At 40.0% G+C, this 211890-nt stretch overlaps 11 protein-coding genes and 1 long non-coding RNA gene across 15 annotated transcripts; 3 read left to right on the top strand and 9 right to left on the bottom strand.

Moving 5' to 3' along the window:
* The first annotated feature begins 6756 nt into the window (after positions 1–6756).
* si:dkey-175m17.7 (dual specificity protein phosphatase 10) lies at positions 6757–30847 on the top strand. The gene is made up of 4 exons (XM_047378539.1): positions 6757–7024; positions 24467–26553; positions 26938–27240; positions 28900–30847. The coding sequence occupies exons 2-4, from the start codon at positions 24483–24485 to the stop codon at positions 29163–29165; spliced, it is 2640 nt and encodes an 879-aa protein (XP_047234495.1). The 5' UTR covers positions 6757–7024; positions 24467–24482; the 3' UTR covers positions 29166–30847.
* Positions 30848–45660: 14813 nt separating this feature from the next.
* On the top strand, positions 45661–50962 carry gng3 (guanine nucleotide binding protein (G protein), gamma 3). The gene is made up of 3 exons (XM_047379403.1): positions 45661–45885; positions 46483–46582; positions 49581–50962. Exons 2-3 carry the CDS (start codon positions 46484–46486, stop codon positions 49707–49709), a joined length of 228 nt encoding a protein of 75 aa, XP_047235359.1. The 5' UTR covers positions 45661–45885; position 46483; the 3' UTR covers positions 49710–50962.
* Positions 50963–51278: 316 nt separating this feature from the next.
* Positions 51279–58713, bottom strand: LOC124876531 (barrier-to-autointegration factor-like). Its single transcript, XM_047379402.1, has 3 exons — positions 58617–58713; positions 58010–58162; positions 51279–53105 (listed from the first exon to the last, which is right to left on the bottom strand). The coding sequence occupies exons 2-3, from the start codon at positions 58133–58135 to the stop codon at positions 52959–52961; spliced, it is 273 nt and encodes a 90-aa protein (XP_047235358.1). The 5' UTR covers positions 58136–58162; positions 58617–58713; the 3' UTR covers positions 51279–52958.
* A 905-nt stretch (positions 58714–59618) lies between these two features.
* On the bottom strand, positions 59619–67675 carry LOC124876530 (barrier-to-autointegration factor B-like). The gene is made up of 3 exons (XM_047379401.1): positions 67579–67675; positions 66972–67124; positions 59619–60635 (listed from the first exon to the last, which is right to left on the bottom strand). The coding sequence occupies exons 2-3, from the start codon at positions 67095–67097 to the stop codon at positions 60489–60491; spliced, it is 273 nt and encodes a 90-aa protein (XP_047235357.1). The 5' UTR covers positions 67098–67124; positions 67579–67675; the 3' UTR covers positions 59619–60488.
* Positions 67676–68053: 378 nt separating this feature from the next.
* Positions 68054–73896, bottom strand: LOC124875950 (barrier-to-autointegration factor). Its single transcript, XM_047378388.1, has 3 exons — positions 73765–73896; positions 72855–73007; positions 68054–69593 (listed from the first exon to the last, which is right to left on the bottom strand). The coding sequence occupies exons 2-3, from the start codon at positions 72978–72980 to the stop codon at positions 69447–69449; spliced, it is 273 nt and encodes a 90-aa protein (XP_047234344.1). The 5' UTR covers positions 72981–73007; positions 73765–73896; the 3' UTR covers positions 68054–69446.
* Positions 73897–78569: 4673 nt separating this feature from the next.
* prdx5 (peroxiredoxin 5) lies at positions 78570–83101 on the bottom strand. Its single transcript, XM_047378367.1, has 6 exons — positions 82812–83101; positions 81130–81264; positions 80909–81040; positions 80769–80807; positions 80619–80683; positions 78570–78913 (listed from the first exon to the last, which is right to left on the bottom strand). Exons 1-6 carry the CDS (start codon positions 82905–82907, stop codon positions 78808–78810), a joined length of 573 nt encoding a protein of 190 aa, XP_047234323.1. The 5' UTR covers positions 82908–83101; the 3' UTR covers positions 78570–78807.
* A 2787-nt stretch (positions 83102–85888) lies between these two features.
* Positions 85889–103518, bottom strand: esrra (estrogen-related receptor alpha). Of its 2 annotated transcripts, XM_047378449.1 has the most exons (8): positions 102773–103518; positions 100855–100957; positions 94531–94914; positions 94094–94210; positions 93863–93976; positions 92797–92964; positions 90215–90484; positions 85889–88791 (listed from the first exon to the last, which is right to left on the bottom strand). In XM_047378449.1, exons 3-8 carry the CDS (start codon positions 94907–94909, stop codon positions 88538–88540), a joined length of 1302 nt encoding a protein of 433 aa, XP_047234405.1. In that variant the 5' UTR covers positions 94910–94914; positions 100855–100957; positions 102773–103518; the 3' UTR covers positions 85889–88537. The 2 variants fall into 2 exon arrangements, with proteins under 2 accessions (XP_047234405.1, XP_047234406.1); XM_047378450.1 differs by lacking the exons at positions 100855–100957; positions 102773–103518 and adding an exon at positions 99125–100314.
* A 3811-nt stretch (positions 103519–107329) lies between these two features.
* Positions 107330–124586, bottom strand: LOC124875990 (potassium channel subfamily K member 4). Its single transcript, XM_047378447.1, has 8 exons — positions 123893–124586; positions 122853–122982; positions 122296–122572; positions 112274–112397; positions 112018–112178; positions 111748–111934; positions 109848–110011; positions 107330–109674 (listed from the first exon to the last, which is right to left on the bottom strand). Exons 3-8 carry the CDS (start codon positions 122482–122484, stop codon positions 109099–109101), a joined length of 1401 nt encoding a protein of 466 aa, XP_047234403.1. The 5' UTR covers positions 122485–122572; positions 122853–122982; positions 123893–124586; the 3' UTR covers positions 107330–109098.
* A 10956-nt stretch (positions 124587–135542) lies between these two features.
* adssl (adenylosuccinate synthase, like) lies at positions 135543–146411 on the bottom strand. The gene is made up of 13 exons (XM_047378228.1): positions 146126–146411; positions 145572–145674; positions 144882–144950; positions 144734–144784; positions 144584–144650; positions 144334–144441; positions 142907–142988; positions 142659–142785; positions 142428–142582; positions 136698–136822; positions 136511–136608; positions 135971–136120; positions 135543–135863 (listed from the first exon to the last, which is right to left on the bottom strand). Exons 1-13 carry the CDS (start codon positions 146363–146365, stop codon positions 135811–135813), a joined length of 1428 nt encoding a protein of 475 aa, XP_047234184.1. The 5' UTR covers positions 146366–146411; the 3' UTR covers positions 135543–135810.
* Positions 146412–154549: 8138 nt separating this feature from the next.
* Positions 154550–155690, bottom strand: LOC124876734. 2 transcript variants are annotated; one of them, XR_007040356.1, is made up of 2 exons: positions 155466–155690; positions 154550–154941 (listed from the first exon to the last, which is right to left on the bottom strand). It is a non-coding gene; the product is annotated as an uncharacterized LOC124876734 (long non-coding RNA). The 2 variants fall into 2 exon arrangements; XR_007040357.1 differs by having other exon boundaries at positions 154550–155150.
* A 6120-nt stretch (positions 155691–161810) lies between these two features.
* Positions 161811–180537, bottom strand: kif4 (kinesin family member 4). Its single transcript, XM_047379988.1, has 31 exons — positions 180320–180537; positions 178484–178628; positions 178268–178382; positions 177877–178067; positions 177699–177788; positions 177432–177598; positions 175534–175628; positions 175198–175317; positions 174724–174899; positions 173227–173288; positions 172989–173121; positions 172684–172742; positions 171449–171554; positions 171142–171249; positions 170833–170991; positions 170610–170713; positions 170356–170500; positions 169437–169547; positions 169268–169351; positions 169049–169162; positions 168779–168934; positions 168565–168662; positions 168324–168453; positions 168057–168227; positions 167863–167982; positions 167697–167774; positions 166870–166971; positions 165088–165255; positions 163336–163461; positions 162730–162846; positions 161811–162385 (listed from the first exon to the last, which is right to left on the bottom strand). Exons 2-31 carry the CDS (start codon positions 178604–178606, stop codon positions 162176–162178), a joined length of 3738 nt encoding a protein of 1245 aa, XP_047235944.1. The 5' UTR covers positions 178607–178628; positions 180320–180537; the 3' UTR covers positions 161811–162175.
* Positions 180538–188898: 8361 nt separating this feature from the next.
* Positions 188899–206390, top strand: ammecr1 (AMMECR nuclear protein 1). 2 transcript variants are annotated; one of them, XM_047378897.1, is made up of 6 exons: positions 188899–190458; positions 197025–197135; positions 198792–198906; positions 200307–200397; positions 200498–200594; positions 204397–206390. In XM_047378897.1, exons 1-6 carry the CDS (start codon positions 189983–189985, stop codon positions 204440–204442), a joined length of 936 nt encoding a protein of 311 aa, XP_047234853.1. In that variant the 5' UTR covers positions 188899–189982; the 3' UTR covers positions 204443–206390. The 2 variants fall into 2 exon arrangements, with proteins under 2 accessions (XP_047234853.1, XP_047234852.1); XM_047378896.1 differs by having other exon boundaries at positions 188903–190458; positions 201749–206390.
* The last annotated feature ends 5500 nt before the right edge of the window (positions 206391–211890 follow it).

Raw genomic sequence — 211890 nt, forward strand, 5'->3', positions numbered from 1 at the left:
ATGTTTCTTAGTTTCAACAAGCTTTTTCTTCAGCAGTGGAGTCTTGAGCAGTGGAGTCTTGTTTTATGTTTGTAGTTAAACTCTGGAAACATTTGAGTGTTGACTTAAAGCAAAGTCCACATGTAAAGAGTTTCAAAAAGAGATATAAACGTGAAACACAAAGAAGAGGAAGATACATAAAATTTTGTGAATGTTTCAGTCAGTTGCTGGCAGAAGTCCGAGGCTTGTAGGAATGACGCCGGACCTGGAGGAAGCAGTCCACCTTTCTCTAGTTGAAAACTATGACCTCGGACTCTCATTCCAGCCGCTTCAGACTCGGCTGTGTACCACACAAATATAGAGTAACTTACTATGACTTCATGGCACAACGGAGCTCTGAAGTAAGTCTAAAAAAATGTTAAGCAACAAAAGTTAAGGTTTAGGCAATTTTAAAATACCTACATTCGCCACGGCAGCAGCAATAACAGCAGCAAAATACAAGCAATTATATAAAAGGGAGGAAAAGGGATCTGTAATAATCTTCTTACTGCAGCACTGTCTCTTAATAACTGTCTTTTTATGGCAGGCAAAAACATCCACTAACTGCAAACACATTAACTGGGAAACAACCACCCTGGTGTGACAAAAAAGATTAGTATTATTACTTGTAGACGCATGTAATTTTCTGTTCTCTGTCAAATTATCTTGTACTCTGCTTTCTAACTCAAAATTGTTTTTTTTTTTTCCATTTATAGACATGATGGAAAAAAAACATTTAATTTGCTGCAAGGATTTAAATTTATGTCACGCTTGCTGAGTAGGATGAAGGTCTAAAGACTGAGGATTGTTTTAATTGGGAGCATCTCAGGGTGTTATTGTTCCAAAATCCTTGTGGTCATTTTTTGAAGAACAATTGAGGCCATGTTGTTACAAAGACATGGCAGAACCATTCAACACACACATTAATTCAAACATATAAAACATTTGTTGTACTCGAGTACGAGTACAAGTACTAAAGGGTAAGGGTTACGATTACTAAAAATAACCTAATTACAATTCAGTTTGTTGTGCGTAAATTATTCCTTTATGTACAAAAATGCATTTTGTAAAACTGGTAATTTCAGAAAAGGCCAAGCACTATTATTTGCCTTTTAAATATCCACACCATACATCACTTTTCCAGTCATGTCAGGGATACTCATTTGGATTACGGTCTGGACTTTTACTGGGGAGCCATTCTATGCTTTGATTTAAACTGTTTCTTTGTCCTACCCACAGGCCATCTTTGAATGGGTATCTGTCTGTGCACTATAGTTTAGATAAGAGGTCCTCAACCCTGGACCTCAGAGCCTGCTATTATCCATGTTTTAGGTGTTTCCTTGTTTATTTTGATGAACTTTGACTCAGTTTAAACAGTAGTTGTACTGATTTATTTATTTTTGCTCCACTGCAAGTGAAAACATCTGTGCATGTTTCTGATATGTATAAAATATACAAGTAGAGTTTAAAAACTTTGAATATCTCAAAAATGTTTAATATTTTTGGTTAGTGTTTCAGAAAAGGCGCAGAATCCACACTGCTTGAAGACCAGTGAGATGTTTCCACAGTCAGTGATGATTTGGGGTGCCATGTCATCTGCTGGTGTTGGTCCTCTGTTTTTTCTAAAGTCCACAGTCAACGCATCCATCTACCAGAAGATTCTAGAGCACTTAATGCTTCCTTCTGCTGACAAGGTTAATGGAGATGCTGATTTCATTTTCCAGCAGGACTTGGTACCTACCCACACTGCCAAAGGTACCAAAAGATGCTTCAGTGGCCATGGTGTTCCTGTTCTTGATTGGCCAAAACTGCCCTGACTTGAACCCCATTGAGGAAGATGAGTGACACCAGACCCAACAAGGCACATGACCTGAAGGCCGCTATCAAAGCAATCTGGGCCTCCATTACACCTTAGCAGAACTACAGGCTGATCGCCTCCATGCCACGCTGCATTGATGCAGTAATTTATGCAAAAGGCCCAACTAAGTATTGAGTGCATAGAAATGAACATACTATTCAGAATGCTGACATTTCAGTTTTAAATCTTATTTTGTTTATTGATATTAGGTAATATTAACATTTTCTGAGACACTGAACTATGGGTTTTCATTATCTGTAAGGCATAAACATCAAAATTACAAGAACTAAAGGTTTGAGGTACTGAAAACTGTTACTTTCTCATGATAATCCAATTTTCTGAGCAGTACTTCTAGGCTCACATTGACTGCAGTTTGCAAATGTGACAATCCCTTCGGTTACCAGATTCCCACACCATTATTTTATCAAGAGCAGCAGGTGCCAAGTTCCTTACAAATGGGATGTGAACTATTGTCTGGCTCATGTTGTTAATTTGCAAATGTGAAAGACTTTACTCATTAAAACCGCAGCTGTGACGGGTGGCTGAGATAAAGTGATTCCAGTGTTGGCAGGGGATTTATTGTGAAGGCATAATTTGGAGTATATTAGACTGCGCTTCTCTTTGGGAAACTGTGCAACATGTGTTACAAGAGATACAGAGGAAATGCTAATATACAATGCAGCTATGATTGTAGATCTTCTCCAAGGCTCTAAACAGCCACAAAAATGTCAATTGTTAGGATCAAGGGAATGATATCAGACACACCTTGGGTGTACTGAGGTATACAGCGGTTAAATGAAGCCAAGATTTAAACTGAAATATCAAATGAAGGCAAGGGCACAAAAGGCTAAGACATCATGGCTGTGCCAGTTTAAGGTTGAAGATAAAATATGGCCTTCCATTTTAGACACAGTGCACCTCCACTGTCGACCTTTTTCACCAATTGTGCCAGCTAAAGCAGCTCTAATGGCTAAAATGAGTCTGTTACTCATGGCTCCGTTCTTTGTGACTTCACATAATGAGAAAGTGATTTCCTGGTCAGTATGACATCCCTGCCAATCATCTCCTTTTCTTGTGAGCAGAGAAATAGGAGACTCTGCTACTAAAGATAATAGAGCCTCAAAAGAAACAATCACAGAGACAGCAAAAGAGTTGATTGCATATTTTAAAATAACTGAATGGTAAAATCAACTTTTAGAACATCAAAAATGCTAAAGAAATCTCTGGAATCTGTATGAAAGTAAGTATTTTTGATTTTATAATGTAAATGATAAATGTTTTGCCAAAAATAGTTGATTTATTTATTAAAGGGCAAGTTCAGATGTTTTTTAAGTGAGCTTCTGTGAGGTAAGCCATTTGCTTTCACCTCTCCAAAAAAATTTATTTTTATGTTTAACAAGCTTATGACCATATGACATTTTTGGACTACAGGTAAGTGAACTATCACCTATAATAACTTCACAGAACCTCTTTTTTTTAAATCTGAACTAATCCCTTGAGGAAAAAAAGCAATCCAAATTATCCTGATCTAAGTGAAAAAAGTAATTGCACCCTAAACCTACAAACAGGTTAGGCCAACCTTGGCTGCAACAGCTGCCATCAAGCATTTGCAATAGCTGGCTATTTGAGCCCAACTGGCCATTTGGTGGGTTTTTGCACATGAACAGCCTGTTAAGGTTAATGCCAAAGAATCTTGAATGGAATCAAGTCTCGGCTTTGACTTGACAACTCCAAAACATTTATTTTGGTTTTTTTTTAGCAATTCACAGGTGGACTTGTTGGTGTGCTTTGGATCATTGTTCTGCTGCATACCCCATGTGCGCGGGAACTTATGATCGTCAACAGATGATCAGACATTCTCCTTCAAGACTTTTTGTTAAAGGGCAAAATTCATGGTTCCGTTCATCACAGCAAGTTGTCTAGTTATGAAACAACAAAGCAGCTGCAGCCAACACACTACCACTATCATTTATGATTGTTACAATTTGCTATTCTACAATCTTATGCTAGTTTTATGCAAGTTGAAATGGGACAAATGTCTTCCAAAAACCTCCATGTTTGCCTCATCAATTATCCAAACATCTTGGGGATCATCAAGATGAGTTATTTTCAGTCAGCAGTGGTTTTCAATCCAGAAGCTCCCCTGGATGCCGTTATTGTCCATTGTGTTTATTGTTGTTGAATTATGAACTCTGATTTAAACTGTAACAGGCAGAGCCTGCATTGCCTTAGATGTTCTTCCGGGTTCTTTTATGACCTCCTGGATGAGTTATTGATGTGCACATAGATTAATTTTGGTAGGTCGACCACTCCTGGAAAGGTTCACCACTACTTCATGTTGTGGATAATGTCTCTCACTGGTATGCAAGAATCCCAAAGCCTTAGAAATTATTTCCTAACCCTTTCCAGTCTGATATAGAAGGCAACGACTTTATTTCTCAGCTTAGATCCGGACATAATGTTTTGCTTTTTCATATCTTTTAGCCTACTTCATGTCAGACAGGTTTTATTAAAGTTGATTCCACAGGATTGTACAAGAGATGTAAAACCAAACTGTTTCCTATTTATTTAAAGGAACTCAAGAACATGAAAGTAAATTTTATTCAATTGGTTCAAACAACCACTAACACCTTTACCACACTAACTATAACCTCCATCCCTACATTTTCTAGATGCAGCTGAAGTCCGGCAAATATGACTCATGCAACAGAACAATAACCCCAACAATAGCTGAAAATCTGCTGTAGAAGAAGAAAAGGTTGCAAAGTTCAGAAACTTTGTTGTAAGACTTGAAATTACTTTCATAGACATGTTCCATCTAATCTAAGTGAACTTAAGCTACGTTGCAATGAAGAATGATCTTTAAAGATTTTCAATTGTAGAAAAAATTTATTAAAATGCCACATACATAATTTTTCTTCAACATCACAAATATGTGCTAGTTTGTGTTGGTCAAAGTTTACGGTTATAAGCAGGGACGTGCACAGATAGACACGAGGTGGTGCTAGAGCACCTGCCCTTTTATCCCATGGACAAAAAGTGCCCTCCTGAAATCTTTTTTTTTTTTTTTACAGTGTACAGTGTGGGGCCCAAGATAAAATTTCTGAATTTAAAGGTCTTTAATACCAGTGCCCCACATTTTGAAATTTTAATCGACAACTGCCTCCCCTCCCCCCTTCGCCAGCACATGTCCATGTCCCGCCTCGTGTGTCTCTCAGCAGACACTGCAGAGCGGAGAGGTGGACCTGCGCTGGTGCAGTTTACCTCTTCTCTCCTCCCCTCCGCCGTCAGATAGAGCCCTGCCCTGCAGACAGGCCAGCTAACCATCCAGGTAACAAACAAGACGAATATACTTGCTTCCTAAACTTTGGATTAAAAAATTTAAACTTGCCACCATTTTATCTAAACAGAACAGGTCAATCAATGGCATACCTTTACCTGCTATGTCTTCTATGGCCGCCACCAGGCGCCAGGAGAATGTCTACGATTTAACTCTTAAATTGGAATGAATAAATAAATTCAAATCTATCTCATAGATGTCGGTATTACATTTGCTATAATGGTCCATGATGACTTCTGTTTGACTCATATTGTTGTTTTTTGTTTTTTTTTTGCAAATACGGCCAAATGAGCTGGTTTACATTATTAAATGTGGGGCCTGTAGGCTAAGTTGTATTTTCTACTTCTGTGTCTGTAAAAATTATGATGTGATCAGAGTATTTTAATTTCTAAATAGCAGACATCTTATCAGTTCTCAGGACTTGTAATCTCATTCATTTTTATTCTCTAAGAATAATTTCTGTCATATATCACACTGGCTACATGCGGAAGTATAGATGATCCTTCTTATGATCATATTCTCTGCTATTGGTTTCATTTTGACTATAAAGATTTTATAACTCATTTTTTAGGTATAGTTGATTTACGCTGTAGAATGATCACTGGTTACTCACATTTCTGAAGATAACTCATTTAGTGTGACCTAGCTGGTAAATTTGGCAATGTAACCTGCTATGCTACAACATACGGTTATTTGGTGCAGAAGATATTTTGTGATAAAAGTACAGAATGATATAGTCAAGACAAACACGTTGTGCTCAGTGTGTAAAAAGAAAAAAACATGAAGGATAACGTAAGTTTCAAATTTGACTCAGGAAGTTCAGGTTGTGAATCAGTAATCTAACTTTAAATCAATCTATGATCATTTTGTTGCCTTTTTAATTTAAAGAATTTTGTAAAATGCATTCTTGTTTTGAGTTTTTTTTCCTGGGTGGTCATTTCCCTACATCCCACAGGACAGTTTGTTTTGGGGGTGCTTAGTAATACATATAAATTATGTTCATGTTGTGCCTGTAATAAATCTCACACTACAAACGCAACCAGCAACTCCATATGCCGCACAAGGTGCCCTTTTTTCCCCCTTGAGCACCTGCCCCCCAAAATGTCTGTGCACGCCATTGGTTATAAGGTGAAAAAATGGGGAAAAGGACTTTTGCAAGTCGTTGCTTTTAAAACTGACCTGAAACATCACAAATAGGAAATGAGGAAGTGAACATTCAAGCAAAGATAAAACTTTTTAAAATACTGTATCAAGTCCAGAAATACGCCAGATACAAACTGCTTATTGCACAAAATAAGAGCTTATTAACCTAAATGACATTATGTTTGATACATAAATCATCCTTTGCCCCCCCGACTTAATTCTCCTCCCCCAACAGCCCGCCTGCGCTGCGTGCTCGCCCCTGCTCCGCTGGTCCCGTGCGAGTCGTCAATGGTGTGGGATGATGTCATCCACAGGCAATAGAGCCCACCTCCCCATCATCAGTGTCTCCTCGCCACACGCGCGCCGCCGCTCGGTGTGACACACGCTCGGACGTGACGCCAGCTGAGTGGGCCAAGTACTTCTGATGACATTCGCTGCTGTATCAGCTCAGTCCGAGTCCGACAGAGCTGAGCATCTGTCACTCACACCGGGGTGTGCTCTAGATCCTCTGTCTTCCCGTGTTTCTGTAAAAGCTTCCATGCAGAGAAAGGTGTTACACATCTGGATCACCATACTACCCATCGGCTCATTCCACTCGGGTCCACAGCAGGCATGAGGATTTGTCAGCTGCGCGTAAATGATGAACACACAACGGAACCTTTGATGTAAGTCATGTTTAATCTCAGGAATGTTAGTAAGTGTCGGCCCACAGCTTGTGATTGTCTCCCATCAGCAGTAGGACTGCTGTGCTGCTTCTTCATCAGCACTACGTGTTGGTCGGCTTTTAACAAAGAGCGGAGATTCACTTTTGCCTGAGATGTGTTAGTTCTGTGTGCAACAAACAACATGTGGCGTGTGTCCTTCATTTTTGTTTAAAACCTGGTGCCATGAGAAGGTGGTGTTGTTTACTATAACCTCTGATTGGATAAATGCACATTTAAGCAGGGCGAGGAAGTGAAGTGACAGGCCTGCTGGCTCGGGCCCACATCAGCTTAATTTCTCATCGTTGTAAAGGTTGCAAGACCGCAAAGATGCGATAAAACATACAAGGGAAGCTGGCAGTGCGCCACCTAGCTGCTCTGCAAACAGGACTAAAGTGTTTTTTCCATCACTGACATGCAGAATAGTCCTGAAAACAACAATGTAGAGGAAGAACAGCTAGATTTTATAGCTGATTTATTCACCCTGTGCTGATGCTGATTTGAGGCATCATGTGAGCCTCCTGGTGCAACCTGCACTGAGGTAAAGTATTTAATGGATTTAACAGATGAGCTTTGTGGGAGACTTTTTACATATAGTTGGAGCTAATTAGTTGTTTCAGGGACTGCTTAGATAGCAACTAGTCTACAGGCAATATGAATGGCGATAAAACACAAAATCATTGAGGTTCAAGGCCCAAGTGATGCAAAAAAAAAAAAAAAAACATAAATTCTCATGAGGCATTTATTGCACTGTATGTATTTTAGATGCCAACAAGAGTCTTTAATGTGACAGGGTCACTCCTATTGATCACCACACTGAGAGTCATCACTCAGCAGCACAGTTTGACGCTGCTTTTACACACCATAGGCTTGACTCACTGCTTATGTAAAACCACAGGATCCCTTGTTGGTGACAGAGAAGTGTTTCACTAATGTGATTTATTCATGAAATATAACGTTTTTGATGCTTGTAGGGATTATAATTAGGAGATGCTGCAATGAACCTTTGTTCCACTCTTGTTTGAAGACGATAATTCACAATACGACAGTTACAGCCTTTATCTACGAGTAGTTTGCAGTTTCTAATTGACCGGCACTACACTTTGAATTGTGTGCTTAGACAGAGCTCTTTAAACTGCTTGCTGTCTGCATGCATAGTCTACTGTTTCACATCACTATGAGCAAAAACCAATTGCGTTTTATCTCTGTTTTGCAGCACTATATATTGTATGTAGGCTATATGCTCAACTATCTGAGTGAGCTGGGTGAACCTGATTTTGCTGACAGAAGAAGAGGTTTCATAGGCAGTAGATCCAAAATTATAATTTTTCAAAATGTACATGTTCAAACAGCACAGATATGTGAAGTCCAACTCTTGTTGTCATTAAAATATCAGAATGAGGCTTTTGTTTTAATTTGAAATTAATAAATGAAACTGTAATTGTCTCACCAATGCATTACCTCATCAAATGTGAGGCCTGATGCTAGGGACTACTGTTGGATAATTGCCACAAAGTGTTCATGCAGACCATCATGATGTCACAGTGATGTATAGATCACTGAACACTTTTCCAAGGCCTCAGAAGCTTTGACCTTTCACACCAAAAAGAATAATTTTATCCTCCAGCCAAAGCGAACGATTATTGCAAAAACAAGTAATCCCCCTTGGGGTGTTCGAGGGATAATACATTCATGGGGTTGGAACGGACCGAGACACAGAAGGACAACTTGAAAACACAATGTGTTTGGCCATGGCTGGTGTTGGTGTTAACGCATAAATAATCAGCACAAGCCAACTGCCAGGTTAGGGCAGACTGACTGTGGGGACACACTTTTTCTGAATGCCTCAGATTTAACTATGAATAGATTGTTTGGCAATTTGTGTTGCCCTGTGATGGACTGGCCACCTGTCCAGGGTGTACCCCGCCTCTCGCCCATAGACTGCTGGAGATAGGCACCAGCTTCCCCGCCACCCACTATGGAATAAGTGGTAGAAAATGACTGACTGACTGTTTGGCAATATTAATGAGAGAGACCAGAGCTTCATGTATGATTTAGTAAGGCCTAATAATAAGTTAACAGGGGGGCTGAATGCTTCCTAACTAGTGGTGTAACAATATGTTCACCTCATGAGATAAGATGGTGCAAAGTATTGGGTTCAGAAGAATTGCTCTGATATTTCTGGCAAAACTAAGAATCTACCTTTTGTTTTCCCAATGTTTCATAAATCTAGCTACCTAATTCCTGGTGAAAATGCTATAGGATTGATTCTGTTAGCAACTTCATATAAGGTGACCAAAGTCACAATAAAGCAGTTTATCTTGGTGACTAAATTGCAACTTTGAAGCAACTGGTTTTCAGTTGAACTACATTTCTTCACTGTAGTCATTTTCGCTAATCACTCACTTTGGGCACATAGTATCCCTGCGAGTTTCTGATATGTCCGCACATCAGTACTTGTGGTGGTAAACATATACCCAAAGTGAAACTGCAATATTCCCGCAATAAGTGGACAATCTTTTGGTTATCATCAGATGATGCATCACGGGAAATGTAGCTTCTATATTTAAAAAAATCATGGAAAACCCTGTTTGTTAGCTCCATTGGCCTTTTTAACAAAAAGCCAACAGAGGAAAATCCTCACCCCACTTCATGGTTGGCCATAGCCATCCCACTTAAAATTCAAAACTACTTGATTAAACTCAAAGTTTTAAAAAGAGCCAAATGAACAATTAATGTGCTCTCAGCAATATAAAAGAGAGAAAACGACAGGTCAATTTGAAATTAAATGATATTTATTAACAGTTCTTTAGCAATGGGTCTGACGAAGCCTCTAAATATGTTAGTATAAATTATCAGAGGGCATTTCTTCATGTCATCCTTCCATTCTTTGAAAGTTAAAGGTCTTAGGAATAAGGTGAATATATTTAGGTTTCATACTTGTCTCAATCTATAATGGCCCTAATGCCAAAATGTATTGAGAATGCTCCTCTTTGTGCTTTTACAGAACTGCCAAAGTTCTTTTTTGTTCTTCATACACTCTATGGTGAACTCTAGTACAGACTTCTTAGGAAGTCAAACCTCAGCATTTGTATACAAGAGCTGTCACCTTATTATCAGGGGATTATACTAGCGTAAAGCTAGCCAAGACCAGAAATATTGGCACATTTTAATATCGCGAGATCTCATTACACCCCCAACAAACAACTCATCTGGGGTTTTTCCACCACATCTTACTTATGTAATATAAAAATAGTTGACAGAACAGAAAATTCAAACACTTTGAAAGTAAACCCAAGAGAATTTTACTTGACTATCATTGCGCACAATCTGCAAGACAAACACCTGACTGATCTATCACAGGAAATTCATTATTCATGCTTACGCTTTGGTTTTCAGGGGTCACACCAGACTCCAAAATGGAGTTATTGGAGTCACTTCAACCACATTTAATGATATGGTCAGTATGTTATGTTTGTGCTGTGAGACTGAAAGAGATTCTGTGAGAGCCATGAGTTTTTCAGTACTGTTTTCATTTTTGTTCTCCTTGAAGTTTTCTTCTAAACTAAAGACAGTCTGGAGGGGGAATAGAACAAGTCTATTGTTAGCCAGTACAGCTTACAGTAGTCACTGTTTTTATGTTATTTTTCTGAGGCAGACCTGAACAATAAATGGTTTGGGAGAGTCTCCTTGCTCCAAAGGTTATTGTGTACCTGAAGTCTGTAAATGCTATGTTTAAAGGCTAGCTGCCAAGGTGCTTCAGATCAACCTAAACAGAATGGTTCTCATACAGAAGATCAGGATGTTGTTAGATTGCACTAAGTTTTTCCACTATCTCCCTCACCATAGAGAGCCTTGCAAAAGTATAAATATCTTGAACATTTTCCGCCATATTTCATATCACAACTACAAACATTTAATTAGGGGTATCAGAATAAAGGGGGTTGTATATGTGCAACACATTATGGACAAGTTCACATGTAAATATGCCAGAGTGAGCCATTAAGGCAAATTTTCATCTGTAGTTTATTTGTAAACATTTGTAAACCATGTATCATTTTTCCTCCACCTCTCAACTATCTGCTACCTTTTGTTGCCCTATCACATAAAATTCAAATAAAACACATTGGAGGTTCTCAGTCTTAATGTGACATGTAGAAAAGAGCAAGGGGGTGAATACTTTTGCAAAGCATTATTAAAATGAGAACATTTTCCATTTAAGATTTTATTTTGTACATTAAAACATGTACGTTTGGTGAAGTTTTATAGCTGTCATTTACCAAGTGGGTCTGTCTTTTAAGAAGATTATTCAAAATATATTCAGGGCAGATTAAGGTTTATTTTATCTTCACCTGTCAGAGGGCTCAAATCTCAGCCATCCTCAAAACCCTCTTTTCAAGCTGCCTTTTTTAAGCGTATATTCAGAGATTTCTATTTTTGTATGCTTTTTGTTCTAACTTTCTAAGAGATTATACTCCTGGTTTCTTATTTTAATGCTCTTCTCTTGAGCAGTTTAGAAGCTGGTTAAAGGTGTGGCCTCTGCCAGCTTGGTATAAACAGGGCTGCAGGTGGCGCAGTTGGTAGCACTGTTGTCTTGCAGCAAGAAGGTCCTCGGTTTGACTCCCAACTGGAGGTCTTTTTGCATGTTCCCCCCGTGCACGTGTGGGCTCTCTCCAGCTTCCCCCCACAATCCAAAAACATGACTGTCACGTTAATTGGTCTCTCTAAAATACCCTTAGTTGTCAATGGTGTGTGCATGGTTGTTTGTCCTGTATGTTGCCCTGCAATGGGCTGGCAACCTGTCCAAGGTGTACCCTGCCTCTCGCCCATAGACTGTTGGAGATCTGCACCAGCTACCCCGTGACCCAGTATGGAAGAAGCCTGTATAGAAAATGGATGGATGTTTTACCCAATGAAAATGCTATAAAACCCTGTTTTGTCTCCCTTCTTTTTGATATTACACGTTCTGTCAGCCCTCCCCATGTTAAATCCGTAGGACTGAGAAGAAACTGCTGCATGTTTGCCATCATGTTGTTCGCTGGTTTTCATATCCGCGCCGCAGCTTCAATCACTCGCTGTCTGCTGACTGAGGAAATTAAGCGACACAACTATTTTGACCGGCCCTTTCCTTGCCTGACATGATGTGAGGGCTGATGAGACGGATGTAAGGCAGTGGACAGTAAAATTAGCTAAAGTCTGGGAAAGACTTAACTGTAAACCAGCAGTTCTGTTTGCTGTTTCAGTTTATCCGAACCCAATGAATTCAAATCATGGATCATTTTGGGGGTATTATCATGCCAGTGTTAGCACAACTCTTTAATTTGGAAGTCTGAGTCACACCAAGTAGGATCCTAAACTGATTAGCATTATTTATTTCATGTGACATCATTAGATTTGTTACATTAGCCTGAATAGAGTTTGACTCATCAGGACTGTCATTCACTGCCCAGGGTTGAACAATTTATCAGTCATTTCGTTTGATTTGTATGGTGACTCTGCTTTATGCTTCATGTAAATTAATTCTTCATTCATAGTGCTTTTTAGTCACATCCCTGAGCTACACTCTGCAAAGAACAAGCTATTCATTCCATCCTTACATATTATTCCTGACGCAACCCAGCTAATGTTGTCATTTTCATTCCTTGTTTGTGATATAGAAATGTACAGTGTGCTTCCCTAGGGCTACGCCCCACTGGGCATCTTGAGGGATGTGACATGAGCATCAAGACTCCCTCTGATGCCCTGCTGACTATTTGCTTTTAAAATTTTTGTAGTAAATAGACCCAAGCCTAATTTATGTATGTAGAGTTTGCCACTGATGGTCAGCCAAGTTTTTTTTTTTTTCAAGCCAGGCAAATCAGAGAAGTGGTTTTCTGCCCTTTAGCTAGTAAATGTTTGAATGTGAGTGAACCTATTTTCTGCCTCTTTGACCATTTAATACCCACTTGTCCAGATATGAACATCTAACGAGCTATTGATAGTTATTTCTCTCATTCATTGAGCAAACATTTTCTCATTGCGGATGTCTTCTTTAGTCCTGTTACGTGGTCTAATTGAGCAAACTCTGCTGTATGTCTCGGCATTTAATCTGTCCAATGGACCCAACTTCTCTGCACACTCCTGCAAATGTTACTGCTCATTAAAACAAATGGAGCAGCTTGCATGTATTTCCTTGATTAGTTCTCTGTAGTTAACCAGCGGTACCATCTATGAAAAGAAACAAAACAAAAAAACTCACGGATAATAGCAGCAAAGCTTGTAAATAATATAAAATTTGAGAATAGTAGAAGAAGCACAGGATTAAAAATACATGAAAGTAACAATGAACTTACTGGATCTATTATTTATTTTGTCTAGGTTCAAACACTGCTGCTCAGTGGGGACATGCAATAGGTGCTAAAGCCCAGTTAATGGTGTATCATCTGGTCACGTAAGGATGTTGGAACTTTCATAAATTAATAGAATTTCAATGAAAAAGGTGAAATGATCTTTGTAAGCTTTTCCCAATAAGCTGTTTTGAGATGGTACAAACTGTATGTTCAAAACATATTTGCATTTCTATCCTCTTCAACTAATAATGATAGCTGACAAATTCCTTTCCAATCAGCAACAGGAATATTGCTCAAAAGGCCGTGGCAATATTCCCAGGTCCGTGCTTTCCGCTGTGAGTCAAATGCAAAGGAGCAACTGTGATGTCTCTATTTTGAGATTTACAGCTTTAGTCAGCAACTATCAGGTTTCCAACAACGTGGACAGCAGTCAGTATACATTTTAGTGTGCAACATTTCCTGTCACAGCAGCAGCTCTACTGTAAACTAAGTCCACAGCTCAGAGGTTACACAAAAACAAACAAAACGGTTGTCCTATTACTGATTGGTCCTGCTCATTGCCAATGGAAACAGCAGACACCGAGGAGACCCCTCCAGTTGCAGTAACACCTAATGAAGTCTGATGCAGCAGAACCCCTCAGATCATTTTCACAGAGTTGGTCTGATGTCATCTGCTCTACTGTGTGGGCGTTTGTGGGCCCTGTCATGTTCGTTTTGATGAAGTAGCTGCATAAAAATGGGGTGGAGGATGGAGGCTGGGAGCTTTTCATCAATCTTGTACATTCAGAGACCCCTCCCGCCAAAAAAACAAGAAATACCAGCTCCCTGAACAGCTTGTCCCCAAACACACCCTTTCTCCATTTGGAGAAGAACTGCACACCCCACAGCCCAAACAAGCCCTGTGACTGATGACTGTAAAGCCTGCAGGAGAAAGAGAGGTCTACTGCAGGTTTTAAACAATCCTACAATGCAAATACTAGGCTCTGTCATGCTGTGAACACCCAACGTGTGTGTGTTTTTTTTTCTTGTCCTGATCTAAGTAAAATGCTACAGTGCCTTGCAATAGTATTCACACCTCTTTTTGTCACGTTACAACCAGAAACTTTGATGTATTTAACAGGGATTTTAAGCGATGGATGAGCTTAATTGTGAAGTGGAATGTTTTGTTTTTTATTAACGGCTTTTATTAACCCCCCTATGTGGGGGTAAATTCTTTAACTGTTCCTGCTAAACAATCTATCCCCACAGCATGATAATGCTACTGCCATGTTTAATTGTGGGAATTGTGTGTTCCAGTTGTAGTTTTTGTCTTAACCTACAAAAGCACCTTCTTCAAAATACTTGCTGTGCCCCCTACATGGCTTGTGGAAAACTGCAAACAAGACTTCTTATGGCTTTGTTTGTTCTTACCACTGTCCCAAAAAAGGGTAGACTGTTGAGTACACAACAAAAAGTCATCCCATCAACAATTTGTCCCACTTGATCTGTACATGGGGCTCATGGCTGCTTCACTGAATAATGTTCTCCTTCCCCAGCCTGTCAGTTTAGGTGAATGGCCATGTCTTGGTAGGTTTTCAGTTGTTCCATACTCCTTATAGTTTGACATTATGGATTGAACAGTTATCAGTAAAATGATCAAAGCTTTGGATATTCTTTAATAACCTAAACTGGCTTTAAACGTCTCCACGATTTTCTCCCTGACATGTCGTGTTCTTTGGTCTTCTTGATGCTGATCTGTTTGTTCACCAACGTTCTCTAATAAATTTATGAGGCCTTCACAGATTAGCTAGGTTTATGGTGAGATTAAGCTTTATACATGCAGACATGTTGTTAGAGTAAATGATCTCTGATCATTGATGTAAAAACAGCTTTAGTCAAATTTTCATATGCTAATAATATTTGGCTTTTGCTGGTAATCCTTCTGAGAAATCTGAAAATCTATGAAAAGTAATAAAATCGCACATTTAGGTAAATTAAGATAGAAAACCTCAGCAGGTGTAAGCAATACACACATAAGTAAAGATTTAAAGCAACACATATACAAAACAACATCATGCAGGGGATCCGGTGAAGGCGGTATGAGGGGGTGCATATGTTTATCTTGAGCATGTGTGTGTGTGTGTGCAAGTGAGTGTGTGCAAGTAAGTCCATGAAGCACTGTCACAGAGGCCATTGTCCTTGATGGTACGTTGGAATGTTCATCAACTGGCCACAAAGTTCTGAGCAGGTCCACAGATGTCCTCAGGGAAGGGAGGGGGCAGAGGGAGCAGAGCGTCATGTTTACATAACTTCCAGGAGAAGTTGAAGATAGCCAGCCATCAAGGCCATGTAGGGGAGCCAGATTCAGAAAAACAACTATTGTTTTGGGTCAGGCTGACTCTTAGTTTTCCGTCAGCCTTGAGAGTGTCGCTGGTGCTTTTCAATTGCAAATCCAAACAGCCAAATTCCATGTCCTTTCCGCCAGATCCGAGCGAACAACTTTCTCCAACATTTATCCCATTTCACCCCTGAGTCCAGGAACCGCAACCTGCCTGCGATCCTGTAAGGATCACATCCAGTCTGCGATTCAGCTCACGTAACATCTAAGTGTTGATCGCTCTGCAGATCCCATCATACATGCCAGGCAGCCTTACAATGGCCAGAACAGCTGCCGACATTTTCCGAATTTCTCAATACGCCAGGTAACCGCCGACTCCAAAAAGCAGAAATCCTGATATCAAACATCCAATTGGGTACACATCTTCAAAATCCTCGACTGACAATATCGACAGACACACAATCCTCCACTTCTGCCAGGAGTCCATCATGTATCCGTAGAAAAATGTCCCATCTGTACAAGAGGGTTTCCCTTCATCCTGTCACCCTGTCGAGAAAATTTGATCAGTTGCATTGAGAGACCAGCTGACCAAATCCATAACTCAGAATTTGGAAGATATGCAAAAAGAGGCTCCAAAAAGAAGACAAGACACAGAGGAGGGTGTGGGAGACAGAAAAAAGCGTCCTCCACCACCGAGAGCAGAAAGAAAATACAAATGAAATACAAATTAAGACACTTTTCAGGTTTTTTACACAAAAAAATGGAAACAGCCGCTCATTTTCCTTCCACTTCACAATTCTGCACTATTTTGTGTTGGTCTAACCCTCAATAAAATAAAATGACACATGCAGTTGCAACATGCAAACGTTTAGTGGGTGTAAATGCTTTTGCAAGGCTTTATCTCTCTAAATACTACAATTATGTGCATAACTGTTGATTGTCTATGGGAGTTAAATTGTTTGGACAAACATTGACACGTGCTCCATCCTCTTCCTCCTGGCACTTGGCTGCCTGTTAAAGCTGTTATCTTCCCTCTGCTGGTGTGTTGTGAGCTGAGGGAGGCCATCATGTTCTCCCCCCTGTGAGTGCGCTTCCTTTATTTCTTTCTCTCTCTCACTTGGCTGTCACTTCAGAGGCGATCTGCTGTTTGGCAGTTTAAACAGTTAACAAGTGGTCAACAATGAAAGGAAAACTGCTAAGAGAACAAGTCAGCTCTTTGATCACGAGCACAACAGTTTATGTTCCTTCGACAAGCATCAGACATGCTCTAAACGCTTTGTACTCTGCTGTTTGGCTGTAGGTTTCAAGTAAAGCAGCTTCAGGAGGGATGTAAGCACACAGAGCAACAGAACTCAGCATGGTCATTTAGAGGGTTTCATTCAGTTCCTTCTTAATGTGTTTAACTGACTAATTGGGACCAAACAACAGAAGTGCTTTCAGATAAACCCAGTTAATTAAAGACAGTTTTGATTAAGCCCCTTATTCAGTGTTTTCCTTGTCATTATATTGGAGGGGCACAGCCTCCAGACGGTCAAGTTAATAATTACATAAAATTCATTGTCTAAATAACATAGATCACAACAGAAGTCATTTAAGGTTACCTTTTCTATAATAAAACAGCTCTATACATTGTCCTTTCATGAAACAAACAAAATGATCTTGTTATTTATGTTATTTTCACAACACTATGTCATTTATGCCTCTACATGGACGTGGGACTGGTAAATGTTCTGCTCTCTGTCTCACTTGCAGCAGAGTTCACAGGTGAACACACACTCCCGCCAGTACACACAGACCACGCCAGAAGAGATTTCACACCCACCTTCAAAACAAGCGAAAATATCAACGTTTTTTAAATGTCCCCAGAGTTGTGACGATAGCAGTATTCACTCACCTTCGTGTAGCAGCCATAACTCTCCTACTCTGTTGCTAACTATGGAAAATAGTGCTCCCTCATTGCTCAGGGCCCGCCACTTACAAGCAGCAAAACTGACATATCACCAGGTGACATGTTTTGACCTTGGCTGTGAGAGGGGAAATACTCCCCCTGGCTGTACAAAGCTGACTTTGGTAAGTTAGTATGTAAATACATATATAACAGATTAAGAGAGATAAAGAAAACAAAGCTAAACGCTTTGTAGATAACAGATAATTATTAAAATTTATTATTAAAACAAAACTTAAAAATGGTTTGTCCTTCAATTATCTGTGTCAGTTAGTGCGCGAATTACAGATTAGATTTATTAAGCAAATCAAGCAGAACGTTTGACCTAATCATGAAACGACAAATCAGACCTTTGTAATCTCTTGCGCTACTGCCCTATCAGTGTGATGTTACTAATGCTTTTGTTCATTCTCCTGTATTTTTGCTGTAAAATCCTGTGTAAACATCAAACAGTGACATTACCACTGGTATATTTTGAGTATTTTTGAACTTCTGTGTCTCAGCTACAGTCTGTAACTAGCTGAGTGCAAACGCCAGTGGCCAGCCTGCTCTTTCTGTCGCACACTCTGTTTGTGAGGGGAAAGTGATCAGAGTGATAGTGACTTCCACCATGACAAAACTGGGTCAATGTAACCCCAACCCCCTCCACTGCAGGCAAGGCTGAAGGAGGGGGTGAAAGAGAGGAGGATACCATCACCAGACTGCGCGTGGATTTAAACATGGAGACACTGGAGGGTGCTTTGCTTTCTCAATGGGTTGGTAACTGTGTTGTGTTGGGGCTGAGCTCCCCCCAAGATTGTTCTGACATGTTCCTTCCTCTCCCTGTAGTCTGTGGTTTATGGTGCATCTGTGTGACCTGTCCCTCTGTAATTTATCTCTGCCCACTTTTGTTACTGTCAGCCAATGTTATGTATTTTCAGGTCCTCCCAATGGTTTCCCATTCCATAAAAGATTCTTTGAAACGTCAGCTTCGAGAATGTGTTGAAATGAAAATCACCCTAAGGTGGGGGGGGGGGGGTTGGGTGTAGGGTTGCTTAAAATACATTCCAGTTCAGTAAATGTGGAAAAAAAAGAGTCATCAATTTTACTGCAAGTTGCCCTTTTCCTAATAAAAAGGTCGCCTTTCTGCTATCAACTCCACAAAATGTCCTACCGTGGTATCTAGACCCAAAACCTTAGGAGCAGATCCAAAGCAGCAAACAGGGCCTCCAATTGAGTAAACAAGGTTTTTCAGCACATCCTGCGCATTGTTGATTTGACAACATTTTAGAGATTATAGATTTTATATTGAGCATGTTTTCTTCAGGCCATGAGCGAAACATTTTTGGTGGAGCCTGTCCCTCAAGCCAACATGTGCGAGATGGTTTACTCCTTTAATAGGTTACCAGCTCAAAGCTAGAGACAAACTCATCAGAATTTTGTAGCCAATTTCTGATCTTCATTTTTTTGTAAATCTTTCATCTGTAGGTACAGAATTAGGGAGATTCTGGTGTTTCTTCAAGAACTAAAAGAATAAAAACATGGAGCAACAGCATTCAAAATATTTTTCCTTGCCTTCCTGCCATGAGTTGTCATGAGTTATTTACTGGAGTAAAGAAGGCTGTGTGATAGAGTTTAGCATCTTATATTGGCGATCAGTGTGGCTAACATTACAAAAGTGTATAGCTAGAGAATGTAGAAGCTTACTCTAACTCAGACATTTAAAAATACTGCCAACATTTCCAAATCCAGGATGTTCCATGACAGATATATTGAAAGCTCAAAATGATCAAACCGTGCAACTTTGCTATACTCTGTTCCACCTTCCTGTTTTCTGCCCTCTCATGCAGGGTAAAGACCCAAATGTCTCCAAACTCCACGCAAAAAATACAGTTTGCTTTTAAATTGTTTCTTGCACATTTGTGCTAACACTGATTTCACTTCTTTATTGCTGCAAACAGCTAACTTGGAGTCTTCTTCTCTAAGTAACAATATCATCACTGAAGTGCGTAGATGCTGTGAAAGAATGCTATTTATGATGCTTTCAGTGATTACAAAAATATTGTATTTTTCTGTTTCTAGCCAGCCAGTCAGGGTCATTTTTCACCAATTTTTTCCATCCTTTAGCAATTAACCTTTACCCTAGAATTTATTTTGATAGTGTCCTCGGGTCTAAATGGAAATGTAATCCCTTCAGCAAGTTCTAAGATTCTTCTTGCAATGGGATGTGCCCAGAAAACTTCCAAAGGGCAATAATCCAGGTGGCATCTAAATATGAAGCTCAATCCATATCAGATAACTCCATAAAGTCCACTTGATACTGAATGTGTTCCACCCATTGCTAAGTGCCAAAGTAACCATGCAAATGAAGTAGTCTCAGTAAAAAGTATGAGGTCTATTAGCACAGACTATTTATTAGGTTAAAGATGAGTGTTGCACATATGGCTTACTAGATAAACAAAGCTGAAAATGTACAGCAAAGCAGAAAAGTATTTCACTGACATCAAGCAACAAAGACTGAATGCTTAAACACAATGGAGAAATTGCTTTAATTGTTGAGTTTGTTTCCCTCAAGAAAACCTCTGAGCCATTTCAGCCAAAACAGATTGTATCTTGATGCTAATTTTAGCATGCTAACATCATCCCTGCTGACCAGTGCTGCCACCCACAGAGCTGTGCTGCTAGATGGCAAAGAGGAAATTAAAGCACTTCATCAAACAAAGATCATGGGGGGATTATAATTACCAGTGTATGTAACAAGAGGGTGGATTTTCATTTTAATGAAAGTAACATTTCATGCTAATGTTTTACAGAAGCTTTATAATCACTGTACTGTAAGAATGTTAATATCAAACTTCTGTAACAAATGTAGCAACCTGCTATAGGTAACATTAATCACAGAAGCAATTTAAGCTATAGAATATGAAGAATTACTCCTTAACTGTACTGTGTTGAGGTGTATGTGGTTCCCTGTTTATAACACTCCATGGACAAATGCTTGTTTCTGACTGGCCCAAAGAAAAAAGCTGGTTCTTTCTGTTTATACCAAAGGCAGGCTGAATAAATACGATAGATAGAGGCTGGAAGTTTTTCATTTCAGATAATCACATGACTCTCCAGCACTCAAGCAGCCTCTGAAGAAAAGAAATGCTCTAAGCCATTAGATGAGTCACTTTGTTGTTTTCCTTCTACAATGCAGTGCAGAAACAGCAAATGCAAATTGATTTTTTTTTACTTGTTTCAGCTTACATAAGCTGACAAGCTATAAATTATCCCTATGTTGTAATTATACTATTCATAGCAGAGAATTGTGGGTAAACATCTCAAAACACAGGCATTTTGAACTATTTGCCAGGTTTAATATGAACGTTTTTTTAATGTACAGTAGCTCTTAAAAGTGTACACACCATTATTACCTATCACCAGGTTTCTGTGGTGTCAAAAAAGGAGCTGTAATTAGTAATACATAAGAGGATAATTTTCCTGTACAATTCAAATGAAAAACAAATAAATCTGTTTAAAGAAAATAACCTTGTTGCAAAGGTGTGCACACCCTTAAACAAAAGCCTTGCTGATGCACCTTTTCATTAAAATTTAGCATTCAGTCCTGTTCAGGAGTTTGTCATTTTCCCGTTTCTTGACCTGACTTTTTCAAGTGACCCCATATACACTACCAGTCAAACGTTTGGACATACCTTTGTCATTCAATGGATTTTCCTTATTTTTATACCTTTCTACATTGTAGATACATACTAAAAGCAAAAAACTATGAACCAAAAGTAAATAAAGGTATTTAGCAAACATAAACTTGTGAAATAACTCAGAAAACCTTCTATATTTCAGATTCTTCAAAAATAGCCCAAATTGCTTTGATTACCGCTTTGCACACTCTTGGCATTCTCTGAATGAGCTACACAAGTTAGTCACCTGAAATGGTTTTCCAACAGTCTTGAAGGAGTTTCCAGAGATAGAAGTAAAGATAAACCATTGAATGAGAATCTGTTCAAACCTTTGACTGGTATTGTGTTTAGTCAGATTTAATTGAATTATTTGTGAAGACTGTGCACACTTATACAGCTGGAATATTTCATCTTTTTATTTTTTTTTACGTTTCCACCCAATATGCACTAATGACAAAAAATTACTTATAGAAATATTTGGCTTTTGGATGAAATTTCAGGATAAACCTTTACATTTGAACTTAATGTGAACTTCTCCAAACTTTTGAATGCACGTGTCCAACTCTTCAGTGTTTCAGGACTTTTTGCACAACTTGCTGTTCTCTAACCAGGAGCTTTATGGCAAAATTCACAACAGGTGTTTGATCCATGAATTGACCAATAGCTTTCCTGGATCAATCAGAACTGGTGTTTAAACACCACTCCTCATCATGCTGTTCACATTTTGATATCATGAGACCAAGACAACGCCTAACAGTACCTCCTCATTGCAAGGCTTCAATCAGGATGTTCTCAGGTAGAAGTGGCCACTGAGCTTAAAGTGTAACAGAGTGTCATCAGCAGGTTGCAATAGAGATACAGAGAGACTAGTAGAGTCACAGAAAGACGCAGGAGCGGACGTCCTTTGGCCATATCCCACACTGATGACCGATTCATTGTGAACAAAGTCCTGCAGAACCAGATGATGAATGCCACTCAACTTCAAGCACATTGAGGGTGAGAAGCACCCAAGTGTCACGTCAGACCATTCAAAACTGTTTACATCAAGGGTACCTGACCAACACTACCAGGCACAAGCATCATTTACGCTGGACGAGGAAGAAGTGGGCCTCAGTGCTGTTCTCTGATGAAAGTCAATTCTTGCTGAGGAGAACTGATGACCGCCAGCAATGTTGGAGACATCAAGGAGATCGCTATGCATCAGCCACTGTCTTTGGTGGTGGTGGTGTTACAATGTGGGTAGGTGTGTCTAGTCAATACAGGACTGTCCTACAGTTTGTGAAGGGTACAGTGACAAGCCCATACTACCTGAATAACATCATTAATCCAGTCATTGTGCCTCTGCATGAACAACACAGGCCAAATATCATCTTCGTGGACCACAATGCTCCAGCTCATCCAAGTCACATCATTAGGGAATGGCTGCTGAAGACTGGGGTACCTCGAAGGGGGTGGCCTGCACAAGGGCACATTGACATATTGTGTTGTGGTCTACCCACCACTGTTGTTGGCTTATATTTTAATAGTTAGCTTGAGATGAGGAAATCACCATTGCCCTACTTTCATGATATAATATCACTGTAGCGTGAACTTCTTACGTTTTCCAGAAATTTCACCCGAAAGCCAAATATCCCTAACATTTGTGAGTAGTGTATATTTTCTTTTTTTTTCAGCTGAAATGTACAATATAAAGTTGGCACTGCATTTGCAAAAGGTTTAGCATGACAAAAACCTGATATTTTACCAGGGTGTGTACACTTCAGATAGCCACCGTATTGTAGTGTTTTTAGCTATTTTTACAACCAGCCTTGTTGCTAGAAAAAAGGGAATTAACCCTTTTTTCTGTTTGGCGTATTATTTCACATGAATGCATCTTGTTAAGAATGAGGTCCCTCAGAGGGATGAAGGTTGTTGCAGCTCATTTATTACAGCTTTTGGGACTTAGCTTTTAAGAAGTCTCACTCCCATCAGGATTAGCTGAGATTATGCATTGCTAACAGCAAACAGGTTATCACCTTCAGATATTACAAGGGGAACAATTTAGACTGTAATTACAGACAAGCATCGTTGTCCATGACATAAGCCAAACCAGAATGTGATCTGCATGATTGAATGGATACATGAAATGTTGTATCTATTCCAGTCAAACATGCACATGCATTGTTAAATTGTTTAGTTTTCCCAAGCTCAAATCTAAGGTTTAACATTAGAGCTTGTTTTGTTTTAACAGTTATTATGTTTTGTAATGCAAAAACCTGTAAGTGACTTGCAAATGCCACCCGTTTTAAAGAGTTTTGAGATATAGTGCCTGGCAAAAGTACAGATTTCCATGAGGTCTTTTATCACATTACAACCACAAGCAATAATGTATTCTGTCGGGATCGTATGTGGAGCATAATTGTGAAGTGGAAAAAAAGGAAACTTGTTTTTTTTTTTTTTATAACAAACAAATCTAAAAAGTGTGATCATTATTTTTGCTCAGCTCCATCTACTTTCTTTAGAAGACAAATTATTAGTAGGCTAAGTAAAGTCGACCTGTGTGCCAGTTAATCTCAGTATGAATCCACCTGTTCTGTGAAGGCCTCCAAGGTTTATTAGTGAGCACTAGTAAACAAACAGCACCAGGAAGATCAAGGAGCACAGCAGACAGATCAGAGAGAAAGTTGTGGAGGTGTTTAAAGTAGGGTTTGATTCTAAAACAATATCTCCTTGAACATCTCACAGTGCTCTGTGCAACCTATCACCCTGAAATGCAAAGAGCATGGTACAACAACCAACACACTTAACCTTCCAAGACATAGCTATACTATACGTCTAAACTGGCAAACCTGGCAAGGAGGTCTTTCACTTGAAATCCAAGTAAAATACATTGATGTTTGTGGTTGTAACATTACAAAAGGTTCGAAGGGTATCAATACTTTAGTTTGCATTACATTTCATAGTCAATTAGCTTATTAGATTTATTGAATGTTTTAACAAACAGAAATAAATGATAGTGGTTTTTGTGCTATATATTTCGTTTTCCATCATCATGCATTAGCATGTGCTGTTTCCCAGCTAGTGAAATGTAAAGTGCTTTCCACTAATTCCAGTATGTGACAAGGTGGTAACTTGCAAACTGATATGAGTCTGTCTTTCTTCTCTTTCTTTGGCCAGCTTTGCATAACCCCAGATGCCTCCCCTCCCTCTTGACGAGCGCATAGTGGTCATTCAGCGCCCCAAAAACGTGTGTGAGGCTTCCCCACAAACCATCCCACAGCATTCCTCTCAAATAACGGCCTCTACCAATGGACGAGTGTCCCAGCCTTCGCATCTCCATGCCTCTCATTCCCATTTTTATTCACCCGCATGTAAACCTCTAAATGTGGAATGCAAGCGCAGGTCGTCCCGTGTGCCGAGATTCAAGGTTGACCAGCCTGTCATCCCAGCAGGTGTCCGCCACATCCCCAGCCACTGTCATAGCAATGGCACAGTAACACTTGGCCCACGCCTTCCCTCTCACACACATACTATTGATATCAAGGTATCAGTGGACAAAAGGGGACGGGGAGGATTAAGCAACTCATTAGGGCGCACTGGAAGTTCAAAGGGTGGCAGAGGGAAATGTGCATCTTCCCAGCTTGATCAAGAACAATGTGAGAGAAAACCTGGAAGCTTTGGCAGACCTTGTGGAGTGGAGCACAAGCCACAGCGAGTTCGTCAGCTGTCTTCTTCCCCTGGAGGGATCCTTCAGTTTGTCCCTGCTCAGGCACAACAGCATACATTCAAGAGAGAAAAGGAGAAAGAAAATTCAATTTTTCTTAACAGACGTGACCAGGAATTTCCCTCTTTGGGTCACAGGAACGATTCCAAGCTGGGAACTGTCCATCAAAGCCATAAAAGCCACAGTCTGCCCTACCACCACCACTCTGTTCCTGTGCCCCATGCTGCCATCCTAAACTCCACCTATCCTTCATCCCTTCCATCCCAACCCACTCATGCCCCAGTCTCTTTTCAGCAGCTTAATCAACCTCACCCACCTCGCATGAGGGATCACCGCCCTCACATTCATCATGGTCTTCCACTGTCCCCTTGCTCCTCCCGTGTCGGAGGGTTCCCTAGCCCGGACCATACTTGCACCATTGACTGTGCGCACCCATTCAACTGTGGCTACTGGAGGTTGGTAAGATGCACGGGGTGTAAAGGAGACTCTTCCAGTTACCAAGGAGGTGGAGGAAGCACTTCTACCTCATTTTCCTGTGGTCACAATGTTGGCGCAGTGAAGAGAGAAAGTAAAAACATGGGGCTAAAGATTCTGGGTGGCTGTCTCTCCACCGCCTCCACATCAAACATTTCCTCATCTAACAGCACTGCTTCTGACTGTCGAGCAGCTCTATTCAAACCTCTACCTTGTGCCTCCTGCGGTGGAGAAGCTGGAAACTTTGAGAGTCCTGCTATCCTTCGGAAAAAGCTAGTCGGAGGATGCCTTCCCTGTACTTCTCTGTCCTCTTCAACCCCTTTGCGGGCAATTCAAAGCTGTGTATCTGGTTGCAACAACAAAGCATCTCAGACTGGCAGTTCTTCCTGCAGCTATTGCAGCAGCGACCCAATAGTGGTGACGTTCAACCCTCGCAGAGGAAAACCCCCTGGTAGAGGCTTAGGACCGACTCACCCAATGGCTATGCTACAAACAGATGATGATGACTACAGCGTGCGCACCATCTGGCCTGAAGAACTGGCTAAGAAAATAACCCATTCTAAAGCTCAAAAGAACAACTGTGCTGGGATGGGTGCTGGGAAAACTTGTTCTAACCAGGCCCAGAATGGCAGTAACGGAGCCGGCCTTGCCCTCTTGGACTGTCAAGGCCTTCAGGAATACGCACAGACTCATCTCATAGACAATGCTGGCCGACGACAACTTCAGCAGGGCAAAATGGCTGCACTCGGTTTTGTAGGCAGCAGGCTGGGTTCCGGCTATGACGATGGACGCAACTCACTAAAGAGACTCTTAAATAAAACTGAAGATGTTGGAATGTGCAACAGTCCTGAGCATGACCAAGTGTATCCACGATCCCCTTCTCCCCGCTCCATATCTCCCCCATCACCTGTGTCTTTTTCCCCTCCACCCTCGGCCCCCAGCACACTCATCAAACCCAAACCCTGGCAGAGAGACAGGGAGGGAGGACACTCTCTGCCATCGGCTCAGTCCCTTTACCTGGCCCTAAACTCCCTTAACAGAGAGCAAGATGAGGAGAACAACCGAAGTAAGTCTATATGATAGTTCTCCTAAGTAAAGCAGGTTTAGTCACTTTATTAATACAGAATGTACATATAATCTGCAATCATTGACAAAAATATGGTAGTCTGAGGTCTAAATACCAACCGAACTCCATATTGATTATGTTTTTGGAGTTTTTGTAATAATTGTAACTGTAATATTTTTTGAGAACTACTTTTAAAGTAGCTATAAAATGTTCTTGTTGCCAGCACTAAATTACAACCAACAAAGAATGTTTCTAAACTTCCAGCATGATGATCTTTTTTTAGCAGTGGCCAGAAGTCTAGATCACTTTGTATTAATTTGGTTCTTATGGCCACACTTTGAACTCCTCAACATGCAATGCATATCCACACTTGTTATTCCCCAGTGAGGCTCTCTCTGCCGCTGTCCTCGTCATTACCAGCTTCCCTGTCCGATGAGACTGTGATGACTCCCGATGCGGAGAACGCCGTCATTAGCCCGATCCTGCCCTTCCTGTTCCTGGGGAACGAGAGAGATGCCCAGGACCTGGATCTGCTGCTGCGCCTCAACATTGGCTATGTGGTGAACGTGACCACACACCTGCCCCTCTACCACACCAACTCGGGGCTGCGCTACAAAAGGCTCCCAGCCACTGACAACAGCAAGCAAAACCTCCGACAGTACTTCGAGGAGGTTTTTGAATTCATTGGTGAGAACCCAGCTTCTAAAAACCTAATTACTTGTTGTGTTTATGTGTGTGTATGGTGTAAGTGTTATTATTAGAATTAAAAACAAAAACACAAAAGGTAGGTTAGTGGCCTGCTAGCCTGTAGGGTAAAGGCTTGCTATCAGATTTCTGTATCCAGTCTGGTAAAAGTAATCCAGGAAGTGAAAGTTCTACTCTCACTGTAGTTGATTAGGCTCGACAAAATGATTATTTGTGTTTTCAGAGCTTCTCTCTTTTGAGCTAGCTATAATAACGTTTTCTGGGTTTCAGTTATAGTGCTGTTTTCTGAAATTCATTGCATATTTGTGAAAACTTTATGATTTGGATCAAACCGGGTATCTTTCCACAAGCTTCTATTTAGTTTGCTGGAAATTTGGCCAATTTCTCCTGACAGAACTGGTTGGAACTGGTGACTTATGTTTCCATGACATCCAAGATGGCGCCTTGGATAGCAGCCTCGATACTCCACTCTCTTGTACACCACTGGTTTTGGTCTGATCCAGGACAATGACTAGTCTGCATACATAAAGAAAGTGGATCAACTGGTCCATTGATGCAGTCAGAACCACCTAGAGCTTAACCCACTCAAGATGGTGGAGATGATGGTGGACTTCTGGAGAACCACCCCCGGACTGCCTTCCCTGACTATCCTCAACAACACAGTTTCTACTGCGGATCACTTCCAGTTTCTAGGTACCACCCTCTCGTGACCTGAGATGATCCTCACACATAGACGCTATTTGAAAGAAGCCCCATCAGAGACTGTACTTCCAGCGGCAACTCAAGAAGTGCAACCTTCCACAGGAGCTGCAGGTCATCTTCTACACGGCACATTATTCAGTCTGTCCTGTGCACGTCCATCACTGTGTGGTTTGATTCATCCATAAAACAGGAATGGTCCAGACAGCAACAAACAATTAGGTCTGCAGTGAGGATCATCAGGGCTGATCTAGGGTCAGAAAAAGGGCAGTTAACATCTCTCCAGACCTCACACATCCTGGTCACAGGCTGTTTAGACATTTACCTTCAAGTCGGAGCCCACAGAGCGCTATTTGCAAAATAGCAGCCGCCACAGAGACAGTTTTCCCCCCTGGCTGTCTCTCTAGTGAACATTTAAAGGTCAGAGTGCCCAAATCGATACCATGTGTTGTGCAACAAAAGGTTTGGTTTGGCTATTAGCATCCAGTAATAATTAGAATTGGGATAATTACAATAATTATAATTAATAATTAAAAGTTAAAGTTATAATATTACATTTTCAGTCAGACTAACAAATCAGAGCACCACTGTTGGGCCGCAGTGATTGGTTTCACTTGCAAATATTAAAATAAACCATAACCAATCAAATGATGCTGTGATATCACAGTTCAGTTCAGTTCATGGGAATATGAACAGCTCAGTGACTGACATCCTTGTAAACCTTGAAGGCCCCAGACAAAGAGCTGTGTATGTGTGTTTGTCTTTTAGTCATTTGTGGTTTTTATACAACAACAAAAAATCTTTCAAGCCAAGAGAGGTCCTGTTTTCTTGTAATATTTCCACTTTAATATCAAAATTACAGTGATCAAAAGTCCTGTTTTATATATAAAGCATAAAGTTTTATAAAGCAAAAGTTAATTAAGTTGCTGTTCCCATCCCCAGAGGAGGCATATCAGAGTGGACAGGGTGTGTTGGTTCACTGCCAGGCAGGGGTGTCCCGTTCTGCAACCGTCGTCATCGCCTACCTTATGAAGCACACCCTCATGACAATGACAGATGCCTACAAATACGTGCGGAGCCGTCGCCCTGTGGTGTCGCCCAACCTGAACTTCATGGGTCAGCTCTTGGAGTTCGAGAGGGACCTTAACTCCGGCGTGACTCCTCGGATCTTGATGCCTAAACTAAATGGTGTGGAGACGCAGGTGTGAAGGAGGTCAAGGATCAGGAGTGTGTAGCATTAAATGGGCATTAAAAAGAAAGTGCTACACGTTTTAGAACGACAGCTACAGGATACTGGAGAATCTAGGTGGGTTTGGTAAATAGTGCACTTTTAATACTGTGAAACATGAGACAGAGGACTGGATGGTTCATTTGTTTAATTGTTGGACAATTTGATCACCATCCAGTATGGTGTTTCTAAGATAATGTGCCAATATTTTGTACAGCTCCAACATAATTCAGATATCTTTTTTTAATTCTGATATGCCTCCTTTTTGTTCCTGTTTACGTCATGTTCACACAGAAATAGCAGCTTTATTGCCCTACATCATAAATGCATGCAAAAAGTGAATGCAAAATGGGAAGGGTTCATTGTTAATCATTCATCTACAACAGCTCTTTGATGTTTGCGCCACACGTAGCAGCGCAATGCACTTTACTTCCCATGCATTGGTAAGTTAACACCCACTGAATTATCAGAAAGATGAGGTAAGGCCTCGGTTACTCTTCTTTGATCATTCTTTTTGCTTTCATTTGATCCGTTTATTTTTTTTTTTTTATTGTGAACTGTGGAACAGTTTGTCATGGACCTAGCAACGTTATCATAAGGAAGCACTTTTTTTTGCAGTATTTAAGGTAAAGTCCTGCAGCATTGTCCAGACTAGGGTTTAAAGGTACATTAACATGCAATGTTAACAATGTACACTTAAAAATGCAGGTTATACAATGAAAAAAGGCCACTATAAATGCATTTATAACAATACAGGAGCATTTTATATAGTACATCTGAGCATTGGCGTGGGTTAGCAGGATGTTTCCTGCTGTTACAATGTGCTTTAAAACTTCTCCAAGTGTGCAAACTGTCTTTTTTTATGTGAAGTTATATTTCTTTGTTTCCTACTTAAAAGATGTAGGTTAATATGTAGCATGAAATAGACCCACAGAGGTTTCTCTGAAATTCAAAAGTAGCACTTGGGTGCCATTAATCTCCTGCAAAGCTTTTTAGACCAGACATAACTTTTTGTTTCAGAAAACGTCTACCCACTCCAGTTTGGAGAAGTGTCTCTTGTAATAGGAAATTATAATCACCTAACAGAGCTCATTTCAAACAATACAGTGCCGGATACATGTATTGACACCACTGGTAAAGTTGTGTAAAAAGCCTTAAAATACATTTGTTTTTATTGCAGTAGCATAATCTCATACTGAAACATTTGGAAAGGTCTTGCAACATTTATTTAAATGGGGAAACATGTTAAGGAGGTGTTCACTTAAGCATTGGTGGCACAGTTAATGGTACCATTGCTGTTGACCGCCTTTGGTCAAAGAAGAGGAGGCCTTCACTCTTCTCTAATCTCTATTTAATTTAGAACATTCATCCATGCAGTGTTTGAAAGCACATTTTAACAGTTTTAGTTGTCTTTTGACTAACTATTTTTAGGGATTTTAGTTTTAGTTGACTAAATTGTGCTTCTTTTAATAAACTCAGCTTACTTTGTTTAGTATTTCCAACAACATTCTTGTCATTCTTAATGAGTTTTTTAGTTTTTGACAAATTTTTATATATAAAAATACATTGACAAATTAATTTACTTATAGTTTTAGTCAATAAATTACAGTGCCTTGCGAAAGTGCTCGGCCCCCTTGAACTGGTCAACCTCTTGCCACATTTCAAGTTTCAAACATAAAGATATAAAAGTCTAATTTGTTGTGAAGAACCAACAACAAGTGGGACACAATCATGAAGTGGAATTAAATTTATTGGATGTGTCAAACTTTTTTAACAAATAAAAAACTGAAAAGTGGGGCGTGCAATATTATTTGGCCCCTTTACTTTCAGTTCAGCAAACTCACTCCAGAAGTTCAGTGAGGATCTCTGAATGATCCAATGTTGTCCCAAATGACTGATGATGATAAATAGAATCCACCTGTGTGTAATCAAGTCTCCGTATAAATGCACCTGCTCTGTGATAGTCTCAGGGTTCTGTTCAAAGTGCAGAGAGCATCATGAAGACCAAGGAACACACCAGGCAGGTCCGAGATAATGTTGTGGAGAAGTTTAAAGCAGGATTTGGATACAAAAAGATTTCCCAAGCTTTAAACATCCCAAGGTGCACTGTGCAAGCAATCATATTGAAATGGAAGGAGTATCAGACCACTGCAAATCTACCAAGACCCGGCCGTCCCTCTAAACTTTCATCTCGAACAAGGAGAAGACTGATCAGAGATGCAGCCAAGAGGCCCATGATCAGTCTGGATGAACGGCAGAGATCTACAGCTGAGGTGGGAGAGTCTGTCCATAGGACAACAATCAGTCATACACTGCACAAATCTGGCCTTTATGGAAGAGTGGCAAGAAGAAAGCCATTTCTCAAAGATATCCATAAAAAGTCTCGTTTAAAGTTTGCCACGAGCCACCTAGGAGACACACCAAACATGTGGAAGAAGGTGCTCTGGTCAGATGAAACCAAAATTGAACTGTTTGGCCACAATGCAAAACGATATATTTGACGTAAAAGCAACGCAGCTCATCACCCTGAACACACCATCCCCACTGTCAAACATGGTAGTGGCAGCATCATGGTTTGGGCCTGCTTTTCGTCAGCAGGGACAGGGAAGATGGTCAAAATTGATGGGAAGATGGATGGGGCCAAATACAGGACCATTCTGGAAGACAACCTGTTGGAGTCTGCAAGAGACCTGAGACTGGGATGGAGATTTATCCAAAACATAAAACCAAATCTACAATGGAATGGTTCACAAATAATCGTATCCAGGTGTTGGAATGGCCAAGTCAAAGTCCAGACCTGAATCCAATCGAGAATCTGTGGAAAGAGCTGAAGACTGCTGTTCACGAACGCTCTCCATCCAACCTCACTGAGCTCCAGCTGTTTTGCAAGGAAGAATGGGCAAGAATTTCAGTCTCTTGATGTACAAAACTGATAGAGACATTCCCCAAGCGACTTGCAGCTGTAATTGCAGCAAAGGGTGGCGCTACAAAGTATTAACACAAGGGGGCTGAATAATATTGCACGCCCCACTTTTCAGTTTTTTATTTGTTAAAAAAGTTTGACACATCCAATAAATTTCTTTCCACTTCACGATTGTGTCCCACTTGTTGTTGATTCTTAACAAAAAATAAGAATTTTATATCTTTATGTTTGAAGCCTGAAATGTGGCAAGAGGTTGAAAAGTTCAAGGGGGCTGAATACTTTCGCAAGGCACTGTATGTTTGAATTGTCAGATTATGCTACCGTAAGAGAAGCCGGGTAGATTTTTAGGCTTTTTACATATGTTAACTTGAGGTTGCTAATATATGTTGCTCCCATTGCCTTCCTAAGTTATTTACAGTCCTTTTAATTACTTTCATACTTTTCAAACTTCTAACCATTATCAATCCTAATGTTGTTATTATCCCTAAGCTCTACTGATTTGGCCTTACAGCACATACTGACCTTCTCAGCCATGTTCCTCATTACTATGCATTATCTTGATAGAAAGGAGTTTGGTTTGATTTGAAAATGTTTGTTTATTCACTGTGAAATATTTTCCTGAGAGGTTCAGATTCAGACATGCATCTTCTTTGATGAGAGGGAGTATATGTTGGTACAGGAGGATTAGATTCAATTTGCCAATTAGCCTGGTATAAATTACTGTAATTAAAAAACAGATTATTCGACAGGAAGATAATAGATTGCAGTGTTACTGTTCCAATTGATCTTCAACTAGCAGAACGTTTTAAAGCATCTAATTAGATCTGATGTTTTCTATTTGGTTAGTAAGGATTTTCAAAAATGAAGTCATATTTAGGTATGTTTTTAGCCGTATATTGCCTTTCCAAAGTATTCAGGGTTTTTTTTTTTCAAATGTCATGTTACAACCACAAATGTATGTTATTGGATTTTTATTTAACAGACCAACACAAAGTAGCACATCATTTTGAAGTGGAAGTGGTTTGATATGTGGTTTTCTAAATTTTTTACAAACGAAAATCTGAAAAGTGTGGATGTATTTGTATTTTTGTGGAACTACCGTTTACGCCAACTGCAGCTGCAAGTCTTAGTCCAGCTGTGCGTAAATAGTGAATGAAATTTTCATAAAACAGCTCAAGTTCAGTCAGATGAACGGATGGAGTCTGTGAACAAAAACTTTCCGGTCTTCCCAAAAATTCTCAATTTGATTTAGGTCTGGACTTTGCCCAAGACATACAGTAATTATAGCATGATAGAAGGGGTTCAGCTTTAGTTCTGGATATATTTTAGTTTGTTGCCCTGATGGAAGGTAAACCTCCATCTCAGTCTCACATCTGTTACAGGTTTTCTTTTGGGACTTTCCTGTATTTCATTCCATCCATTTTTGCTTCAACTCTGATCAGCCTTCCTCTCCCTTCACCCTGACAGCATGATACTGCCGCCACTATGTTTCACAGTGGGGATGTATGTTCAAAGGGAATGTGAAGTGTTTTGCTTGATTGTCAAAAGGTTGACCAGAGCACCTTGTTCCACATTTATGCTATGTTCCCTACATGGCTTTTGGCAAACGGGACTTCTTATCTTCCTACTTGCCACTTTTCAATAAAGACCATATTTGTAAAGTGTGCAACTAATAGTTGCCCTTCAAACAGATTCTCCCTCCTACCCGAGCAGCAGATTTCTGAAGCTCCTCCAGATTTACAATGGGCCTCTTGGCTGCTTCTTTGATTAATGTTCTCCATGTTGTAATAGGTTACCAGTTCAGCCAAACTCTGTTCATTTTCATGTAATGGATCTAAAGGCAGTTGGTTGCACTGGATTTTATTTAGAGGTATCAAAGTGAAGGGGGCTGAATACAGATGCATGACACACTTTTCAGATTTTGTTTATAAATCCATCCCATAAAATCCCAATAATATGATAGAACATTCCCACAAACTCAACAATAACAAAATGTAAATCAGACTGCCTATGCGACGGATCCGAAAGCAGAGGTGTAGCAGGACACTGGTGATTTTTCTCAGTATTGTCTTAAATATTCTGCTCCAACTGTGGTTTTCCCTTTTCTTTTTTCTGTGATTGAGTTGTGATAAACATAACGTCTGGCTCCAGAGTTCTCTAAAAACCGAAATGCCTTTAGTTTGTGTAAACTGGTACACAGCTGCTGTGGAGACTGGGTAAAAAAATCCAGAATTTTGCTTTGTGGATTTATTTTCTGGTTAATTGACTTTGTTATAGTCTTTATATTTTTCTACAGTCAGACTTTATAATGTTGGATATGCACATTTACCTGTGTTTTTTCTTTTTGCTTTATTAAACATGTCTCCCTATGTTTTGAATATGCAGGCCTACATAGACAGAATAACTCTCTCCAGCTGAGCGATTGTCAACTCAGAGCGCTCGTGTTTTGGTTTATTTTGGGTTCTTTTACCTCTCGCCTTTCTTTCAGCTGGATAAACGTCAGCCCAACACGCTGACCACTCCTTCTCTCTCTGCAGCTCAGCTCACCTTGAAAGAGAGAGAGGGCCTGTTCGCTCACTGTTTCTCCCAGATTTTGAACATTATATGCAAAATGGCTGCCGAAGCAATTACTTTAATGCCGCACTGTGTGGACTTGCTGCGCAGTGGGGTCGTAGCTGACCTCAAGACGTTTGTACCCAGGAGACACTTTGAAGGAAATTCTCTCTTTAATTTATGGGAACTGAAGGGCCTCTTTGTGTGTGTGTGTCTTTATGTATGTTCAGAGCTTCTGTTTGTGTGTTGCTCTTGGAAAATAAAGGGGGAGAGCTATTAGTTGCTGTGCATCTGGGAAGGTTTTGGGAACATTGTATATCTTTGCATTGCTTATTTCTGGGAACTCAGTTATTCCTGTTTGGAGGCTTATTTTCAAACATGGTGGAATTCCCCATACCAAATTTTGAATATAATGTTTTTAATGAGATAACTGAAGAAAAAAATCAAAGTAGAGCACCTCCGTCTTTCTGTTGGGGGTAAGAACTTTTCCGGTACAACCCTCATAGTAGCACTGTGCTTTTTCTCCATCCCATCTCCCCCAGAGACCCAGAAGCTCATGTGATCTTCCCTGTAATGTTCTTCTGCTGCCTCCTCCTCCTTTTTCATAATGGATTTTTTCTCTTTAACCAATTGTAATATTTTCATATTGTAGCATCTGGTCCTTGTATGTTGATGTTTTTACCTCCATGTACCGACTATACTCTTCATTATCCTCCTGAGGTGCACTGTGACAAACACCTTGCTGCTATATCAGAGTATGTTAAAGAGATTTAGCAGATGGCTAGTGATGGATACCACTGACCATGACGGCAACAGTGTGGGTACTAATGTAAAGCCCTTCTTAAACTGTTTAAATTTAAATTTATCTCTTGTCTCCAATGTTAACAGCTTAAAGTGTACAAATGCTGGATCTATAACTGTCGACAGTGGTCTTCCTCTACAAGCATTATAGAAAAGGAAAGAAAGCGAAGTGTAGCTGTTAAAATATTTCTCATGGCACTGCTGTGTTGCCTTTTCTGCAGTACTGACTTTGGCCAGTATTATCTCTAATCAGTGATATATTTATGATTGGATCTCCTTACTAAGCCCAAACATATGATACAATTGTTTTGATTTTTGGTACAATTACTTTTGTTTTAATATAAGCATTCAGCTGCTGTTGAGTCATTCATGCTGAAACTGACATTTTGAGAAATTTGTATGACTTGTTGCGAAGGATAATAAAGATGCAGATGTGTTTACTGTGGTGTCATTAATCGATATGTTCTTGGTTAGACATGTACTTCCAGCTTTCTGATGAATTCCTGACCAGTTTGGTTAAACGCTCAGTCACCCTAAGATAATCAGGGTATTTAACTTCAATTTAACCCCTTCACACCTTGTGTCCACTGAAATAGAAATAACATATTTTTTAGACTGAATTAATGAAACATTATTTTATTTCTTAATTTAAATCATGCTTGTCACCGATTGGTCTTCAATTATCCAATAAGAATGAAGAATTGATTTTTAACTTTATATTAATGAGGATCAGATATTAGACAAGACGAGCATGGCTCTGGGACTCACACATCAACTTTGACCAGCTTCCCTGTCCCTGCTGAGGAAAATCATCCCCACAGCCTGATGCTGCCACCATGTTTCATGGGTAGGATTGTTTTTGCAAGGCTCTGTACACACATCTTTCATAAAATAGAAATGTTTGAGGTTTATAAACAAATATTATTTTGGTCATGTGGACCTATACACCTAGCAGTTTATAATTTAATATATAAATATAAGTTGCAGTATTTCATAAAAGTGCTCTTTGGTGACGGTGGCAGCTCAGTTCATATGTACACAGGATTCTGTTTCTTGGATGTTTTCTTATTTCTTTATTGTCACTTCAGTTTCTCATATTTGAACATGATCACGTTACCATGGTAACATGCTGTTGTTTGCAGCTCAACCAGACCTGATGACTGGACTCAAAAGTCGTTCTCCAAGTTGATAATCACATTAAAACTGGTTCTCTAGGTTTAAAAGAGAAATGGCGATTTCCTCGGAGGGTCACTGGTGATGATCTGCCGGTGCGTGCATGTGTGAGAGAATAATGGTGTATGTTAATGCACTAAAAGCTCCTCTGAGCTCAAACATGCAATGAAACCCTGCACTGTAATAGGCTGTCACTGTCAACAGATCACTGGCACTCTGTGAATGAAGCCAGTCTATTTGGAAAGTATCGAGTCTTTATGTTTCTGTCGATGCAAATGGACAATTGTGGCTGATGATTCGTATGATCATCTGCTTCTCTCATCATCATTACATAAGAGTGGTTTGATTCACAGCAGCGTGCTGCGGCACCCAGCAGGCAGATCAATCAGAGGCAGAGACAAGCCAAGTAACAGCAGATACTGACGCGCCCAGTGCGCAGAGGTCACAAACTTTCTACACAGACCTCCTACAGGTTGCTACAGACCTCCGGACATCTTGTGGTGTTCAGATTAGCTCAAGAACAGTGTCGCAGTGCTTCACAGCACACACTCGGCTGTGAAGCCCCCCAGTGCATGCTGTATGTCTTGGCTAGAAGGGGCCAGCAAGACCACGTCATCCTCTAAACGAAGAAACAAAATCCACTGGTCCCCAAACTGGAACCCCTCCGGCCCTTGGCTGTGCCTAGAAATCCTGTCCCTGAAAGTTATGAACAGGACCGGTGACAAACAGTGCATGCACTGTTTATATGTTAAATGTGGCGCCTAAAGGGTTTCCCAACCTTAAAAAAATGCTAGATCCATTGCTACTATTACATAAAACAAATGGCCTTTATAATTCGTACAGACAATAATGTAGCCCTTTTTATATTACAGTAGACAATGTTTTTTCTTGTTCACACAACTTATGGACCAAAAAGGACAACATAATAACTAACTAGTTTTTTTGAGATGTTCCTGCAAACCCGGTTCCTGGAGGTTCTGGGACTGGACACGTTTCCAGCCCCCTCCATAATCGAGTGTGCACATAGGCTACACGGCTCATGGTGGACCTCGCCGTGTGATCATCATGAAGTTTTTGAACTACCAAGACAAGGTGAGGGTGATGACAGCAGCTCGCCAGAATGGGAAGGTGATGTATGACGGCTGCCATGTGATGTTTTTCCCGGATCTATCTATGGAGGTTGTGAAACAACGGAAACAGTACAACTGGGTAAAACAGCAGCTCCGTGATCTGAATATTAGTTTTGGGCTGATATTCCCAGCAAAGACCAGGCTTTTCTACCGCAGCAACCATTACCTCTTCCATACGCCTACAGAAGTGGAGGATAAGTGGAGGTAATTCCACTTCAGATGGTTTTAATAAAACTTGACATGAACAGCATTTGGGGATCACATGTGATTGACTATACTACAGGTAGCCTTGGACAATATCTATTTTGAATCAGCCCTGTCTTTCTAGCAGTGGGGCATAACTCTTAGTCAACATGGTCGAGGTGTAGGCTGGAATCACAGTATACGTTCATAAGTGGACGTTTTTTTTTTGCTCCTGTTAAACTAGGATCAGTAGTATAATCAAGTGGCATAACTACGAGGAAAGGGGAGTATGGGATTCCCACTGGAGGGGAGTCTCAATGTTGTTTTTGTTTGTAAATGTTCAATGTTTTCAAGGTGCAATGTTCTTTAACTTGTAAATTGCGGGTTCCTGAGGTTGAGACAAAATGCATTCAGGGTTGATACTTGGCACTAAGTAAATGAGTAATGAGTCAATTGTTGAGTTGGCCTCCTGGAATGCAAGAGGCCTTGGAAAACTGATCAAACTTAAAAAAGTAATGAATAGGCTCAAACAGTTTCAACCTAAAGTGGTCTTTATCCCAGAAACACACTTACGTATGAATCAAGTTGCTAGACTAAAAAGAAGATGGCCATGTCAGGTATTTTCAAGTTCATTCTCTTCACTAGCTAAGGGGCAAGTACTTATTCACAAATCCCTTCCTATAAGTATAAAAAAACACTATCATAGATCGTGCCAGAAGATTCATAATAATTCAGGGCTCACTGATGAACAAAAACTTAATATTGGTTAACCTGTATGGTCCTAATATAGATGACCCTGTCTTCTACAGTAATCTATTCCTCTCCATTGCTGCTTTGCATTTACATCAAATAAAAATATTAAGGAGATGTTTGACCTTTAAGGACTAATAAAAGAGGCCGAACTTGAGATAAACTCAAATAACTAAAGAAAAAAAAACAAGAACTGTTGATCCTGAGAGCAAAATATGATAAACTAACTACTGACAAAGCTTCAGCAGAATTATTCAGACTGAAACAGACCTACTTTGACCAGGGAGAGAAGGCAGGAAACTCTTAGCATGGTGCATAAAGATTATGCAGAATGAGAGGGTAATAAATAAAATTACAAAGAATAAACGATCTCTTTAGAGATTATTACTCAGAGCTATATACTTCTAAGGGACACACAACACATGTTTTGATGGATTCCTTTTTTGAGTCTATAAATACCCCCATACTTGGGGAAGAAGCCAAGGCCGAATTGGATGCGCCAATATCTATAAAAGAACTTTCAACTGCCATAGACTCACTAAAATCAGGAAAATCACCCGGACCAGACGGGATACCTTTAGACCTTTATAAAATATTTAAAAACAAATTGTTACAACCCCTATACAATATGTTACTGGAAAGTTACACACTAATGGAACTACCTCCCTCGATGCAAAATGCCATCATAACAGTAATACCAAAACCTGGGAAGTCATCTACAAAGTGTGAATCTTACAGACCAATTTCACTTATGAATTCTGATGGCAAGATAATTACAAAAGTACTAACAATCAGGCTTGATAAAATTCTGCCCTCTCTCTCAGATCCTGACCAGAATGGATTTGTAAAAGGGCGGCAAGCTCACCATGGTATTGAATATAATTTATGCAAAATACGAACATCCGGATACAGCTCCGCTATCCCTAGACGCAGAAAAAGCGTTCAATAGGGTGAAGTATGCTTACCTCTATAGAGTGCTTTCTCATTTCGGCTTTGGCAATTATTTTACAAACTGGGTTAGAATAATTTACAATTAGCCTACAGCATCAGTTATAACTAATAACTATGTACCCAAACCCTTTAATCTAGCTAGAGGCAACCAAGGTTGCCCACTCTCGCCCCTCCTCTTTGTTTTGGGAATTGAGCCATTGGCTGTTGCCATAAGGAACAATCAAAATATTGTTGGCATTAGAATAATGTTGAGTCTAAAATTGGACTATTTGCCCTTGATATAGTTTTAATGCTGTCCAAATTAAAAAGTTCAATCCCCCAACTACTTAAAACTGTTAATGAATTTGGCAATATCTCCGGTTATAAACTGAATGAATCTAAATCCGGCATTCTATTTTTATTTTTTTGGGTATAAAGAATACTCCAAACAGAGATGAACTGGTCCAGGCACCAATGGTTAACTCGATAATGGAATCAATTTAAAGATGGTCTATGTTACCCATCTCTATGATTGGCCGGATAAATATTATCAAAATGAAAGTGCTCCCAAAATTCCTATATCTCTTCCAGGCTATTCCTCTCCATCCACCAGGTGGCTTTTTCAAAAAGATTCAAACATGGAAATGTTTTCAATGATGAATGGGTGATTAAATGTAAATGGGCTAATTTTGTTATTGCTGTAATGTGGGCGGTTTCCTGTCATGCCTATGATAAATAAAAAGAATGTAAGTGTCTTTAATAGTATGAAAAGCGCTAGAAATTGAGTAATTGATATATAAACCCCGTATGACTCAAGGAGGACACTTTATTAATGTTAACAAGTTGTCTGAGACCTCTGGTGGACATTGCTCAGAATTCTTGGACTAAGTTCCAGCATGTGGCCCTGCTATAACAAACTTAAATTACACAGTTTCAATGCAATTTACATAAGTTTTCCACCTTGACGTTCTCTGTTGTTAATGCTTTTATGATTTTTTTTTCTTTCTTTTTTTTACTTACTGTTCTGTATGCTTGTGATATACATGTTTTGTATCTTGTTTAAAACAAAAAAGCAATAAACAGACTTTAAAGGAAATAAAAAATTTTTTTGAGCGCACAAGATCAGTTGTGCAAAGCAGTATTATTCACCCTAGTTTTATTATGTTCTTATTAGAAATTACATAAATATATAAGTATTTTTATCATCATACCAGCTCACATTTCCATGTTAAGGTACGACTCAGACCCCGGTTAAGAAGCTTAATACTTAAGTAATAGCACTTAGGGACTATATACCTAACTGAAGGGATTCTAACAACTTTTAAAAGGAATTCACCCCTTATTTGTCATTATTATATTACTAATGGCTGAATTTATCAATAATAGTACAGAAATTAAAATTATTTATTTATCATTTTGTCTCAGTTTATTTAATTTGGGCCAGATCACAAAAAAAATCATCTCAGGGCAAGAAAAGTAAATAATACTCTCATTACATTCAGTCCAGTTTAGATTGACTTCTGACAGGAAACACTAAATCTTTACTTCAATGCAATCCTCTATGCTAAACAAGCACAGGGCAACAGTGGAGAGGATCATCTCCCTTTAAATAGGATAAAACCTCCAACAGAACCAGGCTCAGGATGAAGTATAATAACCGAATAATTCAAAATCTAGATAATGTCACATTCTGAGTTTGGGTCGGACCAAAGTGCAGACAAGAGCTGGGCAGCTGCATGATTAAAAGAAGGCTTTGTCTTTATTCAAAAGGTTCTTCCAAAATAGTAGCAAAACACTGCAGGTATAAACAAAAACTAAATCCACAACTTACAAAGTTGGATCTGCAGGAACATGGTGAATACAGCACATAGACGTGGATAGTGAACGGAAGGAACCAGCGAGGAACAAAGAAAACCAGAGAGCTTATAAACTGAAGGAAGTGGAGTATGGACCGATGAGACAGGGAGGCAGGTAATCAGGAGAGATATAGATCAGGTGTAATAATAATACCACACAAAGTAATAAGAAAGCAACCACTAAGAAACTAAGAATGAGAGGAGAGAAAACACACACTAGGAGGCAATAGAAAGAACAAAGATATCAGGGATAAAAGGAAATAAACAAACATGAACCAAAAACAAAGTTCAAAATGTCGCGCCCCGACAGATAATCCTAAAAATATGCCATTGTTTCTAATTGAGGGCACACTTACAGTGCTTTGCAAAATGATTCACACCCACTGAACCTCTTCAAGTTATGTCACATTACAACATAATGTAATGCATAAAGTAATGAATAACTGTTAAGTAGGAAACCAAGACGTGTTATATCAAACATTTTTTACATGTAAAATTCTGAAAAGTAGCCTTTGCATACAGCCCCTTTTAATCTGATACCTATTAATATATAATCCAGTGCAACTAGTTGCCATCAGAAATCCCCTAATTAGTAAACAGAGTTCATCTGTGTATAAACAAATCTCAGTATAAATGCTGCTATTCTCTGAAGGCCTCAGAGGTCTTTTAGGGAACATTAGTGAACAAACAGCATCATGAACGACAAGGAACACATCACACATCTCAAACAAACGAATGGTTAGGATATAAATCGGTAACTCAAGCCCTGAACTCTCACAGACCTGATTACAATCCATCTTCTAAATTATCCAGAACAGTAAGAATAAAAGAAAGCCACAAGAAAACCTGTTTACATTTAGCTAAAAGTCATGTTGGGGGCACAGTAAACACGTGGAAGGTGCTCTGCTCAGATGAGATCAAAATGAACCTATATGGCCTTAATGCTAAACACATTGTGCGGAAGGAAAATAACACTGCACAACATCCCAAATACCCCAACTCTGCACTGAACCAAGGTGGTGGCTGCATCATGCCGTGGGAAGGCTTTTCTTCAACAGAGATACGTAAGCTTGTCAGAGTTGATGGACAGAAGTGGGGAGCCAAATCCACAGCAGCCCTGGAAGAAAACCTGCAAATTTACACCATATTTTTAAATGTCTATTGATTAAAAAAAAAAAAAAAGGTTTTGTAATCCAGGCATCATTTTTCTTCCACTTCACAACTGAAATTCGCTTTGTGATCGTCTGTCACATTTGTTTTTTTAATCTGAATAAATGAAAACATTAACAATGTATGAATACTCTATAATACTTGATTTTGCTTTTAGTATTGTTTATAATGTTCTGGTGTTAGATACTAGTTGACCTATCAATAAAATATAATAGTATGAAGCTTATGACTCAGTGTTGATCACAGTTAGCATAAGCCATGTTGGGTAATATGCAAATACACAGTCACAGACACTGATATATATTCCAATATGTTGGATAACAATCTACAATAATAAATACTGTTAAACTTGAAACTAATCCTGCCTTACGGCATCTGTTAGCCACAAAGTCCAATTACACAACCAATTCCCTAAATGGGTTAAAGTAAAAGCCAGCTCTGTGAATTCAAAATCGAAAGATATATTTGGAGCATGTTCTGCAAGTTTTATTTTAGATTGAAGCATGTTTAGGAGGACACCAGCTCATCTATCAAGTGTGTCTCTAACATACTTGCTCCTCAATTCTGCGTAATTTTCTGACCTACCTGACTGTGATTCTTCTTGCTTCATGGGCTTCAGATGATTTTGTGCGTGCATGAAATAAATGTGCAATGAATTCAAGAGGCGGGTTGTTTCTCAGTTTTAGTGTCTCTGGACTCAAAGGTCCCTGTGTGCCAGTGCAGTAATTAAGTTTAACTTAATTAGGATATATTAATTAAGTGGAAAAAATGTACTTAATTCTTACACGGCACATTAGGTAACTCAGAGTAAGACATACAGTGTGACATGTTGAATGTTAAATATTCAGGGATTTAATATACACAAATTAATTATTTTCCACCTGAATTAAACAAAGCTCAGAAAAGGAGATTCACTTCAGACAAATGTGTAAATCATCTTAATTTACAAAGGTTTAATTAACAGCTTTAGCTGTTAGACCCATTAATGCCCTGTCTGCTGTTACCCCAGTGATAAAAAAATAAAAAACATGATTAGAACTGTGGTTATTTGATTGTAATGTACTTTAACCAAACCTGGGGAACACATGTATGAACGCCAGTTGGTAGATATATAGATAGGGCTTGTTTTTGGGGGTTACTCACAGGAGTCATTTAAACCTGCCAGCAGATGGAGTCCTGCAACTGCAGCCATAACACATCTGCTGAAACCCTCAGTTCTTTACTCTGTTAAGGTTAACCAGCAACAGAGGAATTAACGCCTTTCTGCACAGGGATGAGTTAAATGCTTGGTTTCTTTAAGGCTAAATCTGATTTTTGAAAAGTAAACAAAATTACATTTTTGAAGCATGCATAAATATTTGAATGTATTTCTTTTAATGCCAATGTCATATTTAGTTATGTAGCACACTTAAAAACACCAGTTGACCAAAGAGCTTCACAATTACACCACCAATCATAAAATAGCAAATACAATAAAAATGTAGTAAAAATATTTAAAATAACTATTTAGCATCTATACTCACTCAGTCAGAGGCCGGGGGGAAAAGGCTGAGTTTTTATAAGACATTTAAATGATTCTATGCTCATAGCGGTGCGGACATAGAGGTAGAAGTAATGTGTTCCACGGCCTTTGGGCAGCCACAGCGAATGCTGGATCACCTCTACGTTTGAACTTTGTCCACGGAACATCGAGGAGAAACTGGCTGATTGACCGGAGAGCTCTGAAAGTTGTGTGGATGTTGAGGAGATTACGTATATTGGATGGAGCTGGACTATTTAAAACTTTCAAATGCAGGCAATAAACATTTTATTTATATTTTATTGTATTTTTTTGTTGTTGAAAAGTGTAGTAAACATAAAAGGGCAGAAAAATAACTGTCTAGTTTTGGATGATGGATTAACTAGTGCCGCATGGAATATTGAAAGAGACAGCTGCTGTCTAAAAACTGTAAGGTCTTCATTGAACTGCTATTTAACCATATTTTCTCTTTTAATGACTTATAAAGATTGCATTTGATTTTATTTACGGGTATCATAGTAAAAGAGATCAAAGACAAATGCATGCCAGATATTTCTGATTTTTATTTGTAAACATTTTTAAAATTATTAAAAGTGAAAACATTTTAATGAAAACATTTAACTGTTTATGAACTTGACTATCGCCACTCTCCTTACCATTGACAATTTACGGCAGACAGAAGTAGCAAACGGAAGACAGAGACGATAAAACAGAGAAGATATCCCTCTGTTGAAAGACAGAAGCATTGCGCCATTAAAGAAGAGGAAATAAAAATGGCGTCAAGCCTTATTTTCGGAAGGAAAATAAGGACGTATTACCGTCTTCCAGGCTTTTCCCTCGACTTGGCTGTCGTGTAACTTGTTTAACTCAATTTTTATTGAACTATCTAATCTAGACACATTCAAATCCATTATTTTTAAATCGCCAATCGAATGAAAAATATCCGCGGTGTGGGACGTGCCTGTGGACATCTTTCCTCTACAGGGTGTTTGGTCTGAGAGCATGCTGAAAACATACACCTACTCTGCCATTTCATTTATTCTTCGTACATCACCTTAATATTCCTAAAGAAAAAACTCAGACATTATTTTATTTCCTGTTGTGACTCATGTAGATTACATTGAAAAGCTACGAATCTTTAAGGGGATGCAACCCACTAAACCAGACTGCAGCAGTCCCCATAGCAACGGATGAGAAGGTGGGCATCACAAATCTCCCTGGGACTAAAGACCAATCAGGTCTGTGGGCTGGAGGGGCTCACTTCCTATCATATATTGAGTCAATATTTCAATGCTAAAAAATATAGTCACTTCTGATTTATATCTGAGTGTTATAATCTCAGAGAATCCAGTTGGACCCAGTTTCCTGCCCCCGATGTGGTACAATCCACCCACATAAGAGAACCATCATTGGTGGCATCCCCCTCTACCCCTACCCCCATCTGGTAGGTACCATTCACAACTCTGGGGGGGTGATCCCATCCATCCACCACAAATCTAGTGCTCACTGTGGCAGAATTGCAGTGCGCTGGACTGTACAGAGCAGGTTACCATCCAAGGCTTGTTGTCTGTGAGGGGTGGGGTTCGGCTACACTGATACCACCAAAAAACAGAAGCTCACAGAGGAAGACACAGAGAGACGGAAAAAGACAGGAGAAAAAAAGAGAGAGAGAAGAGGGGGGAAGATTGCACCTGAAGAGGAATATCATACGGGTAAGGAGAAAATGGGGATGGATGGAGGGAGAGGGAAGAACACAACGAGGAAGGGTCCAGAATAAAAGAAGCAGATTCGCTCTTTTCTCTGCTCGGCTTTTTTTCTTCCTTGTTGATAACCCATCTGACTTGATTTCTTTTCCCACATCTTTTTTATTTTGTCCTGTGCATATAAAGCCATCATCTCATTCTTGTCTGAATGGCTACATTTGCACCTAGCATTTCAAATTGCTATGGCTTTTCTTGCATATACTGGGGGAAATTAGTAGGCCATGTTGAATAGACCAGTTGGCCCAGTTTATGTTCCTTTAGCCTTATCAAAAAATATGGTGCTTTTGTTACTGTATGGAATGACATAATGAATCAGCTTTGATGAGTCTGACCCAGTATTGACAGATATTCATACTTTTGAATTGGTGACTGACGGGATTCAAGCTTGCTTTGCAACCAGAGCCATTTACCCCATTATTTCTTAGAGATAATCTACATAATAGTGCATCACTGTGTATTTGTCTCAAAAGCAGGCAACATTGCACTAACAACACTAATGTATGGAACATTTTCCAAAACCACACATGTTGCTGTTTTTGTGGCCAGGATGAAAGGAGACACCCCAGTGAACAGCACCATGAGTGTCGGCCAAGCCAGGAAGCTGGTGGAACAGCTGAAGATCGAGGCTAGTTTCTGTAGGATAAAGGTAAAACTAGAATCACCTGTTATCCAGCAGATAAATAGTGTTCTAAAATATATTTGCTGCCTTATATTGATTTTTTCTGTTTACTTTTTTCTTCATCAAACAAAATTCAGTATTAGATCAATATATATCCTGAGTAAACAGAAAATACTGTTTACAAATTATGACTTCATTTATTGAGGTAAAACAGCCTAGCCAACATGGCCTAATGTTAAAATGTTATTGTTCAATGATGAATGTGATGTGATTCACCAAATGTGTTGGTTTAGTCTTATCTTTAATACATCACTGTAAAACCTTATGAACTAATTTTACACAAAACAGCAGCAAGGCAATTTTGACCTTCTCAAATGTACCTCCAGTTATTGTAGCCCAATGGAATGTTTCCAAATGGTTTTGGTTTCTCTGATGTTCCTGATGGCGTTTAAAACACCTTTGCAGAGGCATCATGTCACCTTAAAGGAACAAACCATAAGTATGGAACTCAGTCTGATAGCTCAGTCTAAATTCCAAATAAATGTAATCATTTCATAAAGCTTCTTAGACAGAATTTCAGCTTAGAAAAAAAGGCACATTTCAATATCAGACCTGAAAACTATCAGGCTTACAGTGATATTCATTGACATTTCAAAAATCAACATGAGTATCCCGCTGATGGAATGGAAGAAGAATAGAAATATCCTTTATTGTCCCACAGTGGGAAACGTCCGGTGTGTCAGTGGCAGAGCAAAAAAGGCAAATGGAAACAAGCAGGTTGACACATCACTAAAAAAACATAAGAAAAAGGTTACAAGACTAAAACCTATAAAATAATAATCAATAACAGGAATCAAAATTAGGATAGACTGTAAAGGGAAAACCGACATAACAAAAGAGAAATACTGTATAATTACCAAAATGACATATTTAGATAAGATTCAATTAAATTAAATTAAGTGTGCAACCTGGACAGTTGACCAGAAACCCACAAATTCGCCGTGCTTGAGAAAAGAAGAACCTACCATTCACATAAAAAGGAAACAAATGTGCAAATATCAGCATGGAGTTAAACACTTACTGAGCTTGTTGGGAGCAGTGATAGTTATAAATTTTAATACCTGCTGGGAGGAAGGATGTGCCATAACGCTCCTTTGTGCACCTAGGATGCAGCAGTCTGTCTCTGAAGGAGCTCGCCAGTTCAGCAACAGCTTCATGCAATGTGGGAGACACTGTCCAGCAGTGATTTCATGTTTGCTAGAGTCTCCCACCACCTGCGCTGTGTTGAGAGGGCATCCTAGGACAGAGCTGGACTTCCCAATGAGTTTGTCTAACTGCTTCCTCTCCGCTATAGATAAGCTGCTTCAAACAACAAATGAAAGATTCACTGCTAACACTGAGGTATTTAATAAGAAAATGCAGAAAATGTGAGTTTTTCCTTATAATGATGTACATTTGGGATCCCCTGTGTTCATAATTGTATGAGTATGTAGAAGTACAGCTCAGGTTGAAATAAACACGACCTTTTTATGAGCAAACTTTGCACCACGTATTGTGTGAGCCAAATATTCAGCATGAAAAGCCAAGGATGCGTGCTGAATGGGGCTCTGACATGATGCTTTTCATTATTCTGAGTTATTATTAGGGCTACACACAATGTGTGCAATGACACATAATGAAGCTCAGACGGAAACGGACGGATGAGTACATTTTCTCAAACAGTATGCAACTACAAGATTGTTCAAAAAGAAAGAGCAGAGCTCAGGGAAAGAAATCAAGGAAATCAAATGGAGAACCATCAGCTGTGAGACTACAGTCAAAGACTTTATCTAGCTATAATAGCTAGTAATTGCAGTGCCCTGCAGAAGGTTTTTACAAACACTCTATATGCAAAGTTGGAAGAGACAAACTTGGAGCAGTAATTACAGCAAAAAGTAGTTCAGACAGTATGGCTTCAAGGGGGCAGAATACAGATGTGTGCCGCACAGATTTTTATTTGCACAAAATTTCAAAACTGTGCATCCTTTTCCTGTCACTTCATAATAATACACTCCTTTGTGTTGGTCTATCACATAAAATCCCAGTACAATGCATTGACATTCCTGGTTGTAGTGTGACAGCATGTATAAGTAGTTCAAGTTGTGAAAGGTTTTGCAAGGCACTGAACATTTACTAGACATATAAACAGAACAGCGTACAGGACATCCAACACAGAAGTCTGCAGAGATGAAAAAGCTGAAAATTATAGAACAGATTATATATTAACTGTGTTCCATGTTAGTTTCATTATGTTGCAATGCAGGTTCTCACTCAATCAACAATATAGAAAAATGCATTGATACATAAATGTGGCACTTAAAGCCTGAGTTACTCCACTATTCATACACTCCACAGTTCACTGGAAGTCAAAGGAGACCCTGACATAAATCTGAATGATAAACAACAGCAATGTAATAATCACAGCAAACTTAGCAGGCAACACACCTCAGCTAACACATCAAACATCAGTATCACCAATGACTTCACACCTAAACTACCCCAAAAGACTCAGGTCTCCTAAGGGCTTGTGGCTATACATTGTGTCTGGTGTCAAGTAGGGAGGCAGCCATAAAAGACAAAACAAAAAATTAAAATGTAGTTAGTCTGCCTTTACAAGATGCACTTCTGGGTCCTTTATTCTAAAGACCATGAGAGGCCAGCCGGACTAACAAAAACTATTATTCAAATCATTTCAAATAGGACAGCAGGACATCTGAAACCGACAAGTCGTCACTCCAGCGTTCAGCTCAATGAAATACAAACACCTTCTTAAAATCTTGTGTGGCCACATACACTCCAACAGCAGAGGCACAGTCATCACTGGAATCTGACAAACATTTCTGATCATGTCACACCCACTGCTTTGTCTACTCTTCTTTCAATCTTCTTTCAATCAGAGGGGTGGAGCACCAACAGGTGCCACTGCTTATAACTGGACAACACTTTCCACACTTTATGTCTAAGATGTGCTGATCTTCCCCTGCAGGTATCAAAGGCAGCAGCTGACCTGATGGCGTACTGCGACGCACACACCTGCGATGACCCCCTGATCACCCCGGTGCCCACCTCAGAAAACCCTTTCAGGGAGAAGAAATTCTTCTGTGCTCTGCTTTGAGACAAATCAGGGATTGTTGTTGATACAAAGTACAACTGTACAGTATGTACATGTATGTACAGTGTGCACATGTACTTCCAACTCAAACAAGACGTCGGTGTACTATAGTAACCTCGCATAAAAAGCTGCCATTGTACAGTTAAGAATCAGCTACAAAATGTCTTAAACTAAATTCCTTAAACTGTGAAATTTGTGAAAGGAAAAAAAGTATTTGAGACAAAATTTAAGCCTTTGATTAATGAAAAGGCTATAAATCCTAAAAGAAAAAACAAAATACTGTCATTTAATTTGAAACATACATCTCATGCGTTAAGAAACTGCAAGTAACTGCCAAAATGGACAACATACTAATCATCAGATTTATTTTCAAATTGTTATGGACACCTTTAAGAAGGATAAACTTCTACATTGAGTTTATAGGTTGCAATGGTGCTATATGTTCAGATTTGGAAAGTAGGAACCAGACATTAAAAGTTTGACATTTCCTCGCTAAACATCAGTTTTCCTTTGGTGGATTCTCATGTATACTGATTATATTATGCTTTCTCTACCAAAAGGTCAAATTATTTGGTTTTTAAGCTGTATCTCATTCACTGGCACAGTGTCTCATATTCTTCATCCCTGGAGATTTGGCAGTTACTTGTATCAGTTAAAAGATAACAGCGGTTTATGAACTTCAACGTTTAATTAATCTGTTTTAGGTTTGCCAATATTTTAGCATTATAGTATTGCTGTAGCGTGGATGTGGAAGTGTGTGCGTACATGCGTAGGTGCTACTGTGAAAATTAAGCAACAAGTCCAAGTCTTTGGAGACTGTAAATTGGAGAGTTTATAGTTTGATAGCACACTGACCCCAGTACAGCTCATCTCAGAAATTATTAATGATGTGTCATTTAAGCAACAAAAATCTGCTATTAGCTTGTTAAGTCTGTTGTGTGAATAATTTTCTATTTCTCTAGAGCACAAAATGACTACAGTAGTGATAATGTGGCCATTTAGATCTGAGATGTTCCTGTGCAGAGAGCCTGCCTCTTCCAAACAGCGTTTTAACAGTATTTATATAACAGGACAGTTGTGTTATAAATCCTTTCGAAAGAAATTTGAAACTACATCTGGCATCTTGAAGATCAGAATTATGTGACCACCCCTCATCCACTGCATTTTTAATACCTTGCAAATATCAGATCTGGAGCTATGGCAGAAAACGTTTTCCTGGAAAATGAAGCAATGAAATAAAACTTCCTGTCAACGAAGATGAGGTCTCCCTTTTAATTTTTTTTTTTTTTACAGCGAACACATAAAATGAGAGATGTGCTTGAATGTAACACATGCCGTTTATCGTTTTATATTGAACACCACAAAAAAGTTGAAAGGTTTTCACAGTCAGACCAAAACCCAAGGGCCGGTGTTTTAACAAAGGAACCTCAATGACTATATTGTTATAAATCTGTTGATGAGGGCATCTAAACATCAATCTGTATCACACAGATTAGATAACACAATGATGTTATTAGATTTACATATATGTTTACAACAGCAAGCTTTAAGGCATCTGATGAGTACATATAGAGTTGAAACATAGCTTCTTTTATACCTTCTGTGCTGATTCTAAACATACAACCCAAGGTAGTTTAAAGGTGCAGCATTAATAAGAAATAACTTATAGCAATTAGTTACAGGTTGACCACTGACTAGTCAACTGTTATTTCTCTCAGTACTACGTATATATAATATGTAATATTATATAAACTAAACTAATTAAACACAAGGATACAGTTTTACTCAAGGCAATAGATTCAAACATGCCATATGTCTGCAGTTATTAATAACTGAAATATTAATGCTGATAACAGGACAAAACATGAGAGTCCAAGAAAGGTCCAGGATGAGGCTCTATGCTTTATTTTAAACGCTACAAGTTAACGCCATTCTCTGTCAGAAAGTGTTTAATGGTAAAGACTCACATGCTCAGCGGAGAACAACAGACTGTGTTGTAAAATGTTTTATTTATTATTTTTGGCAGGTCAAATGAAAATTGTTTCTTCATAAGTGGAATGAAGGGCTGGAAAGATGGCAATAAACAGAAAAGGTTAATAAAAGAAGGAATTTATTTTATCAAATGTTTGAAAATTTCTCATAATTAAAATAAATAAATGTGTTTTTAGGATCTTAGTATTTGACTAAAACTTAAGAAAATCAACTTTTTACCAGTTTTCTTTTTTGAAATTTTTCTTTTTTGAATTTTAACTGTGAATTACTTATAAACTTGGCCGCTGTCTAGTTAAAATCTAAAATATTTTTGTCATGATTCTCTGGTGTTTTAGTTTCTTTAGTGACCTGTTTCCTTCGTGTTGTTTATGTTCTTCAGTTGCTGTTATTTTAGTTTTATTTATTGTAGTTTAGGTTCAAGTTTCATTCTTGTGTTTAGATGTTTATGTTACTTCCCTGGACTCCAAGCTCATCTGTGTTAATTAGCCTACCTCCTTCAGATGCCCTACATTCTCCCTGTGACCAGCTGCTCCATATTTCTCCTAATTAGCCCCCCTTGTTCATTGGTCCATTATCCACCCGACCTCTGTATTTATTTCCTCTGGTTTTCTTTGCTCACCACTGGATCCTTCCAGTTTACTTCCTGCTCCATGTCTGTATACCTGCATGTGTTCCATTGCCTTTTGTAAGTCACTAGTTATATTATTATTATTAAAAACACTTCTACTCACCATGCGGCTCCCATGCTTTGGTCTGCACGTTAGTCCAACCAAAACCCAGCACAGTCTGACAATTTTGGGTCAGGGCTAAATCACCCAAACATTTCAAGACCCTAAAAATGCCTTTGGAGCTAAGGGATCACGTCAAGCTGCACATTCATAAACAGATCTTTATTTCAAACAAATCTAAAACACACGTTAGATAATGTTTTAAAATCCATAGCTACACTATAATTAGACCGACTGCAATCCGACTTATTAATAACCTACAAGATACAAAGACAAAGTCTGTGTATTAATGTTTACAGCTGAAATCCATCAACCTGTTTAGCATAAAAAGAGCATTAGCAGTTAGTAGGCATTGCAGGCTGCCATTACTGTGTGACTTACAAGAATAATGATAAAACTGATGGCATCTAAATGTTACTTTACTAATTTAGTGAAAACTACTGAATACATGCAACGGAACTGAGTGGAGACTGCTGAAGAGGTAATGCTCATTTCAGTCTTTAGAAGTAGAAAAAATGTTTGACAACAGATTTTATAGGAAGGCATCGCACCATTCCCGAAGACAGCCATAGCAGTCACGCTGCTGCTTGGCATTTGCTCCACATGTGTCTTTAAGCCAATTATCGAAAAGCTCCTCATCCTTCTTCAAAACTAGGAACTGCCCAAGGACCACGTTCGCCTACAGAGGAAGAACAAAACATCCGTGTTAAACAAAACAACAATATTCTTCTAACAACGAGAGCCCTGTTGTAGAGCAGCTGAACTAGAAAAACAGCTCAGACTAGAATTGCTCCTCACCTCTGCTGTGGTGTTAATAGACTGTTCAATGTGATAGTGGAAATAAGAAGAGATGAATGTCTGTTGGCATTTTACCACCATTTTTTTAAACACAAAGTAAGAGAAAAGATATTTTCTCTTTCACATTTCAAAACTAGTTTGTCATTTCCCATTAAATTTGATATTGTGTTAAAAAGTTCTTACATTTTGGTATGAGGTTGTTTGCGTTTATTATTGTGTGTGCACGCAGGTTTATGGCAGGCCTTTTAACATAAAATCGGCTTCACCACACTTACAGGGGTTGGACAATGAAACTGAGACACCTGGTTTTAGACCACAATAATTTATTAGTATGGTGTAGGGCCTCCTTTTGCAGCCAATACAGCGTCAATTCGTCTTTGGGAATGACATATACAAGTCCTGCACAGTGGTCAGAGGGATTTTAAGCCATTCTTCTTGCAGGATAGTGGCCAGGAAAACGTTTCCTGACTCCTCCAAAACACCCCAAAGTGGCTCAATAATATTTAGATCTGGTGACTGTGCAGGCCATGAGAGATGTTCAACTTCACTTTCATGTTCATCAAACCAATCTTCCACCAGTCTTGCTGTGTGTATTGGTGCATTGTCATCCTGATACACGGCACCGCCTTCAGGATACGATGTTTGAACCATTGGATGCACATGGTCCTCAAGAATGTTTCGGTAGTCCTTGGCAGTGACGCGCCCATCTAGCACAAGTATTGGGCCAAGGGAATGCCATGATATGGCAGCCCAAACCATCACTGATCCACCCCCATGCTCCACTCTGGGCATGCAACAGTCTGGGTGGTACGCTTCTTTGGGGCTTCTCCACACCGTAACTCTCCCGGAGAACAATACATGTTTCACATTGTCCACAGCCCAAGATTTGCGCTCCTTGCACCATTGAAACCGACGTTTGGCATTGGCATGAGTGACCAAAGGTTTGGCTATAGCAGCCCAGCCGTGTATATTGACCCTGTGGAGCTCCCGACGGACAGTTCTGGTGGAAACAGGAGAGTTGAGGTGCACATTTAATTCTGCCGTGATTTGGGCAGCTGTGGTTTTATGTTTTTTGGATACAATCCGGGTTAGCACCTGAACATCCCTTTCAGACAGCTTCCTCTTGTGTCCACATTTAATCCTGTTGGATGTGGTTCGTCCTTCTTGGTGGTATGCTGACATTACCCTGGATACCGTGGCTCTTGATACATCACAAAGACTTGCTGTCTTGGTCACAGATGCGCCAGCAAGACGTGCACCAACAATTTGTCCTCTTTTGAACTCTGGTATGTCACCCATAATGTTGTGTGCATTTAAATATTTTGAGCAAAACTGTGCTCTTACCCTGCTAATTGAACCTTCACACTCTGCTCTTACTGGTGCAATGTGCAATCAATGAAGACTGGCTACCAGACTGGTCCAATTTAGCCATGAAACCTCCCACACTGAAATGACAGGTGTTTCAGTTTCATTGTCCAACCCCTGTACATTCCACATATCTGAATTTGATTTAGGACTAGACAAATTAATTATTTAGGATATCTGTAATTATTTTTTGGCCAAAATAGAAATTAGAGATATCTCTAATTACATTCTGAATTGTATAGATGACGTCAGATTTACTGTTACGTTTTTTGGAGGTTCCAATTCAAGATATCTGCAATAAATTACTGACAAACTAAAATGTATATTTCAGATGTCAACAATTAAACAATGACTAGTCATAAACTATATTTGAGATATCTCGCTTTTTGTTCTGACTAGTCATAATTCCACTTAAAGATATAGTAAATGACCTCATTATTCAAGATGTCTTTTTCTTTCTGCTCTCGGTGGAGGAGGACGGTTTTTCTCTGTCTCCCGCACCCCTCCCATATCTGCCCTGCTTCAGCTCTGTCTTGTCTTCTTTTTGGAGCCTCTTTTTGCATATCTTCCAAATTCTGAGTTATGGATTTGGTCAGCTGGTCTCTCAATGCAATTGATCAAATTTTCTCGACGAGAAGACAGGGTGAAGAAGAGCCCAACTTGTCCGGACAGGACGTTTTTCTCTGGATACACAATGGACTCCTGGCAGAAGTGGAGGATTGTGTGTTTGTCGATAATGTCAGTCGAGGATGTGGAAGATGTGTATATAATTGGATGTTTGATATCAGGATTTCTGCTTTTTGGAGTCAGCGGTTCCTGGCATATCGAGAAATTCGGAGAATGTCAGCAGCTATTCCGGCCATTGTGAGGCTGCCTGGCATGCATGATGGGATCTTCAGGGCGATCAACACTCAGACTGAGATGTTACGTGAGCTGAATCGCAGACTGGATGTGATCCTTACAGGATCGCAGGCAGGTTGCGGTTCCTGGACTCAGGGGTGAAATGGGATAAATCTTGAAGAAAGTTGTTCTCTCGGATCTGGCAGAAAGACCAGGAATTTGGCTGTTTGGATTCGCCTTTGAGAAGCACCAGCAAGACTCTCAAGGCTGACGGAAAATTAAGAGTCAGCCTAACCCAAATAATTGTTGTTTTTCTGAATCTGGCTCCCCTGCACGACCTTGATGGCTGGCTATCTTCAACCTCTCCTGGAAGTTATGTAAACATGACGCTCTGCTCCCTCTGCCCCCTCCCTTCCCTGAGGACATCTGTGGAGCTGCTCAGAACTTTGTGGCCAGTTGATGAACGTTCCAACGTACCATCAAGGACAATGGCCTCTGTGACAGTGCTTCATGGACTTACTTGCACACAATCACTTGCACACACACACATGCTCAAGATAAACATATGCACCCCTTCACACCACCTTCACCGTTCCCAGCATGATGTTGTTTTGTAAACTTGTTGCTTCTTTGTGCTGACGTTTTTTGCAATCTCAAACTGTATCCTTCTAAGGATAAAGTGTGAAATATGATTTTTTCCCTCTACTTTCCTAATGTGGCCTCTTTTCTCATCTAGCAAGGGCAGCGCCTGTGAGTGGGCAGCAAAGCCTCGGTGACCCGTGTCCCCTTGTCTTGTGTCATGATGTATGTTTGTATGGGTTGTACTGGAATTCTTTCCCCTCGGGGATCAATAAAGTATCTTTGAATAAAGTATCTTTGAATTGAATTGAATAAATGTATTTTTAAATTTCAGAAACTATGATTCGGCCAGTGAAAATTAAATTATAGATATCTTAAAAGCAAATAATAACTCTCCAAAACTAAGTAAGGGATATCTACAACTGTGTTTTTGACTAGTCAAGATTCCTGTTAAGATATCCCCAAATAAATTACAGATATCTTGAAAATTTTTTTATTCGATGGCCTTTTTATTTCAGATATCTTGAACTAACAAAACATCCAAGATTTACGTGGCATTGTGGATGCAACTTTATAAGGTATTTTAGCCTTACTTGCGTTTCCCAGTGGTGAGTAATGTCAGGCCAATCGAACTTAGCTGTTTATTTTATTTTACCAGAACAGGCGGGTTTTAACAGCAAAACATACTTCAATAAATAGGCATTGCATACAAGTGAGTTGTCTTTTGAGGGTTGATTTTAAGCTGTATTTTAAGATTACATTTTTGACAAAAACCTGGCATTGGACACTAGCCTACTGTCGCGGCTACCTCCTCTATCACATTAGCGTAACTTTTGCAGTAACATCTTTTTCTTTGAGGCCAAGTTCCGGTGTCAAAAAGCAACCGCTCCTCCTTGAGTCAAAATATATGGTGGTCGGGTGAGAGTAAATCCGAAATTTTTCGCAGGCTTCTTAAGGAGTCTTCAAGTACATGAAGTTTGTGTTCTCCGCATGAGCTCTTTTAATGTTGTAGCATTTTCTGACAACCGAACATTTCACAGGCAATAGTTTGGACAGCTCAGTGGCAGCACTAGGGCACCTTATGCACACTTTCTATAAATCAAATCATCTTAAAATGTAATTTAACTGGTCATAATTAAGTTCCAGATATCTTGAATGGTAATTATGCATGTGTGACCCTTCAAATAAGGAATCCAGTAACGTCATTTGAGATATCTTGAAAGACATTTTGATCCGTCAAAATGTGATTGTATCTTGAATTGTTCTTCTTACTTGTCAGAATGTAAATGCAGATATCTTAAACTGCTGTTTGAGAACACCAGTGCGTAAATTCACTCCTTCATCAATTGTTCTTTATATCTTACCAGGCAGATATCATAAGACAGTAAGTCCCTGAGAGAGACTGAGAGATGTTTGACTATTAATTCCTGATAATCAGGAGGTGCCCAACTTGGTCATTTTGATCTAAATTAATAACTTTGTTAATAATTGTCTTTAGCTCATTTTAATAGTTATTTATAGCCAAACCAACAATTTATAGCCAAACATTTGATACTGATGCATAAAACAGCCAAAGACTGGAATAAGCCAAATTACACTTGATTGGTTCTGATCGGAGATCAGCAGGTCAAATACTGAAAAACCTTTCTAGGGGGTTTTGTAAAAATCTGATAAAGGTTAGAGACATATACTTTGATGCATAAATGAGGATAAGTGTAATAATGATTCCTTCCTTTTTTTGTTGGAGTCAAAACTACAACTCTTATCCAAGGCCTTACAGCACATTGTTTTCCCTGTTTTATGTTATAGCGCTTATTATAAAGAAAAAAATTAAATAGGTCAAAATCTGAACAGGCAAAACAGGTAGCCAGTAGAAGCTTATCGACTCTCTACCACCTAAAATAAATATATATTTCCCAAAACTGTCATATAAAACTGTAAATTGTATGAAAGTGCAAAAAACGGTGGATTTTTTTTATAAAGAAATAAAGACGCAGTGACCTTATCAAAACCGCTTTTCTCCATTCGACGGCCAAGGATTTTCCCGATGCCTGGTAGAGCCGTCACACGTTTCTCCCCCATAGGCGCAGCCACGAACGCTCCATGCTTTTGGGACGTTGAAGACATGGTCTTGTCACAAATCCAAAGGATGAGCTGCAACATAAAGCTTCACAAACTCAGGTGTTGACAAATTACATTTCTTGTTTGTCTCTCTGCCTTTCTCTTTTTTCGCCAACAGTAATTTATTATTGTACCTTAGTTTTTCTTTACAGGTATCTCTTAATTTTGCCTCTATATAACAAATATATTCAAGTAAAAAAAAAAAAAACTTTATTTACCCCAAAGGGGAATTAAATAATTAATATGGGAAATAATACATGCAAACATTTGCTTTATTTTATAGCTATTTACTGGCATCGTCTTAAACTAATCCCGTGTGTCTAGTTTGAACCTAATGCAGCAGAACAGAAAAGAAACGTCATCAGGATCAAAACGACACACGATTAAAAGGCTACTCTGCTCTATCTAATGACTCTAGTCTGTCATTAACGCTAATCAGGAATTATAGAAAGCGTAGTTTGTGATGCTAGATTTTGAACGAACGTACCTTATAGCGTCCTGTCCGGAATAAATGAAACCGCAGGCAAGAAGTATCCAGTTATTCGGTTTCTGTTTCTTCCAAAACTACCCACAGTATTGAGGCCGTCATCACGTCATTAGTTACAAATAATCTTTACCCTGTATGTAAACTGGCACTTATATAGGCTAACATTTAATTTAAAAGCTTTTGACATGACATCTACATTACTCTTTATATAAATAAAAGTCTGAAAAGTGTGGTCTGCATTTGTCTTCTCCATGTTTACTTTAAAACGCCTAAATAAGATGTAGAGTAATTCAGTCCCTTCAGAAATAACCTACCTAGTAAAGACTGTCCGCCTGTGTGTAGTGCAATCTTACTATAAATCCATCTGTTCTGTGAAGGCCTCAGAACAAGCAGAAACATGAAGACCAAGAAAAAAAAAAAAAAAAAGAGGTCAAATATGTTGTTTTTTTTTACAGCAAACACATAAAATGAGAGATGTGCTTGAATGTGACACATGCCGTTTATTGTTTTATATTGAACACAAAAAAGCTGAAAAGTTTTCAGTCAGACCAAAACCCAAGGGCCGGTGTTTCAACAAAGGAACCTCAATGACTATATTGTTATAAAGCTGTTGATGAGGGCATCTAAACATCAATCTGTATCACACAAATTAGATAACACAATGATGTTATTAGATTTAAATACATGTTTACAACAGCAAGCTTTAAGGCATCTGATGAGTACATATCGAGTTGAAACATAACGAGGGTGGGAGTGAATGTTCATCTAAAAACACTGCACACAAGATGTTTTAATTTGTGAGTTAGGTAATATAGTTGATCTTAACAGGATCTAGGTTTGTTGCATCAGCATCTTTAGTCATGTACATTTCCATCTTCAGTTCCAGAAAGAGCTTAAATCAGATCAAATGTAATCTAATGGTGATGTTTCATTTCCATTGTTCAAAAGCTAAAACAGCACCTTTCTAAACATATATCTACAACCTTACTGCTATAACAAGAATCAAGTTAGTTGATTTTTATTTTCAGAACAAAATGCAACATTCTCTGCAAGACATTTCAAAAAAGACACTGTCTGTGGTGCACTTACAGCAGAGGATTTGTTGTTTAGGAAAAATGCTGTTTGTTTGTCAAACTTCTCATTGGCATTTGTAAGAAAACTGAGCAAATATGCCAAGAATTACAGATGAAAACAGGTAGTTTTCTGAACAGTGGTAGCAAAATCATCATATTGACCAAAATTGAACTTTTTTGCCTACATGTTAAATGTTATGTGTGGCAGAAAACTAACACTGCACATCACAACGAAGACAACATCCCCACAGTGACACATGGTGGTGGCAGCATCATGCATCAAGAATGTCTCTTCAGCAGGAACTACATTTAGTTGTTAATGCAAAGTATTTTTCTAAATGTGAGTAAGATGCATAAAACAGCAGATTTTTTGTACAATTTACATTTGACCTAAGAGATCAAGTTAAGCACATTTATAAACAGATCTTTATTTCAGACAACTCTAAAACACACGTGTCAGAACATTTAAAAAGCCGTAGCTATACTATAATTAGTCTGACTGCAACCCGACTTATCGGTAACCTACAAACGAAGAAGAGTTCTGTGTATTAATGTTTACAGCTGAAATAAATCAACCTGTTTTGCATAAAACAGTAAGTAGACATTGCAGGATGCCATTACTGTATAATGATAAAACTGATTTAATAAATGGCTGGCGTCTGAATGAATGTGTCACTTTACTGATTTAGTGAAAACTACTACTACAAACACTCACAAGTGAATTGAGTGGAGACTGTTGAAGAAGTAATGTTCATTTCAGACAGAAGTAGGAAAAAAAAAAAAAGATTGACGACAGGTTTTATAGGAAGGCATCGCACCATTCCTTAAGACAGCCATAGCAGTCACGCTGCTGCTTGGCATTTGCTCCACATGTGTCTTTAAGCCAATTATCGAAAAGCTCCTCATCCTTCTTCAAAACTAGGAACTGCCCAAGGACCACGTTCGCCTACAGAGGAAGAACAAAACATCCGTGTTAAACAAAACAACAATATTCTTCTAACAACGAGAGCCCTGTTGTAGAGCAGCTGAACTAGAAAAACAGCTCAGACTAGAATTGCTCCTCACCTCTGCTGTGGTGTTAATAGACTGTTCAATGTGATAGTGGAAATAAGAAGAGATGAATGTCTGTTGGCATTTTACCACCATTTTTTTAAACACAAAGTAAGAGAAAAGATATTTTCTCTTTCACATTTCAAAACTAGTTTGTCATTTCCCATTAAATTTGATATTGTGTTAAAAAGTTCTTACATTTTGGTGTGAGGTTGTTTGTGTTTATTATTTGTGTGTGCACGCAGGTTTATGGCAGGCCTTTTAACATAAAATCGGCTTCACCACACTTACAGGGGTTGGACAATGAAACTGAGACACCTGGTTTTAGACCACAATAATTTATTAGTATGGTGTAGGGCCTCCTTTTGCAGCCAATACAGCGTCAATTCGTCTTTGGGAATGACATATACAAGTCCTGCACAGTGGTCAGAGGGATTTTAAGCCATTCTTCTTGCAGGATAGTGGCCAGGAAAACGTTTCCTGACTCCTCCAAAACACCCCAAAGTGGCTCAATAATATTTAGATCTGGTGACTGTGCAGGCCATGAGAGATGTTCAACTTCACTTTCATGTTCATCAAACCAATCTTCCACCAGTCTTGCTGTGTGTATTGGTGCATTGTCATCCTGATACACGGCACCGCCTTCAGGATACAATGTTTGAACCATTGGATGCACATGGTCCTCAAGAATGGTTCGGTAGTCCTTGGCAGTGACGCGCCCATCTAGCACAAGTATTGGGCCAAGGGAATGCCATGATATGGCAGCCCAAACCATCGCTGATCCTCCCCCATGCTTCACTCTGGGCATGCAACAGTCTGGGTGGTACGCTTCTTTGGGGCTTCTCCACACCGTAACTCTCCCGGAGAACAATACATGTTTCACATTGTCCACAGCCCAAGATTTGCGCTCCTTGCACCATTGAAACCGACGTTTGGCATTGGCATGAGTGACCAAAGGTTTGGCTATAGCAGCCCAGCCGTGTATATTGACCCTGTGGAGCTCCCGACGGACAGTTCTGGTGGAAACAGGAGAGTTGAGGTGCACATTTAATTCTGCCGTGATTTGGGCAGCTGTGGTTTTATGTTTTTTGGATACAATCCGGGTTAGCACCTGAACATCCCTTTCAGACAGCTTCCTCTTGTGTCCACATTTAATCCTGTTGGATGTGGTTCGTCCTTCTTGGTGGTATGCTGACATTACCCTGGATACCGTGGCTCTTGATACATCACAAAGACTTGCTGTCTTGGTCACAGATGCGCCAGCAAGACGTGCACCAACAATTTGTCCTCTTTTGAACTCTGGTATGTCACCCATAATGTTGTGTGCATTTAAATATTTTGAGCAAAACTGTGCTCTTACCCTGCTAATTGAACCTTCACACTCTGCTCTTACTGGTGCAATGTGCAATCAATGAAGACTGGCTACCAGACTGGTCCAATTTAGCCATGAAACCTCCCACACTGAAATGACAGGTGTTTCAGTTTCATTGTCCAACCCCTGTACATTCCACATATCTGAATTTGATTTAGGACTAGACAAATTAATTATTTAGGATATCTGTAATTATTTTTTGGCCAAAATAGAAATTAGAGATATCTCTAATTACATTCTGAATTGTATAGATGACGTCAGATTTACTGTTACGTTTTTTGGAGGTTCCAATTCAAGATATCTGCAATAAATTACTGACAAACTAAAATGTATATTTCAGATGTCAACAATTAAACAATGACTAGTCATAAACTATATTTGAGATATCTCGCTTTTTGTTCTGACTAGTCATAATTCCACTTAAAGATATAGTAAATGACCTCATTATTCAAGATGTCTTTTTCTTTCTGCTCTCGGTGGAGGAGGACGGTTTTTCTCTGTCTCCCGCACCCCTCCCATATCTGCCCTGCTTCAGCTCTGTCTTGTCTTCTTTTTGGAGCCTCTTTTTGCATATCTTCCAAATTCTGAGTTATGGATTTGGTCAGCTGGTCTCTCAATGCAATTGATCAAATTTACTCGACGAGAAGACAGGGTGAAGAAGAGCCCAACTTGTCCGGACAGGACGTTTTTCTCTGGATACACAATGGACTCCTGGCAGAAGTGGAGGATTGTGTGTTTGTCGATAATGTCAGTCGAGGATGTGGAAGATATGTATATAATTGGATGTTTGATATCAGGATTTCTGCTTTTTGGAGTCAGCGGTTCCTGGCATATTGAGAAATTCGGAGAATGTCAGCAGCTATTCCGGCCATTGTGAGGCTGCCTGGCATGCATGATGGGATCTTCAGGGCGATCAACACTCAGACTGAGATGTTACGTGAGCTGAATCGCAGACTGGATGTGATCCTTACAGGATCGCAGGCAGGTTGCGGTTCCTGGACTCAGGGGTGAAATGGGATAAATCTTGAAGAAAGTTGTTCTCTCGGATCTGGCAGAAAGACCAGGAATTTGGCTGTTTGGATTCGCCTTTGAGAAGCACCAGCAAGACTCTCAAGGCTGACGGAAAATTACCGACATCACCGACCCCCTCCTTGACCCCCTGCAGTTTGCCTACAGAGCCAACAGGTCTGTAGATGATGCAGTCAACCTAGCCCTTCACTTCATCCTCCGGCACCTGGACTCCACAGGAACCTACGCCAGGATCCTGTTTGTGGATTTCAGCTCTGCCTTCAACACCATCGTCCCAGTTCTGCTACAGGAGAAGCTCTCCCAGCTGAGTGTGCCCGACTCCACCTGCAGGTGGATCACTGACTTCCTGTCTGACAGGAAGCAGCGCGTGAGGCTGGGGAAGCACGTCTCTGACTCCCTGACCATCAGCACCGGTTCCCCCCAAGGCTGTGTTCTCTCTCCTCTGCTCTTCTCCCTGTACACCAACAGCTGCACCTCCAGTCACCAGTCTGTCAAGCTTCTGAAGTTTGCGGACGACACCACCCTGATCGGACTCATCTCTGATGGTGACGAGTCTGCGTACAGATGGGAGGTGGACCATCTGTTGGACTGGTGCAGCCAGAACAACCTTGAGCTCAACGCTCTAAAGACAGTGGAGATGGTTGTGAACTTCAGGCAGAACCCAGCACCACCTGCCCCCATCACCCTCTGTGACTCCACAATTGACACTGTGGAATTTTCCGCTTCCTGGGAACCATCATCTCCCAGGATCTCAAGTGGGAGCCAAACATCAGCTCCCTCATCAAGAAAGCCCAGCAGAGGATGTTCTTCCTGCGGCAGCTGAAGAAATTCAACCTGCCAAAGACTATGATGGTGCACTTCTACACAGCCATCATTGAGTCCATCCTCACCTCCTCCATCACCATCTGGTACGCCGCTGCTACAGCCAAGGATAAGGGCAGGCTGCAGCGTGTCATTCGGTCTGCTGAGAAGGTGATTGGCTGCAGTCTACTGTCGCTCCAGGAACTGTACACCTCCAGGACCCTGAAGCGGGCAGGGAAGATTCTGGCTGATCCCTCCCACCCCGGTCACAGACTCTTTGAGACTCTCCCCTCTGGCAGGAGGCTGCGGTCCATCCGGACCAAAACCTCACGCCACAAGAACAGTTTATTCCCATCTGCCACCAGCCTGGTTAACAAAGCCCGGAAACCACCCTGACACTCTCCCTTTCCCCCACACCCCCCCTTTTTTTGCTGACAGGACACTTGTAACTTGTAACTCTATGAGTTACATTAACGCTCAGCTTGGACTCCTGCTTTACTTGCACTGCTTTACTTGCACAATGATCACCTGCACTGTTGTATTGCTCTTGCATCTTATACTGCTCTATATTTACTCTCACTCACTTAAAACTGTGCACATATATTTATATTATATTGTAGATATGTTTATACTGTTTAATTTGTACTGTATTGCACCGACTACGCCAAAACAAATTCCTTGTATGTCCAAAAACGTACTTGGCAATAAAGCTTTTCTGATTCTGATTCTGATTCTGATTCTGATTAAGAGTCAGCCTAACCCAAATAATTGTTGTTTTTCTGAATCTGGCTCCCCTGCACGACCTTGATGGCTGGCTATGTTCAACCTCTCCTGGAAGTTATGTAAACATGACGCTCTGCTCCCTCTGCCCCCTCCCTTCCCTGAGGACATCTGTGGAGCTGCTCAGAACTTTGTGGCCAGTTGATGAACGTTCCAACGTACCATCAAGGACAATGGCCTCTGTGACAGTGCTTCATGGACTTACTTGCACACAATCACTTGCACACACACACATGCTCAAGATAAACATATGCACCCCCTCACACCACCTTCACCGTTCCCAGCATGATGTTGTTTTGTAAACTTGTTGCTTCTTTGTGCTGAGGTTTTTTGCAATCTCAAACTGTATCCTTCTAAGGATAAAGTGTGAAATATGATTTTTTCCCTCTACTTTTCTAATGTGGCCTCTTTTCTCATCTAGCAAGGGCAGCGCCTGTGAGTGGGCAGCAAAGCCTCGGTGACCCGTGTCCCCTTGTCTTGTGTCATGATGTATGTTTGGATGGGTTGTACTGGAATTCTTTCCCCTCGGGGATCAATAAAGTATCTTTGAATTGAATTGAATAAATGTATTTTTAAATTTCAGAAACTATGATTCGGCCAGTGAAAATTAAATTATAGATATCTTAAAAGCAAATAATAACTCTCCAAAACTAAGTAAGGGATATCTACAACTGTGTTTTTGACTAGTCAAGATTCCTGTTAAGATATCCCCAAATAAATTACAGATATCTTGAAAATTTTTTTATTCGATGGCCTTTTTATTTCAGATATCTTGAACTAACAAAACATCCAAGATTTACGTGGCATTGTGGATGCAACTTTATAAGGTATTTTAGCCTTACTTGCGTTTCCCAGTGGTGAGTAATGTCAGGCCAATCGAACTTAGCTGTTTATTTTATTTTACCAGAACAGGCGGGTTTTAACAGCAAAACATACTTCAATAAATAGGCATTGCATACAAGTGAGTTGTCTTTTGAGGGTTGATTTTAAGCTGTATTTTAAGATTACATTTTTGACAAAAACCTGGCATTGGACACTAGCCTACTGTCGCGGCTACCTCCTCTATCACATTAGCGTAACTTTTGCAGTAACATCTTTTTCTTTGAGGCCAAGTTCCGGTGTCAAAAAGCAACCGCTCCTCCTTGAGTCAAAATATATGGTGGTCGGGTGAGAGTAAATCCGAAATTTTTCGCAGGCTTCTTAAGGAGTCTTCAAGTACATGAAGTTTGTGTTCTCCGCATGAGCTCTTTTAATGTTGTAGCATTTTCTGACAACCGAACATTTCACAGGCAATAGTTTGGACAGCTCAGTGGCAGCACTAGGGCACCTTATGCACACTTTCTATAAATCAAATCATCTTAAAATGTAATTTAACTGGTCATAATTAAGTTCCAGATATCTTGAATGGTAATTATGCATGTGTGACCCTTCAAATAAGGAATCCAGTAACGTCATTTGAGATATCTTGAAAGACATTTTGATCCGTCAAAATGTGATTGTATCTTGAATTGTTCTTCTTACTTGTCAGAATGTAAATGCAGATATCTTAAACTGCTGTTTGAGAACACCAGTGCGTAAATTCACTCCTTCATCAATTGTTCTTTATATCTTACCAGGCAGATATCATAAGACAGTAAGTCCCTGAGAGAGACTGAGAGATGTTTGACTATTAATTCCTGATAATCAGGAGGTGCCCAACTTGGTCATTTTGATCTAAATTAATAACTTTGTTAATAATTGTCTTTAGCTCATTTTAATAGTTATTTATAGCCAAACCAACAATTTATAGCCAAACATTTGATACTGATGCATAAAACAGCCAAAGACTGGAATAAGCCAAATTACACTTGATTGGTTCTGATCGGAGATCAGCAGGTCAAATACTGAAAAACCTTTCTAGGGGGTTTTGTAAAAATCTGATAAAGGTTAGAGACATATACTTTGATGCATAAATGAGGATAAGTGTAATAATGATTCCTTCCTTTTTTTGTTGGAGTCAAAACTACAACTCTTATCCAAGGCCTTACAGCACATTGTTTTCCCTGTTTTATGTTATAGCGCTTATTATAAAGAAAAAAATTAAATAGGTCAAAATCTGAACAGGCAAAACAGGTAGCCAGTAGAAGCTTATCGACTCTCTACCACCTAAAATAAATATATATTTCCCAAAACTGTCATATAAAACTGTAAATTGTATGAAAGTGCAAAAAACGGTGGATTTTTTTTATAAAGAAATAAAGACGCAGTGACCTTATCAAAACCGCTTTTCTCCATTCGACGGCCAAGGATTTTCCCGATGCCTGGTAGAGCCGTCACACGTTTCTCCCCCATAGGCGCAGCCACGAACGCTCCATGCTTTTGGGACGTTGAAGACATGGTCTTGTCACAAATCCAAAGGATGAGCTGCAACATAAAGCTTCACAAACTCAGGTGTTGACAAATTACATTTCTTGTTTGTCTCTCTGCCTTTCTCTTTTTTCGCCAACAGTAATTTATTATTGTACCTTAGTTTTTCTTTACAGGTATCTCTTAATTTTGCCTCTATATAACAAATATATTCAAGTAAAAAAAAAAAAAACTTTATTTACCCCAAAGGGGAATTAAATAATTAATATGGGAAATAATACATGCAAACATTTGCTTTATTTTATAGCTATTTACTGGCATCGTCTTAAACTAATCCCGTGTGTCTAGTTTGAACCTAATGCAGCAGAACAGAAAAGAAACGTCATCAGGATCAAAACGACACACGATTAAAGGGCTACTCTGCTCTATCTAATGACTCTAGTCTGTCATTAACGCTAATCAGGAATTATAGAAAGCGTAGTTTGTGATGCTAGATTTTGAACGAACGTACCTTATAGCGTCCTGTCCGGAATAAATGAAACCGCAGGCAAGAAGTATCCAGTTATTCGGTTTCTGTTTCTTCCAAAACTACCCACAGTATTGAGGCCGTCATCACGTCATTAGTTACAAATAATCTTTACCCTGTATGTAAACTGGCACTTATATAGGCTAACATTTAATTTAAAAGCTTTTGACATGACATCTACATTACTCTTTATATAAATAAAAGTCTGAAAAGTGTGGTCTGCATTTGTCTTCTCCATGTTTACTTTAAAACGCCTAAATAAGATGTAGAGCAATTCAGTCCCTTCAGAAATAACCTACCTAGTAAAGACTGTCCGCCTGTGTGTAGTGCAATCTTACTATAAATCCATCTGTTCTGTGAAGGCCTCAGAACAAGCAGAAACATGAAGACCAAGAAAAAAAAAAAAAAAGAGGTCAAATATGTTGTTTTTTACAGCAAACACATAAAATGAGAGATGTGCTTGAATGTGACACATGCCGTTTATTGTTTTATATTGAACACAAAAAAGCTGAAAAGTTTTCAGTCAGACCAAAACCCAAGGGCCGGTGTTTTAACAAAGGAACCTCAATGACTATATTGTTATAAAGCTGTTGATGAGGGCATCTAAACATCAATCTGTATCACACAAATTAGATAACACAATGATGTTATTAGATTTAAATACATGTTTACAACAGCAAGCTTTAAGGCATCTGATGAGTACATATCGAGTTGAAACATAACGAGGGTGGGAGTGAATGTTCATCTAAAAACACTGCACACAAGATGTTTTAATTTGTGAGTTAGGTAATATAGTTGATCTTAACAGGATCTAGGTTTGTTGCATCAGCATCTTTAGTCATGTACATTTCCATCTTCAGTTCCAGAAAGAGCTTAAATCAGATCAAATGTAATCTAATGGTGATGTTTCATTTCCATTGTTCAAAAGCTAAAACAGCACCTTTCTAAACATATATCTACAACCTTACTGCTATAACAAGAATCAAGTTAGTTAATTTTTATTTTCAGAACAAAATGCAACATTCTCTGCAAGACATTTCAAAAAAGACACTGTCTGTGGTGCACTTACAGCAGAGGATTTGTTGTTTAGGAAAAATGCTGTTTGTTTGTCAAACTTCTCATTGGCATTTGTAAGAAAACTGAGCAAATATGCCAAGAATTACAGCTGAAAACAGGTAGTTTTCTGAACAGTGGTAGCAAAATCATCATATTGACCAAAATTGAACTTTTTTGCCTACATGTTAAATGTTATGTGTGGCAGAAAACTAACACTGCACATCACAACGAAGACAACATCCCCACAGTGACACATGGTGGTGGCAGCATCATGCATCAAGAATGTCTCTTCAGCAGGAACTAGATTTAGTTGTTAATGCAAAGTATTTTTCTAAATGTGAGTAAGATGCATAAAACAGCAGATTTTTTGTACAATTTACATTTGACCTAAGAGATCAAGTTAAGCACATTTATAAACAGTTCTTTATTTCAGACAACTCTAAAACACACGTGTCAGAACATTTAAAAAGCCGTAGCTATACTATAATTAGTCTGACTGCAACCCGACTTATCGGTAACCTACAAGCGAAGAAGAGTTCTGTGTATTAATGTTTACAGCTGAAATAAATCAACCTGTTTTGCATAAAACAGTAAGTAGACATTGCAGGATGCCATTACTGTATAATGATAAAACTGATTTAATAAATGGCTGGCGTCTGAATGAATGTGTCACTTTACTGATTTAGTGAAAACTACAACTACAAACACTCACAAGTGAATTGAGTGGAGACTGTTGAAGAAGTAATGTTCATTTCAGACAGAAGTAGGAAAAAAAAAAAAAAGATTGACGACAGGTTTTATAGGAAGGCATCGCACCATTCCTTAAGACAGCCATAGCAGTCACGCTGCTGCTTGGCATTTGCTCCACATGTGTCTTTAAGCCAGTCCCGGAAAAGCTCCTCATCCTTCTTCAAAACTAGGAACTGCCCGAGGACCACGTATGCCTACAGAGGAAGAACAAAACATCCATGTCAAACAAAACAGCAATATTCTTCTAACGAGAGCCCTGTTGTAGAGCAGCTCAACTAGAAAAACAGCTCAGACTAGAATTGCTCCTCACCTCTGCTGTGACAGTTGAATGGTTTATTGAGAAGAGAGCAAAGTCAGTTGGAATTTTACCAACATTTTCTCAAACAGAAAGTATGTTTTCTCTTTCACATTTTCAAACTGGTTTGTCATTTTCCATTAAATTCAATTACATTTCTCAAAGCCAATAAGAACTTAACCAGCGATGGTTTCGACCAGCCACTGGACCAAGAGCAACTGTCACATCTCTGTTCATCAGACCTGCTGAACTCAACCTGCTCTCCTGTTCATCAGAATGGTTCACAGTAAGAGGTTGTGTCTGGGCAGAGAAAATTAGTTTAGGCTACAACAATCTCAACATTATTTATGTCATTGTGTTTTGTTTCATTTGTGGTGCTTAACTGCTTTAGGTGCCAACAGACCACTGGACCTGATGCTGCAAAATTTGTTTCGGGCTGTGCTTTAAAGTTTATTTCAATGAGTGGTTGAAACATTAGGCATATTTACATGGACATAAGTATTTGGAATAAAGGGCCAATTGGAATAAAAATGTGTCATTTAAACCCAGCAATTGGAATCTAATGACTGGATTTGGCTCGCTTGAAATTAAATTGTATTTTGAATGAGAGGGGTGGTCTATCCTGATTGTCAATCCGGTATGTAAACACTTGTTCGGATTATGTCATTCTGTTGGGGGCAAACTGACCTGACACTGCATTTGTTCCCAATGTAAACAACGCATTTCTGCCTTTAGTGACAAGACACGAAATGGCGGGGAAACAACTAGTCTGTTGCCACATTAAGCCTGTAAATTAATTATGGAACACAATAACGCCTCAATCACTCTCAGAACCTGGCACAGCTCCATTCTGGACACTCAGAACGGTTGGTTTAGGGAAATCTGAAAAATCTGCGCATTTCAAAGTGCTTCTATTCTGAATAAAGTCTTGTGCATGTAAACACCCATCATGGTCAGATTATTTTATTCTGTGCCCGTATAAAAAGGTATATTCGGATTAATTTATTTGAATCCAATAATGAAATTTTGTGCATGTAAACATAGCTTACTGATGGTCCAGTAACGTGAACTTGTTTTATGTGCGTTTTCCCTGACTCTCCTTTCACTAAGTCATAACATATTACAGGATATCCTTATAAATGTGCTAAATTGTGTCTCTGTTATTCCAGCTGCTAATGCTAAAGCTCTGCTAATGCTAAGATGGTAGCAGTCATTAGTACTGCTTTGTTTATTACACAGGTTTTCTGCTCGCGCTGCGACCGGCTGAAGCATGCCGCCATCTTGGTAAATAATCACCATATTTAATCAGTCACTGCGATGACTAGTTAACACAATAGTAAGAATCAATTGTCCAAAATTTTATTTATTTCTAATTCTGCAAACAATTTATTAAACATTATTTTGATTAAAACAGTTTTTATTATTTTTTCTTCTGCTTTGTCGACTGGAGGTTTGAAAACCAAGCAGCGGTTGATCTCTGGTAGCTTTTAAATGGTAAATGGCCAGCATTTGTATAGCATTTTAACAAGTCCCCAGCGACCCCAAAGGACTTTACACAACAATCAGTCACACACTGACTGTGGTGAGCTACATTGTAGCCACAGCTGCCCTGGGGCAGACTGACAGAAATGAGGCTGCCATACAATCAACACCACCGGGCCCCTCTGACCACCATCAGCGGGCAAGACAGGTGAAGTGTCTTGCCCAAGGACACAACAACTGAGAAGGAGAGAGCGGGCGTTCGAACCAGCAACCCACCGGTCCAGGACGAATCTCTACCACTGTCGCCCCTTTTAAAGTTAATTTGGCCTTATTTCCAATTCCTCATAACAAACCTTGGTTCCTAAACACATCCACACTAATCTTTGATATCACTGCATTGATTTACACTGCATTTTCCAGTTTTTTTTTAATATAGTTTATTAGTTTTTCCTATTCATGACCGTTTTACTTAGTAGTTGAGTGTAATCTTACTAGCCCAGTTAAAGTGTTTCTTTACTAAAGTATTTTTACTGGAAGTTGAAGTATTCTGTTAACACATTCTTGTATTTTGGAGAGAAGTTGTGTTTATTCTTTATATGTGTGCAGCACTTGCTGTTATAGAATACCAGTGCATAAATTTACTCCATCTATTGTTCCATTCACATCACCAGGTAGGTATTCATAAAAACAAATTTAAAAAAAGAGAAACTGAAAGATGTTTGACTATTAATTCTTGATAATCAGGTGGTGCCCTGACTTGGTAATTTTGATCTAAATTATTAACTTTGTAAATAATTGTCTTTGGCTCCTATTAATAATTATTCATAGCCAAACCAAGCCTACTGTTGTACAAAATAGCCAAGAACTGGAATCAGCCAATTTACACTTGATTGGTTCTGATCAACGATCGACAGGTCAAATACTGAAAAATGCTTTTAGGGGGTTTAGTAAAAATCTGATAAAGGTTAGAGACATGTCCTTTAATATATAAATGAGGATAATTCTTTTCTTTTTTGTTTGGAGTCAAAACTACAACTTCTATCCAAGACCTTACAGCACATCGTTCTCTCTATTTTATGTTAAAGCGCTAATAACACAAAATTAAATCGGTCAAAATCTGAACATGCAAGTCAGACCTCAAGAAAACAGGTAATTGGTATGGGCCAGTAAAAAGTTCATCTTTAATTATTATTCAAAATAAATGTTTATTTCACAAACTGTTATATGAAACGGTAAATTGTCAGTCAGTCATTTTCTACCGCTTATACCATAGTGGGTCGCAGGGAAGCTGGTGCCAATCTCCAGCAGTCTATGGGCGAGTGGCGGGGTTCACCCTGGACAGGTCGCCAATCCATTACAAGGCATCACACAAACAACCATGCACACACTCAGTAACACCTAAGGGCAATTTAGAGTGACCAATTAACCTAACTGGCATGTCTTTGGACTGCGGGAGGAAGCCGGAGTACCCGGTGAAAATCCACGCATGCACGGGGAGAACATGTAAACTCCATGCAGAAAGACCCCCAGCTGGGAATTGAACCCAGGACCTTCTTGCTGCAAGGCAATAGTGCTACCAACTGCGCCACCGTGCACCCCTACTGTAAATTGTATGAAAGTAACAAACAAAAAAAAGGAGAATTTTTTTGATTATATAAAGAAATAAATACAAAGTCACCTTATCAAAACCATGCTCCTCCAGTTTTTTGCCAAGGACTTCTCCAATGCCTGCTAGAGCCATCACAGGTTTCTCACCCATAGGCTCAGCCACAAACTCTTTATGCTTTTGGGACGTTGAAGACATGGCTGTGTCAGAAATCCAACGGCTGAGCTGCAACAAAAGCATAACACAGAAATTCAAGTTGTCTGCCACATTTTAATTAATGATTTTTAATGGGGACCAATTATGTAAAAATAACTTTTTGATCGTTTTTATACTTCTATTTGGATCTCTAATACGTCTATAAACAGTAGCAAGCATAGTTTGTGATACTAGATTTTTAACGACAGCCAATTAATTGTTATTCTGAATCATTAACTGCAGCTTAAACGCCCTTTATTCCATGCTGAGCTTTAGCGTTGTAGAGGCAAATCAGGAGCCAAGTTCACTGCTGGCTTCATGTGATGCAAGTAGTGTTCATTGCTAGTTCATGATAATAAATCTACTCTAACCACAGTGGGAAATATCTCGCGTATTTACACACTGATTGGAAACTACTGCTCCACACTATCACAGCTGTGAAATGGGCGCGCAACACCAGCAGCCGAGCGCTAACAGTTGTATTAAAACGGCCCAACGTCCCCTGCTAGCTACACGTTCCGCTAAGAAACTTTACCCCGTAAATCCAGAGGGTGCTTGCTATTTTCAAACGTTGCGTGATGACTTAGAAAGTCTACGAGAAAGCTCAAGGTTTGAAATTAGCGCTACTGAGACATGATGTAGCTAAAACTGAAGGCGCCTTAGAGCTAAAATAGCAACATTGTTTCTTTGCTTATTTTACTTATCTTTGTTGGTTAGTATATTCTAACGTTCTTATATTAAATTGAAACTTTTTAGAGCTAAGCTATATGGCCTCGTAAAAACGTACCTTGCAGAGTCCACCCCGGAGTAAATCAAACTGTAACTGAAAAGTAAGCTATTTGGTTTCTATTTCTTCCGGCGCCCACAATGCATTGCGCCCAGGTCATTATGTCTTCTTCTTCTTCTTCTTCTTCTTCCTGTATTATTTTTTTGGCGGTTGGTAAATAACTTTGAGGTGTGCATTACCGCCATTGACTGGTATAGAGTGTGGTTCTTCGTGGTTTTAAATGTACTTATTTACCATTACAACAATCAAATTCTATTAATTAATTTAGTTTGTTTTTTTAATCTAACTATGATTTGAATATGTCTGCAATGTATCTATCAAATTAACATTTTCTTTAATACCTACAAATTCTCTCCTTAAAATTGTTCTTTCTTGTTCATATTTCTGACACTTCAATATTACATGTTCTATTGTTTTCTCCTCTCCACAATAATCACATTTTCCTGTATTATGTTTCTTTATCTTAAACAATGTAGATTTAAGTCCTGTATGTTCAAATCAAAAAATTGTAATTAACCTTTCCTCTTTTCTGCTCCTTCTTCCAGTTCTTACTTCTCCTACTATCTTGTTGATTCTGTAAAACCATCTTCCTTTCTTTTCTTCATCCCAACTTTTTTGCCACTCTTTCCTGATTCTCTGTTTAATTATATTTCTCGCCTCTGACTTACTAATATTAATTATAAAGCTAATATGGTTCTGTGTTGCCTTCTTTGCTATCCTGTCTGCCTTCTCATTCCCTCCAACTCCTACATGTGCTGGTACCCATAAAAACACTAATATTAATCCCATCCTTTGTATTCTAAATAAAGTATGTTTTATTTCCAACAAAATGTCTGGCCTACCATCGGATTGATTATATTTTAAACTTAATAATGCTGAACTTGAGTCTGAACAAATGATTGTTTTTAATGGTTTTATATCCTCCACCCACTGCTCTGCTAACAATATGGCTAATAATTCTCCTGAATATATTGATAATCCATCTGTAATTCTTTTTCCTAATTTTATTTTAAATTCTGGTATTATAAATGCTACTCCTATTTTTTTTATCTGTATTTGATGCATCTGTGTAAATCTGAACATAATGATAGTAATTGTTTATATATATTCCTGTATTATATTTGAATCTAAAATACATTTTGGATCCTTTTTCTTTTCCATCAATACCATATCCACCACTGCCTCTGGTAATAGCCACGGTGGCACCACTGGCAAAGGCAACATTGAACTTATTTCTTTTTCATATATTTGAAATTCTTCTGCTATATTATTGATAATCCAACCAAAACTCTTAACTTGTTTTTTTTCTTTTTCCCAGCATGGTTTTAAAATATCACGTGTAGGATGATCCGGATTATTGCTTTGTAAATTTATCCAATAATTTACTGCTAACTGTTTCCTTCGTAGATCTAATGGCATCTCTCCCATCTCTACCTGAGGTGCTGCTATTGGACTGGTTCTGATTGCTCCTGTACAAATTCTTAAGGCTTGATGTTGTATATTGTCTAATTTTATAAAATATATATTTATAAGATGTGTGTTTGCTGCTAATCCATAAATTATACTTCCATAATCAATATTTGATCTAATTAATCCTACATAAATTATTTTCAATGCTGTTCGATCTGCTCCCCAATCAATACCAGTCATACATCTCATAATGTTTAATATGGTTTTGCATTTATCTATGATTTTTTTCTATATGTATTTTCCATATAATTTTTTCATCAAACCATATACCAAAAAACTTTATACTTTTTACTTGTTCTAAAACGTGGGTTGTAACATTATTCGTTGAAGTAAACTCTATACCCTGCGCATGAACTTTTAGGCTTGAAAAACAATAAATTTCAAAGCTTTGGACATGACGTCTACTTACGGTCATCGTGGGCATGAGAATGTAAAATAGATGTTGAACTTGTAAATATTTAGATACTTAGATAAATTTCAAAAATAAGAATTGACTGTGTGATGACCTGGTATCGCTGCTTAGGCATTTTTGTTTTCGCCCCTTCTGCAGCCCTGGTCCTTCTCAAAATATTAGCATATTGTGATAAAGTTAATTATTTTCCATAATGTAATGATGAAAATTTAACATTCATATATTTTAGATTCATTGCACACTAACTGAAATATTTCAGGTCTTTTATTGTCTTAATACGGATGATTTTGGCATACAGCTCAAGAAAACCCAAAATTCCTATCTCACAAAATTAGCATATTTCATCCGACCAATAAAAGAAAAGTGTTTTTAATACAAAAAATGTCAACCTTCAAATAATCATGCACAGTATGCACTCAATACTTGGTCGGGAATCCTTTTGCAGAAATGACTGCTTCAATGCGGCGTGGCATGGAGGCAATCAGCCTGTGACACTGCTGAGGTCTTATGGAGGCCCAGGATGCTTCGATAGCGGCCTTTAGCTCATCCAGAGTGTTGGGTCTTGAGTCTCTCAACGTTCTCTTCACAATATCCCCCAGATTCTCTATGGGGTTCAGGTCAGGAGAGTTGGCAGGCCAATTGAGCACAGTGATACCATGGTCAGTAAACCATTTACCAGTGGTTTTGGCACTGTGAGCAGGTGCCAGGTCGTGCTGAAAAATGAAATCTTCATCTCCATAAAGCTTTTCAGCAGATGGAAGCATGAAGTGCTCCAAAATCTCCTGATAGCTAGCTGCATTGACCCTGCCCTTGATAAAACACAGTGGACCAACACCAGCAGCTGACACGGCACCCCAGACCATCACTGACTGTGGGTACTTGACACTGGACTTCTGGCATTTTGGCATTTCCTTCTCCCCAGTCTTCCTCCAGACTCTGGCACCTTGATTTCCGAATGACATGCAGAATTTGCTTTCATCCGAAAAAAGTACTTTGGACCACTGAGCAACAGTCCAGTGCTGCTTCTCTGTAGCCCAGGTCAGGCGCTTCTGACGCTGTTTCTGGTTCAAAAGTGGCTTGACCTGGGGAATGCGGCACCTGTAGCCCATTTCCTGCACACGCCTGTGCACGGTGGCTCTGGATGTTTCTACTCCAGACTCAGTCCACTGCTTCCGCAGGTCCCCCAAGGTCTGGAATCGGCCCTTCTCCACAATCTCCCTCAATTTTTTTTCTGCCACACTTTTTCCTTCCCACAGACTTCCCACTGAGGTGCCTTGATACAGCACTCTGGGAACAGCCTATTTGTTCAGAAATTTCTTTCTGTGTCTTACCCTCTTGCTCGAGGGTGTCAATAGTGGCCTTCTGGACAGCAGTCAGGTCGGCAGTCTTACCCATGATTGGGGTTTTGAGTGATGAACCAGGCTGGGAGTTTTAAAGGCCTCAGGAATCTTTTGCAGGTGTTTAGAGTTAACTCGTTGATTCAGATGATTAGGTTCATAGCTCGTTTAGAGACCCTTTTAATGATATGCTAATTTTGTGAGATAGGAATTTTGGGTTTTTATGAGCTGTATGCCAAAATCATCCGTATTAAGACAATAAAAGACCTGAAATATTTCAGTTAGTGTGCAATGAATCTAAAATATATGAATGTTAAATTTTCATCATGACATTATGGAAAATAATGAACTTTATCACAATATGCTAATATTTTGAGAAGGACCAGTATAAGTTCGACCACTAGTTCCCAACCCTGGTCCTGCATGGTGTATCTATTTCAGCACTTCTGATTTAAATGATTGCATGACCTTTGCATACCATCAAGTGCTGCTGCAGCCTGGTAACCACACAGTTATTTAAATCAGGTGTGTGGCAGCAAGGAGACACCAAGAACAGGCCGGACAGGGGGCATTGAGTAGCAGGGTTGGGAACCACTGATTTAGACCTTGTTTGGATTAAAGAAAATCACTGATAAATTCAACTTTATAAACCTGTTACCAGTCTGGCGCCAAATCGGCAACAAAAAGGGGAGACTCCACGAAGCTTAGCTTGCCCAATTTGTTTATTTTACAAAAAAAAAAATGTATGTGAGAGGAGTAATGGATGATTGTTAAGGTATATGCAATATGTTGTAAAAAGGTTCTTGTAACAAAAACATTACCCATGTTGGCAAGCGGCTTCCCAGAGAGAGAGATAGAGATGGAGAGAAACCTTGTGGGAGCTGGTTTTATACTCTTTTCTCTCCCACCTGATTTTAGGTTTCCTGTGAATAACAGAACTCATATGTAGTTGTATAACTAATCTTTCTGAGAAGCGCTTCATATCTGTGTTACATGGAGTCGACCTACTTCAGGCACCTATGAACAGGTATTGCAGCCCAGGAGGATTGGACTTTATTGCCTATTGCTGCCTTTAGCTCCTAGACCCAAAAAGAACAATTTTGATTGCATCGTTGATAAACTACATTTAAGCTCCATTTCTTTTTAGGTCATTCAGTGTGTCCTTTTAATTGTTTTCATTTAAGCAGCTGCATTTATTGATTTTTCTTATTAGTTTTTTTAGTGCAGCAATTTGTGATTTATTTTAAACGGTGCTACATGCATCCAGGTTATTTTTCAAATGGTAGTAATAGCCCTGAAGCATGCTATAGGTTGCTACTAAAGCCCTGCTTTAACAGTTCCAAGCCTACATTCCCTCTTTCAGTAATTTCAGTGTTTATTACAGAAATGGCACACCTATTTCTAGCGGAATCTAATTAGCATACATGCATTTTGCATATGTAGCAAAAAACAGTCCCTAAAAGCTTTTTTTAACTGAAAGTGACACGCGGTTTAAAACAGGTGTAGAGTTTTTACAGGAAAATAAAGCAGCAAAAACCTTTTCTCTATCAATATAAAATGAATAACAAATGCAAACACATAAAGTGTAAAATGAGGAAAAGAATGAAGTTTATTCAGTATTAAGTAACAGTATACAAAGTTAAATGGACTGCCCCAGGAATTCCTCTTCATGCCATAATTGTGCGCATTAATCACCTTCCTCCTGTCCCTAGGGTCCAGGATTTGCGTCCGTCTTTGGGAAGAGGGCCCAGGTCGAATGGGTAGGAGGCAAGCTTTATTAGTACCACCAGGAGAAGAACTGGGTTTAATAAGCTCAGCAGCAGCCTACAGCTGAGCTAGAATGTTGGAGGAGAGACTGCAGGTCAGCCCGGTGCCATCAGGCTCCACATTGATCTTCTTCACGACGCCGTCTTCCACCAACATTGCATATCTGAAACGCATCATTTAGAATACACAGCATTTAGACTGTAAATTAAGGAAATCATTCAAACAAGAAGTAAGTTGCCGTCTTTGAAAACAATCATAAAAAGATTGTGAAATTATTTTGTGAGTGTTCCAGAAGTGAAGCTCTTATTATTGACCTTTGCAGCATGAAGAGAACCTTTAAGAGATTCGGTGGCTTCAAAAGTTGTGTATTCCCTTGAACGTTTTGGCATGTTACACACACAAACGTCAACCAACAAGCATCCCACAGCATGATGCTGCCACCACCAAGTTTCACCATGTAATGGTTTGCTCTGGGTGATGTGCAGTGTTAGTTTTCCCTCACACAGGGTTTTGCATGTAGGCCAAAAAGTTACGTTTTGGTCTCATCTGATCAGAACACCTTCTTCCACATATTTGCTGTATGGCTGGTGGTAAACAGGACTTCTTATGGCTTTCAACAATGGCGGTCTGTTTCTCGTTCTTCCATTAGGGCCAGATTTGTTGAGTGCACGACTAATAGTCACTCCACTGACAGATTCTCTCACCTACGCTGTAGATCTCTGCTGCTCCTCCAGAGTAGCTATGGCTGCATCTATGATTAATGCCCTATATACCCAGCCTATTAATTAAGGTAGACACAGGGTTCCAAAACATTTACAAAAATCCACTTTTGTCCAGACTTGCATTTCTAAATTATTTCTACATCATTTTTTTGGACATTTTAATAGTTCTAGCAGAGATTTATTAGATTAGCTCTGTTTTTTACTCTATGCATCTTGTAGTTTTCAAATAAGGAAAGGAGTATCTTACACTCTTGGAGTCTCAAATACTTCAGATTCTTTACACTCCAAAAGAGCAGTTTTAGTGCTTTGTTTTGTGTTTTAGACCCATTGTCAGAACTACAGATCCATTTCAACCCATGTTTAAGGTTATTTGGAGACCAAACAAGTAGTAAAATAGCCTTTGGTTGATTGTTGAATGATTGGACATCCAGGCGGCACATACAACACCAAACTACTAATCAGTAAAATATTAAAAACAAAGTTTTATATGGCAAATCAAAGATGAAACATGTCCATTTAATATTAATTTATCAAGCATTATTGGAATACTGTTCAATAGAAAGTGTAAGAAAGAAAAAAGTCTGGGAAATCCAACATTTCTCCACACTCAATTTTCTTTTTTCCATATTGATCCAGATCTGGAAAACGTTAAAAGCAATGCAACTATGGAATGCACACTGCTACTTGATAGGTCCAAAGTTTGGAATATGATTCTAACTTTCCTCTCTAAAAAACTTCATAGAACATCTGGATTTATACTGAGAGCGAATCGGACTCGGCTTCTGAAGGCAGTTGGTTGCACTGGATTTTATTAAGGGGAACTTGGTGCAAATGTAAGCCTAACTTTTAATATTTCAATATTTACTTATCTTGATTCCACTTCACAATCACACACTACTTTGTGCTGGTCTATAGCATAAAATCCCAATAAAATGCACAGCAGTGTGTGGTTTTAATGTGACAAACTGTGGAAAAGAGTAAGGGGTATGCAGACTTCGCAAGGCACTGTAATTTGACTTTATTAAAAAAAATCTTAAGACATTTTGATTTCAGAATAATTCCAGACTTGTTTTAGCTAAAAAATAAAAATCAACGCTACTGATTGGTTATTGCAAATTAAAAACAAAAAAAGATGAAAGGATTTACCTCTTGGAGCGTTGGTTGCCCAGTACTTGCACAATCTGATCAGTGTCAAGTAGCAGGTCGACTGCCTAATGAGCAGAAAAATAAGAGCTAATGAGTAAACAGACATCAGACTTTGAACTAAACTGGTATATAAGGGACAATTATTTTTACCCTTGCAAATGCACCAGTGGGATCAGCCAGCATTCGAACCTGTAGAGGTAGATTAGTAATTAAAAAAAACTCAACATTTCGCATGTGTTTGAAAACACGTGGTGTGCTGTTTAAACTTCATATTTTAACTAAATGTATACCTTTCCATCTGCGCCATGCTCCTTTCCCCATGCAGCCATGACAAATGCATCATTGACAGAGATGCATGCCACCTCCTGTATACCTTTACTTTTCAACTCCTCAGCTTGCTGCACAAAGCCTGGAAGGTGAGTCTGTAAGCAACAGAGGAAAAATGAGGTCAGCTGATGCATAGATCAGTGGGTCGAGGACAAGGCAAGCGGTGTTAGCGGGGTGGGCTCACCTTAGAGCACCCGGGGGTAAAAGCTCCCGGTACGGCAAAGAGGACTCCTTTTTTCCCCTTAAATAGCTGATCCATCGCCACTTTATTTCCTGGTTCACCCTCCTGAACCTCCACTGCAGGAAGAGCTTCACCAACCTGACAGCAATTATGTTAAATTATGTTAAAACATTATGTTAAAACAATTCTTGTGTCAAAGGTAATTTTTTTCAATGGATTAATTGGTCTCTTATTTATAAAGTGTAACAGTATATGGTCACAATTCACTGTGAAGGAAAATATTTAACTGAGACAATGTCATTTGTGTTTTAGCTTTTGAAAATGTTTACTTTATTTTTCCCTACTAGCTGTTAGCAGTTGTTTTGCAATTCAAGCAAATATCATTCTTTAGATTGTTACTGAACCATTTTGATTTGTTAAAAACTTTTCAGCTTTCAAATAAGTTCGTTATATATGGAGCAGACATAAATCTAACACATCTGAAAATGTGGAGCTATGAAACCATTTTCTAAATATTAAACAAACAAAAATCCAATTTTCAGATTGCGTTAGCTTCCTCACAATATGTTTGCTCCAGCTCAGGAATTGCTGCGAAGTCAGCACCTAAATGCACGCAGTCGTGCTTCCTTAGATAGAAAGGTTTTTTTTACCACTTGGCCTTATTGATCAAGTAGATTTAATTTTACTCCATTATAATTCGTTTCAAATTGTACTGTATATAAATGGATCTGCATCTGACTATTTGATTGGATTGAATTGATATGAACTCAGTGTGGATCAAATTGGATTCTATATAATTGGAAATATATTAGACCTGTGTGAGTTGAGCAATATAAATAAACTGCACTGAATCTGGGGTACAAACACATAAAAAAATGGTATTTTATACAAAAATCTTTGCAGACTGAAATTTAGAAATTCCAAAATATCCAAATATCCAACAATATCCACTAGGGGGAGACAAATCACCATACATTTAAATTACAATTTTTTAATACCTTTACTGAAAATTACAGGGTTAACGCCCAACATGGGTAAGGGTTGAATAACACAGGTCATCCATCTTTAATAACACTTCCATACAAGCACATGACAAAAGAAAATGAAAAGAGAGAGAATATATATAATATATACACTACTCAAAAAAGTTTAAGGAAGACTTAATCAGAGTATAATATCAAGTCACTTAAACTTCTGGAATATTAATCTGGTCAGTTCAATATAGAGGGGGTTGTTAAACAGTGTCAGCTGTTTTGGTGTTATTGAAATTAATAAAAAGGTGCACTAAAGGGGAACACGAACCCAAAAACGGAAATGGTTTTGCAGGCGGAGGCCACAAACCTTTTTTGCAATGATTGGTTTTCAGTAGTTTTGCATTTAACTACTGGCAGCATGAACTGCTCCACCTGATTACTATCTTAATAGCATATATGTAAGTAGAAACAATTCAACAGCAGACGCATACATTGCAGGCGCTTCTTTTATAGCTTGTAACTCGCTCTTAAATCACGGCATACACAACAGAAAACAAATGTCAGTCTCAGAGGCGCCTGTCATGGCGACAGTTACAGCGAGAACCGTAAAACAAGTATATTAGCTTTTAGCAGTACAATAAAGTCACCCCCCCCCCTTCCTGAAGGTCAAAAAGCGTAAACTGAAGCTAGCGTTATCTGAAAGTTTGTTACCTGAATCGGCATCTTGGTGACTGGAGAGCAGCGCAGCAGTCTGACGCAGCGGAGGACTCTGGTGGGTTGAAGAAGACAACCCGTGATGGAAAACATCTACTGTAGCTGCGCAGCTAACCGGTTAGCGTTAAGAAGTGCGTCACACCTGGCGTACGTCAGACTGATTTTACAGTCACTGGTTTATTTACAGTCACAGCAAGTTTGACCCGCTCTGAGTTTGTCTGAGAGGACTTAATCCATCTTTCAGGCCCAGCAGAGCTGATAAATCTATCACAGCGCCATCTGCTAACAACCAGCTAGACGCTCATATGCTGGACTGGTTGATCAGGGTGTCAGAAGAGAAACCTGGATTTGAGTGTCGCTAATACAGATTTATAACGTATACATATAGAAGAAGATAGATCTAGATTCAGATAGAGCTCATTATTCCTGTAAGTAAACAGTTATGGTGTAGTTCCTTCTAGCTTCTTGAGCAAGCAAGCAGCTTAACTGGTTCATCTCTAAAGGGAATGAAACCATGTTATCCACACCTGTGTCTTTGTTAATGGAGCGGGTGAATATGTTTGTGTGCAAAAGTATTCATACCCCTTAAACTTGTTCACATTTTGTCACGTTACAACGTCCAGTGTATTGTAATGATATGTGAAACGCCTACAAGAGGTAAAACTGTGAAGTGGAAGGAAAATTATACATGAGTCTCGCTGCAAATTAGACTCACTACTTTGAAACATGGTGGCAGCAACTTGCTACAGTCATATGAAAAGGTTTGGGCACCCCTGATAATTTGAATTATTATTTTTAAACATTTGGGTGTTTGGCTCAGCTATTTCAGTTTGATATATCAAACAACGGATGGACACAGTAATATTTCAGTGGTGAAATGAGGTTTATTGGATCAACAGAAAATGTGCAATATGGAAGAAAACAAAATTTGACAGGTGCATACATTCGGGCACCCAACAGAAAAATCACATTAATATTTAGTAGAGCCTCCTTTTACATAAATAACAGCCTCTTGACACTTCCTATAGCTTCTAATGAGTGTCTGGATCCTGGATGAAGGCATTTTGGACCATTCGTCCTTACAAAGCATCTCCAGTTCAGTTAGGTCTGATGGTCGCCGAGCGTGGACAGACCACTCTAAATCACCCCACAGATCTTCAGTGACATTCAGACCTGGGGACTGGGACGGCCATTGCAGAACATTGTAGTTGTTCCTCTGCATGAACGCCTGAGCTTTTGAGCAGTGTCTTGGGTTGTTGTTGACATATCCATCCCCGCGTAACTTCAACTTTGTAACCGATTCTTGAACATTATTCTCGAGAATCTGCTGATATGGAGTGGAATCCATGCAACCCTCAACTTTAACAAGATTCCCAGTACCGGCATTAGCCACACAGCCCCAAAGCATGATGGAACCTCCACCAAAAGGCACAGTGGGCAGAAAGTGTTTTGCTTGTAATGCTTTGTTCTTTCACCGCCATGCATAACGCCCTATGTTATGACCAGACCACTCAATCTTTGTTTCATCAGTCCACAGCACCTTATTTCAAAATGAAGCTGGCTTGTCCAAATGTGCTTTTGCATACCTCAAGCGACTCTGCTTGTGGCGTGTGTGCAGAAAAGGCTTCTGCCTCATCACTCTCCTGTACAGGTTCTCCTTGTGCAAAGGACTGTAGGTCTTTGACTGTTCTCACCATCCTTTTTCTCTGCCTCTCTGATATTTTTCATGGCCTGCCACTTCTGGCCTTAACAAGAACTGTGCCTGTGGTGTTCCATTTCCTTACTATGTTCCTCACAGTGGAAACTGACAGCTGCAATCTCTGAGATAGCGTTATGAATCCTTCCCCTAAACCATAATGTTGAACAATCTTTGTTTTCAGGTCATTTGAGAGTTGTTTTGAGGACCCCATGTTGCCACTCTTCAGATGAGATGCAAAGAGGTGAACACCTTGCAATTGGCCGCCTTAAAAACCTTTTTCTCATGATTAGATACACCTGTCTATGAAGTTTAGGCCTAATTAGCTTACCCAACCAATTTTGTGTTCCAAGAAATCAGTGCGAAGTAGTTAAAGGTATTCAGATCAACAAAATGACAAGGGTGCCAAATGTATGCACCTGTCGAATTGTTTTTATGCATATTGCACATTTTCTTAGTCCAATAGACCTCATTACATTACTACTGACATATTACTGCGTCCATCAGTCATTTGATATATCAAACTGAAAGAGCTGATCCATACACCCAAAGATTTAAAAATAAAAATAATTAAAATTATCAGTGGTGCCCAAACCTTTTCATATGTCTGTATTAGACTGGACAAGAAGTATGAATCTAAATGTGGGAAGGATGGAGCTAAATACAGGGAAATATTGGAAGAAAGATTGCTAAAGGCTTGAGACTAGAGCAGAGGTTCACCTTTCAGTAGGACAACAACCCAAAACATTCAGCCTGAGCTACAATAGAAGTGGCTCAAAGTTCAAACGGAAGTCCAAATGAGAATATTGCCGTTCAACCTGAGTTTGACCTATTTTGCGAAAACATACATTAATTGAATGCATGTCACACAAAATCTCCTTAAATACATTAGTTTGTGATTGTGAGTTTTTGTGCAAGTCACTGTATACTTTTCTAAAATACTTTCAATTTACAGCTGCTTTACACATGTATCGGTAAGCTTAGATATAGATTTTTCATGCAAGAATTTGTCAAATACAGTTGTTTTATTTTTAAAATACTGTATCGGTGCTTTTACCCAAGTTAAAAACCTGATTCCTTTTCCGACTCTTTTCCACGTACACAAACTACGTAAAAAAAAAAAAAAAAAAAAAGGTACCTGAGGATGAGGGTTATAACGTTGTCACAGAACTTACCCGGGTCTGCTTAGAGGTGACAGCAAAAACAGATGAACGCCAACCAAAGCCAAATTGATTTAAATGAACGACCTGATTTACTGTAAAAGGATTGATTAGTGCTCAGTAGCTGCAGTGTCGATGTCTGCATGGGAATGGTCAGCAGGTGTAAAACACAACAACACGCATAGATACACATCCACAGAGAGATGAGCCCAATGATATGTGGTGGTGGTGTGTCCATTTATTGCACAACACAAAGCACCTACAATAATCCACTCCCTGCTGCGCCAGATAGTGGAAGATCCGGTTTTTTTTTGGTTTTTTTCACAGTGAATTTAATGTGAACATGTTTAGACAAGGACATCAAACGTCTTACCTAAATAAAAACAAATGCCTACACACAGAAATTTACAGCTAGTATCACACACAAAATTAAAACTGTGTCAACAAACGACAGTAAATTGAGTAAAAAATAGAATTTAATCATTTAAATACTCTTTCAAAATACAAACATTGATTTGAATTTTCTAAATAAGATAACATTAAGTCAGTTTTCATAATTATAACTGGCAATGTTAAATGTACATGGTGGCTATACAAGAAAATGTGTGAGGTTTGGTAATTTATTGTATTGCTCATTTATATTAATGTGCACATTAGTAATAGAACCTATAAATAATGGTAGAATTTGAACAGTGACACTACAAGCAATCTATCCACCCCCCCTCAAACCCATTGTATACTAGTAAAGATAAACAAGATGAACAAATCCCATCTTTGCATATAGGACTGAGTCAACAACAAGGAACCGCTTGGTAACAAAGAAATCGGAGACGAAAGTGTCCGTAAATGGAAACAAGACAAAAAAAAAAACAGCTAATTTGGGTCACATTCTGCCAGATATCTGAACCTGCTTCATAGCGCTAACCATTGCTAATGTAGTACTGTTGTTCTGCAGCTGTGCCATCTAATAACGCAGGATTATTTAGTCAGATACACCCTTAAAATAACGTAAACAGAAATCAACTCAAATTCAACAAATTCGCTGTATCCGATATTTAAAATTTAGTCGTTTCTCCAGTTAGTTAGCCCTCTGTAGCCTTACTATGCCCCTACATTTATAGTGCCTTTTAAATTTGATCCCTAAACTAAAAACTCCCTACTCCCCCGAAGAAAAAGAACATTGATTACATCCCGCATGAAAAGCTTGATTTCAAACCCACACCAGAGAGTCACACTGTAAATACCCTTATGTCCTAAGAGGGAAACTGTATGAAAACTAAGTTTTTAACCTTTACAAACATCATCACACAATAAGCTGCACAAATATTGTGATGGGGGAATCAGTATTACATCTGCTGGCTTTATTAGCTTCCACTACAAATTGCATGTTTGTTTATTTAAATGGAACTGTACATAGCTAAAAGAGTACTGACCGTTTGGTCTCTAAATAGTTATAGGGATCTGATTTTCTTTCTTCTTTTTTTTTTAAACATCAGATATTGTGGTTTTTTTGCTTACCTAAATGATCATTTACACTGTGACTATACAAACAGTTCTAATAAAGAATAGGACCTTCAACACGTTACCAGACAAGGTTTCAACATCCAAAAATAAGATGTTGCATAAGCTGAATGTCTTGTAGCCCTGAGCACCATTCCAGGGCGCGGGTTCAGGTTCACTAGGTGTGCATCCACAGAAGGAGGAGGAGGAGGAGGAGGAAGGATCTTAAACTGAACCACTCAAGATCTTTTATGCAATGTTCGTCATTACTGCAGAAAATGCAGCAAACTCTCACCACACACATCAGCAGTCATAGTGTTACAAGGTACAGCTCAAATATGAAAGAAGTGTTTTTCTTTTTTAGACACGCAGCTGCAGAGGTCAAAGTGGGGTTGTAGTGGAGGAGGGGATTATAAAAACAAGCGAATGAGGCGGATCCATTGCTTGTCCAAACCGCAGTCATTGCCATCAAAGCTTTAATGTCGAAAAGTTTGTGTTCTTCCCTGATCTTGTTTCCACTGCACACGATCACAAGGGTGCATGCTGGAAGCCAGGTTTTTGCCATCAGGATGTCCACGAAACACGTAACGTTATGGATGCACCAGAACGTCTCAGTGGCTTCATGTTAAATAACCTTCTTATTTAACTTGTAAAAAAAAAAAAGAAAAAAAAAAGAGCTGTAGTCTTTCCTGTTTTCCACCCATACATCCTATATTCCAAGAATACAAGATGATAGAATAACAAAATAATGAGCACTTAGGGTCCAATGTTTGGAGAACTGATACACTAATACTAATGAGCATCTTTTTGTTTTTGCCTATGTTTTGAATGTCACAGACAATATTGCTTTTAACATATTGCAAGTATCTCCTATGATTTGCCTACCCCCCCCCCCCCCCCCCCCCCCCCCCCCCCCCATGCACCTTAATGGACCCTCAAGCTTTACGCCCGACGTCTTAATATGGCTTTTCTGTGCAGATGTAGCATCATGTTAAAAAGGCTACACGAATTGCAGTCAGTCATCGCGTACCTAAAAGTTAAGTGGGAAAGTATTTTTATTTGATGCCATGACAAAGCTTTCCATGAAGGATTTAAAATATTATGCCGTCACTCATGGATCTTGGAGCCTTTAACTGGAGCCTGGCAGGTACCTCATGGTGTAAAAAACAAAATCCCTCGTAAAAATGTAATTTCCTTGTACCTTCTTTGTTCACGCAGCTTAAAATGAGAAGCATAAATCCCTCATTATTAGTTCTTTAATAAAAACGTTCCTTTTTTTTTGTTTTATAAACCGCTTGTCCACTCTTGTAGACCAGCTCTCTGTCATTTCTTTTTTTCCCCCTTTACTTTGTCTTTTGCTCCACGCTCTAAGGAGAGTCCATCATGGCTTCCAGCATCTCCAGAAATAGTTTATGCATGGGAACACCACCGCGGGTCTTGATGCTGTAGAAGGTGGTCAGAGCACGGCCAGCAGTCTGTCGGAGGAGAGGCAATGTTAAAAGGAGGCGTCCGGCCCGCTGGGGGTCGTCTGGGCGCCGCTGACACTCCAGCTCCAGCAAGCCCTGGTGGAGCAGGTCCCGGAGCTTCTGCACAGCGTCCATGTCCTCGATGTAAACAGAGTCTGACAGAACAGCAGGAGCACGTGGTTAGAAACTATGTAGCCTGGTTAAGACTTTTGTCCCACATTTGTCAGCAATCTTTCTAAGAAAATCAAAGTGTTTTAGTTGAATTAAAATGGAATATGTTAGAAGAATACATTTTTTCCATATTGCATTCCTAAGCAACAACCCAAGCTGCAGACTCTACTACAACTTCCCACTGTTGCTAATTTAACTACATTGTCCTTGATTTTTCCCCCTCTCTAAAGTATAAATAGCATTGAATGTAGCTATGAGCTGGACAAACAACAGTTTAATTCATTCAGCTGGTGTTGCCAGAGCACACCTGCAGGTTCGACAAAGTTTTCCTGCTCTCTGCATAATTCATTTGTAAAACTCAGTGAATTGCAAACAAAACAACAGGTTTAATGGGTTTTCTTTCTGGTCGATTACTATTAACTAACGCTTGTTTAGTAAGTACAACCCTAACAATCTGTTGTTCTTCAGCACAAATATCTATCTTATAATGGCTAATGTTTAGAGAAATGTACACATAGATCTGTATTCTGGCCTGAAAATGCCAATGTATACCATGCTGGCACCAATCAGAATTGTGTTGCTGATTTTCTAAAAGGTTTTTACAAAGCTCTGACCTTCTAATGTCTAATGTTTTTGCCAGTTTTTCTTCTCTTCCAAGAAAGAACATTGAAATTATTTTTATAGCCTTCCTTCCTTCCTTCTTTCCTCCCTCCCTTCCTTCCTTCCTTCCTCACTCATGCCTGTGTGAGAGTTTTTACAGTTTAAACTGGCTTCAGCATCTTATATTAGCAGTTAGCACAGTTAGCGTGACTAGTGCAGAGGGCCCCTGTAGATGATAACAAGGGGAGCTCAGAAGGTCGTTGGATTGCCCCTACCTTCTGTCCAGGAGCTGTTTCAGAACTGCTATAAGTAGAGCGGACTGATCATAAGAGACTCCTTTCATCCTCTCCATGACCTTTTATAACTTCTGCCATCAGCCAGCGGCCAGTAGTGCAACATCTAAATCCGAATCACCAGACTTCACAGCTTTCTGCCTTAAGATGTAAATACCTAATCTGCTGTTAAGATTATGCATTAATTATTTATGTTTTATCTAATTAATGTTCTTTCACACTCATTAAGATCCAATAGAAACTCTCTTATTTTGTTGCATAGGTGTAGAGTGAAGAGACAAGAAAATGATTTGGATTTGAAGGGTTTTGGTGATTTCTGCTGAAGTGACGTAGAAACTGTACTGTGTGGATGACCTATGACTGTCCCTTCTAATAGTTAATTCCAAGCACACTTCAACCCTCAGCCTTAAAATAAAAGGACGTTACTGAATTAAATTTGCCACTAGTTGTTTACTGTGCATTTAGTTTGTCAGCATAATCCACATATCTGGAACTGGTGTTCAAGTTGAAGTACCTGAGTTTGTGAGCGCAATGGCTTTTAGCATGACAAACTCCTCCCGGTCCACATTTAGAGCACGGAAACGGCGGGCAAGTTGGCTAATAGCGGCGTTTAGCTCCGTCAGTCCAGCGACACGTGACATTTCTTCATCAAGGACAAAATCCTCAGCAAAAACCACCTCGTCCTCACAGCCAATGGAGCGGTAAGCTACACCCAGCACTAGCACCTCCAGCCACACTGACTGCAGCACTGACATCTGGTCTGCTAGAGACAGAGACAGGAAGCCTGCAGGAGACGAGACATAAACAGAGATCCAGAAGGTTTGTGAGAAGAACATAACGGGTTCTTACATTTCTAGTTACTGTAGGGAGCAGCTCATCCGACTCTAAATGACAATACACCTAAAGAAATGCTAATATCTCATCTGAACCCCTGATGTGCTTCTAATCTTCAAACATATCAGGGATAAGACAAATGACTGTTTTCACCTGTAACAAAGCATCAACAGTTACCTTGGGATTTGTGCATCATGGAGCCTTCCTTTAGCATCCTGACTGTAATACATTCAGGAGCAGTGGGGCAGTTAAAGGCACAGTGCCACAAAAATACCATCATATTCTTCCTCAAATGTCTGCCACCACTCCCAGGAAGCAACTGCGCTGACGTCCGCTACGTTCCACCTAACATTAAAGCAGTTTGATTCATTATAACCTTGACCAATCCAATAAAGACTGGTATTTAGAGTCTAGTAGAGGTTTTCATACCCCCATTACCTTCTCATATTATGTCATGCTACAATGAGCTTTAATGTATTTTATGCAATAAATCACAACAAAGTGGTGCATAATTGTGAAGTGAAAGAAAAGTGATACATGATATTCAAGTTTAAAAAAGTGTTGTGTGCATTAGTATTCAGGCCCCAGAGTCAATAGTAATCATGTTTTGGTAAAGTTGCAGTTGAAAATTTTTCGGGGTTTATCTCTTCCAGCTTAAAACACTTTTCCAATTCATCTTTATTTAGATTGGATGGATGGTAATAGTAAACATAAAGTGATAGGTCTTGCCACATTTTCTTAATTAAATATAGGTCTGTGTGTTGATTAGGTCCTTCTGAATATGCAGTCTCAACTCTTCTAACAGGTTTTTTTCCATGATTGCTCTGTATTTAGCTCCACCCATCTTCCCATCAACTGACGAGTGCCGTACGGTTTTAGTTTTTCTTCACACAAAGTGTCAAAAATATAAGTTTTGGTCCCCTCTGATGCCTTCCTCCACATGTTTGCTGCATCCCCTACATGGCTTATGGCAACCTTTAAACGGGACGTATGGATTTCTTTCCTCTTGCCACTTTTCCATAAAAGCCAATTTGGGGAGTGCATGGCTAAAAGCTGTCAACAGATTCTCCTGCCTGAGCTGTGGATCTCTGCATCTCCTCCAGAGTGTTCAGGATTTCTCAGCTGTTTATTTTAATAATTTTATTATGGGGCATCAAAATAAGGGGGATGGAATACAAACCCCTCGCATGCTTTTCAAAAGTATTTTTAAAACTACTTTTCCTTCCAGTTCTCAAGTATGCATGACTTAGTGTTGTCCATCACATGAAATCCCAATAACAGATTTCGATTGTATCGTGTCGAATTGTGAATAAGGTGTGAATACTTTTGGAACGCACTATAAACGGTATGTTGGTGATGATCAATTGGAGGAAAAAAGAGAAACAAACAATAAAAACAATGTAGACGAGTGTATGAACATGTGAAACGTTTGTCATCATCTAGGAAAATCCTATTGGACAAAAAACACACAAAATCATTCAAACTTTTAGCCTCTTAGAACGCATGATTAAAATCATTGTTGTTGAGAAATGAATTGACTGTGTGAATAATAAAATAAAAAACAGAGAACTAAGAGGTTACTGTCTGATGCCTCCAGGGCATCATTAGATCCTCTTTGGATCCATCTTTCAGAGATTATTACACATCAGTGGAGCATCCAGAAAAGGACACAGCAGATGCTGCTGTGAATGAGTAAGTCATAGCCTCGTAGTAGAGATGTAGATAATAGATAATTACCTTTTGGAAGTGATCATGACAAAAGAGTTTGACTGAACCCAACGTCAGTGGAGGGGGGGAAAAAACTGTATTTGTAAATCCACACTTGCAGGTAATAAAAATAACCAAGCAATCCTTTTAAATGACAAGGAAGTATGTCAGCGTGAGCGCTGCAGCAGAGAGGCCGTTGTTCCTGCTCAAAGGTGATGAATTTTTAGAACAGTCTGATCATTCTTGCGCAGTCACAACACCATAAATGCCTCCTTTAAAGAATACTGCAGCAATTAAGTGTTTTTGTAGGCTCATCATGACCTAATTATTACAAGCCCTATGCTCTGCAGGTTTCTGAGGCTCCTAAATACATTTACCATGACGTTTGGCTCTAGCCAGCCTTTAGTATCAGATTTACACTGCTCATTCAGAATGATCAACATACTCCTAACAAGCTGACGGTGCATTTACTACTATACAGTAAAAGCAGATTTCCTAAATCTCTTCCATTGCTGCTATACTATAGGTGCCTTTCAATCTGTCACCGTCTCTAACCAGGAATGTGTTTGGCCCAGCCGATGATCACAACCAGCTCGCGGTCAGCGAGGTCGCAGAGTGTGGTGAGCGTGCGCTGTGCCGTGTCAGGCTGCAGAGGGTCGGGCATAGCAAACAGCTTTTCAGGTTCTGCCACTAGCAGGTGAGACACAATGATGTTGGAAGAACCTGCAACACAACACAAAAAAACAGTTAATGAGCCTGCTAAATCAAAGCCAAACTGATTCCCATAACTCTTAATCTACACAAATATAGCAAACTGATCTTAGATTAATACGCCCCATTGCACCACTTCTGACTGTAGTCCCTTCTCTGGGAAGAGACTTGCTTAGTTCTTCTTCTGATTGCACCCATACTTGTTTCGCTAGTGGTGCTGCGGCTGGAGTTGTTTAACAACAAAAATGAAGCTTGCGCCAATTAGTGAAGTGTATTTACAGACGAGCTTATTACAAACCATCAATGCATCTTTGTTAGCAGTAGAGGGCGCCCTTTTCAGCCCAAATGCATTTTTTGTCATTTTACAGACACTTTCAATGGATTCCCTTTACACTTCAACTGAGCGACAAGTAAAGGAAAAGAGACTGGCTATTTATTGAAGTCCAAATGTGATTTCTCAACTGCCTAAATACTCTAGTACAATGTTACTCTTATCGTTATTACAGTTTTGAAACAATTTGGGTTGTTTAGAAACAATTTAAGTCTGAAAAGATGAAAAAAAGGTAAATGTTACTCTCTAAACACATTAATTATCTGAGTGAATTGTAGATCCGTTTAATTATGTTACTTTAATTAATCTCATATTGGATGGCTAGTTCAGTGAGCCATATAAACACTACTTTATGGTGTTAATAAAAATAAACTAATAAGATACATGTAATGTTGATATATATTTTTACAGTTTCTACATAGATATTACAATGTAATAGGCTCAGGTCAAGCTGAGTTTATTTGTATTTGTTGCACAAACAAAGTACGCAGGCCAAATGAACTATTTGCACAAATAAACATTTTCTTTGAGTATGCTGAACACCAAACGGGTAAAAAAAATAGGCAAGATAAATGTCACCTTTTTCATTCTCTTTAGTCAGAGAAAGAGGGGCGCTCTGATATGTTGCATTCTCCACCTCTGGGCGCCTTTTGTATTTCTGCCTTCCACCCCGGACTCTGTCCAGACGTACTCCTAAATCACAGAACATACTTACACCAACTCTGAGCTAAGCCAATCAGTCAGCAATTAACATATAGAGTAACATGAAAAAGCTGAGTAATGATCCAGAAGGCTACGTCAAACACGTACCCTCTTTCAGCATGCCTACTTTGAGGCACTTGGTAAAGCGGCATGCTTGGCAAGCCTTTCTGCGCCGTTTGGTGATCTCACACTCATTTGATGCAGGGCAGCTGTATTCAATATTACCTTAATGAGCAGAGAAAACAGCAGTTTACATTTAATCAGATGCCAAAGAAATCTAAACAGAATAAGCATCGGGTATGAATGTATGTCATAAGTGTGATCTTATGCAACAATCAAAGGTACCTAACATACTTTCTTCATCATCGATTCTTTATTTAGCTCACTATCAGCTACCAAACATGATCATTTTATTACATCTTTAGCAATTTCTCAACATCTCACTGACACTATCCCTCATAAAGGCATAATGAACACATATTAAGGACACAGACAAATGATATGCTTGTTGTGTTATACCAACAAATCTGTTTCACCACACACACCTTGAATGGTTCTCTTGAAGAAGGCTTTGCAGGCCTCACATGATGCCACACCATAATGATAACCCGAAGCCACATCCCCACACACCAGACACAGCCTCTTGGGCAGCGTGCTCAGGGCGTACTTGCATCGCCCCGCTCCGTTACCAGTGGAGCCCTCGTCCGCCCCATCACCCCCCTCCTCTTTGAAATGACAGCGCAGGGCCGGAGTGTAGAGGGGCGGCGAGTAACGCTTGGCGCCATCTCCTCTGGTTCCCCCACCTCCACTCTGAGAGGAGTCCGAGGAGGCCCCACCGGGACTTGTGCGACCTCCCCCGCCTCCTTCTGGGCTGCTCGGTTCCGCCTTTATGTAGACATCCGAGCGACGTTCCCGGGAAGACATGATGCCTGACGGATGAAAACATAAACAAAGAAAGGTCAAAGTAAATACTGGTGTAGAACACTCAAACTCACATGTGTTTGCCCTTTGAACCATATTACAGAAAGCTAAAGCTGACTGTGTCGCAAGAGCTTATACTGGGCAGTTTCACTTTCATCAGAAACAATTTAAATACCTAGCAGGTGACCTATCAGTATGGACGGAACCAAAACAACCACCATTTTCAGTCACATGCTTCCTATGGTTTAAAATCCTTTTTATGAGATCCCAGAGAAACTGCTGGAGCAATTGTAATTCTCCTGGCCTGTTTTGAGAAGAGGGTATAGCACCTGCCCCTCCCCAACCTGTTGCTGCGTACTCCCGGTCAGAACGCTATAGGAAAGCTGCTACACCTTTCCTGACATCCAGAAAGACAAATTTAGGCTCTGAATAGCACAGACAGGTGTCATGGCATGAATGCCAAAAGAGCGCTCTTATGAAGGTCACCCTGCACACTGCAAACGCTAACAAACTGTCTAACAAGCACTTTACTCAAGCAGAGAGCGAATGTCCTTGAGCAGCTAATATGAACTTGTTATATTTGTTACTCTAAACAGTGCAGAGCAGCAAAAACGTCTAATAATATAGTATTATTTTAGCTGCAGAAGAAATAATTGTTGACTACTAATCGTTTTAGAGTAAGGCAACTGGATCATGTTCTACACTTTTAACATGTTTTTGTAAACACTGTGAAACCATGCTAGGTTGTACTATGAGACTCTCCTGCTGGGCCATGCCTAATGTCTTAGAATGTTGCCGTGTTTTATCTCAACAACGGTTATAATCATCCATCCATTGTGTTTCCTTTATCCGAGATCGGGTCACAGGGCCAACGGGTCCAGGAGGAAACCCCTAGACATCTCTCTTCCCAGCGACATCATCCAGCTCATTCTGAGGGATCTCAAGGCGTTCCCAGGCCAGACGGGATATATATAGTCCCTTCAGCGAGTTTTGGGTTATCGCCGGGGTCTCCTCCCAGTGGGACGTGCATGAAAAACCTCCAAAGAGAGGCGCCTGGGAGGCATCCTGATCGGAGAATTATAAACTTACTATTTTACTTTCTGAATTTCTTTTGAGTGCTTTCTTCCAACATAGAAGTAGGTTTACACCGAACAACCTGGTTGCTGATAAAACATAATACAAAAACATTAATTTGTTCAAACTCCTGGCTAAAGCTCCAGAAATCAAGAGTTTATCACTTCTAACATGTGGGCAATGTTATAACCTAAATTCAGTTTTCTAAATCATAACAAACAGAAAGAAAAAAATGTAATCAATATTCTCCGTGCTGAGAAAGCTAAACATCTAGCTGAAGACTTCATCTCTCCAGAGCTCAGTCATTTACAGTCATCCTCACGTCCATGCTGGTGAGCCTTTGCATCAGCCCGGTTTGAGGTCTGAACTGATGCCACGGACAAGTCATGAGTTGACTGTAAACACAGTCGTGTTAAAGGAAAATAGAAACTCTCAACACAAACTGTGGTGTTAAATCTGTAGCGATCCAATCGGAACCCTTTTCCCCGGCCTACGAAAGAACAAATGAGGAGCAAGATTCCAGTCAGTGTTCCTGCTGGAGTCATGGACAGTGGAAAGCACCTTGATTTTTAAACAGCAGAAGTACGCCCTACTTCATTTAAAACGAACAGGGTCACTTCGTGCATTATTGGTGCTCTTTCTTTCTTGCTTGCTTGCTGTTTTTAACCTAACAATCACAAAATAACATTTAACACTTTACAGTAAAACTCTATAGTCCTAAGATGATCCCGACAGTGTGAAGTCTATCGCTTGTGTTTCTAGTCGTTAAAACAGCCAAGGTGACAGAATGAAGGTCACTGTGCTCATAAACAGTGGCCACTCCTCCTTCAGACCCAGAGATATGACTTATGTTCGAGTAATGCAGTAAGGCTACTGCAGTAACCTGCGAGTATGGCGAAGCCCGTGAGAGGATCTCAAACTTATAAAAGAAATGAAGAAAAAAACTAATCAGGCACACCCCTGTGTATCCACAAAAGTTTAATATTTTAGACAATACTGTATCATTTTCAAGAAATTCATTCAAAATGAACCCGAATGTATACTTTGGTAGTTCCAAGATTGTCTTACAAAATCCAAATTATTTACTGTATATCTTAAAAGGTAGCACACTGCCTCTTCCAAATGCAAGCCCAACATGCTTTTAAAAGGTAACTCAGTGTCCAGTAACTAGTTCTGAAGTCAACATGGCTCTTTGACTATTGCAAACAAGACAATAAGCCTAAAAGCAGTCCGATCTCTTTGATACATCACTTATTAATATTACAGCAGGCATCTATTTCTCAAGGCTTTTCTGCTGTGAAGGAGTGAACAGACAAATGAAAGGATATATGTGCAAAGCTATCACAGCATAACTTCACGTGTATAAATTCATTCATAATATAGATTTAAATTTTCTAAATTACAAGCCAACAAAGAGAGGTAGTCCACAAAGGTATGGTTTACAGCTTTCACTCAAGCAGACTAAAACAGCTGACTCGCAGGGGGAACATCAACATCATGAACTGTGGTCTGTGTCTTTTCCGTCCGGAGGTTTTGAAATCATCACTGAAAACATTCTGCTCTTGTTCCCACCTAACAGATCAATGCATGAGGAGGATGGGGTCTGTGCAGCCTAAATAACCTCAACCCCACGTGACTTTTGAGCTTTGCCTGCGTGCATACTGGCAGTCAACTTCAACAACCATAGTCCTATTTTTCCCCTCAGTTATCCAGATAGCCACATGGCAACAACTGAATTTGTGAGGAGTTGCACGATGTACGATAGATTGTTTTAACGCTGCACTGCAGGGACCTTTAAATTCATTGAAATCTTTTGAGAAACCACTTTTCATTTGCATTTTTAATTTGTTTCTCTGAATTCCACATTTTAGAACATGCATGTGAAACTGTATTTGTTTCTGAAGAAAAAAAAAAACTATTTGATGGCAAACCCAATTAAAAACAGCAACATTTTCAATAAATTCTATTATAATAATGGATCTCATAGCCTCCAAATACGTCTAGTTTGCAATCAGAGGCCTCATGGGACATCAGTCAGCGACGGCACAGTCTTAACTTGCACTGCATCGAGTTTGTTCCAAGTCTTTCTGTACACTGTTATGTTTTAACTGCGTCAACTGCTTGTAAACGCTGTGTAGAACGGCGTCTGCTGACAACGTTTAGAGTCAGATATGACTCACATCACTCTATGCATTTATTTAACGTGACCCCAGTGTTCATGCTCTGCTTTACACAAACAGTATGCTGATAACACACTGCTGTTACTAATCTGCTACATACCTTTCCATTTATTACCCAGTTGTCGTGAAGGTGATCAAAGCTGTTCAATATTAAGACATGTAAAATGGGTTCAAGACCTATTTAAAGGGAAAAAACGAGAAGCTCCCAGTGCCCCAGAGCTAATAGGAAAACAGAGTCAGTTTTCAAAGTCTATAAACAAAATCTCATAAACTGTCTGACTGTACGATACAACAAAGGCAAAATTTCAGCACCTGCTTCTAAAACGCTCATCGCAAAATAAGTACTCCCTGATAAAGTGGATATTTCAAACCTATAGGTGCTGGCACAGTTGCTTGGAGTTTGCCCTCTCTGGATGTCAGGACTGTTGGGCAAGCAGAAAGGGCCCAGGCTGTTTAAACTTTAGCTTAGTAGAGTTGTAAAGCAAAGTGAATCCCTTATTTAACCCCAACAGACCCTGTGCATGAATCTAGATTATCAACAGTGGGATTAGGCAGACCAGTTCCTCTTCCATGTGCACCGCTGGCCACCACGACATATGCTTTGGCAGAAAACATAATAAAATACAATAAACAGTGAAACACATACACGCCATTATAATAGCTACATAGTTGATAAGAGGTTTAACTCAAACATAATTAAACCCATGTGTCAAGTTAAACACGGTTACAAATGTCTTATTAACTTCACCCACCATAGAAACGTGTTTTGCGGCCATGTAAACCCCTGCCAGCACTTTAGCATTAGCTAGCGTCCACATAACGAACACATTAGGATGACAGCTGTAGGTTAGCTAACCTTAGCTAACTAAGATGGCTAACTAATGTTAATCCTGACTGGCCGGCTTTCTCCTCTTCCATTGCGGTTTATTTTTGTCACATTGCCCGGAACAAGTCTGCGTCTTACCGTACAGCCGCGACCCCTACGGTACTTAAAGGTTAGGTCTGCCTGCGGTGTGGTCTCATGGCACAGGTTGGACAGGAGAATCAGTGTGCAGTCTGTCCGCCTCTGCTAGCTTGTTTCGGCTGCGTGTTCACATGGGCCGGGCCACATTGGCTTTCAGTAACAGCTGCTGTGATAAGGGTGGATCTGCTGTAGCAAAACACACTAGATCCGGGGGAGCTGCATCTAAATCTGTTTTATATTTGAAGTGATTGTTTTTCTATGGGAGCTTGATACACATTTTACCCCCATCTAAAAGCAGACACTAGGAATTTACTCCAGTTTATACTCTCTCCTGATGTTGGAGCAAAAACAAAGGTGTTTGCCACAACATGGCACTGCAGAAATATTCTATTTGAGCTATAATCCTGTTATGTCACCTTGCCCAGCTGACAGAAGGTCTAAATGATGAATGATCACTTTTATATCAGATTTAACAGGTAGGTCTGTGCCATACATTCTCTCGTTTCTGTCCTAATCCTCAATTACACATCGTCCACTCTTTTTTTATCGTAATTGTCTTCACATATATTAAAACTTAGTCTATTCCTACTTCTATTTTTTTTTTTTACCAATAAACTATTTAATACCCATGTTCTTTAAGTATCACTTTTTCGTAGTAGTCTAATATTTCAATAAATTATGGGCATCAATGATATAAAAAACCTTATGGATATTCATATTTAATTATCTATTTTCTTTTGCTCTCTATTTTAGTTGATTGCGTTTTTTATATGTAAACTCTGAATTAATATGACAAATTATGATCCCTGATCAAACCAACATAACTAAGTGATCTCCTGTAGGTGGGCATTATTTACCGGAGTCACATAACCACATTTTGAAGGAAGGAGGAGGAAGGTGGATGGACAGATTTGGGCCTTGTTCACAGTAATGTAGGCATTGCTCTGGTATGTTTTGGTGAAGAAAGAGCTGAGTTAAAAAGTAAAGCTGTTTGGTCTACCTACTTTCCGACTCTCACCAATGGTCCTGAGGAAAGGATCACAACCACATGTAACGAGATACCCAAATTCAAACTTCTACAATGAGCTTCCTTCATAGACGGGCTAGACTCTGCCTTAGAGATAGAGTACGAGTTTAGTCATCCAAAGGGAGCTCGGAGTAGAGTCGCTGCTCCTCTGCATCAAAAGAAGTCAGCTGAGATAGTTTTGCCATCTGATTAGGATGTCAACAAAACACCTCCTCATGGAGGTTTTCTGGGTATTTCCCACTAAGAGGAAACCCTGTGGCACACCTAGACCTCACTGGAAGGACTATATATCACTTCTGGCCTTGAACACATACCTGGACGTAACTATATTTCCTGACAGTTACAACGAGGGGATGGAAAAATCTATATTAAATCATCAAACATCACAAAGGAGGGGATGACTTCATTCATAGTTGGTTAGAAACTTAGAATGGAAGACAGCTTAGAGACTAAATGACCAGTTTCCCTTTGACCACCTCTGGTTTCTAAAGCTAACCCCTTCTACCCTTTATACGTTGTTCATTTCACTTCTGTCTTTAGTCTGAATGACTAATTTTTGAAAAAGACGTTAACAATGTCAGCTGAAGGTTCATCACAGGATTAAAGAGCGGTGAGTCACCCGGACATCGATAATCCTTACTAAAGCATAGTTTTGGTGGCCAAATATTTCATCAACATAAAAGGTAACGTGAGGATAGCTTACCTGTTTAGTGAACTGGAGCTTGAAACCTAGATATTACTCACTCCTGTTGGCAGATCACTGACTTGTTCTTGCTGCAGGTTGACTTCTGTAGGTATCAGGACATCTGCAAAGTAAGCAAAGTAAAGAGCTTTGAGTTTCATCCCAGAGTTTAGAGCCAGAGCAAGACAATAGCTAGTTTATTGAAAATTAAATTCCTTTAATTATTTCAACAAAGGCTTATCATTTACAGTTATCTGGTATAGACACTGCCAACAAAGCCAGTTAGCAGTCACACAAAAGGTTTTAGGAGGATACTGTTTCAAAATGGCTAAAGTTTTCTGTCATACTGTTCCCAAAGTTTAAATCAACGGAGGTTTCTTTGGCTTACAGCAGCATAGACTACCATAATGTTCCCCCTCCCTAACCTGTTGCTGCACACAGTTGGTCAGCTGGCTGAAAGAAGGCCACCACACTTTTCTCTCACTTATAAGAAAGAAATATTTGGCTGTTTGGAAATATATTACGTTGAAAAATTGCTGCTTTTCTGTCTCTGATAAATCGGTTGGTTTGAAATATTGGCTGAAATGGCATTATAGGAAAAAAATATTCAAGTATACTACAAGTACTACTATTATTCAAGACTATTGTACTATAAGAATTTTATATCAGTCCATGGCTTCTGCCAACAGTCTTGGTTTCTCGATCAAAAATCATGTGTATACTCTTGTAAAAAAAGACAACTTTCTTTGTAAATATAAATACACCCTGTGTGTCTATGCAGAGTCTTCACCCTACCCTCCCCCCTGAATGCTGCATGACACACTCCAAAGGTCACAGTCACAGGAATGCTTGAAGGACAGACGGAGTGAAGCCAACACCTTGTCCCTCATTCATCTAAAGTCGCGTAAGCAGAAGTTTGGTTACTACTCTCTGTAAATAATTAGACAAGTGAGTTGAGATTGAAAGAATTTTACACTGAAAAAAAAGAATGCATTATTGTTAATGTTGGAAAGTGAAATGATCACTCTAATAAAAATATTTGTAGTTTTTCATCCTGAACTACTGACTGGAATAAAAATCTACTTTTCTAGTAATAAAATGTTGTTACCCGAGCTCACAGTCCAGCACTTACCAAGTATTAAATGGCTTTATTGTTATTATGGGTTAGTCAGAGGCAACTGCCAGATAATCACACAGACTGCACATTAAACTCAGTTTGAGGTTTTTAAATGCGGCGCTCTGTGGAGCTGGAGCAGCAACCCAGTGGTGACCTTGCCTACTGATCTTGGACCGGTGAAAGGTTAATTGCCAAAGTGGATTATGCCTTCAGATCACTGATCCCAATCCTGTTCCGGCAGGCACGGTGACTTCCATAGTTCAATGCATTACAATCGAGATGAATACCTCGACATACTAAAACACATTTGCAGAGTAAATACATAGTTCTGGAACTGCTGGGTGTTCTGAATATTCACGATTTGTCTTATGAGTGCGGAGCTGCGGTGAATACAGAAGGACCTAAAACATCCACTGCATCAACTAAGCCAAATCCCTGCACTCTTCGTCCACTCCATTTGTGTTCGTGCATACTATTTTTATTACTATCATTTAGCAGAAGTATTTGATGGGAGCATGATGATTAACCATTAGACAGACTGACAGAGCACACGCGTGAATTAGCATGGAGATCACATGAGAGGATTGTAAGGGAGACAGGAAGCGTGTGCCGCAAATTATTACACAATTTGTGCAACTACTTATTCAGCGGATTGTGCCCCATAGCCCAATAACACGGTCAGGCGAACTTAGAGCTCTGTCAGGCGAGTCGTGCTTTGCACATCAGGCAATCACCAAGGCAAGCCCAGGAAAAAAAAAAAAAAAAAAAACATTAATATTGCCTCATACCCACAGCCCTGATAGTATAAGACATGGTACTTACAGGTAGATAGAGAAGCATCGCGTTGTTCTTATTCTGTCTGAAGTCAGTCAAGTCTTTAGGGCAGGGAAGTCACCTGGACTGCTATGATTGCGCCTGGGCTTCTATTTTCACATCACGTCACTTTTAAACCACCTCACAGCGCAAAAGGTGATAACAACAACAACCGGCGACAGAAAGCTCTACCCGGCTGCTCGCTCCTGGACACTGGCGTTATCAATTCCCGTTTAGGCTTCTACAACTAGGCTGCATTTGAATATTGACGTCAAGACATGAAGAAAAATAAGAACTTCCGCTACGAGTTATTAACAATAAAACAATTACAAACATTTTTTTTTTTTGCAACTTCTCTCAGACCGATTGACGCTTTAAAACTTGAAACTAAGACAACCGTGCAAAAAGTAAAGCTCCACGTAAATAATCCAGAAAAGGTCTAAAACCTTAGAAATGCATGTATCTGACAAAGACAACACAAAACGTAATTTTATTTCTCGAGCTCAGCTGATGAACTTCCGCTGCTCTCCGCGCGTCCTCCCGCTAGCCTGACGAACTTATGACGCAGCCTCTGTCTCGTGCTCCTCTCCTCCCTCTCCTCAGATTGGGTCCGCTGTTTCTCCGTTACGTCCGTCAACACCTCCACCACCGTCATCATCAGCGTTAAGACAAGGGTCTGCAACCCCAAAATAAAATAAATCCAATCAATTTAGCTTTTATCGTGACGTCGCCCAGGTAACTGATTCAGATTCTGTGCCGCCCACAACACCTACTTCGCTCATGATCGACACGGATTTAAATACATTTTTACATGCAAACAGATTATGCGTTTTTATGTTTTGTTATATATAAAACTGCTTGCAGATGTTTTGTTCAGTTATTTTAAGTCGAAATACTGGAGTGTTGTAGAGAGATTGAGCTGCATCTCTTACGGGACACGACGATGGGAAATGTAGTCATGCTGCTGGTCTTATGACATTGACTGGGCTAAGTCCACAATCGCACTGATTGGAAAGAAGGAAGAATGGTTCAATGGGGCGAAAAGGGAAAAATATTAAGGGACGCAATAGGTTGGTCGTTTTCACTACGATATTTCCCGCTGTTCAAACTTTGCAGAGCTCCGCATCTCAGCATGGATTCCAACATACCTCATGTTAACAGCTGGCGCGTAAAAAGAGCAAAGTTGAAGGGCGTTTAACCTTTAACATTGACTCGTGCTCCGTAAATTATGGCAAGAACATGTAATTTTGTTCAAACTAGAAATTGGGTAAGTCTATACCCCCACCCCCAACGCTGACACCCCACCATTATATGCTTCTAAATTTAGCCCAGTCCCGTTCGCCTGTGTGTTCGGAACCGACGCGGTCACGCTCGCTTTGCCCCCTCTCTCGCGCTGTCGGAGCTGTTAGATCTTCATGTGGTCACATGCGCGCGGCGGCGGGGCTCGCGACTCAGTAGAGGGAAAAACTCCCGGTGTCGTCAGTGCGACCTTGAACAAGGTCATTCACTGCGCTGCAGACGCTGCAACTCTGCGGGGCTGCATCACAGGCTTCTGCTGCAGAGTCGGCATTATCCCGGGCGAGAAAGCCGTCACGCTGAAGAATTCACACGGCAACCGAAAAAACACGCGTGTTTTAAGCAGGTTGAGTTTTATGATTTGCTGGTTTATAATATATTCAGTCCAAGTCAGTGCATCGTGTATCCTACCGTGCAAAATGACTTGAAATATGGTTGGGTTGTTGGGAAGGTGGATGCCAGCTGGGGTCCCAAGTGTGCTCCTTATTGCAGGTCATGACCTCAGACAGGTGTAGGCTCATATGGTTTATAAATACCAAGGACCCATTGTGCCTGTAGCGCAAAAGCAAGTAAGTAATCAATCAGTGAGTCATAGATTGCACAAAAACAATATTCACCTTTATACAACCATACACTATAAAGAGGAATTGTGGAGGGTATTAAATATTTGTTGTCAATTTACCTAAATTTCAATCATGTATATTTGGCTAGGAATCAATTTTCCCTTTGTTTCCACTAAATATTGTTAATTTTGTATCATTATAGTCTGGATCACTTCGTGCCCTACTTTTTAGGGTAAGAAATGGTCCGCCACCAGATGTTTCCGTATCTACCATCCATATCCTAGTATGAGGAAATGTGGTTATATGGCTCCAAAAATATATTTACCACTAGATCAGAGGTTATATTCTGTTATATTTCATTGAAGTCGTTTTGCCCAAACAACATTCAGAACTGTGTATCACACATATGTTTACTATAGGCAGGTATAGGAAATGTCTCAGAGGTGGATACTAATTAACACATGTTCAGTACAAGATATGCACCGTTCCATATCCAAAAATTGGGTAATATATGATCAAATCTTCAAAGGTACAAAGTGGTAAGGGGAATAACCCAGAATCTTTGCCATTTTATCAATTTCTGTTAGTATTTTGCATCCATAACCAAGAAACATTTCATACTTGCATTTCAGTTCATATTTCTTTGTATTTAAGAATTTTCAAGGTTCATGGAGATAAATAGCCATAAAATCTTAAAATATGTTGTATAATTTAAAAAGATTGTCTATTAGTTTCTCCTCTTTCCATTCACTGAGGTTCTGATCTCCCGTTTGGGCCAGTTAACTCCAATGAGATATGACAAATTATGGCCCTTGATCAAACCAAATTAAGACTGAGCAATGGTAAGTATTATTATTGGAAACATAAAACCACATGTTCTTAGAGCAGACTTTGATTAAATTCTAAGAAATTACATTAAATCTGCAGTTGTCAAAGCTGGTATAAATGTCCCCCATGCGGTTATGATTTAATGCAAGGTCGATTCCGTATGTCCCTTTTGTTACCTAGGAAACGTTTTGGTAGTTTTGTATGCAGCTTTTAGATATTATAAATGAATATATCTTCTCAGTAAAGTTAAGAACCAGTCGTAGGACTTGTGGTAAGTAGGTTTCTGTGTTGGGCCAAGAGCTGAAATTTGCATCCAGCGTCAGCTAGCTTAGCAATAGCACTAATGCTAAAATATAATTTGCTAGGAACTTTGGCTTCTTAAACCCTAAGGCTGTCATTGCCACAGCACATCTTAGCTCTGGCTTTCAGGGAAGATGTTCACAATTTACCCTCAAAGAATATATTTAAAGCGATTTGTAGTATTTCGGTAATATTTATTGCCTTGGTGTCAAGCCCATTCTTATTATTTGGTTCTAATAAACCAGTTTAACAAACTACCTTAGTAATTGGCAAGTTCTTTATAGAAATTGGTTGATTTACCTTTTAAACTCACATAATAATAAACCAAAATAAGATTTATCAACTGTTCAAGCCCGTTTCATAACAGTGGATTCAGTATAGTAACCGTGCACTCACTTAAATATAAGGCTGAAGTAAAGCTGGTCTTGTTTGCTGCAGATTGATGGCCAAAAATGAGGAGCCAGATCCAAGCAAGGTTACCAAAAATGTAGTACAAGAGAAACACAGTTTAAAAATCTTAATAATGTCTTGTTAACTTTAAGCATTCAGATTTTACAAGTTAAGTTGTAATAATTACCCATAAGGTCAAGGTCTACCATTGTTTTCCTGAGCTAAGATCAGAGAACATGTTAATGAAGTGCAGCACTGGCAAAATAACTAACTTCTTTTCTGTATAGATGTCTTGTTTATTTTATATCTAGACTACTAATGTGTCCTCAATAAATTAGAAAAAAAACTCTGATCATGGGAACCCCTTATTTATCTTTTAATAACACAAAAACTGCAGTTTATAAATTGGGGTATCCGAAGTACGATAGAAACACCATATTTGGATCTAAATTGAGCAAGGATTTTCCCATTGAATTCAGGTCAGGAGTGTGCCTCATCACTTCAGACGTTGCCCACCATTCGTCCTCTAGCGGCAGCAGATGGAGGCTGCAGTGGATGACGTTATAGCAGCTGAGAGTGTGTCCTCCAGTAAAAGGTCACCCACTGTCTTTGTTCATCTTCTCTCCTTCCTGAATTCCTGGCTGCAATCCCCGAACGTTTTCTTTTCTTTGGACATGTCCTTGAGGAAAGTGTCAGATTTCTAAAGGCTAGATTATTATATGAGCACTCAGTGATTCTGCTCCTTTAAATGTTCTCATTTGGCAAACCTGAGAGTGGGTGGACTGATAGGCATGTTAAAAATAGCCTTATATTAAGTAATTAAGATGAATAAAAATCCACAATCAGAAGGTAAATTAAAGATTTCTCTCCAGCACCACAAAGGTATTGAAGTACTGTGTTGCTGCATCTTGTCTGCCATCTGCTGGTTGTTTTCAAAGACATAAAAGTCAGCATTTATTTTCTTCGACAAGCAATTGTATAAAAAGATTGTTATGAGCATCTGGCTGTTTTGCTAACTGAAAATAACCGAGAGATACGAGAACTGGTAAAAGTGGAGCCACAACAGCACTTTTCCTTGGTGCCTGTTTCAGACTGAATTAAGCTCGAGTTTCCAGCAGAGTATCACTTACGGGGATCACCTGTAAAGCTTCAACATAGGTTAAAGCGACTGAACCGACGGCTACAGGAGTAAGGCACAGTATAACCCTTTATTACATTCTTTATACTTCAAATAGGAATGATGACAGTAGAAACAAGATATACAGGATAAAGATAAAAGGGATAAGTGAATGAAAATTAAGGAAGCTCATCTCCTTGTCAGCTTTTACAGTGCTCAGTGAAAGTATATGTATACTTGCAGATTTTTTTCACATCCCATGACATAAACTCCAGTGTATTTTTAGAGGAATTAATGTGACAGACAAGGACAAAGTGGCAAATGATACATATTTGCTGAAATTACAGCTGCAAATCTTTTAGAGTATGTCTCTTCCAGCTTTGCACAACTAGACACTACATCTTTCCCCATTGTTTATTGCAAAATAACTAAGCCAGCAACTTCAGTTTGTTTTGCAGTAGTGCTAATGCTAAAATCAAATTTGCTAGCTATGAATGTGAACTGTGAACATTGTCCTTAACCACAGCTAAGATGTGCCGTTCAGTGGCAACGACTGCCTCAGGGTTAAGAAGCCCAGTTTGATAGATAGACTTTAGCAGTGGTTGGAGAGCTTCTGTAATTAGTCATTTTGAGGTCTTGTTAAAAATTCTCAATTGAATTTAAGTCCTTAGGTGTATGAATGAGTGTGTGCATGGTTGTTTGTGTGTTGCCCTGCGACGGACTGGCGACCTGTCCAGGGTGTACCCTGCCTCTCGCCCATAGACTGCTGGAGATAGGCACCAGCTTCCCCGCGACCCACTATGGAATAAGCGGTAGAAAATGACTGACTGACTGACTGACTGAATTTAAGTCTAAATGTTGATCTAAACCATTTCACTGTCACTCTGGCTGTAGGTTAAGGGTCTTTGTCCTACTAGAAGGTGAACCTCCAACTTAGCCTCAAGTCTTTTGCATCCTCTGACTGTGTTTAAAGTCCTGTTGTGACCTCTGTGAACAGGACGTTTGACATTTTTAGATGAGGGATTGAAAAGTGCTCAGTGAGATGTTCAAAATTGAAATCTTGTTTTTTAAGCTAGCTCTCTTTTTAACATCTCCACAACCTTCTCCCTGACTTATCTGCTTCATTCCTTGGTCTTAATGATGGTGTCTATTCAGCTTTATTAAAATTAAATTAGACCCAAGTGGACTAGCCATTGATTTGCATGTGTGAATTTCTTGGTATAGCCTGTTTCTTAACAGTTGGAAGTCAGAGAAAGAGAACAAGCTGTACAACACTGACTTTTAAAAAAAAAGTCCTTAAATTTATTTATGCAGAATAGTAGCACTGATGAATCTGACCAGCAAAAATGCAAATGACCTGGGTATGCATATTATTTTTACAAACTAGTTAGGTACCAAAAAGTAAACCTGTTTGATTGTTGGCATGATTCAAGGATAATAGTCTCAGGTAAGAGCAAACTTTCTCGAAATTGAGCGTCAGGCTGATGTAGCAAGTTTCTGGTCACACAAATTTGGTTGCAGTACCTGGATTAGTAAAAAAGTACTTCATTTTGACACAGTGGTAGCGCAATACCGTTTTGGAACAGTAGAGAGCAGTCACTCCTCACATAGTTGTCGAACTTCTGGCATTAACATCTGTTCATCTGCTTTGACTGCCGCATATGCACTCACATGCAAAGAGAAAAGTTATATAGCAAACCACACAAAGGTTGATAAGGCATCAGCGTTGTGCCTTCATCTTAGCTGACTGTATATAGCCATCATTCGCAAAAAAGTTACTGCTACACTGAGAACTCCTCTGTCAGCAGTTATATTTAAAGTCTCACAAGGTGGTAGTACTCTCAGTCGAGAGGCTTCTTTGGAAGATCTGGAACAGGTGTTGTGTTTCCATTGGGCTGCTTTTTGTTATTGTTGGAGTAGTTAGTTTTAGAACTTTTTCTATGAGTAGGCCGTCTGTGGCGTCTCCTCTTTGCCCGACGAGAGTTGGGTTGTTTCGACTCCAGCACGGGTTCCAAATGCAGGTTGCCACTCTGAGCATCTGAGGACTCGTCAATGAAGGCAAGGTTCTCCGCCAAGTAGTCCAGAGGCTGTGGCAGGACGGACTCTGGAGGAGCCTCTGTTGCGGGAACCCGGTCGGTCTGCGTGGCCTGAGAGTCAGTTTCTGTTTCTGATCCGGATTCTGATTCAGAAGAAGAATAGGAGGAAGAGTATGACCCAGATTCGGTCTGACTCTCATTCTGCGCTTCTTTTTTTCCTGGGGCCCCATTAGCTGAGTGGCTGTGACCATGGCTGCGATGGCGACGCTTTCGCCGGCGGTGCTTGAAGTGGTCATCTAAGTTTCCTGGAATACGAAAGTCCACTGACATGTTCTGGATGTTCTGAGTCCAGTCAGTGGCATGGGCTCTCAGTTCCTCCATCTGAAATAAAAACATAAAAACTTTATCGTCTCGTGATCTGAACAGAATGTCTCAATGTTTTTAATCTCTGGTTTTGTAGAAAGTCATTCATCACCTTCTACTGTTGCACCTCTCCTTGACAAAAACACATTGTGTTGTACAAAAAGCAGAAAAAAAACTGAGAAAGAAAGTACCTCAGCCCTGGTCTTCTTTGATAGAACCCGGAGCCAGTTACCGATCATAGCCAGGATGGAAGCAAAGTATGCAAGACCCAGGAGAATCCAGAACCACACCAAAGGCTTATACCAGTACTCCGAGAAATTGTTGTTTCCTATACTGCTCACATATTCACTTTCCCCTTTGATACAAATACAAAGTATACAAATGTTAATGGCAGTCCATCCATCCATCCATCCATCTATACATCCATCTATACATCCATCTATACATCCATCTATACATCCATCCATCCATCCATCCATCTATCCATTGCATGTTGTTTAGGAGACAATGTGATCAATAATTTACCTCTCACAGAAAACATTTGAATAATTAATGACGCTGTCTATGCATAAGAGAACTTAAAGCATTACAACTGACATTTATTAATGGATGCCTAATTAAGTCACATCTGCTATGTGTCTACAGATCAATAATTTCAGCAAAAAGGCTAAATATATCTCAAAAAGGGTCAAACAGTTCTGTTAATTTGAGTTATTTTGCAATAACACAATAAATATCTATAGATGAAACCAGATTTTTCCATATACTGTATAAAAATACACATACAATTTTTTCTCCCTGTCTGACATTGAATTAGTGAGAATTTCTCCAATTTCAGACCAGTCAGGATTAACCAAAGGATTTCCAGAATAATGAGCGAGAGATTTAACTTTGGAACATTTTTATACCAGTGTAAGGAAAGTAGCTCTTGCAGTATGATGCAGTTACAGACAGGCAGGCCAGAACGGTTCGGTGATTTAAAGAATTTCATAAACAAAAAGGCGAAAAAGCAGGCATGAGGTGAGCGAAACATGGAGCAAAGGCAAAAATCCATGCATGAACAAGAGCAGACGTGGCATCAACAGCACAGACATGGCATGGAACAGTCATGGACATAAACAGGCTTGGCAAACAGTATGAACCAGCTAGGGAACAGCAGAGTAAAAATAGTAGATGACACAGGTGAAAAGGAAATGATTGGCATGAAACAGGTGGACCAAATGAGGCTTATAATGGTGGCAGTGGAAACAAAGCCTGGTTGAAACTGAACAGAGAAACAATGATAATGAGACCAAAGGATACATTTAAAAGTAACAGAACTAAAATGCACCATAACCAAAACAAGTAAGAAACTAAACCTAAAGGAATGAAATAGAGCACCATCTGGGAAACAATCATGATAAGAGGCAAGACCCAAAATAAAACTTGAACACCCTCAAAACATTGCAACTGTCTTTAAATTCAGAGATTTACATATGTTTTCTTAGCATCTGATAGAAAGGCCTTTAAATTGTATAACTTGGGTCTAACATTTTGGATATTTTTTAACAAGCTACTTATAATAGTTTGCTGTAATTTTGGCCCAGAGCTGGTGTAAGTAGGGGTTGTAGACTGCCCTTCTCACAGACACCTTTCTGCTTTGACCACCAATTTTTTGAGGGACTGAGATCAGGGCTTTCTGAAAGCATTTTCAAAATCTGACTTTGTTGTACTTAAGCAACTTTGTAACAAAACTAATATGTGTTTAGTGACATTGTCCAGTTGGAAGAACCATTTGTGCCTTAATTTCCTGCCTCATGTCTTGAGATGTTGCTTCAGTATTTCCACATAATAGTGAAATTTAAACACTTATATCAAAAAACATTATTGTCTATTTTGGGGATTGGTTCCACTTTTGGGGAAAATATGCTGGTGTAGATTATCAGTCATTCAAGACACGAGAACCATGTACTTAAGTAGAGGGCATCTGAAGCAGCCTGTTGGATGAGAGGCAAAACATCTTCAAGAAACAAGTGAAGAAGTCAAACTGCCTTCTACTTAAGCACTTAAGATTTGTTAAAAATGCCAGGTAAGTCCTTGCTGTTTGTTTACCTGCAACATAGTCACCAAAGCCCACCGTGGTCAGTGTGATAACCACAAAGTAGGCCGATTCCAGAAGGGTCCAGTCCTCCACCTTTTGAAAAACAAAAATTGGCACAGCAACAAAAAGCAAGCAACCCAGCAGGATGGACAGGACTGCTGAGATCACACGCACAATGGTCGGACTGACGTGCCATTTCTGTCAACAAAGTGAGACAAAATAGTATAACACAAACAAAACCTAAAATGAAAAGATCATTTTTAGGTACTATGAAACCTGACCAGAAAGAGTTTCTCTATTTTGGCAACAGTATTCCTCAGTGCAGTACCAAGATGGTCACCAACCCCAGCAAGCAGGATACCAAACATTGGGATTCCCACCAGTGCGTAAAAGATGCAGAAGAGCTTCCCTCCATTTGACTTTGGGGATATGTTTCCATAGCCTGTACATGTCATGTCAGAGGTGAGGAAGCAAATGATATAAGCCAACACAGTTACCTACAGTGTCCACACTGTGCATGTTTTAGCAGACACTTACCAATGGTCGTTATGATTGTCCCTGAGAAAAAAAGGGCACTGGCTACATCCCAGTTGGTGGCAAAGGTCTCATTTGCTATAGCAGCTTTAGCACTCACTCCTGCACCCTCAGCACCAAGCACCTTCTGAGAAAGGACAAAGCAGAAGACATTACTAAGGTAAAGGTGTATAGAAATATGCGATGTCAATGTAAAGAAAGTCCATGAAATAGAGCGAGAAATATACTGGTATCATTTTCTCCAAAGAAAATCTAATCACTGGCAGCTCTGAGGATCTTATTTTTGATTCCGTTTTGTTTTGAGCTGTTTTCTGCTGCTACACAAACATATTTATTAACTCAAAATTCATGCAAATTTAACAAATTTACATGCTCCTTGCACACATGATTATAACTAATAAGCTGAAGGTGTTTAACTGCACAGATGAGTCTGTGATTGTTTGATCAATGTGTTTTTTCATGCATATGCTCAAGGTTATCTTCATGAGAATCGCTTTTTTGTGTTTGTAGGAATTCAAAGGATTGAGATATACAATACATTGCCAAAAGTATTGGTCTAGTTCTATTTCACCCCTACCGAAGGGATGAAAGCACTGACTGTTCCCTTCAACCATGCGCAGTAATTATACCAACAGTCACACCTGTGACACACCGGATGACCAGAGGCTATATATGCCTACGTCATCCGAGGCTCTGTTCCTTATTTCTTCTTGCGTGCTGTTCATATGAGCTTTGCTTCCCCGTTGCCTGGATGCCCTGTCGCTTGCTTGCTGGAGTTGCGGTATTTTCGCCCTCCTAGGGCTGCAACGGGTTGATCTTAGTGAAGGATTTCTGCAGGTAAGTTTGCTATTTGTTGGTGACGGCAGCGTTTGCGCCCCCTTTCCCAACTCACAGCTTATTGTTACTGTGTCTGTGGTGTTATTGCAGCTTGGCTGCTGTTAATTTGGCTCTATACCTGGTGATGGCAGCGGTGTTCGCCCTCTCTCCCAGTGTAATCAATCGTGTGGTCTGTTCAGCTTATAGTGTTAAGCTGTTTTTAGTTTTGTTTTTTGATACCTAGTGACAGGTATTTTCTCAGTTGTGCCTGGCCTCTTTTCGTTTGCCTGCTCTGCTATAATTGGTAACGGCTGCGTCTGCGCCCCCTCTCCCGATTTTAGCGTATTTATTTTCCCATCTGAATTGGGGTGAGCCTTGTTTTCATTCTTGGACATGGATGGCTCCCACTGCTGCATGGATTGTGGGGCTGTGCTTCAGGCAGACGATGGCCATGACCTGTGCCCTAACTGCCTTGGACGTGATCACCTGGTGGATGCGCTGTCTGAGAACCCCTGCATGAATTGTAGTTTCATGCCCCGTGCATTAAGGGTGGCTCGGTTGGCTCAGTTGTGCCCTCAGGATGATGCTGACCTCCCGCCTTCTGGACAGGTGGCCCCCCTCAGGCGTTGAAAGTGCCGTGGTGAGAACACAATATCTATGACCCCCTCTAGGAGGAAGCGAGCTAAGTCTGACCAGGGCCTGGCCACAAGGGTTGAGCAGCTATCGACAGAGTTGGGAGAGATGAAGTCATTGTTGCAAACGCGTCATTCTGATGCCTCACTTCCAACTGCTGGGCTCTCTTCTCCACCCATGCCTGATTTGTCTGTGGAGGACGATGTTTTCTCTCTGGCTGCGTTGGCCTCTCAATTTAGAGATGAGGAGGAGGCGCAGTCCTCCCAAGCCTCTGAGACTGGCTTATTTTCTTCGCAAAGTGCAGTTGGTGAGCCCAGTGACCGCTCTATGCACGAGGTCATGTCTATGGCCTTGAGGCAGCTAACTGGAACTCCCGCTAGTAGAGGTGTCTGCTTCCGGAAGTGCCTTTTTCAGGCGTGGACGGGCTCCTACTCCCTTTTCTGTCCCTCCGTCAGAGGAATACCCGAGGGAGTTGCACACCTGTTGGTGGGACCCAAGAGCATTGTCACGTCTCTCCACAGACGGCCGAGTGTTGGCTGCCATCCACGAGTCAGTCAAGGCAGGCCTGGACCTTATGCCAGCAGTTGAACCTGCTGTTGCTTCACTGATCGTGTCACCAGATGAAGCCCTGCGTCCTAATGTCCGCTGCCCACGTACTCAATGTCAGGTTATGGATGATCTCCTGTGTAAAGCATGTAATGCAGGAGTGCGTGCTGGCCGCCTTGGCAATTCCATGGCACATCTCATGTTTGCCCTCTGTGCATCCCTTCAGGGTGCTGGTGGTGCAACTGCAGCAGTTGGGTTTAGCGACGCAGCATTGCAGGCTTTTGCGCTGATGACCAGAGAGCTCGGCCGTGTCATGTCTTTTCTCGCTCAAGCTTATCGACAGGTCTGGCTGGCGCAGTCTCCTCTGACCGAAGCATGCCATCGGACCCTCAGGGGTGTCCCAGTCGTGCCCTGGGGAGTTGTTCGGATCAGGAGCTGTGGAGGCACTGGAGCGAACTGTTCAGGCACACCAGACTAGCCAGCAGCTTTCTAGCCTCCGCAGGAGGATGCCCCCTCCTCCTCCTCAGCGCTTGAGCCGTCCTTCCGTTAGCCCAAGTGCTCGGCTGCCACCTCAGGATTGAGATAGATCTGGGGGTTTCTATCCCCGAGAGGTGCGGCAGAGACCCGGCAGGGACATTCGTCAGCCAGTCCGCCGCCCAGTTAGACAGACCCGGGATCCTGGTCGCCCCCACCCCAGGGCTCCCAGGGGCAGTGGGGATCGAAGATGATGCCACCAGGCCGGCCGTCGGACATTTTTCCCATCAGCAGCTCAGTTTCTGGGGTGCTCATACTGTGGATCCGTGGGTGATAGCCACTTTGACCCACGGTTACAGGCTACAGTTCTGACGGCAGCCCCCCTTTTCACGCTGGGTCAAAGTGATTGTTATTGCCGACCTGGTGAATCCCAAGCACTGGACCAGGAGCTTTCCGCCCTCCTGGCCAAGGGTGCAATCTAGGCTGTAGACCTTCTGCGGCAACCCAGGGGCTACTATTCGATGTACTTTGTCATGCCAAAGAAAACAGGCGGTTTTCGCCTCATTTTAGATCTGAGGGGACTCAATCAGTTCCTGCGGGTGCTTCCCTTCCACATGCTTATGATGTCAGACGTTCTTCAGGCTGTTGTGAAGGGAGACTACATGAAACTACATGTGAAGGGAGACTACATGAAAGTAGGTGTCCATCAATAGATCTGATGGACAACTACTTTCATGTGCTCATTGCGGCAAAACATCGCCATTCTTCCATACCAGGACGACTGGCTCCTTTGTGCCCCCTCTCGGGCAGGTGCCTCCCAAGATGCGTGCCGCCTTCTTGCTCATGTGTCGCAGTAGGGCCTCAAAGTCAACTTGGCAAAGAGTTGCCTGGTTCCGTCACAGATGACCACTTTTCCTGGGATGCTTTTGGACTCGACTACTATGAGGGCTTGTCCATCTGTTTTCAGGGTGGCCGACATACTCCAGTTGGTCAATCAATTCAGGCCAGGCAGGTGGTTTCCCTACATCAGCTTCCTGCTGCTGCTAGGCAAACTGACTTCAGTCACTCGTGTTGTGCCCTTGGGTTTGCTCCTTCTGCATCCTTTGCGGAGGTGGCTCAACAGCTTTCGCCTGGACGCCAGGCGTCGCAGGCGTCGCAGGCTCACAGTGATGTGGACTTGCCTTTGTGCCCTAGCTCCATGGTGAGACGAGACCTATTTGTCCAAGGGCGTCCTTATGGGGTTAGTGGTGTGTCGCAGGGAGGTGGTCACAACAGATGCCAGCCCCATGGGCTGTGGTGCTGTGTGGCAGCAGAGAGCGGTCCAGGGTCTTTGGCGTCAGCAGGAGCACTTCGAACACATAAACGTGATGGAGCTGCGGGCTGTACACATGGCCCTCAGGCGCTTTCTGCCCCACCTAGAGGGACGACATGTGCTAGTTCGAACAGACAATACCTCTGTCGTTTACCACTTTAACCATCAGGGAGGCACCAGATCGGCGCGCCTTCTAGAGGTGTCCAGGGATCTTCTGGAGTGGGCCTCTCTTCATCTGTCCACCCTATGAGTGACGTATTTACCCTGGGAGCGCAATCAGGTTGCAGACTCTCTCTCTCTCGCCAGACCCCTGCTCCGGGAGAGTGGTCCCTTCACTGCGATGTGGTGCGCATAATCTGGGGGTGCTTTGGTCAGGCGGAGGTGGATCTGTTTGCCACGGAGGAGTCAACTCATTTCCCCCTGTGGTATTCCCTAACAGGAGCTTCAGGTGCACTGGACCAGGATGTGCTAGCTCATCCCTGGGCTCGGGTTCTCCTGTACACTTTTCCGCCTCTCTCGCTGATTTGGCCTACTCTACGGAGGGTTCTCGGAGAGGGCCACAGGTTGTTGCTGACGGCTCCATTATGGGCAGCGCGGCCGTGGTTTCCGCTGCTTTGGAGTCTGTGTCACTGCACCCAATGGGGTCTTCCAACCAGGATGGACCTGCTGTCCCAGTTGGGGGGGCGGATATAACAACCCGACCCTCAATGTCTCCAGCTGTGGGCATGGCCATTGGGAGGCTGACTGGGTGTTCGGATCCTGTCAGGCGCACTACATTGAGTGCTAGGGCACCCTCTACTCGTCAGCAGTATGTCAACAGATGGAATCTTTTTTGGTGTTCTGCCCGCAATGAAAATCCAGTTTCTTGTCCGGTGTCCACTATTCTGGAGTTTCTCCAGTCTCTGCTTGATAAGGGCTGCTCTCCTTCGACCCTCAAGGTATATGTCGCAGCAATTTCATGTCATCATGCATCTGTTGACAACCAAACGGTGGAGAACCATGATATGGTTTCTCTTTTTCTGCGCAGTGCGCGTAGGTTGCGCCCACCGCTGGTTCGGAGAGTGCCCCATTAGGATCTGCCCTTGGTTCTCGAAGCTTTGTACTGCTCCCCTTTCGAGCCTTTTGTGCAGGAGGACCTCAAGTGGCTCTCATATAAGACTGCTTTTTGTTAGCTATTGTTTCGGCTAAGAGGGCTGGCGAGCTGCATGCTCTTTCTGTCATGTCTCCAATGGGGTCCAGATGATTCTGGTGTTGCCTTGTGGCCTAACACTGCGTTTGTGCCTAAGGTGTTGTCCAGTTTGCACCGTAACCAGCCAATGAGATTGACTTGGTTTCGGCCTCAGTGAGGTGCAACGAGTACGGGCACTGGAGGCATATGAGGCGACTGTGACTCAGTAGGAAGAGTAGTTGTCTTTCAATCGGAAGGTTGTGGGTTTGATTCCAGCTTCCTCGTGCTGTATGTCGATGGGCAAGGCACTTAACCTCAAATTGCCTACTGATCTGTGTATTGGTGTATGAATGTTTGAGCGTTAGTGAGTGCGATTGGGTGAATGTGGCTCTAGTGTAAAGCGCTTTGAGCGGTCTGTATGACTGGAAAGGCGCTATATAAATTCAGTCCATTTACCATCGTTGTGGCCACTGAAGCTGTTAGACGCTCAGACCAGCTTTTCCTGTGCTGTGGCTGGGTCGTCCTCTTTCTAGACAACGTCTCTCCCACTGGATTGTGAATGTCATCTGCCACACAGTGCGGGACGCCGTCCGCTGCCAGACCGTGTGAAGGCCCACTCTACCAGGAACGTCTCTGCTTCCTTGGCTGCTATGATGCGGGTTCCGCTGGAGGCCATATCTGCTGCTGCTTCATGGGCTTCCCCAAGCACGTTTACCAGGTTCTACAACGTTGATGTAGCCACCTCTCATTCCCTGGGCCAGGTTTTTTTGCGAGGCTCCGCTGGGCCCTCTCAGTGAGGTATGTGCTCAGGATTCCTCATGACATGGTTGGTATTAGTCATTTTGTGCTTTCAGCACCGCCCTCTGGCGGTCATCTGGGATTCGTAGAACCATAGTTGCATACGTATCTTTCTTTTTACATGTACATAAACTTTGATAACATCCTATCCTTAATCTATAAGGTCCAGGTTGGTAATGGAACCATTCTAGCCAGCAATAGGAAATTCAAGTTTTCTGTAAACATCTTCCACAAGGTTTAGGACTGTGTTCATAGTTGGATGAGAAAAATTGAAGCCTCCGCTCTAATTTATCCCAAAGGTGTTCAAGAAGGTTAATGTCAGGACTCTGTGGAGGCCAGTCAAGTTTCTCCACACAAAACTTCAAGCACCTGCAGCCATGGAAGTGAGTGGAACACAGGAATTCATTGGCTTGGTATGACCCAGTAATTTTAGCAATATAGTGTAGATGCTTGTAGAAAATCATAACATTAAAAACAGTTCCCAACTTGTTCACTTGATTGTAATCACAGCAGCAGATATGTTCAAAAATAGCTTTGCCCTCACCATACACACAAACGAACCCCTTAGTATCCACTCACTAAATTTTCTAATGTTCAAAAACCTGCTCCTTAGAACTATGTGGCTTTAGTCCTGCAACATACTAAGATAAAACTTTGATTGAATCAAAGAGTTGTTGAGCCTCTAACACATGACTCACTGAAACCTAACACACAATACCAACTTGGGGCAGGGATCAACATCTGAGGAATAACTATGTGAGGGCTGCCAACTCAACCATAAATAAAAGGACAGCAGTTCTTATGTAAGCTGTCATTACTTGCATAGTCCTGTTGAGTAGCTGTTCTAGACACATATTTCAAGGTAGGGTCATTGAAATTATCCTCAATGTTATTCCCTGTTAATTTTTTTTCCCTACAAATTGAAATAAAGATTTCTTGATACTGCATGTAAATGTAAAATTGTGATAATAAAATATTTTTAATACTCTCTTGTATACTATGTAATAATATCAGTTAATGTAACATTAATACCACCGTTAAAACATTGTTTGATTTAGAAAATGAAGTAGCGTAATACATATGCTATCTAATCTATGCAGAAGGTTTTTTTTGCTGTTTAGTTTTGGCTTGTCTGAAAAAGTAGATAATTATGAATTAATGCAATTGCCAAAGCATTTTAATTTAACATCATGCTTTGAACTCAGAGTCCAGGTAATATAGATTCCAAGTCAGACATACCAACTTCAAAACGAAAATAAAAGCAATACCTCCTTTCTTTTCCAAAGTTTTAATTTTAGTTTGGAAGTAAGAACTTAGATATGGATATCTCAGGCAGCTTAAAACGTAGAAAGCCAACAGGTTTTGTTCGTTGTTGTTTCCAATCTCTGAGCTAGCTACTATTAGCTTTAGCTGATTAACGTGTTATGCTCCAGGTTATGCCTTCAAGCTTTCAGCAGCGTCTCCACAAATGGTGCTTGGACAGAGCTACTATGTGTGTGACAAATTTGATGAAATATAAACTGAAGTGCAATCACCACTGCTTAGTAGCAAAGCAGCAATGCGTAAGTCTGAGTTCAGGATTGTTGAGAAACCTATGACTTTCTAAGTTGTAATTCTTACTATGTGACTTGTTCCAGAATTATTAGTGACGAATGCATTCTCCACAGCCATGAACCTAAGATCTAACATGGCTGTCTCATACAGAGAAATGAATTGCTTTTTATTAAGATTTTTCTCATTTTAAGTTGATAAAATGTTGAGTGGTATGTTTTTGTAAGCTAGTTTTGTCAATAATATCTGTCCTTTTCATTTAACACAACTAATGTAGGAATGTATCGAGCAATAGCACACTCTCAAATCCATCCAGTCATCTATACCCGCTTATCCTGAGTTTACGGTGTTGAAACAGAAGCTCGGTAGTTATAACCAAACATTGGGTCAAAAATTGTTACCCATTTGTTTTGGGTTAAAGAAAAGACCAGGAGACCCATCATTCTAAAGAGACTGCCATTTTGTACACCTCAATGACCTTAAAAACTTCAATGAACCTGTTCCATGGGATGAAATAAGAAATGGCAAGATGATAGAATTATGTTGTATAATAATTTTAATGTCAGTAGGTTGTGTTAATGACTTTAGTTCACCAGAGAAGATGTTTGTTCACTTAAAATCACATTAGCCTTTTACCTGCTAAGTAGTTAGCACCAGCTAGCACAAAAGAAACAGTCTAAACTATATAGACAGGCACTATTGTACAGCATATTGATTATGAATTTTGTTATTCAAATCAGACGTTTTTAATAAAGAGAGGCGTGAAGTGTTAGATCAAACATGGAAAGAAAATCAGGTCTGCTGATATGAAACTACTTTGGGCTGTGTCCTTTTGTAGAAATAACTTCAAATATGAGTGATGCTACCTAATGGGTTCACGCCTGAACAAAGAGTTGTCCAACTATGATTGGATCAGCTATAACTTTGTTCACTCTAGATATAGATAAGTTCTAATAGTCAGATATCATTCTTTCATATACGTTTGATTTCTCTCTAAAATACTCTACAAACAAACTTTTTACTTTTCTGATGTCCTTCAGTCACTTTAACCTTTTGGCAAATGTCAGCCATTGCAATTATAGATAACATACCAAGCTAAAACAGTCATTTACGATGTTCTTTCTGAAGCGAAGACAGGTATCTTTGGATCACAACCCAGTTGCCAAACCAGCAGTGTAAATGCTCAGCTTACGTGTGGATCAACTTTCTGGTACTTACACGCACACTGCAGCAAAACCAACGTCACATAGCTGCTCTGATCACACCTGTTCTATCTGGTAAAGCAACAAAAATCTGCTGCACATATCCTGCTAAACAAAACTGAGGGGGTCACTCTATAAATCCACACAACAGAGACACAATGCTTCACAGTAAATATAAAAATATGAATTAGATCCAGACACAAAACCAATAAACGCTAAATTAGACAAGAGGTCCCTACCAAAAAAAAGACCATGCAATTAAAAAATCTGCAAATATAAAAACAAATATGTGGTTGAAAAAGTAAAATATCTGTTGGTCTTCAGCTTTCTATAAGACAGCTGAAGGTTTTGGTTCATAACTCAAAGCGATTTGAAACTTCATATTTTGATCATCTCCTTCAGCCCGACTCCCTAATCCAGACATGCATAACATAAAATATTGTTGTCACATATAGTCCTTGGCAGAAATTTGCCTTGACAGCCCTCCTTTAGTTAAGTCCGTGTGGTACCATATTATCTCCAATTACTGATGACTGCCTTTACTGACCCATCAATTAACTATGACTGTTTATTTACAGTAATGCGGTATGCTGGTGTCTATCTCCAGAGGTCATGGCAGGTACACCTTGAACAGGCTGGCAACACAGAAACACACAGGACAGACAACCATACACACATTCACCTGTACATGTAAAAACGCTGTGAAACAGTTTGTATCCTTCTCCTGACTGATACCTTTATATAATACGATCATTTTGACCCTTCTTAAACCCTCTGCACACTGGGGCAAAAGATAGGATAGGACCATATGCCAAAAAAATCCCACTGGGACAACGTAACTTTATCTCTGGTTCATTAGATTCCATAGAGGTGTTTATAAATACTATGCCCCTGTAAAATGAATGAGCAAAGTGTTTCACCAAAATACTACTTGAAGGGTAAGGTAAGGTAAGGTAAGTTTATTTATATAGCGCTTTTCAGTAACGAGACACTCAAAGCGCTGTACATTACAATCACAAAAACAAATCAAATGTAGACCCATTTATGCCGCCCAAATCAACAGATTGGGCTGCAAATCTGTTTGATTTATTTTGCAATAAATTATTGCAAATAATAATAAATGAATTTCCCTCGGCTGATTTAAGCAAGTGCCCCAAATAGCTAAAATAAATAATTCAACAGTAAATGAAAAAGAAAAAATATTTAATAAAAGGAAATGTTTCTGATTCTAAATATCTTAATTTTTCTAAAAGAGAAAACAGCATTTCATACAGTAACTGCTCAAAATCCAACACATCCTAAATTTGATTTGAAAGGACAAGAAGACTAAATACTAATGCTGTAAATAACACTGAAATAAGACTCAAGAAGAAGCCCATTTATTCCAGGCACGTACGGTCATGTCTATTTTAACAAAAATAGACATGATCTCCCTGACTTTGGAAAAGAGAAATTAGAAAAAATCAAAATATTTCAAGACAAGTGACAGAATAAGTGGCTCTTGTATTGAAAGTTCCAGTTTTACCTCTACATATTTTTTCAGGTCGTGAATGTCAACACAGGAGTGGTTAAACAGGAAATCCATCGTGTCCTTTATCAGCTGTGTATGCTCTTTTTCTTCCAGAGGAGCCTCCAGGGCGCGGAACACCAGAGCTCCGAGCACCAAGTAAAGAAGCACTCCTGTGAAGATCGCAAGTAGGGTTGAACAGCGCATTGCTGCACCGCCACTCAGTCCAAAGTCAGCCTGCTGCCTCTCTGTACCACTCTGAGCTCTGACGGGGCCTCGATCCCAGCTGCTGCAGCTGAAACATCAGCAACCACAGAAGCACACAGATTTTATACTGACCACTGCATATGAAAGTGACTCTGACTACACACATGGCTGCAGCAGACAGCCAGTTATATTAGATGTGCCAGGCATTAAATCAACTCAGTCATTGCTGTACTACTGTCAGACAGAAGATGGAACAACTAAGATAAAAATCTGGCCTGCCTGATGATACTCTGAACAGATGTCATTGTGTGAATGTTTATAAAACATACATGATGCATGCCCTGAATGCACAAACAGATCAAACTCACCTGCCAGAAGTCTTTATCTGCCCACGCCTTCGTCTCTTCCACTCTTTCTTTGCATTGGCTCTGATGATCGAGTCCCTGGATCCGTAATCGTTGGGAAACCCGTCCCCCTCACACTGTAAGGAAGGGGACACTGGACCGGACCACACACAAAGACACACTTCAGATCCCACAAAAGTTTAACCAATCTGGACTGTCCAAACTAGAATGTTCACCCTCAAAAGTAAACCACTAGTGGCAAGTGACTAGTGGCAATGTAGAATGATGCTGATCCCTGTCAGCTCAGATCTATGGGGCACTCTCCTTTATTAAAACCAAAACTGCAAGATATGACTGCACAAGTCCACCTTTGTTAAGAAAAATTTGAAAAGAGCTAACTTGGGCAGATTACATCATTGAATGCTAGTAGAACAATTCACAATTTGTTTTGTATCAGTGGACTAGATGTAGGAAACAGAAAGGAGCAGTATAGTCCTCTGAAGTCCCAAGATTGTAGCTCTTTAGTCAGCAGATCTGTTTGGTCTGGATCCAAACCTAGGGCAGTAAACTGCCACATAGTGACATCCAAATAGACGTGCACTCTAACCAGTTTCATAGCTGCTAGGAATACACAAAGGAACGGTCCACTTACAAATATGAGTACATCACAGCCAGGTGGCGATAAAATATGTAAGACAAATGCCTATCAAAACAGAAATGACTAAAAATACTTCATTATACTCATATGTAACAACATACTTAATGAAAATGCTCATGCAAAGTGTTATTAACACTATTAAGCACATTTCTGCTGCACATTTAGAATCAAAATTAAACTAAACTAAATTCTTTGTAACCAATTAATGTGAAATTGTCAAGTTAATAAACACCTATAAATGCTAAACACACTGGCAGACACTTGATAGAAGGAAACGGAATTAAGTGCCAACAGGGCTGCTGCAGCAGTGCAAATGCACAACGATCCACTTTTATTGCCACTTAGGAGTCCATTTGAATATTCATCATGAATGGTGCTACAGAAGCTTTAACTCATGTGCACTTACCTCAGACTAAAGGATCCTCAGGAATCCAGATGAGCAGTAACAACCATGCAAGTGCTTCCCATGACGTTCAAGCCACCGCATGCAGACAATTGTGTGTGAGCACAAACGTGTGTGAGGAGGGGAAGGGAAGAAGGGGAGTTGTGCTGAGCGCACCAGAGGGGAAAACGGTGCTCAATCAAACAGACTTTGTGTGCAGAGTGAGAAAGGGAATTAAAGAGAAAGCTCTGATGACGGTTGGCAATGTAAAGCCAGACATAGGGTTTTTGTCTTTCAGCAAATATTCACTGAATTATTTGCTTTATTGTTTAATTCTTGTTTTACTTTGAGCTACTCTGCAATAAACGGGAAGAATTACTTGAGTCATACTATAGTACATTGGTCTATCAGTGCTGTACTTATTTATTTGTTTATTTAAATCCTACTCAGTCCTTATTTATTAACCAAGTGAGTATAAGCCTTAGTTGTCCTGCAGGGATTTTTTGAGTTCCTGTGCTTAAGCCCATTGAGACATGTCAGTATACACATGCTTACATTTTTGGTTCATCTGCTTTCAACCCAGAGTTTCATTCATCGGTCTATAATTTAATACTCTACTTTGATTGTTGGCCATACACCACAGGGGGCGGACATTAGAGCCCACATACAGTGCCCTGGAAAGGTTTCATACCTCTTATGCCACATTAATACCACAAACTTTAATGTGTTTCATTAGATTTTAATCTGATTGTCAAATACAAAGTTGTGCACAATTGTGCAGTGGAAGGTAAATATAAATCGTTTTCTAAATCTTTTTCCTTTTTTCTTGCCGCAATTATGTCCCTCGCGTATGTCTCACCAAGCTGCTGATATCTGGAAAAAAAAATTTTTTTTTGCACATTCTTTGCAAAATAGCTTCAGCTCAGTCAGATTTGATGGAACGTGTCTTTGAACAACAATTTTCATATCTTGCCACAGATTCTCTATTTAATTTATTTCTGGACTTTGACATGGCCATTCTAACTCATGAACAAGCTTTGGTTTAGACCTTTCCATTGCAGCTTGTTGTATAATTGGGGAGGTGGTTGTTGTGTTGAAAGACAACCTAACCTCTAACCCTCCTCCCTAGTCTCAAGTCTTTTACAGCCTCCAACAGGTTTTTTTCCAGGATTGCCGTGTATTTGGCTCATTCTATCTGCTCATCAGCTCTGACCAGCCTCCCTGTCCTGGCTAAAGAGATGCATCCCCGCATCATGATGCTTCCACCTTAATTTAACATCCTCTGACTACTTACAAAATCTATATCATACATTATCACTAAAGTCTGTGGTTGTCACAAAATTTGTAAAAGTCTAAGGGGTTTAAATACTTTTGTAAAGCACCCAGAGGAGGCCTTTAGAGCCCCACTTGAAGCCCCTCATGCAGATAGAACAAATGTTTTATTCAACTCTTTCTGCCATCCGAGCCACTGACCTGGTGAAGGACAATGTTTTGTCATAAGGTACTCAAGTTGCCAGAGACGTAAATGTCTCATGAATGTATTGGGTCCCTGTCTAGGTCTTAGCTGTAGCCAACCATGGCAGAGGCAGCTTCTGTGTCTGCATTGTATAGTACACCTCAAAACAGAGGCAAGCCCAACTGAAGGCAAGTTCATCAATGCCAGAACTAGAATCAAAGAGTGCATTTCAAGTCTAGGTTTAACAAGCCTTGTTCTGTTCCAATATAAAGATTTTATTGCTCACGTATTTATCTTATATTTAAGATTGCTATCCTCCTGTGTGTCCTACTTTGATCTGATTTATGGAGCTTGGATTATATTTATTTGAAGGATTCTTGAACCTTGAAAAGAACTGATGATCCTAATTACCCATCCAGTTTAACTTGGATTCTTTAGTGGGGTTTTCAAGAATGTTTAGGAGCTGTCTCTTGAGGAGAGTGTACTGTCATGGTCCATGGGTTTTAGGATATGTTAAGCTTATTAATCAGGGGCGACTGTGGCAGCAGTGGTAAGGGTTTGCCTATAACTGGTGGGTTGCCAGTTCGAATCCCTGCTTTGTCTGTCACAGTCGTTGTGTCCTTAGGCACGACACTTCACCCTCCTTGCCTGGTGGTGCTGATTGTATGGCAGCTTCACTGCTGTTAGTCTGCCCCAGGGCAGACTAACAGCATTGTAACATTGTAGCCTACAGCTGTCAGTGTATGAATAGGGGGATGGCTGATTGTAGTGTAAAGCTCTCTGGGGACTTGATAAAGCGCTATACAACTGCAGACCATTCACCATTTATTTTACTTTTATGGTTGTGTATTTTCGTTGTAATGTTCTGGATTTTCTTTATGTTTTCTTGGTTCTAAAAGTTTGGTCTGCTCTCTATCTCCATAGATCTTAGTTTCTGTGAACTATTAGCCTCCCTCAGATTAAATACATCAATTTCAATCTGGCTACTGCATGTCTGCCTGCATTCATAACCTCCCCTCCACCTCCCACTTATGACAGATGCTTCCCGTAGTGTATGATCTGATCAGATGGCACTACATTGACTTTAAAAATAAAAACATTAATATGTGTGCCGGTGTGTGTGTACTACCTTGATCACGATTGTTTTTGCACCTTAGGGGCTGTCCAAGCTTCGTGGCTTTGTGATGTGATGCATCAGGTAACAAGTTCTCCATAATTACATGAACCGAACCCAAGTTACAATAAAAAAAAGTAATACAAAACTTTTTTTTTTACAAAGAGCAAAAAAGGAAAACAGAAAACATTCCTTCTATACTTTTTAAATAGTTTATGCTTACATGACACTGTTGTTAGGTAAAGCTTTTTTATTTTGTTGAAAATGTTGAGCATTTATTAAGTCACACTGCTAGTATTAGTAAAATGGGAAGTTTGGTTTGTATATTTCTAAGAAATAACACAGAATCAACAGCTATTGAAATTCAGATGCTTAAACATTAAAACCTGAGGTTTATTACAGGAAGTGACTGGGAGGCTTCAAACTAGCTCCTGCTGTTAATATGAAGGCTTTCTTATGTCTCAATGTCCTTATATGGGGTTTCGTATCATGCACCTCAGCCTCTGGTTATCCTTCGAGACAGTTATGTCTTGACGCCCACCTCTTCTCAGCAATTCATCCTTCAGCTCTCAGCATGTTTATACCATGGATTTTCTCTGATCCAAATAGGGTAACAATTTTACATAGAGGCTGAAATATATCCACACAACCCCAATTAGAATTTGGTTAAATGCCCCCTTGGCTTTTCCTCAACATGAGTTTTTTGCAGCCATCAACAAGCTTCTGGCTGGAAATTTGGCAGTACAGGGTTTAAAAATTTTTAACAAAGACAATTTCTACATTTGAAAAGCTTAACATTAGCTAGATTTGGATTGTGCATATTTATGAAATGGAAAGAACAAAGGATACATGGTTTTCAAAAGTCATTTTTACCCCACGAAATACTGGTTACTATGTCTCCAATATTTCTCCAGCTGTTGTATGTCAGCCAGTTTCCTTCACTCTTCGTTCCTCTCATTTCTCGTCATGCCCATTTCCTTGTACTCCTTGGCTTCACCCGTTCTCCCTCGCCTTATTGTTGTTCTCAGCAGATACTCCTCAGTACCTTGTGTGCTCGTTCCTTGTTTTTGTAAGCTTTGTATCACAGTTTTACTTTTAGCCTTATGACTCCTGTTCTCTCGCCTGCCCTTGGTCCATATTGGGGCAGAAGTTCTTCTTCCAACAGGACAACCTCAAACATTCAGCCAGTGCTACAATACGATGGTTTAGATCAAAGCTTATTTGTGCTTTAGAATGGCCCAGTCAAAGCTCAGCAATAAATCCAACTGAGAATCTGTGGCAGGAATTGAAAACTGCTCACAAAAATGAGTTCATAATAACATTCTACTTTGTGTTGGTCTATCAGATTAAATCAAATTAGAGTATATTTAAGGCTGTGATTATCACAATTTGCAAGGCCCTGTTTGAAGTTTTAAGACACATCTATAAATTCAGTATTAATTTGATTAGATGTTCATTTTGTAGATTAATAATGTTTCCGTTACAATTCAGACTTCTTGCAAAAGTGTTGCAGCATGAATTACAGCTCACCGAGTTTAAAACACAACAGTCAAAGCCAAGGATTTCATTGCTGTAATGCCTCAAACAGAACCATTAAACTGTGGGTTATCAGAACTTTCAAATAAGCATCACGTAAAATGAGCGGAAACGGACACATCTTCAACTTTTCCTGCAAATACAGAAACTTCCACTGGTGTCTGGAATTGCTGAGAGCCAAAATTGGATTTATTTGATGCACTCACCAAATAAACAGTTAAATACATTTAGCACCTTCAATTCAATCTGTGTGAGAGCTTCTGTCTGTCTGATCTTGGTAAAACTGAACACTGTCCAAATGCAGTGAAAGAGATGTCCTCTTGCTCTGACTGCATAAATCATGTTAGGGAAATTACCTAATGAGAGATGAACAGTTTGCTGTTTAACAAAACAATAAGGAGAAGGGCTACATTTTATTCGGCCACAAAAGTGATCAATCGTTGTCAAAAATGTCTGCCTTTTGGCAGAAGTCAGCCAAAATATAATGATAAACAATCAAAACACAAAGACTTTTCAGTTCAATCATACATGTGACCTCTACTGTAAACTAAGTCACTCAAAAAGTAGTACAAACAAATTTTAATAACTCTTACTTTTTGTTGATCGTTGAATACAATTCCAGATGTTCTTCTAATTAGGTGCTTGGTTTTGTTCCCTTCAGGAAGATAAATAAGCCCATCCAGCAGGAGCAGTGGAGAAAGACCAATCAAGCATCTGCCGAACCCACACTGTAGCAAAAATTTGCTCAGACTGATTGACCTGATAGATGCACTCATAATTACCATAGACATTAAAAAAAAGAGGTAGAAAAAAAAAGCAGACAGAGGGAGAGCAGGAGGAGAGCTACATGGCTATTATGAGCACTTTATTTTCAATTAAGCCCTGGTGCCTCAAACGTAAGCTCACTTTATGACAGATTTGATGATGCATGGACTTTTCCGAATGGAAATTGTGTGGTTAGCAAACGTCTGCAACTTTGGTAATTTGAGGGAAGACACACTTTCTAACATGACAAAATAAAAGAAACTACAGAAAAAATGAACTACAATTGAAAATATTTTTTTTTATGACATAGTTTTTTTTTTTTACTCATGTGCTCTTAATCCACAAACCGATCCACTCAACCATCATAAACTTTCAGTCAGTGGGGTGTGTATATATATATATATATATATATGTATATATATATCAATATACATAAATGTTGGTAAATTGAGAGCTTCGCTTTTCGGCTCAGCTCTCTTCACCACAACGGACCGGCACAGCGCCCCCATTACTGTGGCAACCACACCGATCCGTCTGTCGATCTCCCGCTCCATTCTTCCCTCACTCGTGAACAAGACCCCGAGAACTCCTCCACTTGAGACAGGAACTCCCCTCCAACCTGAAGAGGACAAGCCACCCGTTTCCGGTCGAGAACCATGGCCTCGGACTTGGAGGAGCTGATCTTCATCCCAGCCTCTTCACACTCGGCTGTGAACCGCCCCAGCTGTAGGTCTTGGCTAGATGGGGCCAGCAGGACCGCGTCATCTGCAAAAAGAAAAGACGAAATCCACTGGTCCCCAAACCAGACCCCCGTGGAACACTGGACCAGCTCTATACCCTCTACAAGGGGGCTCGACGGTTCATGGGAGTTTGCCCAACCTGTCCACATGTGTTTTGTGGACCTGGAGAAAGCATTCGACTGTGTCCCTCGTGATGCCCTGTGGGAGGTGCTCCAGGAGTATGGAATCAGGGGCCCTTAACTAGGGGCCATCCGGTCTCTGTACAAGCGGAGTAGGAGTTTGGTTCGCATTGCCGGCACTAAGTCGGACCAGTTCCCGGGTGGTATGTCAAATTGCACATATCAGTTTGGCTCACTTTACTCAAAAACCATATTTATAAAATAATAAAGTCATTGCTGATTTTTTTTTTTTGCATGATTACAAACTTAAGTTCAATTGTATAGACTGACGTCTGCAACCTGCAGCTCCTGAGCTGCAAGTGTCTCTTTGGACCTTCCGCAATGGTTCTTTATAACGTTGGCTAAAAACAATAAAGAACCAAATAGTGTTTTTAAATATAGTTATAATAACAAACGCAGGTGTTCGAAGTTTTTCATGAAATAATTGCATTGTATTTTCACCACAGAATGACATTAAAAGTACCAATAATATTTTGTAGATCTATTTTTTCTTTCATTAGGTTGGAAATGTTGAACTCATTTTCCACAAACATCTCCATCGCATAGAAGAAAATGTATCCATCCTCTTTTTACCAAAGTTTATTCTTTATTTCAAAACTGAAACATGGAAATAAAATTGTAGTTCTTTAAAAATGTCAACAAATTTCCAAAAGTAGATATTTATCAAAAATATACATAACTTTTTTCAAAAGGTCATGGAACATGCCACTGGTTTGTTTTTCAAACCAGTGGTGGTAAGGGCCACACTATATGAAGGGAAATTTACATTTTCATGTTTTATTGATTTCCAGAAGGCATTCATTTGGTTAACAGAGACCTTTTACAGTGTAAATTTTTAACTTACAGCATTTCTGGTAGATTTTATAACGCAATCAAATCTCTGTAAAAAGCCCCAGTTGCATGTGTACAGGTGAATGAGTTGAGGACTGGCTGGTTCCCCGCTTCTCTTGGAGTAAAGCAAGGCGATGTATTATCACCTACTTTATTTTCACTGTGTATAAATGATTTGTTAGATTATATCAAAGAAGCCAACCTTTATATTTCTATCAACAATTTAAACCTAAGTATCTTGTTGTACGCTGATGACATTGTTTTGCTTGCAGAGACTGAAGTGACTTTACAAAAATGTGAAATATTAATGTATGGTGTAAAAAATAGAGATTGTCTCTTAATGATAAAACACAGATAATTCACTTCAGAAAGAAATTTGAACAGAGATGCTCATTCAATCTTATGTATGGACAGACACCTGTAGCGTTCACAAGTTCTTCTAAATACCTTGGATTGGTTTTCAATGAATTTATGTGCTTTACTGAGGGAACTAAGCACCTATCAGAATCTGCTGGGAGAGCTCTGGGAACTATCCAGAGTAAAATGAAGTTTTTGTCTGATTTAGGTTTTTCTGTCTTTACAAAACGTTTTGATTCAATGGTTAGCCCTATTTTAATGTATGGTGTCTGGGCCTTTGAGGAAATTAAACATGTCAGCGTCCTTCAGATTAGAGCTGTTAGATGTTTCTTAGGTGTTCACAAATTCACTGCCAAACCGCCTCACTCAGCTTCCAGATGATAGGCTGACCAAGACGATATTTATATGGGATTGTTCAAATAATTATCCCTGAGCTAAAGATATTGCTACATTATTAGTCACTTCTGATTTAAACTATATTTAATAAGCAAATTGCAGTGCAACTTACATTTCTTCAAACTTCTTGTTTTAATGAGTTTAAAATAACAATGTAGACAGGACATTTGTAGGAAGACAAAACTGAGAAACTATATTCAGTTTAAGGAAGAGGATCGAACTGAACCCTGTGGAAAATTAAATAAATCCCGAAAACAGCGATCCCTTTGTGCCCAGATCAGAACTGGTAGCCTAGCTCTGGCAGTGGAAGTGGGTAGACATAAAGGTCTCCCTGAAGGAGAGAGTTTCGAGTTTTTGTGACCTTAATGTGGTGGATTAGTATCACTTTGTTCTTTACTGTCCTTTGTACTCTGATTTAAGACTTTATTTATTTAAATGTATAAATAGAGGTAACATAGATGTGTTTTGGTTTTCTGAGGATAACATTTTAAAGAGGATGTATGATTGTGACAAAGTGGTTCAGTTTGTGTTTACCACTTTTCCCTTATTCTTATTTCTGATTTATTTACTTTCGGTAGCTGGTCATAAAGCTTAAATTTAAACATTAGTTTGCAACTTTGCTTCACTTATTATCCCGGGTTTGTTTGTGTTAGCATTATGTTGCAGTTTCCATCTATTTATATGTTTGGGTTAAAGCTATTACTTCTGGACTATTGGTTGAATTTGTTTATTTTGTTTCAAAGTATATTCATGGTATCTGTTTTCCTTTTTATTCACCATTGTTTGTCATAGTGTTTCCTGCTTGAATGGCTGGATGATGTCACTGATTACCTTGCTGGGCTCTACCAATTTGAGGGTTTTCTGTGGAGCATTGCTTTGTTTGTTTTTCTTTAAAGTAACTTTTGAGTTAACTTCTATTACATGGTATATTTTGCAAATCCTTTCATTATGTAGATGAGTTTGTAAATTAGATTAGTAATTTTATGTTTTGTTTCTCTGTTTAGATTTTGTTTTTTCCGGTTTAATTGTGGCTTGGTCCACTCAAGTGCAGGTGTGTTGCCAACTGGCTATAAAAACAGTGAGTTCTTGGAAGCTTGAGGGGGGTTGTCGGGAGTCAAAAGTAACAAATAAAAGTCAACAGAAGAATCTGAAACCGGTGGCTGATGCTGTTTTCTTGTTCACCTTGCTGCTCCTTGACGACACTTCTTCACAATGATAAGGACATTTTTGCGTTTGTTGCTTATATTTGGAAAGCTTGGGAAAGAAGACAGCGAGCGTTATATACTTGAATTTAAAATGTAGCGATATCTTTGTGGAGCATGTGATTTGTATGTGACCATCCTGTTTTGAACGAGAGCTGGGCACCAAAGGTGCTTGACGTGTATAAATAAAATTATCTTCATCTATAAACAGAGTGGCAGATTCACACATTTGAAAATTGCAAGTGTTTCGGTTCCTGCTTCAAACATCTTGTACCAAAGATGAAAAAGAAACTTTCAATATGCAGAGAAGGGAGCATATATGGTCAAACTAACTTATGCATCTTTTATTTACCATCGTATGCATCTGATTGCAAACTGAAATCACATTACCTCACTAACTCTATTTTTATTCATCATCCAACACAGCAGCTGTGCAGTAAAGTCAAACCTGTGTAGCTATGTGTATTCGGGCCTTTGATGTGTTGGAAAGCGAGAGACTATCTGGGAAGACATGTTCTGTTACACCTCTTATTGATCTGCCCAGGAATCAACTTTACACTTTAATCCAATCCCTCTAAAAAGCTTTTAAACACTGCGAAGAAGTCAGGATGACTAAGGAAGCTGCATACTGTGGGAACTATTGTAAGGTGAGTGAAGGTGTGTAACGATAGTCGTTTTAAATAGTGTTTGCACCAGATTTATTGCATGCAATGACTGAAGTCAGCGATCTTTGTTACAGGATGTAGAGCCATCTAGTGAGTTTCAGAGCATTTATTGGATCATGAGATTTCCGTGATAGTGCTGTCTTATAATGCAGTGTCCAAGCCATTCACCACTCACAAAAGGTTAAAGGGAAATTTGGCTTTCTGACAAAATTTCAGAATGCACATAACAGTGTTAAAATCTTAACAATTAAAATCTAGAGCCTCTCTAAACGGTTCAACGCACCTTTCCAACTTTTAAGTGTTTCAGTATTTATTGCATAAGCTTTTCTCTAATCCATGAATCAACAACTGAATGTTCTGCTTCTATGACACAATAAATTTAAAACGGTCCCCTTCGCCATGATTTTCATGTCATAAGACAAAGACGACACCAAACAATTGATCAGCTGTACCAGACCAATGTGAAGCTCCAAACAGGACATTTGATCAGACACAGATGAGTCCGATCATAGAAAGTACTAGAGTGCCATCAGCAGCTTGCAACAGTCACAGAGACTGGAAGAGTCACAGAAAGGAACTGAAATGGGCACCATTTTGTTGTCACAACTGTCACTCAACTCCAGGAATGTTTAAGGCAGATGACAACCACCCGAGTGTCACGTCATTCCCTCCTTCCAAGTCATCATCAAAGACCGTGCTTATCTCCATTGGACCACATGGATCCACAACTGCAGCTTTCCTGTAGCAAGAGGCTGCTGTAACCCGAACCATAATACCACCATGTTTAATGGCTGATCTGGGACATTTTAGATTTTAGGCAGTTTCCACACTTTTCTCTGGCTATGACTCTGATTCAGCTTTAAATTTAGTCTCATTTGTCCAGAACACCTCTTTATGAGAAATCTGAAGGCTTTTTAAATCCATTTAAAAACCTCTAACATGGCCTTTGTGTTATTTTGGCTAACCAGTGGTTTGCATCTTGTACTGTAGGCTGTTTCTGTTCATGTTATCTTCCACAGACAGCAATCTCTGACAAAGACACACATTTTCAGAAAACAACTTTTATCCTTATTTTGAACAATAACAAGTAAAGTATCTTCTACCTTCTTTATTGAACGAAAACACCTGAGTCATAGTGGGTCAGTCAGTCTTGGGCTGTCAAAAAGTTCAAATGTCAAAACGTACGCAAATGACTTTAAAATCTGGACTGTGCTCATTGTTCACTGTTTATTATATACACTTTAAGCAGATACCAAACACTATGAATGGTACTGTATATTTATTAGAGTCCAGCATGATGATCAAAGAACAAATAAATCACTTTTACTGGATCCTGCGAAGGCTTAGCAGGGTGCTGAGTTTTCAAGAGTCCAAAATACTCCTTTTAATGTTGAAAACATTCTGCAGAGGTTCTGTGAGACCCAGAGTTACTTTTGCAATATCCTCTTAATATCTTTGCCAGTTCTGACAAAACTAAACCAGGTCCTCGCTAAACTTTTAAAAGATCCTTCAAATGTGCTTTTCTCTCACAATCTTGTGAAAGGTTTATTTTATTTAACTTGAGATTTGTGTAAACTATCTTGGGATCTTGGTGAGTGGACAATCTCCAATTAAGAACAATAAAATTTGCCGTTGACATTGCAGGGCTGTGTAATTTGTGACCCAGTGAGAGGATAAATTACAGTTTGACAAAAGTGATCTAAAGTACACAAACAAAGAACAAAAACTACATGTGATGGGTTTCATTTATTGTTAATAGCAAGCTGGGATAGTCTTTTCCATCAGCCACATCAGGCTGTAATCAGTACATTACCATCCACTATCTGAACATTCACACAAACTTCTAATACTCGTCTCTGTGAGGATGTGAAAACCAGTTCATTGATTTGGACTGCTTGGCGTTGCTTTGTCCTTCAGGATTCTTTTCTTTTTTTTACTTCGTTTATTCACACACTTTACAAACTTGACTGAGATTAAAGCATTATAGCTTTAAAAATTGTTAAAACTTAAAAACGTTCCAACCGTAATGGTCATACCAGCAATTATAATTTTTTCCATCATGTAACAAATATAATCTCTTTAAATTTGGAAGTCCTTTTCATGCAGATGCTTCTACATCAGTTCATCAGTGCCTCTTAAAATGTAAAAATAGAACTGTATGGTGAACAGATGTCGGCTATACCTATTAACCTTCAATGGCTAAAACCAACTGTGCTTTATCAGACTAGTAAAGGGAATGGTTGCACCATTAAAATTCAAGTTTAAAAATTAACACCCTAAAATGTGTGTGTGTGTGTATAGAGAGAGAGAGACAGACAGACAGACAGACAGACAGACAGACAGACAGACAGACAGACAGACAGACAGACACAGACAGACAGACAGACAGACAGACAGACAGACAGACAGACAGACAGACAGACAGACAGACAGACAGACAGACAGACAGACAGACAGACAGATAGATAGATAGATAGATAGATAGATAGATAGATAGATAGATAGATAGATAGATAGATAGATAGATAGATAGATAGATAGATAGATAGATAGATAGAAATGCATAAATTAGATCTGAAGACTTCATGTTATTGTGGCACACAAGCAGCAACTAAAGGTTTCACAGCTGGTCTTGCTGGTGCATTTTCAACTGCTCGGTAAGTGTGAAACCTTTACTGTTGGCATGAAGCTCGTCCTGGGATCAGAACAGTTTGATCATGCTTTCTCTAGACTTTCCCACTCCGACCCACTTCACTGAAATGAGAAACGACACATTTAAGGATGTGACTGGCAGGTTGGGCAGAGCCGAGGCCGGCTTGGCTCCGGTTTCTCCATTAACGGAAGAAGATCTTTTTACAAACCTGGCACTTGCAGGAAGTCCTCGATGAAGCCAATGTAATTTTGTGCCTGTGGAGGCAACTCCTCGAAGCTCCTGGCTGTCTCAGTGCTGCAGCACCAGCCGGGCAACGTCTTGTAATCCACCGACACCCGCGTCAAAACGTCCATGTTTGCTGCGGCAGAAAGGACAGACGATGTGGTTTTAACTTGGAGGAAACAAATGTAAACCAAGGGAACTCTGGGAATATGCTGTCAAACTAAACAACAAAAAAGGGATTGGTTTTATCAACTTGGGGTCAAAATTTATAATTAATTTGGAACAACAAACTGAGTGCTAGAAAGACAAATGAATCTTCTAATTTGCTGCAAAATAGATTTAGAAAAGACAAAGATGTAGCAGTTTCTGCCCGGGGATAGCTGACCCAAACAGAATCCGAGCCTGGCAACCAGAATCTTTAATGAACAGGTTTCTATGGGAGTTGAATATTCAATTTGTTAGATTTTGGAAATTCAGCCAAATATGCAGCCCTTACATCACAAATGAAGCAGGAGGAACTACTCACCCGGGAAGCTTGGTAGGGGTTGCCCATCAACCTTGTAAGCCACGCCCACTTTAATCTCTGGCAGCGTGTCCAGGATGTCCAGCTTTGTCAAAGCAATTCTGCACAAATAAATCATTGCTCTACTGAGCTCAGGGGACTACGGAAGGAGGCTGAGATGAAGAGAGAAGTTTCTATGGCGGTTCCTTACGCTGAGAATCCGTTGACCATGTGGGCGTATCGGACCAAAATCAGGTCCAGCCAACCGCAGCGCCTCCTCCGGCCCGTCGTCACACCGAACTCTCTCCCTCTGGTCTGTAGCAGATCACCGATCTCCTGCAAAACAAGCAGGAAGATGCAAATTCAGACAAACGAAGCAGCAAGTTTATTTACTTCTACAAACATAGCTGGGTGAGACATCCACAGTGCCAGTCATGTTCATGAGCACCTGTCATTAGCATGAATGTTCCTTTAAATTAGGGCTTTTAATGAGGATGAAACCATTAAAGAGCTTCTGTAGTAAGTCTAGGTGGATATTTTATCACTCTCCTCATTAGAAATAGTACAGATCATTCAAACTGGTGTTGATGTGTGTTTGGGATCATTGACCTGTTGGAAAAGCCAGCCGTGTGAAAGTGTCAACCATCTAACTGCTGATTTGGTAAGGTTAAAAAATTCCCTCTGAATTATTCCTCCCACTTTGTATAATACACCAGTAGAACTGGAAGCAAAAAAATGGCCCTCAGCATCATGCTGCGACCACCATGCTTAACAGAGGCAACATTGTGAGGTTTGAAATGCTCACCTTGACTCCTCCAAATATAGTTGTTGTCACTGTGACTAAAAAGAAAAAGAAAAAACGAATAAACCGTTGTTTCCTCTACTCGTGAACCTTTTTTCCAGAACACGTCAGGTTTGACCATGTGAGCAGCTGCAGAGATCTGTCTCAGTTCTTCTTTCTTAAGGACATTTTATACTTCACAAGAACTCAAGCGCAGAACTCCTGGGAAGTCCTCGCGGCTCTCTTCCACTGCAGCGTTTTGGCAGCGTAGGAACTACGCCCACTTGAAATCTCTGACCAATCACACGAGAAAAAAAAATCCACCCAGATAATGTTTCGAAAAGAAGCTGCATGAGCTCCACATTCAGGGCTGGGAGAACAAAACGCCGTTCGGTTCTTGCAGAAGTAGGAGAGAGAACTCATTTCTATTCGGCGCCTCCTTCGTCCATCGTGATGTACAGGTCCTTCTCAAAAAATTAGCATATTGTGATAAAGTTCATTATTTTCCATAATGTCATGATGAAAATTTAACATTCATTTATTTTAGATTCATTGCACACTAACTGAAATATTTCAGGTCTTTTATTGTCTTAATACGGATGATTTTGGCATACAGCTCATGAAAACCCAAAATTCCTATCTCACAAAATTAGCATATCATTAAAAGGGTCTCTAAACGAGCTATGAACCTAATCATCTGAATCAACGAGTTAACTCTAAACACCTGCAAAAGATTCCTGAGGCCTTTAAAACTCCCAGCCTGGTTCATCACTCAAAACCCCAATCATGGGTAAGACTGCCGACCTGACTGCTGTCCAGAAGGCCACTATTGACACCCTCAAGCAAGAGGTTAAGACACAGAAAGAAATTTCTGAACGAATAGGCTGTTCCCAGAGTGCTGTATCAAGGCACCTCAGTGGGAAGTCTGTGGGAAGGAAAAAGTGTGGCAGAAAACGCTGCACAACGAGAAGAGGTGACCGGACCCTGAGGAAGATTGTGGAGAAGGGCCGATTCCAGACCTTGGGGGACCTGCGGAAGCAGTGGACTGAGTCTGGAGTAGAAACATCCAGAGCCACCGTGCACAGGCGTGTGCAGGAAATGGGCTACAGGTGCCGCATTCCCCAGGTCAAGTCACTTTTGAACCAGAAACAGCGGCAGAAGCGTCTGACCTGGGCTACAGAGAAGCAGTACTGGACTGTTGCTCAGTGGTCCAAAGTACTTTTTTCGGATGAAAGCAAATTCTGCATGTCATTCGGAAATCAAGGTGCCAGAGTCTGGAGGAAGACTGGGGAGAAGGAAATGCCAAAATGCCAGAAGTCCAGTGTCAAGTACCCACAGTCAGTGATGGTCTGGGGTGCCGTGTCAGCTGCTGGTGTTGGTCCACTGTGTTTTATCAAGGGCAGGGTCAATGCAGCTAGCTATCAGGAGATTTTGGAGCACTTCATGCTTCCATCTGCTGAAAAGCTTTATGGAGATGAAGATTTCATTTTTCAGCACGACCTGGCACCTGCTCACAGTGCCAAAACCACTGGTAAATGGTTTACTGACCATGGTATCACTGTGCTCAATTGGCCTGCCAACTCTCCTGACCTGAACCCCATAGAGAATCTGTGGGATATTGTGAAGAGAACGTTGAGAGACTGAAGACCCAACACTCTGGATGAGCTAAAGGCCGCTATCGAAGCATCCTGGGCCTCCATAAGACCTCAGCAGTGCCACAGGCTGATTGCCTCCATGCCACGCCGCATTGAAGCAGTCATTTCTGCAAAAGGATTCCCGACCAAGTATTGAGTGCATAACTGTACATGATTATTTGAAGGTTGACATTTTTTATATTAAAATCACTTTTCTTTTATTGGTCGGATGAAATATGCTAATTTTGTGAGATAGGAATTTTGGGTTTTCATGAGCTGTATGCCAAAATCATCCGTATTAAGACAATAAAAGACCTGAAATATTTCAGTTAGTGTGCAATGAATCTAAAATATATGAATGTTAAATTTTCATCATGACATTATGGAAAATAATGAACTTTATCACAATATGCTAATATTTTGAGAAGGACCTGTAAACCTCACGTCCCTGAGGAATTTACCAGAGGTGTTCCAGCATCTTCCCCTTTATGATCAACTTCTGCATTAGAGGTTCACCAGTTGTTCCTGACCAATGCCCTCCAATCTGATGAGGGCACTTCAGTTCACGTAGTTCAAACTGGAATACAACAAAGGGGACCAACTGGAGGAAGACACCAAATGCACATCAAAAAAGCATGGAATGGATAAAGCAGGCAAACATTAAAGCTTCTTGCATGACCTCTGACCTCATCCGTATTGACCTCATATAGTCAAATATTCAGCCTGAATTATGCTGGTAGCATATTGTTCCGCGACGCGCTTAGAAACATTTATCCCGATATTAGTGTGTTTGTATACATTTTAGCCTGTGCAGATCATTCATGCCCATGAAGAGTGAGACCAGGGCTGGACGGGACTGAAAAGTTGAGCACGGCTGAAGACAACAGGATAATGGCCGAAGAAAGAGAGCCGTTGGTAGAAAAGAGAGGGAAAATGACTTCAATGGTGTGGAAACATTATGGGGGCGCAGAATCAGATGGCGAACAAGTAGCAATAGTTTGCAAATATTGCTATGGTATCATAGCTGCTCCACAGAGTAACACTACGGACCTGTTCAATCATTTGAAGTCCGCTCACAAAGTGGTTTATGATCAAGCAATGAAGGAGCAAACAGACAAAAGCCTCTCGCTCCTTTAACTTCAGAGCCATATTGTGTTGAGCTGGGGTGAGAGTAGTGGACTGAGGCCTACTATTTTTCTTTGAAAAGTGATTCCTTTCAGTGTCTTGTTAGATTTCTTTTATGGCAGCTAACCTAAATGCACACTGCTCAAAAAAATAAAGGGAACACTTAATCAACACAATATAACTCCAAGTAAATCAAACTTCTGTGAAATCAAACTGTCCACTTAGGAAGCAACACTGATTGACAATCAATTTCACATGTTGTTGTACAAATGGAAAAGACAACAGGGGGAAATCTTTGGCGATTATCAAGACACACTCAATAAAGGAGTGGTTCTGCAGGTGGGGACCACAGACCACTTCTCAGTACCTATGCTTTCTGGCTGATGTTTTGGTCACTTTTGAATGTTGGTGGTGCTTTCACACTCGTGGTAGCATGAGACGGACTCTACAACCCACACAAGTGGCTCAGGTAGTGCAGCTCATCCAGGATGGCACATCAATGCGAGATGTGGCAAGAAGGTTTGCTGTGTCTGTCAGCGTAGTGTCCAGAGCCTGGAGGCGCTGCCAGGAGACAGTCCAGTACACCAGGAGACGTGGAGGAGGCCGTAGGAGGGCAACAACCCAGCAGCAGGACCGCTACCTCTGCCTTTGTGCATGGAGGAACAGAAGGAGGACTGCCAGAGCCCTGCAAAATGACATCCAGCAGACCAGAAATGTGCATGTGTCTGCACAAACGGTTAGAAACCGACTCCATGAGGATGGTATGAGGGCCCAACGTCCACAAATGGGGGTTGTGCTCACAGCCCAACACCATGCAGGATGCTTGGCATTTGCCAGAGAACACCAGGATTGGCAAATTCGCCACTGGCGCCCTGAGCTCTTCGCAGATGAAAGCAGGTTCACACTGAGCACATGTGACAGACGTGACACAGTCTGGAGACACCGTGGAGAGCGATCTGCTGCCTGCAACATCCTTCAGCATGACCGGTTTGGAGGTGAGTCAGTAATGGTGTGGGGTGGCATTTCTTTGGAGGGCCTCCATGTGCTCTGCAGAGGTAGCCTGACTGCTATTAGGTACTGAGATGAGATCCTCAGACCCCTTCTGAGACCATATGCTGGTGCGGTTGGCCCTTGGTTCCTCCTAATGCAGGATAATGCTAGACCTCATGTGGCTGGAGTGTGTCAGCAGTTCCTGCAAGATGAAGACATTGAAGCTATGGACTGGCCCGCCCGTTCCCCAGACCTGAATCCGATTGAACACATCTGGGACATCATGTCTCGCTCCATCCACCAACGTCACGTTGCACCACAGACTGTCCAGGAGTTGGCGGATGTTTTAGTCCAGGTCTGGGAGGAGATCCCTCAGGAGACCATCCGCCGTCTCATCAGGAGCATGCCCAGGCGTTGTAGGGAGGTCATCCAGGCACGTGGAGGTCACACACAATACTGAGCCTCATTTTGACTTGTTTTAAGGACATTACATCAAAGTTTTCCATTGATGATTTTTGTGTGATTTTGCTGTCAGCACATTCAACTTTCTACAGAACAAAGTATTCAATGAGAAATATTTCATTCATTCAGATCTAGGATGTGTTATTAGAGTGTTCCCTTTATTTTTTTTGAGCAGTGTATAAACCTCAAAACAGTTTGATAGTTGCAGAAATGTTTAATTAATGTCAAGATTGGACAGCTGCCTGAGCTCAACACAACATAGTTGATTAGATTTTTCTATTAACATTTAGTCGGTACCTTTTTCACTGTATATCCCTCTTGTAATTTAGCAGTATTTGAACTTTTTTTGTTGGTCAAGACAAAGTTTCACTTTTTTTGTCTAATTTTTTCAAGGTTTGAAATCCTATGGAAAACATGGTTTGACAGCCATTGTTTGTGCTCAATAAATTCATGTTATCAAAGTTAATGAATAATCTTGTTAAATAATAGAGATCTCAATTTCAACCAAAAATAATCGTGATTATAATTTCTGCAATCGAGCAGCACTAAGTGAGACTGTATCTGAAAAACCAAACGCAGCCGGGTTTATGATTGCAGAGCATCTTGGTGACTGCTAAAGGGCTTTTATGAGAAGCAAATCTTTAAATAACCCCTGTCTGGTCACAGGCCTGGCTCTTTTATGCTAAGACTGCAGCTGACAGTTCAGAATGCCACAGCAGGAAGGGGAAAAGAGGGTTTAGTGGTGGATCAGTCAATGCACATCGCCCAGCAGAAACTGAACTTCTGCAACATCAACGGCCTCAACAGGGACAAGCTTGGCTGAACCTTAGTAATGTTCATGTAAAGCTCTGAAGATTTTGTCTTCTTTTATGCATCTGTAGGTGATGTGAGGCAGAGAACCATCCAATAAAACATTTCTAAAACAGATTTGCAACAGTTTATCACTCACATTATCCTGCTCTGTTGGAAAAGCACCAACTCCCACCCGGGTTGTATAGGCTTTAACGACGCCGTAGACCCTGCCAACGTAGGAGGGAGGCACACCAAGACCGGTGCAGACACCTCCAACAGTGCAGTTCGAAGACGTTACGAAAGGATACGTCCCTAAACAGAGAAAAATCTGTTAAACTTTAAAAGTAACAAAAAAACATCTTTCTTCCTTTCTTTCTTTGATCCTCACCAAAGTCAATGTCCAGGAGAGCAGCATTGGCTCCCTCCACCAGGATTTTCTTACTGGGACCAGTGAGAGCTTTGTGCATGAAGTACACACCGTCAGTCACCAGAGGGCGCAGTTTCTCTGCATATTCCTTCAAAACATTGGGACTACTCTCAGAAATTCATCCTGGTATCATTTCTAATAAACTTTATTTGTTTGAACTGAAGGACAAATGTAAAGATAAATGCAAGAGGATAAAATGGACAAATTACCTTCAGCTGCTTAAGTTCCTCTTTGATATCAACGTTGAGGTTTGGATACATGGTTAAGAAGTGATCCGCCAACATTCGGAACCTGCAAACCAACCAGGGCAGATCTTAAAGACTCACTCGTATCTTCATAGGGCCCCTTTCTACCCATATGTATCTCCGTGGACTCATTTTACAACATGAATGAGATGATAGCAGGGAAACAACCAGGTTCTGACTCTGGACTTTAAAAAGGTGCTGCCATCTGCTGGTTACAGAACATACAGCTAATAGGTATTGAGAAAACCTTTTATTTAGCTCTCCAAACTACAACTGTCTACTTTTTTTCAGTCTGAAGTATGCTCTTAAATAAAAAATGTATCTGTTAAGGTTTTGACTCAAATGCCCAACAAATGATGTTCTTGAAGCATTAAACAGAGTCGGGCCTCTTCTAGGAGCTCAACATTAGCTTGCGTTATCCATTCCAGACTGTTTGAATGTGCATTTAGGGTGATTTTCCAGCTGGAACACCTAACTGTGTCCACGTTTCAACCATCTGGCCCAAACTGCCCTCCTCATGAGAAAGAAGGGTATAATGTTCAAGAACAAGTCAGGTGCCACTAAGGCTCCAGCTGATCATAAGCTGGGAGAGACTGGAACTCCAGACTCACTGTCCACAGTGAAGTCCATTTTACCCCGAAATGGACACAAAGGTTGTGCATAATAAAAACATCAGACTGACTGAAATTTTCAGCTGCCCACATGGACAAATCAAATGCATCCTGGAAAAAAAATGTAAAATCAGATGAGACCAACATTGATCTATTAAAACCATAATAACAGCAAGAATCTTTGAAAGACTCAAACCTGAGAACACAGTAGTAATTGAAAAGCATGGTGGTAGTAGCATCATGCTGAGGGTCAGTTTCCAAACCAGTGCTACTGATGCATTACGAGGAAGAAAAAATGATTTATGTCATCTAAATTCCTCAACTTTCCCTCAAACCAACAGCTAGACGGCCTGAAACACGGACACGGTTCGGAGTTCAAGCCGGACAATGATTCCAGACGCACATCCTGGTTCTGGAATGGATAATGCCAAAAGCTTTATGATGGCTACAAAAAGCATGTGTTCGAGGGACAACTTGCAAACAGATATTTATTCAAATATTAGTGGAGGTGTACGCATACTTCTGGGCCTGTAAGGATAATTTTGAATCCATAAACTTGAGCATATCATTCCAGCCTGAGAAACAGAACAGCACCAAGCCCCAAATTACAATGAGATTAATGCCAACGATGTAAATGTCCAACAAGAATCTGCATCCCCGTCGATGACTGCTCGAAAAACATGCCCATATGTTGATTTTGGAACCATAATCAGGAGGCCAGGTTAGATGGAGGTTAACCTGCTTCACACACTAAGAAAACCACAAGAACAAGGCTCTCACTTCTCTTCAAAAACCTTGAAATCTGAGACGAGATCACAGACTCTCAGCCCGTTCCGAGCTGCTTTGGATGAGTAGGCGGGTCCGATGCCTTTCTTAGTGGTCCCTAAACTGGAGAACAAATAACAATCACACATAAATAATTGTAATTTGAAAGAAAAAACTGTTGATCACAAATGTTATTTGTGATCTTGAACACAGTAGCAGCAGACAAGCACTTCCACATACTATTCAAACAACCTAAAAGACGTACTTTTTCCCTTCCTGCTGCTGCCGCTGCTGCTCCTGGATCCCATCAGCAGCCTGATGGAAGTTGAACACTAGAGGTGGACAGAGTGAACTGTGAGTAAAACCTTTCTCGATCAAAAACCTGAAAGGAAAAGAGAGAACAATGCACACTCACCAATGTGGGCCCGATCAGAAATCTTTAATCTCTCCTCCCACCCTTGTAATCCTGCATGAGATGGAAACTTCAATTCAGACCACATCTGTGTTTTTACAAAAACCTCTCTGGTCTGACTGGAAAAACAAGAGACATTTTTGTTTTTTACCTTTGCCCTTCCGCAGATTCTTTTCTGCCTCTTCAAACAGACCTGGCAGGTGGATCACCACTCCATTCCCTGTAAACAAATGCTCTGGTCAGGTATGAACTAAATGTAACTTTTTAGCCTACATATAAAATGCGGTGTGCACATCCGCCCGAGCACCCTGACCCCATGGGGGAAGGTTTGCTTGGTGATGGCAGCATCATGCTGTGGGGATGCTTTACTTGAGAAGGGCGATAGTTAATCAGAAGGCAAATGGTACTAAATGAGGGCAACCAGGGAAGAAAACTAGTTAGAGGCAGTGAATGAATTGAAACTGTCAGACATTTGTCTTCCAGTAGGACAATGACTAAGGATACAGAATTACAGTGGCCCATTCAAAGTCCGGACCATCCAATCTCACTATGCTAAACATTCGTGGAGTGTGATTACATTTGCAAGACACTGTATCTGAAGTCCATTTATTAAGTTAAACTAGGTCATCGCCACTCAGTTCGGTTTTCTGCTAAACTGTACTGTGTCTGTTTTTTTGTTGATATGATTTACTGCCTTCTGTTCTCTACGGAGTTTTCTTATCGCTTCCTTAAGTGTGTCTGAAGAAGAGATAAGAACGCCCGCCGAGGCTCGGATGTTGCCTTTTTAATGAGGGTTTTATCATCCCGCCATTTTCTGGCTTGTAAGTAAATGAAGACGTACCAATGAATGAGATGGCCTTCTTGTTGAGCACGCCGCTGGGCAGCAGGTGAAAGTCGTACTCCACCGTGTCCACCACCACCGTGTGACCTGCATTGTTTCCTCCCTGCAAACAGCACACATTGAACATGTAGCTCCCTGTCACACAGTCCTGCCATCAGTCAACAGAAATCAGACTGTATAACTTTCTGATCTGGGCTGAGACGGTGGGGTGCAACGGGGACAGCTGCTTTCTGCAAGGTCGATGCCTTACATAACGGTGCATCCAGTGGATATGCGGTCATGTGCTCCAGTCTCTAATCGTGCCACTCTCATGCCATGTATGACTGAAGAAAACAAAAGTACGAGATAAATAATGACCGCTAACATGAATCTAGCGCTTCCACGTCCTGGGGAGGGGGGCCGATGACGTCACAGCGTGTCATAGATTAACAACAGAAGCAAGAAAAATAGTCTGACTTCCCTCTCACCAGCGGGGGAAAATAGTCGTTAGTTTAAATAAAATAAGAACAATGACGTAAACACTGTGACGTTAACATGGCCGTGTGGTTTGGTACCTGGCACCTGCATACAATATCCGCATCCATTGCGAGCAAGTCCACAACTTTTCCCTTGCCCTCGTCGCCCCACTGAGCTCCGAGCACCACGGTCATTTTGTTCTGGGGCTCCTTCGGGATGCGGAGCGACACGTCCTGCTGGACGTTCTCCCTCGGCCGCTTAACCACCGGCTCGCCGTTCAGGTTCAGGGAAGCAGCCTCTTGTCCGTTAACGTTAGCCATGTTGCTGTCGGACGCCATGCTACCCTCCCCTTGTTTTACCGCGTTCTCCTTGCTTAACGGGAAGTCCTGTCTTGAGGCAACACCAGGTGGCAGTGTTTCCTTTCATTTCATTATTGTTCTAAACTAAATATGTCTATAATTATTGGACATTATTTGTTTATTCTTTCGACACCTTGATTAATTGGCTGACCAGACGTATATACATTTTACACTATATTTACTTTTGGTAGATTTTCAGTTTTTATCTCGCCAGCAGGCCACTAAAAGGTATGTGACGTCATTTGACGCAGTCCGCGCAACTTCCGGCGTTCGTTTTGCTTCACAACAGGAATATACAACTAAAAACATTTTTTCTCGGATTGTGGGGCAATAAACACCCCAGTAAAACACAAAACTAACCTGGAAATAAGACATAAGACAAAATTTAATTATAAGAAAATTTGATTGAGCTATATCATAATTATAAGATACCTTAGCATAAGACTAAGCAAGTTTATAAAGGGTAGTTCATAATTGTGACATGTTTACTACGCCAAAGCTTTAAGATAAGGCCTTAATTACGACGTAGTTATAGTTATGAAATGTAATCTCATCATCAAGACTTAGTTTTGTATAACTGAGAGATCAGCTATTTATGGGAAAGTATAATTAACTGTCTCACAATTATGAATTCAGTATCAATGACGTGTCTTTCTCATAATTATTAGATACAATCCAATGGAGGTAGCTAACAGCTCCTGATAGTGAAATAGCTAAGTCAGTATTATGAGATAGCTAAGTTATAGTTGTGAGAGAGCGAATGAGATAGCCTTAAATATGAGATACCTAAGACATAATAATTATATGTCTAAGTATCTATCTTGTTTTTTTCACCTTAATGGTGAAAATAGGCTTTTGTATTTTATCAGGCAAAATGAATACACCCACCTACAACCAAACAGCTGTAGTTACTGGCAGCCAAAAGGTGGATTTATCCCAACTAAGTATTTTTTTATGTTCTCATCAATGTCACTTCACCTGGAGAACAGGACTGTGAAAAAGTATTTGGCCTCTTACAGATGTCCTTTGTTTTTGCTTCTTTTCAAACTGATATGTTTCGGTTTACTAAATGCTTAAATGTTACAGATTAAGGAATTTTGGCACTTTTTTCCTCTGCAGGATTGTTTTAAATCAGCCCCATTGGAGGTTTATGAGCAACTATTTAGAGGTGAACTTGCTGGTGTGCTGTGGATCATTGGCCTACTGCAAGTGGGCTTCAGGTTAAGGTCAGGAACTGATGGCTGGAATTTCTGGTTAGCAAGTCATCCAGCAAGTCATCCAGTGGAGATTGGGCGCGGTACAGGCAGGCCAGGAACAGACTAACAAAGAAGATCAAAGCAGCCAAGAGAAGCTACAGTGAGAAGCTTAAAAACAGCCTTTCTACTGGTGATACCTCGGCTGTATTGACCGGTCTGAGAAACCTGACTGCCTATAGGAGCCCCCCCACCCTTCCTGAACAGAGTCGTCTCCTGGCCAACCGTCTGAATGGCTTCTACTGCAGACATGACAAGAAGCCATTCACACCTCAAATCATCCCCTCCACATCCCATTCAGGAACAAATTTAACCCGTAAAATAACCAACCCCTCACCATCAGATCCTCTGCCTGCACTAAAGATCTCCGAGGAAGATGTAAACAGGCTCTTTCAGCGCATGAAAACAAAGAAAGCTGGAGGACCTGATAACGTCTCCCCATCAGGTCTGAAAGCCTGTGCAAATCAACTCGCTCCGATCTTCACAAGGATCTTCAACAAGTCACTGGAGAAATGTGAGGTCCCCTCCTGCCTCAAACGATCCACCATCATCCCGGTTCCCAATAAACCCACCATTGTAGGATTAAATGACTACAGGCCTGTAGCCCTGACGTCTGTGGTCATGAAATCCTTTGAGCAGCTGGTATTGAAGCACCTGAAATACATCACAGGCCCCCTGCTGGACCCCTTGCAGTTTGCTTACCGAGCAAACAGGTCAGCAGATGATGCTGTTAACTTAGGTCTACACTTCATCCTGCAACACCTCGACCGTCTAGGGACGTACGCCAGGATCCTGTTTGTAGACTTCAACTCGGCCTTCAACACCATCATACCAGACATCTTCCACCAGAAGCTCACCCAGCTCAACGTCCCAGCCTCCACCAGTCAGTGGATCAACAGCTTCCTGACGGACCAACAGCAGCAGGTGAGACTGGGGAGCATCTTCTCCCGATCCAGATCAATAAGTACTGGTGCCCCCCAGGGGTGTGTTCTATCCCCACTCCTCTTCTCCCTGTACACAAATGACTGCACCTCATCGGACTTGTCCGTGAAACTCCTGAAGTTTGCAGATGACACCACTGTCATTGGACTGATCCAGGACGGTGATGAGTCTGCATACAGACAGAAGGTGGATCGGCTGGTACACTGGTGTAGTCAAAACTACCTTGAACTCAACCCACTCAAGACTGTGGAAATGGTGGTGGACTTTCGGAGAACACCACCCCCATACACCCCCCTCACCATCCTCAACAACGCTGTATCGGCCGTGGACCACTTCAGGTTCTTAGGAACCACCATCTCTGAGGACCTGAGATGGTCTTCATACATGTGTGTATTTTTAGGTGCGTGAACAAAATATGTTTTTTTTTATTATTATTACCCTAATTTTAATGTAATACTGGGTGGGATATCTCATAATGATGGTTGTAATGCCCGTAGTTCAGTCAGGCTGCTCTTGGGACACATACATTGGTGTAATACCTAAATGAGGTTCCTCATGTTTTGAAGGAACTTCCAGAATTGTTCTGATGATAATTTCTATTTGTTTAACCTTTGGTTGAACATTAGGAAATAATTGGTGCAGCTGTCAAAAAAAAAGCACGTCATTGTGTAAAGGTGTTGGCTGGATGGACGGATAATGACCCGCTTCTCTTTGATATTAATCCGCCACACTTCAGGCGCGGCTTTGGAAGGATCTTTTGTACAGGGAGGTGGCAGCATTGGCCACATGTTGACATTGTGGGTGTGTATCCTTATCATATCTCCTCTATCATTTTTATTTTATTTTAAATAGCCCAGTTTTCACTGGCATTATATAAAAGCTATGTAAACAAGTGCAAGGGGCACCATTAGTCACGTATTTGTCCAGCATTAACCGGTTTATCTTTTAAGGAAGAGATTTAGTATTTCTATCAAAAGTCTTCTGTTAGAAGGCAACCAAGTGGTCTTAGCACTTTTAGGCAGTTGATTTTAGTAGTAATGTGTTGCTGATTCACCTCACTGTAATCAAACCTACCTTTGGGTATAAATAAAGTTGATTGACTGCTTGTATAGGGAGTGAAATGGGTCATTTGTAATTATTCTTGAGTGAATACAATACACCTGGTCTTTGAGCTTGCATTGTGGTGTGGTAGCCACTAGACAGCAGGAAGATAAACTTTATTATCAGGGTTTGATGACTTTATACTGCCCATGAGTAGAAGTGGAAGTATAAGTGTGGACTCGAGTGTTTTTCTCACCAGCCTTTGCGTGAGCCCCATGATATGCAGCTGAGCTGGCTTACTCTTCCTGTACACAGCTGGGATAGCCTCCAGGTCTCCTGTATAGACCCTGAATAAGAAACGCTGGGAAATTGTAAAATGAATTTGAAACATTCAAAATTAATAAAAAACAAATAAGCCTGACCAATGGTAGATCCTGCATGAATGTCCCCCTGGGTGAACCCCTCCATCACAATCCACACTCAGCTGTTTTACTCAATTAGGATTCTATTTTCTTTGTCTGCTTCCATGATACGGACATCCACAGAAACAGTTCCAGTTTGTGAAAATGTAATTTCTTGACATTTCCCAGTTGGTGGTAACTAAAGATAGACACTCAAGCCATATGAAGTGAAGATAGGATAGCTTGATCCTCACCCTATGTTGATACAGCATGATTGACAGCAAACAGCCCGATCGCCCTATTCTCAGCAGCAAGCAGGAGGTGCCTAAATGGAGCACCAACTCATGCAGAAAAGCATTTAAAAACATCTTTAGAGCCCCTCAGACAGATAAATACATTTCTCTTTAAACATCCTGTTTCAGGTATCCACAGTATCTCAAAAGGAAACAGATCTGGGCTTTGACTCAGCCCAGGACTTCCTATTTGTAAATTCTCAGCCAGTCATGGGTTGATATTTTTTGGCTCATTGTCATGTTGCTGGATCCAGTTCTGTTCAGGTGTTATGTTTTACTGTTTTTACTGTAATATGTTCTGATGTCCAGAACATAAGACAGATTTCCTTCTGTTTATCTATGTTCTGTGTGACGAACTCCAGTCCGTACATTATGTTTATCTTAGAGAGCAAAGGTTTCTTCCTTGCACACCTCCCTTGAAGGTTAAACGTCTGCAGTCTCTTTCTGATTACAGAGGCATGCACTTTCACACTAGTAGTAACAATAGCCTGCTGTTGGCCCTGTGATGACATTTTAAAAGTTTTGGAGACCTATTGTAGCACCTTGCAGTCTGCTTAAATGGTGAGCTTGCTTGCTTGTCTAGACCTGGGCAAACAAATCAGTTGTTTTGACTGTCCTCCACGTCTAGACTATTTTCTGTAAAGTGGAATGGCTGATTTCAAATTATGAGGCCTCATCAGACCTCTTCAAAGAGTCAAAAGCTGCTACAATCGTCTTTCTCACCACCTCACGGAAATCTCTTATCATGGTGTTTACTCTCACTTCAATAGTCAGGAGCTCCAAAGTACACATATGAGGTTTAAACCGGGGTGAAAGTGAGCCGGTACGGTCCGGTACTGCGTACCACTAAAAGATTCTGCGCCGGTACGCAGTACCGGGAAGAGGGAAGAACAGGTCTGCTATGAAGCCGTCATCCAGAACCAGTTACCAGAACGGCTGCAAAAACTCACGAGTACACAAAGATCAGATCCACTACCAATAGGCAGTCTAAAACACGACTTAATGTGTTTATAAATATAGCTTTTTCCCCTCATTCCAAATTGTTTCTGAGCAGTTCTGCTATGCTGGAGCCTCAGTGCTCTTGCTTTGCTTCTCTCTCCTCGGAGCTAGAGGCTTTTGTGAACGGCCAGCCTTTAAAATGAGCACCGCTACGTTTAATGTCTGTCTGCTCGCTGCTAAATACCCCAGTTAAAAGCAAACGGAGAGTAACTAGTTGTGTTTCATGTTATTTTGCTGAATTACAACAACACAGTACAGCTCGAAAACACCGCTTACAACCAAATTTCACATACGATACACGAGAGCGGTTGCCAAGGAGATCAGTGCGTTCGATTTAATGGACTGGGAGATTTTACACAGGTGGTGCACAGACATAAAGAAACCGCCGCTTGCATTAGGACAGGACGAACAATAAATCACAAACCATCTACAGACTTAACAGGGGCGAAAATCCCATTTTATTTTTGGGGGGACACTAAACAGAACAATTTCAGAGTAATTCTTGGGGGGGACATGAAAAGAAAAAAGCTCCCTCCCTTTGCTGCTCCTTGGCAATTTTTCAGCATGTTAAAATTATGTTAATGAAAGTAATATTTGTGGTTATAGCATTGCTCTTTATTAGTCCATATTTTACCCTTATACAGGTTTTTTTATGTTCAACCAGCAATGTCTACAATGGTATTAGGTGAAAGGTAGCAATGGTCCATCTTTATGATTACATCTAACAGAATTTATTTGCATCCTGCTCTAATTTACACTTTAGTCCATAAAAAATGTGAATTAGTTTTATATCTGACAATAACATCCTGCCAGAGGTTTTTAAAAATCTGTCCTCAGTCCTAAGTGATCTACTAACATCCTCGTTTCAGCTTGTTAACCATCATAAGCTAGGCTGTTAGCTTAGCTAGAAAGCTGATAGGTGAGGCTGGATTTGGACAATGCGGGAGAAATATCACTTTTTATGTTATAATCTTGCACTCATTGAACAAATGATGTGATAAATGACTAACTGGCTTTTACACATTGGTGCAGTTTCATCATCAAGCCTGTCTGACCCGCTCTGAAAACGGAGCTGCAGAGAGTAGCAGCCGATAGACCCTCCCGTTAGAAACAGCGTGTGCATTTGGACCTAACCACTTTGTGGGATAGGGGTATCGTGATCTTTTAATAAGTAGAAAACTTTTTTTTCGTAATATCTCACTTGGATCACTTTAGTTGTGCTTTTATTAAATATTGCTATATTATCATTTAAAAAACGTATTTGTATCTACAATGATTATTGGGGGGGACACGTCCCCTCCGTCCCCCCAGGATTTCTGCCTATGAGACTTAAATAAAAAATAAAAGCACGTGGACCTGATGTGTTGTAATGTTAGTCATTTCAAGGGGGAATAAATGTGGTGGTGCAGTTGGTAGCAATGTTGCCTTGCAGCAAGAAGTTCCTGGACTCCCAGCCAGGGGTCTTCCTGCATGGAGTTTGTATGTTCTCCCTGTGCATATGTGGGTTCTCACTGGGTACTCCGGCTTCCTCCCACATTCCAAAAACATGCCTGTTAGGTTAATCGATCTTTCTAAATTGCCCTTAGATGTGAATGAGTGTGTGTGTGGTTGCTTGTCCTGTGTGCCTCTGTGTTGCCCTGCGATGGATTGGCGACCTGTCCAGGGTGCACCATGCTTCTTGCCCGTAGACTGCTGGAGATAGGCACCAGCTCCCCCGTGACCCACTATGAAATAAGCAGTATAGAAGATGAATGAATGAATCAATAAATGTGGTGGGGCTTTTTTTTAATTTTTTTTTATTGATTTTACTTTTTTTTGAAAAAAAAAGTCTTTTTTATTGTTTACTTATTTTACTTGAATTTTTCAGGATTGTTACAATTCTTTATAAATATCCATATGTCCACATGTGTTAGAAAATCACATAGGCTATCATAGGAAGTCCTTATTTTTCCCATGTTTTTTAAAGGAATTATTAGTATTGGCAGTAAATGTGGCAGATACTCTGACAAAAAAATTACTTCTTGAAGTGAGATGTATTCCCCCCGTTGATCAAATTAAGAGTGTGAGATGATCCTCCTGCAACGAAAGATGGATTTATATTAAGGCTTTTTGCACATTGGGTAGTAATTGAAGCCTTCTATTGCAGAGGGCACTCTATGAACACAACAACAAGCACACAGTTAATTAATATTTCAGTGTATGACTGAGCAGTCCAATAAACACGTGACAGTTTTAAAATGGCTGATGTTTCTCTGGAATGCTGAGGCCAACAGCAGCAGCTCCACAACCTGTATAAATCACAGCTGCTTCATGAAGACACCAGATTGGTGTGCAAGCTGCATTTCGGTAAATTAGCTGAATTATTACCACATCATATATTACGGGAACAACAGTAAAGTTCAGTTTCATGTTGAGCCAACCTTATTACCTCTACTTTTAAATAGTAACTTTTAAAACAGATATGGCAACTATACTTTATCTTCACTATAGTAGACACAGTGAATCATATTTTCTCTCTCTTTTCACTTACAAAGAATAAAATTACTTCAGACTTTGTTATCCTCAAGACTAACATTAGAGATGCATGCTTTTGCTGAGTGGAACTTAGCTGATGTATTATGTAAGTAGTGTAGGATCCAGTGGAGGTTCTTGCATGAGTGGTGCCCTGGGCGAGCCCCCTCCAACTGTGGTCCCATTGCTATCTCAGACATAACCAAAAACATTTTATTTATTAAATTAACCTAAAATTAACCTCATTTTAAGTTATATTAACAATGTTTTAAAATATCTACGTTTAGTGTACAAAAATCAAGTTCAGGTTAGCTTTTGAACTTAAGGAAGATCAAATGCTGTCAAGACTACCTAAGAAAATTGAAAATAGGCCTTTAATGTAGCTTTGAATCTGAAGCTGCAATGCATACACCATTTGTTGGCATCATTAGGTAGCTATGGTGTTGAGGGGACATGCACAGGAGAGATAGGAAATTAGTTCAGGGCACAAGTTACTGATTCCTTGTTTTAAAATTTTGAATGTTTGTGACACCCCTGTGGGCCGTGACGTCCTGTGTGGTGAACCATGTTATCTTAAACTGCCACTGGTGAGACCTGTGTCTAGGCCCACTTTATGTTCATGCAGTTTCATTACCATCCCCTGATCCCTCTGAGACTAAGTAGTCATCATTCAAGACTACATGAATAAAAGTGAAACTTATAAATGAAAGAGTCATAGACAAATGAACTTGTATTTTATTTATTGTTAATTCACAAAAATAAAAAAGTCAGGTTCAAATCAATCTTTTGCAGCTTTATGAAATCAAATCTGTGCACGCTCAGAGGAACAAACGCAGCAGTGGCCTACAGAACTGACAGGCAGATGGTTGAAATCCCTGGCTGTCAATTCATAGGTCATCACCTTGTGCCCTACCAGCTTTCAGCTGCTCGCACGTAAAACCGCTGTCCACTCGTCAACAGCAACCTTTGTTAATCGGTTGGTCTCTGCAGGTAACAGCACCTCCACTGGAACAAACACAGCTTCCACATGGAGTTGCTGTTACATCCAGCAACAACCAGAAGGGTCACTGATGATGATGATGGCTGTTGGAAGATCAGCTCACATGTCCGGTTTCCTTCAAAGAGAGAGAGAAGAAAGCACAGAGCTCAACTGAAGATCTCGATTTAGTACCCGATGCAGCTCCCCTCCCAAGCGACTTTGACCCGACAGTTTCCTCCTCCCAGCTTTTATAGCCCGAAGTATAAACAGCATCATTGCTCATGCTCCTCCAACAGCACGGCCAAAGGGCCAAGGCCTGTGTAGATAACACAGATTTTATGGCAGCTGTCAACACAAAGGCGAGTACAAGGGTGTGTCTGACCTGTGTACCTGTAGGCCCAGCGTTTCCTGCTAACACTGGTATTTGTCTTCATATGCACTAAAAGACTGCCTAGAATATTTAATATACTTATCACTTTTATTTTAATTTTCAGAATTGCATAGAAAAGCACAGAGAATGAATTTGGCTCATTGGTCTGGTTCAGGTATCGAATTCATGGATCAGCAAAGTACTTTAAGAGAAATAATGAGACATGTTTTACAATAAAGCTGAGTTTTACCTTTTAGGATTTCATTTTGGCATTTTTTTCCCCCACTCACCTTCAAATTCAACATGGCCTGGTGGATTTCACAGAGGAGGCCAAAGGTTCCAAGAGCAGCAGGGCATTCTGACCCAGGAAGCACAGAGGAGGAGATGAAGGCTTGAAAGAGCTGAAGTCCATCTGACCAGACCGGGACAGGAGTGAGGGGTGCTGACAGCGGTCGGCACATACGAGTGGATCCCTGTTTCGATGTAAGTAGCACCAAAGACGGCGAGGCAATGGCAGCAAGCCACGGCTGCCAGTTTAAGTCATCGGGAGTTGCTGGAGGGTTAATTATTACATCCGCCGTCAATATTTAACAGGCTCAGAGCCCTGCCCCTCCATCCAACATCCTGATTCCACTCTGAGTGGCACCAAGGGTAGGGCCGGGCCTCAAGTACATCTCTTTCGTCCCCCTTCCGGAAAAATGTATTCATCACTTCTCATGACCCTCTAGAAGCAACCCTTTTCAAAAATAAGAAACTTCAACTACAATTGGTGAATATATTTCTTGATAGACGTTTACATTAAGACTGAGTTTACTGCAGAGGTCATAACTTTGATTAAAAAGAAAAAGAAATCTGTTTTAGTTTTAGGTTGGTCCAATAGAAGCAAAACTTAAAGGTGTGAAGCAATGGAACATGAGGTAGCAAAAAAAAACCTGTAATCTGTAATCATGGAGCAAAATTTGATGACAATACAATACAATAAAAGGTTAAAGGTTGTGTTAAAGATTGGCGGAGGCCCTTTTGGTACAATCAGATTACATTGCCTTGCAAAAGTATTCACACCTCATGGACTTTAATCTCCTTTTATCATGTTACAACTACAAACTGTGTTTTATTGAGATTTTATATGATAGACCAACACAAATTAATGTTTAAATGTGAAGTGAAAGGACATATAAACGGTTTTCAAACCTGTTTTAAAAATAGAAATCTGAAATGTGCGGTGTGCATTTGTTGAGTGAATAATTTATGGAATCAACATTTGTTGCAAATACTATACGTCTCTTTGCACATTTAGATACTCAAATATTTGCCCATTCTTTTTGATTGGTCGAGATTTTCTGTAAACGTCAATTTCCAAATCCTAGCAACTATTCCAAATTTGATTTATGTCTGGACTTTGACTGGACCATTCCATTGGAGCCCTGGCTGTACGTTGAAGGTTGTTGTCCTCCTAGAAGGTGAACCTTCTACACAGACTTGCCGCCTCCAACATGTTTATGTCAATGGTTGTCTGACAGACTTGCCTGTCGCAGCGGAAGAAAAGCATCCCCACAGCATGATGCTGTGTTTCACTGTTTCACTAATGTGTTTCACTGTCGGAATGGTGTTCAGGTTGATAGCAAGTGTTTATTTTTCTCCACACAAACAGTTTTGCATACTGACCAACAAAATGACATTTCTGGTCTCATTTGACCAGAACATTCTCTGTCACGTACTTCTATCTTCTACATGCAAAGTGCAAACAAGACTTCTTTTGGCTTTCTGTCGGCAATTCTTCTTGCCCCTATCCCATAAAGATCAGAACTGTGGAGTCCACAACTAATTGTTGTCCTGTGGACAGATTCTCCTACCTGAGCTGTGGATCTTTGCAGCTCATCCAGAGCTACCATAGACCCTTTGACTGCTTCCGTGATTAACACTCTCCTAGCTCGGGACAGTTTCGGACAGTCATATTGTTCTTTTCTTTCTTTTTATTCCCAGCTTTAAACTTCTTTCTTTTACATTTCTTTCCTGGTCAGTCAGCTGTGTTCCGTGGTCTTCATGATTCGGTTTGTTCACCAGTGGTCTTTAACAAACCTCTAAGACCTTCACAGAACAGCTGGATTTATCCTGAGAAAAAAAGTACACACAATTGGACTCTATTTACTAATTAGGAGACTGGATTTCATTTTGGACTTTACATGCCACATTTTTTTCAGGTTTTTATTTGTAATAGAAACTGTAAACAATATACTGGTTTCCTTCCACTTCACACTTATGCACTACTTAGTGGTCTATCACATGATATACGTTTGCAGTTGCAGTTGTTTATTTATATAGCACATTTAATAAAACCTGGTGTTGGCCAAAGGAATGCCCACAAAAACAACAAATAACAATAATTCAAAATGAAAACAATTAAGGATATAATGCAACAAAATAAAACCATAAAGGGAGCCCAAAAAAGTCAACACCCATGCTGTATTAAAAACCAGTGAGTACAAATGTGTTTTAAGAAGAGACGTAAAAACACCAAGTGTTGACGCCTGTCTGATCTGAAGGGGCAGATGGTTTTTCAGTTTTTTCTCGGAATAATTGCGTTGAATCTCCACAACAGAATGGCACTAAAAGCACCAGTGATATTTTTCAGACTTATTTTTCTTCTCATTAGATTGAAAACTGTGCTTTTCTTTGTCTTTTTACATTATGTTCTACAAATATGAACATTGTCTTCGTCGTCTTCCGCTTATCCGGGACCGGGTCGCAAATATGAACATCCCATAGAAAATGTATCCATCCTCTTTTAGTTTTTCCTTATTTTAAAGCCTAAAAATAGAAATAAAATGTAAATTCTTTAAATTGAAAGCTAATTTTCTATAGCAGATATTTATTGTCTTTTTTCAATAGCTCATGTAACATTTGCAGCTCTAAACGAGTTTTATTTAGCTGAGGGTAAAAATGTCTCTTTGGATTGAAAGTTTGCAGACCCCTGGTTGAGGAGCAACAACTGAAAAGGCCCGATCACCTCTGTGGACCAACCTGGACCTTGGAACAACTAAACACAAATGATCATTTGATCTATGGGACCTACTGGGCACACAAGGCTACAGGAGGTCAGCCATCCCATTCAGAACTTTATAGGTAATGTAACTTCAAGCTGCATAATCATTTAAAGAATAACCATACAGCTGTCAAACAACAGCAACACTTGCAGCACAAATCTCTGGGTGTAAAACACTGAAAGCTGCACATTGTCTTGCATCAATATATTGAAAAAGTCTGGGTCCAATTATAAATTTCTAACTTGCATTTCTCTGTCTCATTTTCTTTGAATCGAAATAGCAAAGGTCAGTCTATTCGCACTGATTCGAGTCACAATAAAACCTTTCTAAAACAATAAAAGAAACATGGATTTTCTGTTTTTTTGTCCTCTACTAATCCTGCTTTTAAACGTGTTTCACATTCTTACTTTGCGACACTTCAGTTGAATAATGTATGAATGAACGTACTTCTCTTCTTATACCTGACATTTTACCTATTTCTTTTATTCATACACTTGGGCTATCTTATCTGAGCAGTTTAAGGGATTGGTAAAACTGAGAGCAGAGTCCAGTGTCTCCAGGAGAGAGAATAACCACAGATAAAGCCTTTCCATGCAGCTTTGAATCGACAGTAAAGAAGGTCGTGATTAACTCCAAAAGCAATTTAGATCAGATAGCTGTTTCTGTTCACCGAACACTCGTGCAAGGTATCACATGCAACCCATCACATCCCAGCTCTATGAGCTCATTTCAGAAATGATTGACTCTTTAGGGTTATATATTTTGTGAGTTCAATGACTAATTCAAGTTTAAAGCAGCCTGTGGCTCCTTTCTTTATCTACACTTAGGTTTTGTTGTTTGTGGTGATTGCCATCTCAGCTTTTTAAAGATTTCTTCCTTGAATTTTTTTTTAACTGATTTTGGACTTTGATTTGATTGTAGTAAATGTGGCTGAGAGGCTCAAGAGAGGAATAAGAAGGAATGAATAAGTGTCCAACAACTGCTTATTGCAAGAAGGATGGCAGCGAGATTGAACAGTTTTTTTTTTAAATTTTCCAGTTTCATACATGCATTCTTTCAGGGTATTCACAGAGAAATCACTCCTCTGTGAAGAAACAAGGCAGTATTAAGTGCTAAAACGTTTCTTATAAAAGCACTTTATGGTTCATTGTAAAAGTATTTCTAACTCTTAAACTTCTCCACAATAGGTCACATTACAACCACAAACTTTAATGCTTTTTATTCAGATTTTAATAGACAAACCAACACAGGTTGTGCATAATTGTGAAGTGAAAAGATGGATTCATGGTTTTCAAATTCTCTGCAAATATAAATGTGAAAAGTGTGGTGTGCATTTGTATTCAGCACTATTTACACTGATACTCCCTAAATAAAATCAGTGTAACCTATTAAGATCATAAGTCTCTTGGTTTGAAAATTTAAACCACCTGTTTACAAAGGAGGAAGAAGATAGAACACAACAGAAAGGGCAGGGATAACATTTTGAAGAAGTTTAAAGGATGAATAAGTTATAAAATAATATTCCATGCTCTAAACATCCCAGTTAGACCAAAATAAAAAAAAATAGAAAGAGCAAACCTACCAAGATACGGCCGTCCACCTGAACTGACAGGCAGCGTAAGGATAGCACTGATCTGAGAAGTGGAGAAAGTTAACTCTGAAGGAGCTGCAGAGCTCCACAGCTCAGGTAGAATGTATGTGCTTTTAAATGTAGATTTTAAAATGTGGAATATTTATATCTTTTGAGCTGTTTTTAATTTAATGCCAACAACTAGGATGAGAAACATTTTCCTCCTCTGACAGACTGATAGGAAACTCTCCAGGGTTTATTTCCAGAACAATCAACATAATAAACAGCAATGATGGAATGAAGAATTCAGTCAGATTTGTGGTGAGGACACAAAGAACTATACAGAGGAAGACGTTAGGTTTTTGTACTTAAACACTAATCTTCACCCAAGTTTGTTAGGATTCGAGGTAGTCTGACATCTCCCGCCCTCTACTGCTGGGCACAATTCATTGCAGGAAGAGGGAACTTCCTGCAGAAATCATTTACATATGGCTTACCTAAAATAAATGCCAGATATGTCGCTTAAATATAACCAGACAGAGAAACATTGTTTTCCAGATATTCTTTTTTAGGTTTGAAAAAAGCAAAACCTGAAGTATATGCCTGGCACCAGTCTGATCTGTTAAAATGTCTATATAGTTGGTGAGTGAATTACTGGATGCATTAGTTGGTATGAACAGCAGTAAGTAAAAGTACCAGAATTTTACAATATGCAAGCAAAAACTTTCATCAAATATTGCTAATGTTATCTGCTTTTATTTAGAACAGAAACGCAAATTTCCACTGTTGCCAATCTAACACTTTGATTTGACATATATTTTTTGTTATCTTGACCTTGGTACATAAAGCAAAAACCCAGGACAAGATTTAAAAGGCACATTGTGCAGGATAGGGTGGTTTTTGCTGTTCTGCTCTATAAATATTACTCAAAGTATAAGCTGATATTAGCTAGTTGATCAGTAAAGCTATCTGCTGCTGTAGCCTGGCAACAACCAAAACCAGACATCCATTGAATCTCCTCATAAAGAAGCATGATTCAGCTCTCCAGAGAACACGCCTCCGCTGCTCTCAAGTCTAGCTGTCTTTGCATTGCGCTTGGTGTTCGCTAGGCTGACAATGCTAGCCCCTAAAAGTTCATGTTTTAGTGGCCAGAAAAAGCAGGGTCATTTAGTTATATGGGGTCAAACTTTGTAGGTAACTTGGTATAAAAAAAAGAAAATAAAAAGATACTTCATGGAAATAAATATAATGAATTAAAGATGATTATGGGCATCAATTTGAAGATTTTGTGAAAAAGTTTCAAATTAAATAACATGTTTGCTTTAACATAAAAAGGCTTATGATTTTTAATTTACAATCAATTATGAGAGAAGAAACCACAATGTTAGTTATATGGGAGGTCATAAGAATCCGATCCTTTAAACTTCAGTACATATTCAAAGACTGAGCCTGTTTGCAGACATTACAACTTTATTCGAGATTAAAAATGCTATCCCACAGATAGATGATGATTAAAGGGGATTCAAGTAATACCGATCATGAGCTGCAAGTCGTCCGAAGAGATGGACTCAAAGGAAAGTTCAGGCTTTCATCAACTAAAACATAAAGCCTCTTGAAGAACATGACACAACGTTCGACAAAGCTGCTATTAAACTGTATTAAAAGCTAAGCCATTAGTGACAGATATCAGCTGACTGATGCATAAATTTACCCAAGAACAGAAAAAAGGAGAATTTAAAAATATGTCAAGGGACATTTTACTTGGATTTTATTTTAATTGTTAATTTTTTTTGATGTGGGATAATGTGTTTACTTAAAATGTACAGTAACAGTTTCATATACAAGAAATGTTGATTTTAAAAAAATTGAACTACTTAACTCTCCCTAAACTCCAAAGAAAATGGACCTAAATGAAATGTTAGTCGGATGTTAGTTCAATGTTAGTTGGATGAAAATAAATATTCTGCATCAATGCTTGGATATTAAATATATTTAGACCAAAAAAAAAAAGGGAACGTTAGTTATTGTTCAAATCTAGATGTGATTTTTAGACTTTATTTAGCTCTGATGATAAAACCACATACAGTTTAAAGACCGCTAACCGAGACAGTGCGTGTGTCTCAGCTGATTTTTAATAGTAGTGAAGGAAATTATGACAAAAGTTCTGTACAGGCGTTCTTGGTCATCTCTGTGGATCCCAGATGTTTAGAAGTTCTTCAAAGTTCATTAGTAACTCACTAGGAACACATACGAATTTAAATCTACAGCTACCTCCACGTTACATTACACAACAAACTAGTCACATTAAAAAGACAACCAAAACTCTCACAAAGACAAACACTGACAAAAAAAAACAAAAAAAAAACAATCCCAGACATTGGCCGGATTAGGATTCCTCTCTAATAGGAGTGCAGCCTGAGAAGAAGCTGTTCTGAAAGCTGGTCAGGAGCCGCTTCTTCTTCTTGAGGAAGCTGATAGTTGTTCTGTCCTCCTCGTTATCGTCCTCCTGGCCCTCGTCCTCCTCTGTCAAGACAGGTTTCCTTACCAGCTTTAGCTCTGCAGTGCTGTGGCCCATGTCCCCAATTTCCTTCAGCACCTGCAAAAAGCATGTTAACATAATTTTACTTATTATTGGTAACAGGTATTACACTGTGTCCTTATTATATAAACCAACTGTTCTATAAAGGTCTCAGAGGTTCGTTAGAGAACATTAATGGACAAACAGCATTATTAAGACCCAAGAACACAGCAGTAAGGTCAGGGAGGAAGTTGTGGAGACATCTAAAGAAGGGTTAGGCTATTTCAGAGAAGTGTTCACTTCTATACACCACTTGGTGTTGGTCTGTGACAGAGAGAAGCAGAAATGCTATGCAAGTGGCAGTGTATCTGCTGCACGTGTGCCAGAGATCCATCATGCCGCTTGGTCTTCAGGAGGCGTACCTTCTTTGTGGGGGTGCAAGATGGAGGCTTGAAGAAGGTGCTGTTTTCAGGGCTGTCACAGGACGGGTCCTGCAGAGATGCGGAGTCTCTGGCTATGCTGTCTGCAATGCTAGTATCCTGAAACAAGTGGACCGTTCCAAACTGAGATCAGAGGTTATCGTTCGTCATTGCACCAAATCTTCAACAAAGTGAGCTGGTCAGAATGAAACTGTCCAGTTATAAAGATACAGACAAAAAAAGAGCCCTATAACATTGGGAGCCTGTTGCAGCAGCTCTGACAGAATACTTTGTTCATCAGAAAAGGTAACATTTCCAGTGCTTTGCAAAAGCATCCATAGTCCATAGTCAAAGCGATGGAACTGTATAACTAACAATCATGTGTGCAGAGACAGCTTCATCACTTCATTATCAGAAGATTAGAAACAGTTAACATATCACACTTCCTGTTTAATATGCAACAATGTAATAACAAAAAGTCAAACCCCTTCTGTCTGTGTGCAACAATGTGAGCCCAACAAAAACAAAGACATTACCATAATGTTTAGTTTTGCTCAGGGTCCAACATGTAAGCTACCTTGAAAGTCTGAAGCGCACACAGAATCTCACCTCAGCGGTCACCTGGTTGTCCAGGTTTCGACACCTCTCGTGATCGCACTGGCAGTTCTCTCCACACGTCATCTTCCCTTTGCGACACCTGCACTGCTTGTTGCTGCAGCGACCTTTGCATGCACACTGAACAAGGAGACACGACTTAGCACCATGATTCAGTGCTGTTCTGATTCAGAGCTTACTCCAGGTAACCACTGAATGGATTTACTCAAAGTAATGCTAAATGAGCGTTGATGGTCCCTTTCCCCCTGTCAAAACAGTGGACAGATTAAGGCTGCATGATGATGATATCAGCTGCAATTAATCCTTATGTTTCTGCTTCAACTACTATCTGCACTTTGTCGCCATTATCTGTGTCAGACCTCATGCAACAAACTGAATATATTTCTCGCATGATAGAACTTCAATTTATTTTCACTTGTACTTTTCAGCATTCTCTGTATGAACTGTCCTGACTATAGTCTGTTTTAATATACTGTCGTCCTGCATGTCTATTCAAAATCCAGTCTCAAAGAAATATCTTTATAGATTAAGGCGATATAATAATAAACCAAAATAAACATGATGATTGACTGAATGAGGATCAGGATGCCTTGGAGTGAGTTTGCTGTGCAGTCCAGTTTTTGGAAGTCTGGAAATCGATGAACAGTCCTTCTCAGTTTACTGCTCCTCTCTGATCCAATTAGTTCAATTGAAGATTAGTGTTTTTTTGGGCTTTTGGAGACCTTCAGGGCTTAAATTTAGGATCTAAATAAATTATAAAAATAACTATGCTAACTTACTAACCAATACACTTACTAATTAGGTAAAGTCAGATAACAAGAGACACTCTAAACAAGCTGCAAAAAGCCAGGAGCAGATTTCTGCTGAAGGTTTCCAGGGAAGGGTGAATGTTTGGACCTTGAAGTTCCTCTGCCAGAACTATAACAAACAAATGAATGAATGCAACCAGTGCTATTCTAAAAGAATCAATAAATAAAACAATATATGTTAATATTTTATTCCTTTTTCCGACCTTGCAGAAACACTGACGATCATCCCTGATAGTTTCTCTCCTTGGTTATGTCAAAGAGTTGTTACTGAGCAGGACACTGCTAAAAGTAATGCTCTAAAACTTTATTATCAGGTAGTTGATGCATTTATCAGTGCAGGGTTCCTGCCATATTTCCATTTTAATAATACTATAATTCTCCAGACTCAAATTTACAGATTTTCTTCTGGCATTTTATGACATTCCAGACATACCAGCCTAAAACATTTGCCTAATTTGGTTTTTATCTATGATCACTATTAGCTCACATTTCATTATATAACAGCTGGCTTCTGATTCAGCAATAAGGAAAAGGCCTTTTCACATTGTTTGGCATCTGGTTGGGTAAGATCTAACACTTAGATGAATCTAGACTGGATCATAATGAATTAAATACAGATTCTAGATCCCAGTTTATGATCAGTAATATGTTCATTTCCTACAGCTTCAGGTTCTAAAGCAAACCCATTTCAAGAACCTTAGGTTTGGTTTTAAACCCCTTTGTACAACAACCTAAAGGCCACGAAAAGAAGTTTTCATTTTAGAATAAATGTGTCTAACGGTAACTGAAAAAGTAATTATAAGTCATTGATAAGCCAAATATTACAATTAAATAATGAGCAAAGAGTTTTCATTTTCATTTTGTATTCCCCCCCCTATCATGAAGTTCGTCCCAAATTTGGATTCTAAATGGACCCAGGACATCAGGTCAGTCTTACCCCAGTTAATTTGGGTTTTCTGAAGGCTCTCCGTCCCTTCTCAACTTTCTCAGGACGCCACTCTTCCACTTCCTCCTCGTTCTCGTCCTCACTGGGTGACAGCAGCTCTGTTACGTTGATGGTTGTATTCAGAGCTGCTTTAGCAGTGGTGGGCCTCCTCGGTTTGGGCTTTTTTTTTTTTAAGAACACAAAGAAAAGAGTCATATTGTGATCCAACAAGATACCCCTAGACAAGACACCTGGCTTCCAACGTTCAGTCATGATAAATAATAAATGGTTCATCTTCAACCTCTATGTAACCACACTGTTTAAAATATTAAAGCAAAACACACCAGATCTCAATTGGAAAAAAGATCATGCTGGATACCCGTACTGATATGGAATGGGTAATGTGTCAGGAATAAAAGGAGGCCACATCATTTGATGAAGATGATCAGCCCACAGAGGGAAAATTCACTGAAATGTCATTGTAGCAACTATATAGTACTCAGTAGTTTTTATGCCTAACAATGTCGGGACACGCTCCCTATGAGATGACGGATGGTGCCCTGGGGTATCTCCTCCCAGATCCTGACCAGGGCTGGGCTCCTAGACAGTCTGAGGTGCAACCTGGTGGCGTTGGATGGACCCAGACATGATGTCCCAGAGACGTTCTATTAGACTTAGGTCACGGGAGCGTACCTGCATACTCTTGCCACATTATCATGCACCAGGAGGAACCCAGGACCCACTGCACCAGCAAAGGGTCTAACAATAGGTCTAAGGATTTCATCCCGATACCTATTGGCAGCAAGGGTGCCATTGTTTATCTTTTACAGGTATGTGTGTCCCTCCATGGATATGTCTCCCCACACCACCACTGACCAACCACCAAACCGATCAGGCTGAACAACGTTGCAGGCAGCTTCTCCAGACCCGTTCACTTCTGTCACATGAGCTCAGAGTGAACCTGCTTTCATATGTGAAAAGAACAGGGCACCATTGCTAAACCTGGCACCTGGTGTTCTTTGGCAAATGCTGGTCGAGCTTAATGGTGCCGGGCAGTGAACGCAGGACCCACTAGAGGACATAGGGCCATAAGGCCACCCTCATGAAACCTGTTTCTAATGGTTTGGTCAGAGACATTCACGCCAGTGGCCCCTTGGAGGTCACTTTAGAAGGCTCTGGCAGTACTCATCCTGTACCTCCTTGCACAAAGAAGCAGATACTGGCCCTGCTGATGGGTTACGGACCTCTAATGGCCCAATCCAGCTGTCCTAGAGTAACTGCCTGTCTCCTGGAATCTCCTCCATGCCCTTGAGACTGTGCTGGGAGACACAGCAAACCTTCGGCCAATGGCATGTATTGATGTGCCATCCTGGTGGAGTTGGACTGTCTGGGTCCAGGTATCACCTCATGGTATCAGTAATTGACACTGACCCTGGTCAAATGCAAAACTACTGTAGAGAAGTTAAAAAAGACAAGGAGGGAATAAATGCCTGTGGCCTTCACCTGCAGAACCAGTGTTGTTTTTGGGTTCGTCTCACTGTTGCACTTGTTGTTAATTTCATTAACAACAAAACAGCTGACACTGATCAACCCCCTCGCATCATATTATACTCTGGTCAAAACATCTTCCTTTAATTGTTTTGAGCAGTGTACATGTTCTAGGTCTAAAACATTGACCCAGACTACAACAACTGCAGTAATGAGGTAAAACATCCTAAATAACAGGCTTGGATGTTTCTACACTCAAGCAGTCTGGTGAACTCTAAAATGAACAAGAACTCTGCAGAAACTTACTTTTGGAGGAACATACTCGAATGAATCCTCTTGGCTCATTTCATTATTGATTGCTGGCAGCAGAACTTTCTTCTCACTTGCCAGTTGGAGCAAAGAGAGTTTCTAAAGGTGAAAAAGACAGATTTGTTATTACTTTGTGATTATGGGATAGCAAATGCTGCCTGTGGCATTTCATCCTCTTTCGGCTATCTGCCTGTCACACTTACAAAATCCATTCCACTTCAGGGAACAAACTGAGCTCTAAAAGTAATAAAGCAAGCTTATATTTTATTATTTTACTATAGAATTTATTCCCTGATTTGTGAAGTACCAATGCTGGATCTTTGGCTTCAGACACATAACACAACTGCATCACTGAAGCGGTAGACATCTTTTACATGTAATGCAAAACTATAAACATATAAACATCTTGCAGTGGATCCAGAAAGATGTGAACCCTCATGAGCTTCTAAGCTCTTCTTCTCTTACGTCATTATTGAAATGTCTTCTCTAACATTGCACGATTTCACCAGAAGGGTTTCTAATCCACGCAGATGGCCTCTCACAGTCATTTAAACATATATTCTATTATTAGCTCAATCTTAGCGACATGACTGTATCTCTGGTTGATTGATAAATCATAGTCAGGATGAATATACAGAAATCAGTCTTTTTAATGTGTAAAAGAAATTGGTCAATGGAAGGAAATAATTCACGCCTTGAATCCATTTTCATTCATTTTACCGTGAGCAATCTTGAGTCCATTTGTTATTAATCCATTATGATAATAAAATAAGCGAATGTAGCATCAATCTACCCTACACACTAAAGGAGGTCAGGGATATTACCTGTCCGTATTGCTCATTCTGCTCCACCAGTTTCTGGTTCTGTTCACTTAACGCCCGGAGTTTTTCAAGCTCTTCCTCCTAAAACGACAATAAGAACTTAAGATGAGATATGCAAAGATTTTGTACAAAAAAAAGGCATTAAATGTTGAATAAACACAAGACAAACCTGGACTTTGAGGCGCTGGAGAAGCTCTCTCTCTTTTGAGCTCGTCCCCTTATTCTGCTCCGTTTCTTCTGATTCCTCACCTAAAGGTTTGTTCTGCAGCTGGTTAAGGAGGTAAAGAACCTGCAGAGAAACAAATAAAAGGTTCAGTGAACAGAGCTGGGAAACAAAAGCATATTCTTCAACAGACATGTCACCTTCTCTTGGTGCCGCTGCTCCAGCTCCACCAGCTGCTGCTGGTGCTCCATGTCCATGGTTGACATCACGTTCCTCTCGTCAGCCATCATCTTCCTTAAATCTTGGGCGTTTCCTTTCTCCTGTTTCAGCTCACTCTCCAGCTTGGAGCAGGCAGTTTTAGCCGATACCAACTGGAAATGAAATAAAACACAAGAAGGAAAAAGTTGTCAGTAAACACAATGTGTGAAACGCATTTAGGTTTACTGGCTTTTGTTTGTCGTTTTTACCTCAGCCATTAGAACCCGTACTGCACTCTTGGCATCCACTATGCTCGTGAGGCTGTCGATTCGTTGTTTCAAACGTCCCTCGCCGTCAGCAACGAGTACTTTCTGCTGCAGGTCGGCTATCTGGGCGTTTCTGTGAGGACACAAACCATTTAGTGCTTCTCATAACATCTGCTGCGCAGCAATGAGGGAAAGTCAATGTTTAAAAAATCTTTACTGCTAATATATCAAAATAGTTTCTCACCTGAGGCCCATTTCTGTCTGCAGGTTCTCCACCTGTTTGGACAGAGGGGTGTCCAGCACCCCCTGGCTCTCCAGCTCAGAAATGATCAGCGTCCGACGCTGCACAAAAACACAAACTAAGACCTCAAGCTGTTTCCTGTTCTATACGCTGGATTTTCACTTTCTGTTTATTCTTTTACACTTCGAGCCACTCCAGGACACATTTCTCAACCTACTCTGATTTTAGGAGCAGGTCTTTCTCCAGCTTCTATCTGTTGTTTGAGGTTGTTGATCTCCTGAGCCAGCACCTTCCTGTCGTCCAACAGATCACTGAGGTGGCGGCGGGCCTCCTCTGTGCTCACCATCACCTCCATCTCATTGAGCAGCCACGTCTGGCACAAAGTATACAAGGTAAAGATGACAGTACAGCTTTTTCGTAAGTGCAGAAAAGGTTTGGCGTTACGTTTACATTCAGAAATGGGTGAAACAAAAATGTGTTTTACTACCTTAACCCGTGCAGCAGCGCCCTCCATGCCTCTGCTCTGGGCATTATTGCGCTTCTCTGTAGCTTCACTTCTCTTCTGCAGGGCATCTTTGAGTCTTTTGTTAGCAGCTGCTGCCTGTAATGAAACGTCAAACAGATCAATATGCTATGAAGCTGCTCTTGAACCAGAAACGCTCCCATACACCAAACGCCACAAACAAAATAAAAATAAAAAGTTCACCTCTTCAGTTTTGCGCCGCAGGACATTGGCTTGTTTCTGGAAGTCTCTCTCCAGTTTAAGCAACTCATACTGCCGTTTGCGGTCCTGTAACACAGGATTAAAAAACAAAACATTGCGAGAATGAGTTCTTCTGTTCAGCTTTTCAAAATGAATTAAATCTTTTACAGACCTTTTCCTTCAGCTGCAGGACCTCCCTGTCCTTCTTGTTCTTCCACTGTCTGTATTTGTCAGCATCCTCCCTCATCTGCTTCATTAGCTGCGTTCGCTGCGTCTTCATAGCCTAGAAGAGACCATGTGGTCATTTCAATTAGTGAACCACTGATTTTTACGTAGAGTACTATCAGTAATATTTATACCGCCTCCCTACACACAAATGGCACGGCAACAAGGGTTTCACACTGACAGCTGCTATAAACCAACTGCTCCTTTGTTCATTGTGACATATGTGCAGCACATTTATTGGACACCTGGTAAAGATGTGCAAAAAGCTTCAAAATTACTTCATCTTTTATCGCAGCAGCATAATCCCTCACACTTAAAAACTACTAACTACTTCGTTGACGTATAAAATTCAGCTTAAAACAAGTTTTCTTCCGGGATTGCATCCTAGATAGCTCCATCCATCTTCTCATGAACTCTAACCAGCTTCTCTTTCCCTGCTGAAGAAACGCAGCATGACCGTGGGGGGTGGCATGTTCAGCTCTCTGAGGCTCGTCTAGATTTCTTCTATGCTCTACTTTCCTGGTCCGTTTGGGTAGTCTTGGTATGTTTGCATGCTATACCCGTTCCATTTTCAGATGATTTGACTGAACTGTCTAAAACTCATAACCCAACCCTGCTTTAGACGTCTCCACAACTTCCTCCATGACCAGTCTGCTGTGTTCCTTGGTCATCATGATGCTGCTTGTTCTCTAATAAACCTCTCTGGCCTTCTCAGAACCGCTGGATTTATTTGCACAAATGGACTAATAACAGGGGACTTGTGAAGACAATTGGCTGATTTGGATTTTATTTGGGAGCTATCAGAAAGTTGAATGTTTTCCTTTATAAAAACTCTGGTTAAAAGGCTAAAAAAAAAGACTGGTTACCTGTATCTCCTGCATAAGCTTGCCGACTTTCTGAACAGAGGACTCCTTGAGTTTCAACAGTTTCGACTGATCAAGAAGTTTCTTCTTCATTTCTACAAGCTGAGCTTCGAGTTCCTGTAGTCTCTTCCTCCGCTGCTCACTGAGCCTGAAAGAAGTGTACAGATGTCAGAAGTAAATGGAGGGCTTGAAACATCACGGGATCTCACACTGTCTTTAATCAGATCGTTGCAACAGGAAAAATAAAGTGGTCGGACTTGGCCTGGTTGGTGTCTTTCTTCGCTGATTGAAGAGCTAAAACCAGTTCTTCTTTCTCCGTTTGCAGAGAATCCACTGCCGCCTGCAGTGTTTGGACATTTTTCTGGAGGACAACAGATTGAGCTGAATAAATGATCTGTACATTTCAAGATCAGGTCAAAAGAAACAGTGGCCTTCATTAGTTAACAAATACAAATGAATTGCTCTGTCTTGTCACCTTACCTGGTGCTCTGACTGCATGGGCTCCAGCTGGCTGTCGTTCTCGCACATTTTCCTCACAAAAGCTTCCTTCAAACTCAACACCTTGTTCAGCTCTATGAGCTCTTTGGAAAGCTGGGCTTGCCTCAGAGCATGATTGGCTGTAAAAGCCTCTGGAGAATCCTTTGTGGAAGTGGAAAACTGTTAGAAATCTGATCATGTTTGGAAATGTTTGAATTAATGTACAGTTTAAATACTATTTTTTCCTTTCACATAAAACAATCTAAAGCTTTAAAACTACACAGAGCTCAGAGGAGAAATCGGAAGTCGTACTGATGAGGACTGCTCAGGTGGATTTTTACTGCCACTCATTGCTGCCTCAAATACTTCCTCTTTCGCAGACATGGCGTCGATGGAGGCAGAGATACCGGCGCTCTCATTCTTACAAAGCAAAGAACAAAAAAGGCATTATAAACATCTGCAATGTCAGCCAAGACAAATAACGTTAATACAGTGGTGCTGCAAGCACTTCCGATCACATTGTTCTTTAGATTCAGAGGACAATATTTCCCCTTAAATGTCAACCGCAACATCCAATAAAATGTCAAAGTTGCAGTAGAATGTAACCTGATTCATGTACCTTGAGCTCCAAGATGACTTCTTGTAGGTTCTTCATCACCTCCACGTTCTCCTTTAACTCTTGGTCCTCCAGTGTCTGCATCACTTTCTGAAGATCGATCGTACATCTGAAAGAAATAAAAATATCGCCTAAAACCTTTGTGTTCAGATTAATTAGAAGAAGAAAAAACAAAGTCGACTAAAGATCATTTAAAAGGTAAAGTTATCAGTTAAGGCTTTCACACAACACTTAAAATATGATGCTTAGTTTAGGGGATTGAATTAGCTTATCCTGGCTCAGCTCCATGATGAGCTGTTTACTAGAGAAGCACCGAGAAATCGCCTGGAGACCGGATCGGACAATCTTACGACAGATCAGCCAGTTGGAAACTAAAAACAAGATTTTTTCCAAACTCAAATGTTGAGGGTTTTCCGTCAGTTATGGTGTTTTCACGCCTGGATGATGCAGGTGGTCCGGGGGACTTTCATTTGGTTTGATACACATCTGCAACGCACTTCTGAAAACCCAACAAACTGCCAGGACTATGTTCAGCAGTTACAACAGGTACTTGCATGGGCGTTGTAACAAAAAGCTGGCCAGTATGAGCAGCAGGCAACACAGCGAGCTATCCAGTTCTGTGTACATGAGACGGATGCAGCAGTACAGATACAGACAATGCAGAGGAAGAAATCATGGCGTCTTGCTGTCGTTGGAAGCAGAGTAAGGTATTGCTGTAAATCATCCATCGCCTCCTCCCTTTTGTCCACTAGACAGTACATTTTCTTTCCCACTGTGGAACTGAGATGCAGGTTTTTAGGCAAACCAAAGTTTGCGACATCACACATGTAAAAACGCAGCGAAAGATCTGAGGAAACAAGCATAAATATATCATATCCGATATGAAAGCGCTTTAAGAAAGATGGGTTGATTTATGCCTGCATACATGGATGAATTGGTGGGTTGATAGACAGACTTATGTACTGACACAATGAAATATTGATAGATTAATACAACACTCCTACATGCATATTTTTGCATAAAACCAGCTAAAGGAAGCAAACTAGTTAGACTTGTTGCAACTTGTTTTTTATAAAGTTATATTAATGTTTTTGTCAATGGGTTTTTTTCCCATATTTATCCAGACCTGGAAAATATAGAAATCAAGGTCCAGACTACTGCAGAGTCTGTAGAAACCCTGCTTAAAGCTTTTGGAGACTCCCAAAGCTGAAAAGCTTTCATGCATTTAGAGAACTTACGCTGCATGGTGCTGAAGTTGCTCCAGTTTGCTTTGCAGTTTCTCATTTGCTTGTTCTGTCTGAAAATGAAACAAAAAACGGTCAGCACTATAGATGAGAATGCAGCAGAGTAACAAGTCAGAAAAAGCACTAATGCAAAAAGCCCCACAGTTACAGTTTAATAACCAATGTGCTTTTTCTATAAGTTCTTTTTTTCCCTTTCCTCCAATGTTCTCCGATGATCCATTTTTAACTGCAGAAATATCTTTTCTTTCAACGACGACATTAGAAAGACAATTAGTGAATGCTGCTTTGGTCTGACTTACCATAATGATCTTCTCAAACATGAGGGCCGTCTGTCCCGTTGCCTCGCTCAGCTCTCTGCACAGCTTGCTGTTTTCGTCTTGCAGAGAGCGGTTCTTTTCCAACAGTTTGCCCACATCCTCAGCTGAACTAGTCCTGTAAAAACAAGGGATATGCCCTACAGGTTGCATGTATTCTGACTGGATTTATTTACCATCCACTCAGGACTCCGCAGGATCCCAGTTTAACCCCCCTTCTTACCCAGACAGCATAGGAGCTACTCCTCCTCGAGCGTGCAGAAGCATCACCTGCAGCTCTTGAACCTGTGCAAACATGAAAAGAAAACAAAAAAACATGCAATTTAATTAGGGGTGCTCCGATTGCAGTTTTCTGGCCGATCACCGACCTTTAAAAAGCCTGACCTGATTCCGATTTTGGTCCGATACCAATTTCCTTTATAACTGACACTGTCAGGTGTCATAAGGTCGCCACACACCTTTAATGATCCAATCTTGTGTAGTCAACAGTCAGCCGCGCACATGCAGACTTGACCTGGTGGGCGGGTCAGCCCTCTCTCATGGCAGAGCAAAAGGGCACAGTGGGTGATTTTCAGACCTTTCCAGAGGTAAATAGGTTTGGTGGATAAGATCGGTTTCACATATAAGTATCAGGCAATCAGTCAAAATTATGGAAGTCGGGGCCAATCAATCGGGCGGCCAATCAATCCATCGGTGCACCCCTAAATTTTATCCTCCTAATTCTTTGCTTTATGTCAAGGTTCTGTATGCTTTCACTTGTTCTCTACTTCCAGGATCAGATTAAAATATAGAAAACCCCAGAATTGGCTGATACACTGGTGTTGTCAGAACTACCTTGAACTCAACCCACTCAAGACTGTGGAAATGGTGGTGGACTTTCGGAGAACACCACCCCCATACACCCCCCTCACCAACACTGTATCGGCCGTGGACCACTTCAGGTTCTTAGGAACCACCATCTCTGAGGACCTGAGATGGTCTTCGCACATAGACACTGTTCGAAAGAAGGCCCAGCAGAGACTGTACTTCCTGAGGCAACTCAAGAAGTTCAACCTTCCACAGGAGCTGTTGGTCATCTTCTACACTGCCATCATTCAATCTGTCCTGTCTTCATCCATCTCAGTGTGGTTTGGCTCATCCACAAAACAGGACAGGTCCAGACTGCAACGAATAATCAGGACTGCAGAGAGAATAATCAAAGCTGACCTTCCCTCCATCCAGGACTTATACAGGTCAAGGGTCAGGGAAAAGAGCTGCTAAAATCTCTGCAGACCCCACACACCCTGCACATAAACTGTTCAGAGCTTTACCTTCAGGTGGCGCTACAGAGCACTGTTTACTAAAACCAGCCGCCACAGAGACAATTTCTTCCCCCAGGCTGTTTCTCTGATGAACATTCAATAGAGTACAGAACAACAGCATACAGATGTTGCAAATGCACCTTTTTATTTATATATGTGTATATTGTATATATGTATATTCTTTAATGTAAAAAACAAAAACCAGAGAGCAAAGTGTACCGGAGTCAAATTCCTTGTTTGTATGTACAAACTTGGCAATAAAGCTGATTTTGAATTCCTAGCAGATAGATCAAGAGAAAAGCATACTGACAGATAGACAGATTTCTAATGAATAGGAGAGTAAATAGTAATGACACTTCAAACACAACGTGTAGATCTGCTAATACAGCTTTCACTGTGATACTGATTGTTTTTTATACCTGCTGTTTGAGTCGGTTCATTTCTGCGGCTCTGGGGTCGACATTAACGATGGGTTTGTTTTTAATCTTGCGAGCTCTGTCAGCGTATCGCAGCGTGTTGATGCTTTCCTCCATGTTAGAGTCTGCAGGACTGACGCACGCGATCATCAGAGTGTGACTGTTTCCTCCAAGAGAATCTGAGGAAAGGCATTCAAAACAGTTTTTTTTTTTTTTTTTTTTGAAAAAGCAATTACAGTGCATCAATTTACTGAGCAGCAGCGTTGTATCTGTGGACATGTTTTCTGTTTTCTAAACTGTCAGCTTGGCTACATGCAAATAAGTTTGGTGTAATAAAGCAGAAGATGCCTGAAAACCTTTTAGAATACAAGCTTCATAAAAATGGATTATGTTTGTTCGAAGATGCTCAAAGTAAAAACAGCCTCTATGCCAGATCTAATGACCACCGTGACTTTGAACATTTAAATCAAAGCCTACCCTGAAGCAGACGGGTGAGTTTGGAGTCTCTGTAAGGAACAAAGGCGTTTTTCTTGCTTTCATCGCCCAAAGCACTGATCACATTACCCAGACACAAGAGTCCACGGTTGATGCTGATTCCTGCGGATAAAAAAACAAACAGCATCACAAGACAAGTTCTCTCACAAAGGCCAGTTTTAATACAAAACTCTCAGAACTTTGTACATCATATCCTACATTTAAATGTTTTATTACATTAAACAGAACAGCTGCACAAAAGGTCACGTAAAAAACATTGTGTGTGTGTGTGTGCATTTAACTAGAAGATACAAATACTAAGCATACGATTGTGATTACCTTCTTTTAAACGGTCTCCCTCAGCTTTGGTTTTCTTTTGTCTCTCTGAACCAGCCAGATCCACAAGGTGCAGCTTTGAAACAACTGAATCCACTCTGCAACAAAGGTTTGCAGATTTAATCTACTTGGGAGACAGGGGAAGGCAAAGCTGCATTGTGTATCAAAGAATGGGGGTCTCCAAATATACACTGAACCAATTTCAGGGACAGGGACAAAAACAGCTTCCTGTTCCATGCCCATAATTTCCTAAAGTGCAGCTATAATACAATTTTATCATTATTAGTTATACAGACTTTGTTATGCCTGTTCAACTCAGAAAGGTACCCAGCAGCCATTGTGCTCCTATGGTTTTACTGAGATGAGCACCAGAGAAGGTGCCTGAATGACTTAAGTTTTCTCTGGCTGTTTAGGGCAGAAATTAACACAATACTACCATTTCTGAGCACTGCTGGTCAGCCACCTGAAAGAAAGCTACTATGCATTTGCCTCGCTTACAACAAAAAGAGACCCTGCAGTCTGGAAAATTTTCCTTCTTTTGTAAAAAAAAAAAAAAAAAAAAACATTCACTGTGTTTAAACTGCAAGCGTGCCGTGCATCACTCTTATTAGGGTAATGGTAAAACTACAAGTAAGTTACAAGCTGACTGTCTTAAGCAGCCACCGCCAACTAATCAACCAGCTGGTAAAAACTCAACTTAAGAGGTCTAATGTTCTGCCAAATAATTAGTTTACCTGAAAATTACTATTACATTTATTTTCTAGAAAATGTTGATAGAGTATATGCTCAAAACATGGGGATTGTGCTGCTTTTAGTGGTAAACACAAGAAGTCTTTGCATTTAATTATCTGCAAAGGAAATAAAAAATATTTTGTGCAGATGACAGTGAACCTGAAGCAAGTGCTGATGGGTACTTAATCCGAAGTCCACCTTTGGAATTGGGGAAATTATATCAAACCCAACACAGCTGGGTTCCAGTTGCAAGTTAAAAACCCAGTGGGTCATCATTTATTTATTCAGTGACCAGGCTAACTGCTACTAGCCATTCAAGCAAACACCAATTCATGTCTTTGCATTCTGCACTTTCAAATAACAAGTCGTTTGTTTTTTACTGTGGCAATCACTTCATTTTCCAAGGCAGCCATATTTGATCTTGAAGTTGGGATAAATGAGAAAACTTTCCCACCTGAATTCTGACCTTTCTGCTCATTTTTGTCAGGATCAATCAAGGAAATCCCAAATTCTAAGCAGAAATGCAGCATATAATAAAGCTTTGTCTTTAAAATCATCATGCAATACCAGCAAATAAAGTTTTTTTTTTTTTTTTGTCTTTTCTGTTACCTTTTTTTTTATTTTTATGAACAAACTGAAAAAGCCCTCTTGTCCTCCAGTTTTATAAACTCTGGTACTTGAAACAATTATAATTTACTCAAGTGGTACTTGAGTAGATAGATGGTAACTTAGTTTGAGAACCACTGCTAACTTCAGTAAACAAGCAGTAGTAGGAATAATTTCTTTTTTAAAACAAGGATAATAGATTGTGTTCTTCATTTGTTTTCAATATCTGTATCAATACAGTGAGACATTGTCATTTATACTGAAGGTCCCAGAACTGTGAGAATCTCATATTGGCCATGCCTATTACCCAATATTAAAGAAAAAGTATTTTAAAAACAGCTAGAAAAAAACACACGCATGGAATAACTAAAAATATGAAAAAAAAAAGCTAAACATTAAACCTTGTAAAAGTTTAAAAGAAAGACAAGAGTCAGCGTCCTTAAAGGACCCGTATATGCAGATGTTGTTCCAGTTCAGCGCTGTAATGAGAACATATTGATAACACACTCTTCCTCTGAGGAACTCTGCATGGAAAGTATAAAAGAAAAGTGAAAGAATCTGACTTGTCGGATCCTCTGCGCTGCTCCAGAGTGATCGTGAAAATGGCATGGGAACGTGAAGAGGCTGCATTCATCGCTGTGGACCCCACGGTACGCGCAGAGTTCCCAAGTTCCAGACAACCCACCATCTCCGGGGCAGAAACCACCTGCCTCTCAGTCAACCCAACAATCTGGGGGGAAAAATTTATTTTAAATGGTAAAAATGAAAAAGAGAAAACAAAACTAAAATCTTTGTAACATTTCTGAGATGTCTCACTGAACTACACTTACCTTAATGCCTTCTTTAGGGTCCTCCCGAATGCTAATGGCAGGTTTATCTTTAGAAGAAGACAGCAAATCTAAAATGTCTTCGTTATATATCTATAATAAAAAAGACCAAAATTAGAAGATGCTCGAGACTGAACATAATAATAAAGGACAGCAGAGGAAACAGTGTGTATCTGCCCACCTCCAGATAAGATACAGCCAGACAGAACTCAGAGTCAGCTCTCTTCTCCTTCTCCTCAAAGATCCTCCTGATGACCCTGGGAATAACTCCAACTGAAGGGTCATTTTCCTGAGCTGATGTGTATGTTCCTCCCATTGAGTAGGTTTTTCCTGACCCTGTCTGTCCATATGCCAAAACAGTGGCATGGTAACCTAACATGGGAAACATTTGGCAAGGATGTAAAATGACTCAAATAATAAGAAGTTTGCTCAAACATCCCTTGAAAAAAGCTCCTAAAACTGGAATTGCATGCAGCTAAGAACACAGTACAATGTGAACAGGCCCTCTGATGGAAACCCTGGTCAATGACAAGCAAAGTGTGCCAAAAATGTACATTGCAGAGCAGATTTACCTTTGAAAATTCCATTCAGTAAAGGCGAGATAGCAGTGCTGAACACTTCTTCTTGTTCAGAAGTGGGATCAAACACATAATCATAAGTAAATGCTTTCTCTGTGCCAACAATCACCTGAGAAAAATACAAACATGCTTTTACATACTGTCCTGAATACAACGCAAAGTCCAATCTAATCCGATTAATGTGGGTTTGAACAGAACAATACACCTTACCTGTGGCTCATTAGGAACAAAAGTGAGACAGGACTGACATCCCTCGTTGATTTCTTTGGGCACCAACGGGCGACATCTCAAGGCAACACGCACCGGGATCACCTTAGCATCTTCATTTGTCATGGCGCAAAATTCCAATCAACAGCTTTAAGAAATATAAAACAAAATAAAGCTGAAAAACGTGCATTTAACTTAAACAGGGCCACAGATAATGTTTTACTGTACATTTAGACATTATTTAACACATTTATCAAAAGATTTTAGCCAAAAGAAAGTGTTTAAAATTCAGCCATATTTTTATCCTCAAACATCTTTTAACCCTACTTTTCAATATTTATATGTGCTCAGGGGGACAATCTTAACATTGAATCCAAAGGTTATTCATCCAGCGCTGACACCCATAGTGTGTTCTGTGAGATCAGTTCAGCTTCTCCTGCTTTAACATAAGGCTGCACAAATCTAGGAAAACACTAGCAAAGCTTCCTGAGCTTTGTTCACTTGGATCTCTCAGGTGGGCCCCAAAAAGAGAGTATTTAATATGGACATCAGTAGTGTTAAAGTAAGGAGTTAAAAAACTGACAACACACACACCTCCTGAGTGTGTGTGTTGCAAAAAGTCACTTAATATACTAAACAAAAAACAATCTGATCTATTAACACAGAAGAAAGGATGAAGGGTATTACAAAACTATTTCTCAAACTGATGACGTCAAAAAATGTACTAGAAATGTTGGCATCAATATTTGTAAGGTAAGTGCAAACAAATTAAGTAAGATGAAGAGCCTTTCAGCCCCAACGTACAAAATGCGTTGTTCAAGCACCCTAAGTTTGGCTTCATTAGAAACATCTTTTAAAAAAGGTGGTTAAGAAAAATTCAAACACTTCCAAAGTTTCATTTACAGATGAAAATAAAGCTTTGATCAGCCAATAGCACAACAGCCAATTGGCTTTTATTACCCCATCAAATGTAGCAACATGTTGAAGTTGTGTACTGTGTGGGCAAACTATTTAGAGTGCAAAATTATTTATACTCCCTTGAAGTTTTCCACATTCTGTCACATCACAACCACAAACTTTAATCTGGTTACTTCTGAAGGCAAGATGTTGTACTGGGTTTTTATTTAAGGGCATCAGAATAAAGAGGGCTGAATAAAAGAAACAAGCTAAACGTTTTCATTTCGCAAAAATGTTTGAAAACCATGTTTCGTCTTCGAGATTAAAATAATAATATGGAAATCAACTCATTTTTAACAAGGCAACCATAATGGACTTCGGCCATTGCTTTCAAACTTGGAAATGTCATTTTCTGAATGCTCTGCCAATGGAAAGGATTTTTCCGTCGTTGTTGGTAAAAACAGTCTCTGATTGTGTATGAATTCAATTTTTTTTTTTATCTTAATCAGTGGTTCATAAAAAAGAAATCTGTTTCAGTAAACGTCTGCAAGCTGTCTCTGAGTCCTATTCATCTCCAGCTGTAAAGACGAAACTTAAAGCGATCCTCAGTACACACAGATTAACAATGGGGTGTGGAGAGAGACAATGCCGCGGTGAAAATCACAAATTTATAGTAATTCCTTAGCATTAATGTGAACGCACTGATTTAATATTCCAGGACAAGTGTAGCTAGCAGCAACAACCATAAGATGCAACGCGCAACAGGGAAACACCTTAGACGAAACCTTATTTAAACGCATCTTCGTTAAACAAAAGACAAAGCCAACTAATCCACTCAGACACACCGGGTCCCTTGGACTGCTAACTACATAATACGTTACAGTCAGCTTGAAGTTAAAACAGCTAGCTACGGTTATTAGCAAGACGTTACCATTAACGTACCTTTTCAAGTTTCAACTAAGGATTAGGACGAAAACTGCATTCGGTAGCTCACTTTGACAGCGGAGAACTGCCACATAAGACACGATAATGAGGCCGTTTACTGTTTAAAAACACTTAATATTACAGCTAAATTGACTTTAGTCCTTTAGTTGTACGTTTAAACCAAAATCTATGAAAAGTTGTTCCTGCCCGCCACTTTCAAACACGCAGCTCCGCCTCCTGCCCCTTCTTCTACTCAAAACAAGAAGCACAACCAACAGTGGAGAACTGCGCTACTGACCTCTACAGGGCTAAGGTGAAAAATGCAGTGTTACCCATAGACAACCCATGGTGCCACAACAAACCCACGCGTTGTGTAAATAGACTATACCTGAGGTTCTCAAAACTTTTTATAAGTCACCATAACACAAATTAATAAATAATATAATAAAACAAACAAATCCACTGACACTGCTTCATTGGTTGAAAGATGTGGTTTCATTAATGCGGTTTATTTTCTATTAAAGGTCAAAAATTCAATGTTTGTAGCTGGAAAAAATATGAATATGCCAAGAAGTTCAATTCAGAGTGGGAAAGTCAAGGGTTTTTCTGTAACCTCATTCTAAAAATCCAATATTTCTGCTTTGCATACCTAACAAGTTTTGTAATAATTGCTGTAGAAACTGTTTCTTTGTGCTTTTGACAATTTGTACATGTTCATATTTTGTAGCATCATAATTTAGCCTCCCGTAGTGAACATGTTGCTATAGTGTTTAAAAGTTAAAAAAAAAAAAAGCGTTGCTATTACCTAGTATTAGCCTGGACACTGAGTATACCAATCAACAAGTCCCCCTGGTTTTCATGCTTGGAACTGGAATGTAGGAAACGTAACAGTGCAGAAATCAAGATCAGCTCTATGTATACAAAATGTACGATGCTTGGACTTCTCAAACCTGGACAAAATTCTCTATAGCACAGCCTGTGATCAATGATACATTGGATTTGTTTGCAAATATCTTTGGCATCAAAACCACGCCCAAGTTAAGACGCATATTATCAATTTAAATCCCATATCTAAGAGGATCAAGGGGAAAAAAACAATAAAATGGTTGTTTTTAAATTTATGGATTTCTGTGTAGGCATGTTTGTCTGAGTCTTTTTTTTCTGTCTAAATTTTAATGCCAAGAAATCAATGAGTTGAAAAGAAGGGTGTGCTCATTGTAAATGCATTATTGAAATATAAAAGAATGTGTGAAACACTTACTTTTTCAGAATTTCCATTTCTAATTAATTAATTAGTTAATAAATTAACTAAGAAATACAGTCTAGGAACTCAACATTTTCTTTACCCTTTTTTATTTGCATACCTATTTATACTTAGAAAATTATAAAATCTAATTTTACACTTTTACAGACTTTTACAGACTACACTGAAACCCTGATATCTTCATTCTCTTCACTACTAAATATGAAAAATACTGCAAAACAATCCAAACTCTCAGCTATTTTACTACAAAATGACAAAATAAGGACAATCGTTTAAGGCCGAGTGGAGCGACCATCAAAGATAAGCTTACAAGACACCATGTGACTTGGTAACTGTCAGTCCGACATGCCCATTTAAAAGATGAAATGCTCAGGATATTAAAAAGACACAAAAAAGAGGGACAGAAAGAAATCTGAGTGAGTGATATGACATCCTGGTTGATGAAAGGAGTTCACGCTGTCCTGACTGGAAAAGAAAGGTCACTACACTGGGAGCCAGAGGGAAAAACAGCTGAGTCTAGATAAAGTGATGACAAGGTTTATGCAGAGAGAGACAGAGCTGGGTAATCTGTAAATCAGCACAAGTCAGTGTATGGACTCAGTTTTTCTTCATCTAATGTGGAACAATGCATTTCCTTAATTGTTCAAAACTATTCGTATGTAAACAAATGTTATTATTCAAACCACTTGCAGGATAAATAAGCATACCAGGCTCTGTGAAATGCAACAACATTTATGGAGTTTGCTGTCTCCAACTAAAACAGATAAAAAGATGCTCTGACCCTGCATATAAACAATAAATATTTATTGTATGAAACAATATACTACTAAGACATTATCACTGCTAGGTTCAAAGTAGCAGTCTCTAGATTACCACTTTATAATTGTCTATAATCAACAGTCACGTTTTACTTAACTTCCAAGTTACATATTTGAAGTACATTCATCATGAATGAATTAGTTATTTATGAAGCACTTTTCACAGGCATTGTCACAATGAACTGTGAAATATATAATAATCACAAAAATCAAAATCACGAAATGTAAAAACCGCCGCATTGATCAGAAAAGACATGACAGGAAAAGGCAAGGCAAGTGTATTTGTACAGCACATATCAGCAACAATACAATTCAGAGTGCTTTACATGATGAAAACATAAGAAAAAAAAAGACATAAAAAAGTATATATATATATTACAGTGGCATAATAAAGGAAAGTACAGCAAAGTTGTGCTATGGACTAAAATAATTCTTCTGTTAATATTTTAAACAGAACAGTCAAAGGCAACTTTAAACAAACTGTTTTTTAACCGTGATTTAAAAGAACTCGGGGAATCTGCATTTTGCAGTTTTCTGGGACATTGTTCCAGATTATTGGAGCATAAGAACTGCATGCTGCTTCTCCATGTTTGGTTCTGGTTCTTGGGATGCAGAGTAGACTTCAACCAGAAGACCTGAGTGGTCTGGAAGGTTGATACAACAAATGTTTAATGTATTTTGGCTCTAAGCCCTTCAGTGATTTGTAAACTAACAGAAGTATTTTAAAGTCGATTCTCTGAGAGGCAGGGAGCCAGTGGAAGGACTTTAAAACTGGGGTGGCCCTATCTTCTTAGTCCTAGTGAGGACGTGGGCAGCAGCATTCCGGATCATCTGTAGGTGTCTGGTGGACTTTTTAGACAGACCTGTGAAGATATTGTTGCAGTAATCAATTCTACTAAAGATAAATGCATGGATAGGTTTTTAAGATACTGATGGGACATTAGTCCTTGAGTCCTGTAAATGTTCTTCAGGTCAAAGAAGGCCGGCTAAGGTTCAGGTCTGAGTCCTTCACCACACACAGATTTTGGGCCTTATCTATGGTCTCTGCAGTAACTGAAGCTGTGTGTTGATGTTTGATTGTACCTCCTTTGGTCCAAAAATAATTACTTCAGCTTCGTTTTTATTCAGGTGAAGAAAATTAGAAGAATAGAAAATTAGAATTGATCTAATTAGATCTAAAATGTTTGGGGGAATGTCTCTACTGAATTTTAGATATTATTACTGGGCATCAAATATTAGACTTTTTAGGTATTGGCTTCAGTCAGATGCACCCTCTCTACCGGCTTGGCTTGTTATGGAGGCCAACTCTGTGAAACCTGTCTCTTTAACAGCCCTATTACATTCACCACTACAATCCTCAACCAAACCATATACTTTTAATGAATTGGTCAAATCATCCCTTAAAATTTGGGTTCAAGTTAGATGTCATTTTGGCTTACAGATGTTTTCTATTCATGCCCCCATGGCAGCCAACCATGCCTTTCCGCCTTCTTTCACAGATAGTATATTTCTGTCATGGAGGAAATTAGGTATTTTGACTTTTCAAGATCTGTTTATTGACAATGTATTTGCCTCCTTTCAACAAATTTCTGATAAGTTTAAGGTTCCGAGACATCAATTTTTTAGGTACTTGCAGGTGCGTAATTTTGTTCGTACAACATATTCAACCTTCTCCAATTCTCCTGGAGATTCACCTTTAGATGTGTTCTTGAAGCCAGTTATAACTTTGAAGGGGGCTATTTCTTTTATTTATGATCAGATCACTTTACTCCGTCCACAGACTTTAGACTCCATTAGGTCGCTTTGGGAGGAGGACCATTTCAGAGGATCTTTGGGCACAAATCTTGTTATTAATTCATAAGTCATCTATTTGTGCTAGACATAGCTTAATTCAATGCAAACTTGTGCACCGCACATACTATACTAAAGCTCGTTTGGCCAAGTTTTATACTAATATTTTACCTGTCTGTGATAGGTGTCAGCATTTACCAGTAAATTTAATACACACAGTTTGGCTTTGCCCTCAGCTTTACAGTTATTGGACCAAGGTTTTTGACATCTTGTCGGATGTCTTTAACAGAAAAGTTGAGCCTAAACCCTTAACCGCTTTGTTTGGAGTTTCACCTTCTTGGCCTGTTTGGTCTTCTTTACAAAAGTCTTCATTAGCTTTTCTGACTTTTCTTGCAAGGAGGGTGATTGTGATGAGATGGAAATCCCCTCAACCTCCTTCATATATGCATTGGCTTCGAGATGTTCTATATTTTATAAAGTTAGAAAAAATTCGGCATACTCTGAGAGGCTCCTCTGCTAAATTTTGGGAACTTTGGAACCCTTTGTTTAGAGTCCTTAGAAAGATAGATTTTCCTGACATACCAGACTAAAAAGATCTTGCACACACACTGCTGGTGGTTATTTTATAGTCGACACTCATCAGTCAAGACTGACATGACTGTCCCCTTGGCACCTGTGTTTTTTTTGTTTCATTTATTTATTTAAATTTTTTTACGTGTATAGAGACAGATAAATATATGTTCTGTAACTACGTTTTGGTTTCACATTATTGCTGTTGCTATTTTGTATGGTAAATGGACTGAACTTATATAGTGCTTTTCCAGTCATACAGACCGCTCAAAGCGCTTTACACTAGAGCCACATTCACCCAATCGCACTCACTAACGCTCACACATTCATACACCGATACGCAGATCGGTAGGCAACTTGAGGTTAAGTGCCTTGCCCAGGGGCACATTGACATATGGCAGGAATCAAACCCACAACCTTCTGATTGCAAGATGACTACTCTTCCTACTGAGCCACAGTCACCTATCTGTGTATGTATGTATATAGTATATATATATATATATACATAGATAAATGGGTGTATGAATGTATATGTATGTATATGTACTGTGTGTATGTATAGGTATATATATATATATATATAATACTTTATCATATATATGTGTGTATATATATATATATATATATATATATATACACACATATATATTTTTTTTTTATGTCCTTTTTGTGGCTGTGTGGGGGGGGGGGGGGTATTTCCTATATATTTTCTATATGTTTACTAAGCGTTATTGTAATTGGTATAACGTTTACCGATTTAACTATTCTCCTGCTCTTATTTTGTACCTCACAATAAATAAAGTTGGGAAAAAAAATTTTTTTAAAAGAAAATTAGAATTGAACAACATGCATTAGAAGATAAATATAAAGAAGTACTTATACAAATATAAATGTGAGGCAAATGTCTGAATAATTAAACGAATCCTTAACTGTTGTCTAAAAGGATCCAACAAAACACAACTGTGGAGACCTGTTGTTCCACAGCTTCTAGGCCATAAACTGAAAGAACTGATCTATTTCATTTCTGCAATAGATTTTGAGAACAGCTAGAGAGAGCAAGAAACTAAATGGTTAGTCTTAAAGATATTGTGATAAAGGTAATTACCCACCAGCCAGTCCTTTACCAGCATGACGTAGTGGAGCTTGCATCGGTTATACGTTTAAAGGAGCAAAACCAGTCCAATGCAAAGTCAGAAATACTAATCAAGTAGAAAAATCACAGAACAATTCACAGGAGCTGCAGTCGTCAACTGATGTCTATATTCCTTTAATATTCAATTCAAAAATAAGTAAAATGTAAAAGTAAAAAAGTAGATGTTGTTGTAGCTCATATTAAGCAGGTTTCCTCAAAGAGCCGTTGTAGATGCTGATGGCTGTGGGCAGGAAGGATCTTCTGTAGCTGTCTGTCTTACAGCAGATCTGAAGAAGCCTCTGACTGAAGACACTCTGTTGTTGTAGGACAGTCTCATGAAGAGGATGCTCAGGGTTCTCCATAATGTTCTTCATTTTATGAAGAATCCTTCTTTGCACAATGATCTCCAGAGGTTCCAGAGGAGTCTCCAGAACAGAACCAGCCTTCTTTATCAGCTTGTTGAGCTTTTTTAAGTCCCTGGTTCTGATGCTGCTTCCCCAGCAGATGATGGTAGAAGAGATCCCACTTTCCACAACAGACTTATAGAAGATATGCAGCATCTTGCTGCAAACACCATAGGACCTAAGCTTCCACAAGAAGTACAGTCTGCTCTGTCCCTTCTTGTAGATGGCTTCACAGTTGCATCTCCACTCTAGTCTGTTGTCCAGGTGAACACCGAGGTATTTATACTCCTCCACCACCTCCACTTCTTCTCCCATAATAGAAATAGTGTATGACTTATTCCTGTTTCTCTTAAAATCTACAATCATCTCCTTTGTTTTAGTCACGTTCAAAATGAGATGATTGTTTCCACACCATGCCACAAAGCGGTCCACCACCATCATGTACTCAGCTTCTTGTCCATCTCTGATCCACCCCACGACTGCAGAATCATCTGAGTATTTCTGCAGATGACAGGAATCTGTCTTGTACTGGAAGTCTGAGGTGTACAGAGTGAAAAGGAATGGTGAGAGTACAGTCCCCTGTGGTGCTCCTGTGCTGCTGACTACCTGGTTAGACTCACAACCCTTCAGTCTCACAAACTGTGGTCTGTTTGTCAGGTAGTCATTGATCCAGGAGATTGTTGAGGCCTCCACCTGAGTCTTCTGGAGTTTCTGACAAAGCAAATCAGGTTGGATTGTATTAAATGCACTGGAGAAATCAAAGAACATGATCCTCACAGTGCTGCTGGCTTTGTCCAGATGACAGTGGGTTTGTTGAAGCAGGTGTATGATGGCATCTTCAACTCCAACTCCACAGAGATAAGCAAACTGAAGGGAGGCCTAATAGTTTATTGTTTGCTTACTTAGGTGGGCCAACAGGAGTCTCTCTAGGACCTTTGCGATGTGGGATGTCAGGGCAAAGGTATGTATATGTATATGTATATGTATATGTTAGTGTCTGTGGAACGATGCTTCTGAAAACTTCTGAAAATGAGTATGCTGTAGTCTTGCCTTTTATCACGTTTTCAAAAATGTTGCTAAAGAATCATGCATGCTTTATCAGCGTGAGCTAATAATAGCATGCCAGATTGTCCTTGCTAAGATGATCACTATAATCTTTTCCTACATTACTATTATATCAGTTGCATCAATAAAACTAGAATGATAGGGATGGTTACTTTTATCTTAACCACCTCTTGGCCTTGTTAGTTGCAGTTGAACGTCTGCAGATGGGAGGGGAGGAAATTACGCCTGCTTCACCCTTTTCCCGTTGTAACTTCAAAAGCTAATCTAAATGTAGTGGATTGCAATACCATGACATCATGCATGTCTGAAATTCACTGGTTGCATGAACAGGATTTAACAGAGAATGGACTCGTCTGCAGCACCAAGCCAATACATACCAGCTTTATGTTACGCTGAGCTAATGCAGTTTACTATTGACAATAGAGAGTTATGCTCAAATTCAAAATGAATGTTTGTTCAAGAAGCAAAAACAAATGTTTTTGTCCTTTTTTTTTATCTGTTAATAATGCGCTTCTCCCTCAATATTGATGTCATGTGCATTAAATATATTGTAATGGTATGAAGCAGTAGTTCCATAACTTAATCATTTGAAATTTAAAATTACGATGAAACTTGGTCTGTTGTTTTAAAGTAGGTTTGAAGCCAGATGTTTATTCAGGAAGATTATAGGGTGTTCAGATGCTAAACTCTAACTAATCCATTTAACAGCAGCCGCAAACTACATCGGTGCTAACAGTATTTAAGGCAAGAAAAAATTATTTTCCACATACTGGTCCTGTTTTTTATTTTAAGCTGTGCAGAGAGTGTCCCTCTGAGATAGCCTGGTATTCTGAGGATTGTTTGTTTTACCCTTTCATTTTTTCCCATGGAAGCATGCATGACTTTCTAATATGGCTTCTCAAAGAAGTGCTAACAAGGAAATAATCAAACATTGTCTTAAAGCTAAAAACACAAATGGAGCTTTCATGACTGTGCTGTCTTAAAGCATTGAATCTTTGGAGTTTTTTTTACATATTTTCCCCTTACAGCCGAGATTTTAGGTGATGCATTGAAACAAAGTAGTGTGTAATTGTGGACGACGATGATGATGATACATGGTTTATATAATTTTATTTTTACAAATAAAAATCAGAAAAGTATGTGCAACATTTGTATTTTGCTCCAGTGAGTAAATACTCTTCAGAACCGTCTTCCTCTGGAGTTACAGCTGCAAATCGTTTGTGATAAATGTCTACCAGTGCTGCATCAGTTGTCAACTCCTGCCAGATTTCCAAATGGATTTAGATCTACACATTAACTGGGCCATGTAGTCATACACCTATAAATACTTTTTCAAGGCATATTATTTCTATATGAATGTGAGTGAACAGGAAAAAATATCCTTATTTCTAGATCTCCTGCTCCAAATCCACTCAAACGCCATGGAGAGTGTTAAAGGCTTGGGCACTGAGCGGCCATGACAAGATTTTTGACTAGATAATCCCAGATATGATGGTAACATCGTACAGACGCATGCTTCCATAGAACCGATTTATTTATTTATTTATTTTTTCTGAATTGCAAATTCGACACCCCCTAAGAATCTACGCAGTATGAGTAGCAACTGGACGCAGATCATTTTCTGAATCCGGTTCCGGCGTGCCGACGACACCGATGCCCGTGCCCACTGACTGATCGCAGGGCTTTCACCCGAACAGCACAGAACTGTAGCAGCTGACAGGCGGATGCGGAGGGAGGGTTTCCAAACCCGGCGGAATTCTCACGGTCCGCGGACTAGAATGCTCTTCTGTCCGGGCTGACAGCCTCCCAAAAAACATATGCTGAAAACTTTGAGCTGTCCGTTTGTCGCGGTGGTGTTATTTAGATTTACAACCCGGTCCGAGAGCAGTCATGATGCAGGTGCAAACTGTGGGCTAACGGTACTGAAATGACTTGTTCGGCGCTGACGCGATTCGTTGTGCCATGCCAACCCCGCATTGTCAGATGCCATTTTACTCTGCGTTTCCCCGGCGTTTGGGTTTCCTTTATTCTGGGCCTGTTGTATAATTAGAAGTTCATGAGGCAGTAGCAAACAAGCTGGTGCAATGAGAAGCTACGCTGTCCGAGGAACAGTGCGCAGTTTGTACTGAAGCTTATGGGTTCTGCGTACTCGAGCCCCCGGCTTCCAGTTAGAGAGGTGTGCTGCAGGACTACAGCGCACTGGCTGTCGGCTACACATCTGGACCGCCTGACTGCTGCCATCTGCGGCCTGATCGGACTGTGTACTCCTTGAACTTGTATGTTTTAGGGGGGACTGAGTGAGGTCGCTTCGGGCGGTGTCGTGTTAGGAGGGAGGGGTGTATATTTGGCTCGGACTTGGGGTGGTGATCCGCTGGAACACCACAGTCCAAACCCTGACTGGCTGACTACTCAAGGAATAAACGCTTGTCCAATTATGGATTTTGCGTAGCCGAGTCACGCATTTTTAAAGGCAACGCTAAAGTGACATTGCAGACTTCTCGCCACATTGGTTATTTCTTCGCCCGACTGAGAAAAAATAAAAGGGTGAAAGTGGAGTATTGTCCGTCGTACGTCTCAACGCAGTGGGATTTCTACGTCTGGTCGGCGTTCCCCCCCACCCTTCCCGCGGTGACGGTTATGGGTCGGAAGCGGTGTGTCGGTGCAGATTGTTCCAAGATGGCGGCCGGGTGCTGCGGGGTGAAGAAGCAGAAACTGTCGGGATCTCCCGGGTCGGGGGGTCCCGGCGGGGTGGGGGCGGGAAGCGGGGTGGCAGGAACCGGACATTGTGGCTCGGAGTTGGGGATTGGCTCCTCCGCGACGGTTGCAGCAACGGCGAACGTGAGCAGAGCCAACGGCCTGGGGGGACCTGGAGGTAACGTTAGCGGCAGCAGCAGTAGCGGTAGCAGCGGCGGCACAAACGCTCTGTCCCCTGTCCCGGCCGGTTACACTACATCCGGCCTCTCCCCGAATCTCAGCCCGGGACCAGGTTCGGGAAGTGGTGGCAGAAAAATGGTCGTCTCAGCAGAGATGTGCTGCTTCTGTTTCGACGTGCTTTATTGCCATCTGTACGGATACCAGCCTCCGAGAACACCCAGGTTTACAAACGACCCCTAGTGAGTATTTTTGTCTTTTGTTGTTTTGCTTTTGCTCTAAGTTGCAGTTAAATTATCACAACAGAAGCTTTCCTGTCAAACCCTACCGGGTCCAGCTTTGGTTTTTTGGTCCATTATATGGAACTCGAACTGTCACGTTAAAGCACGAATTAAATTCAGTTGATTTTAATTCATAAAGCTCCCGATCCTATCTCAATTGACCAAGTTTTAAGTATGGCCTAGTGAAAGAGGCTACTCTGGCCTTCAACTAAACAAACCGCAACCAGATTCAATAAGAACTACCACATGTCAATGATTGCTTGATACACCAAGTCGATTTTAGACTTTTGTGGGTATTTGTCGAGAAACAAAAGTATTTTACAGTACTGCTAATCTAACTCGAAGAAAGGGGCTACTGTTAGCTAAGGTTCTCTACCAGCGTTAGCTTATGTCGGCTTGCGACTGCTAACATCTACAAGAAAGCAGGATGGAGCGTTTATTGTTTTCTGTTCAGGAACTTTAGGTTGCCTATTTATCACCGACAACTTACTAAAATGTTTAACAAAAGCACAATATTTGACTTACTTTTACTTTAGGTAGAGACTAAGTAAATTCTTGGTGGCATATATTGGGCTTAGTCTTGTTAGCTTTAAGCTATATTAGCCTACTAGCCTAGCGCTAATAAGCAGATAGCGAATCATTAACAATTTTAAATATATATCTATAATATAGATATATATTTACGGTCTCCCTCATCATGACAAGATAACGGTTCGTATATTCGTTTTCTGGCAGGTTTTGCTTTGTGTAAGGGAGTTCCCCGTCGAAATAAGGAAATAATCAGTTTTGCACAAGCACAAAGATGCTACTTGCTAAGTACTTAGCTGTTCTAAGCTATACTTAATTTAACTAGCGCTAAAGAGGGACTAATGCTATTGGTAAACAATCAAAAGGAAAACTACAAACCTATTGTTTGTAGAAAAAAAAAGTGAGGGATCGACAGAAGATCACCAAATAATCATAAAAGTAGTAAATGTATGTAATTTTTCCAGCAAGTTTCCTGTTGCGGCCTCTATAGAAACATTTTGTCCCCTATCTATCATGACCATAGTTCTATGGTAGCATGTGATCTAATAGGTGTCTGTCTTACATATTTGAGGGAGTTAAATACTTCTTTCCTTCTGCAACCAAACCTCAAATTTGCCAGAAATAGTAGGGGAGAGTTTATTCACAAGTACCAGCTTTTTGGGAAGAATACTCAGTGTACCATGATGTTTGTTGATACTAACACAGAAGTGGGTGGTTTTTGACTTTTGACCGATGTACTGCCAGAACAACAAGCTTGAAAATAAAAAATTAGCTGTAGTTTATGGCCAGAACATACTTAAACATGTATTTTCTGTAATGCTGTTTTGTACCTTTTAGCACGTTTTGTCCAAGTTTATTTTGAACAAGATCTATTTTAAAGTAAAGCATTGAGTTCATTTTCATGGGGTTTCTATTCGGTCTTGAAAACTCTGGAGGAGTTCAGATAAGCCTAGGAAAAACCAAATAACACATTGAAAAAATGTTTAAATTTGCCAACATTAATGCTTTTTCAGTTATTAAAAAACCTTTTACAGAAAAACGAAGGCTTTTTACATAAATTTGTTTTCAGACTTACATTAATCCTCGGTTTGCCACATTACAACTTAAATCTTTTGATTGTTAAAACTTTTGAGTTACTGAAATGCTTTACACACTGTGCCTGTGAAAAGTATTCATTCTCCTTGAAGCTTTGTTCAGTTTTCCTGATGTACAGATATATGCAATAGAAAAAAGTGCATAATGGTAAAGTGTGACAGAAGAGATTTATGGTTTAAAAAATATTCTACAAATACCAATTTGAAGTCTTCCATACATATGCGTTCAGCCCCCTTTACACTGATACCCCTTAATAAAATGTCTTCAGAAGCCCCCCAATTAGTAAGTGTAGTCCGCCTGTGCGTAATCGAGTCACAGTATATAAGGTGTTCTGTATAGACCTCAGAGAGAACATTAGTGTACAAACGGCACCAAAAAGAGAAAGGTACACATCAGTCAGGACAGGGAGAAAGTTGTGGAGGTTAAAGCTGGGTTATGTTATAAAGCGATATCTCAGCTAATCTGGGTTGCTGAGCAGTTTTTAAAAAATGAACATGTTGATGACTAAATTTTTACGGGATTTTACATTGACTTTCTAGTAAATGACTCCAATGTCCAAAATGTAATAAAAAACAACTAAAATGTACCCTGTTTGCATTGTTTTCTACTTGAAATGTTTTTATCTGACTTATTTTGTTAACACCCATATATTCTGTCTGTATCCCTGTGAGGCTAGATTTAGGGCTACAGCTAACCATTATTTTTGTCTAATCTGTCAACTATATTTTTGATTAACCGATTAATAATCGAAGAGCCGAAAAGGTGCTAAATAGGAGATTTTTTACAGAATTTGAACCAGGTGACGCTAAAGCTACGCCACTTGAGGAGTTCTGGATAGAGCATACTAACAAAGAAAGTTTTTTTTATCCTAAATAAAAAATATATATATATTTTTTTCTACAATTTTGGCTAAATTAGTGCTGAGTGGGTTCTTTCTGCAAAGGGCATGTTGTTAGAGTGTACACTCTACTTAACAAGTATTTGATTACTGAATAAGTTGATTATTTCAAAAATCAATTAATCACGATTAATCTGAATAATTGTTTCAGCCCTATCTAGAATACAATAGAAATAGCCATTTTAGTCCCTCCCTGAGGAAATTGTTGCACAAATGTTTGCAAATTATTGCACCACAGAGTATCACTATAAAAGGGATGGTATTTTATTTTGATATATGACAAATCTGTAAAAACCTTGAGTCTCTGATGGAGAAAAAACTGCATTTAGAAAGGTATTATGCATACAGCAACAGAGATTGTAGATTATGTTTTAACTTTCAAAAAAATGAGATGAATCCATTTAAAATGTCATCAGATAAGATTTTTATGAAAAAAGCTTCACGTCTAACCATATTAGCTGTGAAATAAAGGCCCACAAAGATTGGATTCTTCTGCTTTCCCAGTTTTTGGTACAGTGGCAGGCACGGCCTTTTAAGAATTCACTCTGTCGGCGTGTAACGGGGTGTGAAGGCAAAGGAGAAAGTGGGTGGACATATTTTCCTGTGAAGGACTGTTTTACCTGAAGTGATTTGCATGCCCGATTTATTAATATATTAATGTGAGATACTCCGTGTTACCTAGGGGGAAAGCTGAAATGGTATCAATATTCCACATTTTGGATTCAGAATTTTTACATTATTCAGTTATTAAAGGATGCTGAGATAATTGATGAACGCACACTTTGAATAAAAATGAGAACTATCTTTTTAAATGCATTGCTAAGAGATGTTTCTGCAGATTTAAATACATCATTGACCCAAGATGTCGCATTTATAACATTAATGTGGCATTTCTATATTAGACAACTTGTATCGAGAATCAATGGTAGATCAGTTCCATTTATTTTATGCAAAACACATCTTTCCTGAGATTGTACTTTGGTTTAAATAGTAATGGGGTTAATGGTAGCCCACTACAGCCAAAAAAATCACGACCTGTAGTAAATTATTAAACCTCTGTACATGGTGTACACGTTACCAGTTTATTGCAGCGGGAGAGGAACAATGTTTCAGGAACACGCCTATGTAAGTCTTGATGTAAGGCTACAGCGTTTAGACGCACACATGAGGAGCAGGGAGGGGAAGAATACAGCAAAACAGCAGCGGTCCACTTGTAGTTTTATAATAGCGGCGAGGTGGACCCCCGTCTCGCTGAAACATCAGCTTCAACAGTACTGCTTGAACTCATTACTCTGTCATTTGCTACTAAGCAGCCCTTTTGTTGACAGCACAGTGCAGCTTAAAAACTTTACTGTATGTAGCACCTCCCTCTTGAATGGAGCGGTGTTGAGTGTCACATGGAGTGTGTTGCTGTCCTGTTCAGGTTTGTGGATTTGATCAAATGTTTCTCAGATCAAAATGCACAGACATCCATGCAGATCGGTACTTGTCATCACTGGACTGATAGCGCTTATATTCTTAAATTGAAAAGTTGGTGCTTGGCCTTTGAATTTTTCTTTTCTTTTTAAACCAATATTTTCTAAAGACTTTCTCCCATTTGGACTCAACAAGCTTTGAAAGCAAATCGAAATACTTCGCTTTCTGTAGTGGTCCAGCCCCATGCCCATCCCCAGCCCTGTAACATGATCGTTGTGAGAAATATAAAAGTTGGATCTGAAGTGTTGACAGGAATTTTCCACAAGCCCCTAAACTCTTGGGAGTAAAGCATTAGGAGCATTTGTGGTGGAAAGTGTAAGGTGACTGGGACTCGGTCGCATCACCTCACCGCCTTGAACCAAATATCTGTCACTAAATGCATAACAAGCTCATTTCTGCTGGATGTGTGTGGGCTCCATCCAGTTACAGAAACTCATATGGTCTGTGGTGTCCTCAACATGTCCTTCACTCTGGGGGGTCTTGTCAAGCTGAATTATTAAAATGCTCAAACCAAATCCAACATTGGTCATAGGCATAGTGCTCTTTAGTGTTGTTGAGAAAACCCCCATGGGTCTCGGATTGTTGCAGTTTTGTCGTGTTTTTAGTGATGAAGGCAGAGAAGAATTTCCAGTGTTATAGTTTTCATTTTAATAAGGTGTTGTCTTTACCCCAGAAACATGGCTTTTTTTTTTTTTAAATTCAGCTTATTTTTTATGTATAACAATAACCAAGAAAAATTGACGATGACCTTAATTTTCAGATTGAATTTTCACATTTTGAGAACAAAACACGAACATTGCTGTAGGTGTTAAAGTATGACTCTTTAGCTAATATATTTACTGACCTTCATGTATGTCGTAGGCATGTATAACTCCGTAAGGCCACTGATGTAACACTAAATGACATGTTGTCAAATCACATGTAACATGACAAAAAGTACTTTGTTTTGGAAGATAACTGTGGGTTCAAGATTCACAGGTATTTTTTTTTTTTAAGATTCTTGCCAGCTGAAGATTAACTATTTAAATAACCTAATTATAAAAATGATGTCAGTAATAACGATGTAAAGACAAATATTTATATCTGTTTGGTTTGAAATGTTCAAATGAGCGACAGCGACTTTGTGATCATTTTACAAGTCTTCAGCATTGAACTCTTGCAAATAATTAGGAGAAAAAAAGACACGCAGGCATGGACCGATATGAGCTTCTCTTATTGGTCTCTCTAAATTGTCTGTAGGGTGAGTCTGTGCATGCGATGCTAGTTGTTCTGTGTGTCTCTGTGTTGCCCTGTGATGGACTGGAGACCCGTCCAGGGTGTACCCCGCCCCCCCCCCCCCGTGACTGCGGGAGAATGAGAGGGCAACTGATTATTTAATTGCTACTGTTGTAACAATGTTTTCTAGAACATTTGTTATGTTGATTTTTAATCAATCCACTTGAGCTAAAATATGGACTACGTTTAGTGGTAATTTGTAAGTAAATGTGCTTCTTGCACAGCATTGTTTCTTTTTGCGCGTTAGCTGCTCCTAGCTTGACCTCTTTAGTTTTACAACCGTTGTGTTAATGTGAGGTTCCAAACGTTTTGTGGCCTTCTCTCAGCCAGCTGACTGGCAGTGTGCAGCAACCTGTGTGGGTGCATTACTCCATGCTTTTTACAGCTGTGGTGTCTTCCTCAGGAGTCTTATTAAAAGGAGTTTAAACAGTGGGAATGAGGTGTTTTAGCTGTTCTGAAACCTTTTGTCACACCTTAGTGTGTCTTGATACTGGAACCAGCCCATACATAGAGACATCTGAGAGGAACGTTGAGATAATCAGGAGAAATTAATCCAGTTATTTTGCCTCTTTGAAATATTAAGTATACAGAAAGATAAAGTGGTTCTGAAATGTACTCTGGTATTATGGTTCAAACGTTATTGTGATGTATCATTTTAATTAGATTTTCCAGACTTACTGTACCTGTTTGTTACACATTCCTGTAAGACTTCATGTTGATTTTTGCATAATTTTCCCTGTAATGCCACTGAGATAAGAGTTTGCTCTAACCAGCATCTTCATGTTCTCTGCTCTGTGTTAATGCAGCTTTTAATTGCACTCTTCATTGTCATTCATGGGTTTGTTTCTACATCAGACAGTGAATAATTAGCTAGAAATGTAGAGCCACTGCAGGGGTTTCTGTTGGGTTCTCCTCGGGCGGAGTAATCTGAACTTATCTCATCACGAAAGTTGGAAAAATCTGTTACAGCATAAAAGGGGGGAGAAAAATCAAGAATCAGACAAAAAGAGTTGGTTAAGCAGACTGCCCCAAGCAACCAGGGCAAGGCTTTGAAGAAAAATGATCCATCGTGATGAAAGACATTTGAGCTACTTCCATCTCGTGTGTAAAGATTTGGTTGCTATTAGCTTTAATAATAAGCAGTGGGTGCTGACAACTGACTTTTATGTACTACAGAAATGTGTGTGTTTAATATCGTTTAGGCTCAGCTAATTTAATGTATCTCTGTGTTGTTTTTTTTCTCTCTGTCCTTCAGCCCGCTGTTTGTCACATGGAAAATAGGCAGAGACAAACGGTTGAGGGGTTGTATAGGTACATTTTCTGCCATGAATCTGCACTCAGGACTCAGGGAGTACACCCTTACCAGGTAAGCAAACATACACCCAGTATCATTTGATTGCAGTTAAAACTGGAGGTTGATTTCTCATCAGCAAACCTGGAAGGAAATGGTGCCGCCTTCACTCGTTACCAAACATTGAATCTTTGGTAACGAGATTCAGCCGAAACCGTGATATTAATTCTGCTTGGTGGGGCTCAGTGTAGACGAGAGAGAAGACAATAGTTTGGCTTTTCTCACTTCATGTTGATAAAACAACATAAAGTGAACAAAGTAACTTATTTAAAGTTTAAAATTGTGTGCACCCTCCACTGTACGTCGTACATTATGCAGCCTTAACGTGTTAAACTAGATAAATGGCAACGGAACCAAAAATGTTCCTATTTTGGAAGAGAGGATAAAGAAAAAGGTTCGGTCTTAATGCTGACAAGAATTAGCAGTCTCTTTAGGGCTGAGCACCATGAGCATATGGTTCCTGTTATGAATAACACTATCAGGGATTGTCTCTGGTTTCACATTCTTTCTGCAGCACTGCACCACCAAACGTGCAGTTAAGAACAACTACCTTCAGCACAACGGATCCTGTGCCAGGGGTTGTGGGGCCCCGCACAGAGCCCTGTACTCAACTAGATTAGGTCGGTCTGTCTGTCAATCCATAAAAACATGAAATACCTCATCAAGCTGTAAAATATTAGATTGGATTATATTTATTTTCAGTTAAAAAAAATAAAACGCCTTCAAGCATTCAAGCTGGGCAATTTCACAGATCTTCTTTTGTGGAGTCCCTTATTTTTTTTTCTTCCTTTTATACAATATACGTCCCTATTGTCCTCACGGATTTAGTTGAACTCAGGTGATCTTTGGATTAGTAGGGCTCATGTGTGCAGTGACTGTCACTTCCATGTAGGCCTTTCTGCAGACTTGGATTGCAGACCAGATTTAACACCAGCCAGGAGCCAAACACCAACAATATGGCGAGAAAAGAAAAGTGTGGCCTGGTAAGTAGCTTGAAGTTAGTCAGTCGCTTCTTCCATAGTGGGTCGCGGGGAAGCTGGTGCCTATCTCCAGCAGTCTATAGGCGGGAGGCGGGGTACACCCTGGACAGGTCGCCAGTCCATCGCAGGGCAACACAGCTTGAAGTCACAGGCCTTTAATCTTTTATTTTCATAATCCTTCCCAGTTGAGACCAAATGATCCCACCCCCCCCTCTGCGTAGTACCCAGGGTTAATTTACAATTTGGGTAAATTTGAGAGTCTCTGTGGTTTCAGGGTCATTATGGGTTCACATTATGCGTGGGCCTAGAATACAAAATCAGTTTGACACACTCTTAAAACTAAATGAAACGTTCCTTTAGTGTGCTCATCAATCAGTTTTTCTAAACACCTCCGACAAAGCTTGAGAGTTTGAGGTCCCACAAAGCAGCTTCATTTTAGAGAAAACCTCCTTCAAAAGCTGCACTTTATTCAAGTCGAGCAGGCGCAGCTGTTCTAAGCATGTTTTTGTTAAATGTTTAAATGCAAGTGGTTTGTGATGCATTATCTACCACTTCTTTTGTTCCCATCAGCTAGAGTCCGATGAAGTCCCACACATAATGATCAAACAATAAAACCTTTCAAGCACTGGATCGTAATGGCTTTTACCCGTTTCCTCTAATGTGTTTCGTCTTTGTGACTTCATGTCTGCAGTGCCCTTAAAGACAGCCGCTTCCCACCGATGACAAGGGATGAGCTGCCTCGCCTCTTCTGCTCAGTGTCTCTTCTCACCAACTTTGAAGACGTCGGTGATTACCTTGACTGGGAGGTGGGTGGTTAGTTTGCATTTCTTAGAGCGTTTTCTAAAGCTGCCTTGCTAATTGCTTGAGGTTATTCTGTAGGGAAGTCTTGTGAAATGCCAAACAGAAAGTAACATACATAACCAGTGCCTTTTAAAAGTATTTAGACTCCTTCGACAAGAAGCCCTGCATAAAGTAGTTCATAATTATGTAGTGTGAGGAAAGAGAGGCAGGGTTTTAAAAATACTTTCTGAACATCTGAAAAGTAGTGTTCATCTGTGTTCAGCCCCATTTCTCTGATATCCCTAAATAAAATCCAGTAGAATCAATTACCTTCAGAAGTTATGTATTTAGTAGAAAGAGTCCTCCTGTGTGTAATTTAGTCTCTATAAATACAGCTGTGTCGTCATTTCATCCTGAAAACCAAGGAACATGGTCAGGGAGAAGGTGAGGTCATCAGAATAGGTTATCATAAAAAGCATGTTTTAATCCATCAACTAAAGTTAACGAGTCAGGCAAGATGCCTATGGTAACGCTGGAGGAGCTGGAGAGATCCACAGCTCAGGTGGGGCCATCTGCTGAGAGAATCTAGCATTTATAGAGGAGTGACTGGAAAAAGAAGTCCAGTTTGCAGTTTACAACAAATGGAGTCATTGAAAGCATTAGGAAGAAGGTTTTAAAGTTCAGATTAAGCAAAAATTGAACCTTCTTTGTTCCATTTTCGCCTTTTTGTGCGACAGAAAGCCCGACCCCTAATGCAGAGCACAACGGTGGCAGCATCATGCTATGGGGATGCTTTTCCTCAGCAAGGACAGGAAAGCTAGTGGTTAGAGCTAATGGGAAAACCTGTTGTAAAAGACTTGAGCTCGAAAAGGTTAATATCAAAGCGTATCAATGTGTTGATGGCCTAGTCCAAGTTCAGACATAAATCCATTTGAAAAGCAATGGCAAGTTTAGTGTTCTTCACTGATATTTTAAGTCCAATCTTCCTGAATTTGAGCTATGCTGGAAGGAAGAATCGACCAACATTTCTCTAGATGTGTAAAGGTGGTAGAGACATACCTCACAGGACTTGCAGCTTTAAACGCAGTGAAAGATCGTTTTAAAAAGTGCTGCATGCCACACCTTTCAATTTTTTTTTTATCATTTTCACCGAGTTCTCAATTGTACTCTACTTTGTGATGGTCTTACATAAAACCCCATTAAAATACATTGAGGTTTGTGGTTGTAAAAGAACTGTATGAACATTTACGGAGGTTCAGATTGGCTTCTTAAATTAGATTAGATGCTAATGCATTTATTCTCCTGTATGTAATTCCTATTCGTAAAAATACCTACATTCAGTTGTTGGGCAGTTTCTTTTATTACCCTCAAGTACTGTTTTCACAACAACAGTTTTTTTGTTTTTTTTTCCCATCTTTGCTTCTAGGTGGGTGTTCATGGTATAAGGATAGAATTTTTCAATGAAAAAGGATCAAAGCGCACCGCCACCTACCTGCCAGAGGTTGCGAAGGAGCAAGGTGAGGTCTCTTTGTGCCCTCAACAGAACAGCCTCACCTGCCTTTTAACAAAGAATCATTCAGATTTGTGTTAAAAGAATTCATTTTTTCGTGATTCTAGGTTGGGACCACATTCAAACCATAGATTCCTTACTACGAAAGGGAGGTTACAAAGCTCCCATCACAAATGACTTCAGGAAGACCATTAAGTTAACCAGGTATGACTGATCCTATTTTATCAACAGTGTGCCCTACCAAAGCAATACTTTTTCACCTAGATACTTATTTGGAGCAACTGAATTATAGCTACATAAAGATGCAGATAGTCCACAGTGAAATGGGAAACAACTAGGGGTGCACTGATCAGCTGGCCAATTGATTGGCCCTGATTTTTTAGAAACAGTTTGTGTGATACCCACACGTGAAACCGATTTTATCATGATCGATTATTTAAAAAATCTGAATCGGTACACCCCTAGAAACAACCTCAACAATCAGATGTCTTCACTTATCATTGGTTTCTGTTGGGTAAACTGTGTTTACGTAAAATGTCGCTTTTGATTTTGGCCAGATGTTCTGCAACATTAACATTTTGAAAGACTGAATGGTAACTGACTTGCAGTTTTCTGGTTTGGGTCACCAGATTTGTTTTCTTTAAATCTTTCAGGTGTTTCAAAAGTTCATGACATCATAACAGGGTTGCCAAGGGCTTTGGAGGAGATACAGGTCCACTGATCCTTCACCCAACCTAACATTGGGCATGAAGTGCTTCACCACATATTCATCTTTAGTTTTAGGCCAAACGTACATGGAGTGTGTGTTGCTGAAAACTCAGGCTAACTTAATAGTTTATGACATATCTAATTTGTCCCTTCAGGATGTTTAGTGGACAAGGTAACATTAACATTTTGATTTGAACGCCCCTAAACAGCCTGAATCCGACTCGTATCTGATCTTTTGGAATGTTCCCAGCAGGAACAAGCAAGGCGGATTAGATTTGAATTTAACGTCACAATCACATTGGACACAATTTTGCGCTGCCCAGCAGGAAACGGTAGTGGTTAGCAAAACAGACGGGGGGGCTAGAATAGTACTGCACAGTGCAGAGACAGCGAGACGTTAGAGCTTGTTAATAAATAGAGATAAAACTTTATTCAAGCCTAGTTGATCGGCTCATAGGAACCGTCTGGATGTGGGACGTAGTTTGTATTGTTCTTATGTGCATGCGGTTCAGTTTGGAGCCACAACATTTCAAAGTAATGTGAAGGACCACACAAAAAAATCAGATTCCTGAAAAAATCTGAATTGAGCATTAAGACCTGCAGTGTGAACGTAGCCAATGAGCTTTCTCTCTCTTTCTCTGTTGTTTCAGGTACCGTAGCGAAAAGATGACGATGGGTTATGCAGAGTACATCGCCCACCGCCAGCACCATCACTACCAGAATGGCATCGGTCACCCGGTGCCGTCGTATAACCATTATTCCTGACAGCGAGCCGCATGACCAATCACTGGACCTCTCCGCGGACCTTTTCCCAGGAGAGCCCGCCCCCTCCTGGTCTAGCTATTTCTACTACTGTACCATTTTATGATGATAGTTTCCGTTGCCATGCTGGCCGTCTCCCAGACGTTGACATGGCAACGGGTGGCAACGAAGCATCATTCGATTATGGCAAGAAAACCATGTTTCTTTGTTTTGTTTGCCTGTGGTTGAGCTTTTGCAGCAAATGTATACCTATATCTATAACCCGCCCCCCCTTCACTCATATTATTTGGAAAATTAACCAATATTAGATTTTATTAATATTGTGTCTTTTCAGCAAACCTAATCAGGTGTTTGATTCTGTGGATGGAAGCAAGTTTCCTTGCGTGGATTTAGGCTTTGCTACATTTTTACATTTACTAACACATTTCCTCCTTCTTCCACATTTTGTTTCTTAAACTTTTCTATCCAGCAGTGTAATATCATGTAGCAAAGGCAACTGCAGTTTCGAAAGGCTGTGTCCTCACTTCTTTCAATTCCTCTCAAAAACCTGACTGCCGAGGTCGCGTTAGCGTTGTAAACCCTTGTGGTGTCGTAGTTGGAATATTTATCGGGACATGTGTACTCCAAAGTGTAGATAGGATCGTGGCACCCTTTGATCAGTTTGTGCTGATGCTGTTTATTGATTTTGGGCCACAACAGTGTGTGTTTGTGTGTGTGTGGATTATAGACACCACTATGTCACAAGATGGAGAACCAGTAGAATAAATTAGAAATTGGGTTTCACCTACAGATTAAAGTGGTCAGTGGTGGAAGATGGAAACACAGCTTTTGTTTGGCTTTACTTTACATACAAATAAATACAACTTTTTCTTTAAATTTAAACTTCTTTGGGGGATTGATTTCTGTTTGATAATCATGTGCTGAAGAAATAAATTTTAACGGGGTGAGGGGGAAAAAACGATTTACCCGAAGTGATTTTTTATTTTGTTGTTTTTTTATGAAAAATGTTCATTTGTTGGTTTCTGCGTTTACTAACAGGGAGTCGCCCGACAGGGACATGCTAAAACAATTTAAAGCCATACGCTCTGTTCCACATCTGATCAGTTATTGGAGGTGTTCGGTGGCGAGATGTACCGCTTCAGCCCGAATACTTGGCGTAAACCCCGCGGTTTCATTTAGTTCATTCATTCCTCGTGTCATTGTGAAAGCGTCGTCTTGCATTTTTAGGCTCTAGCTAACCATTGCTGCTCGTCCCACAGAGTATGACGTATTTAAGAAACAAAAGTCACGCACAAAGAAGTGATCTTAACATGTTTGTGTCATTTAGAAATTCGTGTCACTGTGCTGCGTAGAGCCTGGAGCTGTCAGCGTAGTGCAGCTTGTCTGATTTTTAGTCGTCCAAACTTCGCCGCCACCATTCTCCTTGCTCCCCCGGTGAGATCTCGTTGATCCGTGTGTCTGCAGCACAGGGAATGTTCCAGTTTGTGTTCTGTTTAATCAGAAGGTTGCAGGGAGGGCCACTGAATCACAGTTGATGTCTTAAAAAGCCAGGGGTCTGTAAGGCCTTAGAAAGCCAGTTGTTATCCAAATAATACCCAAGCGTGATTTAGATTCCCACACTCTGCTTGTTAGACTTACTTTAACGAATGTTCGATCTGTTGAGGATCACCGCATCGTCGGTGTGCTTGTTTCGGTGCAAACCGGACATTTTTTTTTGAGAGGTTCTTGTTACTTGACCAACATCTTCTGTTGTAACAGCCTTTACTAACTGACAGGTTCTTTTTCTTTATGCAAAAATGTCAAGGGCTTTTGGCAATCCATCCACAGTCACCCGAAATGACCCAGAATTCAGTTGTGTTGCCTTAAGTCATTTTTTAAACGATGGACCAGGAGAAAGACGCCCTGAGTGTTCCTCTCCTTTCCCAGCTCTACTTAAACGCCACGCCTGGTTGGAAAAGGATCTCGGATCAAGGCGTCATCCAGTAGATGCCACGTGCTGGTCGTCTTCTGTTTGCCCATATTCTACGCTTGGATTTCACATCACGATCGTCACCTGTAAAGCCGGGCACTGTGGTGTAACCGCTAACGTTTCAACCACAAGAAGTCAGCTTAATGCCTGTACGAAACTGTACCTGGCGCTACATGAGAAAGCACCGTCGGGCGTCTGGCTTCCTGGTCCATTAACTACAGCACAACCTGAATCTCTCTGCTGCAAAACCAAATTGACCATGCTCTTTTACATATATGTCTTTGTATACACATGCAATGTATTTAGTTGCATGTATGTATGAGTATGAGACCTATGGTTTTATCCATGATATGCTTGATCTATGGCTTAGACACTCTTATTAACCATTAAGAGATTTAAAAGACAAATATGGTGCTATCGGACCTCATATTGGGGTGGTCACATCTCGTGACTGGTCATGCGGACTCATTGATCATATCATATATACTTAAAGATGCGACATGTACGATTTTCTCTGTAGTACATTGCTGTGAACCGAGTCGTGACGGCGTGTTTTTATTGCTGAAGGATCACTTTGACGGATGCGGACAGCCCTGGGATTCAGCTTTTGTGAAGGCGGACGTGGGTGACTTGGGGATCAATTCCACACTGGGAAACTGACATTCTCACGTATAATGAAGAAAGACTCCACCAGGGCTATGGAATGTACTGTTAATGGTCGCTAGAGCAATTTAACAGTGGTTATGTAAAAGGAGAAAATCCTACATGTTAACCTTTTACAATCCTTGATATATGCAGATCTGTTCAACAGGTGTTTTTGTTTTTATTTTAATTTTTTTAGGTTTTTCAGTGCAAGTCAACACTGCAGGTTTGAAAGGACAAGAAGTCACACATTTACCTCCTGTCACCCAATTACTCCCTTCACTGTGGCCCAACCTCATGGCCTAGTTTAAGGTGTGATGCATGTCATTCACTGGCAGATGGCAGTAGAGCCGGAGGTTCCTGGTTAGTTTTCCCAGAACACGTTTAGTTTTCTTTTTTCTTTTTAACTATCGTATCAACTAACCTCTAAGGGCAACATTTCAGTTGTTGACTGGTATTAGGTCCTGTTGTTGACGCCCTTTCAGCCTCTCTTTAAACCACGTTGAAGGTCAGCATCACCTCCACCAAGACATGGAGATGATGTTTTATGTTAAAAACATGGAATATAGCCCTGTTTCTGTACAGATCCAACAGTTCGAAGCATTTGATACCTCAAGGAATCGTAAGGAACGACAATGGTAGACAGTTGTAGCAGACCGTGTGTTTTGGTTCCATACCAGGGTTTGGAGTTCAGTCCCAGAGCTTGAGCATTCCCTGCAACGTGAGGATGACCGCGCGAGGAATGCTCAAGCTCTTGTTACCTTTGTATGTTCAACCGAACCAAAGATGCCAGCGGCCATGCCCGAATGCTGCTGTTTTTCAGGCCTGGCTTCCTGTCCTTCCAAAAAAAAAAAAAAAAAAGCCCTGCTCTTGACTAAATGTTTTGTATCCTTTTTTTTTTGTGCGTTTTCTAAGTTAAGCAGCCCAGTTTTTCAATGAATTTTCATTGATTGTCTCTTAAGCCGTTCATGGCATCAAGATGGTGGAAATGGGTGCAAATTGTTGTTACTTGTTTTGTTATTAGTATTATTATTATTACTATAATTTTTCAAAAATTAAAATCCCATGGTGTGCCTCCTAGCTTTATGGGTTTATAAATGTTTGTTTTCCCCCTAAAGACCAGCAGTTATACTTTGTATAAAAGATGGATTTTTTTCCTTATTTTATATGCCATTAAAGATGAAAAAGCCTGTTTTCTTTACTCGACCCAGTAGCTGCACTGGTATACAATCGCACTGATAGAAAAATTTAACAAAAAAATAAATAAAAAGGAATAAGTGAATCAATAATGATAATGACAAATAAGAATTACAATAAACTTGTGTTTGAAGCTTTTATTATAAAAAGTAAAAAACAAAAGACTATAAAAAAAGAAAATGACTGTTTTTGTACATCAAAATAAATTTTTTTCAAATGAATATTTTGGATCTAGTTTCAAAATTATTTTAGTGGTTTTCTATGTTCTGAACATTTTGAGACACTTCTAAGATGTGTCGCTGTAAAAAAAATGACTGTTGCAGTGGCCTAATGGGCTGGAAGGGTTACCTGGTGTAACTCCTCATACCAACTTTTATTTCCTTTGTCAATTTTTGGATCATTTTTGTCTGTCTCTCTCTCTGCTTTAGTACTCTGGAAAAAAAAAAATAATAATTTTTGATGGAAAAATATGAACTGGGAACTTTAATTCCACCCTTGTAGAGCTAGACCCCTCCTTCCAACAGAATTGCTGTTAGTGTGACGGGACTTTGAAATGGGCATTTATGATAGTATGACTCCAAAAAGAAAATAAAAAATGTGAAGAAGGCTGAAATAATATATATCAATGGGTTATCTGTAAGCAATGGCTGTGAAGATAATGTAGTTTTAAACATTGTTACCTTTTAAGATCATTTATTCAATAAAAAAAAAACTCCAAATCAGCTAAAAACGTGTCCTCTTCTCTTACAGCACATCTGCCAATGAGGTAGGGTTCAGAACGTTTACTTTGATACAAAAAAAAAAAAATCACTTTTGATTTACAAGTAGCATTTCGTTTCACTGACGCGAGACCATTGGTTTAATCAAAGGACTGAGGATGAGAGATGGATGGAGCAGAGAGTTGAGCTTTATCTAGGGAGTCTCACGTGGGAGGTTCTGTCTTGGTTGGTGAGGGAAGGCAATCTAACGATTTTCTGTTACAGTAAATTTAAATGGAACCGACTGGACTGAGTTTGAAAGTAAAGCTTGTTTTCTTTTTTAAGGTTCTCCGGAGTACCTAAGTGGACGACAAGAAAACTGCAATTAAATGGAGCTTTAATGACTAAAGAAGTTGCAAAGAGGGATAAGGTAGGGCATGATTTGGTTTGAAAGGGGAACGAAGGCAATGGGTGAGATGAAGTGGATCAAACAGGGATCTGTGTGATTATAAGTGTTCGTGAGGTATGAGTGGGAGAAAAAATAAATATGGATGAGGATGGGTAGGTGGGATGATAAAGAGGACGAATAAGAGTTGATAAGGGGTGGGATTAGAAGTGGCTGTAAAGAGGGATGAGGGGATAGGTGTAAAGAAGGTGGGACAAAAAGGAATGGTACTTGGAGTAAAGACAGATGAAGGATCAGGAAGATGGATGAGATTAAATGGGTTCCAACCACTGATGAATGGGAGTGATGAGGGAATATGGGTTGGATGAAATGTTATTTCCACTCACTAAGAAACTTCATAGCAGCATATGTTTACTTTAAAATGACTATTTTCTTTATTTTCTTGTTGATGTTAAATTTGATCTCTTCTTAAATTCTTCCTAATTATTATTTAAAAATGACAGCTGAGGAATTTCAACCAGGTACCATAAAGATTTATTGCACTACTGGCAATACATTTTTCCTTTAAACTTAAAAAAGGGAATGTTTAATGGTTTGAGTTGGATGAATGGGATAAAAAAAGGGTTGTGAAAACAGGAACACAGTGGATGAGTGGGAAGAGAAGATGAGTAGGGATGTTAGGATTAGTATGAAGAAAGGAGGGTGGAGAACACAAAACAAAGTGCTGCATGGGTGAAGCAGCTGTAAGTGGGCTGGCCAGAAGGTTGGAGGTATGACTAAAGGTCTGACCACGCTTCAGTAATTCATTAAAGACGTTACACCTTTCCAGATTATTTGCTGCCATTTTGTTGATTTGTTTGCTTTTGCCTTGCTGAGACAAATGATCTTTCCAGCACCTTAATATCTTGAAACCGAATCTTTATTCCCCGTCAAGGTGTATTAAAATGACTTGGAAACATTTTCTTGAACCAGTCTTTGTGAAATTATCACATTACCTAAGTTAGTTAATAGCTAAGGGCTATAATACTGTAAGCATGTTAGCCAGTGCATTCCCATCAAGCTGTGGTTTCTTGAAATGGCCCAAAATCATATAATGTAAATCTCAAGTATTTTTTATTTGAAAATCTTCCTGATTTTTGTGTAGGTTGGTTATAAAAACACAATCTTCTGCAGCTATGTGGAGCTTCAGGTCTGCTGCAGAGCTTAGCAGCCATTTTACATCAGGAAGTAGTTAGTTTTATTTTTGTTGCTTTCTTCATATTCACGGTTAAGTGCTTTAAAATATTTAGGAGATTTGCTGCTGGAGAAAATAAATTGAAGATTGACCTGTAATCAGGTCCATGTCTTCCCTCTCCATCCTCAGTCTCTCCCTAGGCTTCCTACTGTGTGGATTATATTACAAATCTGTGGATGTAAATATAGTAAATGTCCCGAATTTGACTTCCCATTGCTTCACTGCATAATACAGATATCCAATGTATTTTGCAAATTATGCCACTTGTAATTCAACACCATGCATACTACAATAAATATGTTCTATTCCAGAGCATAATAAATAAGGCGATTTGAACCTCTTTGCAACCACAAACCTGTTTTGAAAATTGAAAAGCGGCAAGTCAGGACCGGCCAAAACACAGTTAAAAACTGTCTCCAACTCACTGTCTGATATTTCCTTGCACTGGGAACTGTGACTATTATACAGAGGAACTATTATGTGTCAGCAAGGCGTTGGGAAGTTACAGGTCCTTCTCAAAATATTAGCATATTGTGATAAAGTTCATTATTTTCCATAATGTCATGATGAAAATTTAACATTCATATATTTTAGATTCATTGCACACTAACTGAAATATTTCAGGTCTTTTATTGTCTTAATACGGATGATTTTGGCATACAGCTCATGAAAACCCAAAATTCCTATCTCACAAAATTAGCATATCATTAAAAGGGTCTCTAAACGAGCTATGAACCTAATCATCTGAATCAACGAGTTAACTCTAAACACCTGCAAAAGATTCCTGAGGCCTTTAAAACTCCCAGCCTGGTTCATCACTCAAAACCCCAATCATGGGTAAGACTGCCGACCTGACTGCTGTCCAGAAGGCCACTATTGACACCCTCAAGCAAGAGGGTAAGACACAGAAAGAAATTTCTGAACAAATAGGCTGTTCCCAGAGTGCTGTATCAAGGCACCTCAGTGGGAAGTCTGTGGGAAGGAAAAAGTGGCAGAAAACGCTGCACAACGAGAAGAGGTGACCGGACCCTGAGGAAGATTGTGGAGAAGGGCCGATTCCAGACCTTGGGGGACCTGCGGAAGCAGTGGACTGAGTCTGGAGTAGAAACATCCAGAGCCACCGTGCACAGGCGTGTGCAGGAAATGGGCTACAGGTGCCGCATTCCCCAGACCTGGGCTACAGAGAAGCAGCACTGGACTGTTGCTCAGTGGTCCAAAGTACTTTTTTCGGATGAAAGCAAATTCTGCATGTCATTCGGAAATCAAGGTGCCAGAGTCTGGAGGAATACTGGGGAGAAGGAAATGCCAAAATGCCAGAAGTCCAGTGTCAAGTACCCACAGTCAGTGATGGTCTGGGGTGCCGTGTCAGCTGCTGGTGTTGGTCCACTGTGTTTTATCAAGGGCAGGGTCAATGCAGCTAGCTATCAGGAGATTTTGGAGCACTTCATGCTTCCATCTGCTGAAAAGCTTTATGGAGATGAAGATTTCATTTTTCAGCATGACCTGGCACCTGCTCACAGTGACAAAACCACTGGTAAATGGTTTACTGACCATGGTATCACTGGGCTCAATTGGCCTGCCAACTCTCCTGACCTGAACCCCATAGAGAATCTGTGGGATATTGTGAAGAGAACGTTGAGAGACTCAAGACCCAACACTCTGGATGAGCTAAAGGCCGCTATCGAAGCATCCTGGGCCTCCATAAGACCTCAGCAGTGCCACAGGCTGATTGCCTCCATGCCACGCCGCATTGAAGCAGTCATTTCTGCAAAAGGATTCCCGACCAAGTATTGAGTGCATAACTGTACATGATTATTTGAAGGTTGACGTTTTTTGTATTAAAAACACTTTTCTTTTATTGGTCGGATGAAATATGCTAATTTTGTGAGATAGGAATTTTGGGTTTTCATGAGCTGTATGCCAAAATCATCCGTATTAAGACAATAAAAGACCTGAAATATTTCAGTTAGTGTGCAATGAATCTAAAATATATGAATGTTAAATTTTCATCATGACATTATGGAAAATAATGAACTTTATCACAATATGCTAATATTATGAGAAGGACCTGTATGTTGTCAATACTGTTTTCACATCTTGAGAACTTTTTGTAAAACCGGTTCTTTTAGAGACAGATTTCCATAATATTTATATTTTTCCAGATAGACATGAAGCTGGAGTCATCAAGAGCTTCTTATTTTGTCTGAATGTGATAAAATTATCAAATCTAAGCATCTAAATATTACTTTTGTGCCAAAGTAAATTTCTGAAAATAAAGGCAATAAATATTATCGAAGCCCTTTTGTATGAGACTAAAACAAATGGGTGATTTCTTTGAGGTTTCTAAGATTCAGCTTTTTCCATTCCTAAAGGTACAAAAAATGTCAAGTGTCAGAATTCTTATATTTTTTCAACCTTAAAGCCTGAGTTAATTCTTACAGTCCTAGACTGTATATATGGTCCTATTCCTGCAGAGGGGGAAAAAACAAACACCTAAATGTATGCAAAACAGGATTTTTCTCAAATATTAAAATGAGTACGTGAGAACATGGTCTATATAACAAGAAATCATCATAAAATACCCCCTTCCTCACCTAGGGGCTATCCCAGAGATCAGTTCATGTAAACACTGAGTGCATACTGCACAGTACTGGGATCACATTCTGTTCTTTATCAATCTTTATTTCATGAATCTTAATGAGTTTTGAAACTGAGAAACAAATCAATTTCTCGCTAGTTTTTGTAATTTCCTGAGAAGCACCTGTATTAGCTGCTTGTTTCTCTGAGCTCTTTAAAGTGAGCTGTATGATAAGCTGAACTAACAAAGTGTGACTTTCAGCCTAAAAGCTTGTTTCATTGTAAGACAGAATGTAATCTACAAGACAATGACTGTTTAAAGAGAAACGTGCCTAATCTATTCAGTTCATGGGCCTATACTAGAAATATCTGAATCATATTAGATTTGTGCTGTTGCTCCAGGTGTTACAGAAAGAAAAAAGTACACAAAGAAAACTTTGACCATTGGAAATCCCTTTTATTGTTGTCACAACACATGTACTTGAACTGACAGAGGTACAAAACTTTATTTTCTCCCTTTTTGATACTGAAATAAAATGCTACAGTAATACATACCCCTCATACTTGAAATTAAATGTACTGACGAGTGACCTTTTCCTATTATAGGTGTTTATTTCGTGATAAATAAAAAAGTGACCCATAGGGACGCCATTTGTTTCACTGTGCACATTTTATGCATGAGTTGTTACAGTTGACGTGATTGTAGAATGTTTTGAAAAAATACTTGACAGTCGAGCAACAGTTCCTTTCAAGTGTCTCGATACATACACGGCATGGCAAAAGTATTCACCTCCCCTGCACTTGTTCACATTTTTGGGACGCCACAACCACAAACGGTAATGTATTCTACTGGGATTGTATGTGATAGACCAACACAATGTAGAGCATTCATTTGCGAAGTAAAAGGAAATGACACATGTTTCACATAGCTCTGTTAAATCCATACTGAACAGGCGGGGTATGGCACAACGGCACACTTAACAGGACATGGCCGTCCACCTACACTAACAGGCCGAGCAAGCCTGTATCAGACAACTAACCAAGAGGGTCATGGTAACTCTGGAGGAGCTGCAGAGATCCACAGCTCAGGTGGAATAATCTGTCAACAGGACAGCTCTTAGTCATCCACTCTTTTTGTTGGTCCTACATGCAAGTCGCTATGTGTGTCAGAAAACTAACACTGCACATTACCCTAAACACATCATCCCTACTGTGAAACATGGTGGTGGCAGTATTATACTGTGGGGCTGCTGTATGCCAGCTTGACTTCTGTCAGTATGCCCCAGGGCAGCTGTGGCTACAATGTA

Source organism: Girardinichthys multiradiatus, chromosome 11 (assembly GCF_021462225.1).
Source record: "Girardinichthys multiradiatus isolate DD_20200921_A chromosome 11, DD_fGirMul_XY1, whole genome shotgun sequence".
Taxonomy (NCBI): domain Eukaryota; kingdom Metazoa; phylum Chordata; class Actinopteri; order Cyprinodontiformes; family Goodeidae; genus Girardinichthys; species Girardinichthys multiradiatus.

What these genes read in the sequence shown, in the direction of transcription:
- si:dkey-175m17.7 (XM_047378539.1), top strand. Translation starts at nt 24,483, where the DNA reads ATGCCTCCCCTCCCTCTTGACGAGCGCATAGTGGTCATTCAGCGCCCC. An exon ending in AGATGAGGAGAACAACCGAA is followed by an intron (nt 26,554 to 26,937) that starts GTAAGTCTATAT and finishes GTTATTCCCCAG; the next exon opens with TGAGGCTCTCTCTGCCGCTG. An exon ending in GGAGGTTTTTGAATTCATTG is followed by an intron (nt 27,241 to 28,899) that starts GTGAGAACCCAG and finishes TCCCATCCCCAG; the next exon opens with AGGAGGCATATCAGAGTGGA.
- gng3 (XM_047379403.1), top strand. Translation starts at nt 46,484, where the DNA reads ATGAAAGGAGACACCCCAGTGAACAGCACCATGAGTGTCGGCCAAGCC. An exon ending in CTAGTTTCTGTAGGATAAAG is followed by an intron (nt 46,583 to 49,580) that starts GTAAAACTAGAA and finishes CTTCCCCTGCAG; the next exon opens with GTATCAAAGGCAGCAGCTGA.
- LOC124876531 (XM_047379402.1), bottom strand. Translation starts at nt 58,135, where the DNA reads ATGTCTTCAACGTCCCAAAAGCATGGAGCGTTCGTGGCTGCGCCTATG. An exon ending in AGAAAAGCGGTTTTGATAAG is followed by an intron (nt 53,106 to 58,009) that starts GTCACTGCGTCT and finishes CTTCCTCTGTAG; the next exon opens with GCGAACGTGGTCCTTGGGCA.
- LOC124876530 (XM_047379401.1), bottom strand. Translation starts at nt 67,097, where the DNA reads ATGTCTTCAACGTCCCAAAAGCATGGAGCGTTCGTGGCTGCGCCTATG. An exon ending in AGAAAAGCGGTTTTGATAAG is followed by an intron (nt 60,636 to 66,971) that starts GTCACTGCGTCT and finishes CTTCCTCTGTAG; the next exon opens with GCGAACGTGGTCCTTGGGCA.
- LOC124875950 (XM_047378388.1), bottom strand. Translation starts at nt 72,980, where the DNA reads ATGTCTTCAACGTCCCAAAAGCATAAAGAGTTTGTGGCTGAGCCTATG. An exon ending in AGGAGCATGGTTTTGATAAG is followed by an intron (nt 69,594 to 72,854) that starts GTGACTTTGTAT and finishes CTTCCTCTGTAG; the next exon opens with GCATACGTGGTCCTCGGGCA.
- prdx5 (XM_047378367.1), bottom strand. Translation starts at nt 82,907, where the DNA reads ATGTTTTCCATCACGGGTTGTCTTCTTCAACCCACCAGAGTCCTCCGC. An exon ending in CCACTGGTGCATTTGCAAGG is followed by an intron (nt 80,684 to 80,768) that starts GTAAAAATAATT and finishes TCTGCTCATTAG; the next exon opens with GCAGTCGACCTGCTACTTGA. An exon ending in GGCAACCAACGCTCCAAGAG is followed by an intron (nt 78,914 to 80,618) that starts GTAAATCCTTTC and finishes GATGCGTTTCAG; the next exon opens with ATATGCAATGTTGGTGGAAG.
- esrra (XM_047378449.1), bottom strand. Translation starts at nt 94,909, where the DNA reads ATGTCTTCCCGGGAACGTCGCTCGGATGTCTACATAAAGGCGGAACCG. An exon ending in CTGGGCCAAACACATTCCTG is followed by an intron (nt 90,485 to 92,796) that starts GTTAGAGACGGT and finishes CGTCTCCTGCAG; the next exon opens with GCTTCCTGTCTCTGTCTCTA. An exon ending in CATTGCGCTCACAAACTCAG is followed by an intron (nt 88,792 to 90,214) that starts GTACTTCAACTT and finishes CTGTTCTGTCAG; the next exon opens with ACTCTGTTTACATCGAGGAC.
- LOC124875990 (XM_047378447.1), bottom strand. Translation starts at nt 122,484, where the DNA reads ATGCGCTGTTCAACCCTACTTGCGATCTTCACAGGAGTGCTTCTTTAC. An exon ending in ACCTGAAAAAATATGTAGAG is followed by an intron (nt 112,398 to 122,295) that starts GTAAAACTGGAA and finishes GTCCTTTCTCAG; the next exon opens with AAGGTGCTTGGTGCTGAGGG. An exon ending in GACAATCATAACGACCATTG is followed by an intron (nt 112,179 to 112,273) that starts GTAAGTGTCTGC and finishes TGACATGTACAG; the next exon opens with GCTATGGAAACATATCCCCA.
- adssl (XM_047378228.1), bottom strand. Translation starts at nt 146,365, where the DNA reads ATGGCGTCCGACAGCAACATGGCTAACGTTAACGGACAAGAGGCTGCT. An exon ending in TTCTGATCGGGCCCACATTG is followed by an intron (nt 144,651 to 144,733) that starts GTGAGTGTGCAT and finishes GTCCACCTCTAG; the next exon opens with TGTTCAACTTCCATCAGGCT. An exon ending in AGGAACTTAAGCAGCTGAAG is followed by an intron (nt 142,786 to 142,906) that starts GTAATTTGTCCA and finishes AATGTTTTGAAG; the next exon opens with GAATATGCAGAGAAACTGCG.
- kif4 (XM_047379988.1), bottom strand. Translation starts at nt 178,606, where the DNA reads ATGACAAATGAAGATGCTAAGGTGATCCCGGTGCGTGTTGCCTTGAGA. An exon ending in TGTTTGAGAAGATCATTATG is followed by an intron (nt 172,743 to 172,988) that starts GTAAGTCAGACC and finishes TTTCATTTTCAG; the next exon opens with ACAGAACAAGCAAATGAGAA. An exon ending in GAAAACCCAAATTAACTGGG is followed by an intron (nt 163,462 to 165,087) that starts GTAAGACTGACC and finishes CTCCTTGTTCAG; the next exon opens with TGTGCATGCAAAGGTCGCTG.
- ammecr1 (XM_047378896.1), top strand. Translation starts at nt 189,983, where the DNA reads ATGGGTCGGAAGCGGTGTGTCGGTGCAGATTGTTCCAAGATGGCGGCC. An exon ending in AGGGAGTACACCCTTACCAG is followed by an intron (nt 197,136 to 198,791) that starts GTAAGCAAACAT and finishes TCATGTCTGCAG; the next exon opens with TGCCCTTAAAGACAGCCGCT. An exon ending in AGAGGTTGCGAAGGAGCAAG is followed by an intron (nt 200,398 to 200,497) that starts GTGAGGTCTCTT and finishes TCGTGATTCTAG; the next exon opens with GTTGGGACCACATTCAAACC.